The 279,998-nt window shown below is 43.1% G+C and overlaps 1 protein-coding gene and 1 pseudogene across 3 annotated transcripts; both read left to right on the top strand.

Moving 5' to 3' along the window:
- The first annotated feature begins 67,025 nt into the window (after window positions 1-67,025).
- Window positions 67,026-67,433, top strand: LOC118547757 (large ribosomal subunit protein eL27 pseudogene; annotated as a pseudogene).
- Window positions 67,434-83,324: 15,891 nt separating this feature from the next.
- On the top strand, window positions 83,325-276,267 carry SPTBN1 (spectrin beta, non-erythrocytic 1). 3 transcript variants are annotated; one of them, XM_036111377.2, is made up of 36 exons: window positions 83,325-83,536; window positions 134,887-135,081; window positions 205,153-205,304; window positions 214,712-214,885; window positions 218,561-218,652; window positions 219,821-219,901; window positions 220,290-220,405; window positions 223,653-223,765; window positions 224,572-224,759; window positions 225,835-225,952; window positions 227,093-227,251; window positions 227,893-228,195; window positions 229,998-230,151; window positions 230,822-231,692; window positions 231,791-231,928; window positions 232,762-233,518; window positions 234,383-234,585; window positions 239,376-239,466; window positions 244,317-244,463; window positions 245,509-245,772; window positions 247,062-247,286; window positions 247,958-248,047; window positions 248,145-248,426; window positions 249,078-249,208; window positions 250,451-250,655; window positions 251,047-251,421; window positions 255,248-255,492; window positions 256,563-256,701; window positions 257,434-257,518; window positions 259,303-259,499; window positions 260,588-260,700; window positions 261,385-261,448; window positions 265,805-266,043; window positions 267,286-267,459; window positions 274,090-274,132; window positions 274,942-276,267. In XM_036111377.2, exons 2-36 carry the CDS (start codon window positions 134,934-134,936, stop codon window positions 275,158-275,160), a joined length of 7,095 nt encoding a protein of 2,364 aa, XP_035967270.1. In that variant the 5' UTR covers window positions 83,325-83,536; window positions 134,887-134,933; the 3' UTR covers window positions 275,161-276,267. The 3 variants fall into 3 exon arrangements, with proteins under 3 accessions (XP_035967270.1, XP_035967271.1, XP_035967272.1); XM_036111378.2 differs by lacking the exon at window positions 83,325-83,536 and adding an exon at window positions 84,178-84,255; XM_036111379.2 differs by lacking the exons at window positions 83,325-83,536; window positions 134,887-135,081 and adding an exon at window positions 166,865-167,348.
- Window positions 276,268-279,998: the final 3,731 nt, after the last annotated feature.

Here is a 279,998-nt window from a genome sequence, read left to right as displayed (position 1 = left end):
AGGTGCAGAAGCCTCGCTGGTCTTCAGAAGAAGAAAGTTCTGTGAAGGAGGCGCCTTGTCTTGTGACTTGGGTGGAGAGGAAGCCTGGGTGGGGGTGGCCTGGGACCCACCAAGGCCAGACAGGGTTCCTGACATTCTTGCGAACTTCTTAGAAGCCTTGAGAGGTGAGCCACAATCCGTGGAGGGACCGGCTGCCCGTCGGCTTTGGCCATCCCCGGGCTGCCTGCCCAGTGAACTGCTTTTATTGTTACCAAATGTCACTCCACCCAAGACAGGATTTTCCAAAGATTCCTTAGATGAATGGGAACTTCTGGTTGCTCCTTGTTTTCTGAAGTGTGTTATGACAGGCATTTGATCTGTTCCTCCTTTGTAATTCAGGAAAAATTCCTTAGGGCCTAGAGGGTGCCCTTTAACAGAAAGCAGCGGACATTGGTGTGCCTTTCCAGCCAGTTTCAGGGTCTCTGATGAGTGGATAGATTCATCTTCTCGCAGATGTGCCAATGTGTTAGGTTGCTCAAGGATGAAGAGGAAGCCCGTCCCTGTGCTGAATGTTGTCGTTTGATTTTGAGCACCCCACGTAGAAGGCAGGTTGAGATTGGGAAAAGTACTGAGCTTGGCCAGGGTGCCCAGGGACTGAGAGGAGCCAGCCTGCAGGTACCACCCTGGGGGCTGACAGCCTTCCCCAGGGTGCTGGCTCTCCTTGGATTTAGAGGGGAAAAGCCAGCCTGTCCTTATTCAACAGCCCCCCAACACACAGCGGTCTGGGCTTCTCCCTCTGGCCAGGAAAGGGGGTAGGAGCATCTGCGCCTGGCATCCGCTCTGGCGCTGGGTCCGGGGGGAGCGGAGGGGGCACTAATGTGTCCCATCCCAGGTTCCCATTGGCTTTGGGGAAGGGGCTAGACCCCTACACCACCCCAGCCCACGCCCATCCCAGAGCAAATACAACAGTCTGCAAATTTCAAGGGGGGAGGCGGGTGCCTGCAGGAGTCCCACCTGCTGTCACAGTTGTAGGAATCTTGCTTCTAGTAAATTTCAGACATGCCGATAGTGGGCGAGGGCCGAGGCCGCCTCAGAAGCGGCTCCCAGGAGGACGACACCAGCGCCAGAAACGCAGCGGCTTGCCAGGAAGCTAATCCCACAGTGTGGGTGAGCGCCGGAGGGGCCTGGGAGCTGCAGAGCTGCCTTGGGAGGAGCCGAGCCTAAGGAAGCAGGAAGGCAGGTTTCCCACCCCTGCCACTTCCCGGCTGTGTGATTGTGAGAATGCTACCTCACCTCTCGGGGTCACGGTCCTTCCTCTGTGACAGGAAGAGAACGCAAACAGCGACATCACAGCGTCCTAGGGAGTCCGTGAGATCTTGCACGTGGAATGCTTTGCCAACAATAGCGCCGCGAGCATGCGCGGAGCGGGCCCGGTGCCCGGTACTGTTAGCCGAACTTCACGTTTCTTAACTAGCGCCCTCACCGACACCTTCAAAGAGGTTCCTGTCACTGCAGCCATTAAAATGGGATAACGGGTAAAGAAAAAGGGGCAGAGATATTAAGTAATATTTGCCTACGACCAAACAGTTAAGAGGTATTTAAACCCACGGAGTCTGACTCGGAGGCTGCCCTCTGATCCTAGCAATTACATTACAAGGAGGGAAATTTTCGCATGTATGTTCATCCTTGAGGCTTCCTTCCTCCCTGACATGATATTGAATCAGTTGCTAAGATCTGTATCATCTATTTGTGTCTTGTATTTGTCCTCTTGTTTTTATTCTAACTCATTGTAGTGGTTTTGAAACATGACCTCAAACTTTCTCTCCCATCGAGAGGAGTCTATGTCCCATCCTCCTTGAATCCTCCTGCTAGGACCAACAGACCAAGGCAGAAGCGATGACAACAGGCTTCTGAGGCCTGGTCATAAAAGGCCATAGTTCACTGGTACCCTTAGCCCGCATGGAAGAAGCAGGACTTCCCGAAAGCTACCCCGCAGGGCAGGCCAGATGTAGACATTCCAATCAGGGTCCTGGCTGAGCCCAGTGGGCGAGTCTTCTCCACCAAGGAGCTAGATACAGGAGTGGAAAAGCGTGGAAGCAGCTCTTGCAGCTCTGGCCATTCACCTTTCTCTCCAGCAGAGGCCCCAGACTGGGGAGTAGAGGTGAGCCATACCCCCTGCATCATAAAACGGTTATCGTTGTTGGCCACTAAGTTTGGGCTTGTCTATTGTCTTGTAGTAGATAACCGGAACGCTCATTATGTCCCAAATGAGACTCCAGTGTGTCTGTGTCCCCCCTTGCAAATTTCTGCCTTCAAGTTAATGGCATCATAGGTCACCCCGGGGGTCAGAAACTTTCATGTTCCATCTCCCATCAGTCACTGAATTCTAGTTCTTCCATCTGTTTCCTGTTTCCTAGTTCCTCTGCCTCTGCCTTCCGCGGTTCACTACCACAGCACTCCACTCATTTCCAGGCAACAGTCTCCTAACTGGCCTGTCAGCCTCAGCTTCTCATACCCTGTTCGTTCACTGGTCTCTGCAGGTTCCCCTCAGTCTCATCAGTCTCAGCCTCGTGGAAAACTCTCCAAAGATTCCTCCTTGCCGTCAGAAGGACTTACGAGGCCTCCTCGGTATGACAGCCTCCCTCCAGACAGCCATGCCTCCAGTCTGACGCCCTGTGCTCACATATGGAGCTACTCATTCTTTCCAGAACATTCCAGATACATTCGTGCTTCTGTGTCTTTATCCATGCTGTTCCCTCTGTCTGGACTGCCCACACCTTCACACCTCTCCCATTTCACACTCTCTGAAGTTCCACCTCCACCAACCCCAAGCAGAACAAACTGTTCCTAGCTGATTATCCCGTTGTTCCCCAGGATGCATGTCACTTTTGTAGCACTTACTTGTCTGTCTTTATACTCTGCATCTCTAGTGTCTACTGTGTAGCCTGCTTGGCAGACAACATGTACTCTACCAACACTTTTGGGATTTCCACTACTGCCACCCTAATTCAGAGAATAATCTTCACCCGAATATAATTTGTCTTCTTAAAGTATAGCCGCCCACAGGTCATCCCCCGCCCCCCTCAAAAACGTAGGTGTCTCCCCACTGAATGAAGACAGAACTTTGCACGACATCTGTGATCCATGCCTTTGGACTGAAGGAGACCTGGAGTAAGGTTCAACCAGTAAGTTGGATGGATTAACGTATTGCCCACCTCTGTGCTGTCTCTTCATCTCTCTCCAGCATGGCACGGTCTTCAGTTTTTTAATTTCTACTCGTATTTATCTTCCTAATAGTCTCTTTCTCTTGGACAGTTTATTCTTTGATTTTGCTTTTGAGTCTCCACATTAGGTCTCAGGAATGACCAGGAGGCAGGAGGTCATATTCATTTCTGGGTGTTAGATAGCAAGTTCGCTTTCTTTCTTGCCCATTGCCAAAGCAATGGAAGGTAGACATGGAAGATCAGAGACATGGTGTCTCGCCTTCTTTCCAATCACAGTCACCAGCATTTTACTGTGCGACATCCTCCTGCAACAGTGCTTTCTCTCTTCTACTCCAGACTCTCCAAAGTAACTGGTGGTGCAGTTTTAGCTGAGCACTCTTTGCTCTACAGTTATTTTTTTTATTCATTTGTAAATATTGTATTAAATTCAAGATAATCTATGTATTGTGGTCACAATGCATATATTGTAGAGATGTGAATACATACATACAAAGGTGTGATGCAAGGAGCAGCATTATTTGAAAGTGACCTGGATGCTCATTCTGAGTTGTATGGACAATCAGGGGCTCTCTGTCTTCTACCAGTGGGAGGACTGAGCCTACACCTTGCTCCTTACAGGACTAGGAGCTTCCTTTTCTCTGATAGCAGAGACTGCAACTTTCCATAGTTCCTGATATCTCCAAGTTCTAGGCAGTTGTGCTTCCCAAACAACTCCTGAAAACAGCTGAAATCCCTAATCCAGACTCCATGGTGTCAGGCACCATGCCCTCATGCTGTCATGCTTCACCCATAAAAAGGAGACCCACATTTGGGGAGGGATCTCTCCAATGGAGCCCTGACCCAAATTTGAATCCAGCAGTGATCTGACCTGAGCAGGATGGGGGCGGGGGGGGGGGGAGGATCAGGTGGACTAGTGCCTTTTTTAAAAAAATTGTGGTAAAATTCACAGCACATAAAAAGTGCTGTTTTAACCATTTAAAAATGTATAATTCCCTGCAAACACAAAACCAGCCCTACAAGAAATATTGAAAGGGGTCCTCTAAGCAAAGAGGGAGCCTAAAAGTAACATAGACCAGAAAGGAGCACAGACAATATACAGTAACAGTCACCTTACAGGCAATACAACGGCACTAAATTCATATCTTTCAATAGTTACCCTGAATATAAATGGGCTAAACGCCCCAATCAAAAGACACAGGCTATCAGATTGGATAAAAAAACAAGACCCATCGATATGCTGTCTGCAAGAGACTCATTTTAGACCCAAAGACACCCCAGATTGAAAGTGAGGGGGTGGAAAACCATTTACCATGCTAATGGACACCAAAAGAAAGCTGGGGTGGCAATCCTTATATCAGACAAATTAGATTTTAAACAAAAGACTGTAATAAGAGATGAGGAAGGACACTATATCCTACTTAAAGGGTCTACCCAACAAGAAGATCTAACAATTGTAAATATCTATGCCCCTAACATGGGAGCAGCCAATTATATAAGGCAATTAATAACAAAAGCAAAGAAACACATCAACAACAATACAATAATAGTGGGGGACTTTAATACCCCCCTCACTGAAATGGACAGATCATCTAAGCAAAAGATCAACAAGGAAATAAAGACCTTAAATGACACACTGGACCAAATGGACTTCACAGATACATTCAGAACATTCCATCCCAAAGCAACAGAATACACATTCTTCTCTAGTGCCCATGGAACATTCTCCAGAATAGATCACATCCTAGGTCACAAATCAGGTCTCAACTGTACCAAAAGATTGGGATCATTCCCTACATATTTTCAGACCACAATGCTTTGAAACTAGAACTCAATCACAAGAGGAAAGTTGGAAAGAACTCAAATACAGGGAGGCTAAAGAGCATCCGACTAAAGAATGAATGGGTCAACCAGGAAATTAAAATCTTTGGGATACAGCAAAGGCAGTCCTAAGAGGAAAGTATATAGCAATACAAGCCTTTCTCAAGAAACGAGAAAGATCTCAAATACACAACCTAACCCTACACCTAAAGGAGTTGGAGAAAGAACAGCAAATAAAGCCTAAACCCAGCAGGAGAAGGGAAATAATAAAGATCAGAGCAGAAATCAATGAAATAGAAACCAAAAGAACAGTAGAACAGATCAACGAAACTAGGACCTGGTTCTTTGAAAGAATTAATAAGATTGATAAACCCCTGGCCAGACTTACCAAAAGCAAAGAGAAATGACCCAAATAAATAAAATCATGAATGAAAGAGGAGAGATCACAACCAACACCAAAGAAATGTTTCAAACAACTATAAGAACATATTATGAGCATCTATATGGCAGCAAATCAGATCATCTGGAAGAAATGCATACATTCCTAGAGATGTATCAACTACCAACACTGGACCAGGAAGAAATAGAAAACCTGAACAGACCTATAACCACTAACGAAATTGAAGCAGTCATCAAAAATCTCCCAACAAACAAAAGCCCAGGGCCAGATGGCTTCCCAGGGGAATTCTACCAAACATTTAAAGAAGAATTAATACCTATTCTTCTGAAACTGCTCCAAAAAATAGAAATGGAAGGAAAACTTCCAAACTCGTTTTATGAGGCCACCATTACCTTGATCCCCAAACCAGACAAAGACCCCATCAAAAAGGAGAATTACAGACCAATATCCTTGATGAACATGGATGCAAAAATTCTCACCAAAATACCAGCCAATAGGATCCAACAGTCCATTAAAAGGATTATTCACCACGACCAAGTGGGATTTATCCCTGGGCTGCAAGGTTGGTTCAACATCCGCAAATCAATCAACGTGATACAATACATTAATCAAAGAAAGAACAAGAACCATATGATCTTCTCAATAGATGCAGAAAAAGCCTTTGGCAAAGTACAGCATCTTTTCTTGATCAAAACTCTTCAGAGTATAGGGATAGAGGGTACATACCTCAATATCATAAAAGCCATCTATGAAAAACCCACAGTGAATATTATTTTCAATGGGGAAAAACTCAGAGCTTTCCCCCTAAGGTTAGGAACACGGCAGGGATGTCCACTATCACCATTGCTATTCAACATAGTATTAGAAGTCCTAGCCACAGCAATCAGACAACAAAAAGAAATCAAAGGCATCCAAATCAGCAAAGAAGAAGTCAAACTCTCACTCTTTGCAGATGATATGATACTTTATGTGAAAAACCCAAAAGACTCCATCCCAAAACTGCTAGAACTCATACAGGAATTCACTCAAGTGGCAGGATATAAAATCAGTGCACAGAAATCAGTGGCATTCCTATACACCAACAACAAGACAGAAGAAAGAGAAATTAAGGAGTCGATCCCATTTACAACTGCACCCAAAACCATAAGATACCTAGGAATAAATCTAACCAAAGAGGCAAAGGATCTGTACTCAGAAAACTATAAAATACTCATGAAAGAAATTGAGGAAGACACAAAGAAATGGAAAAACGTTCCATGCTCATGGATTGGAAGAACAAATATTGTGAAGATGTCAATGCTACCTAGAGCAATCTACACATTTAATGCAATCCCTATCAAAATACCATCCACTTTTTTCAAAGAAATGGAACAAATAATCCTAAAATTTGTATGGAACCAGAAAAGACCTCGAATAGCCAGAAGAATGTTGAAAAAGAAAAGCAAAGCTGGTGGCATCACAATTCCGGACTTCCAGCTCTATTACAAAGCTGTCATCATCAAGACAGTATGGTACTGGCACAAAAACAGACACATAGATCAATGGAACAGAATAGAGAGCCCAGAAATGGACCCTCAACTCTATGGTCAGGTAATCTTCGACAAAGCAGGAAAGAATGTCCAAATGGAAAAAAGACAGTCTCTTCAACAAATGGTGTTGGGAAAACTGGACAGCCACATGCAGAAGAATGAAACTGGACCATTTCCTTACACCACACACAAAAATAGACTCAAAATGGGTGAAAGACCTCAATGTGAGACAGGAGTCCCTCAAAATCCTAAAGGAGAACACAGGCAGCAACCTCTTCGACCTCAGCCGCAGCAACTTCTTCCTAGAAACATCGCCAAAGGCAAGGGAAGCAAGGGCAAAAATGAACTATTGGGACTTCATCAAGATAAAAAGCTTTTGCACAGCAAAAGAAACAGTCAACAAAACCAAAAGACAACCAACAGAATGGGAGAAGATATTTGCAAATGACATATCAGATAAAGGGCTAGTATCCAAAATCTATAAAGAGCTTCTTAAACTCAACACCCAAAGTACAAATGATCCAATCAAAAATGGGCAGATGAACAGACATTTTTCCAAAGAAGACATCCAAACGGCCAACAGACACTTGAAAAAGTGCTCAACATTGCTCGACATCAGGGAAATCCAAATCAAAACCTCAATGATATATCACCTCACACCAGTCAGAATGGCTAAAATTAACAAGTCAGGAAACAACAGATGTTGGCGGGGATGCGGAGAAAGGGGAACCCTCCTACACTGTTGGTGAGAATGCAAGCTGGTACAGCCACTCTGGAAAACAGTATGGAGGTTCTTCAAAAAGGTGAAAATAGAGCTATCCTACGACCCAGCAATTGCACTACTGGGTATTTACTCCAAAGATACAAATATAGGGATCCGAAGGGGTACGTGCAGCCCGATGTTTATAGCAGCAATGTCCACAATAGCGAAACTGTGGAAAGAGCCAAGAGGTCCATCGACAGATGAATGGATAGAGAAGATGTTGTGTGTGTATATATATACATAGATATATATATGCAATGGAATATTATGCAGCCATCAAAAGGAATGAAATCTTGCCATTTGCAACGACGTGGATGGAACTGGAGAGTGTTATGCTGAGCGAATAAGTCAATCAGAGAAAGACATGTATCATATGACCTCACTGATAGGAATTCTTAATCTCAGGGAACAAACTGAGGGTTGCTGGAGTGGTGGGGGGTGGGAGGGATGGGGTGGCTGGGTGATAGACATTGGGGAGGGTATGTGCTATGGTGAGCACTGTGAATTGTGCAAGACTGTTGAATCACAGATCTGTACCTCTGAAACAAATAATACATTATATGTTAAAAAAAAAAAAGAATAAGAAGATAGCAGGAGGGGAAGAATGAAGGGGGGGAATTCGGAGGGGGAGATGAACCATGAGAGATGATGGACTCTGAAAAACAAACTGAGGGTTCTAGAGGGGAGGGGGGAGGATGGGTTCACCTGGTGATGGGTATTAAAGAGGGCACGTTCTGCATGGAGCACTGGGTGTTATACGCAAACAATGAATCAGGGAACACTTTATCAAAAACTAATGATGTAATGTATGGTGATTAACATAATATAATAATAAAAAATAATGTATAATTCCCTGGCTTTCAGTACATTCACAATGTTGTGTGGTCATCACCACTATGGTAAGAACACTGAAGTGGTCTAATTCTAGAACAATTTCATCACCCCCCCAAAAAAGACCCCTGTACCCATTAAGCTCTACAGTTATTCTTACAGATGGAACCCTAAAATGTTTCAAATGGAAGTCTTTTCTCTTCTCTGGTTCTGTTATGAAATATTTCAAGCAATTCTATATCCATGCACTGGAAGTCCTATTTAAAACTAGCTATTCTGAGCAATACAATTAGAGTTATCTGGTTGAAGAATGATATTTAATAACTGTTTGGACATTCATAGTTCCTTTGGTTATTGGTGGCATTTAAAGTAAAAAGAAAAACTACCTCAGGGCAAAAGGAACATAAAGATTTTGATACTTCAAGTAAACGTAAAATAATGCTTACAGAACCAGGAAATATACCCTAAGTTTCTTAGGGAATAACTAATTCCTTCCCAAATTACAGCATAATTGGTCTCCACATTTAAAGAACTTAAACATCAGATTTCTAATCTTTTCTTTTTTACTTGCAAAATACAAACAGAATGAGCAAGTGTTAAATTTCAGCTCCAGAGCAAATGATGAAATGTACATGTTAAGACACGTTTCCTGTTTCCCGTCAGGCTCCTTCATTCACTGCTGTGCGTGTTTGCCGCTCACCGACGCTCAGTGCTGCTTTTCTACTCTGCATTGACCTCCCTGGTCTATAACAAGCATTTATTAAACTTATTGGAAAAATATTTTTTTTGTTTCGCTTCTGTACATAGTATCTAGTAAAGTATTAAAAAAAAATGCTGGCTGTCTTTTTATGACATTTGTCAGTTAAACTTTCAAGGTTTCTTTTTCTTCTTAAGGCTTTCTAGTTGTCAGCACCTCAGAATACCCAAAAACACCCTATGCCCAGAGGCTACGGAACTAAGGAACAGATCAGATTTATCTACACAGAACGCAAAATGTAAATATGGCCCCAAATAGAACTTTAATAAAGTTTAAAAAAATAAATGGAAAAGTGAGAAAGTATTTGTGGCACTATAAATATTAATATCCCTAATACATAAAGTTATCAAATGTTCTATAGAAAAAGCTCATATAAGTCAGATTAAGTCAATAAAAATTAATAGGAAAATGGACAAAGGGCATGAACAAGCAATTCAAAGAAAAAAATACAGTGTGAAGTTCACACGAGTCTGTGTGTCACAGTTTTGTGAATGGCCAAGTGTTCTCATGATGTAAGGAGTCCACGCCACTCGCCTTAGTAATGCTCCAACAGACTGTTTTCCTGATTTCCACTCTCCTGGCCAAGTCTCTATTGGGTGGACAGCACATTAGGTTTACAGAAGGTACTCTTTAGTCCCTGTGGACTATTTATTTCTTATAAAGGGAATTCATGACAACACTTATAAGGATACTGCCCAGTGGTGTGTTGGTAAATGTTTAACAACCAGCTCTCCTGGAGAAACTACCCCCTGGCTTGTAATATTTATCAGTTTCCTTAGTGTCATTGCAACTTCCAAGCCTGAGTTCAAGATACCAACAAAATGTCACTGACTATTGGGAAGACGTGCACACACACAGTAACATACCATCATACACTATTTCTACCTCAAAAGCAGAGGTAATGGTGAAGTGTAATAAAATCATTAGGAAGTGACATTTGTTTTTAATATGTTATTTAATCATAAATGTATATGGTTTAGCATCTAATAATGGCCAAGTTCAAGAGCGTTCTGACAAAATTCCTGAAAATTTAACAGCTGGCTCTCATGAGCCCGTAAAAACTGACTCCAGCAAAGCCCCGAGACTCCCACAGTGCAAGATGTTACAGATACCTTTTTGCCTGGAAAAATCACAGTCATTTATTCCCTTAGTGGATACCCAGATCTCCCTGTGTTTTGGACAACACACGTGTCTGTATGGTGACAGGCAGTGTCTATGTTGAAGCATGTGTCTGTATTCACAGCTCCCTGGGCTTGGTGTCGGGGCTGGACGGCGCAGTAGATAAGGAAAGGCACCCACCCTGGAGTCAAATAAACCAGTACTGTTCTGCATCAATGTACCATTTAATTAATCTTTGGCTCTTAATTTAATGATTTACTATATTACCTATGTAATAAAAAAGAGATCCAGCAGGTAGAGAACATTCTTAAACATAAAGCAGATGTGAGGTTTAAGGACTGACATCTGCACAGCACTCAGCAGCTAACAGGAGCCTAATACATACTAGGACCCTTTCTCGTTAGCGAGCATCTCCACAGCTCCAGGTGAGGGATTGGAGCTATTTAGAGAGACCTGCAGAGCCAGGCAGCGTCAGGACACGGCAGGCTGAATGAGACTCCTTTGCTTTTTACCTGATTTGGAAATCAGGTTGGGAGAAACACTGATTTTATCATTCTGGTGCCTGGCAACGGTCTGTCGCCTCATCCCCAAGGCCAGCTGCCGTCGTGTGGCAGGCTCTCCAGATAGAGCCGTCCTCGGTTCGTGGGGACACTGTTCCTCTGGGTCACCCAGGTCGGATGCATAACCAGTGCCCTTCATTCTTGGGATCAATCTCCGCCTCATATGGTTCTGCAGCCACAGAGCCAACCCAGGGGGTGCTCAGTGCTGCTTCTCTATTCTGCATTGACCTCCCTGGTCTATAGCAAGCATTTATTAAACTTATTGGAAAAATAAGTACAAAGCTTTTCAACGGGACAACTATATATGACAGTGATTTGAATTCTTCCCTAATTAACTGATCAAATCACATGCTTTGTACTTGTGAATGGATTGTTGTTGTTTTTTTTTAGAACATCAGAAATTTACTCTAAAATGTATTTCAGAAAATATAGAGGTGGATTTACCCAACAGTTGTCTAGGGTAGAAGAAATACAAGAGTTCTCATTTTCCCCAAGAAACAGTATAATCAATAATGAAGGGCAGAGGTAATGGTTTGAACAATGACGACAAAACTTAGTAACACATCTAAAAACAAGATATGTGGTAGGATATGTAAGGGATATGTAAGGATTCACCAAACAAATAAAAAAGAAGTACTTGATGAAGGGGGAAAGCTGAAATGCCTTCTGCTCACTCTACCTGTCCAAATCAAACTCTCTTTTCAAGTCCCAACCCAGGTCCCGAAGAAGCCTCCAGTAAACAGTTCTTGGATGCCCATCCCCTGAACTCCCATGACTACACAACCGCTGTTGTTATCTCTACCGCTTTGTTTCTTCTTTCATCACATTCTGTACTGTTGTCTTTACAGAGAGTCCAACTGTCCTATTTTAACATCATCCGGTTTTGAGGGCAGAGAACAGGTCCTGTACTTTCCCGTAAGCTTCCTATAAGAGGCAGTAATTCATGAAAGAAGCAAAGCGATGAAGTCACAAATGAACCAACACTATGGATTTGGGCAGAGCACAGCTTCTGTGGCACCCAGTTTCCTCATCCGGCCTTACCCAAGGAGCTTACAGGCATTCAATTTACAAATGAAGCTTTTGCTGTAAATGTGGCCGACTGGCCTGGGGTCAGTGTGACAGGCATCTCCGAAAAGTGATGTGACTTTCCCCAACAACCCCTCCTCATCCCCTGCATAATAAAAATAGCCAGGAAGGAATCTTTGGTGTTCACTTGAGATCTTATCCTTTATTTCCAGGTTTCTCTAGTTCATATCTCCTCTAGGACAGTGTTTTCAGATGTAGGGTTGGTGGACAGTGTTTTCAGAGGTAGGGTTGGTGGATCGCCTCCTCAGATCTCCTGTGGCCCTGGGGAAATATGCAGATTCCTGGACACCACCCCCCCACCCCGCCCAAGGCTGTTGGATCAGATTCTCAGGTGGGAGGCAAGGCCTGCATCTCCCACGTGACTCTTCTGTACTCTCAAGTTTAAGAGTCTCTTACTGAGAAGAGAAGGGAGAGAGGAGAAAGAAGCATGTTAGGTGGCTCCCATAGGCCTGGTACTGGTATTTAAGATGCCTCCATGGATTCTCACACCACTAAAGGTCAATTTTATCACTCTCTTTCAGAGAGGAGTCTCAGACACTAATGTACCTATAAGACAGATTGCCAAAGGCCCCACAGCGCGTTAGTACTCACACCGGATCCTGATGCAGGTCCATCTGGCCCCATGTCTTCCCTTCTTTCCATGACATTACAGCGCTCACCCCACTACTACCCAGGGCACCTCTCTATTTGCAGACATTTGAGATCCCGGGTTCCAGTTGATATTTTCTATGTTGACCAAATGGACTTCTGAGATGCTATTCCTACTCCACAGATCATTTTCCAGAAGAGCTAAAAGCTCAAAAAGCTCCTGGAAATTTCTCATCTACCTATGGTGGGTATGTGTTTATCACCTCTCCCCCAACTGCAATATCACATGGGTTGGGTATGAATCCTCCACACCTGCCCTTGGCGCACGCGCACACACACACACACAATTATACCTGAGCTTTATGGGACAGGCACTCTATATAGACGCATGCTGCCATGGGAACATGGGTACAGAATATGTAGCTGGTTTTCCTCTTTCTTGTACAGATATTTTCAAAACAGTGTTTCTTTGGTGATATCTTTTTTAGTCTCCTTGTTTCCTTGACTACATAATGAAAGCCTCTGGGTGCTTTTTAGTAGATCCTTCTCTACTGAGCTTGGTGGCTGAATGAGTATTCCTATTCTTGATTCAAAGTCTATTGTATTAATTATATCATTCATCTATTTGCAACTGAATCTCAGAATATGTTTGCATAAAACACCTCCCTGCCCAAGAATTTACGATCATATCCTTCTCTCTACTCCATCAGCTCAAGTTCTCCTGCTTTCAAGGGCTGGTGTTGCCCCGTCCCTCTCTGCTCAAACCTTCCTCTGCCACCTCTATTCCAGACCCAGGTGTTATTTTGAATCTCTATGCCTATGTTCATACTGGTTCTCATGTGAGGTTCTAATCCAATTTCTAATTAAGTTGTTAAAACTCTCTAGGACTATTTCTTTATTTACCATAAAGAGCTTCCATTGATTACTAGAGCTACCATTTGCTACCCTAAGTATTTTATACATGTTTTATCAAATCCTAACACCCATTAAAAGGGATACTATTGTTCCCACTGTACAGATGAAGAAACTGAGACTGACAGAGAATAAGTAAACTGCCCCAAGGGACACAGCTAATGAGGATCCAAGGAATTGGAACCTGTTAAAAGACTCTTCCTTTCCTTTTTTTCAGTGAAGTTTTCCTCCACTGTTCTACTCACTTCTGTAACCAGGTGTGTATGTGTGTGTGTGGAGGGGGGTCCCCACTCCAACCAGTTCTCCAGCACCAGCTGGGCATCCTGTCCAATCCAGTTCTGACAGGATCCACCTGGAGTTAGCATTCAGCTCCCACAAGGGCCCTGATCCACAAGACTGTCCCCTTAATCCAGATGCCAATTGCACATCTGGCGTTATCACCTGCACCTCTAACCAACTGGCTATAAATCGGTGTTCCCACAATCCCCTCCTCGGGTTTGGTTATTTCCTAGAATGGCTCACAAAACTTAGGGAAACACTTGCCTACCTTTACCAGTTTATTATAAAGGCTATGATAAAGGATATAGACTAACAACCAGAAGAAAAGATACACAGGGGAAGGTCCAGAAGGGTCCTTAGCACAAGAGGTTCTCTTCCCGTGGAGCTGGGGTGCACTACCCTCCTAGCATGTGGATGTGTTCACCAGCCAGGAAGCTCTATGAATTGATCCTTTGGGGATTTTTTTGGAAGCTTTATAGTATAGGCATGATTGGTGATGAACTCAACCTTTAGTCCCTCGCTGAAAGTTGTAGAGAGTGGGCTGAAAATGCCAACCCTCTAATCACAAGGCTGGTTCTCCTCACCCTCGGGTCTTTCCAAAAGTCACCTCATTAAAATAAACTGAGGTGTGGTTGAAAGGGGCTTCTTCTAAATAACCAAAGACACTCCTTTCCCCTTTATCTCCTCTTATTACTTAGGAAATTCCCAGGGCTTCAGGAGCTCTGTGCTCAACTTATGTTCGGTCCACAAATTCTGTGATACCCCTCCTTTCAAGAATTGGAGCTTAATTCTACTTCTCCTGCTGTGGGTGGTATTTAGTGACTCTCTTCTAATGGCAGTATGTGGCTTCTGAGACTAGATCATAAAAGGCATTAGCGCTTTCCCCTTGCTCTCCCTCTCAGATCACTGGCTCTGGGGGAAGCCAGCTACCATGTTGTAATAATACTCAAACAGCCCAGCGGAGAGGTCCACGTGCAAGAAACCGAGGCCTCCTGCCAACAGCCAGCAAAGAACTGAGACGTTCTGCCAACAGCCATGTGAGTGAGCCCTCTTGGAAGAAGATCCTCCCATCTCATTCAAGCCTTCAGATGACTGCAGCCCAGCCAAATCTGAATTCCAGCCTCAGGACAGTCCCAAAGCTAGAACCACCGGCTAAGCTGCTGTAGAATTTTTGATCGGCAGAAACTGAGTTTTTTTAAGTGCCTAAGTTTGAGGTCGTTTGTTTCACAACAATAGGTAACTAATAGACAGGCTTCTCTATAAGACATCCCAAGCACTATTTCATACATACTCTCTTTTTTCCTACTCATGTACTTTGAAGTGAAGGATTCTGAACCTCTAGAAGGCCACAGATGGAAGGAGGCAGGATCCCTGAGTCACTGGGAGCAGAGGTAACCTAGAAGGCCATCCCTTCTGTGTTAAACCATAGGCTCGTGCTACTCACTCTGTGAATATACCCTCCTTCTGACTTCGCAGAGCATTTATTAGTCTTGACCACACAGGATATAATTATTTGCCTTTTTTCCATGAACATCAAACAAGTGGTTAGAAGATGCTTGGCAGTATGTGCTTTGCAAGCATGTATCAATTAATCCTCATAATTTTTCAGATGTGGAATCTGAGACAGGGGAAGGGACTTGCTCAAGATCACATAGCCCAGAAGAGGCAAAGCTGCTAAGTGTTCTGATCTAAACTCGGAGCTCTCGGCCTCTCTGACGTGCTCCCTCCTTTGTATCCCACACAGTGCCCAACACAGTCTCTCGCATACAGTTGTTGTTTAATCAATGTCTGTGACTGCATGAAAATGTGAATGAACAAATGGTAATATATTAAGAAGGGAAAGGTCATGGAAGTTCACAAATAGTCCAAAAAACCTGTTGTCCTGAAATCTTGTTTTCCTCTTACAAACGCCCTCTTTTACTCGTATGCATCTGAACTTTAGGGTGTTAGTGGCTAGAACACATAAAGAGATTCATTCACTGGAGGAAAAGCATGCTTCGAGAATACTAGGAAATTCTTCATAAAGTCTACAGCTTTAAATAAAGAGCTCGAAGTGCTTCAGGACATCAAACAAATTCGGGACTTTCTGAAGAGCCGACTCATTAAGGAAAGTCACTGTAATCCACGGGCACCTTTTAAGGAGAGGACAGGAACTACTGTACTGATGGGTGCCCATTTCTCTAGAAACCTGTGTCCATTCACGGGGCCTGGCGGGGGGAACCTCGGCATGACGACAAAGGCCGAATTGTTCTCTTCAGAACAACACGCTAATGCAGTGAAAGAGTGGGTGCCCTGTGTACCAAGGAAGAAAGGCCGTAAATGAGTCCCTGGCACCAACACAGCAGGTCAGCCTTAACAAAGAGGGGGACAGAGCTCCCTGCCAAAGACCAGTCTCAGCAAGCTGCTTCTAGGAGTGAAAACCCTATCAGATTTAAACTAAAACAGCTTAATTTCTCAAGTACGCAGGCGGTGCAGCCTGGGAAAAAGAAGACTATCCCTTCCTAGGGAGGGGAGATAAGTAATGAATAGTCCCAAAGTCCAGGTCTTTCTTTCTGATTTATTCAGAATTGGTACTAGCTTCAAGCCACTGCCCTATTTCCAAGTTCACGCCTGTATCTATTCCAGTCCCCCCAAAGAGAGCTTAAACCTTCCTGATTGTAAACATTCTTTTTCCGGAAATAAAAAAAAAAATGTTTAAAGTGGTTAGCTTTGGGGAGAGTTAGGGGGATCAGGGAAGGGGGAGACATTTGTTTTCCATTTTTACCTTCTTGTATTAATGTTTTATTGCATTATACTTTACTTCTTTAAATGTTAGAGTCCACCAGGGTGAGGATTTGACTATTTGGGTCTTCATTTTCCCATCATTCTGTTTCAAAGAAATTATATTTAATTTTTCTAAGTTTTTTAACTACAAATCTCTGCTCTAAAACAACACTTCCTATTCCCATAAGCAAAAACCTTGCTTCTCAGAGAAAAGTCCATTCAGTGTGTGTTCCTCAGAGCAGAATATTACAAAACACCTTCACTGAACGACAACAACAAATGGGTTACTGGGTTTTTCTGTAATTTTACTATTGTTTAAGATGGCATAACCACATACTACTCTTTTATAGAGAGCCATGGTTTCTAACTCAGGGTGATTCCCCCCCCCCCCAAAGGACGTTTGGCAATGCCTAGAAACATTTTTGGTTGTCCTAAGCAGGGGTGTGTGTCCTACCAGCACCCAGAGAGGCTGCTAAATACCCCCACGGTGCACAGGGCAGTCCCCACAACAAAGAATTATCTAGTCCAAAATGCCAATAGTGTCCAGGTTGAGAAAACCTCACTTGTTGACTCCATTGCATAATATGTAGAAATTAAACTTGTGCTCAAGGAATAAATGATTTGATGGGAGGGGAATCATCTCTTAATTATTTGGCTGACACAGCAAGTATGAGGTTGAGATTGGCCAGATTCGGGAGCAGGAGTTTGTGTCCATTCTTCCTGGATATACCAGGTACTTGATAAATGCTTCGAAATGGAACTGAAACTCTACTGTAGTCTGTATTCATTTACATAATAAGTATTTGTTGAATCTCTGCTGTGTTATCAGGTAAACACAGATAGTAAAAGACTGTCCAACTATAAGCACATCTGTCTTAATAAAAACAGAAGTGCTCAGGCCATTTCTAAATATTACAATCAACATTTTGGCCAAGATAGGTCTTGGGAGAACTAAAATGAAAGAATGAACCGGAACCATTCAGCAATTTTATATATTAAATGTGCATAGGATTAATTTCTAGTATGGCTGATTTCATCGTACAGTAATTATAAAAAAAAAAAAAACCTATCCTTTGGGGAGAGTCAGGTTCTCAAAGGGCACCAAATCAGGGGGCTTAAGTAGGCTAAACGAATCAAGTAAGAATTTAAGCCCAGGACATGGACAGAGAGAGCTTCTGGTATTTTGCTTTGTATTTGACCGGTCCCCACCCTAACCAGTTGTCTCAGAACAGGAGGTACTCCTGGACTTCCCTCCACAGCTAGAATAGCCGGAAGGATGTGAGTGTGTGGTCCCAGGGGCTGGACTTGGCTCCTCACTCAGAATGGGCTCATTAGGAAAGTTCCCAAACTCTCCCTCCCTAAGCAATCATGAATCCACAATTAATTCTCCCCCATCAAAGTAAGCCTCATAAAAATATTTTCCCTTAAACTTAAAGAAACCCCAGCAGGATGAATTCTCTCAGAAGTTTAAATAGTTGTAGCATTATTGATCCATCAACAATGCCTTGAATTAGCGCCTAAGAGCACAAAGCAGCCCCTGTACTTTTTCACAAGTCCCTGGGGAATTTTCTATGTCAATGAAAACAAGTTACACTTTAAAAAGAAATTTACCAAGAGCATCATTTCCAACCACCAATGTAACCACTTAATACAGTTTTTTGTTAGTTTAGGATTCAGACTTTTTTAAAAAGATTTTATTTATTTATTCAACAGAGAGAGAGCACAGTAGGCAGAGCGGTGGGCAGAGGCAGAGGGAGAAGCAAGGAGCCCAATGTGGGGCTCGATCCCAGGACCCTGAGATCATGACTTGAGCCAAAGGCAGATGCTTAACTGACTGAGCCGCCCAGGCGCCCCTAGGATGGACATTTTTTTTCTAACAATAACAACAAAAGAAATGCAGCTACAAAGTAAGATGATCAAATGGATGTATTTGCAAAAACTATATTGCAAAGGTAATTCTCTCCTATTTGTGGTTACTTTTAAGTTGCAAGAGCGCACTGATACCAACTCAACTGGGCCAAAACCAAAGCTGACCCAGGATTGGCTGAACCCATGGAGCTGAGGTCAGAACAAGTGCTGTCTGACCTCCCTGCTGGGCAGGAGTCTGACATGGATTCTGTCTGTCTCAGGCCATCTGGGCTAGGACGCTCCTGCTTGACCTTGCCTCCTGCTCCCAGTGGAACTTAGCTTGGACCCAACCCGAGTTCTGTGGATGGCCAAAGCCCGAGTCAGTACCCAGAGCCTACTCTCAGTCTCAAGGTTCGGGTGCCCTGGTCTGGCATGCAAATAGCCTCGACTCCTTGGGGTCCCGTCAGCAGATGCTGGGTCCAGGACCAGCCAACGAGTCCTGGGTGAATCCCACAGCTTCTCAAATCCAAGGGCTTTGACTGGAGCCAGAAAAAAATTATGGGAATGCAGCAAACCCTTTGCCCCGCTGCAGTCAGCCCTGGGTCAGTCACAATGGGTGTTCAGAACTCCTAGTCCTATGTCATCAATCAAAGACAGACAACTTCCACTAAGAGCTAAAACCCTGGGCAGGCTGTCTGGCTTTAAATCATGCGTTGTGTCACTTTGGAACTATGGAAGGAGTTAAAGCTCAGCATGTTCCTTGACTTTAACTCATTCCAGTTTCTGGGATGAGAACAAAGAAAACATCAGCAGTTGCTCATCAGCAGAGAAGTGCAATCCACTCTGGGCCCAGCACTGTATTTTTGCCCTTAACTCGGAATTTCCTCTCACCTACAGATTCCACACGAATACTTTGTTTTGCCAAATGATGGCACATCTATTTGTTTTTGTTCATTTACTACATGCCGGACAGTGTCTTTAGTGCTTTATACACACTCACGTATTGATATTTATGTATTTATACATGTACATATGTAGAATGCATAAATTTATCACAAAATGTACATATAATGGGGTTGCATAAATTCCAACAAAGGGTGCACTTTTTTCAGTTTTGTGACTAAATGTACTTTCTAATATTTTTAACTGAAGTCTCATGTGCTATTTTAAGAAAGTAAGGAAAATTTTATAAAGAAAAAGTGAATTATCTTGTTGTTCCCTTCCAGACCCGTCCTCCTGAGGTAGCACCGAAAGTTCAAGAGTGGGGTAAACCTTCTGATGGGGGCACTAAAAAAGGCTTTAAAAGCAACCCAAGCCTCAAAGCAAAAAATTAGCATGGAAAAAAGCATAACATTCTTTCAGAAAAAATTAAGAGATGAAGTGGAAAACAAGATAAAGGAAAAGACCCACAGCCCTGGCACAGAAAGAGGTTAAAAAGCATAGCCGTCATTGGTGGAGGTGAGAGTGATGAAGAATGGGCCAGAAGTCGGTGTCGACCTGGGGTAGTGGGGAGAGGGGACGATGCAAAGTTTTGGGCCTTCCATCATTTATCAGTGAGTTTCTAATTGTTAGAGAAAAGGAGCATCTAGTAGTTACATTCAGCAGACGTTTCCTTTCAAGTTGAGACACATGCTCTTTTGAAAATAGCCCCTTTACCTTCTGCTCATACACCCCGGGACTGCATCTGAACAGTCTGCCAATGCCAAAAAGAAATCTTGTCCTTATTCCTCTGGAATAGGGCAGCCTCAAAGGGAAATCTGGAAACATTTGTCGACAGAGACCCAGCATCTTCCAAGAACCTCTCTTCTTCCCTGTGATGTGTGCTGGACACTTTTGGCCCTACCTCCAAGAAGGCTTCGAAGCCAAGGGAAGTTCCCAGATGCCCTGGAGAATAGGATCTAGGGTGGTCAGTGCCAAAGGGGTCCTTTGTGGAGCCAAAATGCAGCACAACATAGCAGAGGAGATTCTGAGTACAGAGATTAGCTGGAAAATAGAGAAGGGAGTAATCAGGACAGAAAAATACTATAAATCCTGCAGGGTCACCATCACAACCCTCGGCGTAAAATGAAGGCTTCAGGCTCCAGGGACCACAGTTCCAGCTGCAAAAATGTTATAGACTGAGCATCTTTGTCTTCCAAGGAGACCAAAACAAAGATCAAATAATGGAGGGCATAGGAAATGGGAATATAGAACTCCCTAGCTTGCTGACCTCAACGCTGCATGTGATTTAGAAGCTTTGTTGTATCACATAGTCATCAGTCTCTTGGCCTTTTAAAAATACATGTGTTTATAGTTATTTCATATCTGCATAGAGAACTCTTAACCTCTCCCCAGAGCTAATTAACAATTCTTAATGAGGGCAGGTGTCTTGACTTAAACTTCAAAGTGTGGAAAGTAACAACGAGTCGTGGTTTAGAGGGTATTTGTCGAAGGCCATAGTTCAGCATCCTGGCTGCACATTAGAATCACCTGGAAAGTTTTAAAATGTTGATGCCTGGAATCCATCCTCAGAAAGTCTGATTTAATTGTTTTGGGGGTAAAGTCAGGTTATCCATACTATTTTTGCAAGTTCCCCCGGAGATTTGAATGTGCAGGTAGCCATGAGAAACATAGGGCTAAAATCACTGGGATCCTATGGGATCCTAGCCATCCATTCCTACGAGGTGCACAGAGAAGAAAACAAAACAAATAACTCTTTTTGAGGAGGTTCAGCCTAAATATCACTGCAGTACTGTAGTGAACTAGGCTGGGCCTAATGAATATTTTTGCCTGCACCTGAATAGCCAAAAACCGAAGCTAAATGAAAAGCTAACTCTTCCTCTCCATCCCCAAGTCCAAACCAAAGTGTCTGTTGATACCACTTTAATAAGAGAGACAGCCACATCCACCAGCAGAAAGCAGAACCAGTCATATTTTGCCACTCCTATTTTAACCAAGAAAGGATTAATATCTCAAAACAGAAGGAAATACAAACCCATAAGAAAAAGTCAACAACCCAATGGAAAAATGAGCAAAGAACAGAAACAGCTAATAAAAGAGAAGCCTCTGAAGTCCAACACACATGAAAAAATCTTCATCTCTCCTGACCAGGGAAATGCCAGTTATAATCACAAAGGAGATAGATACCATTTCACACTTAACAGAACGACTAAAATCCAAGTTTGGTGATACCCAATGTTCACAAGGATGTTGAGCAACAAGAACTCACATATTACTAATGGGGTGTTGATGTGCACAGCCACTTAGGAGGGCAATTCTGCAGTCTCTGTGAATGTAGACGATGCTCACACCTTTCGAGGAATCCATTTCCCCTTAAGTATTTGCCACTGGGATAGGTACAGGAAAAGACAGACCGGTATGCAAACGGTCCACTGCAGCACTGTTTGTCATGTGACTCGATTAGAAGGACTGTCCTCCAATAGTGGTTTCAGCATCGTACAATGAAATAGTATACTCAGGGGCACCTGGGTGGCTCAGTCGTTAAGCGTCTGCCTTCGGCTCAGGTCATGATCCTGGGGTCCTGGGATCGAGTCCCGCATCGGGCTCCCTGCTCGGCGGGGAGTCTGCTTCTCCCTCTCCCACTCCCCCTGCTTGTGTTCCCTCTCTCGCTGTGTCTGTCAAATAAATAAAATCTTTAAAAAAAAAAAAAGTATACTCAGTTAAAATGAGTATCTACATATTTCAACATAGATTAATCTTAAATATAATGTTAAAAGTGCAAGTTACAAAATGTCATTTTCGGTATGATACCCTTTATGTAAAATATTAAAACACACATATGTGTGTGTGTGTATACTTATGAACAAATATATAGAAAAAGTATAAAAACATGAGCAGGAAAAAGGCACATGAATAAAAAAGTTATTACCTTTGGGGAGACGCAGTTATCTCCTCAGTTGAGATCGAGGAGGCATTTTGACTCCAACTAAAATGTTCCTTCCTTCCTCCCTTCCTCCCTCCCTCCCTTCCTTCCGGTTTTTTAATCTAAGCACATGTGGCCAAATGTTAATAATTTTAAAACCCGGGTAAGGTAAATGTGTACTGTTATGTTTTTATCTGTATCTTATAAAACATTTGAAATATTTAATAACTTTTTAAAAACTTTTTCAGAGGAAGAAAAAAAAAGAAGCCACGAGTACCTCCTCGAGGAGCGCTGGTCTCTTCCTTTAATACTGAGCGGGCCAAACAGCTGCGCTGGATCCGCTGGCCGATGGGGGCGGAGCCTGCGGGTCCCAGGTGATCCATCTCACAGCCACCACGTCAGGCTCCTGCGGCCTCACCAATGTCCACTTAATAACTCGGCTTTGGAATGTGGGTGAGATTTCATCTGATTTCCAGAGCAACACACAAACCCTGGAGTGAAGGAATCTCTGTACTACTATAATGGGTGTTTTATGTGGATTAACTGTTTGAATTGTATTTAACCTATATTTGATGTGTTTCAAATGCTCTGGCCCCTATAAAAGATCAGGTTATGAGTCATTCACGAGCGAGTCGAGGGGAAATTGGAAGCAGCTGGGAAATTGGAGCCAGTGCCCAGGGCATCTGCTGGATGAGAAGACCGAGACTCGGGAGGCACTGGGGCTTGTCGGAGCCTGTGGCTTTGCCATTGCTGGACCCAGTCTCATTGCTGGCTCTGGTCTCTTGACTCCCTGCCCAGTGCTCAGACCCCAGGCTGCCATGGGGCTCCTTTTCAGGGACGGGTGAAATACTCTCAGGGGAGAGAAAACTCGAAAAATCTGAAGCTTTTCGCCCATTCCTTTTTTTCTCTGTGGTGTTGCTTTAGCTCTAAAAATTTACTGAAACTAAGTTATTACACATTTTAGGTAACCAGTTTATTTGAGGAGCCTCAACTTGAAGAAGGAGATGGCTTTATATATATTTTTAAAGATTTTATTTGAGAGAGAGCGCGCGTTAAAGAGCACAAGCGGGGCGGGGGTGGGGGTGGGGGAGGAGCAGAGGGAGAAGGAGAAGCAGACTCCCCGACGAGCAGGGAGCCTGACGGGGGCTGGATCCCAGGACCCTGGGATCACGACCCCATCCGAAGGCAGACACTTAACCGATTGAGCCGCCCAGGCGCCCCTGGCTTTATATTTTGTTAATTACTGCTTTCAGCCATGTCCTTTCATATCGTCCGTTTCATCCTCTAGTGTTATTTTAGGCAGTTTTGACATCTCTTAGGTCACTTTTAGTTACTAAAATTTGTCCATATTAACCTCATAAGCGATTCAAAGCTCGACGCCCCTTCTCCAGAGCAGGCTTGGAATGGGTATGTGTATTTGGTGTACGGGTGAGACCTACTGTGACACCACCACCCCCTTTCTTCTCAGGGGCTCGCTCTCTCTTTATGGGGGTGGAGGCGCTAGCTCTCTTACTGCGGGCTTCGAGATGGAGACACTTCAGGAGTCTGTTTCTGTGGCTAGAGGTTCTCTGTTGGGGATGGGGAGGTCACTGGTGTCACACTGGTTTGTAGTGGTTTTCTCTGAAACTGGAGGCCTCTGTTAACCAAGAGCCCATTATGGTGGCAGGGCCAATTAAAAACCGGTGCCCCCAGGGAACATTCTGGGTGCTGTACATGCTTTCTACCTTGCCCTACTTTCCCCTAAGGCATCCATAGGAATAGTATGGCCTCATCAGTCAGGCCTTTCAAAGCCAAGGGTACTGCAGAGAGCAGGCTGTTGGAGAACATGCACTACACACGTGTGGTTTTCCAGGCTCTGACGCTTTCCCAGCAGGCCTCCTCTGATCCAGTGTAGCTGCCAGAAAGAGGTTGAATCCCTCACAGACGTGGTTAAGGCCTTGCTTTTACCCTGAGAGGCATCTGTTTTACTCCATTAAACTAAGGGCTGGTCCTTGAGTCCCAATGAATAATTTATCAGTAATTGCATCCACTGCAATTTGAATTGCATTCAAAACCGAGCCGGGGAAGGAGGAAGAAAAACACAATAGGCCTCACGTATCCAGGTGGTAATGTCAAAGGTGAGAGAGGAAGCATTCAAAGCATTCATTCAAATGGCCATTTTGTCCTGTTTGGTTGTAGGGAGGAAGGAAGAGAGCAGAGGGGAAGGAAGACAGGCTTGTTCTAATAAACCTTTTCTTTTCTTTTCTTTCCTTTTTAAGAAGGTCACTAGGAAGTTACTTTTGGAGACAGGGTGGTCCCCTCATCTGACCACATCCACTGCCTACAGCCTAACGTTAGCTGTCCTGCCTTATTCTTAGGAAGGCTCTGGGGAATGATTCTGAGGCCGTCCTGTGTCTGAGGCTCCTCCACACCAAGAAAGCAGTGAGCAATCTACCCCTAAAAGAAAGCTGTCTTCAAAGACAGCATCATTTATACCAAATGGCAGGTCTGTTTGGCTCTTTGGAGCTTGTCAGGGACCATGCATTTTGGATGGAACTTGGACATATTTTAATCCCTGTCAGTTTAGAGCCGTAAGCAGCTAAGGCTTCATTCCTTATGGGCTCTTATTTAAAATTCTGTCTTTAGTATTAAAACTGCCAAACCTTTGAAGGTAGATCTCTGGATAGAAATTGATTTGAACTATATAGATCTTGAAATAATCCATGGAATACTTTGGGTAAGTACGAGAAATCATGTATTAATGTTATTTCAGTATTTTTTTTATGTTGCTGAGATGTTCAATTGTTGTTATGTGTTCTGTGCTCGGAGATGTTTCCAGGTCCGGTCAGAAGTTAAAGAACTGGGCGCCTGGGTGGCCCAGTTGTTAAGCGTCTGCCTTCAGCTCAGGTCATGATCCCAGGGTCCTGGGATTGAGCCCCGCATCGGGCTCCCTGCTCCGCGGGAAGCCTGCTTCTCCCTCTCCTACTCCCCCTGCTTGTGTTCCCTCTCTCCGCTGTGTCTCTCTCTGTCAAATAAATAAATAAAATCTTAAAAAAAAAAAAGTTAAAGAACTGAAATAGTCAATATACATTGCACTCACACCTTGTAAATGTAGAGGACCAATTTCTGTCAAACATCGGAAACAACATTCTGAGGCTAATGTGGGATGTCCAGGGAGAGATTTTGTTTCTTTAGAGGGTCAACAAGATGCCTATCTTTTTACCAATTAAATAATGTATTTATTTTATTTTCCCCCCTCTTAGTTTAAATTTGCATGGCATTAATTTCCCTTTCAAATATACAGTCGGGGCGCCTGAGCGAGTCAGTTGGTTAAGCATCTGACTCTTGGTTTTGGCTCAGGTCATGATCTCAGGGTCATGAGATCCGGTCCCGTATGGGGCTCCATGCTCAGTGCGGTGTCTGCTGGAGATTCTCTCCCTCTGCCCATACCCCTGAGTGAATGCCTGTGCGCGCTCTCTCTCTCTTTCTTTCAAATAAATAAATAAAATCTTCATATATATAGTCGTGGGGTTTCTGGCTGGCTCAGTTGGTGAAACATGCAACTCTTGATCTTGGGGTTGTGAGTTCAAGCCCCACGTTGGGTGTAGAGATCGCTTAAAAATAAAATCTTAGGGGCGCCTGGGTGTCTCAGTCGTTAAGCGACTGCCTTCAGCTCAGGTCATGATCCCAGGGTCCTGGGATCGAGCCCTGCTTCGGGCTCCCTGCTCAGCCGGGAGCCTGCTTCTCTCTCTCCCACTCCCCCTGCTTATGCTCCCTCTCTAGCTGTCTCTCTCTCTGTATCAAATAAATAAATAAAATCTTTTTTAAAAAATCTTAAAAAAATATATAGTCATTATTTACATTTTATGTCATTCATGTTGGTTAAAATTCTTCTTCCCCTAAAATATTATCATAAAAACCAAGATATAATAAGCCCTGGCTTTCTATTCCAGTTGTAAAGAGCAACCTGGTTTGCAACCCAGAGAGGAAAGGATGAATCCCAGTCATCTTCTCAGACTAGAAGCGCATAGATCTAAAATATTTATAATGTGGGCAGGTCAAGGATAAGTGCACTTGAGGGTAATTTTATGTATGCAATTAGCAGGATGCAGAGCCTAATGATATATAGAAAAAGTGACAGTTCCAAATAACAGGAGCCTCTCCAGTTAAAGCACATCTCCCAAATGTCTCTGAAACACTTCAGAATGACTGTCATTAGCAGTTATCACAGTGATGGTTTTAAAGGCTGCCATGTCCCTTTGCAGAGGTAAGTGGCTGGTTCGTTCTACCCATCTGGTTACGACTCAAGGCTCTGGTTTCCCATTAGAGAAAATTATGGGGGTTGAAAAATGTGAAAGAGAGAGAGAGTATGAGTGTGCGAGCATGTGTGTGTTAAGAGTTCCAGGAACCCAATCAGAAATCCACCTTTGGGACCCCCAAATGACGAAGGATGTGACGATACTGGCAGGCCATGGATTATGGTACATTACCTCACTTTATCCTCTGGATGGTTTAGCAGAGGCGCCTTATCTAGAGATGCTGAGAATTGGCAGGGAAAGCTGGATCTCTTTCCTTCATAGGGATTTTTATAAGCACAGAAATCCCCTGATTTACTCTCTGGTACATTCCTGCTCATTCAAATGGATGTGGGTGAAGACCTAAATGTCCTTTCCGCTGGTGCCCTTATTGCTATTGCTACTAGAGCCCTTTCAAGGCATCTTCTTTCCCTAGGGCAGTTTGTATGCCTTTAACACTTTGATTCTATTCAAGGTGTCTATTCATTTTCTCTGTATCTTTTTATATTTTAAATTATTTTGAATAATTTATGCTGGGCTTTTAGCTTTTCTATGCCCCATCTCAGATTCCTTTTGTCATGTAAAGTGAAAATGTCCCCTTTTCCTGCCCTCGGTTGACCTGGCTACTTGATTGTAAAGCACCTTCAGCTTCCCATCCAGAAACAAGATGCTAGTATTTCTACAGTCAACCCAGCTGCCTTCTCCCTCTCTGGGGTGGATGGGTATTCTGTCAGTTTAGCTAAACTGGGACTATGTTTCCCAGAGACCTCCTCCTTGCACAGTTGGCTTGGGTCAGAAGAGAAATTTTGTTTGAGATTCAGAAGGCAGAAGTGAAGTAGCCATTTTCTTTTTGTGCTCAGAAGGTTGGTGCCAGCCCGGGGCGCTGGGGCCACTCACACCTGTCCTTAGAGATTCAGAGGTTCCACCGGATGGCATTGGGGCAGCAGCCGGACCACAGTGCTCCCAGCTCCTTCGGGGTGTCCTGCATCAGCTCCTCTGCTTCCCGGGCCAGGTGCACTGTCCTCCAGGACGGAGGGGCTGCCGGCTTCTTCCGCAGGTTGCCTGCGCTATAGACTTGAAGGTAGTTGACAGTGCCTGTTGAGGTCCAGGCTTCCTTGCAGATGCTGCGTCCTCCTCACACGGTCCAGGTTCTCTGTGCTTCCCCTACTTCCCGCCCATCTTTTCTCCCCAGCTGCCTGCCTGCTAACTTTGAGTTCCAGTACCAGAGGCAGAAGCAAAGCTTCACAGAGACTGTTCAACCAGTCCCACCCTGCATAAGGTCAAATCCCTAAAATCAATCCGCTGTTATTCTGTCACCCCTAGTGATGGTGCTTCTCTGAGAAAACCTTTGTGGATACACTCATTTTACTTGGTGGGGTGCATTTTGGCGAGTAAGGGTAAAAGGGATTTAGGATACAATTGTTAAGGTCAAGGTTACCTGTCCATTAGCCTCACCTGGGTGGGAAATCTGCAATTACATTTAAACGTTTCCATTTGGGTCAAACCTCTGGAATTCAAACCAATAACGTTCCATGCAATCAGCTTCCATCCTAATGCTCAGAGCAGTTTAGGGTTTTTTTCAGCAATTTTGCTGTCGGTTCTCTTACGGGAACAACACCAGGATAGGTTAATGGAGCACTGAGTGGCCAGGGTACAAACAGCACCTTTGGGAATGCCCTGCTGCCAGTCTTCTATCAGAGCTGGGCTGTTTGGGGCACACTGCCACCCTCTGATCTGCCCAGTCATCCTCCCTACCATATTACAGGACTCACACATCCTGTAAAGAGGTCTTTTCAGGGAAAATCATAATCCTGCTGTGCTGCCAAGCAGTGAGAATTTATTTAACTCTTCTACATGGGTGGGTCTGTTGATTTTTAAAGATATGATTTAAATTATGAGAGTTGCCCAGAAGCCACAAACTACATTTTGGTTACATGCATATTTATGCAAAGAGAGCTGGTAAGATCTGGAAAACACTTTAGGAAATTCTCAGTATTGTTCTCATAGCTGAACTTCCTGAATATAATGCTTTTTTTTTTTTTTTTTACATGAGAGTTTCTTTTGGATCAGACTTAGGTATACGGGTCATGACTTGTACAGGATCTTAAGTAACCCCAAACCTAGATGAATAAGAACAGTTTCTAAACACAGCTGCTTAACAATGAAGAATTGCCAATGTTGTTTTTATGAGGGGAAGAAAAGGAAATTTTCAGAAATCTGTTTTCTTTTCTCTGGAGTTTGTTTTTCACTCAATCCAAGAATGAAAACTTATTTTTTTGTCAACTAAATATCCATCCTTGAAGTAATTTGGGGGGTGGTCTTACTGCCTTCAATATCTTTAAACCTTAGCTAACTTATGTTGGATTCACTTTGTGTAAGTTCAAGCAAATAGACTAGTATCAGTACAGCTGAGCCTAAAAGCGTTCAACTACATGATCCTTGCAAGAAAAAAAGGTCATAAAAATGGAAGCCAAACATTACTCACATAAAGGAGACAGCATCTTTTGATGGTATCTTCCATATTTAGGTTTATCAGTGTGCATCATGAGAGCTTTGAGTGTCCCAGGGCCATACTAGTCTGAGGATACACAGAGGCTCATGCACGGAGGGGTATTAGGGTGTACATACATATGACCTCTCTTTCACCCATCTGAGTTCGATAATAATTAAGAGCTAGACACAGGTGTCAGATAAGTGAAAATGAAAATTATCGGCATTCTTACTAAGAAATGCTAAATTAGAGGACATAGCTAATTGTGCAACAATAGGCTTATTCCACATTGCCCCCAGTCACAGGCACAGCTGGACCATCTCAGTCCTCACCCATAGGGTCAAGGACTGTCCACTAAGCTTCCTGCATGATCAGGAACAGATGAGTCAGGAAATCCCAAAGGAGAGGAGGGAGGAAAGGAATGATCAGAGTATGCCCGGTTCCTTCCCCTAAAATCCCTCATCAGAGAAGTCGTTATTCCCTTCATGGGGAGAAGAGAGTAAAGGATGAGGAGAGAGGCCAGGTTGTTTTTCTGGGGGTGCCCTCCCCATGAACATTGCTGCCTTTTCTGGGCTCTGCTGCTGTCTCCTACCAGGTTCAATCATGGCTTCTGGAGCCCTTGAAGAACCCCAAGTGGACTAATGATCCTTAGCAGATTAGGAGAGAATGTTTCTATTCTTTCTATAGTTTTGTAGCAGCATCTTACTAAAGAATCCCAATTTTGCTCAGGCAGGCAATCTGACAAGCTATTTTTTCCCCAGCCCCCTTGCATCAAGGGATGGCCATGTGACGCAATTTGGACCAATAACATATAAACAGAAGTCTCCTGAATTTTTCTGTGAAATATTTTGCTTTCCAGACTTTAAATATATATATATATATTTCTAGTAGTATCTTCCTATCCTATTCCATTCTTTCTGCCTTGGATTCAAATGATGGAGTATAGCCATCTTGCCATCATCAGGAGTCAACGATGAAGGTGAAGACCAGCACATTAAAGATGCTACAGCTGATGTATAGAAAGAGACTAGGTGTCTGGTGCTACTGTTGATCAGCTGAGTTAAATGAGCATCAGCCTACTTCTGGGTTTCTTGTTATGTGGAAAAACAAAAATAAAATAGACGTCTCTATAAGACACCTAAAGATGGGTTTTCTGTTACTTGCAGATAACTTTCATCTGAACATCATGAAGAAGTAAAGGATGAAGGAACCTCCTTTCCTCTCTCCCCCCACTACTCGCAGCCAGCCAGAGCATCCAAACCAACACCAATGACCACAGGGATAAAACATGTTGTGATCACTTCACCCCCACCCCATCATCATTTAAGAGCACTGAGGGGCAGAGCCTGTGTCTTCATTTTTATCACTTACGTCTTACTTAAACTCCACTTTCACTGTCTATACCAAGCCAAGGATTCACCACCTCGCTGACAATAATCACAGAGTCCATTCTCCTGGCTTTTTGTTTAACCTAAGGGTCATCTACCATTTAGAAAAAATAGGATACATCAGAATTCTACTTCTAAAGTCTATTTATAAAAAGCTATTTCATCACTAACTTCTCCAGCTTTAGGCAATCAATTTCGTTTTCAGCAAACTCAATTATTTGTTATCATCTTCAAAAACAGATTTGTATTGAGTAGACACAGAGCCTGAGTTGAAGAGACTCCCAATACTAGATCAATAAAGAAATCACATTCTTACCCCACCCCCACCAGGCAGTGCATCCTCAAATCCCAGGGAGCTCCATCTTACACAATTTAGTAGTATTCTATAATAATAAAAGAGGTCCGAGGATGTAGAGAGGGAGAAAAAACACTACCATATCATTCCCTAAAATGCTGCTTCCTGAGATATACACACTTGAAAAAGATTACAAGCCAAAAAAGGTTTCTGGATGCTTGTTTTATTTTAATCAGAAATATAACGTAATATTTTTTTTTTAAAGATTTTATTTATTTATTTGACAGAGAGAGACACAGCGAGAGAGGGAACACAAGCAGGGGGAGTGGGAGAGGGAGAAGCAGGCTTCCCGGAGAGCAGGGAGCCCGATGCGGGGCTTGATCCCAGGACCCTGGGATCATGACCTGAGCCGAAGGCAGACGCTTAACGACTGAGCCACCCAGGCGCCCCCGTAATATTTTTTTCTACCAAGAAACATTAACAGATCCAGGGAAACTTGCAACAAATAAGTACGTATTGGGTTATTGGGGTTTATTTTTTTTTTTTTTGCTTCCTTCTATAAGAGTGTAAGATTCTTTTAAATTAATCTATATATTTATTGTGATATTTCCTGTCACTTTGTGGTTTCCATATATTTAGATAGCTCTGTGTGCAAGTGAGTCTTATTTTTATCTGGCTGTATTGGTTAGAATGCATTGAGCTTTAAGGAATAGAAAACCTAATAGTGATTCAAACCACAAGGACACTTATTGTTTAGTTATCAAAAAGTCTTGAGGCAATCTGTCCTTGAGTTTGTTCAGTAACTCGGTGGTATTGTCTAGTACTAAGGGTCTTTCTGTCATTCTACCTGGCCCTCCTCAAAGAGTTGGTGATGTTTCAAGATGGCTGCCACAGCTTCCAGAATCAGTCTTCATAAGGGAAAAGGCAGAGCTAAAAGACAAAGGCAAAAAGGGTCCTCTTAATGGGCCTGACTTTGTCAGCGAGGAAACTTTTTTGCAGCTGTAGTCCAATAGGCTTCCCTTTGGATTTCATTGGCCAGGAGCAGGTCATGACAAGCACTGGCTCTGAAGGGGGCTGGGAAGTCCAGTATGGCATTTTCAACCTTTTTATGTAGGAGACGGGCAAGGAGGAAGGGGACTGAGAACAGCTGCTGAGGCGGTCACAAACATCTGACACAGAGTATAAACTCTTAGAGATCAGCAATTGCATATTTTTATAATAAAACAAAAAATATATCAAAATAATAGCAGTAAATATATTAAAATAGTACTTTGAAAAAAGAAAAAAACACTCATAATCCCATCCCCTTATTACAAAGATTTCTTTTTTGTGTATTGTCCTCCACTCCTTGTCCATAGTCCACATTCTTAAATATTTTTACCTATTTACAATCTTGTATTTTTTTCATTTAATATTACACTGTAATCATTTTCCTATTTTCCTATTTATTGTTTATAATTATAATTGTGAATGGAAAGTTTTTTCTTTTTTTTTTTTTTTTGATTTTATTTATTTATTTGAGAGAGAGAGAATGAGAGAGAGAGCACATGAGAGGGGGGAGGGCCAGAGGGAGAAGCAGACTCCCTGCTGAGCAGGTAGCCCGATGCGGGACTCGATCCCGGGACTCCAGGATCATGACCTGAGCTGAAGGCAGTTGCTTAACCAACTGAGCCACCCAGGTGCCCCTGGAAAGTTTTTTCTTTAAGATATATCACAACTTAACCATTTCCTTATTATTGTACTCAGATGATTTTCCATTTTTTGGCTAAAATAGATTATACTATTATATTTTGGCTAAAATAGATATATTAATAACATCTTCCTGTATAAGTTTTTCTGCTATTAGATTATTTTAAGTTTAAAATAACCCCTGAAGTCATAGGGATGTAATGTACAGCATGGTGACTTAGTTAATAATACTGTATTGCACATTTGAAAATTGCTGAGAGTAAATCTTAAAAGTTCTTATCACAAGAAAAAATATGTTTAAACTATGTATGGTGACAGATGTTAACTAGGCTTCCTGTGGTGGTCATTTTACAATATATACAAATATTAAATCATTATGCTATATACCTGAAATGAATATAGTATGTCAAATATATCTAAAAAAAAAGCTATGAATATTTTTTATAACTTATATCGTCAATACTTCATATAGCCAGAATGACTGTTGCAGTTTAAAATTCTTGAAATTAGGGGCACCTGGATGGCTCAGTCATTAAGTGTCTGCCTTTGGCTCAGGTCATGATCACAGGGTCCTGGGATTGAGCCCCACGTCAGGCTCCCTGCTCAGCGGGAAGTCTGTTTCTCCCTCTCCCACTCCCCCTGCTTGTGTTCCCTCTCTCGCTGTCTCTCTATGTCAAATAAATAGAACTTCAAAAAAATTCTTGAAATTATATATATGAAATTATATACTATATGTGTATGTATACATTTGTAAATTTAACCACAACATCACCAGAATGGTACTCTCATTATTTAGATGTGTTTTTTGTTTTGTTCTTTTTTTTGCTGAATCACAACTAATAAAATGCTACATTATATTTCACTTCCATTCTTTTCCTTTTTTATGGCAAGGAGACCAGAGGACTAAACCAGCCAGGGAGGACCTGATATGACCATAGTTGGGGCAAGGTAGCTTCTTACCCAGAGCTAAGTTAAACCAAAATGCTAGTAGTCTTTTGAAGAGTACCTCTGAAGAGTATGTGCGAGAGTTTTGTCTAATTTATTTTCTACCTTGTTTTTTTCTAATTATAAATTGAAATGTATTGCTTTGATAATGACTATAAAAAATGACAATATATTATTTTACTAATGAGTTGAGCTTTGATAGTGCTGCATAGATGTGCAAGTAAAGAAAAGGGTCCACACAGGTCATCAGAACATGGAAAACCTAAAATGGGAAGACAGAGGTGGAGAGAAGGACACATAGCCAAGGCCTGGGGAGTCCACTGAGACGGGAGCAAGGGACAGCATGACAGTGGAGCAGACGGGAAGTTAAAAACAAGGACATGAGGACTTCTCATGAGCAACTGAAGCAGGGCAGGAGAAAGTCCAGACCCTTCAAAGTCAGAGGAACAGATGTGTCTTTGATTGCTGCCGAGGTCTTTTCCTACTGTTATTGTTTCTCCTTCACTGAATTATCTATTCACGTCATAAAACTTGCCTTTGTAATTATAATGTCAATGTACTCACTCACTCCACAAATACTTACTGAGCACCTGCTATGTACCAAACATTGTAACCTCAGGGATGGAGCATTAAACACAATAGACAAAGCCCCAACCAGAGAAGAAGGTGAACAGTTACAAAGAAGGAAAAGGAGGGGAAGGGCATAGAACACGTCTAGGAGAAGGGCGAACCTCTTTCTCATAGAGCAGGTCGGAGGAGACTTCTCTGTTAAGTGCCATTTGAACGGGACCTGGATGAAGTTAGAAACTGAAACATGCAAATATCTGGGGGAAAGCTTTGCCTGATTGAGAAGAGAAAGTAAAGAGGTCCTAAGACCTGAGCCTACTGGATGTGTTGACAGAAAAGAACAATAAGTGAGGGAGCAGTGGCAAGAGATGGGGATGCAGAGAAACCTGGAAGCCGGATCCCACAGGCTCTCACAGGCCAAGCTACGAATTTGGGACTGTGTTGCCAATATAAGGGAGGTCCCTGAGTTTGCAGTGACGGGCATTTTAAAGGAATCACTGGTTGGTTGTTGTTTGGAGAATAGATTGGAGGCCAGAGTGAAAGCTAAGAGACCCATCAGAGGTTATTGCAATAGTCTTGGGCAAAGGTGTTAGGCGTGTGGGCTAAGGGAGAGGTGATGGAGCCAGTGAACAACCCTCAGAATCTGGATAACTTTCCAGGCTTGAGCTGATGGGATTTGCCGATGGGTAAAAGGTGCCATGTAAGAGAAAAGGAGGAATCCAGGATGACTCCTAGTTTCTTGGCTAGGGGCATCCTAGTGCCTTGGACTGCATTTTGGAACATGGGGTGGGGAGCAGGTTTGGAGGAGAAAATTGAAAGTTGAGATCTCTTAAGTTTGAGATCAGGTATCGAAGTGAAAATGTTGAGTTGGCGGTTGAACATATTTGTTTGGAGTTCAGAGCAGAGTTCCGGATGGAGATTTAATTTTAGAATCATCAGCGTATAGGTCCTATTTAAAGCCACAAGGCTGGATGAGATCACCAAAGAGTGAGTGCAAGTGGAGAAGAGAAGAGGTCCTTCAACAAGTGGAGACTGGGAAGATGAGGAGGATCCAACAAAGGTCACCAAGAAAGAGTGGCCGGAGAGGTGCCAAGAGAACCAGGCAGGTTCAGGGTTGTGGAAGCCGCATGAGGCAATTGTTTTAAGAATTGTTTCAATCAACCACATCAAATGCTACCAAAATGTCTCAGAAGATGAAGACAAAGAATTGATCTGCTCTGGGGCTTGGTGAACACCTAAACAAATGCCAACGGGGGATAAAAACCACGTAAAGCAATCCCAGCAACCGTCTCTCCCCGCACTACTCCAGGGTGGCATTCACAGGCTTTAGATCTGTCTTTATGTAGGTAAAGACCAGTTGGCTGGTAAGGGAAGTTCCACGAGTTGTTAAATCCCTTGTTTGAGATGTATGCTCAGGTATTCCCGAGGTTGTTCTGAGGATTAAATGGATAATAAACTCGAAGTCTGAGGGATGGGGTCTGGTGCAGTGGGATCACTCAATAATGGCAGCATTAGATATTAGTGACCCTAGTGAGTCCCATTTAATTTTAAGCGCTCATTTCAGGCTGTTGCTTAGCACTGTTCCAAAGACAAGCCCTAAGTTTTCTGGAAATGACTGAAAGTAATCACAGCGTCATAGAGCTGAAAGGACTGTAGAGATTATTCACTCCATTCTCCTCACTTGACAGGTAGGAAAACAGATGCGGCGAGATTAGGTGACTTTCTCCAGATCACGCACACCCACCAAATTAGGAGCAGAACATAGGTCTCGCGGTGCCGAATCCTATAGGATTAGTGACAGAAAAACTCACAGGGAGAGACTGAACATTCCATGTCAGGGGATCTATTTCAGATAACTGAAGCTTGTTCCTTTTAACTACCAAAACTTAATAGCAATCATTATGACCATCATTATCGCTCTTGATTAAAATCTTCTACTGCTTTGATGAAAACACTTTTCCTACACAACGGAGTTGTGTTAGTCTAGAAGATTTGAAATTCTTGAAGTCAGCTTTTCTTGTTACCTTATTTCTTTGCAAGCTGCTTTAAGCCTTGAGAAGTCCCTTTGACTTGTAAAGCAAGCGACAACTTCATATGATAGGGTTACACAATATTGTCAAAGCGATCACTTGATATTTTCTGAAAAAACAGAAATCTAAGGAGTTAAGAGCAGCAACAAGCACATGATTCTGCATCTAAGAGCATCCACAACTCTAAGAGTACATTTATTTATATTTTATATACATGTAGAATCGTAGATGTATTATTCAGGAGATTTCAGTGCACAACATTGATCTGAAACTCATGGAGAAATTAATCTTAAATGAGTCTGTATTATCTCTCCTTCAACTCTTCAGAGTACACATGGAGTTCATATGTATTTAGTTACTTAAATAATTTGTATCTCTGTAGCACTTTTCCATAGAGAAATTCCAAATATCGCTTATTAAACACCCAAATGCTCTAGTGAGAGATGAAGAATCAGATATTATTATTCCTATTCTAGAAATGAGAAAACTAACATCCCAAAATGTTAATATGCCCAGAGGACTTATAGGAACGGTAACAAAGTCCTTTCTCCTTCTCGCCAGGCAATCTTTGAGTATCGTCTAGAAATCTGAATTTAGCCTTCAGCATTTTCAACGTTCCAGGAATGGACCTTGTGAGAAAATAAAGCTCATTGATTCTAGTGCTCACAAATCCACTCTCAACATTTCCTATTACTAGTGACGACAGGCGCAGCCTCTGCCTGCCTCTAAGGTCATGTGGTCTTTGTTGCTACAACAACCATGAATCTATCGAATTTCTCTATTAAAAGTAAATTGTCGGTCACTTACATTCTATCCAATCTTGTTAGAGCAACTAAGCTGTGCATCTCTAGAGAGTGAAGTCTCAAATAACAGATCAGCAAAGCATTCCTTCTTTCCCTACCTAAATTTTGGTGCCTGTGAGTAACTAGAGATATTGTTGGATGCTGGGTGTGTGGAATGTCCTGGAGGAATAGGGTGGTTGGGAGGATTAAAACTAAAGTAATGCACATGAAGTGCTTACCAAAGGTTCTTGCTCAAAGAATATGTTCAATAAATGTTAGTGTTCGTTATTACTAGTATTTGTAGCTTAGCTGGTAGAATTTGGGAAGAGCTAAAATTATAGTTCTGGTTACCATTTATTAAATTAGACTTAAATCTCATGATAAGGTTACAGAGGTGATTATCATATTCCCCATTCCACAGGTAAGAAAGTGGCAGACTTGGGATTTGACTCATGTTTTACCAAGCTTGTTTATTTGTTCATTTGTTCATTCATTCATTCATTCATTCATTCACAAATACTCACTAAGCTCCTCGGCACTGAACTAGGCAAAGAGGTAAACAAGACAGACCTGGTCTCTGCCCTCACAGAACTTGGAGTCTAGGGAGGAGTACAGGCAAGTGAAACCCAATGTCATGATGTCCCAAGGCTCGTTCCCATTCTTGCCCTACCATTTTGAATGCAAACCCCTGTCCTTCTCTTCATGTTCCTAAAATAAATTCACTCTATTAGGCTAAGATGAAGGATATTTTACTGAGGAATGCATAGGAGAAGTAGTTTACACTTCACAATGCACAAAATTTCTCTCCGAAAGCCCCCATAAGCATCTTTGTCCTCATACTACATCAATCCTTAACCTCCTCACCCACCTATTCCACCCCAGTCTCCCAGTCTAGGAATAGGCCCCTGGCCCAGGGTCTGCCCTGAAAGCTGCTCTATGGATCTTTCTTTATGCAGGCTACTTAAGTCTTACATCTCAAATGTCCAACGAAGTTTTCCCATTAGCAAGATATATCTTCCTTATAAGATAGCCGGGGATTATAAGTACATTATTATTTTTCTGGTCCCATAAGTAAACAGGGAGGTCTACCATGGTATGATCCCCTGTGTTAAAAGAGCACATTAGAGAGACTTGGAACTTGGATTTAGGGCAGCAAGGCAGGTGTCCTGGAAAAAGCGGTATGTAAAGTGTGGTGGACGTTATGGTGGCCTCCTTGATGTCTATTATTCAACTCTTGGTAACTACACTAATGTGGTGGTAGAGATTGGAGTTGGTTGGGGGGGGATAGTCATACCTTCCAAATGAACCCCACATGCCTTGGGGGGAACAGTTTCACCACCCTCAACTCAAGTCTAATAGCATAAGTTCATCCCTCTAGCCAGTTATTGGCTCAGGGGTAAGCAAGGACTAAGCTGCAATAAGACTGAAAAAGATGTGGAAAAGAGGGAAGTTTGGGTGGGAAGAAAGTCTGGAAAAGAAATGCTGTCTTTTCTTTAATGGACATGAATAAGGAAGTGCACAAACTTTTTTTAAAGATTTTATTTTTAAGTAATCTCTGAATTCATGACCCCAAGTTCAAGAGTCACATGCTCTACTGACTGAGCCAGCCAGGCGCCCTAGGAATTGCACAGACTTAGTCATTACTGTTGGCTATCTGATCACCACAAGGACCAGCAGCCTCAGCAGGAAGGTTATGTTACCCAGCAGAGTGAAGAGCTAAACAGAAATTAAACCCTTCGTTATCTGGTAGAGCTGCTGAACTAACCTCAGTGATATGAGCCTCTTGTCTAGGAAAGCTTGGTTTGAGTTTTCTGTTACTTACAATCAAACCCAAACTAACAGATACAGAAGGTGAGATTTGATCAACAAGTAGTCAAATCCCTTATCTATAAGTTACAAGTTCATTTAAATGAGGCAGTTTGATTTTCAAGAAAAACATAAAATATAAGACAACTCCTACATACACTTAATTACCAGTCTGATAAAAAATTTTAAAAAAAGATCTATTAGCACGCACACACACACACACACACATATCACACTCACAAATTTCCAAACCTAAAATGATTAGGAACTACCTAATGTGACATTTAAAAAGAAAACTTCAAAAACTTTGTTAGAACATTTAAAAGATGATAAGATGGGGACGCCTGGGTGGCTCAATTGGTTAAGTATCTGCCTTCGGCTCGGTCATGATCCCAGGGTCCTGGGATCAAGCCCCGCATCGGGCTCCCTGCTCAGCGGGAAGCCTGCTTCTCCTTCTCCAACTCCCCCTGCTTGTGTTCCCTCTCTGGCTATGTCTCTGTCTGTCAAATAAATAAATAAAATCTTAAAAAAAATTTATAGATTTAACACTATTCTGATTGAAGGCCCAATAATTATGTTCAATCCATAAAATTATTCTAAAATGTATGCATAAAAATAATAATACCATGAACAGGGAATATAGAAAAGAAAGGCAGTGGGAGTTCTGCCAATATCAGCCATTAAAAACTCCTCTATAATAGAATAAGGATTAAAGTAATGTGCTAGATAGATCACAGATTAATGGAACCAAATAAAGAGACTTAAAAGGCCTAACAATTTATAGAAGCATTTGTGTAGAATAAATGGAAGCAAAACTATATATACATGTGTATATATATACACACACATATACATTTAAAATATTTTAATGTATTATAAAATAGTTTTTTTAAATATAAGGAGAGAAGGAAGATGTGTGGCAGACACTTCTATTTGGCTGAGTCAATGGTCTTTCTCAACCTTCTTCTCTTTTTGTTGTCTTCTACTATTAAAGCAGGAAGAATTAAATTCAGCTAGATGTGACCGTATGATGCAGTTCTGACTAATAAAACATAAGTGAAAGTTTGCTGGTAGGTTTTTGTTTTCCTGATAAAAGAAACTGATGTGGTTCCCATTGCCCTTCCTTCCTGTTGCTTTGAATGCAACATTCTTCCTGCTTTAAATATAGATGAGATAGCTCGAGGTTCAGCAGCCATCTTGGAACCAGGAGGTGGTAAGCATTAGGGAAAGGCAAAGAGAATTTTAGAGTCTCCAGCCCCAAATCATTGAGATGCTGAAATGATGGCAAAAGGTACCATATCAGTCATGGTTTGTTTTGTTTTGTTTTTTTAAAACTTTTTTGTATCTGATAATGTCCTGGCATCTTAAAAATCTTACTGGCCGGGGAGAATGACCTTCCAGTGCTAGCTAATATCTCAAGACAGTAAACAACTTACTTGTACTTCTCTCATACATACCAGCTACCCCCTTTATTTAACTCTGACACACCAAGCCAATATTTCTCCAGTCCAAAATCATCTCAGGGCCAGGTATCCCACAACTAGACAGACCACCCTAATAGCCCAAAACCCACTGCAACTAGAGAGACCACCTTAATAGCCCAAAACCCACCAGAATTATTCAAACTAGTCGTTCCTAAGCTGTTTACTCTGACTTGCCTTGTCTTGCCTGCAGAAACCCCAGTAAAGGCTCTGGCCTAGGCCTTCTCTAGCTACTGCTTCTGACCAAAACCTGATGCTTCTCCTGTGGTCCTGCGTGGCATGGCGTGCCCTCTTCAATCCGGAAATGTAAGGGGTAAATTCTTTTTTTCAATGGCACAGGTCTCTCAATGTCATTACTCAGTCACCTCTGTAAAGTAAAATCCCACAGGTACATTTCAGGAAAGCTACCAACCTCTGGACTTCTTGTAGAGTGAGAAAACTAAACCCCTATTTGTTTAAACCATTGTTATTTGGATTTTTGTTACTTGCAGTCACATAATCATAACCGACCCAAGGAATATTTACTAAGAGGTATAGAAATTAGTGATAAAAATTTTTAAAATAGGATATAATTCAGCTAGATTAATGAATTAATTTTTTTATTATGAGAAAAGAACAGAACATTCAATTAAAGACTTAGCGGATCTGTGAAAAAGAACTCTTTTTCCCCCCTGGAATTCTATAAGGAATCATAAAGTGATAGGTAGGTATGTATATAAATTTTAAACTTCTGTACAATGAAAAACAGCAAAAATGTAAGAAAACAAAATACAGAATATGAAAAATATATATCATATGTGACAGCATATAGGGTCATATATAAAATATAAAAGGAGCTTATTCAAATTTATTATATTTCTTTACTCTGATAGATAAATGGACAAAGAATATGAACAAGCAATTCCCCCAAGGAGAAATAGAAATAGTAAATAAACACCTGAGAAAATGTTCAGCCTTGGTAGTAATCAAAGAAGTACAAATTAAAGCAACCTTGAAATGCTGTTTGACCCCTACTAAATTAGTGCTTTTTAAATTGATGGGCTGGCAAGGTGCCAGTGACGTGGGTGTTCATTTCAGGTGGTGCTACGGATCGGTCCCAGCTTTGGGAAGGCACCGTGGCTGGTAAGGAGAGACACTCGTGCCTTTTAACCTAGTGATTCCAGTTTTTGCAATTAGCCCTAAGGAGAATAATGAACAGAAGCAGAGAGACACCCTCAGGACTGTTCTTCAGAATCTTTGCAATTCAATTCAATTCAATTAACATATATTTTACACATTCCACCTGCCAAGCAGAGGCAACAGGGAATTAGAAATTAATAAGACCCTGTGTCTGACCTCAGGGGGCTCACAGTCTGGCAGAGCAGTCAGATAGGTAAATAAATAACATGACAAAATAATGCAATGAGTCCAGCAAAAAAAACACAGATGAAGTCAGATGAGCTAGATTTTTATGGTGAGGCTTACCTAAGGGGACAAGGTGAAACTATAGGCAAAAAGGTACAGAGAGTTAAAACGGGGACAGTGAGTTATCCAGCACTATGAGAATAGACATTCCAAGAGTAAGTTTGTGGAAAACCAACATTTGTGGCAGAGTGCAGAGAGCTTTATTGACCTTGTTTGACATCTATAATAGTATAACGTGGAACATTCTTAAATCACCAGCATTGGAAATATCTCTTCATGAATTATGATACATAGCAGACCATCATCCCACCATAAGCATGAAAATTATGAAAAAGTATATAAGACACTTAAAAACATTTACAATATGCAGGCGGGATACCTGGGGGGAGAGCAGCTGTTGGCCTCCACAACCCTGAGCATTGGTCCAAAATTCACCTTTGCCCCTTTTTTCCCCTCAAATTTAAAAAATCAAAATATAATTCACATGCTGTGAAATTCACCCATTTGAAGTATACAATCCAATGCTTCTAACATATTTACAAAGTTGCGCAATAATCACCACTATCTAGTTCCAGAACACTTTCATCACCTGAAAAAGAAACTCTGCATTCCTCCTGGCCTTCATCAACCAAAAATCTACCTTCTGTGTCTGCAGACTTGCCTATTCTTTGCCTTGCCCTGCAAGAAGCCTCCCCAATTCCTGCTGCCCTCCCCAGGTCTGGGTAAAGAGGGGCAACAGCTATTCAGTGCTCTGGCCCCAGTGCGGATACTGCCCCCCCCACCCTGCCCCAGTGCAGCTGCGTGAAAGCCGGTAAACACCACCGATTAAAGGTTCAGACATAACACAAGGGAATTAAATGTAGACTCATGTAAACCTAGAGAATCTGTCTCACAGACTGCATAGCTTGCTCTGTGGGGCTCTCAAGACCCATCATCCTAACTTGAGCCCCTCCCCGAAGTGAGCACCCCCTCAGCTCCCTCCCTCAGGGTGAGGAGAGCATGACGGCTGGGCAGGAAGCACACATTCTGGTAGAGCATTTTCATTTTTCCACTAAGAAACTTGTAGGAGACATGGTGAGTGTGGTAGCTTGGTCTCTGGCCGCCTTCCCCAAATTCATTACCTCTCTTCCTCGCCAGCCTCTCTCCTGCCAGACGCCATTTTGTTCCTTTCCCAGGGACACTGAATGCAAAAACTGTGGTTCTCTGTGGAAGTGACCACAGATGCATTAGCTTGCAATTTGTGTTTGCTGTGTTTTCCTGACTAGTTAAGGAGGATACTGTACACGTGGTGGTAAAGCTTGACCTTTCTGTTTTATGCACTATGACATACTCTCTTTGGTGGTCTCAGGGGTTAGAAGACCTTATCTCACTCTTGATGAGCAAACTACAGCAATAATTGATTGTCCCATTTCTCCCAGTCCCCCCAATACAGCATGAGGCAAAGATGGGGATGAACCACAACACTGTCAAAAGCGCAGACACACAGGCAGTTCGGCGATGTGTTAGGGGGAGCACTGACGGGAGTCTGGATACGTGGGTTTGGGTTTACTCTCTCTGTTCTCAGTTCCTTCATCAATAAAGTGAGAGCTGGAGTAGAACGAGGCTCCAGCAGTTCCGCTAGATTAAAATTCCAAAGTTTCTGTAAATTAGTAAGATGAGGACCAACCTCATTATTTAGGACCCATCTGGTCTCAGGGACCTTGTGAGAGAGGAGAGAAGAGGAAAGTGAGGGGGACAAGAAAGGAAGGAATTTAGGGGAAGGGAAGGGGAGGTTCAGGAGACGATGTGAAGGAAGGGGACAAAAGGAGATGGGAGAGGACAAAGGAAAAGAAGAAGGGAGAGGTGAGGACCAAAGGAGGGAGGGAAGGGGGCGGAGGGGATGAGAGAAGAGAGGGAAGGAGGGAGGGGACAGGAGATGAAGGAATGGATGGACTGGAGGAAAGAGGACGGAATGAAGGGGCAGGAACACAGGGGACCAGGGGAGAGAAGAATGGCAAATTAACGGACTTGACTGGAAAGAAGATAGGAAGAAGGGAGCTAACATTTCTGTTGTCCTACTAAATATCAGCTCTCAAAACCATCTTCAAGGTCAGGACAAATACTGCCCTCTCACCAGTGAGGACCTGAAACTTCAGATTCAGGCCCCTCTCCTGCGTGCTGAGTGAGCGAGACCCCTCTGCCCCAAGGGATTCTAGTGCAGTTAGGGAGACTTCACAACACGCTGGGTTAAGTACTTTGCCCCCAGTCTTCACTGAGTTAGTCACGGTGCTGAAGTTCAGACTCGGGCCTATCCAGTTCTGAGACCTGTGTTCTTTCCAGAAAAGAAACACAAAGAGATGTGAGGAAAGATTTCAGTGCATGTAATAAAAAATGGGCTACGAAACAGTCTCAGTAAAATCCACTCCAAAAAAAGGGGGGGGGGGCGGAAGGAAAACGTAGGCTGGGTTAAGTAAAACCTATTCAATTCAAGGGAACAGATTTAAGATAAAGTCTCAGAGGCGTTCCCAGGGCAAGAGACCTTTTCCATAATTAACACATCTCCCTCTGGGCTGGCAATAACTCTTACTGCCTTATTCTTTAATAGGGATCTAGATTTAACAATAACACTTTTCATTCTCTAGCACATTCACAATCTTTAAAGCACTTTCGCATTCATTATTCCTTTTGACCTTTCATATAATAAAACAAGAGTTCAAACAAAGATTTTGGCATAAGACCTCAGCTTGATTGCCACCCCTGTCTTATGAGCTGTGTGACCTTGGGCTGATTATTTAACCACTCTGAGCTTCAATCTTCTCTCTCTTACAAGATGGGGATAATAAAAGTGCCTGCCTCACAGGGTTGTGGTGAGCACCCAAAGGGATAATATATGTCAGCATTGCCCAGGATGTACTAAGTGCTGAAGAAATGCTAACCAGCATTATATATATATTTGTCTCAAAAATTATATGACATTTGAAAATAGGCAGAAAAGATTATTAGGCCTTCTGTCAGTGCAGTCCTGAGATTAATTTCCTATTGACTTTACAACTCTGAAGTTATAGGGGCTAATGTGAAAATTTTTGTCTCGTCAAGATGCAAGTAATTTCTGTCCAATAGAGTAGATAAGCACAAAGATCACAGTTTATCGTCCTGTTGGACATTTACCAGTTTTGTATCTAACTTGACAATCTTTTACTTTTTGTATTAAATTATGTACACACACACACACACACACACACACACATCTCCAATGCTCTTTTGACCAGTTTTAACCTCTTAATGTCCCCCTCGATAAATAAAATCTTGGCCATGTATTGTTATTATATTTGCCTGAGAGATAGGATTTTACCCTTTTGAAAATTATGCTTTAACCTATGAGACAGCTTCTACAGGGAAGCCTGTCCCCCTTTCCTGGAGAGACTCTGAAAATCAAAGAGATTTTTGACTTGCCCAGAGTTAGGAACAGAATTTGGTTTTCTCAAATTCCAGTCCCAGGACTTTTTGGCTCCAACATATGCCTTTGCCCAAATGATATACGGAAAGAGAATAATAACAATAAAGAATATAATATGAAAGAATCTAAGGTTTCAGCAGTTTCGGGGCTATCTTCACAGGCATCTCTCCATCAAAGAGGGATGTGAGAAGCTCCATGTGAAGCTGCTTTCTGAATGTTCTGCTTCTCTGCCTGTTTTTCAAACCCAAAGAGGAAAAAGGGACAGTCTTTAAAGCCAGCAACGGTCTAAAAAAAGGAATGAGGAGGGGAATTTGATCATTCACTAACCTAGTTAAAGGGAAACCAAAACTATTCTATGCAAAATAAATTTAATCTATATTGATGAGGTGGAGGAGACGGGGTTGAATCTATCTTGGAATTGGAGCCGACTCGGCGTCTCAGAAGAATTTATATTCTCTTTTCTCAGCATGAGAGAAATGTAAGCCTTCAAAATCAGAAGGGTGATTAAGAGTGAACCCTATGTCAGTGAGCTGCACTCTCTGCTGGGCTCTGGATGGGGAACGTACCTCAGCCTAGCATGCTGCTCAGCATCCAGGGGCCCCAGCTGTTCTGGAAGCAGAAGCAGCAAGCAGAGCCGAGCAGTGGGTAGGTGAACGTGGAACCAGGGTTAATTTAAATCAAGCGGTGCGTGTATCAAGTGGAAGGAGCTGCCTTTACATGTATTTTAACTGCAGGTGTATTAAAACAACATAAATGAAAAGTGCCTTTTGTATTTTAAAAAAAATTCTATCGACATTATAGTTTGGCACAGTTGGCCCTCATTTGTGCAATACTTTCATCTCGAAATTTCCCTGGATTTCCTCCTAACTCGCTAGCTGCCCCTTCTCAGTTTCCTTTGCTGACAGTTGGTCCTTGATTCCTCAATGTCACTCCACACAAGGGTCATTCATTCCTTGGCCCTATCTTTTTCCCCATTACCTGGATAAATGTCAGCCATATGCTGATGCTTCCCAAATTTTATCTACGGCCTCAACCTCTTGCCTGAACTCAGAACTAATTTATTCAGCTGCATATGTAAAATCTTCACTTGGATGCCAATGATCAACTTAATATGTTTAGAACAGAGTTTTTTATTCTATTCTGTACACTTTACACCTTTTACCCCCAAAGAACAAACTCTGGGTCAGGGCCTTTGTACATGCTGTTCTCTGGGTCTAGAACACTCTTCTGCCAGTCATTTCCTGGAGAGCTTCTTGTTGTCACTCAGATCTCAACTCAAACATCACCACCGTGGAGTTGTCCTCACCCCCACCCCTCTAAAGTAGCCCCCCACTTTCCCCAGCACCACCAACAGTCATTCTCATGGTCAGGAAGATAACCTGCAATGGCTCCGTAGCCTCACGTTTATCACTACACGGAATTCTGTTACCTAAGTGTTTGCTTGTTTCTTATTACTGCCCCCCCCCACATCCAATAGCTCTGCCCTCCACAGAAAATGAGCCTCTAGTGAGCTGGGACTCATCTGTCTTAGTCACTGCTATTCCACTAACACCTAGGCCCTTAACAAATTGTTACTGAATGCATATATGTATGAACGAATGCATCCCTGGGGATCTGTTTTCCCATAAAACCAGAGGGTAATATCACAGAAAGTCTGCATGATAACTGGGAAGGATGAAGATACCAGTTCAGGCATGACATTGAATTTTTAAATTGATTCAGGGATAGTAAATGCCATAGGGAGAGTAAGGAGGGCAGAGGATGGTGGGGGTATAGTAAGCAAATAGAAAAACACAAGGAATTAAATTGCTCACTTTCTAGACTTTGGGATTACAATAATCCCTAAGTGTTCAGAAAACCTTTGAGAGACAAACATAATCATTTTATTATTATTTTGCTGAGTAAAGATATTAGGGGGAAAATTATCATCTATTGTTATTATCACCATCATGCCATAAAATAAAGTCCATTTAACTTCCAAAAAGGAGAAAAGACATAAATAAACTTCACTGGGTTTTTTTAAAAGATTTTATTTATTTATTTGAGAGAAAGAGAGAGAGAGAGCATGGTGGGGGGGGTTGCAGAGGGAGAGGGAGAAGCAAACTCCCTGCTGAGCAGGGAGCTGGACGAAGACTCAAGACTCCATCCTAGGAGCCCGGGATCAGGACCTGAGCTGGAGGCAGACGCTTTATCTACTGAGCCACCTAGGTACCCCAATCTTCACTGTTTTTTAAATTGAATAAACTTTGTTTTATGAAAACTACATATTGACTTCATTTCTTCATTTGTCCCCTTTATTGACTTCGTTTCTCTCACTGCGCCATCATCTTTCAGAAATGTCATCCCTGACATCACGGGGAGTCATGGACACAAGTGACTGGTTCAAGATCAACAAGCAATCATTGGCAAGTCTCCTAAATCTACTTCTTCACATGTCTTTGGCCAGTTAAAGCTCTCTAATAAATGTTCTCTATTAGGGTATTGTAATGTGCATGTGATCTAAGAAACCTAGCATTGAAATGTTACTTAGAAGTTTCCCCATACATTAGCCAATTATAAGGCCAGACATACCAAAACAAACAAACAAGAACCCATGTAAGATATCTGAAGTAAATAAATAAATGAATATGTATCGTGTGTACACACGGGTGCATGGGTGTGTGTGTGTGTGTGCATGTGTGTGTGTGATGCATTAAGAAGACACTAGTCTTCTAGTGGATTGATAGAGATTTCCTATGTAAAGAAGATTAGTAGTAGCTTCTGAAACTAATAACCACAACATTCAGGATCATAGTCATGGTACATAGAACACAAAGGAGAATTCCCTTTCATTTTACTGTAAATGGTTTTAAAGATAGATGTCTTTTTAAAGAATAAGATGAAAAGGCACCAATAACAGAGGCAACTGAAAAAAGAAGTGTTTGGTCTACTGAGGAAACTAAGAAACAAAACCAAGGGAGGCAGATGATATCAAGCATTATTTACATTTACTGCTGAACCAAATTATTTAGGAGTAACGCCCACATGAGAAGGAGAATATATTTTGCAAATGGAAATGTGAATAATTACCTTAGATGACCTACTTCATATGAAAAGAGGAAAATCTGCCTGCGGAGAATGCACAATGCAAAGGACAGTGAGTGGAAATGTAGTTGTAACGGGAGAAGGAGAAAGATTGAGTGCTGAGGGGGCATTAGCCAGCTGGAACCCGAAAGAAGTGGGGGCAGATGGGATATGTGTCACAGTCCATTAGATGCCATTTTAAGAAATTAATTCAGGATTCAGGGGGAGCTTTGGGTGACTATAGTCATATATAAGAAGCAAATAACAATAAGGACTAAGTGTTCTGGGCATTTCACTGACCCACGGGCTTCTGGAGGGCAATAAACAGGGACACTCTCTGGCTCACTAGGTAAACAACAGTAATAAGAGGAATCATAATAGTTCCAGTTTGGAACCCTAGCTCTGCAGGTGGCAGCTGCATGATCCACTCAAGTCAAAAAGTAAGAAAACTCAATTAGCAGCTCTCCGCCCCCAGCCCCACCCCCTCTGATGAGGGGAAGGAGTAGAATGTTCTCCCACACGCTCCCTAAGCCATGGGGGGTGTTTTTTGAGCTTCTGAACAGCAATCAGGAAATGAGGCTGTTCAGTAGGTTGATACTGTGAACCATAGTTCCCCTGAAGAGCTTCGGTGGAAAATGATACCAGTGGATAGATCTGAATTCCCAGTAAAACCAAAGCTATGCTCCCTATTGAGTTCTAGTAGAAATTGTCATATTTTAAAGAAACACTGCATAATATGTGTGATTTCAAATCAGATTCAAAATCTTATCTTTTGATTCAGCAAGCAGTCAGCAGGCCTTTTCCTGATACTCAGGAATAGCAAAGGTAATGGGTACCAACTTCCCAGACCTAAGAATTGCTGCCCAGCACGGTCCTCCTGGAAACATCTTGAAAACAAAGTGGCTCCCAGACCCTGCTGCTTCCCTCGGTTCCTGCAGTCAGAGCCCACTGTGGGCTTCACTCCTGCATACTCCTGGAGATGTATCTACAAGCAGAAGAAAATAGGTCCAGTGACCCTGGTTTATTTGAATTTTAATAGAAAGTTTGCAAAGAGTGCTGACATTTTTGCTTCAAGATTCATCTCAGCTGGACTTAGGTTAATCTTTCCCTCCTGGTGAGAGTCTCTGTGAAGAGGTGGGGCCAACAGGCGAGAGGAGTTGGCCGATGGGATCTAGGCTGTCTGTACCAGCAGACGGCCATGTGTCCATCCGACATGCCATGTCACCCTTCTCTGAACTGTCGTTTTCTTAGCTGGATGATCAGAGAGTATTGATAATCTTTAAGGTCTTTTTGAGTTCCAGAATAATATCATTTGATTTTTATAACTCGGTGCGATTGGACAGAAGTTTTGAATAGATCTATTGCCCAAGAATAAACTGGTTACCTCATTCCGTTGTTGCAATGACCAAGATAACTGGATTTAAAAATCCTTGGCTGAAAAAAAAAAAAAAATCCTTGGCTGGCCATTTCAGCAACTCTAACCACTTACTGGCTTGACCATGCTTTGCCTAAAACAGCTTTTGAAAGAGTCACAATAACTTTTTAGAAAATAAGAATAACCACCTTTGATCAATTGGTCTCCACCACATCATCTGACCTTGTGTGTGGACTTCTTGAGACACACTGCCCACAGGGTTATTTTGTAATCTCGCCTCAATGTCTATAGCCCAACGTTTTGCTGCATCCTGGATGATGCTTGCTCTATTTTACAACTCCCCTTTCTCTGTCCACTCCCTAAATGTTACTTCCTTAGCACTCCTTCTCAGGCCTTTTCCTCTCTCATTTTATTCGCTCTCCTTGGATGATCTCACCCTCCACCCACGACAGTGTGCAATAAGCGTTTGGGTTTGTGCTGTTTGCTGATTTCTGCGGTGTAAATACTCTCATCACTGCTGATTTCAAGCTACCAATCATTGTGGAGTTGGGAACTGATGCACAAAATTGGCCCTTCAGCTGTGAGAACCAGCCTCCAGTGCACACCACCCCCATCACTTCCACTACCGCCTACATCTGAAATCTCCCTCTCTTTGTGTGTGCCTCTCCCACTTCTGAGTTTGTTTCACATTCAAATCTACTTGAATGTCACATCTTCTCAACATCATCAGGAGCAAAACGGACACACAGTCTTCCTATAAACCTTTTCTGGATTCTCTGTTTATCAAGGTAACCCTGGATAGGAGTGAATGACCCAGGCTAGGGAAAATATGCTAACCTTGAACTCTTGTGTGGTTGCATCTTTTGAGCAATGGAATAAAAACCACATGCAGGTGCGTGGGGAGGGAGGTTTTCCCAGCAGAGAATGGGTGTTCTGGTTCAACCATCCTGTGAAGTAGTCTCTCTGGGGACAAGAAATAAAAGGTGGGGAATGCTTTGAACCGGAGTGGAGAAAGATCTAGTGCCTAAGACCAGCTGAGTCTGAATCTGAGATATGGAGAAGCCTCGAGTTGTTCTACAAGAAGAGGAATTGCTGGGGGCGCCTGGGTGGCTCAGTTGGTTAAGAAGAGGAATTGCTGTTGTCACGTGGAGGCAGTGAATGATGACACCGGATTTCTGATCTAGCCACAACGTGAAGGCTGACAAGGTGAGGCCAAAAGGGGGCCAGTTTCTGAAGATGCCAGACTGAAGCAGCCGTTGTGGATCTGGTTAGTCTTGAGAGGGCACATCCCGTTTTCAAGGCTGGAATGGGGCCCACAGGGAGCGGTCACATGGACATCAGCTGACCCCGCAGAGCAGGGATCTCAGAAGGGCACGAACAGTAGCAGCAGCAAAGCAGTAAGATTAGAACGTTAGAGGGGAAAGACCCAGGGACTTGTTCTGTAGCTCAGCTACATGGCGCTCCGAGACACTGAGCCGTAACAGATAGGACACTCTGACGGGACCTGGTTTCCAGCAAGCAGCGCTGGTGCAGGCTCTAGGCTATAAGAATTTAGGCATATGAAGGAAGAAGAATAATTTTCTGTCATTGTCACAGGCTAGTGGGGCCAGGGTATTCCCCTGGATGACATTTATTTCCATCGAATTAGACCAGTTACTGCAATGCCTAGGCCAGAAAATGAGGAGTCGTTTGGCATTCTCTGCCCTACCGCGTGCATACTCAGTTACAAAGTCGGGTCAGTTCTGTCGCCTGACATTGGCTTGAATCCATCTTTGCTCTTCATGCTCACAGTCATTCCTTCAAGCTCAGGCCTGTCTCTGACAGCCTCCACCACCACCACCACTACCTAGCCTCCCTAACTTCTGTCTTGCTTGCTCCCATCATGTTGCTGCAGAGTGATGTTCAAAAACAAAAACCAAAACAAAACCTCAACCAAACAAAAAACCTGTTCAAGTCACTCCTTTGCTAAAAATTTTTCAGGATAAAATCCAGACCCCTTGGAATGGCATATGAGCTCTGTCGTGATCTTTCAGGTTCATCCCATGCTTCCCTCGTACCTCCAATACGTAGAGTCATCTAGATTATGGGAGGGTGCTCTGGATCTTTCCCTGACCTTCTTATCGTGATAATGTAGTCTTAAACGGTCATGCTTTTCTTCCATTATACTCCTCCTGGTTGTTCTTTCTCACCTTCTTCTTTCTCTATTCATTCCTTAAATGTTGATTTCCTGGAGGTACTTAGCTCAGCTCTCTTTTCTGTGTTCCTGGAAAATGTAACTCATTCCTGGGGTCTCTGCTTCCACCTAACGCTGGATCCTCTTAAATCTCTGCCTCCAGATCAGACTGGACTTCTCAACACCTCTGCAGAATGTTTCCCAGCTACCTTAAACTCCACATTTCTGAAATAGAGCTCTCCCACCTTCAGATGGGTACTCCCTCCTGTATTCTCTACCTTAGTTTATGTCTCTGTTGGGAACTTTTATCTGCTATTTACAGCTGCCTAACAGATCACCCCCACACACTGACTTAATACAACAGCCATTTATTATTGGCTAACAAGTCTACGGGTTAGCTGGCATTTCTGCTGCCCTGACCCAGACTCCGCTGATCCTGGCTGGGCTCTCGCACACGCCTGGAGCCTCAGCTGGGACAGCTGCACCAGCTGGCCCATATGGTTTATCCTCCAACAGGTTAGCTTAGGCTTATTCACGAGGCAGAGGTGCGGAGTTCCAAGACAGAAAGCAGAAACCATTCAAGGCTTCCAGAGGCCTAAGATGGGAACTAACACACTACCACTCCCAAAGCCTTCTATTGGCAAGAAGTCACAAAGCCAGCCCAGGGTCAAGGAAAGCAGAAATACACAACACCTTTTAATGGAAAAAAGCTGCAAAGTCAAATTGCAAGTGGTGTGGATACACAGAGTGGTGCAGGAGTGCAGGATTTTTGCAATCTGCACAGAAGTAATCCTAAATACCACCATATTGATAATGTGGTCGTGGGTGGTAGTGAAGGGAGCTAGCTAATGTTTACTGACGCCTAGCACATACCCAGCTCTGAGCTAATCTCAAGGAAAAGACGAATTTTGCATTGTGTTTAAAGTTATTCATTAAAATCACCTTTTATTTTATTTACATGGGAGTTTCAACTTTATTATGAGATGATACAGAATATGTATAAACTTAACCTAAATTTTATGGTAATCAATATGGAAATACAGTAATTACTAATTTTTGTATTTAACACTAAAACAAACATGGTTACTAATCTAATGCTTTGAATTCTCAAAAGCACTTGGGTCAATAACTTCTCATTCATACAAACAACTAAATGGTGTCAAAATTCCTCATTCATTATTATGTCCTTGTCCTAATAATGAGAAAGCTGCTTTGAGCAAGAATGGTTTGATAACACAGTCACATAGTTTAGTCAACTTATTTCACAAGGATTAAATCAAAACAAAACATTTGTCATTTACTGTACCTTTGATTTATTAATCCCCTGCCCTGGACTGGACTAATTATGGCTTTCAGGACTTTCTGGATATTTTCTCCTCTACTTTTCATCAGCTAAATATGGGCAAAGAAAACCAAAAGATACAATCTTGTCAAGATATTCCATCTAGAATAAGATACAAAATATACAAAATTTATATGTATTCCACAATTATAAATATTCACAAAGAAAATAATAGAAAACAAGTGCTCATCAGAGTTTAAAAGAATTTTCTCATTCTTGCAAGTTTTACAGTAATAAATAATTTTCATAATAAATAAATTGTAGCCTCTGGTTTTAACTTTATAAAATTATTAATTTATATAATTAATTTAGATTATTATATAGTATTAATTTTATAATTAATATCAAAGCATATTATAAATTATATATTAATTCTAGTATATATAATCAATATAGTGATATTAATCATGAATTAAAAATTAATTATATTGATTATAAATATTAATATATTAATGTATTAATAGTATATATTGATTTTATTATATTATATTAATTATATATATAAAATTTATATAAATATATGTTAATTACATATTAATTATGTTAATATAGTTATTTTATATATTAGCTTTTTTCCCCAATAGGTACTTTATGTTATTTCATTTAGTTTTCAAGTAACTCTAGAAGGAAGTTGTTATTTTTATTAATTCCTTAATTTACAGTTGAGGTCATGAAAGTTTGGTATGGTAAAATATATAGCTCAAGGCCACACAGCTACTAAGTGATAGGGCCAGGTTTTAACTTCATACAACTTGACTCCGGGGTCACTCTTGGACAAAACGCTGCATTGGCACCTCTCTCTCCTTTATTTTCCACATCTAAATGATTCACCAATTCTACCTCTTTTCCATTTACTGACCTAGCTCCTTCCATCCAATGCCACTGGCCCTGACTTTGTTCAGGAGCTCATAAATTCTTGCCTAGATTATTCCTTTAGCTTTTTTTTTTTTTTATGTCCTTATTTCTAGTCCTGCAGCTACAGTACAAACCTAGTAACTTCCCTCTGTTATTTAAAACACTTTGAGGAGTGACGTACAAATTAAAACTACGGTGAGATTCCTCACTCCATTAGCCAGCGTGGGCTGCCATAACAAGATACCACAGACGACATGGCTTAAACAACAGATATTTATTTTCCCACAGTTCCGGAGTCTGGGAGTTCAAGATCACGGTGCCAGAGGGTTTATTTCTGAGGAGGACTCTCTTCCTGGCTTGCAGATAGCTGCCCTTCTGACTGTGTCTTCACATGGCCTTTACTCTCAGATAGAGAGAGAGCTCTCTGGTGTCTCTTCCCCTTTTTATATGGACACCAATCCTATTAGATTAGGGTCCCCCTTTTATGACCTCATTAAACTTTAATTACCTCTGTAAATGTTATAACTCCAAATACAGTCACATTGAAGGTTAGGGCTTCAACACATGAATTTGGCAGGCTGGGGCTGGGGGGCACAACTCAGTCCATAACAACCACACACACACACACACACACACACACACACACACACCAGAATAGCTAAAATGAAAAGGATAAACAATATCAGTTGTTGGAAACTGGAACAACTGAAGTTCTCATACAGCGCTGCTAGGACTTTAAATTAGTCCAGTCACTTTGTAAAACTGGCAGAATCCAATAAAGCTGAATATATACTAAGCTTATGACCCACATATTCCACTCCTAGGTATTTTATCCAGTGGAAATGCATACATATACTCACCAAAAGACATATGCAAGAACCTTCACAGCTGCACTATTCCTAATAACTTCACACTGGAAATAACTCAAATGTTGATATGTAGTAGAAAGCACAAATAAATGATGGCAAGTGCATATAATGGAATATGATACAACCATGATATTGAATGAACTACATCTCCACGTGACAGAGTGGATGATGTTCAGAAACATAATGCTGGCTGACAGAAGCCAGATAGAAGAGTACACATTTTTAAATTCCACTTAAATAATGTCAAAAAAGGCAAAACAAATCTATTGTGTTAGAAGTTAAGCAGGCGGTCCCCCTTGGAGAGGGAAGTAGCAACTAGAAGGGAGCAAGATGGGCCTTCAGGGGTTCTTGTTACATTATGATCAAGTTTCTGGTTGCCCAGCTGTGTTCAGTTCATGAAAATTCGTCAAGCTGAACACTTATCATATGTGCATGTTTCTGCATATATTTTACATTTCAATAAGACGTTTTTCTTAAAAAAGAAATATTGTGAAGATTCCATATCACCCGAGAATAAAGTCCCAGTACTTCAGCCTGGCCTAACGCCCTTTGTGACCTGGTCCCGGGCCAACCTTTCCAGCCCTCTCTGTACGAATCCTAGCTTACACGCCAGCCAACATAAGCCATCACCAAATACCTACAACGCATCGTGCTCTTTCCAGCTCACCCCCTGCCTGAATACCATTCCCATTTCATTGAGCTAGTTAACTCCTTTTAAAACTTGGATCAGACTTCATTTTCCACCAAGAAGTTTTTCCTGACCCCACCATCCCCAACCCAGACTGAGTTAGGAGTGCCTGCTCTGTCCTCCTTTATCATTCTATGGACTTATTATTACCCCTAGTCCATCACACTGTCATTTTCGGTTTCTAAATCTATCTGATGAACTGTGAGTGTGATGAGAGCGAGGATTGGATCCTTTATCTCGGCATACACAGCATCTAGTTCAGGGACCAGCATATAGCAAATGCCCAATGAACAGCAAATGAATTAATGAAGAGATTAATGAAATTTAGCTTACATCTTGATTTTGGTGCAGAACATTTCTTCAGTCATTCCAGCAAGAACAGTTGAAGAAGAAGGAGGAGGAGGAAGAGAAGAAGAAGAAGGAAAAGGAGGAGGAGGAGGAGGAGAGAAGAAGAAGAAAAGAGAAAAGAAAATAATAATCTGGTAGCACGGACTATACCATGCCCAAAATTTAGTCTGCAATGAGTGCTTTGTTCCCCACGAACATTAATATCAGGGAAACCAAATACACATTTCTTAAAACATATAATAGTACTATTGCCCATTCCCTAAAGACTGTCCAACTGTACAAAACGATTGCATTCCTCTGAAATATGGGTGAAGTGTTAATGTTCTTGGTTGGCTTGAAACTCAAGAAATTCCTCTAACATCAAGATTGGCCATGTTCCTTGGGTGGATCTGCCAAAAATTCCTCAGATATCCCGGTCTGGGATTTATGGACTGAGAGGTTTATGATATTTCAGAGTGTAGAATGGGCTATTGTTTTACATATTAGACAAGTCAAGTAAATACAATGAAAGCTGTGATTGGGCTCCGGGCCTAAAAAGTGAATCAAATTGACAGCAGTCATTTTTCTATGCAAGTTCCAAGCAGGCTTAAACCAGGCAAAATGCTAAGTGGTGATCATATTGGGTTCTCAACGATGTTTCTTCCTACTTCTGAATTTGGCCTTCAGGCATGGCTCCATAACAGAAAGCCATAAAAGGTATTAATGATGAGAGGTAGGACGATGAGGATATTGCCATGATGACGATTCCTGGTAAGTAAGCATGCACAATGTGTAACAGAACACGCATAAATGTGAAACCCGACCTCAGCAAGAGTTAGGGCAAAGGTAAAGAAGTACTCACTCAAGCATGTACACTCTGGGTAGTGAAGTGAGGCCTACGGTGAGGGCATTTGCCCACCCCGACTTCAATGAGGACTTCTTACCCACTCCACTATGCCCAGACTTGACTCCACCCATCTTCTTGAGCCACAGCTGATTGGACCAGACATAGGCACCTGACTCAAGCAGGGCCAATCAGATGCTCTCGGTTTGGAATTGGGCAGCAGGTAAGCTAGTGCTCTCAATGAGGATCTGTGGGGTTGCCTGCCCAGCCATTTGGGGTGCAAAGGAGTAGGGAAGCGGAGAAAAGAGGACCGTAGGGAGAGAGAAGAGATGCAGTATACTATCGAGGCAGGATGGGGGTTGACGAGAAGAGAGATCAGTTCCTGACAGCTTTCCTGTTTCTGTTTTCAATCCTCTGGAGGGATCTGGATACATTCTCTGGCCGAGTCTGGCCTGTTTTTATGAGAGAAGAACGTGTTTCCTCTGCTCATGCTGGTTTGGGTGGGTTTCCGAGGTTACAGGACTAGGATACTTGCGCTCTGGTATTCCAGCATGAAGTCTGGCTGCACTCCCTTAGTTCCTTTGGAGAAGGACAGAGGGAGCAACTGAGGCCCCGCTCGGGTGAGGGGGATTGCACTGCAGCAGTCGCGGGGCGGGGGGGGGGTCCCTGGCCCTTGCCCTTGCCCTTGGTGGCTGGAGTTTTAGCTCTGAGTACAGCCGGAGCTTGCGAGCTGTTGGTTAGTGGGGGTGTTAATGTAGTTCTTTTTAAAAAGGGAAGCAGGACACCGCGAATGATGACATCTGAGCGTCAACAATACAAAATTAAGCCTGTGGAAAATGTCAATTATGATAGCTAACACAGGAAATTGCATTTATGTATGGAAACCAAATTTAGAAGCCTGGACAGATTGACAGGATCCTTCCTAAATCCATGTAAATAGCCCATGCCAGGTGCCAGGAAGTAACTGCGGGAGCAGGACCGGCTAGGCCGGCAGCCCCCTTGGCTGTCCTCAAAAATCGGAAGGAAGAAAAAGGGCTTTTCTCTAACGCTAGTTAATTTTTCAGAAGTCTTATCCTCCAGGTTAAGAGAGAATTAACAGTTTTTGAAAGAATCATTTTCAAAGCTGTTGCTATTCTCTCCCTGCTTTGTGTCCGTAAACAAGGAAAGGGTGTGGTCAGGCCTTGGATTTGCTCTGGGCAGTGTTTACGAAGCCCTTGCTGGCTGCCAGAGGCCAAGCCTGCGGAAAAGGGGAATGTGAGAGGGGTGAGGGGAGGTCTCTCAGGCTCCCTCCCTTCACTCACTGCACCCCCCCCCCCACGCTCTTAGGGTTCCCTCCTTCGCGTGGTGTTCCTCTACCACTTCAAGCGCCAGTGACATGAAAACTGGAGTCAGAAGCAGAGGAATGACATTCATGGTGCTTCAGTAGGGCAAGGACATTGGAGTCAAGCAGACAGGTTGAAAGCCCTGGTACTATTACTAGTGCTTCTCTCAGACCCCCACCAGAGCGGCATCTGCCCTGGGCTATGAGGTCTAGAGGGCCCCACTGTGGCGCTCCTCGTGGCATGCTTCACCCTGTGGAGGCGAGAGTCCACTAGGTCAAAGGAACTTGCCCACCAGAGCCTGTATGTCCCTCTGTAGACCGTGCTCCAGGTACTGAGACGCCAGAGTTCCCCGTGCCAATGGCCCTGAGCCTGTTTGCAGGACCTGTGCAGGCCTCTTCCCAAGTGTGTCCTCCCCAGGGTATGTATCGCCTAGATTTCAGGGTGGCTTAGGGGCAGCTGTTTGTAGAGAGTACAGATAAGAGTTGGACAGTGTGTGCCCGAGTGTCTGTATATGAGTTTCAGGGGTGGGAAGAGAAGGGCACCAGGCCAAGGACTGGGGCATTACTCACTGTGCACTACCTCTTTCTGGCTCCGACCAAGAAGTCTGAAAATTCTAAATTTGAATCTGGCCTTCCAGGTTGTTATGAAGCAGGAGAAGAGAAGATATTTTATTTAACTATAAGCTTGATGTATAGTTTTTGCCACGGAATATGGGTCTCAACTTGTTCTCTTGCTGCAGGCCCCCTAAATGTTAGGAGTGGGCCACATTACCACTTCAACAGTGTGCGACCTTAGGTAAGTTAGGTCAGGCTTCCGAGCCTCAGTTTCCTTATCTGCAAAATGAAGGCGATAATAGTAGCAGTTATTTTGAGAATTTAAAATGTAGTTAGTTTGGGGCACCTGGGTGGCTCAGTTGGCTGAGTGTCTGCCTTCGGCTCGGGTCATGATCCCAGGGTCCTGGGATCAAACCCCACATCGAGCCCCACATGGGGCTTCCTGCTCAGTGGGGAGCCTGCTTCTCCCTCTCCCTTTGCCCCTCCCCCTGCTTCTGCATTCTCTCTCTCTCTCAAGTAAATAAATAAAATCTTTAAAAATATATATATGTATAAAATAAAATGTAGTTAGTTCTATTATTCTTATGTGCCGTTTGGCAAGTTACTTAATCTCTCTGCGCCTCAGTTTTCTCATCTGTCAAATGGGAGGATGCTAATAGTACCTACCTTCTGGTTTGTTATCAGTTAATGCATGTAAAGGTTTTAGAACAGCATCCGGCATGTCACAATGCTATGTAAATGCTGGTTGTTGTCATCTACCACCCATTATCACCACTACCACCGCCGGGCCTGTTGGATTACAGGGCAGAGTATATGCAGTGTGTAGGTCACAGTGAGGCACACCTCTGCCACATTTCTTAGTTACTTTGAGACTTGCCTCATACTCCAGACTCATCCTGTGATTTCAAAATCCCCTACCAGACTTCTTAGGAAGCATGAAGCCTGTTCCTGTTTCTAACTGAGACTGTTGCTTTGGCCAAGTGTAATCTGATGAATACAAACTAAGAGTCCTGTCCTGGGATAACCCTCATTCTTGTCTGTCAAGGGCTTTGAGATCCACTCAGAAAGGTGCAAAACAAATCTTAAATCTCTGGGCAGAGACACAGTGGTGGCAGCAAGTGAGGAATGGGGGAGGGATGTTGGCTCTTCTCCTGAGATCCACCAATTGCCATTTCTTGCTTAATGGAAGTTTCTCCAGCCCGGTGCATTGGCAGGCTTGGTTGGGTTTGGGAATTAACTTGAAATGCTAATTCTGTAAATATCTAGAGAAGGCTGATCCTCCAGTCCGGGGGACTTGATCGCATAGAAAGAACCTGTAATCCACAGAGAGCTACCAAATCGTTTTCCAACCACAAGCCCCATTTCTTTCCGCTACACAACACTACCTCTGTGGAGCAGCAGCTCTTTCTTCTGCTTGGCACTCAGGCAGCCCACTCCCCATTTGCTTCAACTTTGTAAGGGATCACCAACAGGCAGCTGAGATACTACTGATCTCCACCGAAGTGAAACTTAAGAAAGATACCAGCAAGGCCGTTAGCAAAACATCAAGCTTCAAACCTCCAGCTCCTCACCTTTGTAGCATCCTCTCCTCAAGGAGGTTCTTCTTCCGTCCCTGTGCTCTATAAACACATTTTATCTTAGGAACATTCTATTCCTTCCTCACATTAAGGCATGAGTTACTAAGAACAGCTATTATACTAAGGTATTATACTAAGAACAGTATTATACCTCTCTCTCAAATTATTTTCATCCAAAAAAGCCTTAAGAAAGCTCTAAATGAAAGAAACAAGGCAATTTCAGATAGCAGTCGGCAACTGCAGAGGGTTTTTGTCAGGGTGGGGGTCCTGGGGATGGCAGGCCTATTCCAAAGTGCTTCTCATCTCAGAATCCATTTATTCAGCCTAAATGCGTTTCTACTGTGCTTTCAGGTACGCTACCAGGGACTGACTCCACGAGTTTATTGGCATCATTGTGGTTCGGGGCTGGTTGCACAGGGCCCATGAGCAGTGTTCACTAAATCCCCATGGCCATGGTTTCCAATGAGGCCTTTGTGGTGGAATTCCTTTCTCCTTATGGTCAACAGCTTTGAGTTGTACAGACAGCCGTGGCATGGTGCCCTGACCACCTTCTGCTTGTGTTTGGTGGTTCTGACACATACACGCACTCCTACAGCATGGGAATGGAACCATTTTAACATATAGAAAAATGTTAGAGTGAGGAAAAGCAGCGCCATGGTGTTGCCAATGAGGGAGGGTCCCTGCTCTGATGGGCTTAGTGGTGCCTTTGTTTTTAAGCTCATATTTGATCCAGGATGTAAATATGTTAGTTGGTTTGCATGCTATGCTGAACAGGCCCAACAATACACTGTAAACATCCTTGTGACATTTCTCAAAGGAAGTAGTTGCTATGTGTGACTAGTCACCATTTTTGCAAGAGTTAAACATCTGAGCTATTTAAATTCCCCTGCAAAGTATGAAACGCAAATTAGGTAATCATGGCATAATCACTCAGATCCAAAGAATGAGGAGTGCAGGAGTTGGTTGGTTGAGTTGGTTCTTCTTCTAACTGGTGAGGTAGTAGGGGAACATCAAATCTGATGGTCAAAATTCAGTCAAAATCTCTAGCCATTCAAAGTTTTTGGAGATAAATGATATGCCTTACAGATGATTAGCTAGGATGAATATCCCTGTGGCACAATCCAATCAACATGTACTTGACTGCTGTTTGCTCTGTACTACAGAGTGAGTGTATTAGTCCAGGGTGTGGGGAGACCGCTGTACAAGTGTGGAATGGGTGTGTCTGTGAAGCAGCGGGAATGTTTTTGTTAACGTTCTGTTTATGAAGCCCCAGGTCGTTGTATAGTTGCTGAGGAGCGGAACCAAGGGATATGATAGTCAATATGTTTCATCCATAAGACCTAGTTTTTAAATAAATTTATCAGTAGTGCAATAAACCGTATTCCATGCGAGCTCTTCTCTGATCAAAAGAAGAGATATTGCTCACTTATTTCTCACGAAGAAAAAGTTTTGATTTCACCGTAAACGTACCTTAGTTTATTTGTAGAGCTGTTTCCTATTTTTTCTTATCAAAATATCTCCGCTGTAGCTCAATAAATAGAGGAAGTATAGGAGGTTCTGTCCCAACCAAATCAGATGAATGTTTTTTATCACAGCCCTGAAGCAGATCCACTATGTTAGCAATTGCAGCACTTTAGAAAAATAAAAGGGAAAAGTATTTTTGTTCCAATATCTCCTGTGGGGAAAAAAGGCAGATGGAAAGAATAGCAATGATGAAACAGAATTAATATATTTATATTATATAACCACCAAAAAAGCTGCCATGCAACATTTCTGTGTTTCCTTTCACAAGTAATGTGCATTTTTTCCCTTGAATATGAGTTTATGCTTGAGTTGGTAGCAGTTTTGCCTTAAAGGTCTGGGATAGATCATTGATTTCTGCCCCTTTAAGAAGATTTTGTGTATCTCTGCCCAGTGCTGTTATGTGCTGATTTCATAGGTTAGCAGTCAGAAAGTGTTTGTTTCACTATTTCCTATTTTTTTGGTTATACATGTTTCTCTATTTCCTATTTCCTGGTTGTGTTGGGGGTTGGGAGTGGCTATCTTACTTTTTGCCCTCATGGACCACCTACATGTATGAAATCAAATTCCTAGGAAATGTATTCTAACTCCCTCTAAGCAACATGTGAAAATGCTTTATTATTGGAGACTGAATGTATTCAAGTTTACTGACAAATCCAGCTCTGGAGTATCAAAAATTGGATTATTTTTTTCTCCTGTTTCTTCTATGGAGGAATCAATAGTATTGAACAAGAAAAAAAAAATTGTGTTACTCTTGGGCCAAGGAGTGAGTGTAGCACTTAGGGGAGGTGAGAGAGTTAATCATGTGTCCTAAATTGATGTGGGGGCGATGTACCTAGTGCATCCAGTTAACTAATCTTTAATTTTTGTACCAGGAACACAGCCAGCACGTCCACTTACCCAGGATAGATGATTAAGAAGAATGTTGTAAAAAAGCTGAACATAATTCACTATCACCAAATATAGGAGGCATCTCTGAAGCTCACAAATCTGCTCCCACAGAATGCAATACATGATCTAAATTGTGAGAAAAAAAATCCAACTTGGTTAGGATAGGTAAGGCAAACCAAAACCAAAAGAACTTTGGCCCACAAGTCATTTCCGCTTGGAAATATTTCTAAAGATTGAGCTTAGGCCGGCAGTTCATGTAACACCACCACCTGCACACTGCCAAAGAACAGCCTTGGCACTGAACCTGGAAGCTCAAGGTGGGAGGAAATTCAGTGGACAGAGTCGAACTTCTGAAGACGCTCTTCTCAGAGCTTCCTGAGACCTTCCACAGGGATGATTTCCAAACTATGTTTAGCCGGGGGTGGGGGTGGGGGGAGGGGGGTGGGGAGATTTTGCCAGCTCTAAACACTGGATTTGGTTATCTGCAGCCTATTTCCAGCTTCAGAACCATTTCTGCTTCTACCTTATAACCCACTACAGCCCAGGATCTTAAGAATTTTATCTGAAAGTATCTCAACATAGTTTATTTTTTAAAAAGAAAATTAGCACAGAAAAAACTTTTTTTAAAAAACCACTTTCCAATTATACATAGAGTGTCCAGTGTACGTGTTATAAACATATAACTTATATTTTATTCACACATAGAGATTTGACTCAAGTAGGTGCCCTCCCCCTATTCCCTGTATGGAAAGTTCAAGGAGAACCATCTCAAGATGTTACTTAGATGCTTCAATTAACTGGACAAAACAATTATTATACCTACAGAAAACAAATGGCTATGGGGCACCTGAATAGCTCAGTCAGTTAAATATCTGCCTTCAGCTCAGGTCATGATCTCAGGGTCCTGGGATCAAGCCCAGCATCAGGCTCCCTGCTCAGCGGGGAGTCTGCTTCTCCTTCTCCCTCTGCCCCTCCCCCCTGCTCATGCGCGTGCTCGCTCGCGCTCTCTCTCTCTCATAAATAAATAAATAAAATCTTTTAAAAAACAAATTTAAAAAAAAGAAAAGAAATGGCTAATTTATTTAACATAAAAATGAGTGTTACAAGCCAGTAAGAAAAAGATAAACAATCCTGTAGAAAATAGGCAAAGGATAGACACAGATAATTCAGGAAAAACAAACAAACAAACAAGAAACCGAGGAAATAGACATACAAAAACACACTTAACCTTGCTCATGGTTTAAAAATTCCAGGGATGGGCACTCCTGGGTGGCTCAGTCCGTTAAGCATCTGCCTTCAGCTCAGGTCATGACCCCAGGGTCCTGGGATTTAGCCCCACATCAGGCTCTCTGCTCAGCGGGGAGCCTGCTTCTCCCTCTCCCTCTCCCTGCTGCCCCCCCCGCTTGCGCTCTCTTTCTCTGACAAATAAATAAATAAAATCTTTAAAAAAATTCCAGGGATGATGAGATAGCAATTTTCACTTCCAACTGACAAAATCAAAAAGAGTGATGGTAAAACCAGGCGAAGATGTGAGGAAACAGTCCCTTTCATACACATTTGTTGAGTGTGTTAATCGATACAATGTTTGGTGGTGGCAGTTTTGCAATGTCAAAGTTGATCCAGAAACTTCACTTCTGGGGATATAATCCATAGAAAAACTCCCAGAAGTACACAAAGACAAAAATGTACATGGATGATGATTGCAGCATAGTTCTTTTTTTAAATTTTTTATTGTTATGTTAATCACCATACATTACATCATTAGTTTTTGATGTAGTGTTCCATGATTCATTGTTTGTGCATAACACCCAGTGCTCCATGCAGAACGTGCCCTCCTCAATACCCATCACCAGGCCAACCCATCCTCCCACCCCCCTCCCCTCTAGAACCCTCAGTTTGTTTCTCAGAGTCCATAGTCTCTCATGGTTTGTCTCCCCCTCCGATTCCCCCCCTTCATTCTTCCCCTCCTGCTATCTTCTTCTTCTTTTTTTTTTTTTTTTAACATATACTGTATTATTTGTTTCGGAGGTACAGCAGCATAGTTCTTCATAGCTAACAACTAGAGGGGCGCCTGGGTGGCTCAGTGGGTTAAGCGTCTGCCTTCGGCTCAGGTCATGATCCCAGGGTCCTGGGATCGAGTCCCACATCAGGCTCCCTGCTCTGCGGGGAGCCTGCTTCTCCCTCTCCCACTCCCCCTGCTTGTGTTCCCTCTCTCGCTGTGTCTCTCTCTACCAAATAAATAAATAAAATCTTAAAAAAAAAAAAAAATAGCATAGCTAACAACTAGAAACAAACCACTGAGAAGAATGAGGTAGAGCTACAGGTAACTCACACAGAAAGCCCAAGAGGCAGTAAAAAGGAAAAAGAACCAGTTACAAAAAATGATGTAGAAAAGGATTCCATTTTTGTTCTGTGTGAAAGTAAAAAATGTAATGGCATATATATTAAAACGTAAATGCTGGTTGTTTCTGGGAGTTGGCGTTTTGGAGCACCTTCCATTTATACTTTACATATATCTGTCAGATTTGATCCCAAACAAAAGGTAAAATAAAAGTAGTCTTAAAAAACAACAATACAAACGTCACTTACGTAGTTTTCTTGCCAAACATGTTTGTGCTGAATCTAAACATGAGGAAACAACCACATAAACCCAGCTTGTCTGATATTCTGCAAGATAACCAGCCTAGACTCCTCAAATTTATCAATGTTAATGAAAAATGAAAAGGAGACTATTCTAAGGTAAAAATAACTAAAGAGAGCCAATAACTAGAGGCACTATGTGATCCTTGATTGGATCCTGAAGGCATAAAAAAAACATTATAAAGGAACTTTTAAGACATAATTGCCTTGGTGAATCTAGGTGAAAGAATAGTGATTCTAGAATTATTTTGGGAAATTCTAGTATAGGAAATGCCCCATTAGCTGAAATATATTGTGCCCCTCCATGCTAGGTGTTCCCATGGATATATTATCTCATTTAATCTTTGTTATTTATTGAAGAAAAAGATGGTTTCCTTTTGAAGCTAAGACTCTATTACTGTGATTGCTGAGGGATACCGATACATTCAATTCTAGAATATCTTATCTGGTTTATAGATTTCCAATCAGTGCCTAGATGCCAACTAGGGTTTACTACAAAGTTAGAGAATTTCAAAGCTGGAAGGTATCTTTGAGGTTGCATGGGATCAACCCTTATAATTTTACAAATGAGCAAAGAGCCCCAGATGGGCAAGTGACCTACCATAGTTAATTCGAAAGAGCACTAGTTTTGAAAATCTCCCCCCTAAGTTTAGAATTCTTACAATAAAACCATTAAGATGCATTTAATTCTTGCTGAACATCACCAACAGAGTAGGCATCATAATGGCCTGCCCTGAGATGGGCCCCTTCTGCATGGAAAGAGGCTTACCACTTGGGGAGGAATTGCATGGTAATCCTCAAGGAACAAAAAGCCTCAGACTCCCAGCACTGCAATAAGGCAGACAGTCTGCCGAGTCCAAGCCGAACCAAGACATGCCCTTTGCTTGACTTTTTTATTATATAAGAAAGCATGAGGAGTTCAAGCCAACACTTTTTTCTCCCTAAAAAAAAAAAAAAAAAAAAATACAAAAGAAAAAAGAAATGACTGCTTATGGAAGATGGATAACAAGAGTCCTGAGTCCTTTACTTCTCTTCCTGATAAACATTTCCTCACAACACATTCCCAGCAGGACTCATCCCATCTGGTAGAATGATGAGAGAATGATTAAATCACTTTTCCTTTATAAAATGTGTGTACCTCCTTCTTACTGGACCGAGACTCCGGATTGACATTCCCCATTTTATATCTCTCTCTGAGAATCATCTCCTGACCTGCACAGCAGACTTCAGAAAATCAAAAAGCTCTTCTCCCTGATTGGTTTATCAGGAAAACGATTCTCCTGATTGGCTTATGTCCGCTCCTCACGGGCCAGTGGAATGTCCCACAGTGGTGGTGACCCTGTGACTTCTCCTTGCGGTGGGCCAGGTACTGGAGGGGCAGGGCAGGCAAAGGGCTTGAGAGGGCACAGGGAGCCACAAAGGTGCCCAAGGCCAAAGTCTGTAGAGGTAATCTGAGTCTAAATATCTGGAAGAGCACATGCAGGGTGAAGTCAGGAGGCTACTGAAATTGGAGTTGCTAAGTTAAGGGTGTGGATTTGAACAGAAGTGGGCTTGTAGCACAGGCAAGTCAGGACCAGGCAAGAGGGTCTCTGGAAGACAGCCCCAGATTCCAGCTAGCAGGTGCATCTTGCCACGTGTGGTTGGCAGCGCCTGGTGTTTTGAAGTGGCTGAAGTGGCCAGGATCAGTGGACCTGGAAAAGCCACTGGTCTGTGAACAAAACTAAGAGTGCTAGGGTCTGAGTTAGGTCTGAAGTGAAAACTGGATCCCCACATCCAAAGAGGTCAACAGGATGTAAAGTCAAGGACAAACCCATTGTTAGTCCAATAAGCATGTTTGACAAATCAAGGGAGGAGCAAGAATGCATGTGTGAAGCCAGGGAGAGCAGGCAGCTGTAATGGTCAATGTCGGCAGAGTGCAGTACAGCACTGGGGTGGGATGGGCTACAATGATTCCAGGGCCAAGGAGTGGAGGGTACAGCCACTCTTCATTCTGTTCCTGTGCTCTGAATGAGATGTGTCTTGTGCCATAAAAGTACCACCAGAGCTTTCTGCTGTAGGCTTGAGAGGCTGGTATCAAGATGGGCAAGTTCATGAAACCTCAGAAGGTGGTGCTGGTCCTGGCTGGATGCTACTCCGGATGCAAAGCAGTCATCATGAAGAATATTGATGACGGTACCTCAGACCATCCCTACAGCCATGCTCTGGTGGCTGGAATTGACCGCTCTTCCCACAAAGTGACAGCTGCCACGAGTAAGAAGAAAATGGCCATGAGGTCAAAGATCAAGTCCTCTACAAAAGTTTATAATACGATCATTCATGCCCACAAGGTACTCTGTGGATATCCCCTTGGACAAAACGTTATCAACAAGGATGTCTTCTGAGACCCTGCCCTTAAATGCAAGGCCTGACGAGAGGCCAAGGTCAAGTTCAAGGGGAGGTACAAGACCAGCAAGAACAAATGGCTCTTCCAGAAGCTGCAGTTTTAGATCCGTTTTGTTTCAGTCATTAAAAATAGCACAAAAAAAGTACCACCAGCATGACTATAGTTAATAACACAGTATTACATATTTGAAATTGCTAAGAGAATAGATGTTAAAAGTTCTCATCACAAGAAAAAAATTTTTTGTAACTATGAACAATGACAGATTATCAACTAGACTTAGTGGTGATCATTTTGCAATATATATTTGTATATATATATTTGTATAAAATCATTACAATTTCATTACATTGAAACTAATATAATGTTATATGTCGATTTTACCTCAATAAAAAAAGTATCACCAGTAACTTTGTTTACTCTTTTGCCTTGCATTAATTGAGAGTATGAAGGAGAAAAGAAAACTTTGCTTATGGGGAAGAGTATGTTTGTGTTGACTGAAAGTACTATTGGGGACTTCCAGAATTTCAAACACACAGGCATTCCTAAGGGAATATGCTGGGGCAGTAGGAAGTGGGGAATAGGGCCCATGATCAGCCATACTCAGTTTTCCAAGTGACTGGTTAGGGATCTATGCATCTGGTTGAGGTGCTCTTTTTAGAAAAATTCCATGAGAAGGCACACATTTTGGGGAGGGGGTAACATTAGCACACTGGAGAGTCTTAACAGCTCAGTTCAGATACATCTATGCTTACACCTGGAAGGAATGGAATGAGGCCGCTAAGGTACTTGGAAGGCTAGGTTCCCAGCCTTCGGGAACTGTGGGGATGGTCCGGCATCTGTGCAGAGAGGAGGGTAGGGAACGGGGTCCAGTTTACGGGATGCCAGTATGCCTACCTTAACCCCAACTTCTACCACACTAGGCCAACTTTTGTCTATTTTGCACATAGGGTTTCTGGGATTTTCTTTCATTTGGCTTCAGACCTTTTGAAAACCACCACCTTCTATCAACCACACTAAGCACTGTCCGTGTTCTTAGCTCTGTGCGGGATACTGCCTTGGCTGTATCATGCAGGATGCTCTCCTCAAGGAGTTCACAGTGTCTCTGGAAATTCCAGTTTTATGAAATGCTGTAAAGGAGAAAACAAAATAGGGTAGGACTTAAGTGCTGAGTGATGTGTTGGGGGTACAAGTGACTCACAGATTTGAGGGAAAAAAAAGATTCCTGGGTTTTAGGGGGAAAGGAGCCACGTCAAAAGTTATAGAAATTTCTACCTGAAAAAAGTGGTATTTGTGCAGAAGTTTAAAGGAGGAGAGGATTTGAGTGAGTGGGGAAGGCATTCCAAACTGTGGGGAGAGCCTAAACAAAGATACGGAGATAGGAACGCTCAAGGCCAGTTTGGGAAACAATAAATAGAGAAAACATATGGATGACTGACAGTGTTTTCCATTTTTTAAATTACTTATTCAGACAGTACCCTGAGCAAGAACAATTTCCTGTGGTTTATAAATAGGTCCCAGTTATTTTAGTGGAACGTAATGCTGATGATCATTCATGGAATGTTCCACAGAGACTTTAGTTTTCCGAGGACCAGGAGAAAATGTATAAATGTGTAAGGAATGGTCCAGAACATGAAACACCATTAATAAAATTCGAATACCAAGTTTATGCAGAAACTTAGGTTCCTAAGCAGGTACTTGTCTCCTTCGCTCTTTCTCCCTCCTGGATTTGTTCCTGATTTATAATGCAAAGTGCCCAAGGCTTCAGATGACATGTACCTCTGGATATGAAAGAACGAGAATAGGAATGGGAGATAATAAAACAGGCACAAGAGATGAAGTCATTTGTCTGAGCTCATAGGGTGGGTGGTGCCAAGGTTATAATTCAGGACATCCATCTCAAGTTTCCTTTCACCCAATATTTCCTACCCAATTCCAAAACCAAAAAGCGACTAGAATGGTACAGAATCCCAATTCCAGTGATTCCTAAGATGAGAATTTTTCATGAGGCTGGTATGTTTCATAGGTTGGGGATCGCTGTTGCCCAGGCTTGAGAAACATCCCAATGCATATGACTGGGTTATAGGATATGCAAAAGAAAGAAGATATTTGAATTCATTAGATTATGGATGGATTTGTATTTTATGGCAATTAGTCAGCATCATTCTCAATTTTCCTGTGCTGTTCAATTTTCAATGTGTTTCACTAGCATTTGTATCTATATATTGTTCATTTTGGCCTAAGAAAGATTATGAGTGAATACATCTTTTTTATTTGTGTTTTTCCTTTGGGTTCCTCTTCCTATAGACGTAGGGCAATAGGAGCGATGGTTATCCTGAATATTCTACCTTCCAGTCAGTGTGCAGTGGTAAAAGAGGAAGTTTGTACTTCACTCACAGCCTGAGTCATTAAAATTAAGTTTTAGAGAAACAGCAGCTCAGCAAAGTACTTTATTATAAAAACTTTCTTAGGAAAAATATCCAACAGTTAATCTTGTCTGTATCTGAAGAAACCCCTATCAAACATCTCCAAAAGTATGAAATGACACTACTCCTAGTGATTTTCCAGGTTTTTGCAAGCACTTGGAGTTGTAGCTAAGCCTCCACCCACACCCCAGCTCTCAAAATAAGAATGAATGTTATGAACTCGTCCTCTCGTTCTTACAGTTGGGTTATTTTATGGGGTAATAAAACCAACACCGATAGCATTTCTGGCCATTCTAATAATCCTCCCACAAATTAAAAAAATACTCCTAGAATTGAAAAGGAAGCTCCATTCAACTTATCAAATGTAATAATAATTGCCTACAAAAATGTCCTTTGACAGGCAGAATTTGTAGTCAGTAAAATAATATTATTTTCACATAGTGTTTAAGATTTGCAGAATCCTTTCTTAGAGACAAAGGTTTTCCTTGGTTTACCCATGCCGTGTGTGTAAGTTTTACATTTCATGAGGCAATTTGAAGGAAGGGGGGAAGGTATTCATTCATTCATTCATTAAGACCGAGAGCATGCTCAGGAGCAAGGTGGGGAAGTGGGGTAAAGGAAGAGAGAGAATCTCAAGCAGGCTCCACGCTCATCGTGGAGCCCGATGAGAGGCCCAATCCCACAACCCTGAGATAAAGACCCCAGCACAATCAAGAGTTGGACCCTAACCAACTGAGCCACCCAGGTGCCCCGAAGGTATTCTTTTTGAACATACTCTCTTTTATGGTGATATGATAGTAACATCAGATTATAAATTAAACCACCAGCTAATCAGAAATTAAGTTCACAGGCATAACCTAAAAAGCATGGCCCAGCATATACTTTTTGGTTCCCAACACCCCAACATTTTTACCTTGGGGTGTGAAAGAATTAGAATAGAAATTAGGAGATTTCTGCTTTAGAAATCAAATCGGTTTTCTCATTTTGATACTTAAATAAGGACAAAAACCAAAACCAAACCAAAACAAAACAAATCAGTTTTCTGAGATATGGAAGTTTGGATAACTTCTTTTCTGTGCAGTCCTCAGAAAGGAAGATCCCAGTGCTCTTCATATTTTAACATTATAGATCTGTAAACAGTGCATGTATGCTCAGCTGATCAGGAAACACAGCTTTCCTTCCTTTCTCCGGTATGTTCTATTCAGCCTTTCCCAAACTGGTATACCTCCCAGCACTATTTCCACTGAGTGTGACTTGAACAAAGAGCTAGGGAATGGTGAGAGAGGAGAGAATCGTGGTAAGATTTGTTTTGGAAATGTGAGATGTAACATCTACCTCTTGGGTGGTTTATGAAGCATGGAAGTATATTAAAATCTCTGAGAAAATCTGCAATTAAATTAAGGTCTAACTTTGTTTATCTTAGCATTTCCCAAGCTTAGTTGACCACAAATGCCAGTCCCCTCTAGGCTATGCACTAGAATTCTGTGGGCTACATTTGGATAAACGTCAGCCTGTCACAAGCACTGGCTTTCATTCAGACACGGGCCTCACAGGCTCTCTTTGCCACCTGACAGCTTTGAGAGTCTGAGCAAGTTACTTTTCCTCTCAGAAGCCTAGTTCCCCATCTGAATTATATGGAAAATAATATCTATCTTACATGATTTTTTTGAAGATAGAGTGCATGCTCAATAAACATTTATTTCCTTCTGTTTACAAACATGGTAGTATAAATCTTTCTGTGTTTCAACATGCATTCCAATATCCTCTCTAATAAGACTATCTTTTTCCAGTCTCATCTCCCAGGAACATGGGGAAGTGTTAACACTGCTTTAGAGTCAGACTCTGTAGAATGTAATCTTACTGTGTGACTTATGACTTCAGGCAAGTTATCGACTCTCTCTGTGCCTCAGTGTCCCCACCTGTAAAATGGGTTTACTAATGGTACTTGCTTCACAGGTTGTGAAGATTAAAGGCTAGTATTGATAAAGCACTAACAATAACACCTGGCATAGGGTAAGTGTTCAATATTCTCATTAAAGCTACTAGTAGGGCACCTGGGTGGCTCAGTCAGTTAAGCATCTGCCTTTGGTTCAGGTCATGATCCCAGGGGCCTGGGATGGAGCCCCACATCGGGCTCCCTGCTCCACAGGGAGTCTGCTTCTCCCTTTGCCCCTCCCCCCACTTGTTGTGTGTGTGTGTGTGTGTGTGTGTGTGTGTGTGTCTCAAATAAATAAATAAATAAAATCTTTAAAAAATAAATAAAGCTACTAGTAGTCTTATTTTCTTTTTTTAATATTTTATTTATTTATTTGACAGAGAGAGAGAGCACAAGCAGGGGAAGTGGCAGGCAGAGGGAGAAGCAGGCTTCCCGCTGAGCAGGGAGCCCAATGCAGGGCTCGATCCCAGGACCCTGGGATCACGACCTGAGCCCAAGGCAGCCGCTTAACTGGCTGAGCCACCCAGGCGCCCCAGTAATCTCACTTTCTAATCATACACTATGTTTCAGCCATACTAGGCTCCTTGCTACCCAAAGATACCTGATGTTTTCCCATATCCACATCTGTACTCTTGCCTTTCTGCATCTTTTCTTCCTGGTGAAATCTTATCCATCCTTCCAGGCCTGCCATGAATGCTACCTCCTTGGTGAAGCCTAACCAGATGACTTCCTGCTACAGGGTACCCCGGCTCCAAGGGGCTTTGTGGTCTCCTCCTGGCTCTGACCATGTTTGACTTTGCATTCAATGAGTTTTATATTCCTGGAGGAGCAACACAGACACACACACACACACACACACACACACACACACACACTGAGCACCCAGCACCCAGAAGTGTGAGCTAGCAGGTACAACTTCAGGCTGAGCATCAGTAAACATGGACTCTGGTCCCAGACCAACCACTCTGTAACCCTGGGCAAGTCGCTTTGCAGGAGCTTTGGTTTCCCCTTTCTTAAAACAGTCGGTTGGATTAAGCCAGCTCTAAAGCCTCTCCTATCTCTACCCTTCTATAAGTCTAGTACACACCCCTTGGGCAGCCATCTAGAAGCCTGTGGAACATCAAGAAAATAGAAGGAACAAAGTTTGAGCCAGAAATGTCTGATCAGAAACACCTGTTGCGCTGTTTATAAAAGCAAAAGACTGAAACAACCCAAATAAATAAAGTGTGGTGTATCATGAAATATTATGCAGCTGTAACAACAACAACAAAAAATAAGGAAAGCTGATGAGGAATGATCTCTAGGATGCATTAAGTGAAAAAAAGCAAGGTGCAGAACAGTGTTTGTAGAATGCTCCCTGTTGTATGATAAAAAGAGAGAAATTATAAGAATATATATTCGATTTTGTTTATATATGCCTAAACATATGGGCATATATAAACCCTGGGCAGGTGCCCTGGAAGAGGACACAAGAAAATTTTAAAATGGTTACCTATAGGAAATGGGGTGGGGTATGGGGTGGGTGGGGCCTGGGTGACAGTGAGAAATGCATTCCTTTTAATACCATTTTGAGTATTTATTTATTTATTTATTTATTCATTTATTTATTAATCCCTACACCCAATGTGGGGCTCCAGCTCATGACCCCGAGATCAAGAGTCACTTGCTCTTCTGACTGAGCCCAGCCAGGCATCCTTACCATTTTGATTTTTAAATTATGTGAATGTATTGCCTGTGAAAGAAAAAATTAAAAGAGAAACCATGACAATGATTTTTAGCAAAAAACAGATATTTATCTTAGTTGTTTATTTGCAGTTTTTACTGAGGCTCAGGCTGAACTAAGGAATGATGTACTAATTTATTGTTGCTGCTTTGTACTGGAATATGAATCCCTATGGCATACCTGGCATTGGAAAGGTGAAACTTTGGCCATTTGGGTATTCTTGGAGTTTTCTTCTCAAGCTGGCCATCTTGATTCCCCAGTTCATGCCACCTGATGCAGATGCTCAGCAACCAGAGGTTTCTACTCAACTGGGATGTAGCCGGAGGTCATGTGAAAGGTCTTGGGGTGTTCTTTCTGGAGGATCTGGAGAATTCTGTTGAGGAGGGAGGGGCCAGCCTAGCAAATTCTCAAATCCTCTTGGAAGGCAAATAAACAGAGGAACAGGGGAATCAGAGAAGGCTCTGATTCTCTTTTTAAGGATGGTTAAAGATGATAGGTAGCATCTACACTCCAACAGCTAAGACACAGTTCAGGGAATACTTCCGGATAACTTTTCCAGCTTGCCCACAGAATCTACCCCTCGGAGAGCATAAGCCTTCCTCCCAATAGGTGAAATCCCACGTTCTTCTCAAATTTAGGTAGCCCACCACCTTAAGAAACTTGGACCTGTAAATACTTTTTGTTTCTACCACAAGGTCTCACAGCAATGAGAAATCCAATGTATGGCATTCTCAGCTTGCTTTGGTCCAAGGTCCCGTTGGGAAAGAATCCTGAGATTAAATTACTTGCAGCTGAGGTAGGCCCACACTTAGCATATATGGCATCAACCCCAGCACTCCTGCTTGGCTGCTCCTGGGAAGGCTTCAGGAGAGCTTTTCAAAGCAGACCTCATAAAAACAAACACCCCCACCACTACGTAGCCCCATCTCCTGTCCCCTTCAAAAAACAAACAACAATACCGCTCTGTTCAACAAACACAGGGGGATTTTCTGTTTCAAGTATTTTTTCTTATTTCATATTGGCAGCACTTGTTAAGAAACCGATGACTTTCAAGTTGAATGAACTTTGAAACATAAGCACATAAGAATCCAGGTGCTTAAAACTTCCTCAAACTTAGATACATCCTTACAGGCTTCACCTAAAAAAGTCTCTTTAAAGTTTTATTAAAATTATTTCAGTTAAAAAAAGGGTACCTTTAACCCCATATTTTGAGTCATTATGTTTGCTTTTAAAGCTAGTAAGAAAAGTATCTTAAGATCCTATTTCCTGGGCACCTGGGTGGCTCGGTCGGTTAAGCATCTGCCTTCAGCTCAGGTCATGATCCCGGGGTCCTGGGATCGAGTCTCAGGTCGGGCTCCCTGCTCAGTGGAGAGTCTGCTTCTCCCTCTACCCCTCCCCCCTGCTCGTGCATGCACTCCCTCGCTCTCTCTCTCAAATAAATAAATTAAAATAAAAAAGTGCTGAATGCTTTCCAGGCACTATTTTTAAAAAGATCCTATTTCCCTTTTTCAGACTTAGAAACAAACTTAGAAACTTGGTGTCAGATCTGGGTTTGAATTCTGTTTTCATCACTTACTAGCTGTAAGACCTCAGACAACTAATCCAATTGATTTGTAGCCTCCATTTCCTCATTGGTAAAATGGTGTAAAATAGTATGAGTACCTGTAATAAACAAACAGATATAAGTAATAATAAAATGAGGACATGTACTTATCAAAGTGCCTAGAGATATACATGAGTGACAAAAATAACAGTGTTAAAACAATAACAAAAAATTATGCTTTGGGGCATCCTTGTGGCTCAGTTGGTTAAGCGACCGACTCTTGATCTCAGCTAAGGTCTTGATCTCAGGGTGGTGAGTTCAGGCCCTGCATTGGGCTCCGTGCTGGGCTTGGAGCCTACTTAAAAAATTTTTTTTATTATACTTCATATCTCATCTGGGGGGGGAATGCTTACTAACTGAAATTGAGCAAATACAGTATTTTCTCTTTTTTGTGATTCTTTGAGGTTCCAATTTCAGTCTTAAATAAATGCTTATCATTAAAATTGAACTCTTGTGTGGTCTAGCCTGTGTATAAAAGAAAAAACCCTAGAGGAGAAACCAGCATACCAACCATGAGAAGCAAGCAAGGAGAGAATTTCATTGACTCCACAGCAGATGTTTGGATAGTTTTAGTGTTTCATTGTCATGCCCTGAGAATGAGACATAGCATTTATGCTGTGACTGGGCATCCCCACCCACTGAGAATCCACTGAGGATACTCCAACATCGGAAGTATAATTGGGGGCAAAGTGGACAAGATCTAATCACTCAATCCAGACAGAATAGTTTCTCCTCAAACCAGTGGCATGTTAAACTTTTCTGACATCTGTGGGGAAGGGATTTTTCTTTTTCTCTTTCTTCTTCACCCATCAGCCTATGAATTTCTGCAATTTCTTGAATGAATTCTAGGCATGAATCTAGCCTACCTCTGGAATCCTTTACAGCAAACTATGTCACATTGGTGGGGTGGGGTTATCTTGAGGCAATGGTCCTCTATTATTGCCAAGGTCATCTTTGGACTTCCAAAAGAATGACACCAGTCATGAAAATATTAGCCATGTCTACCTTCTGCTCACAAAGAGCACCATGGCTTGCTACCCACAGATACCAAGGCCATTGTGATAGAAGCACTACGGAAAGCCTGGAAGTTGGAAACTTGACGCCACTTTGGATTCTCACTTGGTAGCGTATTCCAAATTCTAGTTGCTTTTCTTCAGTTTTCCTGAGTCTAAATAGTGAGGATTCCAATTACTGGAGTCACTGACAGTGTCTGGAACAAAGTTGTCAAATAGAAATAGAACGTGAGCCACGTATGTAATTTAATACTTTTGCAATAGCCTTATTTGAACAAATAAAAAGAAATGGTGAAATTAATTTTAAAAATAGGTTTTATTTAACCCATTATATCCAAAATAATATCATTGCAACATATAATAGATATTTTAAAAATTGAGATATTTTACATTTTTTTTTACCAAGTCTTTGAATCTGGTGTGTATGTAGATTTCACAAAATTTACAGTTAAAGCAAGTAGATTCAAATATACAAGTTGTTCCATAGTTAAAAATTTTCTAATAACTGAAACCAAGAGCCAGTTTTTAAATTTAAATCTCAGTTCATTAAAATTAAGTAGAATTAGAAATTCAGTTTCCCTGTCACTCCAGCTATATTTCTAGAGGCTACTGTATGGGACAGTGCAGGCTGAGAAGATGAAGAAAGAGTGTGCTATGTTTTATGGAGGGCCATCACACTCAGGGCTCTTCCCCTCCTCATTCTCAGTTGGTACGTGACAAAAGGAGGTTCCAGCAGCTTTTTTTTCCCCCCCCAATTTCTTGTTTGTCCCAACAATAAGGACTCAGAATCACTTTTATATTTCTGTGGTGGGATAATTAGAATCAAGCTGTCTGAAAATAGACAAGTAGAACAATCAGCTTGTATATGAGAGGTAAATTGTGACAAACCCTTTTTCAAGAGGAGCATATAGGAAAGTTTTAAAGAACATGCAAGGACGCCTGGGTGGCTCAGTTGGTTAAGTGGCTGTGTTCGGCTCAGGTCATGATCCCAGGAGTCCTGCATCAGGCTCCTTGCTCCTTGGGGAGCTTGCTTCTCCCTCTGCCTGCTCTGCCTGGCACTCACCGCCCCCCCTGCTTTGCTCTCAATCTCTCTCTCTCTGATAAATAAATAAATAAATAAATAAATAAAATCTTAAAAAAAACAAAAAAAGAACATGCAGAAGCCCATTTTCCTGATGTGACAAGTGGTTGGTTGGTTATTGAAAAATGATGTTAAATGAGAAATAAAAAAGACTTTCACTTTTGAATTATATTTTTTTAATTGAAGTGAAATCCAGATAACATAAAACTATTTTAAAGCAAACATTTCAGTGGCATTTAGTATCTTCATCATGTTGTGTAGCTACCACCTCTATGTAGTTCTAAAACACTTTCATCACCCCCAAATAAAATTCCATACCAATTAAATGGTTATACCCCATCCTCTCCCCTGCTCCTCCCCCATTCCCTGGCAACGATCAATCTATGTTCTATCTCTATGGATTTACCTATTCTAGATATTTCATATAAACGGAATCAAATAATAAGTGACATTTTGTGTCTGTTATTTTTTTTCCCACATTGTAACATACATCATTGTTTCATTCCTTTTATGGCTAAATACTATTCCATTGTATGTATATACCATATTTTGATTCATGCATTAATGGACATTTGGGTTGTTTCCACCTTTTGACTATTGTAAATAGTGCTATTATGAATATTTGTGTACAACTGTGTGAGTACCTGTTTTCAGTTCTTTTGGGCATATACCTAGGAATGGAATTGCTGGGTAACATGGTAATCCCATTTAACTTTTTGAGGGACTGCCAAACTATTTTCCATAACATCTGCACCATTTTACATTTCCACCACCAATATATGAGGCTTCCATTCCTCCACATTCTTGCTGATACTTGTTATTTTCTTTCTTTTTTAAAAAAAATTAAAGCCAACCTAGTGGGTATGAAATGGTATTTCAGAGTGGTTTTGATTTGCATTCCTCTAATGACTACTGATGTTGAACATATTTTCATGTGCTCAAAGCCCATTTGTATATCTTCTTTGGAGAAAATTCTATTTAAGTCCTTTGCACATTGTTGAATTAGGTTGTTTCTTTGTTGTTGAGTTGTAAGAGTTCTTTATATATTACGGATAGTAGACCCTTAACAGATGTGTAATTTGCAAATATTTTTCTCTTATTCTCTAGATTGCTTTTTCACTTTCTTAATAATGTTTTTCGATGCACAAAAGTTTTAAATTTTGATGAAGTCCAGTTTGTCTATTTTTATAATTGTTGCTCATGGTTTTGGCGCCATATCTAATAATTTGTTGCCTAATCCTTGAGACACATTTTGAAAAAAAAACAATAGATTTATATCTGGAAAGAGACATAAAATTTTACTTTACTTGAAACTTATAAATGTATGTTCCCCTGCTAATCTCTTGATGGTCAAAGGGTTTCTTCCAACATGTTTATGGAGTGAAAGACCACTTTGTCTTTGCATAAGCCACAGCTATCTGATACACTCTGATTTCTTTTAAGTTGACTAAGAACTTAAAGACACTAGCAAAGCAACTTGACTCTGGATATTTCAAGGTTTTTATGATTTCCATTCCTCCCTAAATTTTATTGTTATCCTGCCCACCTATAATTTGATGGCAATATTTTTAGCCTTTAATCAGACGTTTAAAAATACGCAACTTATCACTGAAAGGAGTCTCTCTGCACACTCATATTTAATTGATTGATGTATTGTTTAATTATAAGTATAATTATTAAGTAAAATAGGTTCAATTGTCATAACTGGCATAAATAAATTTGGGAATAAACCCAAATGACTTGGTAAATATATAGCATAATGGTGGGACCTGAAAAATACAGGTGTAGCAGAGGAGAGCCTACTGTCAGAATGTGCTTGGTGTGCCATGGACATCCATCAATATGCTCACAATACAGAGGGAATGAACAGTGTAATCCAACAAGTGTGTTAACTGAAGAAGAGGTGAGAAAGCATTTACCCTATTATTCTAGAGGTCTCGATTTAGAATTATTTAAAACATTTTTTTTAATTTTTTGAGAACATTTTTAAAACTTGTGGTAACATACATAACATAAAATTAACCATTTTTTACCCTTTTAAGTGTACAGTTCAATGGCTTTAAGTACATTCACATAGCTGTGCAAATATTACCGCCATTCATCTCAAAGAACTTTTTCTTTTTTAAAAATGATTTTATTTATTTATTCGACAGAGAGAGAGAGAGAGAGAGAGAGTGCGCACAAGCAGGGGGAGCAACACAGAGAGAGGGAGAAGCAGGCTCTCCGCCAAGCAGGGAGCCCAATGCGGGGCTCCATCCCAGGTCCCTGGGATCATGACCTGAGCTGAAGGCAGACGCTTAACTGACTGAGCCACCCAGGCGCCCCATAAAGAACTTTTCCATCTTGCAAACCTAATTACTTTTTAATAATATGCAATGCCAAGCACACAGCTCTGATATGCTATCTTCTAACCAGATACCAGTGGCATTTAGTAGCAGTGCGAATTTGGGCAACTCATTTAACCTACTGGTGTCTTCAGTTTTCTAACCTATAAAATGGGGTTAATATCTATCCTGCAGAACTAACAAAAAGGACAAAAAATATATCTGCTAAAGCGCTTCAAAAACTAGAAAGCATTTTACAATTGCTACTTAACGGTTATTTTTATTAATAGAAAATTTGAGGATTCTTTCCTAGAAAGCTGAGGCTACTTATCATTTTATAAATATTATTTCTACATATTTAGGTTATTCAGATTTATCATCATACATATATTTTACTTGTTTACTTGTTTATTGATTGACTGATTGACTTCCATCCTACTAGAATGGAAGATCCACGAGGGCAGTGATTTTTTTACTGTTTTGCCCATTGCTCTATTTCAAAGCCTAGAACAGATTAAGGCATATATATTTCTTGAATAAATGAAAGAATGAATTATTTTATACAGCAGTAAATGTGTTACTAGTGCTTAAAAACTATTCATTCATAATATTGACCCCTCAAACATGTAAGTCTTTAGGCTTTCCCAGTGCAAAATTAATATGTGTGAAGCTCCAAATAGAACATTTCTACTATGAGGAAACTTCCCAGACTAGTTCAGAGTTGAAAGGAAGTCAAGTTTAGGAGTGAACAGAGATGAAAAAAAAAAATTATTCAAATTTTCAAAATGTGTTCTGAATTTAAAATTTTAGGTTATTATCAATACAATAAAAGATGGGTTTTAATTGGGTTAATTTAATGTAACCAAGGAAATACTTTGTCATTCTCTCTTTTCTAAATAAACAGGCAGACAATACTATTATCTGGTTTCAAGTGTAGCTATGTGACTTGCTCTGGCAAATAAAATGTGAGTGGAGGTAACCTTGTGTCATTTCCGGGTGGAAGTATTTAGTTGCTGGTACTTAGCCCTCCATCATACTCTTCCCTTACATTTGAGATTGTAGAAGTACCTACTGACATGGGAGAACCTTAATATTAAAGTATTCGGGAACACTGAGCTGACACATAGAAGACAGCTTCCCCAGAGAGTCTCTTGGAACCACAGTTGATTTTATATAAGAAATAATTTAATTTTCGCTGATTTGGAACTTATGTATTATATTGAGATTTGGGAATTGTGTATTATAACATCATAACCTAGTCAGTCTATAGTGACTAATATATATATTGACAGTATTTTCCCCTACATTTTGAATGGAAAGTTAAAATAATAATTTATATCTGAAAAAATTTTGTAATAAAGTACTATTTCTATGGAGACAAAGCCATATATAATCACATGGTTTTAAAAATGGAGAGTAGTATTATAATATGTTATAGACATGGTATCAATAGTTCTAGATTCCTTTAAATCATCTTGCGATGTGAGGAAGAACTTCAACAAAGCTGCTTCTGAGATATTTGAGAATAATCCTTTTGAGTTATCATAATTACTGACAAAGGCTTTTCATCTTTTTCTAGATTCTTGCCTGTCACAGAAATATATGCCTTCTCCAATAATCTCTCCATATTTAGACTGTCTTTTCTTTCACCTGTTACTTTTTTTGGAGGGGGTCATAGTACCCTGGACTCTCCTAGTTGATGATTTTTTTTTTCCAACAAAGGGTAAGAATTCAAAATTGTGAGGTATTTATAGTGTATTTATAGTGAAAGTCTGGTGAAAACTCAGGTATTTATAGTGAAACTCTGAATCCTTGCCTTTTACATTTTTGGAATACTTATTGGCACTTTACTAGAGTACCTTGCTAAGGTTGAAATTTCTTCCCTTTTTGAAAGAAATTTTTAAAAATTAAGGGAGGTGACTCATCCAGCAAATGTAGTTAGTCAAGTACTATTATCTGCGATAAAGGAAGCTGTTAAGAGTCACCATTTCAGAATAATACTGGAAGAATTTAAACAAGCATTTTCCCGAATTGCCATTGTTTTCTTTGGTATTTCATTAACATTGTGGGTGGGGAGGTGCTGAGGGCTATGGAGCAAAATAAATGAAAGGGAAACAACTTTGATTCCTGGTGGATTTCCTGTATTACCTAATGAGGGCAGCCACTTACATGTTGATTCTGTACAATTCAATTCAACAAATATTTTTCGAGCACCTCCTAACTGCCTGCTATGTACAAACAGCGAACAAACAGACAAAAGAACCCTGTCCTTGGAGAGTTCACTTTCTGGAGGTGTTGATCAACCCTTTGAGAAAAATGCTAAATTATTTGCCTTTCTCAATATTTTTTCATATATATCAAAAGCAAACATTGGTACAAACATTCAAACTGATGGCGAAGCACTAAAAGGAAGAATCATCTTCACTTTGCTTGAACAATTTCATTTAGATTTATTTAAAAATATTCATTTAAGGTCCTGAGTTGTCTCATAAAAATATTCATATAAAAATACATGTAAAAAATACAAACTCATCAGCCCTCGGGTCTATTGATTTCAGATATAAGCATGATCTGAACTATTTATCTTTTATTTCTGTTTTGTTTTGTTTTTCAGTTCAGGGGTTGAGGGTCAGATCTTTAGGGAGAAAAGCCTTTGGGCTTTTTCAATCCAGAAGGGCCCCTCCTCCCTCTGAAAGCTTACAGTGCCGCCGCTGGGCACCTACATAGCAGGCAGAACGTCAGTTTCCCTAGACTCTGCTCTCTAAAGAGCGTTTCTATTCGTGGACACGGTGATGACACCATCTTTTCTCCCTGGCAGTGGCGGTTCCAGAATTTCTACATATCTGTGGGATTGGGTGGGCAAGCTGGTTGAGAAGGGGCGTTGGCACTTGATAGAAACTCGACTAAGCGTCCGGTGTCCATCTCAGGGTTTGCGCGTAGGGGGAGAAATGAAACCCTCAAGCCATCAGGGGGCTTGTACTGAAGCTTGAAGGACCCCACTACGCAAGGGTGGCTCGGGAAGAGCACCCGGTTTTAGGTTAAAGTGAGCCAGGACGCCCAGAGGCAGGAGTTGGACAAACCACTTGTAGGGTCTGTTCGCAGCTACCGGGAGGGACAGGGTGAAGAAGCACTCACAAGGGGGTGGGGGGAGGAAGAGCTTGACTTCACAGAGTAACAACTCCCTGCCCCCATCGCCCAAGGTTTCCCACGGAGAGGTCCCTGTCGCTCTTCATCAGGCTGGGCGGAACCTATACGGCATCACCACTTAAATTCTAAAATCAAACCAACCAAACCACGTTCTAAAACCTCCCTCAACACTCTCCGTCGCGTTCCAAACGCAAACATCGCGGGCGAAAAGAGGCTGCACAAATCACGTAGAAAATTAGGCTGCCCCTTTCCAAGGCGATAATCAAATTAGCCTCAAATTAAACGTGAAATTGGCCCTCGCCGGCTGTGGGGACAAAGCCCCCATTGTCCCTTTGCCCGGGTAGCGGCGGCGGCGGTGCCCACCCTGCCTAGGCCAGCCCTGGTGGGTCCCCGCGGCAGAGGACGAGGTCGGCGGCGGGCTGGGGCAGAGCCTGGGCTGGGGAGTGCGTGGACGCGCCCGAGGTTCGGCTAGCGCGCGCAGCAGGCGCTGGGTGGGCGGCTGCGGGGCTCGGGGCAGGCGCCGAGGGCAGGCGAGGGAGGAACTGAGGGAGGGAGGAGCGGCGAGCGGAGCGGAGTGTGGAGGGTGTGCGGGAGAGAGCGTGTGCGCGCGCGCGTGTGCGCGCTCCCGGCGCCCGCGCGCTCCCTCTCCCCGCCCCTCGCCCCCTCCCTGCCTGCTCCCTCCCCTTCTCCCCCCCGCCCCGCGCTCCCGCCCAGCCCCCGGAATCAGTGCAGCTGTTGCCGTGCAGGCTGCGGATTCCTCCAGTCCCTCCCTCGGCCGCCTCTCCGCCCGGAGCGAGCGCGCAGCCCCGCGCAGCAGCGCCCACTGGTCCCGTCCTGTGAGCCCCGGCCCCAGCCGCGGACAGCCCCGCGGAGTCGCCTCCCGGCCCACCCGCCCGGCCGCCGAGGAGCGGGAGGAGGACGGGACCCCGGCGCCCCCACCCCCTTATCCGCGGGAGGTAGGTGGGGGGCCTAGGCAGGAAGATGCCAACTCACTGGGGCTGCCTCCCGGGCGGGATCCTGGGCGGCGGGCGGGCAGGAGGAGGGGCGCGGGCCCAGGCCGGGAGGACGCCGCTGCCCCACCGCTGCCCTGCGCCCTGAGAGCGGCGTGGGGGCGGGGAGGCTGCAGAGCCCGGGCGGGGGCGGCGCGGGGAGCCTGGGTCGCCTGTGCTTATTAGTACGCGGGCTTTGCGGGCAGGGGCGGCAGGCTCCGCAGTGAGGCGAACGCAGCTCCCCTGTGCGCACCGCGGCCGCCCAGCCCCATCGCGCGCAGCGGCGCCCATTCCTTCTCCTTGCCTCCACCGCCTCCTCCCTCCTGCAGGGCGCAGCGGTCCCTGGCGCGGGGGTGGGTGCGGAGTGGGCAGCAGGGAGGGCGTATTCTCGGGTGCCCTCCCTACGGCCGGGGCTGGTGGGGAGCGGGGGCGGCGTTGACAGGGCCCGACTCTGCGCGTAACGGTACGGGGGATGCGGCCAGGCGTGGTCCCCGCTGCGCAGCGCTGCAGCTGAGCCGGAGGCGGCGGCCCGGCGCCCCCCCACACACAGCCCCCCCGCCCATCATCGCGCCCGCCCCCCGCCCTCACCGCCGTCCCCACTCTCCCAGGGCTGGGCGTGAGCCGCCTAGGGGCGCGGAGCCGCGGCGGCGCCCGCCCTTCAGCTCTAGCCACCCGCTCTTCAACAGGTTTGTACCAGCGCGGGGACCCTCCGGGCGGGCCTTTGGGGGGGGGGGGTGGGCTGGAAGCCCCTCTCGTCCTCATCCCTCACACCACGCCCGCGGCCCTCTTTTTTTCCGGGGGAGTCTTCCCTTTGTTTTTGTGAGAGGAAAGATGCCAAGTGTCTGCCGTCAGATGGGGAGGGGAGTGTTGTCGATGTCAGTATACAAACCAAGTCCATTATTTTTCCAATCAAAAGCCGGGCCACAGAGCGAGGAGAGGGCGAGTGTGGGGGTGCTTCAGCAGAGGAGAAAAATAGATTCGGTGGGTTTATTTGGGCGGGGATGTGCTTTTTTGGCAAGATGGATGGCTCCCAGTGCCCTCGCCGTGATGCAGCACAATGCAGCAGTATCGCAGCCTCCCCTGGTTCTCGCTGCCGGGGCTTGGCAAGGCCACTCGGCGCCTGCGGCCCCCGCCCGGCCCCACCCAGGCCCGGGGCTGCCCTTGGCCGGGGCCGGGAGCTGCTTCTACCTTGTCATGCTGCTTCAGCTGGATGTGGCGTCAGGAGGACCAGGTCACCTAGCCGTGAAGTGGGGGGGGGACTGGTTTGGGGTGACCCCTCCCGCCCCACCGGTCGCGGCAGTGCTCGGACGAAGGGGCGTCCTGCAGCGCTCAGGGAGCCGGCCTGCGGCTGCGGACCGGAATCTAATCTCCGACCGAGGGACCTGAGCCCTAGGGAGGGGCTGCAGGGAGGACAGGCCCGGTGGTGTGCGGAGGCAGTGGTGCAGTCAGTATTGGGAGTCGCAGTGTTTTTCTGTGCATTACCCATAATCTGTGACTACAACGCAACTATCCATCGATTTCTTCATAGGTGAAAAGTTGATTAATTGAAGCTTTACGGCGGTAACATTACAGTACCTCTGTCTTTGGTTAATACTAAGGATATGAATTTTTCCTGTAGGAAAACATTTTTTGAAATAAAAGGGTTGGTGTGTTTTAGTTCTTATGGCTCTGAGACATTTTTAAAAATATTAATATTCAGTAAGTTGTTTTAAAAGGAGCATATTTTTTGGTGGATAGTAAACTGTTTCTTTAACCCGTATTTGCTTTATTTTTATCATTTGCTTTTTCTGTAAGTCAAGCACAGTTAGAGATTTGGATTCTTTATGAAGGATTATTAGGTAAGTGTCATGATTGTTGGTAAATTGGTATTCAGATTGATTTAGGTAGCCCCAGTTAAGTATCCAGTCATGACTAATGGGATTATCATGGTAACTGACTGCATTTGTGTTTGTTTATATGTATTTTTTGTGTACATATTTTTTGCAGATGTGGCTGGGGAGGGGGGTGGAGAAACGCAGACCACCAAGGCCTCTGGCTGGTATCTGGTTAGAAGGAGATGATGCCCAGTGTCCCCATCTGTTTAGTCTGGGAACACCAGTAATTTCTCTTCTAAATGCCACTTCTACAATTCATTTATTCAATGTGGGATGGCAAAGGGGACACATCTAAATGTCACCTCTTCTAAAATGTATACCTGAAAAAAGGCATTTCAGTATGCTAACTGGAAGGGAAGGTCAGTGTTTCAATGCAAGGGCATATCTACTTTTATTTTTAAAAAATCTCTAATAATGAATCCAGCATTTGATTTTATGTGGCTGTGCTGAATAGAACTGAATGTAAGTTGTGTGGTTTATGTGCATTATTTTGAGTTTCTCTAATAGAGGGCCATTAAAATGTAGAATATTTTTGAATTTGGATTTCATCGTTGCTTTGGTTGTATAAAACTGTGATGCATAAAGATGTTTGGGAGTATTGTTTCCATGGATTATCCAGACATTTTGGATTTATTATGTTGTAAAAAATATCCTGTGTTGATGGCGCAGGGGGTTTAGCTGTTCTGACTTACACACCAGGTGCAGAATTCTGTTAGGCTACACTCTTTGTAACTGTCCTCTCTGGACTAACCAAACCCTTCATCTGAGAGTTAAGTATTAGGACAGTGAGGAAACTGCTGTGCAGGCTTGCTGTGCAGAGCATCTCTTAGGGTGAGACTAGTAACAACAGCCTGTGATGTTGTAGGAGCAAGTGAGAAGACCTCACTCTCTACTTGTGACACATCCTTAGCAGAGACTTGGCATTGGCATTTCCTTAGAAGAGTTTGTTTGAGTGGTTATTGAGTGCTGTATGAAAGCATGACTCTACATGCAGAACACTATTTTGAGGTGGAAGGATTTTACTACTACTAAACAGACATGATGAGTGGAAATTATTTGATGTGGTTTTCGTTAAAATAATAAGCCTTTCGTTTTAAGAGCATATTCTTAGAATTCTAGAGCTATTCACACACACGTATATATGTAATATAAAGAGTGATAATACTCCTTTAATTATGTTGGGCCATGACCAACATCTGCATTCTAATCAGTCTTTAATTACTGTTCTGTGGATTTCCTTTTGGTAGTCCTGGTTTAATACTACTGGGAAACCATTCTTCCATAAGGAAAGGGCTAATATCCCTTCTGGAAAGGCTACTTCTGTAGGTTTGTCGAAGTGAGTAAAAGTTCTCATGGATTTCTCTTTTAAGTTTTCAGTCTTTGCTGTCTCTCAGAGCATTTTTTCTTCGCAAAAGACCTAGTTTAGTATTCTTGATTTTTCTGATAACAGTTATCCTGTACCCAAGTTTATATAGTGTAGGAATAGTATCATCAATTTCTTTATTTTGGTGGGTAAAATGAAACTACCCCAATTAGAGACACCCACACTTCTGTTTTTAGACGTCGCTAGAGAAGGTGTTTTCATAATGTCTCTCGCTACAGTAGTGAGGTTTGTGAAACAGCAACATCAGGAGCTTGTTATAAATGCAGATTCTTAGAGGTCTCATCCCAGACCTATCCAATCAGAATTTGCATTTTAACAAGACCCCTAAGTGACTTGCATGCATCTTAAATGGAGAAACTGCTCTACTCCTTCAGCAAGGGACCTCCATATCCTTCTAGTATCTTTCTTTTGTTTTTACTTTTGCTGAAATATTGGCACATTTTTTTCCCTTGGGTCACTAAGTGGTGTGGAAGAAAGGGATACACTGGCTGTAAATCATTTAATACAGAAATACTTTGTAAAGTTCTTTAATTTTTAAATGGAGGAGCCTTATTTTTTTTATAGTTTATTTAGACTAGTCAGGTTTTTTAGTTCTTTTCTAGAACACCTCTAAAGTTGAAAAACAGTCTCCCCTCCCTGCCTAGACAAAAAGGCATTGGCTTTGAGATAGCAGAACTAGAGTCCAGGAAGCTAAGCCCCTGAGTGCAAGGGCCCCCTCTGCTCCCTTTGCTCTTCTCTGATCTCTTGTTCTCTGTCATCAGTTACTTCTCCTGGTATATTCAGTGTCCTGCCCTTCTGGTCCATTGCCTTCTTAAAGTTCTTTATTAAGTGATTTGTACATACAAAATAATGCTCATAAAAGATCTGTGACAGAATCATAAATCAGTGGGCACTCAGGCACCCATCACCTAGTTTGGGAAGAAGAACCTTGTCATCGTGTATTCATAGTCCCCTGTGTGATCCTCTGTGATCCCATCTGAAGCAGCCACTGTCTTGAGTTTTATGCTTATCATTCCCTTGCTCTTCTTTATGGGTTATCCTTCTAAAAATTCTTATTTTATATAAAAGAAATTACACTTTATGTATTTTTCTGTGACTTGCACTTTTAGATTAACATTATATTCCTGAGATTCATTCATTTTGTGGCTGTGGTTCATTCATTTTTACTGCTGTGTAGTATTCCACTACAGCTTATTATTCCTTCTGCTGTGGATAGAGATTTGGATTGATTCCATTTTTTTGCTCTTGTACAAAGGCTACTGTGAATATGTCTTCTACATGTCTTTTAATACATATGTGGAGATAGATACAAACACATTATCTGTCGGTCTCTTTCTCTCACGAATGAAATTTGCTGGATAATTGGATATGTGTATCATCAGCCTTACTAGATATGCCAAATGGTTTTTCCCAAGTGATTGTACTACTTGTGTTCCTACTAGTAGTGTACATGTTATAATAATTCCACAACTTTGCCACTACTTCATTTACCAGACTTTAAAATGTTGTCCAGTTGATATTTATGAAATGTTATCTCATCATGCTTTTTATTTGCCACTTGCCTGACTATTGATGTTAAGTATATTATTGGCCATTTGGGTTTCTTCTTTTGTGAAGTCCTCATTAAGCTTTTGCCTATTTATCTTTTAGATTTGTTTCTTATTGATTTGTAGGAGTTCTTTGTGTAGATTGCCTGCTAATCCCCATGGATTATACATGTTGTAAAAATTACCTCCCAGTTAGTGTTTGTTTTTAAAAACTCTTTGTGGTTTCTTTTGATGAACAGTCATTTGTAATTTCAGTAGAGTCATAATCAGTTTTTGTGCTTTAAGGTTTGTGAGGACGATTTTGTTATTGCAGGAAAATTTTTTTTTCAGTTGGGAAAGAGCATTAGTTTTGGAGTCAAACCGATCTGGGCTCAGATCCTAAGGCTTTTGTATACTAGCCATGTGGCCACAGCTAGGTTCTGGCTTTGGGATAGTTCATTCCTCTTGAAACCACAGTTTCCTTATTAGTAAACTTGAAATGATAATACTTCGTGATACAGTTGTGAGACAGCAGGGTACAGTGCTAGGTACATAGTAGGTGTTCAGTTAATAACAGTTCCATTACTTTCTCTTCAAACTTCCTAAGCTGTATGAGCCACTGACCTCTTCTAAATGCTTTCCCAAAACTGCCTGGATATTTTTATGTCAAAAGAGCTAATAAACGGCTTATTCTTTTATTTTTTTAAAAGGCTGTGTTACAAGTGGAATTTATATATTGATCAGCACAGGCTGTACAAGACCACTTATTGGAAACCCTTTGTCGGCTCAGGTTCCTGTTCTTGAAAATAGTGTAATTATAGTTCTTTTTACCAGGAAGCATTTAGACTACTGTTTTCCCTTTGCTGCTACTCGAAGATTACCCTGCAGTATTGTTTTTGATGCAGTAAACAAATTATTGGATACCTTCTCTTGCCAGGGCTTGAAATTGGGTTAGAGTGATGGTGGTGTGGGCTGGTCTAATGGTGAATAAGATTTAGTTCCTGAATCTAAGGACTATATACTCTATAGAATATATTCTCTATATGTCCCCAGCAGATAAAAGACCTCTTATTGACCCGGTGTGTGACTTTGGCAAGCCATTTACCCTTCTGGTCTGTTTTAAATTTATAAAATGAAGGACGTAGATGAAATTATAGTGGGGGTTAAAGCCTGGCACATGGGCACCATTCCCTCCCTCCCTGGCAGATCAGAAAATCAGGCATGACACTCTTTTTTCCACAGAGTTGAGGTAGAGCCTCAGTAACATTCTCAATATAGTGTTCTAGGCAGTAACTACCAGTTGATTGGATCTCATGCTTAATTTTTAAGATCCTGTATATCCCTAAAATTCTGTGATGGTAAGATATTTGAGTAACAGCACTCTGGCAGAGTTCAAAATACAGTGGAACAGGAGGAAATCAAAAGCAGGGAGACAGGAAATAGGTGATTGCGGGTGGGGGGTTCTGGAGGTTAAGGCAGCAGGTTATGGTGGTAGCCAAGGGAATGAGAAGGAGGGGAGAGATGGGAGAAGGGCTGTGATGGCCCAACCCTGTGCCAACTGCTCGCAGAGTGAATGGATGGGAGGTAGACCTAAGTGGATGAGGAGCTAAGGTGACCTGGGTTTCAAATTTGGATGATGACAGAAATAGACGCTGTGAAGAATGGAAATCTGGTTGGGAAGAGAATCAGTTTTGTCTTTGAACTTGTTAAATTTGAGATTCCAGCAGAAACCCTTAGTGGAGATAATGTTAGAGGAGTTGAGAGAGGTCAGGGCCAGTGTGGCTGATGGGAGGCTGTTGGATGCAAGGCTCCTGAGCTTTAGGCTCTGGAGTTGCACAACCTGGTGACTCCATGTACAGACTAAGTGACCTTGGGCAAACTACCTTGACCTTTCTGTGTGCCTCAGTATCTCCATCTGCATGGTGGTACCTATCACAAAGGATTATTAAAGCTAAGTAAGATAATCCACTATCACAATACATTTTAATTACCATGAGACATGGACGGTTTGCTTAGTCTTAATTTTATGCTTTCTTTCAAATAAATATTTTGATTTATTCAGAAAAGATACATTCCAGCAAACATACCATCATTTAGATAAATAATGCTAAGTTCAGTCTACATTAAACTTGTCCTTATGTACCATGTCTAAATTATAGGAAAGGCAAACCTAACTAAAGCCTATTTTTAACAAATAAGGAAACACTAAAATCCTACTATTGGGGGAAAGGGTATGAACAGATAGTTTATAAAAGAAATCAAGGAAGACAATAACTATAACTATATTAAATTGTTCAAACTCACCAGTAATTTGAAACACAAAACAATTAGATTAATTTTTCCACTTTAATTGGTGGGTAAATAATGCTCTCTGGGATGCTATAAAATAGGAGCTCTGCATTATCTGTTGGGAGAATATTTGGATTAATACAAACTTAGTAGAAAAAACTGGGTTATATATTTATATAATAGAAACCTTAAATGTTTATATTTTTTGGAGTGAAATCCCACTTGTAGTTCTGTAACCTAAAAGAAATAAGTAAAAATAAGGACAGAAGTTTTTAAACAAGGACTTTCTTACCGTTATTTATAGTGAAAAAGTTGGGACATACTCAAATTATGGCACAGGGACAGGATGGAATTCAGTATAGTGCTTAAAATAATAATGGTTAGAATATTACTGAAATGAGAAAATGCTAACAATATTGTATTCAGTGGAAATACCTTTATGCAATGCTATATAATAGGGTATAAGTCCAGTTTTGTTATAGTAAATAAAAGACTAGAAGGAAATATATTAAAATGTTAATGCTTTAGATGGTGGGTTGATGGCTGATTTCCATTCTTGTAAGAAAGGAAATTCTTATGACTTAAAGTTTCTCATTTTGAGTTTTGAAAAATTTTATAAATAGAGAAGAGTACAGTAAATCTAATAGACTACCACGAGGACCATTTTTTTAATAATCAAAAAAGCAAGCAACACTTTATGTTAATTGTTAAAAAAAAAGGAAAGAAAAAAGCAAGTCTGGCCACTTATAGGTCATTATTAAGGAATAGTTTAAATTTCTAAAGAATTGTCTTATCTGTCCTTCTGTACACTCTAAGAGCAGAGGAAAAATGAGTAAGTTAGCATCTTCAGGGTATAGGTCTCAGAGAAAAGTAGAGCATTTAGATGTGATGGAATGCTAACTTGACTCTACACTAACCTGGGTCAGCTGAGAAGGTGGGGAAGACCAGGATTCTTTAGTATTTCCAAACCGCATACTTACACAGAGAGGGCAGTAGACTTCGGTGACATACTTGTTCTCACTTGTGGAAACTCAAACACAGCTGCTGAAGCTAATTTTGTAACCATTAGACCATCATGTTTCTTTGAAATTGGTCAGAAAAGTAGATGAAATTCTGAGTGAAAATTTTAAAATAAAAATAACTCCAGATTTATATTATTTCTGATTAATGGTTTCTTACCATTTGGGAATATTATAGGCTAAGGGTGAGAGGACTGAATTTTAATAATATCCTTCCTTCTTTGTATGAAATGAAATTCTTATGTATGTATGTATATGATATTTATTGCCTCTCTCTATCACATAGGTGAGACAGAGGGATGTATGTATGATTGAGTAATCTCTACCATGAACAGAGGCAGAGGGCTATTTTAAGACTTTTAAAGTGAGGAATTTTGTAGAGATAACATTTTGAAAGTGAATCTCAGGAATGAATCACATTGCCCTTCATCTTTGGGAGGAAATAGTTCTGTTTTACGGCTCAGATTCCCAGCTGTGTTGGTACTTTGTAAAATGTAGCTTGTAGAAATGAACTATTTACTTCCATGAATTTTGTGGGTTTTTTCTGCTGTCAATTTTAAGTGGTTGATTGAGGAGGATTTTAGGTTAAGAGTGCTTTGAGATCTGAAAGTAAGATGTTATAATTTCAAGATTGCTTTAAAGTTGACCCTTGTTTATTGGTGTCATAATTCCATTCTTTATAAACTCTAAACTATGAGAGTAAACATCTGAATGATTTTTAGAGCCATTTGACATCTCTGATCTAGAATCTAGAGCATCCTTCTATTTCTGATCTTTAACATAAACTTGAAGCCATTGGTTGGGCAGTAAAATCTGTATTAAAACATAATTACAGATTTTTACCCAACAGACGAACTAGGGTGAAGTGCAGAACGACATATAAATAAGCAGAATTTATTCTTTGGCAGTGTATATGTATAATTAAATATGTCTATGCTTAGAAAGTGGTTATCACTTGGTGATGTGGATTGTGGAAGAGCTCTAATTTCATCTCTCCACATTTCCGAAATTTTTGGAAGTACTTAACAATAAATTCTTGCTCTTTATCAAAAATATCCTAACACCACAATAAGCCTCATTTTAGATGGATAAAAACTAATAAATAAAATGATTAATCAGCTAAATATACCCTTTGCTATTCAATTTTTTTTTCTGCCAGAACTTACAGAAAACCAGTCTTAATACTAAAGGCATAAAGAGCACTGAAATTTTGAAAAGATGTTTCCATTCCTTATTTAAATATGCAATTTGTTAGAGCCTTGGTATTTTATTACTTCCGTGGAGTGTGGGAAAAGATGTAGGAACTGGGCCACAAGGGAGCAGGGTAAAAAACATCCTCCAGGAGATCAGCCTCTATGGCTATTGCCTCTGGCTCTGAGTGGGGTTTCTTGTTGTTTCCTTACCCTCTTGGAGAGCAGGTACGGGGATAATTGTCCTAGTGTGTTTGCTTCAAGGCTAAATCTAAACATTCAAGGGCTGTACATTTTTCTGGAATGTTCTTCACCAGCTGTTCAGTCTTTGGGGTGGGATAATGCATGTTCTTATTGTGGTTTACTCCCCTCCCCCTTTTAGCCCTTTTATCTTACTTATTTAAAGGGGAAGGAAAACCTAGATGCTTCCCTAAAACAAAGCTTATTTATTTTGTTCTGTGATGTTTAAACATTTTCCATTATATTTTTAAATCTGTAGCATGGGAGTGCTTTTATAGTGAGTACAATAGTCTTAAAAGTTAAAATATTCATTCTTTTTTACCTTCTTACAATCCCTGAATATCTGACAGTGTCTGCTACTCAATACAGTCTGCGTAGTTTTTTTTCTGAATGGCTTATGAAGAATGTATACTTTCCTAAGGTTATAAATTAGCATAAAATCATCTAACATAAAAATTTTTAAATATTTGATTACCAAAATAATAAATGTTTATTGTAGATCATATGGAAAATAAAAGTGAATACAAAGAAGAAAATTGAAATTACCAGATATTTAGTGACTCCAGCAGCATGCAGTTAACATTTTGGTCTTTATTCTTTAAACCTTTTTCCCTGTGCACATACTCATCTCACAAATAAGGGCCACATTCTCAGCTCTTAGGTTAAAGATGTCAAGTTTTGACAGTCTAAATAATCACTTGATGATGTTTATTACTCTTCCTGTCAATACATGTAGCATGACAAAACATAAAATCCTATTACTGGTCTTATTTAAAGCTATGGCATGGACACTTTTGCCCTGAGCTGTTTTTAGTGGTAGGGGTGAGCAGTTTTTAGTGGTAGGGGTGCTAAAGAAAAATGGTAAAGAAATAGAAATCCAAATTTTATTATACTTTTCTTCTTTGACAAAAAATTTTTATAGTGGAAAAATATCAGAAATTAAGTTCTCATTAGATAATGTGTGCTTTCTGTTTTGTTTTGGAAAAATTCTCATCAGGGTTGCATTAATTCCCTTGAGGGACATCTCCATATCCTTTGGACAACATCTGATTTTACTTTTATCTTCAGATTTCAGAGATTCTTTAAAACAGCTACCCCGTAACAGTGTTACAAATGGAATGGATGTGGTTATTAGAATCTGGGTTTTAAAGGTATTAAATTTTACTGGGCTGGTTTTGGTTGTAACTGTTGAAAACACACACTAAGAGCTCAACTTTCTTAGGGTCCTTGTATTGGCTGAATTCTTTAAAATTCTATCTTTGGATCTAGGATCTGTTTCAAGGAGAAAAAACAGTATACTTATTTGAGTATGCAAGCCAGCTGTTTAAGCCTTGGGACATTGGATGGATGGAGGTGACCTGCTAGCACCTCTTTGCTGCCTTAATTCTAGTATTTGGCCTTTTCCTGAAGAAGGTGCTAAAAGGGTTTTTTCATGTGCTTAGGGAAAGGAGTGGGAACAGGGGAGAAACACCCTTTCACTGGAAGAGAAAGCCCTTTCTAGCAGTTTATAGGAGGTACTTTGTAATTATTACTGGTCTTGTCTGGAGTGGTGGGCCTGGAGGAAACGTGGCAAACGTCCTTCTTCCCAGATTTAAACACTGAAGGCCTGTGGTAGTTCCTTTTACAGTTTATTTTTTAAAAATTTTTTAAAGATTTTATTTATTTATTTGACAGAGAGAGAGTACAAGCAGAGGGAGAGGGAGAAGCAGGCTCCCCGCAGAGCAAGGGGAGCCTGATGCAGAACTTGATCCCATGACCCCGGGATCATAACCTGAGCCGAAGGCAGCCGCTTAACCAACTGAGCCACCGAGGCACCCTCCTTTTACAGTTTAGAGGGAAACTCAGCTGGGTTGGCTGATGGATGGATCGGGGTTGGGGGTTGGAGCTCAGCTGCACTACATGGACTTCCTCTCTCCAAATAAGGGATTCATCAGAAACTCCCGACCTGATGGGAATCATTCTTTTTGAGGACCGTCACAGCTCATCAAGGGAAATGCTTTGATGGTTAATGTGCCTGGCCTGTCTGAAGCCTGCAGTAGGGATCTCAGCTGAACCTCCAGGCAGCTGCACACATTGGGTCTAGCACTTGGGGAGGTATTGAGGTGAAACAGTGCTCACAGTGGTCCCTGCGCCCCAGGGTGGTGGGGGGAGCAGGGGGCTGGAATGTGGCCTTATCCGGACCTCTGAATGGATGAGTACACCTGTCACTTTTTTTTAGGAAGTGAGTGGGGTCAGAGGTATCCGTTGGGTAACTTCTTTGAGAGGGGCCTGGTCCTTTTCACAGCGAGGCTGACAACTCTGTGCTGCCGGCTGTCTGTAAATACCCAGCTTATCTCCTGGGCTGGAGTCAAGGATGACCAGGATCCTGGAGCACAGACATTCACGTGCCCTTTGAGTGGGAAGGAAGCCAGCGCGCACCTTGTGTTGTATTCTTTGTTTTAAAGGTAGGTGGTTTTTTGTTTTTGTTTTTGTTTTGCTTTTTGCCTGTTTGCTTGTTTTTAAATCAACACCCCCTGCTAAAGGAATTTCTGAGTTTCCTTGATAATCAGGATGATTTTTCATTTTGAAATGCTTATTTTGCTTTTGAAGTGTGTGTTCCTGACTTTAAGAACACCAGCTTTCATCCTAGCTCTTAAAATCTCATTTGATTCATAAGGGGGGAAAGTTTAATTAGGGAGCAGGTTAATTTATTGTCTTATTCCTGAGGAAGACTACTCTTACCTGTCAGTTGAGTATTATATATATACATATATAATATATATGTATATATATAATATATATATTTCCAGCTCTGAAGAATTACTTTGTTAGTGTATGTTGCATGAATGTTTTATTCCTAATTATAGTATGTATTTTCGTTGGGACTACGCTCTTGTTAAAGGAAACTTTTGTTCATGTGAAATAAATAAATCTTTAGTGGATCGTATTTGAGAACTGGCCTCAATGTAATGTTAATGTAAAGTGTATATTGATAGCTGGCCTATCACTGGAATGTTGTGCAGCTGTGCAGAGCATGAAGCTCAGATGTGCTAATTAAATAGATTTTTTTTAGCGAGAATGGAATGTAGCAGCATGTGGTTAACCATTCCAGGTTGTTTTTGAAGAGGACTTTTTTTGGCCAAATATTAACAATTAGAGAGTACATTGACTTAGAGGATGTATTGCTAGGTTAAATTATTTTTTTAAAGGAAGTAATGGGACTCATTAAATACTGAGATGATCCTTTAAAATATACACTGATTAATAATCTGCTTCAAGATGCAGGCAGTGGGAACATGATTAGGGCTTAACATCTGTAGTTAAGGCATTTCTTTTTTAAGATGTGACCTTGCTTTTTTCCCTTCCATGTCAGTTCTCCTTACTTAGTTGGTGAGTACTCAACCTTTTTTTGGGCAGTGGAGTATAGCATTTTCCCCAGTTTGAGCAGTGTTCTGATATTTGTTTTGGGGACCAATGTAAGTTGGATTATTTGGATTAAACTGTATCCACACAGATGGTGGTCTGATTTTTTTTTTTTTTTTTTTAGTCAGACATTGTGCAAAGTGATCTGATGGGAATAAATGGCAGGTTGGTTGTGTAATGTGGCAACATCTTACTTAGTGTGTCTTTAGAGATAAGTGGGATCTGATTCCAGCAAGGCTGTGCATAAGAAGTTGGAATGCATTGGAGAACTGCCAAGAGATTGGGAGCAAGCTGTATGACAAGCACTAAGGCAGCCTTGGCCTGCCTTAAAATAGCTGCAGTTCAGCAGAATAGCTTGAAACTTGTCATTTCACTTGAGCAAAATCACTCCTCTAAATGTATTACCAAGAAATAGAAATGGTAGCTATCCTCTTTAGTAAGGTTTATTTTTATCTTTTTGTTCCAGCAGTCTTAAAATCTTTTGCACCTGTATGTAGGAATATATTTCTGTGTCATATATTATCTTGCATAGTTTTATCTGGACTAATTAGTGATGCATTATCCCAGACTTCACATTGAGGTTCCCCTGCCCCACTCACCCCACTCGCTAATTGCGGTTTGAATAGAAATTTGGGCCCTGAAGGCTTAAAAAAAAAAAAAGGCCCATATTTTGTATGTCTGAGAGTCATGTGGATATGAATTATTGATGTTTGAATGTTAGAACCTTGTAGAAGCATAGTAAAGGGCATTGGTTACTGTCCTGCAGAATCTTTTTTTTTTTCTTATTCCTTTTTTGACTCCGTATTAAGTTTTTTGCAATTTATTGCGGTACTTGATTCTTGTTTGTAATTGATTTACTTTCTAATTCTGGTCTCTCCATTTAAAAGAAAAATGGGCTTGTTTTTTGAAGTCAGGACGATGAAAAAGTAGGAGTGGGGGTGTGCAGCCTTTAGGAGGGGTCCTGTAAAGGTTTGAGCCCGATAGTAACATGATCAGCACCTGCAGAGGGTGAGGGATGGCTAGGTAGAGGTGGAGGCTGCCTGAGGGGATAATCCAATCAACTTATTTATTAGCTTAGGTGCTGTGAAGATGAAATTTTTTAAAAAGTAATACTTAGATTACTGAATGGAAATAAGAACAGAGAGGACTTAGATGTTAAACATAATATGAAAACAGTGAGTGAACTTCCTCTAGGAGGGCTTAAATACAAACCAAATTTCTTTTTTTTTTTTTTTTTAATTCTTTTTTTTTTTTTAAGATTTTGTTTATTTATTTGACAGAGAGAGACACAGCGAGAGAGGGAACACAAGCAGGGAGAGTGGGAGAGGGAGAAGCAGGCTTCCCGCTGGGCAGGGAGCCCGATGCGAGGCTCGATCCCAGGACCCTGGGATCATGACCTGAGCCGAAGGCAGACGCTTAACCGACTGAGCCACCCAGGCGCCCCATACAAACCAAATTTCTATTAAGAATTTCTTGAAAGATGGTATTAACAGATATCTTAATTATCCTCTAAAGTCCGTTAGAAATTTGGACTTAGACTAATTGCAATAATCTTAACAGCTTTTTAGAGTACCCTGCAAAATGGCTTTGTTTCTTATATATTGCTGTCATTAGATTTATAAGTTCTGAATTTTGCTTTGTCGCTTTCAGTATCTTAAACATATTTCAGGGGGGATACTTAGCTTCTTTAGATATATTGATCTTTTCATTCTTACATGGCAAATGAATTCTCTATATGGTATTGTTGACAGTTCGGAAAATTTCTTTATTGAGCCCATGATTTCTAAATTTTTTTGTTTTTGTCTTTCCCTTCTTTTACACATTCCTTGATTTTTAAACACACTCTTGGATAGCCAGATTGGTAAACTGAGTTCAGAAGATGTGAACTATAAGCTAGAGCCACCAGTTTTTTTACTTAACACTCCATTATCTGATCTGCTTGTGAAACTCTCTTTTGGATAGTTTTCACCTCAGATCATCCATTGAATTGCAGTATGTATTCCTTTAATCTTGCAAGAGATTTCGGTCATTCACTCTAAGATAAAAAAGCAAAAGGTAAAATACTTGAATATCCTTTTCTTGGGTTATTGTCTGAATTAAAAAATTATTCATCTTAATTCTATACCTGCATATTGGATGCCATCTCTCTGTGTATGCCTTGTATCGGCTCATCAGACTGGGAACAAATATTTAGCATTTAAGATATTCCAGACACAAGAATTTACGGAATTTGCTTATAAATGTTAGGGGATGTACAGAACAGACCCAGGGTTTTAGCTGGCTCTTTGTGCAGTGTGAAGGCAGATGGAAACATTACAGAAGTCTGCTGCAGATGGCAATGAAAGAGACAGGTGAGGACCACATGGAAGTTCATATCAGGGGTAGATGGAGTACTGAGTTGGTTTATGAAACGCTAGCCATCTGACATGTTTCTACAGCTGTTGTCAGCTAGCTGAAAATAAATTCAACTTGTTGGAGTGGTAAGAGTTTTGCCATCTGAATAGGCTTAGATAAAATAGTGCTTCAGGTGCCCATAACATGGTCTATTGTAATATTATTGTAAAAGAAAAAAATGGTAATAAACCAAATGCCCATCATTGGTAAGTTAGAGGAGGAAATATTATGGAGGCAGTACAATGTAGTGGTTACATGTGCTGACCTAGGGGCTGCCTGGGTCTGAATCCCAAGTCTACCTTGGACTCACTTTGGGACATTGGGCACGTCATTAACCCTACTCTGTCTCACTTTCTTCACCTGTAAGATGGGGGCAGTGATAATAACAGATGTTAGAGGGTTCTTATGAGGATTAATAAGTTGATAGAAGTAATGTGACAGTCTAATGCGTGGCAAATATTTATTAGTTATTATATTGATAAAAATATTATTCTTGAAAACATTCTAATAACATAGGGAGCTCTTAATATAAAGGAATAAAAGCAGAACACAAGGTTATTTAAATGGTATGATCTCCACTCTGTGGGGAAAAAAACACACACACAAAAGAAGGGGAAATATTCCAAATCTCAATTTTTTGTAGAGTGTGGTAGTATTGTGACTTTTGTTTTCCTGTAAGTGCTTTTCTGTATTTTCCAATGTTCACCAATAATCATGTCTTACTTGTATAATTTGAAAAAAATAAGCTTTTTTTGAAAAGTCCATGTCACCCCTTGCAAACAGTATGTTAATTTTAAGAACATCCTGTTTATTCTTTGAAAGCCCGGACCTACCATTTGGCCAAAGTTTGCCTCCTTCTGATTGTACAATATTTTCACATTCTTACAAAAGTGCCTCAGAGTAATGAAACTCCAAACTTTTTTTTTTTAATTTCATGACTTAGATTTTTCTACTAATTCAGATTAATGATGTATTAAAAACAACATAGACACCTGTTGCTACATAAGTGCCATTTATTGGTGATATGATCTTGGACAAATTGTATAAGAGTTTTGGTTTTCTCATACAAAGGGGAGATGAGGCCAACAATTACCATCTACTAAGTATCACAGCGCCAGGACTAAATGCAGTAATACATACTCATCACTTCTGGCATATTACAGGCACTCGGTAAGTGATGCTAATTCCCTCACTGCCCGTCCTCACTACCCACTCTTGCCAACAAACAAACTCAGTTTGGTCACTTCACATTAATCCATACAATGGTGTTTAGTTTTAACTCACTGATCCTTAGTGCTTAATTTAAGACTCCGTAGACCAATGTGGCTTTCTTAAAGATTCATCCTTACAAGCTTATTCTACCATCTGCCTCCCCATTCTTCACATATTTCCATCTGTGTTTATTTTGCCACTTCCAGCCAGTTTACATAGCTCTATTTAAGAGTGTTCCCTTCCATAGTGTATCAGGCAGTTTAGGCTTAGTGCGACAGGAACAAGCATCTCCAAAATCTCAGTGGCTCAAAGCCGTAGATGTGTATTTCTCATTCATGTGATATGTCCATCATAGGATGGCAGGGGGCTCTGCCTCACATTTTTCGAGCTTGGGAACCCTGGCTGATGGGTCATGCAGAAGCCATTGGCCAGAACTAGTCACATGACCTTGCCCAACTGCAAGGGGAGCAGGCAAGTGTAATCCACCCATATGACCAGAAAGAGAAGAGACTGGGTCTGTGTCATCATTAGAAGTTTCTGACCAAACATAGATAATGGTGTAGTTGCTGTAGTCTCACTTTACATTTCCCATCAAGTTCTTTGAAGCACTAGCTTTACAGTATGTTAACATGTGTTATTTAAAAAGAATGCTAGGCTAAGTAAAATGTAATAGGTTTCTTTAGTGAAGCACTTCTCAGAGCTTTCATAAGCTAATAGGCTTTCTAGCAGGGAGAGAAATAAATATATGGTGTTTCCCCAACTTATATTAATTTGGAATTCTTTTTTTTTTTCTAAAGCCTCTCTTAGGCCTGGGGTTCATAGAATATGCTTTGGAGTACACTAAGCAAAAATACTAGAGATTCGTTTTAATTATTACATACATTAGGAAGAAGCTTTGTTTTTATTGTTACTAGAGTTGATTATTTGAAGAGTCTTATTTCTACTATTATGAATCAAATGAATTTTTTTTAGTTATTATTGGTTACATGCCTGTGTTGAATCCATAGGATTTTTTTCTTCATTTAGTTGCTTTTGTGTTTTAAACCTACCATTGAAAAGAGGAAGGTAAACAAACCATGACCACACATCTTAGTTGTTAGAAAAGATTAAATTGGTTTGAACAGATGACCCAAACACATATAATTTTTTATTGGCTTCAACATTTTTTCTTGGTTCCCTCTGACTTTCCATAACAAATTTTCTAGAAGTTTTGACACTACTGAAATGAGGGCTCTGATAAGAAGCAGAAAGACAACTTTTGTCAAGAGGTATTACATATTTCTCTACCAGAAGGCTTTGGATTTAAACACGGTATTTGATGCCAGGGATTTTATGCCTGCATATGTAACAAATCTCAGTATGGAAGTTTTCACTTAAATATGGCTGTAAACTTCATGTAATAAACCTTTAGGTAAGAAGGAGCTCTTCCTGTTTCATAACTATGCACAAGTAAAACTTAATTATATATGACCAACTCCCCAGACCTTTGAGTTTATGGCTTTTCTTTTTTCTTTCCTTTTTTTTTTAGTGATGAATTCAGTTTCTTTTTTTTTTTTTTTTAAAGATTTTATTTATTTATTTGACAGAGACAGAGATAGCGAGAGCAGGAACACAAGCACAGGGAGTGGGAGAGGGAGAAACAGGCTTCCTGCGGAGCAGGGAGCCTGATGTGGAACTCGATCCCAGGACCCCGGGATCATGACCTGAGCTGAAGGCAGACGCTTAACGACTGAGCCACCCAGGCGCCCTGAATTCAGTTTCTATTAGAAATTATGAAATCCAGGCTGAGAATTCAGTTTTCATTTTGTCTTTTCTTTTGTGAATGAAAAGGTGCAGAGGGCAATTGTTTCCTGATAGGAAAGACACTTTTAAATCTGTCCGCTAATTCAGTAGCACCCCCCTATCCGGCCCCTTTCCCACTGCCATTATAGTCAGACCTGACCAGTTCAAACCTGCCTTTTGAAGGTGACTTGCTAGGGTTTGAGGCAGGAAAAATCTTTAGAGCCACGGTTCCCAGTCTTGTTCTTTTTGTTGACTTTAGTCTCATTGTAGAGAAAGCATTCATGACCCATCACAAAAACAAACATTAAAAAGCATTTTTCACGTGGCCTGGAGGTGACAGAAGTCAAATTTAATATATCAAGGAGTATTACAAACATGAGAGCCATCACTGTTCACCACAGGGCTGTTCCCAAGCCTACTCCCAGGACCCTTGCCTGTGGCAGGTCTTTCAGGCATTTGAGGACCAGCTGTTAGAAGGTTTTGTGGCAGAGTAATGTTTTCACATTGCAGGCTGCAGCTCATGGTCAGAAAGACTGTAGAGAATACATAGAATTAGAAGCTTTAGAGCTGGGCGGGACCCTGTGGATCTCACTACATCCACAAGCTCAGAGAGGCCAGGTGAAGCCACACAGCCTGGTGGTAAGGGCTGAAATTACCACCTCTGCTTATTTGGGCCATTTGTGATGTGTTTTAAAATTAGACACATGAGGTGAAGCTACAAGTTTAATGCTCATGCTCTGTTTTCACGCTGTCAAACTAGTATTAATGTTTATTGGGAAATATTTATTGGGAAAACTGTTTTCCCATAGAATAAAAATATAAGAGACAGTTGTTTGTTTTTGATTTAGGGAAAGAAGGAAAGCCCATTGTGTATGGAACTAAAAGATGGCACATACAGTATATCCACCTTTGTCTCTTTTTTTAATTTTTAAAATTTAAATTCAATTAATTAACATATAATGTATTATTAGTTTCAGAGGTAGAGGTCAGTGATTCATCAGTCTTCTATAACACCCAGTGCTCATTACATCACGTGCCCTCATCTTCATCTTAATAGAAATAGCAAACACCTGTGCCCTGGCTGCCCAGGCTAGACTGGAGGAAGGTGAAGGTCATTGCAAAGTAGAAAGGGATCTGGTTAAATATTACTTTGATAAGTTGAATATGTTTAAAAATGTCCAGGCCCAGGGATGTGGATAGAGGCTGACTGAGGAATTCTCTGTGTCCACAGATGGTTTGTGCTATGATTTAAAGGGGGATAAAGGACAGTTCTGAAAAACATGACCCTTACCAGCCCCCCATCCCCTCTAGCCCATATTGATTTGTATGCATGCAGGAAATCTAGGGTATGACAGGTAAAAGTAAAAAGAATGAATCCTGTCGTCCCAGTCTTCTTCTATGGAAGGTAAGACTTGGGAGAGTATCTTACAGTGGTTGGGTTCTGTTTCTGGACCATACTACCTGATGGAACCCTGCCTGTGCTAGTTACTGAGTGTGGGTCTTTGGTAAGTAAACATATAATTTATTGTCCAACCTGGGTAGTTTGTGAGAGTGAAAGGGGTGGGGTGGGGGGGGTGGTGCTTTTAACAATTGTACCAGGACAACTGCCATAAACTGGGACTGTCTGAGGCAAACCAGGAAATACAGTCACCCTAGTCTTATCAAATTACTCCGTCTCTGTGTCTCAGTTCCTTCATGTTGTAAAATGGATGTGATGATAAGACTCCCTTCTTAGGGGATTCAGATTAAGTGCAATAGAATGTGTAAAGTGTTTGGAATGTTGCTTGGCACATAATAAACTGTTCAGTAGAGTCAGCTATTAAAAACAGACTATTATTTAGGATATTTAATTCACATAATAACCACTTCTATATTCAGTTTACTTTCTGCTGTCTTCATATTATTTCTCCATGGCAAATGTTCTTAATTTTACTGATTGAATAATCGCATTTACTAATGATTTCTTCCATTTATGGCACCTGCTCAGACTTAATTTTTCTTGCTTTATCTGAGCCCTTTACTCTGATAAAGGCCCTGAAAGTAAAATTTACTGTTACTGTGTCAGGTACCCGGGTATCTGCCACTTAGTTATGTGTAATTAGCATCTGTGGACCAGAGAAGGAAGGACATTGGGGCACTTGTTTATCAGGTGGTAGCAAATTAGTATTCATACTAGAGACACAGTTTTTATATTTGGCTCCAAGATATAGGAATGGTTGGGTGGTTGAGTGGGGGACGATGCCAAAACTAGGTCTCCTCCTTGCCTCTCTCAAGTTGGATTTTCCCAGCACAGTGATATGTAGGATTGCCAGATTTAGGAAAAACAAAGAAACCACAATGCCCAGTTAAAATTGAATTCTAGACAGCACTTCTTTTTAGTATGTCTCATGCAATATTTGAGGCATACTTACACTAAAAATTCCTTGTTTATCTGAAGGTCATCTTCAATTTGGCATTCTGTATTTATCTGGCAATCTAGTTATATAGTCTAAAGAGACTTTTTACCCTATTCAATCTAACCCACATTTAGATAGATAGACAAAAGTATATAGTCCAGTTCCTATTGTAAATTTTGTGTGAACTCTAAAAACGTCCGTGTGTTTTACTCTCGTTGGAATGGACAGTTGAGAAGTTGTTATGAGGAGCTGCTGCTGGGTATCCACCAAGGCCAAGATGACAAGGAATATAGTCTGGTTTGCCACAGCAGCAAGGATTACATTTGCTCTGTGAGAACTTCTTGGCTATGAGTATGGATGGACTTAAGCCAGCCCTTTCTCCTTGAAGGGAAGTTATTTGGTTAAAGTGGGTTGTTGAAGCCTTGGTCAACTCAAGGAGTTCTCAGTTTTGTGACTGAATTACATTAGTAATAATCTGGGATAGTGGGCGGGGGTGTATTTTGGATCATTTATATTTCACTTCTCAGTATAGAGGGAACAACTTTTATTGTCATGAAGAGTGACCTTCAAATACTCTTCCCATTAAAATCTCCTCTTCCTATTTTTGACTTTCAGTGCTGCTGCCTAGAAAATGCTGGTGAATTTTTTTGCATCAGCCTTGGAACTCTGTCAGCATTCAACCTGAAGGGCACTGTGTGCCTCTGGGAAATGCTGATTAGAAGATTAGAGGCTGCGGGAACCTGAGTGTCTATTTGCTTTTTTTTACACTCTGGTATAATACCTCTGTTAAGTCTCAGAGAAAAAGCTTCACCAGGTTAATGTTACACTTGGTGAAATTAGTAATGGTGAGAGAAGGTTGGGATTGTGCCCTACCGGAGAAGAGTGAGCCACAACACATGGGTTTTGGACCAATACTGGCTTTTTAATTGCTGCCATTTAAAAAGTTTAATGTACTCAGTAAAAAGGTACAAGTTTCAGTTGAAAAAAATGAACAGTGGCAAGAGCTTACTGTCAGACACAGATAGTATGTGGGTGGGTTAGCCAAGGGAAAATAATCCAATTAGAGCTGTTTTGTGCAAAGAACCAGATTTGGAGGTGTATTTTGTTGTTAACTGGTGGCTTTCCAGAAAATAAATTATTTGTATGCAAAGACTTAGGCTAGCCTGGTTTTGGATGCCGATGGTTATTTTGAAAAACTCTTTTCCTTCCTTGTTCTACTTTCCTTTTTGAGCTGTCTTCTTTTCTACTCATTGCTTTCTTTAGTGGCCCATTCCTTTTGGATGTGGATTTGCTCTTGAAGAAATTCTTGTAAATTTGTCGTGATCTCATAGGATTGATTTGCGTGATGAGTGGAATATTTGGCCTAATTGCTTACATAGCTTAGTGTTTGTAGGCATCTTGTTGGATGAGGATTGGCTATTAATGGTAGAAATGTTTACACTTTAGAACAGTGATTCTCCGTCTTGGCAGCACATTGGCATCACCTGAGGAGCCTTTAAAAATGCAGATGTCTGGGTCCCACCCCCAGAAAATTTGGGGGTACAAAATGGGCAGTGGGACTTGGAAGCGCTCCCCAGGTGATTCTAACATACAGCCGAGTTTGCGTACTATCCTTTGGTCTGCTCTCAGAATCACGGCTCTAGCCTGTGCTGGCCAGTAGGGTAGCCGTGAACGTCATGTGGCTACTTATATTTACACTCATTAAAGGTAACTAAAACTAAAAATTCAGTTCTTCAGTCACACGAGCCACATTTCAAGTGCTCAGTAGCCACATAAGTCTCATGGCTAGTGTTTCGGACAATGAAGATAAGAGAATGTTTCCATCACGGCAGAAAGGTAGATTTAGGTTCTCCGTAGGGTGTCAGCAAAACAGAGTGAAACATTTGAGAGGTCTGACACAGGAAAGACAGGCTTGGAATAGAGCTAATCCTACAGGACCTGCCGATACTGAATTACCACATAATGTTTTTAGCAGCCTTTTTCTCAATGGCCTTTGGCACCAGAAGCCCTGCAGCAGTTGGTGCGATGGATCATGTGCGGCATCTTGCTGAAAGGCCCTGTTTCAAACGGGCTGGCCTGAAGGGGTGTGGTAAGGGTGGAGGGCAGGAAAAATGTGAATGCCACCGCCGAGTCCAGGGCCAGGAAGGAGAGAATTACGCTTTATTCCTACAGAGCCAAGGAATGCCCTTAAAGGGACCGAAGCATGAGAATTTGGGGTAAAACTAGGTGAGAAGGGAAAAATCCCTTCTGTTGAAGAAATACCTTCCCCAGTTGTTTGCCCTCTTGGCTCATCTTTCGTGTGTGGGAGAGAAGGGTGGTGCTAGCTCATATTTCCAGGGAATTTTCCATTGTGGGTTCCTGTGTTCTCGGGGGGGGGGGGCAGGTGGGCAGATGGGGGTTGAGAGAATGGGATAAAACTAGATCATTTTTATTTAGACATAGCACATGAATCCAGGTAGGGTAGGGTTAAGAAAAAGAGAAACCGGTAGGGGAAAAATGAAATATGCTGAAGGATGTATATTTTCTAAGTGATGCTTTCCTCAGGCAAACCCTTTTTCTAGAATCTGTTTTCTTTCTGAAACCTACTTCTTTTCATTTTATTTTTATTTTTGGCAGTGTGTTGAATTCTGTTCCTCTTTCATTCCCAGAGCGCTGTTTCTTGCTTCAGGATAAAGGGTGGCATGTCACATGTCCTGCGTGGTCACACAAGCTGGGTGTGAGCATCAAGGGTGATCTCTTGGACCCTTTTCCTCAGATTTCGGTGTTCTGTATTATCTCATCCTAGTGGCTTCTTTGTGATTTATAGTTTCCTCCTACCCTTCACCATTAAAAAAAAAAAAAAAAGGCCTATCTCTTGTTATATTTTTGGCTGCAGAATAACTCCAGATGGTACATTTTGTATAGGAAAAAACAGAATTTTTCACACTTTTCCGTGAATTATTTTCCTACTTTCAATTTTAATGAAGTTATTAATCTTACAGAGGACTCATTTGTAAAAGAGACTAATCATGAACAAACACACTTGTATACAATATTCCATTGGCAAAAATTGAGAGATTATTGTTCTTACATCTTTGTATCATTTGTTACTGTCTTACATCTTTAGCATCAGATGCTAAAATAACAATCCAATTTTCTAGAAATAGAAAATTAAGAAAATGAACTTTTAGTGATTGGGTTTGACGTTGAGAAATGAGTTCCAAAAATGGATCAAATAAAATGATGTAATTGAAAGTACTTTAAAAAATACATGGCAATATAGAGATGTAAGTTACTGATTTTTACAGTTGTAATTCTGACTTAAGAGCTGATCTGTTTTAAATGATGAAGCGCTTTTGCGAAGAGCATGCATTCAGAAATCTTTAATTGGGCATGTTTTGCAAATTATTACTGAGTCTGGATTATTTATAGAAAATGTTTTTCCTTTGAAATGGTATTTTCACTGTGGTTTTGAATTAGTTGGATTTTTCTGGATCAAGGAGAGGACCTATGATCTATTCTTTGAGCCTAACTTTTTTTTTTTTTTTTTTTGAAAGACAGCTCAGGAGAGGGGCAGAAGGAGAGGGAGAGAGAATTTAAGCAGGCTCCCTGCCCAGCATGGATCCTGACGTGGGGCTCGATCTCACGACTGTGAGATCATGACCAGAACTGAAATCAAGAGTCAGATGCCTGACCTACTGAGGCACTCAGGCACCCCTGAACCTAACATATTTTTAATTCTCACTGTGTTTCTTTAAGAATACAAGAAACACCTCAGCATTCATCATTCATGCTGATCTCACAGAGCCACCCTAAGAATCTGTTTAATTTTTCCAGGTTGATGATGCAGAGAATAGAAAACAACTTTCAGAGATTTTATAGACAGATCTTTTATTTCCAAAAATATTGAAAGGGTCTTCTCTGGTTGTGCTGTAATTCAGTTAGCTCCACAAAAAAGGGAACAATCTTGAAATCACAGAAATGGTGACAGGCAAGTTCTTTTGCAAGGCACTTTCTCCAGAAATTTCTGATTGGGAATAAGTGCTTTAAAATAACTGGATTCTCTGATTAATCTACCACATGTGAATTTTCCCTCAGTAGTGGATGTGTTTTATGGGACTAACTTGGACCGTTGCCTCCGCAGCCTAGATGGGTGTGGAGCTTCAGTTAGAATGTTGAGTACTTCCCTTTGCTGGGCTCTGTGCTGGTACCAGGGCCCAGAAATGAGGCAGTTCTGCCCTCATAGGCCAAGTGGCCAGAAGAGGAGGAAAAGGGAACCAATGGCGACATTAGTTTAACTGTGGACACAGAATTGGCATGTCTTATTCAGGTAGGTGACAGATAGGAAGTGCTAGGGATAGCTTTCTGAAGAAAGATGATGCCTGAGATGACCGTGAAAGAATGGATGGTGTTGGCTGGAGAGATCAGGGTGTGGAGGAGTCCCAGCCCAAGGGAATAGCATGCACAGAGCCATGGAGAAGGGTAGTGTGCTTGGGGGAAGTGTTCTGTCATGGCCAGAGTAGAGGGAGTGTGCTGAATGTGGCTGAGGCAAGGTGAAAGGTCTTACATACCTTGAAAGGAAGTTTTACCTTAGATATAAAGGGGGATGGCTTTGAAAGATTTTAGGCAAGTTTGTGTATTTTTCAAAGCTCACTTGAGCTCCAATATGGAAGAGAATAAATTTCAGTAGGGCAAAATGCAGAGTGGTCAATAATTCAGTCAAGAAACACTGAGGGACTTTACCTAAGTTAGGGTTATACTTCATAATTTTGGGGGGGTCCAGAGAAATTATTAATAATAAACCTGACTGACAGCAAGAACTGAATCCCTAAGGCATCATAGTTTGTCACTCTGAGGGTTTACCTTCTCTTCTACATAGTCATACATTATGAAGAGTCTCTGAATCCATATTCAAAGGTTGAAGACTGCCCACATTATTAACAGGTCTTTATAATTTTCAAATATTTTCTCTTCTGATTACTGATTAATATTTTCTATTAAATAGAAAAAAAATTTGTTACCTACTAGGTATTATGATTTGAACTGTGGTGGTGGTCAACATTCTTGGTGAAGAACTGATTGGAAATTGTTGGTCACATTATGTAAGAATAATTTTTTAGAGTAATATGTACCTGAGGAGTCACATGGAAAGTAAAATTTTGAACATCACATTTTAAGTATCTTATAGCCATGCACCATTTAAATTAATTTTCTTGAAACTTCTGTGGTTTGAGAAATCATTTTTAAGTAACTGACTTTTGATTTCTCTCTTTTCTAAATCCAAATTTTCTTACTAGGCTTTGCTTATAGGCCCTTAAAAACAGACATTCTATATTTCTGGTGATCATAGTTCTTTAGATGTTTCCAGAGAAATAATGTACTTTAAGAGTCTAAAAAAAATAACCCTATAAAATACTTGTTTTGAAGAATACATTATAATTTAAAAAACAAAACCTCCTGATTAGGAAAGTAAAACATTTAAGAATGTTCCTGTAGAGGGTCTTGGGTGGCTCAGTTGGTTAAGCATCTGCCTTTGGCTTAGATATGATCCCGGGATCCTGGGATCCAGCCCTGTATCAGGCTCCCTGCTTAGCAGAGTCTGCTTCTCCCTCTGTTCCTCCCCCCAGCTTGTGCTCTCGCTCTCGCTCACCCTCTGTCTCTCAAATGAATAGTAAAAAATCTTGTAAAAAAAAAAAAAGGAATTTTCCTGTAATCCTGAGGCTGTCCCTTGTTAACATTTTGATATAGGTACTTCTTCCTGGTCTTTTTAATTCGTACTTGCTCACACACGTACACTCACATAATTATACTGCACTTTAGTTTTTATATAATTGTGCTGCCTTTGTTACATCATGAGTTGTATCCATTTGAAAATATCTTTTTGAACATTTTTTTTCATGGCTGTATAAAGTACCTGTACAGCACTCTATTACTGGGCAGTTAGGTTGTATTCAACTTTTTTGCTGCTATAAGAAGCCCTGTGATGAGCATCATTGCATTTAAATTTTTTGTTATTTTATTTATTTATTTATTTATTTATTTATTTATTTCAGAGAGAGAGAGTGCATGGGTACGTGTGCACACATGTGCGAGAGGGTGAGGGAGAGGGACAAGCAGCCTCTGCGCTGAGCAAGGAACCCAACACGTGGCACAGTCTCACAACCCTGAGATCATGACCTGAGCCAAAATCAAGTCAGACGCTCAACTGACTGAGCCACCCAGGCCCCTAACATTATATTCAAATTTTTATCTGATTTCACCTTTCCTATAGATTCCTAAGAGGGGAATTCCTGGGTCTAAGGCGTTTTATTTAACACCTGTTCTAAGGTTATGTGTTCCTGTGACCTCCTTGCAGGTGTCTGCTTACTCTCCTGGTGTTGTCTGACTGAATTCCGTGGCAGATGCCTTCAAGCTTAAGCACACTGGTGACAATTTTATATGGGATTTGGTTTTTGTTACTTGAAAGGTTTGCTTCTGTAACATTGATGTAAATCGTAGTGGTCTTCATGCTGAGGAATCATGGGCATGTGTCTTAGGTCTCAAGCAAAGGTACTCCCAGCCTGCAGTAGAAATGTAATTGACTGCTGGGTAGATTTCCTTTCTTTTCATGTGGAATGAGAATGAGATTTATTGGTTTGTGTAAACTAGAGTAGAAAAGTTAATGGAAATAATAAAAGCTGTCAGACTCTGTTTAGCTCTATTATGCTTTTATACTTAGAGTCCTTTAAAACTGTGTTTAGAAAATTGTTGTGCAGTGTAATGCATCCACCGAATATTGAATACAGTGTTTACCAGAAAACCCCATCTTTGAAGTTTAGATAGAACTGAAGAGCAGTTTTCTTATAATTTCCTCTGTGTTCCAGATGACTCTTCATTTTATATTGTGTAAACTCTATGCTTTTATCTGTTCTGAATTTAAAATAGGTTTAAGTTGGGGGAGAGGGTCCTAGACTAAGAATATTTCCATGTAGAACTGCTTTTTCTATTTTTAGCTCAAGTTGTATTTCCTGCTGAATAGCCTTTTAAAGGAGAGGCCCTTAACTCTCACATCTAATTTTGGGTGCCAGTAGGGTGGCTATCAAAGGCACAGAAAGTTAATATAACTTCCCCAAAGTCACATGAGTGGGTTACTGTCTTTTCTTGGAACACATACAAAGAAAGTGTCCTTCTTCAAGACTGATATAATCACAGTGTCATGCTCTTTCTCACAACACCACTGTAGAGAATTACAGAGAAAGAAGCAATTAAATGGTGCCACCAAATCCTGAAAAGAATGAGGTTCAATGTAGGGGAATTGGGCAGTGGATACAGTGCAAATTTTTATATAACTGTAATTGATATAGGCATGACTCATTTGAAGTTAAAAAACTTCAAATGTGAAGCTGAATTTTAAAAGTTACAGAGAATGATTATTCACATTATAAAGTGACTCATCCCTTATAAAAGGATTTATTATCTTTCTTTTAAAAGGATATTCCCTTGGTGCATTTGGGTACTTGTTTGCTCATTGTCTTTTGTTTTTTGTTTTCTGTTTTCTTTTTTAAAGATTTTATTCGTTTTAGAAAGAGAGAGAGAAAGTATGAGCAGGAGGGGCAGAGGGAGAGGGAGAGAGAATCTCCAGCAGACTCCTTGCTGAGCACGGAGCCCTGTGCAGGGCTTGATCTCACAACCCTGAGATCACAACCCTAGCTGAAACCAAGAGTTGGACGCTTAACTGACTATGCCACCCGGACACCCCTGTTTTTTTTTTTTCATTCAATTAAATTAGAATACTCCATGATGGAGTTTCTTAAAAAATTACAGTATGACCTGTGATATAACCCAGGTGTTCCACTCCAGGGCGTTTATCCAAGAGAAATGAAAGCATGTGTCCACAGAAACACTTGTACACAAATGTTCATAGCAGCTTTATTTGTAGTATACTGCCCCACACCAGGAACAACTCAAATGTCCATCACAGGTGAATGTATAAACAAACTGTGTTGTATGTGTACAATGGAATACTACTCAGCTATAAAAGAAGAATGAACTATTGCTGTCTATAACAACATGTCTGAATCTCAAAATAATTATGAAGAAGCTACACAGAGGGGCGCCTGGGTGGCTCAGTCAGTTAAGAGTCTGCCTTCGGCTCGGGTCATGATCCCAGGGTCCTGGAATCGAGCCCCGCATCGGGCTCCCTGCTCAGCGGGGAGCCTGCTTCTCCCTCTCCCACTCCCCCTGCTTGTGTTCCCTCTCTCGCTGTGTCTCTCTCTGTCAAAAAAACAAATAAAATCTTTAAAAAAAAAAAAAAGGCCACACAGAAAAAAAATTCATACTACATGATTCCATTTATAGAGAATAAACAAACTAATCTATAGTGATAGAAAGCAGATCTGTGGTTGTCTGGGGTGCGGGGTGGGACAAGAGGAGAGGATGGACTACAGAAGGGTATGAGGGAACTCTTTGGAGTGATGGATGTGCTCATGGATTGTGGTGATGGTTTCACAGGTGTCTACATATGTCAAAACTTACCAAATTGTGTAATTTATATATGTGCCATTATTTGTATTTCTTTTCTTTTTTTTTTATGTCATCTCTACCTCAGTAAGTCCCCCCATCCTCCTGTCTGCTGGCCCCACCACTCTGTTGTACCCCCCCAACCCACTCAAAGTCAAGAAAGTAGGCAAGGATGGGCCTGCAATGTAGTCCAGGTGCGGGGTGCTGTGTCAGATACGGGCATCAGGGTACAGTGAAGGCCCTGCAGGAGGTGAGCTTGAGCGGAATGTGAGAGGGTGTTGAGCAGTGTGGGAACTGCCTGGAGGGAGGGTGTGTGTGGGTTTGTGGCAGGGCATGAGATGCGGAGAATGGGGGCCTTGTGTGCTTATCCTAGAGTTTGGAGAGTGTTGAAAGCCCTGGAGCATCGCTGATGGCTGGTCAGCAGGGAAAAGACAGAATCAGCTCAGAGCCCTGACCCATATCTGGGAAAATGAGGAGGCAGGAGTCTCAGGTTTAGAACTCAAGGGATCCTTAGGCGGTGCTACTCCCCAGTCTGTCCAAAGACTGTTTGTGTCGGAGAGAACCTTGTTATCCAAGAGGGAACTGTCTTGCCAGGTGGTGCTCTGTCCAGGAAACTGCACACCACATTGGAATCCCACCTGTACAAATACTTAAAATGTCTCGTTTCAAAAATTAAAGGCTCTTTGTAGAAACTAAGGAAAATAAAGTTTTCTTAAGAAAAATAAGAAAATTTAAATTGCCTTTTGTACCACCACCCGGTGCTAACTTTTCACATTTTGGTGTATACTATTCCAGATAAATATGTGATTTCAAACAAAAATGAATCATAACATACATATTTTGTTACCTGCTATTTCATCTGAGAATTGTCCCATATTTGACATATACGTATAAAATATCATTGTTTTTCTTTTATACATGAGAGTCTACATATTACATATATATATATATATATATATATATATCATGATTTATTTAACCAAGCTCCCTTTGGGTTTTTTTTTTTTGTGTGTGTTAAAACATTTTTAAAATTCTGAGAACATCAGGATTTTATTTAAAAAGGAAATCAAAGAATATACAGTTTGTTAAAATTCTATTCAAACATGTATTTTTTTATGTTACAGAAAAATAGCCTTAGTCTACTGGATGTTATTACTAAACAAAGGGGAGGGAGGTCCATTTTTAGAATTACACACAGGTACATACAGTGGTTCTTTGTTACTCAGTGATCATTATATCATCTGTGGTGTTCACAAAAAGCAACCACTGATGTGAACTCTGTTTTTTCAAAGGAAGATTTCTTCCTTATCAGAAATAAGTTAAAAAGTATAAATAAGGGGTGCCTGGGTGGCTCAGTTGTTAAGTATCTGCCTTCAGCTCAGGTCATGATCCCAGGGTCCTGGGATTGAGCTCCGCATCGGGCTCCCTGCTCAGCAGAAAGCCTGCTTCTCCCTCTCCCACTCCCCCTGCTTGTGTTCCCTCTCTTGCTGTGTCTCTCTCTGTCAAATAAATAAATAAAATCTTAAAAAGAAAAAGTATAGGGCGCCTGGGTGGCTCAGTTGGTTAAGTGACTGCCTTCAGCTCAGGTCATGATCCTGGAGTCCCAGGATCAAGTCCCGCATCAGGCTCCCTGCTCGGCAGGGAGTCTGCTTCTCCCTCTGACCCTCCCCCCCTCATGCTCTCTCTCTCATTCTCTCAAATAAATAAAATCTTAAAAAAAAAAAGTATAAGTTAAAAAGTATATATATCAGAAATAAGTTAAAAAGTATGAATAACAATAATAGTTAATAGTTTTGAATATTCTTTGTATTGTAAATATCTTATGTGCATTAACTCAATTATCAAAACAGTTCTGTGAGATAGAGGTTCAATTATTTTTCCTGTTTTACAGATCAATAAACTGAAGGCAAGGTTAGTAGCTTATCCAAATAAGTGATCCATTTAGATTATGAAAACATATTCAGTGTCATGTCACTAGTTTAAGTACCGACATGCAAATTAAAATAACTGTGAGATACTACTTTAGTGACCTGTAGTGAACTTAACTGTAATGCTTGATGCTGCTCATAGTAGAGGGGAAATAGGCCGTCTTTTGTAGTGCTGGTGGGAAGTGCCTTTCTGTAGAGCAATAGATTTCTCTTCTAGAAATTTATCCTTAGAAAATAATGGACAAGGTTGCAATGATACTGCCATATTCATAAAAAAATATTGAGAATACTTGTCCACAAAGTTGTGTCTTATAGTAGGGACTTGGTTAAATAGTTGATAGTATATCCATACTGTAGAAAACTGCTCAGCTATTGAAAATGATGATTGGGCATATGTTTATGGAAATAGGTGTTGAGGAAAAGTGTGGTGTGGTTAGGGATAAACGTGTGGTGTGGATAGGGATAAACGTGTGGTGTGGAACGTGAAGATCCAACATCTGTGCACACTCAGCTCCTCGTTGTGGGTATTTGGCTCCCCACCAGGAACCAGCATACCGGCTTCCTCTGTTTTTTGCAGTGCCAGACAAACCAGTCATCTTTTGACCCAGCGGATGCAAGTCCTTTCAGGGAACCTCTGAAGTTTCTGTGAGGAACCCTCTAGGGTTTTCTGAAAATGAGCATCATAAGAAATGCTTGGCCTAGAAGAGGGAGAGAAGGAATGATGAATATCTTGTGTTATGGATCTCCCATTGACTTCATTTAACAAATGCAGAGTCAGAATTCTACAACTGGGAAGTTCAGCCACAGCAGAGCTGTGAATTTGTTTTCTTTCCCCGGTCTTCCTGTAAGCCCACTTGAGATCCTTCCTTCTTCCCTTGAGACTTGCCCCCTACCCTATAAATTTTCCTCCTTACCTCTTGAAAGTCATGCCCGTTGGTGCTGGGACTTGACTTTACCAGAATTCACCTGTCCAGGGTCTCATTTTGCCTCACGGCCCTTTGAATTCAGATGTTGCATTGAATGGTGACTTGGTGTGTTACCCTTCTTAGGTAACTGACCCTTAACAACCGCCTTTTTCTTAAAGGTGCAACTATTTCGGGAATTGGCAGAAATCATAACCCCCTCCAACCAACCCCCCACCTTCATGGCAGCTCACCCTGAATCCTTCCCCAGGACGTAGAATTTAAAGGCTGCCTCAAGAACAAAAATTTCGTTTCTTGTGTTACAGAAAGAACCTTATGTGCTGTGATTTGTACATTTTGAAAAATATCTGCAAATATTTTGAGAACTGAATTTTGGGAATGGCTACCCTCTGGCTGAACTCTGCTTACAAAATCCATAAATACAGGGTTTCAGTCCTTCACAGCAGGACAGGTGCAAGTGTGGGCCAGTGAGCTTGCAGCCAGAGACCGTTTCTGGGAACATCCTGCCAGGAGAAGAGTAGAGAATAACAAAGGAAAAAAATATTTTTTTTGTTGGCTTTCTTGTTGAGGACATCCATCAAGGGTCATGCTGCTGTCAACTTGCTTTTATATATCTTTGCTTAAAGAGTAGGTGTTAGAGTCCCCATTGGAAAAACCTTTGTGTTATGTTTTATTAGGTTAGGTTAGGCATGGAGATGGGACTTCAGGTCTGGAGCCAAACCCAAATCATGAGGCAGTGATAGAGTTTTAATCTTAAGAGCATAGACCAGTGCTTCCAATGGGCTTCCTGCAGTGATGGAAGTGTCCTGTATCTGCGCTGCGCAGTAGGTAGCCACGAGCCACATGTGCCTTCTTAGTGCATATGGCTAGTGCACTGAGGAGCTGAATTTTAAATTTTATTTAATATATTTAAATGTAAATATCCACACGTGGCTCTTTGCAACCATACTGGACAGCATAGTAGACTCAGCATTTGGATCACTTGGGTTCAAGTCCCAACTCCACGAAGGTTACCTCTTTGACCTTTGACCTGTGCCACAATTTTCTCATCGTAAAATACAAAAGGTTGAGGATTAAATGAGTTAATGTGTGTAAAGGGCTTTAGGCCTGGCACATAGACCTATGTAAACGTTAAATAATGCAAACGTACATACCTCCATAAAGTTAAAAAACCCGATTCATATAGTATTTTCTTTCAAGAAGCTCCCAGGCATCAGTGATCAGTGCATTTTTCTTAAAACCCTCTAAATACTGTGGAGATCAGGAAAGTCATTCATTCCATAAATATTTATCGAGCACTTACATTGTACCACGTGTAATGCTGGGTGCTGGAGATACACACTGGAGGGGCAAAAGAGACCTGCCTGTTCCTGTCCCTCATCCCAAGAAAATACATAACGGTCTGGCGGAGTTTTGTCATCTAACGGATATGGAACTTTTAGAAGAGGATGGGACTTCAGAAGTAGGGTCAGTGTTAGGTGTAGACCTGGAAACCTGGAGCATCTGTGCCTGCTCCTGGCCAGCTAGTCGTGCTTTCGGCTTTCGTCTTCTCACCACTGACTCCTGCTTCTTGCTGCACCTGTGGGTCCGTCCAGGTGTGTCGCGAGGCGCTCATTGCCTGCTTCATAGGCCTGGGTGCAAAGTTACCCTGTGTTCTCTGCAGTAAAGGACTGATCTTTCCATTCGCAGGTGATTATCCTTCTCCTATTTGGGGTCCCGTTTATAAAATAGTGGCAATGTGATTGAGTAGTTTTTGTGTTTGTTTTAATTTTTACCCCTTAACCAAATGAAAGTTGGAAACCCACATTGGTCCCTTCATTTTTTTGTTTATTTGTTTAACTTTACAGGTTCATGAGATTGAAAAGTCTGTGCTGGACCATGTCACTACATTTGGTTTGCATAAACCTTTAAAAAAAAATAATGTCCCAACATTTATGAAGTACTAAAAGTGAGAGGCTTTTGAACCATAATTGATTTGACAAGAAGTGGACATAATGAAGGAAGGTTGACTGGCGGTTTGCCTGTGGATTTGCTTTCAGCGCTTGCTTAAAGAGGGGAGGGAGGGGAAGAGAACCCACCAGTTTGCTTTACATATGAAAAGTATTAAAGTGCCAGCCTCTGACATAAGAAAAATTGTTTCAAGTTAAGTCTTTAAATGATGTCCTAAAAACACAATATTTGTAATTATCTAATTAAACTAATAAAGGCTGCAGGTAATGGAAGTAATATGGGAGGCATTTTCTGGCAGATAAACCTTCAGGAACGTTCACATCTGCACATGATTATGAAGCCCTGTTGTTCCTTCACCTTCTCCCTTCCTTAGCCCACATTTCTCACTATGAACTAATAGTACATAACAATAAGACCCTGGACGGCAGCCAACCCCGAGTTTTGGCTAACTTTTGGAGTGTTTGTGAAAGTTGAAAAAGCAATGCAGCTGTTAAACTGGGTACTTTCCAGTGAAGGATATGTTTTCCAGATGAAAGTGCGAATAGTAATTGAAATATAATCAGTATTTTTGGCATCTTGGTATTATAATTCTTTTCACTTTTTGTTATGTTAATTGTTCATGTCTTAAGATTTGTTTTGTACTTTTCTGTGCTCTACAATAGGCTAAAAATGAGGGAATGAACAAATGTTTTAGGCAGTTGGTCATTTTAAAAGAAAACAATGACACGTAGCCTCGTTTGTTAGCTGGAGACTTAAATAACCACAACATTTTCATTTAAGATATTTTATTGTGAGATTCATGTTTCAGGCAACAAGAGGGAAGAAAATCTAAATCCCAAATACACCTGAGCCTAATTAAGTCACAGAATCATCACAAGGGATTGAGATGTGCGGCTGGGTCTGGGACCCACTGTTCCGGTCCAGACTTATCTCTTTACAGATGGGGAAACTGAGGCCTTGAGCCTCAAGATGACCTGTCCCAAGGCCCCTTCTAGGACCGACCTGAACATGGGATAACTGGCTTCTGGAAGGGATGTCAGAGTCTCTCTGATTCCTAGATCTCTAGTGAGCTCCCCAGCCTCCTGGCCCTGGGGAGAGCCTGACCAGGCAGCAACAGGGTAGGACCCCAGTGAGGGGTTGAAGCATTGATCACCCTGTCCCTTTCATCCAAGTAAAAACTGCCCTCCTCCGTGTTCCTACAGGAGCTACCACATTCCTCAGTGAGAGGCCTGATAAATGGCCTCAGATTCTCCTTTTTTTTTTTTTTTTCCAGAAACAAAGAGGTTTGTAATTAGCTAAAATGAGATGGCAGCTTCCAGATCAGTTGCTGTTTATCACAGAATAGTCTTTGGAATAGCCACTTTCACATACCTGAGAAGCCTCTTTCTCCCCTTTTAGGGACTAGTATGTATTATTTAGGCAATGTTTGACATAACTGACAATTTCTAATGCTATTTGTATCCATTAAGGATAGTTTAAAGAATTAAGTGCTAACGGGGCTGGACAGCAAGGTGCGGGTCTGCGGTATCAGAAAGAGGATTGGACCCCATGGACTCTGAATTGGCCTGTTCCAGCCCTTATTGTGTTGGAGATTTTGTCTAAAATGCTCTTTTTATGAGGCTCCTAGGTGGCTCAGTCAGTTAAGCGTCTGCCTTCGGCTCAGGTCATGATCCCAGGGTCCTGGAATGGAGCCCTGTGTGGGGCTTTCTGCTCAGCGGGGAGCCTGCTTCTCCCTCTCCCACTCCCCCTGCTTGTGTTCCCTCTCTCCGCTGTGTCTCTCTCTGTCAAATAAATAAAATCTTTAAAAAAATAAAATAAAATGCCCTGTTTGCTCGCCTACTTCTGCTGGCCACTTGATCAGGTCAGTGCTGCTGCTGCGCAGTGGAGGGTGGTAACGTGGCACGCCCCTGCCCCAGCACAGGGCACCAGCAGGGCAGCCTACCTGGGGGATGAAGCCTCTGAAGAGCGGAGAGCACAAAGGAGGGGCTGGGGAGTTGTGGGACAAAAGGAAGCTGAGATACGGAGTGACTTTTGTGCATAGAGACTTTCTTTGAGACAAATTTGGTCACATTTTTGGTAAGTGCACAGCTCTCTGAAAATTTGTGCTGCAGGTGATCATTAGCATATTTTGGAACATTTGATAGAAAAACACTTGCATTTTAGAGCAAAACTGGATTCAAGGGCTTTGGTTCATTTCCAGACCTGCCATTAATTCTTGTAATATGACAGCATCCGTTTCCAAATGTAAAACTCGGAGAAATGAGGAAAATGAAGAAAACAAAAATGTGTATTTTTCTTTTTCAGGATGTCAGTCAGAATTGATCCATCTCTTATCTAAAAGGCACTCACTGGCCTCTGAAATGCCCCCCTCCCCCTCCCATGAGAGAGGGTAGCTGTGATGGGGAAGCTGGTGGTTTTCTGCTTTCAGGCCCTAAAGACCTCACCTCTGCTATGATCTGGAAGCTGATGGTGAAGGTGTGTTATTCTTGTCAGGAGCCGGTTCCAGAGACCTGAGCAGTGTAGCCGGTACTGGGCAGCTGGCATCAGTTTCGCGCTGTGGGGTGGTCAGGCCGACAGAGTGGTCTGGCTGTCCCTGCCCACCCCTCCTCCGGGAGGAGCTGGTTTGCATCAGAGGAGCCTGCTCCTGACATTGCTGTCTATTTCTGGCAACGGAGGCATGGGGAGGCATGGCATAGGGAGGCATGGCGGAGAGGCAAGATACCTCCTGCTGTTTAGAGGAAATGAAATAAATACTTCAGAGAATACCTTTTGGGGCTGGGATGTGTATGCATGGGTGACAGATCCCAGCCTGCTTTTCCTGCAAGGTCCTGTACATAGAGAAAGATTAATGGATTTAGGTTGAAGTCAGAGGTGTGTTAATGAAAAATCTGTCTCAATGCAAAACCAAGGGCATACTCTGGCTTTGCTCTGTGTGTGTGTGTGTGTGTGTGTGTGTGTGTCTTTTTGGAATGTATACTGAAAGCAACAGGGAGGGTCTCCCCCCTCATTTGTAAAGCCTGTTGAGCTGGTTAGCAGGAACTTTCTGGAACTTCTTGAGAAAACAGGAACTTTCTGGAACTTCTTGAGGAACTTTCCTAGAGAGTGTGTGAGCGGTGAGCAGTTTGGTTGAAGAGGACCAGCGCTTGTTGGCTTTGTCCTCATTAGGAGTCAAGAGGGAGCTCTGTAGACTCCTGAGCTAGTACATCAGCCCGCTCACCTCAAGGAGAGAGTGCACTTGTAGTCACTGCCATGTTCCCTCTGTGGTCATGAGGCAAGGGGAGCACTGTATTCCCTGCCTCTGTAGCTGGCATCTTTCCTGGCACCGCAGTCACCCTGGATTTTACACAAAGAGGGGTTTAAACCACTGGGTACGTTTTAGTCTTCTGGTCAGTGATTGCTAAGTTAAAAAAATCTTGCCCTGTGGAGCTCACTCTATTGAACTGATTAATTAAAAAAAATAATAATTTTTGGATCCTGGTCAACTAGTCTCACCTGCCCCCAAGCCTGGAGTCTCCATTTCTTTGCATGCTCCATTAGAAGATAGGTTGATCTCATGGGAACTTGGCCAGTCTTTACTACACTGTGTAAGCCACTGGCCGCCTTCCATAGTGTGAGGGGTCTCTGCTCAGTGGGTTAGTGCCTTTGTAGTCAGAGCAAACGAAGCAGACCAGTTCCCTCCCTGTTGTCCTCCTCTAGGCCCAGTGGGGCAAGTTGTGTTTCAGAGAAGTCTCTGGCACTGCTGCCTGCCCACTCCTTCCCCTGGAGGATCTGCGGGACACAGCAGAATTTAAAAGTATCCAAAGCTTAGAGGCAAGAAATCACCATAAGCATGAAAATGACCATCCTTGTAGGTCACTGTTTTGATCCTTGCTCTCATCATCACTAGTCTCAAAAACAGGCCTTTTGTGCCTAGTCTTTGAACATACCAACCCTTTTTGAGCAAAACAGCAGGATCAAAAATATATGCACATCACCAGAAAATAAAATCAGCCAACTTCTGGCAGAGAAACTGCTAAATGCCTAATTTTTCATCATCCCATAGCTGAGTGTGGTTACAGCGAATGACTTTCCCACCCTTTCTTGGTGCTTCCAAATGTATCAGTTCACTTTTTTCAGAAATGTTTTGGTGCAATCATGATCTGCCTATAGAAAGCAGGTGAGATAAGGAACTTCTAGGAACTGCATTTAAAACAGCCATAGCAAAACAAATTCTGTAGCTCATGTGGTACCTCGGTTATTTATTTATTTATTTTTTAAAGATTTATTTATTTGAGAGAGTGAGAGTATGAGTGGGGGGAGGCGCACAGAGAGAGGGAGACAATCTCAAGCAGACTCCCCGCCAAGCATGGAGCCCACCATGGGGCTTGATCCCAGGACCCTGAGATTCATTACCTAAGCCTAAATCAAGAGTCAGATGCTCAACCAACTGAGCCACCCAGGCACCCCCAGTACCTTGGTTATTTGTTTGGTTTGTCACCAACTCATTTTTTTGAGTATCAGCCTCATTTTGTCAGCATGTAGCTGCAAAATGACCAATGCTGGATGTGTGTGCATTGACTTTTAAGTACCCTCAGCAGGACTGATGAGTTTAAATCCCCTCCACTAGAGCAGAAATCTGATCAGGAGGATCACAGAGTAATTTCTTAAGGAAACTTACTTGAAACTTAATGCCCTTCCCTCCAATCTGAAGAAGCAAAGAGAGGTTTCATTTAAACAGTATAAACAAAGGATTTATGAAGCACAAGCTGTTTTATATTTTGACATTCCAACTTTCTTAAATAAAAACTTTTGCTTTTTCACATCTTATTAAGATGTCAAGAATGTCTCTGCCTTTTGCTTAGGACAACACGAGAGTCAGTAATATGCTCCGAGTGACAGAGATATTATGCCAGCGTAGGAAGTATTTTCTAATCAAAAAATTTTTTAAATGAACCTGTGTTTTACTTGGTACCCTATGATATTAATAAAAATATAAAGTTGCCTTCTAAAACAATTGTTTTAATAAATATTTTCAGTGGTGTGCTTAAGATTAATGTTTTCATCAAAATGTAAAAACCAGTTTCAAAACTTTTTGCCCATTTTTTTTTTTCCCAGCAGGGTTGTGCAACCCAATGAAAATATTTATAAATGTTTGCAGAAGAGTACTTTTGTTTTAAAGGGGATGCAGATACTTTATGTGGAAACACAAAGAACGGCTATAATTAAGGTAGTAGAGATTCGGTTAAAAATAGGAATGGAAAAGTCATTCTTTTGAAATATCCCTTGAGCCCCATGGAAGAGAGTATCGTGCCTACCTTGGGAACCACATTTCACGTCCTGTAGTATTACTACAGTGTACTGATCACAAGAATGGTAAATACTTTGTGGTTAACCAAATCATAGAGGCCTGCTGGTTGGAAGGGCGCTTAGCATTCATGTCGCCCGGCTTCCCACACAGTACTTGGTTTCCTCTCTAGCTTCCCTGTCAAATGGTACTTCCCCACCCTGTGTGAACTGCTGGTGATAGGGTGAACTCCCTGCTCTCCGGCCAACCCTCTGCATTTTTGGAGAGCTCGAGTTGTTAGAAAGCGCCTTCTAACCCTGAGTCACTCTGAATTTGTTGCTTCCTGTCTGCCAAGGAGTTTGTGCCAGTGCTCACATGAGGCCTCCTAAAGCTCCTTGAGGATAGACGCCCAGTGTCCCTTTAAGACTTTCTCCCCTGGGAGGTCCTAGCTCCGGGACCTGGACTCCCAGCTCTCCTACAGCCTGCCTACCCCCTTCTCAGTACTCTAGGGTTGGGCAGTGCCCTGGCGTGATTGCTTCCTTCCTAACAACCGAGCCAGCTCTGTGTAGACTACCTTCTGCTGGTACTTTATTTTTGAGCTTACCACATTTTCTTTGGGCTGCTGTTCATTTTCACCTCTTCCGACTTGGGGTATTTTAAATGTCTAAATGGGCTATGGTGTGTGTTTTCGAACAGTTTTGAGTCTCTTCTTGGTCCAAGGTCCTTTACTGTGCTAAGTATACTTTCTAAGGTAGTGAGGAATGTATTGTTTGTGCCTGGGCCCTGGGTTATGAACCTGCCTCACCACGCTTTCATCTTCGAGTCAACACCCTTTGAGGATGGCTGTTCAGCCCACGATGAGATTTTTACTTGGGAAATTCATCTCTGTAATTTAAATAGAAATTTGAAGTTGCTGTTTGAAGTTAGTTTTTCTTTTGGTCAGTAAAGGAAGTTAAAAGTTGTAATGCGGTAAATATAGTTAAAAAAGAAAGAAAGAAAGAAAAAAAGAAATGCAGATGATTCTTGACCATTTAGGGGTTTATTTCAGATTTTGGGTTATATTTGTTTTTAGTGTTTAACAGCTTTCATTTGAACAAATTTGCCTTTGGATACATTGGATTTTTCTTTTCCCTTGTTACAGCAGTTTTGGTAGGGAAAGTGCTTATAATACTCTTGGAAGGTGAGATAATTTTAAAGTTTATTCACTAAATGTTTATTGTCTGCTATGTGCTACGTATTGTATCTAGGGATACATGGATAAAGAGAGAAATGCCTAATAGTTCATGGAGAGTATAGTATATAAGGTGCGATAGTCATTTAACAAATAATCACACATGTAATTATTTAAATGCTATAGGTATGTGCCATGAGGAAAAGACACAAGAGCATATAATGGGAGGCCTGGGGTTGGGACTGGGAGCTTCCGAAGAGCCTTCCTATGTTTAGGCTGATCTGGTTCTGTTGTCCCAATCTTTAAAATCACAAATTATTAAAAGATAATAGTTCTATTGCTGATGATATCAGAAAGCCGTCCTTGATTACAGGATCCTTTTTGGATTGGCATTAGCGTTTGATGGCATGAAAGAGAGCATCAGAGTTCGCTCAGACATCCCTAAATATCCAGCCACTGCTGGGATACCCAGCCCCTGATTTTCTCTCTGCACAGAATCAGAATGCTGGCAGAATTTATTGCCTCCAGCTCTCATTTGCCCTGCCTTCCTGTTCATTCTTGACTCTGTTGCTGAGTTTGGCAAAGGAAGTAACTTCTTTGAAAGCATTTGGAAACAGGATAAACAAAATGCATGTTATGTTGTAGATATTTTGGGAAGTAGAAAACTGGTTTATTAATAACATATTTCAAGGAGATGAAAGTCTAGGCTTGATTTTGTTCAGACGAGGAGTTCAAAAATGCAGTTTCCAAAATCATATCACTAGGGAGCTTTTAAAGAGAATGCTCTGGATGCTCTCATTCTTGTTCTTTTAAGCCTATTTTCTGCTGTTGGGGGAACAAGGAAAGTTGCTGGTTTCCTTTGCCCTTGAACCTGATTAAGGACTTGACCAGCTGAGATCTTATTCTCATTTTGAAGTGATTTGAGCAATAGCAAATTTGAATTGCAGGCCCATGGCCCTGTAGCTTTGGATAGGCCATGCTTTATTCTGTGCCTTTGTGACAAGTTTGGTGGGGTGCTGGGTTGTCGGCTCAATTGGTCAGATTATGGTCTGGCCCTGTGGTAGATATGTACTTACTTGTGGTTGGTCACCTGTGATGAATGCATGCTCTTAGTTACAGATCAGAGAGCTCCTCCATGATTCTAAACTTACGGGAACATTTTAAACACTGTGGCTCCTTTTTCTCATATAACAGTGTTTAAATATTCTGGAAAGCCAAATGGATCTCCGCATTTACTTTAACTGACCTTTGTTACCAAACTTCATATTGAGCACCTTTGGAATCAAGCTTTTGAAAGTAACATGCATAATTCTAATGGATTTCAGCCTGTATAAATTGTTAAACGTTGTTGTTGTTTTTTTCAAAGTTTCTTCAAATTGATCAGATTTAAACAAATTTTAGTAATAGAAGTTTGATCGTGTTAAAATGATAATTATATGAATGTTTTTTCTGGAATTAATGTCACTTTTTCTTTTCAAGTATCATAGCCTAACCTTTATTCATTTTGTTCATTTGAAAGGTTACAAAGTTCTAAGTAAGTTTGGGAAACATTTACCAGGTATACACAGGGGAAAGGCTTGCTGCCGAAGCGTTAACCCAAGCAATGAGAATTGTTTGAACTGTTCTCTGAGAAAATTTAACTAGTAATATTTAAACCTTTGGAAATTTGGATATTAGACATGCCTAGGATTTAGGTCACTTTACAAAGCGTAATGATTTTCAAAGGGGCATGATTCTTAAAACATTATTTAAATATTTATTTATATCTATAATAAATATATATTTATTAACATCTTAATAATATATATTAATATATACTATGTATATAAATTACACGTTTAAATTTATGCCAACATATTAATATTATTAATGTATATAATTTATTATAATATATATAAATATTGATAATTTGTATAATATATATATATATATATCCCAAATGAGATTGTGAAATTAGTGGTTATTCCATTCCTATTCAAATATGACCTGTCTCATTTTGCAACATTTGAAAACAAACTTCTTGCAAAAATTCGTCCTTTTCTAAATGAAACCGAGTGAAGACAAGGCTGCGCCTTATGTAACACTGAGAATTTTATTGGGGTCCAGGATACATATTGTGTAGGCAGAAAGAAGCATTGTATTTCAGAGTTAGATTGCTCTGGAGTTACACTGCTCCTACCACCTGCCCATTTTACTTCATAATTGATTTTGAGCACCTGCTTTGTCTTGAGCACGATGCTGGTGCTGCTGGTATAAAAATGAACAGATCAGAGAGGATCCTGACCCTTGTGGAGCTTAGGGTGTGTGTGTGTGTGTGTGTGTGTGCGCGCGCGCGCGCCTCATTCATTTCCTGTAGTGTTGCTTTTCATTGCAATTTTACATATTTCCTTCATTTGATCACTATTCCAGGTAGTAGAGAGATGCATTTTCATGTGATAGATTTGCAGAGAATTTTGGCACTGGGCTACTCTAGAAGGAAAAGTCAGCTTTCCAAATAGAAAGCACATTATTGCTTCTCTATTGTTTGGGCACGCGTGATACTGACTTACGATAGTTCACAAACAATAACTCAGTGAAATGCCAAACTCACTGAAATTCGGGATCAGCATTTTGGCAGCAGTACCATTATGCCTATATTGTAATTTAAAACTATCTGGGAGTAAGAGACCAAAATAGTTATTTATGGTGACTCAGAAACCCCACATTGGCCATCAGATCATAGTGTTAAGTCTGCATTGAGTTAATGATTTCAATTCTAATTGCTCCTCTCCAAAAGGAGAACAAAACCAAGTTTGGCCTTTAACTGCCAATGAGGATAGCCATACATTTAGTAGAAATTACTGAATTTTTTTGTTTGATTCATAGGTTATGGAAGAGCTAATCTTTCTCTTTTCAAAATAAAGCTAGTCTAAACAAATTTTAGGGCTTGCAGATATATATTTAGAATCTAAATGGTATCATAGGCAGGCAAAGAAAAGAAATAAGGTACTTTGTTTAAAAATTTAATGTATAAATAATAAAAGAATAAATTTTTATTCAGTATATTAAGAATTTTCCTTTCATTTAAGGCAGTCAAATAATAATCTGTTTATAATTCTGTTGTTCTACTGTGCAGTTTACCCTATAAAGTGGAGGGAGGTCAGAGAGATGCCTTGTTTCCCCCCTGCATTATACTCCTTCTTGTTGTAGAAATCTGTTCTTGGCCATTGTGTACTATGTTATTAAGCCATAGTGATGGAAGATTCTTTTTAATAGATTGCTTTAAAAGAAAATGAATTATGGTCAGTGTATTGTTTGCTAGTGAAATATTTTAAAATAATTTTTTATTTATTTATTTATTTTTAAAGATTTTATTTATTTATATGAGAGAGAGAGAATGAGAGAGAGCACATGAGAGGGGTTAGGGTCAGAGGGAGAAGCAGACCCCCCGCCGAGCAGGGAGCCCGATGCGGGCCTCCATCCAGGGACTCCAGGATCATGACCTGAGCCGAAGGCAGTCGCTTAACCAACTGAGCCACCCAGGCACCCTAAAATAATTAATTTCCTTTATAATAAGGGTTAATTTTGCTCCTCCAAAGAGTAGAGCCTGGCTTAACATGCCCATGTTAAAAAGGAAAATTTGTCCCTAGAACTTTGTTCATAAAACTAGAATCAGCCTACTGGGGGCATCTTTCATCTGTGTAGGAAACAGGTTATTTCTGAATATTGGGAATGAAGGTGTCTTAGTGCCTTTAGGCTGTTATGACAAAATACCATAGATAAACAACAAATATTTATTTCTTGTGGTTGTGGAGCCTGGAAGGTCCAAGATCAGGGTGCTGGCAGATTTGGTGTCTGGTGAGGTTGAGTGTAGACATTACTTTAAAAAATTAATTAATTAATTAATTAATAAAGTAGGGCTAATAATATAATCTACCTCAAAGGGTTTCTGGGAAGGAATGAATGAAAAAGCAAGTAAAGCACTATACCCACATAAAGTAAGCCAGCATGAAAATTAAACTATTTTAAATGCAATTAGCATTTTCTTTGGTTGTTAGACTTACCAGCTTTCTGTATTTTACTTTATTTTATTTTATTTTATTTTTTTTTTTTAAGATTTTATTTATTTGACAGAGAGAGACACAGCGAGAGAGGGAACACAAGCAGGGGGAGTGGGAGAGGGAGAAGCAGGCTTCCCGCTGAGCGGGGAGCCCGATGTTGGGCTCGATCACAGGACCCCGGGATCATGACCTGAGCCGAAGGCAGACGCTTAACGACTGAGCCACCCAGGCGCCCCCAGCTTTCTGTATTTTAAAGATTAGATTGAGTTCTTGTGGCTCAGGATTCAGAGGTGACAAAGATACTATAGATATTGGGCTCATAGCTGTGTGACATGATCCAGTTGTTTAACTCTTTGGCCCCAGTTTCCCCATTTCATTAATTAAGATAGAAAGCAAGTTGGTTAAAACATCAAATATGGCCCTAATCCTAATCAATGTAAATGGATTATGTTTGCCCACAAAATGACAGAAAAACTTGGATTAGATTTAAAAAAATAAAAGACATAACTAAAACCTAAAACAAAATAGAAGGCGAAATAGTAGAATGGAAAAAATATACCAGGCATATATTATTATCAATAAACGAGTTAATGTGTGAATAGGGAGAAAATAGGCTATTTCGATGTTAACAGCCCACCAAGAAGATAAAATAGTTATAATTTGTATGTATCCAGGGAATTATAAGGAAAATTTGATAAATCCACACTCAGTGGGAGATTTTAACCTATTCTGTCATTGATAAACAGACAAAAGTTAGCGCAGAGTATTTGAGGACCACCTTTGTTAACAACGGTTAATTATTAAACAGGTCTCTGAGTATACTTCCTCTCAGAATGGTCTAATTCTATGAATTTTGGCTAGTTTGTACAGCTGTGTCATGCTTTTTGTGTAGTTGATGTGTTTCTGTAAAGCTGCAAGTCAACTGGTAATTTTAAAAGTGAATGATACTGGGGAGCCTTGCTGGCTCAGTCAGTAGAGCGTGTGACTCTTGATCTCAGGATCATGAGTTCAAGCCCCATGTAGGGCATAGAGCTTACTTAAAAAAAAAAAAGTGAATGATACTTTTATAAAAGACTGGGTGCGTGACTTTGTTAGTTGTCACACTAGAACTTAGCATTTATGTCTTGGTTTTGTGAGTAGAGAACTCTGAATATTTAAGATGGAATCTTGGGCCTTATTGTGAAACTAGCTCTGTGAACCTGAATAACAACAGATTAGCTGGGTTTATTCATCCCTGTGGTTTCTTGCAGATATTCCTCTTTGTTGGCCATTTTATTCATGCTGCAGAATGCCTCAGTGGACACATTGCAAATAGGGTGTGACTCAAGTCTTACTTTTTGGAGACAGAATAGTTGAGAGGACTGAGGCAGATCTCTCCTGGGTCTCTTCCTGGAAATTGTCACACCCCACAGCTTGATCCCTTCAAAGTCCCTGAGCAGAATTTTTTTTTTAAAGATAGCACACCAGCAGTCCAGTGTATGCTTTTTCAAGTCTTTTATGAGTAAAGTGGGAGGGTTTTTAGTGTTTGCAGAACATTTGGGTCTGTGGCTTCTGCCAAAATAGTTAGCATATGGTTTTCTTCCTCAAAAAGGATTGGCAAATATTAGTTACCTTTTTCATTTTAATTTAATTTATTAGAGCCTTTAATTAAAATTGGGTATTAAGGAGGTGTGTGTTTGTGTGTGGGGGGTGTGTGTGTGTGTATTTAGTGCCAGTGAAAATCCCATTTTCTTCTCATTTTTTTACTTTCTGAAATCTGAGTAGTTCAGACAAAAAGTAAATTCTTTTGATGGGTTAAAACTAAATTAAAAAGGGAAACCTAAGTGTTAATATGTACATGGAGAAGTACCTTATTAAATCTATGTTCACGTTTAAAATTGTGACTAGTCTAAAATTGTGACTTCCTTGGAAGCAGGGTGCCCAGGAGATCTATGTAGCTCCAGTGAGTGTGTGTTTTGGCCTTTGTGCCTGATGGAGTTAGTACCAGAGTGGCAGCTTGAATTGACATTGTCCCCGTGCCCTCACCTTTCCGACCTCTACCTACCAGTCTCCCACCCATCCACCCAGCCAGGCACAAATAAATAATCAGGAAGCATTTAATGTTTCTGAGCACCCCACTAGGAGTTGAGAAGATATAAGAACAATATGATGGGAACATGACCTCGAGAGCCTATGGCCTAGTGACAATAAGTACATAGAAGTTTAGTACTTATGAAACAGTCTTATAATGCTAAGTGATAGGTCAATGGTGTATAAGGTGTCTGGGAGGGAGGACATATTCAGGGTTCTCTAAGGTTGTCTTAATTCACACCAGGAGGTAGTGGTGGTAACTGGTAAGAGGTAGTTACGGTAAGGTGATACCTAAGCTAGGATTTGTGGGTAGAGGAAAAAGCTGTTTCCCGATCGTTTGGAGGTAAATCAAGAGCCTGACTTATTTCCTTCAGGAGCTACAAGAGCTTAGGACAGGAATATTGAGACCACACTGGAGAGCTGGTCAGAGTCCCCTCGTGAAGAGTCCCCTTTTGCTTCAAAGGTTTCTGGGCATTTTTCTGAAGGCTTGGGCCTCGGTGGGTTTTAGTCAGGAATGAAATGATTGGACTTATATTTGGGAAAGGTCCCTCTGGTGGCAATGTCAGGGAAAGGGTAGGGATTAAAATTGGAGGTGAGTTGCTGGAAAAAGAAAAAACTGTTTCGGGGTGCCTGGGTGGCTCTGTTGGTTAAGCGGCTCAGGTCATGATCCTGGAGTCAGTGGATCGAGCCCCTCGTCGGGCTCCCTGCTCAGCAAGGAGTCTGCTTCTCCCTCTGACCCTCCCTCTCATGTGCTCTCTCTGTTTCTCATTCTCTCTCTCTCTTTCAAATAAATGAAATCTTTAAAAAAAAGAAAAGAAAAGAAAAAACTGTTGCTTGAGCTAACTCCTGATTGTCAGGAGGTACAAGCAGCCTTGGGGGCTGAAGATGGGAGGAGAGGGAGAGATGAGGGAAGACTGCAAGGTGTCTAGCTGAGGTAACTGGGAAAAAGGAGAGTGCCATTCAGTGAGGGAGTGATGGAAAGGAGACGGGGTCTGGAGGGAGAAATTATGGGTTTAGTTTTAGACACTGACCTGGTGATCCTTAGGGCCCCTGCACTTAGCTGTCCAGGCAGCAGCTGTCAGCATAGGGGAGGAGCCAGAGATTGGGGGTGGGTAACATCACCCGGGGAGATTTTATCCAGAAACAGAAGAGGGCAGTGGAAGGAAACTTGGAGATAACTAAAGAATAAAAAAACCTGTGCATTTATCTAATACCTGTGTCACATGGAAAACAGATTTGGCGTCTTGGGAAGTAAGCAGATAAGATATTTTCCCTCTGGACTTTGCCAGGTATTGATATATGGAATTTTAATCAAAAAAGAGGTGAACTAATAGAACACTACTGAAACTTGGAATGGTAATGTTCTGGTTTTTTTCTTGATGGTTATGACCTTGTAGTGTAGCACATGCAAGAGCTAGAGGAACCTATTTGCCTTCTGGGTCTAGGGTAATCATTTCCTGATCTGTTTCTGTTTTGGTCTGCCAGTTGAAGAAATAAAATTATTGTCTTCTTATCGAAGAAGAAAATGATGAACCTTTGGAATTTTTTTGTATCTTTTGGAAAATTCCAGTTTATAGCATGTAGGGTTAGAGAAGAGTATTTGGTGGAGGGGTCTTGGACTTAAATATTCCTTGTTTTTACACACATACAGACACACACATACAGACACACAGACTTAGGGCAGGGAAGGTAGGTATGCGTTTTTAACGATCTTCCCAAAACCTAGCCACAAAAACATGGGTATTATTCGTATCGCACCCAGGATATTATTGATTTTTATTCATTCAGGGATTATTTAATGACTTTCTGCTGTGGTGATCAAGTCAGTCAGAATCTGGGCCCTCACTGAGCCCGTTGGGGCAATGAGAGCCGTTCTCTGGGAGAGGAGATTGTCTTGTTTCATGCCAACCTTATATAGTCCTCTCATGCTTTCCAAATGGCAGACCCACCAGGCAGAGTTTCAGGATGGTCGGCTCTCCACTCTTCTCTCCTCCTAATCTCCCCTCAGCCATTTAAGAAGCACAGATTACCTCACTGGCTGTGGGGACACATGGCTGATAACACCTTGGGAAAATCTAGCCCTTTGTAGATAACCTACTGGAGACACCTCCATGTGTGATATAAACTTCCCTCTAAGCTGGCGCTTGTTGAAGTAGATTGGGGGTAATGGTGTTTATAGTGTGCTGAGCTTTTTGGAATCCCCATGCTCTGGGCACACTTATCCACTTCTTTCCTTGACTCTGACTTTTCCTTTACCCTTAGGTTACTCCGTTGTTGCTATTGAATACCTAGAAGCACCCTTTCACTGTGGCCCTGGTGGGGTTTGGGATGTTTTGCTTTGACATTTCCCTGGGGAAAAAAAAGATTCCATTATAAAAAATCAGCTGTTTGATAAGGATATTATCTTAGGACAGATGGAGCATCTTGAAGAAAAATGATCCTGATATCCAAGTTCTTAGACACTCAAGTGAAACAACTGAATAAAAAGAATAACTGATAGCATTGATATTCCTTTTGTACACAGACTTTTGATTCCCACTTTCCTCTTTAAGGAAAAATGGTGTTGTTAAAGAACAAACACCATTAAAGAAGAATTTTTAGGACAAAATACGCTTAGGTGGTTTGGACGACTTATTTAAAGGTTAGGGAAAGGATTAGCACTTGCTTGTTGAGAAATCTGTGGGAAGCAGTCACTGATCTGGGGATAAGTCAGTGGTAGGAAGAGGGACGCATGGGGGAAATGGTAGGAGTCGGGCTCACTTAGGAGTCAGGTGTGGAGGGAGTTGGAGCCCCGGTTGGCGGCTGCCTTGGAGGTCCTCGTGTGGCTTGTTCTCATTGGTCAGCAGGTGGCGCCAAATAGCCAGCACGAATCCCAAGAGGTGTGTAGTGTTTCGATCTCACCTTGGGTTGGATTAAATTGCACTTTCTCTACTTTCAGAAATTTGGAATTCATAAGCACCTTCACATTCTTTTTTTTTTTTTTTTCCTGTAGAGATGGCATCCTCCAAGGCTGAATTTTATGAAAGTCTTTGGTATTGACGTAGTTATGAAAATTAACCACCTTCAAGGTCAAATGGTACATGACACAATCGACTTTTCTTTTTTTGAAGGGGGTTATGACTCGGCGTTAAAAGTGACAAACAGTAAGATCAATATAACATACTTATTGGTTTAGGTTTCTGTCATTTTTTTGTGTGTTTTTATGAAGTCTGGTAAATTGCTAATGTAGGTGTTAAAATTCATCTACTAATAAGTCTATATGGCTGGGATTGATTATGTCTACATGATTGGTATCCAGGATTTTACTTCCATCCAAATGCTTGTGTTTGAGCCACGGTGGGTGATTATATGGGTCATTGACTTCTTCATTCCTCCAACAAGCTATCCTGCTTCTCAACATAAAGGCTTTCCTTTGCCTGGAAGTGCTATTTCTCTTGATCTGGGCGTGACCTGTTCCTTTTTGACATTGAGATCTCACTTTAAATACTGACTCAGGCCTTCCCTGACCACTAGATCTGAAATATGAAATAGTCTCAATCTCTCTTTCTTTCCTAAATTGAGATATATTTGATGTATAACATTGTGTAAGTTTAAGGAAATCAACAACATGTTGATTTGATATATTTCTGTATTACAATATGATCACTACTGTAGCATTAGCTAACGGGGTCTATCACATCACGTAATTAGCATTTCTTTCTTTTTTTTTTTTGGTGGTGTGAACAGTAAGATCTAGTCTCTTAGCAACTTTGAAGTTTATAATACAGTGTGGTCGATCACGACTCTATTGCCTCCGCTTTTTTATTTTCTTGCAACTATTTTGCCTTTTCTTGTGTGCTTTTTGTCCGGCTCCTCCTACAAGGCCATAGGCTTCCCTGGAGCTGAGTCCTTATCTTGTTTACTGTTATCCCTAGCATCTGAAACAGTGCTGAGCACGTAGTAAGTTCTCAGTACATTCCGGTTCAGTGGATGCATCATAGCTGTACTGAAGAGGGAAGAAGCTATATTTAAAGCTAAATGTATTCTCATAATTCTCTGAGGGCATTTTGATAAAGTGAAGATAGCAGTGGACCAAAAGTTGAGGCCTAGGTTCTTGTTTCTTATTTGTTCCTGTAAAATACTGTGCCCTGGGTTGGTCCCTGAGAACTGGGTCTTGGTCATAGAATTTGTAAATAATTGCAATATAAATAATTGCAGTCGTTCCTTATTAAGCCTCTACAGTGCACTGGAACTGTCCTTGGTGACTTACATTTACTAACTCATTTGATCTTAGGCATCTGTTTTCTAATAGGAAAATGAGATATTTAGGTGAAACAACCTGTTCTCTTATATAACATTTTATGAATTTCCAGGAGAAGCTAAAAGGTTATAGTTTATGGTGGTACAGAGTAGAAATAAATGAGTTCATTCAGAAGCCCCAAGTAGGTATTCATCCAGCTTCCATAAAACTTTAAAATTGCAAAGCTTAAACTTTACAAAGAGGGAAGAAACCCACCCTGGATTGGGTGTCTGTCATTTCATTCAGTCCTTTCAACAACATGGAGACTGTCTTTCCTTTTTAATGGTTGGGGAAACTGAGGCTCAGAGATGTTACGTACCCTGGCCCAGGTCATACACCTGTTCTGAGGCAGTGCTGATGTTCCAAATTATCTTCGATTGACCCCGGAAATCTGTTCTTCACTTGTAGGAATTGTCTCATCTTCTACTCACCTCTAACCCAGCAGGTTTCTTGGGAACGCGGCGCACTTTAGACATCTAAATCGGGTCTTCTTTCCCTTTGTCACAGAACTCTAAGAAGGAGCTGATGTGGAGGAGCAGCTGAGACAGTTCAGGATGACGACCACAGTAGCCACAGACTATGACAACATTGAGATCCAACAGCAGTACAGCGATGTCAACAACCGCTGGGACGTGGATGACTGGGACAACGAGAACAGCTCCGCGAGGCTCTTCGAGCGCTCCCGCATCAAGGCTCTGGCAGGTGCGTCCGGCCCCGCTGCAGAGGCCCAGCGGCCCTTAGGGCTCCCTTTAAAATCACCCACCCTGTCTCCCCTTCAAGAAGGTCAGCTCCCCTCCACATCAGTGTGCGCCAGGAGGGCAAGCTGACCGTTGCGTAAGATAGCCAGGTCCATATTTGGAGACCTGTCCCTCCTAAGGCCAAAATGATTGAGTGATTTTTGGAGCTGCTCTAGGTTTGTAAGAATTTCTTGACTCATCTTATGTTTCAAAATAATGCAGCCTACTGGACTATATACAGAAAAATATACCCATTAGCCTGTGTGCTTAGTTCCTGTGATATATTAGTTGACCTGACTTGTTACAGTAGTAGAGTACTTACTTTGGGTACCAAGGGTGGTTAGTATCACATGCAAGGGTTTTAGATGTAAAAAAGCAATAGCTTAATCTGGTAAGGGCATGTTTAATGCTATAACAGGTCAGTTTGCTATCGACTCATTAAAATTAGCATAAACACATCCTTCCTTCGTGATTTCTCACTCCCTTGTTGCTGTTGAATGCTTAGAACACGCTTTCACCCTCACCCTAGTTGGGGTGGGCAGTGTCTTGCCCTGAAATTGCCCTGAAAATCCAGAACGGGTTCCATCATGATGAAAACTTAGCAATACTGAATATATGTAAACCAGAGATCAAAGTGGAGTCTATTTAAGGTCTTGCATATAAACTTTGAGATTTCAAATCAAATGGTTTCCAAATGAGAAAAGTGGGTTAATGATTTTTTTTTTTCTTAATGTCTTTGATTGTTACCCATAAATTGTAGCCATGTCAGCCAGGTAAGTTTACTGTTAATTGTTCGCATAGCTGACTTTTCTTGTTACCTTTATGGTGTCATCTGATTATGATGCATGTATCATTCAGAGTTCTCTCGATTGTAAGCAAAAGGAAACCTAACCCAAAGTGGTTTAAATGATAAAGAGAATGTATCGGTCACATTGAAGACAAATTTGGCCTTTAAGCAAGACTTACTCCTGGGCTTAAATAGTGTGACCAGGGCCCAGTTTCTTTCTCTACATTTTTTGGCCTTGTAGTTCCAAGATGGCTGCCCCAGGTCCCAGATCTGTCTGTAAGGATATCCAGGAGAAAAGAGCACCTCTGCTGCCCCAGTACTTCTACCATGGCCCTCGGAGCAGTCTCACTGGCCTGATTGATCCTGCCTTGGGCCAGAGGCCTCCCTCACAATCTCTCTCCAAGTAAAGTCAGAGAAAAGGATATGCTGATTGACATCAGCTAATCCTGACACACTTCTGGAGTGAGGGGGGTTGTGGGGTGAGGTGGGGAGGGGTCAGTCTCATCTGAACAGCTTGGCTAGAAAATTTGGAATATAACAGGAAAAGGGAAGTGGATACTGGGGATGCAGCCAACTAAATGCTATAGGAAAATTCTCCAGTTGCCTTAGGGATAAATTGTCTCTTGAGTGGTGGTGATTTAACCATCTTTCTTGAGCTTGCCTGATTTGAGGGCATAAATGAATGATTAACCAGGTAGTCACTCTAGAATTGAAGATTTTCTAGCTTATTCATTAACATGGAACCTTATGGAAACCTTGCTCCTGGCTGGCTGGTGCCAGTGGATCGATTTGTACCTTAATCTCTTACCTCTTTTTCTTGAATCTTCATTTAAGTCTTTAGATCAGTATGATATCGGTGGCCACTTACCTTTGATCATGAGTCATTTACTTTCTGGTTGTAGACTACTACGCATTACCTCTCTTGTATGGAAAGTTGTACCTGCAATTGTAGAGTAGTTCCTTGCTCTTTGTATCTGATCTTTCCTGCAGTTCCAGGGGAGATCCCCAGCTGGCTTTAGTATCGATCAGTTGTCCTAACACTTCCTAGGGTGGCTTTCCCTCTCTGTTATCTAGGTCCCTGAACTACTGTAGTTATGATAGTAATAGTAAGCATTTAACATGGTGTTTCCCGTGTGCAGGCACTGTTCTAAATGCATTGTATATATTAACAGTTAATCCCATAACAACCATATACGAGGGACATTACTATTATCTGCAGTGTATAGATGAGGAAACTGATGCATAGAGAGATTAAGTAGCTCGCCGAAGGTCACACTGCTGATAAGTGGCTAAGGCAGACAGGCTCCCAAGTGTATACTTTCCTATTTTTCTATATTCAGTAAAATATAAAATGATTCAAAGCTCATTGGTATAGAATATCGATAATGGGTAACTGAAACATGTTTAAAAAAAAGATCTTTAAAAGGCTCAGGAATAAATCTTGTGGTTTAGAAGAAGTCATGAGTAACCATGAAAGTTAATGAAAAGAAAACGTGTTGCCTCTGGGTTAAGTGATGTTTAGAAAAAGAATTGCTTTCAGTGGATCCAGTAGTTACCAGGAAAACCATCTGTTTATTGGAGGAAATTTTCTTGTTATCTGACTTCCTATTCTGTGGGACAAAAAAATCTCTGAGCTCTTTAAGAATCTTATATGCTGAAAACAAGAGCAACAGAATTAAAAAAAAAGTAACAGAACAGTTCAGCAGTGTCTGAATGCTTCTAGAATGTGAGCATGCATCATAATTGCGTGGTCATCTTGTTAATTGCTGGGCCCACCCGCAGAGTTTCTTATTCAGTAAGTCTAGGATAGGGCTTGATAATATGCATTTCTAACAGGTTTCTGGGTGATGCTGATGTAGCTGGTCTGGGGAATCACATTTCAAGACTGGTGTGGAGTCTTGGTGGTTGACTGGTCTATTTCCCTGAGTGTCTGAGACCATTACATCTAGACCCAGCTAAAATCTAGTAAGGATTAAAGTATCAAACTCAACAGAGTTATGTTAAAGGCACACTTTAATGTGGGAGTGGTGTGGAAGGCTGGCACCTCATTTTGAGAAAAGAGAAATATCTTACTTTCTCTTACAGGGAAGTAATACAGTGATAGATCCAGCGTGAGGGAATGCTGTTGTAGGGTTTCTGTTACAAATGCATGTTCTGAAGTGGGAAATCTTGGCTAGCGCAGTGGAAATGTACATAGCAAGTTACCTGTCCCTCTTAAGTGCTCTACATGTTGAGTCTTCTCTAGACTCCAATCTGAATTCTGAGGTGATATATATTACTGCAGGAATTCATCTTTTTACAGCACATCTTGTATTTTTTTTTTTAAAGATTTTATTTATTTATTTGACAGAGACACAGCGAGAGAGGGAACACAAGCAGGGGGAGTGGGAGAGGGAGAAGCAGGCTTCCCGCTGCCGAGCAGGGAGCCCGATGTGGGGCTCGATCCCAGGACCCTGGGATCATGACCTGAGCCGAAGGCAGACGCTTAACAGCTGAGCCACCCAGGCTCCTCACAGCACATCTTGTATTGTCAGTGTAAACACCACCTTGGATTGTGTCCTTTACTAAGTGGCTTTAAATGTTGTATCTCGGGGCACCTGGGTCTCTCAGTCAGTTAAGCATCTGTCTTCAGCTCAGGTCATGATCCCAGGGTCATGGGATGGAGTCCCGCATCGGGCTCCCTGCTCAGCGGGGAGTCTGCTTCTCCCTCTCCCTCTGCCTGATTCTCTGCCTGATTGTGTGCTCTCTCTCTGTGTTAAATAAATAAAAATCTTTTTTAAAAAAAATGTTTGTATCTCTGAGGAAATAAGGTGAGGTAATCTACTTGCTACTAATTTTTACCCAGTTGACAGACATTTTCTATTATTAGAATGTTATGTATATATGTTTTATATATAGGTAACATATATTATGTATATGTATATATTCTTCCTTTGAGTTGTAAAAACTGTTCTTAATTTCAGTTTTACTTGCCTTCATCCTCTTCTTGCTTTTAAGTTTGTGGTATAATAAGAAATAAATTTTGTTTTTGTCCTCAGTCCTGGCACAGAACTCCCTAAAATCCTTGGAATTTTCTGAGTGTCTTGTTATTCATGAAAAGCCTTCTTTCTCATACCTGGATTTGTGCTGATGGAGGTGACTTAGGGTGAGGCCTTTAGATAGTGTTAGGATGGGGCTGGTCACTGAAATGACCAAATAATGAGAAGGTGGGAACTTTGAGCCTACCTTCTGGGAAAGAGGGGGGCCTAGAGATTGAGTTTAATCTCAGTGATTGATTTAATCAAGCATGTCTACATATTAAAACTTCCCTAAAAACCCCTAAATGACAGTATTTGGAGAGCTTCTGGGTTGGGGGAACACATTAGTGTGTTGGAAGGGTGGTGGGTCCTAAGAGGCCATGAAAGTTCTGCACCCCTCCCCCCCACCACACCTTGCATATACACCTCTTCCATTTGGCTGTTCCTGAGTTGTATCCTTTATAATAAACCAGCAAACATAAGTAAAGTTTTTTTCCTGAATTCTGTGAGTCGTCCTAGTAAATTTTTGAACCTGAGGGGGTTGTTCATGAACTTATTGCTGATCAGTCAGAAGTGTGGTGGCCTGGGACTTGTGACTGTCATCTGGAAGTGGAGGTAGTCTTGGGGGACAGATCCCTTCAGCTGGGGGATCTGCCCTCACTCCATGCAGTTAGTGTCAGAAGTGAATTGCATTCTGGGACACCCATTTGGTATAAGATGTTTCACAGGGGAGATGGCTTCTCTGGTATAATGTGGAACACATCCATGTTTTAAAAACGTAGGAATCAGGCCTGCGGTCACTTGTCAAGTGCCAGTTTATCATCACAAAGATGAAAGAGTCTGGAGTTGGGTCACTTCCATTGCCCAGGGAGCTTTGAATCTTTCCATTCTCCTTAAGACTTTTTTGCTTGAAAATTAGTCTGATTCACCTCGCAGTCACTCATCACCAGCCCTCCCTGTCTTTAGTATCCGAAACATCAGAGGAAAACACAGGTGGAGGCATAGGGAAGTGAACTCTGCTGTCTTCATAATCTGCCTAAGGAATCTGCTGGTGGGGGTGGAAGCAGCTGCTTTTTCTCACAGTAGAGAAAAGCTTCATGTGAAAGTTTCCCCCCTCACACAAGTTGGGTGTAGAGGGGGGGGGTCTCTCAAATCATTAGCTTGCAAAAGGTCAAGACTTAGAAATGCTTTAGAAAGTAATTCGAATTAAGATGGATTGTTGCCCCATGTTTGCAAATTTTATATATACGAGGCTGGGGAGATTTATACTTATGCCTAAATTGTGTACTCCCATGTATAATTTAGAAGGAAGATGAGGAAAGCCTTGTGCATCATGTTGTGTAGCAGAGAGATCGTACCATGCCAATTCAGCCTTAAGGCAGAGTGCTATGAAGTGACTTTTATGCATTCTGTAAATGATTTCCCACATCCCATGATGGCAAACCCACATTCTTGACCTCTGACCAAATTGCCCCAGCAGTGTGGAACATGTGGTGGTGAAGAAAGGGATTCAAAATAAGTGGGGCTTTTTGCAAAGCAGCATTTTATTTGAAATAAAAATGTAAAACTTAATCTTTTAAAGAAACGTAAAAGGTAAATGTTCTCTTTTTATAAGTGATAAGTGTTTATGGTTGGAGGTTATATTTTGTACAATCAACACAAATCCTTTAAAAAGTACAACATTTCACTTGAAAATATTGATAAAATTGGGGCGCCTGGGTGGCTCAGTCAGTTGAGCATCCTACTCTGGGATTTCAGCTCAGGTCATGATCTCAGGGTCATGAGATTGAGGCCCCCTCTTCATGGGGCTCCGCGCTGGGTGTGGAGCCTGCTTAAGATTCTCTTTCTCCCTTTCCCTCTGTTCCTCCTCCCCCACACCCCCAGCACACACTCTTTATCTCAAAAAAAAAAAAAAAGATAATGTAATTAGAATTAATCTTTGTATCAACACTCATAAACAGTGAATTTTAAAAATTGGGAGGATATACACCAAAATAGTGTTTATTTCTGAGTGACTTTCCTTTTTACTTAACTGAATTTTTTTCCTGAAATAAAATCTGAACTATTTTGTAATGAGGAAAACAAAGCATAAAAACATCTTAACATCTAATATCACATTCAGAAGTTTTAATTTCTCCCCCCAAAATCATGACATAGGAGAGTGGTAGGAAAAAGCCTGTGTATAAATAAGTATTGAAAAAAGAAATTAAAAATGAAATTCCTTTGGGAGATGTCACTCATCAACATTTATGAGCTAAAATTATGCATAAGAGCCTTTCTGCTAAGCTATGGACTTAGCAAAAGAAATTGACCTTGAGCTTACATGGTTAGTGCGGAATCAAGGACAGCTGATAGCCATAGAAAAATGAGCTGAAGGCACCTAATTGTATCCTTTACCTCACATCCATAAAGTATATAAGTTATTAGTTATTATATGTATAGGCCAGACTCCCTTTAAACATAGTCATTTGAGTGACCAAGAATCTTGGTGGAGCATTTTAATCAGCTAAACCGCTGATATGCTTTAAATATTTAGAGCAGTATTGCCTAAAAGAAATGTAATACCAGCCACGTATGATTTTTAACTTTCTAAGTAAGATATTTCAGTTAATCAAATCATCCAAAATATTATATCAATGTGCAATCAGTATAAGAAAGTAGATAGTTTACATTTTTTTCTACTAAATCTTTGAAATCCAATATATATTTTACTAGCCACATTTCTCATGGTCAGTAGTCATGTGTCGCCGATGGCTACTGATTTGGATGGTGCAACTGGAGTGCCTTCACACAGACACTTTTATTGGCTAAAACCTTATAGGTCCTGCCAAACAAATGTGAGCTTTAAAATACCATCAAGTATTTGGTCTAGGGTATATTTATAAAGCAGTAAGTAGTTGGCCACTTGGCTAAATGTGAATTTAAATTCTGATCAGGAATAATGCATCAGTTGAATCGTTATTGTAAAAATGAATACTTCTCCTTTTTGTGCTTTCCAGTACTATTTTTCAGTGGATGCAAGGTAGCAACAGATAGATCCTCCAGCACATCTGCACTCTGCTCTTTCAGCTGAAAATTTGGCACTGCTCTCAAGCACTGTTTTTGGATGCAGAAGACTGAAAAGCACACTTGTTTAAAAATGCATAATTCAAGAGCCCCCATAAGTTGAGATTCACTAATGTAGGAGGGAGCCCAGTAGTCCACATTTTTAATGCATATGATACACTTTGAGAAACACTTTCCTGGGACATGGCCCTAGTATTCTCACTTAATATTCGTATCTTCTTACCTCTGAGTATTTCCCCCCAAAGTGAAAATCAACTTTTTATCTCTTCTTTAAAATAGTAGTCTGCTCTTTCTCCCAGTAAGTAGGTCACAGTTTATGTTTTGATATCTCGACACCTAAGAAGCCTTCATGTTCTGCCCAAACTGAGTATAGGGCTGTCTCCTGGCAGGAGAAGCACATTCTTCCTCTAATCCCAGGCCTCATTCCAGCCGCTGTGTGGGTGGATCCTCCTGGTCCCAATGGTGATTGAGGCCCCCCCAACCCCCATCACTGTTGGGGCCTTCTCATTTGTAATCTCCAGGAGGGCAGAACATTTCTCTGGGCCTAAATTAGAGTGCGCATTAAAATTAGTAGGGAAACTTGAAAAGTATATCCTAAAGAAAATTCTGCAGTGATAGATAAAAAAAATTCAGGCACAGGGTTTCCTCAGGAGGAAAAGAGCTGGATTCTGTACACTGAGAATTAGAGCAGAACTTGTCATCACTTTCTCCCAAATGACTGCAAATTTCAAGCTATCATTAAAGTTATGTACTTCGATTGTTTACTTAATTCCAGAATAGATAGACCTGCACTTGGACAGAGGAAAACCTACTTTTAAAACCTTAAAAGATTTTTAAGTTTACCTTTTTCCAGAGATATCTTAATGTTTTTTCTACCTACAATCATGAGTTTTTAATGAGATGGTTTAGATATTGGCTTTATATTTTTTATGGTCTCCTCTAATATGATGGCTTTACTTAGAAACCTTCCAGGTTTAGACTGTTAATTCACAATCCACTCCTCCTGCCAAAATGAATAAAAATATATATATATAAAATATATACAAATATATGATATATATAATAAATTATATATGTGAATAATATTTATAATATGAATAATATGCATAAAAATATATTATATATACAAATATATATGTATAACATATAGACATATAAAATATTTGACTTCTTTCTAGTGAGAGTACAAAGCCAGTGTGCTATTGGATATATAAAGAGATCTGTAAAACTTGGTCTAGAATTGTCTAATTGGGAAGATAAAACCTATTTACATGAAACAGTAACTAAACCTGTATGCAAGTGCCAGGAAGGTGGTATAGGCAGTTAGTGCTCTAGTAATTTAGAGGCAAGTGGTGATCACGAGGAAGAACGGCAGTCATTTGAAGATGGATGGAGTCGTGTAAGGATCATTGGAACTTGGGGAGCAACGGGGCCTTAACCTGGGCGCGGCTGCTTTGTTTCCACCGCCGCAAAACCGAAGAGGCCAGGCTGCAGATCCCTGAGGACCCCTCTCATTAAAATAGAAAGTCTGCTTTTGGCTTCTCAAGCTTGGACTCATTCCTCTAAAATTAATTGAGAGCTTTTCTTATTTGCACACCCACCTGCCCTGTTCGGATGGAACATTTCTCTGGCCCAAGGGAAAGGCTTCTCGTATGAGGGAATGGGTTTTTATACTCAGGATTAACAGGGCTTTAACAGCTATCCATTATTTTCCTCATCCACTCTTGAAGCTGTTTCCCTGAATTTTTGCATTATTTGGGATTATTTGAGAGAGAGGCATGGTCCCTAGTGCACAGTAAATATACCACCCATCATTTGTGAAATCTGAATCTGAAAGAGCATTTCATCCCGAAGAGGTTCATGGAAACTATTGAGGAGAAAGTCTGCTTAGGTCATTACATGTCGTTCCAGGTTATACCCTCAATTTATTTAGTGTGTACATACAGCTTCAGTTGTTTCCTGACCAGAGGAATGCAGGAATGGTTTCTTTCTTGTTTGGGTACAGTTCTCTCAGGTTTTCTTTCCCTCCCTTTCCTCTGACTGCTGGAGATGACCCCTCCCCACTCTGGAAATCAGCTTGGGTTCCTGCTGATGTCCCTTATACCCTTCACATTCTGTGCTCCCCTTAGCAGTGCTGACATCTGGGAGTGTCTGAGGTGAGTGGTCCTGGCGGGGAGCACGGCCTACACTTCCTCTCCTTCACTACACCGCTTAACCACACACCATTCCCCCTTCCTAACCCAGCCCACGTTCCTGCCCCTGTCTTCTAGAGCCCCATTCTCATTTCTCAGCCACCTGGCAGGACTGCCCTTGATCCACGCTCCCTTAGTCCTCTCTTCCTCCACCCTTAGCCTTTGCCTTACCTCCTTTTCCCACCCCACCAGAATACTTTTCCTTAAGTCAGCCTTTTACTTTTAAGGAATTCCAATCACCATTTCTATGAGAAAATCCCATACATTTTATGGTTAATTTGTGAATGAACTTGTTAGGGAGTATAACCTATTTCTTATTGGGGACTGCCTGGGTAAGCAAGAGGAAAAACTTAAGATTTTTCTCTTCCCTTAGGCTTTTCCTGGCTCTCTCTGCCAATGTGCCCCGTCCCCATCTGTCTGACTCTTAAAATATCAGCTTTATTGAGATATAATTTACATATCATAAAATTTGTCTCTGTCAAGTATACACTTTAGTGGTTTTTCATCTACTCGCAGGGCTGTGCAACAGTCACCACTAATTCCAGAACATTGTTATCACCCCAGAAAGAAATCCCATACACATTAGCAGTCACTTCCCATTTTCCCACTCCCCCTTGCTCCAGGCAACCACTACTCTACTTTCTGACTACGGATTTGCTTATTCTGGGCATTTTATATAAAAGGGAATCAAGCACTATGTGGCCTTTTGTGACTGGGTTTCTTTTACTTAACAAAACATTTTCAGGGTTCATCTATGTTACAACATGCATCAGTACCTTGTTTCTCCCTCAGCTCTCTTATGTAAATAATTGTGGTAGAACAGTGAGAAAGAACAGGAAAATTCTGTGAAAGCTACCAACATCATAATACTTTTTTTATCTGGCAGTTCCTGGAAACAGATGGCAGATCCATTGTAGATATCTGAAAGTACTGTGGACTTAGGAAGTTTTCCATTTCGTTGTTCGGTGTCTCCTATGGTCATTATTTGTTGCCTTTATTAAATTCACTTACATAGTTTAACTCCTTCGCCAGTTTCTACCAAAGTAGACCTGTGAACAGGTACCATCATAGGAAGATAGAGAAAGTACAGTTTACATACAGGACATTTGTAAAGTCCTCTACACTTTACAAATAAAACATGTCACATGATAAGAAAAAACTGGAAGTGTCAAAAAAGTAGGTTTTATATTAATGCAGTTCAAAGAGCTAAGGTCTTATTTAACTACCATCTTCAGTGATACCATTCAATTTAGTTTTCTGATTTGTAGAGGGATTGATGCCTAGATGTTAGATAGTTTCTTAAATTACATTTTGATTTTTGACACCAAGTTGATGAGAGAAGATGGTTTTGGTTATTACACTGTATATTTGTCAGTTTTGACATGCTCCCATTAAATAGTAATCCCCTAGGAGGGATCTGGGCAACAAGGCAACAAGCATTTGGTCTGTGTCTGCTCTTTGGCTTCTCCCAAAAGAATCCTGCATTCAAAGTTATTTTTGGTTAGTTCTTTCTGGTTGTCAGGAACAGAAATCCACTTGAATTATCGGAATAAAAAAGCCTATGTCTTTGGTGGAGTAAGGGAGGCGTGGGGGGAGGGCTAGTGCAAAATTGCAGGCTGACGAGACCTAGAAATCCATCAGTGACTGCGGCCACTGTGGGGCTGGAGACACGCTTCATCTTTCACATGGGCTTTGTGCCTCATTCACCGGGGTCCTGTGCGTAGTAATAGTATCTGCCCCTTCCTTACTCAGCTCACACATGGCTTTGGTGTACTGTAGTTCCGGCTCTACCTCTTGCCAGTCCTTTCTCTTTGGACCGCATTGCCAGAGGACTCGCTCAATATCCTGGTTTTCTCTAGTTCACATCTCTATGAGGTTGGATACAGAGATGGGGCTCGGATTGGCCCAAATGATCTTTTTATTCCAGGCCGTGACCACCTGGATACTTAGAAATGATTACGTACGTATACATATTTATTCATTTACTTATTTACATTTTAAGTAAGCTCCACACCCAGCGTGGGACTCAGACTCACCACCCTGAGGTCTAGAGTCACATGCTCTATAGATTGAGCCAGCCAGGGGCCCCTACAAATGATTATTTTTAGAAGAGGTATCCACGGGGTGCGTGAGTGGCTCATTCGGCTGAGTTTAGTCTAACTCTTGATTTTGGCTTGGGTCGTGATCTCGGGGTCACGGGACTGAGCCTTGTGTAGGGCTCTGTGCTGGCCATGGAGGCTGCTTGGGATTTTCTCTCTCCCTCTCCCTCTGCCCCTCCCTTTCTCTCTCTCTCTCTCTCTCTCCCCCTCTCTCAAAAATGAAGGAAAAGAAGTAGTAGTAGTAGTATCCACCATACAGGTGAAGAGCAGGAAGCCATTTGTACAAAACATACCAGCCCCGTCCATCCACAACGTAGAGGGCGTTTGGCTGGCAGTTAGAGGCTGTGGTTGGCATTTCTAATGCAGAATTGTGGTGTGGTGGAAGACTGTACTTTATATTGGGACTTTTGGAGAACGATACTGGGGCATTCTGCATGACCAAAGGAAGAGTTAAACAGCTAATCCAAGGGAAAGGCAGGGTGTAGACAGGCCCTGGAACCACAGAAATTAAGGCTTTCCATCTCTCAGTCTCTTGTTTTTAGCTTCTGTCTCTCCCCTTGGAGGTGGTCTTCCAGGTGACTGAAAGATGATTGCTGTCTGCCGCTGGATGTTACTATCTGCCACTCTCCCCATTCTTCTAGTTACAGTTGGAAACATGGTCGGGGGGCGGTTTGATAGGGAGGCTGGTTTATTAGGTTTTGGTCAGGGGGCCACTTCTGACCAGTGAACTGTGTGCAGGGTGTGGAGGGATGTAAGAGCATGGCAGCTCTCTCTGCAGTAATGGACCTGTTCCTGAAAAAGGAGGTGAGTGCTGGGCAGATGACAATAAGTAACAAAAATGCTCACAGCACATTTTCAGATAGATTGATGTTCTTGATTCAGAAATAAAACTGTTATAAAATGATAAGGTGACATTTGCTATTGTCTGATTGCTTTCTTAAAAAAACAAAAAAAGCAGAGGCACCTGGGTGATTCAGTTGGTTAAGCCTGCCTTGTGCTCAGGTCATGATCCCGGAGTCCTGGGATTGAGCGCAGTGTTGAGCTCCCTGCTTAGTGGGGAGCCTGCTTCTCCCTCTGCCTCTGCCCCTCCCCCCCACTTGTGTGTGCTCTCTCTCTCAAATAAATAAAATCTTTTTTTTTTAAACAACCAATAATGTGCAGCTTCCTTTAACGTGTTTGAAACAATAAAGTTCACAAAGAGAAATGAACATTAGCATTTCAGTCTTTTGAATATGCCTCTAAGAAGATGCTTCGTTTGCACCTAAGTTGTTAACTTAGGATTTGATAATTTTGTTACTTGGAAACAGGCTGTCCCATTCTGTTTTCTTGAGGCCTCAAGGATCAGCACCATTCTTAGAGTATGACAGGTGGCCAGTAACAGAGCATCATTCCAGATTTTTTAGCATTACAATGATGTAAACACCATATTAGCATGCTCCTTACCCACATTTAATCTATTTCGGGGAAGTAGATTTTGTGTATAAAATAAGCAGTGAATGTGACAGGATTACATAAAAGTGTTGTGATGCTTCCCCAAAACCTAAATCTTAGCCTCTTCATTCTCTGGTTGAAAAACATGTCCCAGGGCATCTGGGTAACTCAGTCGGTTAAACGTCTGCCTTTGGCTCAGGTCATGATCCCAGGGTCCTGGATCGAGCCTCACATTGGGCTCCTTGCTCAGCGGGAGCCTGCCTCTCCCTCTGCAGCTCCCCCTTCTCGTGCTGTCTCTCTCTCACTCTCTCAAATAAATAAAATCTTTAACAAAGAAAAAGAAAAACATGTCCCCTTTCCACAGTTCTTCTTCGTTATTCTGATTGGGGTAATCTTCAAGGGAATTTGCTAAATGTGAGTTTTGACCTCTTTCCTGCAAACCTGTGAATTTTCAGAACCCTAAGGTAGTGACATAATTGGGTGATGGACACATGTTATTGGGTGAGGCTGAGAAAAATTTTGCCGTACAGGTTTAAATTTCTGCAGACTCCTTAGATTTCTTGAGCACCTATGTGAAATTGCTTTACTAGCCGCATGATTGTGTCCATAGGCATCTTAACAGCATCAGAGAGATGCCAGGCCATTTGCCTGTCCCCTGCCCTCCCTGCATTCCCTGTTACCTATTGGATCGCCCTGTAGGCCTTCAGGAAACCTGAGCCTCTCCACTGTCTCCAGCCTGAGCCCCGGCTTCTCCATGAAGCCATCTCCTGTGTGGTTCACGCTGACCTCTTCAAGAAATTTCTTTGGCTGTTGTATTTCTGTATCCTACCCCCTGAGTCATATTAGTTTCATGTGTGTGCTCAAGGTGGGTGTATCCATATTCTCTCTCCAGCTGATCAGTAAACCCCTTGAGATCGTGACTGAATAATACTTCTTTCAACATTTCCTACAGTGCATCATAGAAATCAAAATGCAGTTAGGTGCTTTTACTTGTCAGATTGAAGAGCCCATTCATGGTCAGAGCTACCAAGTTCCCACTTCCTCTGGGGAAAATTTGCCCCTAATTTCTGTGATACCCATCAAAGAGTTAGTTCTTTAAGAATTTTACATTAAAATGTAAGAGATAATTCCTTTTAAAAATTTGATGCATATCTTTTGAGATTCTTTCCACGCATATTATTGAAACACCTTTTTTTTTTTTTCCTAGCAATAAGCAGAAGCAGGGGCAGTTGATAATTAGAATCTGGAGTTTAATCTTTCTCTCACTAGAGAGTATTTGTCTTAGAGTTTCATTCTTGCAGGATCTCATCTCTCTACTACAATATTAACTTATAGAGATGCTTTTGGAAGTTTGGGGCATTATTTTTAAGCTGGTACAAACCATTACACAGAGGATCGGATATCTTTCACATGATGCTCTCCGAGTGGCCCCTGCTTCCTTTTGTGTTGCACGTGTCTGCCCCTAGGGTTTTATACTTTTTTGCCCAAAAGAGTTAGAGCTAAAGATTTATTTGTCCGCTCCTTCCTCAGGTCATTGCAGTATTTCTGGACCTCTCTCAAAAGCTCTCTCTTCACCTTCCATGTTTCAGGATGCTGAAGGTGCTTGATGGGGGCATCTCTATAAAGAGGCGCGCACTCCTAGGTTGGCCTGAAGTTTGCCTGTGTTCCCCCGTGTGTCAGTTAGCCTCGAGTGGGTGCCAGCAGTTGGAGTTTGATGATTTAATGGTTCTTTACAGATTTATAAATGCTGGCCACAGTTGTCCTCCTGGAATAATGTATTGTGACTTTAAGGACATAGGGAATTTGGTGACTATGGTGGCCAAACATGACAGGGGATGGAATGCTATAATTGTAGTTTATGGTTCCTAGAATACTTATATTTCACTATGACGGCCAAAGGCCATTCATCTGTCCCTCAGACTAGGCTACACGTGGACTAGAGTGCTATTGTCGTTGTTGTTTTAACTGGTGTTTAATTTAAACCTTTTCTTCTTTGGTTAACAACAACAAAAGCTATCTAGCACCTTTCTAGGTCCATGGGACTGGCAGTGTGTCATTTAGCCTGCTTGGCCCTTGGTCGATTTTTACCTTTTCTGAGATGGGTTTGACAGTTCCATGGGTTGACATTCCTGAAGCTGATTTTGGAGAAATGAGCTTACAGACCAAATCGGTTAGCCCTTTATATGTCCCTATGATGAAAACACAAAACTTGATACCCAGAACTGGTCACTCTGCAGAGGATTAGTGTGTGCTTCCGGCTTCTTCCCTGAGCCCCTAAACACACCATCCTTGGAGTTGCATCCAAGCATTTGAGGGAAGGCCAGTGTTAGTAGGGATGCTTGTAAATAATGTAGAGGTATTCAAGACTGCCTTGAGAAATACAGGATGGAGAGGAGGCAAGGCTGGAGGATATACTTGATACTAATTCGAAACCCAAAACCCGCAGCACTGAATTAACAGGTGTGCTGGTGCAGCTTGCTTTGTGCATTTAATCAGGTATAATCTTCAGGTGTGCCCACATGAGGGTTTTTTTTTTTTTTTTTGACCCCCCCCCACATTCAGGGAGCCATTTTAATTGGCACACCTAATACCGTTATTGTCTGACTGAATTTTATCATAGAGGATGAAGTTTCTGTGTTTTTTAAACTGAACAGAAGACTTCAGACTGATCATGTTGATCCAATCTATAACTGACTTAAGATTTTGACAGGAAAAAAAATTTGAGCAGAATATCAGTAGCAAATATATTTTACACGGTAATCAGTACACACAAAAATTAATGTATATGGGTATGTTTGTGTATTCACCCACATTTAAGTTTCACAGTGTAATGCTGAACTTGAATTCATGAGATGCTATGATGTTTTATATTCTCCCATTTTTTTCAAAATGCTACTATTGATCTACTAATTAGAGTTTTTAACAGGAAACCCTGTGGTAGTAGGTGCATTTAAAGGACATCAAAGTGGCCTGTTTTTAAGCTGTGTGAATCATGATTATTAAATGAGTAAGGTGGTATTTGATTTTTTGTTTCATTCATTATTAGTGAATGACTAAGTGAAATTTTATTGAGCACCTACCAGGTACTGTGATTAATAGTAGCAATACAGAAATAGGGGGCGCCGGGGTGGTGGCTCAGTCGGTTAAGCGTCTGCCTTCGGCTCAGGTCATGACTGCAGGGTCCTGGGATCGAGCCCCACATCGGGCTACTTGCTCAGCGGGGAGCCTGCTTCTCTCTCTGCCTGCCCCTCCCCCTGCTTGTGCTCATGCTTTCTCTCTCTCTGGCAAATAAATAAATAAAATCTTTAAAAAAAAATACAGAGATAGGTGATGAAGTGAACACAAGTCTGTGGTCAGCAGAGAAGAGTCTCACTTCTCACAGGAGAGGCAGTGTCAGTAGATGGAAGGGAGTCTTAGGCTGAGCAAATGGTGCCACGAATAGCGTGATGGTGCTTGGCTCTGTCAGGGAACCACGTGCAGAAGTGCAGAAGGAGCTCGAGGTAAAACTCGACATGCAGACAAGGAGGGCCTTGAATGCCATGCCGAGGAGTTCAGCTTTTATCCTTTCGGCCACTGGTTTTCAACATTTAGCTCAGGAGAATTTGTATTTTCAAATGGAATTTAATTTCTTACCTCACTATGTTAAATGGCAAATTTGGAGCCAACCTGAATGAAACCGAGCGGTCTCCCCTAGATTTCTACCCCCAGGGGTCCTGAAGCCCCTGGTGACTTAACCTGAGAACCGCTGACAGCACTGGACTTCTGTGTCAGGGGGGAGCCCTCTTAGGAGACATGTTTGTCCAGGGAAGAGACAGGAAGAGGTCCTGAAACTGTGGCAATGGCAAAGGGCTTGAGAGAGCAAGGACATTAACTGTTGAGTTGGAATCCCGAGAACTTGCTCTCCAGTGGGCTGTGGAGCCCGGGAACAGGAGCAGGGAGGAGCATGAGTTTGGTTTTGGTTATGTAAATAAAAGCCTCATGCCAGGTTTTCCTTTTGGTTGCCAGATGCTTGGGGTAGGTGAGGGCTGTGTTGGGTATATTGGTCATGAATCTGCAAAGCAGGCCACTGTTGGGTTTTGGGTTTTTTTTCTCTATCATGTGGCCTCCAATTTTCAGGATTATATTACGTTTTCCTGAGCTCATATTAGTCTGCAGTCTCTCCAGCATTTGGAAACTGTATGGGCCCCAAGGCTCTCTCAGGCTGCCTCTCTGGATGCGTGTTTGCAGTCCCCCTAGGGCCTGAGCACCCAGTGTTGCAGGGGTCTGCATTCAGCCATCCAGGACTGTCCATCTCAGGGCTGATGCTGAGAAAGGAAGAATGGCTTTAGAGGCCTGGGGTCCAAGATTAAATCCCTGTGCTACCACTTACCAGCTATAAGGTGGTGAGCAAGTTCTATAGGATGAGAGTCATAAAGTCCACCCTGTGGGATTGTTGAGAGATCTTCCAATAACGTGGAAGGCACCGAGCTCTGTGTCTGTACGCAGTAGGCATCTGTGTGAGGTGTTCATTACAACATTTCATTATGAGAATAAACCTTCTGGGGGCACCTGGGTGGCTCAGTCAGGTAAGCGTCTAAGACTCTTGATTTCAGCTCAGGTTATGATCTCAGGGTCGTGAGATCAGACCCAACATCTGGCTCCACACTGCTGAGCGTGGAGACTGCTTGGGATTCTCTCTCACCCTCTGCCCCTCCTGCATTGGCTTGCTCTCCCCAAAAAGAAAGAAAAAAGAAAAGAAACCCTCTGAAGAGAGGGCTCTTCTCTCCTCCTGCAGGGAGGCATTCCATATTGAGAAAGATTATATTAATGCAAGGTGGAAGAGGAGAAGTCAAGGTGGGAAAGCAGGAATATTCAAAGGGCACATGTTCTGGTAGCCTAAAGACAGTGGTGACCTGTGGCTGATCGCTGTGGTTTTTAGAGGGCATATGTGACCCTCAGGCCTTCCAGGGGGCCAGAAAAGCACTGAAAAAGACTTCCATTTTCTTAATTTAAAAAAAAATAAACAAAACCTGTTATGTTCTGCCCATTTGCATCTTCTTTTACATTGACCTGTTTTATGTTTATACTCTGTGCTCATTAAAATGATCACAACTCTAAACATTTACTGAGAGAATGATTCAGGGGGCAAGTGCAGTAAAAATATTTAAAAACTTTTCTTGGAGCTGAGGTTAAGAAGTTACTCCCCACCCCGCCCTCCTCCTGCAAATAGCCAAGATGGGAGGGAGAGAGAGAGACCGGGATAGGAGTGAGAGACCTGTGTTCCTTGGAGGAAGAGAGACATGCTTAGCACAGAAAATCCCATTTGAACAGGCTGGCTCTGACTGGAAGAGGGCTGGTCCTTCGTGGGGGTTATTTAGCTTTCCTGCATGTTCCTCCTTGTTGAGACAGCTGTAGCTTGGTATCAGGGGATAATAAAGAAGAAATATTACTAGATTTTCAGTGGGATTATTTATAATACTTAAAATTTGTGTATCACTTTCATCTTGGAGAAGATTATAAAAATATTACTATAATATTAACAGTCTTTAGTAGGAGGCATTAGCCCCCATTTTACAGATTTCAGTCTGAGGTTTTCCGAACTGGGTTGTTATTTGCCCCAGCCTGCCTGCCTTAGTGCTAATATAAATCAGAGGCTCCTGTGGTCCAGGGCGGTAATGGAAAGCCTCTGATACCTATCTTTGGCCTGCCTTTTCTAACTCTACTGGAAGTTGCTCTCCTTCGAATAAGTATTTGTAGGTCTCTGAATGCCCTTTAATTCATGGGGGGGAAAATCTTGTACCTCTCCCTACAGTTATTCCATATTAGAGAATCATGAGACTGAGACCCCTTGGGTAAACTCAGAAGATGAGAATGGTTGGAGGAACAGAAATTAGAGCATAGTTTTTTGTGTTTTGGTTTTAAGTAATGAATACTCATTTGTGACATCAGTGCTGATTGAGCTTATTTTAAAACTTTTCCCAATAGGACACACATTACCTGTACTTAACAGGAAAGCAGAGTTAAGAATCTGATATTTTACAGAGTTTTTTTCTTTTTGTTTGGGTCAAGCACAAGCGAAATGTGACCAGTTTAAAAAGGCCTAAGTGACCTATCTATAAAAAAATAAGGCCAAACATTTATCTGTGTCAAATAGTATATTAAAAAGATACAGAATGAATTGTCTTATATGATATGGAAATACACACTTAATCCTAGATATGAGTGTTGGTGGGTTGCACAACCAGAAAAAAAAAAGTTTTTTTCATTTTTAGGAAGGATAAAATTAAATAAGTGAAGGTATCCAAAGACCCTACCAAGTGATAGATATTAGCTGGGCACTTTATGTAACATGCCTACTATCTAGGGAAAACTTTTTTTTTTTTAAGATTTTATTTATTTATTTGTCAGAGAGAGAGAGAGAGAAAGCAAGCACACAAGCAGGGTGGGTGGCAGGCAGAGGGAGGGGGAGAAGCAGACTCCCCACTGAGCAGGGAGCCTGATGGTGTGACTCGATCCCAGGACCCTGGGATCATGACCTGAGCTGAAGGCAGACGCTTACCCGACTGAGCCACCCAGGCGTCCTGGGAAGACTTTTTTTTAGGTCACAGAGTTTCAAAAAAATTTTGTTTGTTCATTTGAATGTTCATTTAAAGTAAGCTCTACACCCTGTGTGGGACTCAAACTCACAACCCTAAGATCAAGAATCGCATGCGCTCCCAACTGAGTCAGCCAGGCGGCCCTGGGTCATGGAGCTTTTTTATGGTATTTATAGGAAGTGGCTTCAGACAGCGGGCCATTGTGGGTATTGTTATTGCAGCCAGGACATCTGAGTGCCGCTGGGCCTGGCTAGTGGAGACATGAGAGAAATCATCCAACTCCCAGCCTCAGTTCCCTCATTTGTAGAATGAGGGGGCAGGCTGGTTAGATCCCAAGGTCTCTTTTTTTTTTTTTTTAAAGATTTTTTATTTATTTATTTGAGAGAGAGAGAATGAGAGAGAGCAAGCACATGAGAGGGGAGAGGGTCAGAGGGAGAAGCAGACTCCCTGCCGAGCAGGGAGCCCGATGCGGGACTCAATCCAGGGACTCCAGGATCATGACCTGAGCCGAAGGTAGTCGCTTAACCAACTGAGCCACCCAGGCGCCCGATCCCAAGGTCCCTTAAGCCTCTGAGATTGTGTGTAAGCTCCTGGGCAGTTAGCAGGCTAACATCCTCTTGTTACCAAGGTGAGTTTGGGCCTCTTTTCCTGGTGGTTTCTGTGTATACTGTGAGAAGCAAACTGTGCATGGGCATAAGGATGAGAGCAACCTTTGTCCTTCTCCAGGAAATAAATGCTGTGTGACTCAGACTCAAGTCCTAGGCGCTTGTTAAGTTTTTGTTACGTTTTTATGTTTGATGAGTCAGAAATGCAGATTCTTATAGAGTGTTACCAAATCTTTGGTTAGAATCGCTTCAAATTACAGACCCCTTTCCTGTGTAACGATTTTTGCCATTTGCCCTTTCATCACCTAATAGGATAGAAGGACATTTTGATCAGTAAGAACCTTGGTCTGTTGCTTCATGAGCCCTTATTACACTAAAACTTCTTTTTTTTAAACTTTTATTTATTAAGTAATCTCCACCTGTAATATGGGGCTCAAATTCACAACCCTGAGATCAAGAGTCACATGCTCCACCGACTGAGCCAGCCAGGCGCCCCTACACTAAAATTATTCTTCACAGAAAACTGTGTATGTGCCCACACTGACAGGACATCAGTATTCTTTAGCTGGGTGGGCAAATATAAGTATTGCAGGCTGGTTGATGCTAGAGTATCGTAAAACCTTAGGAGTAAGGAAAACTGGTCTATTTAGTATGCACCAAGGCGATCCTGTGACATGTGGGCCCGTGTGCACATACACACACACATACCCCCGAAGTGTGTCAATGTGCACACTCCTGTTTAAGTACTATGTCTTGCTACTGACTCTTCCTAAACTGCCAGTTGATTGCTTCTGTGCTTTGGGGACTCAATCTCAGATGCTGACTGGAAAAAGAACGTTTTTGAACAGTTTCACGGAGGTTGGACTTGTGGAGATGCTGAGGGCTGACCCTAGTGCTAAATGGTATATGGAGGTTACCACAGTGCTGTGCACAGACGTGAGGCTTGCATGCAGTTTGGAAATCAGTAACTAATTTTTTAGGCCTTTTTTTTAAATACATATAAAAATGAAAGTTGGCATGATTCCCATAAAGATTTTTTTTTTTCTTAAGGGTTCAAGAGTGGGCTTGGAGGGATCAGTGTGTTGGTCGATAGCCTCTGAGAACGTTTGAGCTTCGGAGTCACACACACAGACCACATAGCTTTTAGACCTGCTGCTTGCCCCCATGCCCGGTATTGCATTCCCCCTGATTCTTCAGTAAAATGGTTTCTTTAAAAATTATTTTTAATTGTAAAGAACACATAAAATTTACCATCTTAACCATTTTTAAGTGTACAGTTCTGTAGTGTTAACTATATTTACAATGTTAGGTAGCAGATCTCTAGAACTTCTTCATCTTGGAAAACTGAAACTCTGTACTCACTGAACCACCCCCCATGGCCCCCTCTCCTCAGCTCCTGGCAGCCTCCATTCTGCCTTCTGTTTCCTTGAGTTTGACTACTCTCGATGCCGCATGTAAGTGGAATCATACAGTACTTGTCTTTCTGTGGCTGCTTACTTCATGATGTCCTCATAATGACTTAGCATGACGTCCTCCAGGTTCATCCATGTTGTGGCCTGGGACAGGATGGCCTTCTTTTTTAAGTCTGAGTAATATTCTGTTGTGTGTTTATGCCACACTTTCTTTATCCATTCATCCATCAATGGACATCTGAGTTGTCCACCCCTCTGCTCTTGTGAAAAATGCTGCAGTGAACATGGGTGTGCAAATATCTCCTTGAGATCCTGCTTTCAGGTTTGGGGGGGAAGGGATATATACCCAGAAGTGGGATTGCTGCATCATATGTATTTCTATTTTTAAGTTTCTGAGGAGCCTCCATACCGTTTTCCACAGCAGCTGCACCATTTTACATTCCCACCAGCAGGGCACAAGCATTCTAGTTTCTCCACATTCTTTACTGAAGCGTTTATTATGTTATAGAAATAAGGTGTAGTGGAGAAAGGCACCATTGTGGTCACAATTTGTGTTTTTTCCTGGTTAGATGGTAATTAAGAGGGTGATAGAAATGGTAGTAAAAGGCGCATGGAGAGGTGGTTGTAGATGAACATGTAAGGTTTCAGAAAAGAGCTTCGTCTCTCTCTTAGCTCACTTCACTCCTTACCTGTCATTAAAATTCTGGTTATAATCAATGAATCCATTTGTCACATGTTTTTTAAAAAAAAAATGCCTCCTAAGTAAACTTCCCTCAGAACATCCTAAGAATTATAAAGAAAAGTCCAGCGCAGAAAACTGAGTTTCCTGGGGCTGACAGTGTATTTGATTCTGTGTTGGTCTGTGAGATAGGATCGTCAGTACCAGGGTCTGGGCCTTCATTCTTTCTGTGCTGGGACATGCTGGACATCAGAGAACATGGAAAATAAGTGTCATCTGCCACTTAGTAGGAGCCTGTTGGCCCCACCTTGGTGTTGGAAGCTGGAAGATGAAATGGGGGAGGGGATGAAGATGGGCTTTTCCTGATTTTGAGCCCTGGGCCCACCTTCCTGGCAGAGAGCTTTGAGAACTGCCTGCCACCTCCTCTGTCCTCAGCTCCTGGTTTGACCTAGAAATGAAAGGCAGCAGGAATTCAGAAGGCCTGCTTTCTACTTTCTGGCCTGCGGTAACTTACTCTGTATCTCTGGTCATGCCTCTCATCTGTAAATGAAATGGTTGGCTTAGGTGGGTCAACTTTGGAAGGGACCTTCTTGTCTCCCCTGAGGAGTTGGAGCTCTCAGCTTCTTCTCGTGAAGGATTAACACATAGACCCGGGGGTGTTGCGGAAGGTGGAGTAGGCCCTGCAGTTCTCTGAATGGTGCCATCTCCCTCAGAGCCTTTGCTCTGTTCAGGCTTCTGTTCAGTGTTCACACTTCTGAAACGGCTGAGGCGTTTTTGAACAGCTGCTTCGGAGAGGATGCTGGGCTGAGGGATGCAAAGTGAAGGTTTTCCGAGACTTGCAGCTGCCCGAAAACAGGTTGTGATGTATTTCCAAGAGCCTCATATCCAGAGGACCTTAGAGCTTTTCTTGGATTTCAGATCCCCTGGTTTTTAGGGAGAAAATCAGAGAAGCCAGGGGACTGGCTCAGGGTCACAAGGCTGGTCAGTGACAAAAGCTGAGACTGGAGTCCCATTTTCCACTTCTCTCAAGTCCGTAACTGGTGCACTTTCCATTATTTTAATGAGGCTGATAAGACTGGTGCACAAGAAAAGCAATACTCTAGGGCAGGGCACAGGAGGTGCCAGGCCGGGGGGTGCTGACGGTGCAGGTATAAGGTTTCTGAGAAGGAGCAGTCATGTCAGCTGGGATAATCTGGGAACTCTTCCTGGAGGAGGGACGCCTTGCCTTGGGCTTGCCTTAAAGGGTGGAGAGACCTCTGACAGAGGAGGGGAGCACCCAGAGCAGAGCTGTGGAGATGGGAAAGGCCAAAACCGGTGGTGGGATGTGGCTCAAGCTTGGCTGGAGCAGAGGGACAAGGAGGAGGAGGGGACGAGGACTGGCATTTATTGAGTGTCTGTGTGTCAGGCACAGTGTCTGGTCATTTACCCGTGTCATCTCAGTGTCCTGGGTGGGGGAGTGACACCCTGACTGTGCATCACTTTCTCCTCCTGCCATCAGTACTCAGCATCTGTCTTCCTTAGAGGAAAAGTTGTGCTTTGATCTGGTGGGAACGGGGAGGAGAAAAGTGGGAAGAGTGGTTGATGTCTGCAAAGAAGGTCTCAGAGGTAGTTGACAGTCGGTAATTCTTTCATAGTAGGTCTGGGGCTGGCCTCCCAGTTAATGGCAGCTGGTGGGCTTGGTGCTCCTCAGTGACCGGGCTGACCATGAATTATTCAGGGCCTGTGCCCAGCGAGTGGCTGCCTAGCAAAGTTGTGTGGGAAGGAGGCTGTGTTATCTCACTGAGAGATTGGCAGAAGCTCAGGTGCTGAGGAGGAAGAAATGACTGCACCCTTAAAATATTTCACATTTTAACATGCTAGGGCCGCACCCCGTGTTCCATAGCCCTCCAGCTGGGTAATAGGGACCCATGCTTCAACAGGAAGAAGTAACGCCCCCCACCCGTAATTAACAAACCCAGTAACCTACACTCTCATGTTACTGTGGCACTTGTTGGCAGGGATTTGGCTAGGAGCCACATGAGAATCGCAGATAAGGCAATATAGCCACAGAGAGTGTTTGTGTGGGAGAAACGCCACTCTGCTCTGTTTTTATCTCAGCCAAGTAGAGAGGTGCTGTTGTTGATCCATTCGGAACGGTTCTTTCTGTAACTGTCTCTGTTCTTCATTTGTTAACATGCCACTGTGCGTGTGTGTGTCTGTGTCCCTGTCCGTCTATCCATTGGTCTGACCTATTTTCCTAGGTAGGTTGAAAGTGCCTGCGCAGAAATCACTTCTTATAACTTTGCTGGTCCCTCCAGTGTGGTCTGTGCTCCCAGATGGGCCTGAGCACATGTAGACGGGTTGACCTTGACTCCCTGGAGCCCGGGAGGTATGAGGCCTGTGCCTTGATGATGAGGTTTGCATCCCTCCCTTTCCTCTTCCTTCTTCCCCCTCTCGGGGGGTGGGGGGGCGGGGGGGACTGTTTAATCTGCTCTTTTCTAAAGCCAGTCTATGGTAAGCTTCTGGAAAAGGTAACATGGGTATGAAGACCTGAGGGCAGGGTCCAGAGGCCTGTTTTCACAAAGAGTAGATTTATATCTCCTCTCTCCCAGTTTTTTCCCCATGAGCTGCACCACCAGGAAACGGCGTCTTCTCACTGCCCCGTCTGCTTCCTTGTAAGACTCTGGCCCAGTGACTGTGAACACCTGTGTGTGTCAGCCTTTTCCCTCCATGTTGGAGGTGGGAAGCAGGACCAAACATCCTGGGCAAGAGCAGGCCTGGCCCCAGCTGCATTCCTCAGATGTTCTTTTCCTTTGAACCACTCAGCCTCTAGCAGAGGAGCCCAGTCTTGGCTCTGGCTGGTGTTCTGTTCACAGGCATAGCAACACCTGTTTGCCAAAGGTGGGGCCTCTGGACTGGGGCATTCTTTTGCCCATACAGGGAAGCTTTGCATGGGCAGATAACAGATGCGATAAGAATGCAAGGATAAGGTTTGGCCAGGTTGAAGATTCAATAAACTGCATTCCTTCCCCAGGGCCTTGGGTACTTGTTACTGAGTGTAATTTGCCATGTTTCTCTTTCTCAGCAGAGATGTCAGGTACTTTGTATTCAATTCTGCTGTGACCAGCTGAACAAGAAACAGAAAAAAAAGATATAAATGGGAATTAGATTTGCCCTGGTATTTCAGATGCAGCCATGTAACTAGATAATTTGTAGAAGCTGTGCGTGTGTATGTGTGTGTATGGGAGATAGGAAAAAAAAAATCTGTATCCTCTCAGGAACAGAGAGAGCAATTGCTGTAGATGAAAAATACCTTTGGTCTTCCCTTTAATTTTTTGTCTAGGTATTCTAAGTCCTGAACTCTCAAATCTGATAGCCCCACCTTAAATAAACATTGGCCTTTGTAAAAACATAGGCGCTTTATAACTCATTTCATAGTGAATATTGTATTCTTGTTATCTCTGAGGTGTTACTGCTTTATTTTTATTATAAAATATGATTTTGAATATGCCTTTCCCAGTGTAAAATGGGGTGAGTGACAGAGAAGGGAATGGGGTTTTGTGAGTATCTCCCAGCTGGAGGACTGGTCTTGCCATTTGAATTGCCCTTGTTTAGAGATCCAGAGGGGTACCCGCACTGGTCCCTGGCCTGAGGTTAGTGATTCCACAGGAAACCGGCAACATCCTCCAACCAGTAGGCCAACCTTGGTGGCCAAAGGTGGGGGTAGAATTAGTTTTTGAAATTTCCCTGTGAGGAGTTTATTTTTTTTTTTTTTTTTTTTAAAGATTTTATTTATTTATTTGACAGAGAGAGACACAGCGAGAGAGGGAACACAAGCAGGGGGAGTGGGAGAGGGAGAAGCAGGCTTCCCGCGGAGCAGGGAGCCCGATGTGGGGCTCGATCCCAGGACCCTGGGATCATGACCTGAGCCGAAGGCAGACGCTTAACGACTGAGCCACCCAGGTGCCCCTCCCTGTGAGGAGTTTAAAGACGAGTAATCATAGCTGCACAGACAGTGCGGCTATCTTCCCAACATTTCTCTTTCCTAAACATTTATCTCAGTGATACAACAGCTCTACGAAGTTGGTTCCGTTGTTGTGCCAACTTTTCAGGCTCAGGGAATCACGGAGTTAGAAAGCAGCAGAGCCAGATGCTTAGATTCCACGTCAGTCTTTAAGCGCCTTTCCTCCTTTAAACCCTGACCCAAATGCTCCGTGGGTGATGCTCTGGGAGTAATCAGAGAAGTGGTCTAGGCCCTGATCTTCAGGAGCCACGTGGTCGTGAGGAAGCACTGCTGACTGCTTCGGGCTGCCCAGGCTGTGGGCCCTGTGTGTGCGGTGCCATTGGAGAGAAAGGAGATGTTCTGGAAGGGTGGCAGGCAGCTAGCCATGAACAGAAACACTAGTGTCAGGAATGTGTTCTGACGATGGGACTTGTTGAAAATTGTCCTTTTCGGGAGGGCAGGGGAAGAAGGTTTCCAGGTAATTCTGTTTTCTGGTTTTGACTGGATTTCATTGTGATATGCTTGGTTAGTTGGTTGAGCTTCCTGGTACGTGGGGCAGTTCCCTTTGAATAAGGGATGGGTATTTAAGAATACACATATGGAGGCAGGCTTTGGGAGAAAGGGCAGCAGTAACTAGGTAGTTAGGGGGTGGGAGGCTCTCAGGGCATTATACAGTAGAGGGGATGCAGAAAAAGAATGCCCACAAGTAAGGATTCAAGACTTTGAGAAGTGGGCAGGAGGCTGGTTAGAGAAGGAGGTGGGTGGGTGGGCGGAGAGGTGAGACAGATCCCGTAAGCTTCAGCTCTGGGGAGCATAAATGCACCAGCATGAGTTGGAGCCTGCTTCTCTCTCTGGCCACACCACTGGAAGAGGATTATTTTAGTAATATTATTTTGGTTTCCTATAAAGAAACGCTCAGAAGAAAATGGCTGTGGTCCTCCAACTGTTGTCCAGATGAAGGAAAGGCCGATCTGGAAAGGGCAGAGAATTTGGCAGAATAGTTTATATGTGAAACCTTGTTGTGTTCTGTCCCTCCCTGTTCCCACCACTTTTTTTTTTTTTTAAGATTTTATTTATTTATTTGACAGAGAGAGACAGCAAGAGAGGGAACACAAGCAGGGGGTGGTGGGAGAGGGAGAAGCAGGCTTCCTGCAGAGCAGGGAGCCCGATGCGGGGCTCAATCCCAGGACCCTGGGATCATGACCTGAGCCAAAGGCAGATGCTTAACTGACTGAGCCACCCAGGCGCCCCCTGTTCCCATCACTTCTTTCCCAGCTCTTGGGTTGGTTTTTCAAGTCCTTGAACGTGTACACATGCTATAACATCTTAGCACGTTGGCAGTCCTCTCTGAAGCATCGCAATCTTGCTAATGTTTAGATGTTCAGGAAATGAACACGCCATAGTTTATGCTTTTGAGCTTGCTGTGATGCAGGGAAAGCGTTGTCTTTTTTCTTTCTCTCTCTCTTTTTCTTTTTAATCTCTCAGACTTCATAAAGCCTCTTGGGACAAATACAGGCTTAATCTCATTGCTTAGTGTTTCCATGCACATGCAACATGCTAAATCATATAGAATCTTAGTGTATAGGTCCAAATATGAGGAAAGGAACAAAACCCAACCAAACAAAACCCATTCACAACAAGAGAACCCTTAAAGTAGCAACTTCCATGTGAATTAGCCGAAAATGTGCCTGTTCCTGACCCAACTAAGTGTTGCAGAACTTTCTGTGGAGGCTTGCTTGGGTTTTAGGTATCTTGATACCACTTACCCAGTTTTTTATGGTTTTTCTGAAAATCCTGCAAACCATTAGTAAGCTGATATTATGCTCTAAATACATGGGGTAAACAGGGCTAACCTTGGTCAGTCTAGGGTCCAGGTGTGGCTCTACCATTCAACAGCTGTAGGGCCCGGGGCAAGGCATGGCACCTCTCTGAATCTCAGTTGCCTTGTCTGCAAAATGGACCTAATACCTACCTCATAGGTTTAGTCACTTGAGAAAATATATTCTTCTTAGAGCACTACAGATAAACTGTGGGTAGGACCCGTGGCCTTTTGCTTTATTAAGTTAGAGTTGGGTAAATTCCTTTAAATTTCTTCTTTTCTTCCTTACAATGTCCCTATCCTTTCCCTCCTGCCTCTGAAGGTAAGGGTATCTCCTCTTGGCTAAGGCTGACTGCCCCACCCATACCTTTAAGCCATTTTCCCACTGGTCTTTTCCTACCTGTGCCAGTTCAGGGCTGAAACCTGAGCACAGAGGATATGCTTAGCTGGATGTGGCCCAGAGCCCCTTCCCCTGCTCCTTTCTATTCACCACCTCTACCTTCTTGCTCTTCTTCCCTTTGCTCTTCATTCTTTCATTCCCGGTAGCCTCGCTTTGGCTTTTATTACCCCCATTGACCTCCTCATTCACATACTGGATCACATCTTCTCTGACTTCTGGTTCCTTCTTTTTGCAACACATGATGTCATTCTAACCCCTTTCCTCCTCAAGTATCTCTTTCTTCTCTTGGATTGTCATTCCGTAGCTCTTTGGTATCTCCACTGTTTTTTCTTCTTCCTCACAGACCCTGGCCTTCCCCAGGGCTCTGTGCGCAGCCACTTGCCTCTTACCTTCCTTCCCAGGTTTAAGCCCACTACAGTCTCTCTCACTGTGCATGGGACTCTATCCTCAGCCTTGAGCTCCTGCTCCACCTCCTTGACTGCTTCTGGACCTGTCGCTCCTTGGTGCTGCAGGTAACTCAAATTCAGCCTATCCATAAAGAAATGTTCAATCCTTCCCTCCACCTGCAGCCAGCTCTAAAAACCCCAGAGTCTTCTGCAACCCTAGCCTTTGAACCTCCCACCCACGTACAGTTGGTTACCAGAGTCCTATGGATTAACTCTTGCATCAGTCTGTTCCTTTTTTGTTCCTATTGCCTCACACTGACTAGTCCTTTGACCTGGGAAACTCCAGTAACCACTTGAGTGACCTTGCTGCTTTCAGTCTCTCTCCTTTCTACCCATTCTAACTGACCACTGCCAGATTACTCTTCCCTAGAGCCCAACCCAGACCCCATCCTCCTTTGGCTGAAAAGTCTCCAGTGGTTTCCTGCCCAGGCTTAGTTCCCTCAGGGTTTCCGTTCTGCCTGACAGTCCCTCATGCTCCAATCAAAGGGTAGCACTCGCTGGTGCTGTTCCTGGAACAGTCCAGTCGGTGCCTTTACTTCCCAGCCACCCCTCCCTAGGAGAGGAGGCTTCCCCTTTTCCCAGCCTGTTGCTAGTCTACCTGTATTTCAAGGTTTGGTCACAATGCCAGTCCCTCATGGAGTTGTTTCTGCCTGTCTTCCTAGGCAGTTGTGTCTCCCTTATCCTCTGAACTCTTATAGCTCCCCTCTTTTAGCCCCTATCTGTTTCTCTGGTGTTGGACTGTTTGCGTATTTGTCCCATCTCCTTTGGCCAGGAACTCGCCCAGTCATCTCTGAATCCTCCACTGGGCAATGTACCTTGCACACAGTTGGCATCCAGTAAATACTGAATGGACTAAAGAATGAGTGCCTCTGGCCTTCCTGGACCTCCTCCCCATTGCTGAGTTGGAGGTGGTCAGGTGAGTCATCAGGCTTGTGTCCTCTTCTTCCCCTGCCCCATCACAGCAAACAGATTCCCACTTCTCACCTCCTGCCCCTGCAGGGTTATTAAACCCTTCCCCAGCCTCAAAACCTTTCTTTCCAATACTTGGCATGTGTTCACTCTGCCTGGCTTGTTCTGAGTCTGCTCTTTAGTATTGAGTGTGGCTATACTAATCCCAGCCTCTACCCCCATCACCTAGTACGTAACCTGGCTAATTAGAAAGCTTATTTCACCTACTTCCCCATACCAGAGGGAGCTGAAAGGGAGACTCCAAGAATGGTGACTCATACTCTATTCACTAAGTGGCTTAAAGATTAAAAATAAAGCATTGTAAATTGGCAAGCACTTTGCAGTCTCATTGTCTCGGCCCACAGCTGGACACTTAGAGACTGAAAACTACATTTAGTAGTGAAGTATATTTTAATATTAATATATACTGTATTTAATAGTGAAGAAGGGCCTGTTAAGATCTTAATTGAGAAAATTCTCCATTCTTTTTGTTGCTTTGATGTGATATGTGGGGGAAAATATGTAAGAGGTATTTTGAAAAATACACTCCTAATTTTGAATGAACGATCGTTGTCAGGGTATTTTCACATCATTCCCTCACTGACCTTGTAGAGGTAGGTATTAATTATCCCTGTCTGACAGGGGAGGTTTAGAAAGAATCTAGGGTTTCTTCTAAGGTCATCGGTGATTAAGAGCCTTGGCCAGGACTAGAAACTCAGGTCTTGAGAATCCTAGTCCATTGCTTCTTCCAGTAACCCCACATTTTGCCACATTCCTGTCAGCATTGTGAATTGCAGCTGTGGGCGGTTAAAGGGGCTTTAGAAATTACTCTACATCCTGGATGGTGAGAAATGCCTTCAAATCCTGGCCCTGGCTTTAGAAAGCTAAAGGTTGACACGGGGTGTATTTAAAAGCCTCTGTTGTAGATGTTATGCCTTCAAATCCTGGCCCTGGCTTTAGAAAGCTAAAGGTTGACACTGGGTGTATTTAAAAGCCTCTGTTGTAGATGTTAGGAATGGGAGTTGCTCAGTTGAACAGCTAGCTAGACTTTGGGTTTGTTTTAACTCTAGTTCAGGACAGGATGCAGTTGTTTGAATTACAAGTGCCCTGGGGACTAAAGTAATCCTGGAGTGGAGGCCCACCTCTTTCGAGCAGATTGGAATCCCTTAGGAACAAAATTACCTTCTTCGGTGAGTATTGCTGCAGGGCTCCATGTGGAAAAGCCAAATTTGTGATTTGTTGTCTGCCCACAGTTAGTTGGAGAAGGTCAGAAGAAAAAACTAGGGTCAGTTATTTCCCTAAAATACACCTTGATCAGTGTTCTTTTCTTTGTAGAGGATTTTTTTTTTTTTTTTGGTTGAGATTGGTAGGAGAAATTAAGGAGTGTTTTAATATCTTCAAGAACCCAAAAGTTCGGGAGCTTCATTTTACAAATCAAAGTAGGATTTGAGGGTAATTTCTGTTCTTTTATCTCCCCATCCGTTCGTAAACTCCTCAGGCCAGGGATCCTTGAGGTGTTTACCTGTGTACCTTTCTCCCACAATGCCTTGCAAATCAGTGCTCCAGTAAATCTAGCATTGGATTCGTTTTATAGGGTCACTGTTACAAACCTCCCGCTAAACATCTCGTGAGGGCCGCAGAAGTCTGTTGAGATTGTTCTGTGCGCTGAACTTACACCTCCCCTCGCTGTGGCCCTGCACAGTGCCCAGAGGGACTTTGTCTCATTTTTACACGGTGGCCGGCCGGGCCGCCGCCGCGTGGTTGGCGCCCGCGCAGTGGGGACGCCGCGCGCACCCAGGTGCGCGGCCCCCGTGCCCGCGTTATCTCCGCACACAGAGCCGTGGATGAGCCGCCCGGCCGGGGACCTGCGGGGCTCCTCACCCTCCCGGGCCGCCTTCTTTTCATGTGATAGTAATCGGAGACTTTTCCGTTACATGAGGCTCTCAACAAAAGATTGTAATTCCAGCAGCTTTGTTTGGGAAGGTACCACCGCGGCGGGCGCGTCCTGGGCCGGGCCCGGGGGTCGGCGGCTCCGGGGTGGTGGAGGCGGCACGGGCCGCGCCGGGGCCGCCTGTGGGTGGGGGGCCGCGGGCCGGCCGGCCTCCCCCGCGCCCCTCCTCGTGGTACAGCCTGCGTTTCCTCTACAATGCTGTTATGCTAATCAGGTGACATCACCGCCCAGCGCACGGAGAGTGGCTCCTGATTAAATTACAAACCGGCGGCCGCCGCGGGCAGCCGGGAGGAGGTGTGTGTACTGCTCCCGCGAGCTCCTGGGCTCGGCGACCGGGGCATGCTTAGGATTGGCCATATTTAAAAAAATTTTTTAAGTAGGATTTGCACCTCCTTCCCTCCGTCCTCCCGCCCCTCCTCGGTGATTTATTTCAAGCTTCTAGTCGGGAGCCACAAAAGGAAGGAAAGCAACAAGGAATTAGATTCCCAGAGTGGTAACTCCTGGCCGGGCTAAGGTGGACTCTCCTGCAGCCAACTTCCTATCAGATCCGCCTGCTGGACTTTCAGACCGGAATGGGGCTTGCCTAAGGTCCAGCCTTTTTCACCGGGGCCGGGAGCCAGGCCGTGCGGAAGCTGCTGTGTGTTGGATGGGGGTAGGAGGGGGCCGGAGCGGGATTTCCACCGTGCAGCCCGCCAGGGCGGTACGCCGGGCATAATGGAATTGCAGAGGACGTCTAGCATCTCAGGGCCGCTGTCGCCAGCTTACACGGGGCAGGTGCCTTACAACTACAACCAGCTGGAAGGGAGATTCAAGCAACTACAAGGTAAGCCCCCGCCTCCCAAAGGCCAGGCCTGCCCTGGGGCTGTGCCTATGGGGGTTCCGAGATTTTATTTGTGCCATATGGTACGTGACCCTAATGAAGACGGGCCGCCACACGGCCCGGCCCCAAAGCCTCTGGTTGGCTGCGAGCACCCCATTCACTCCTTAAAGGAGACAGTTTCTCACTCTACTCTAGGAAAGCCACCATTTGGAGTCCCTTTCCCTCTCTCTCTCTCTCTCTCTCATCCTTTTGGCTCTCGGTTGTCAGGTATCTGCTACCCACTGAGTACACATTTTCTGGCCTTTTAGCTATCTTTGCAGCTCAGTGGATCAATGCTAATAGGCCTGTTAGTATGCAAGCGTTTGATTCCGGGTCGCCTGTTTCCCAGCCCCCCAGCCTCTTAACCTCTGGGAATCCTAAAGGTGTAAAGTGCACTGCTCGACACCCAGTCCTGTAGAACAATAGCAAAGGAGAGGAGGGAGTGGTCTTTTTGTTCCTAAGCCTTGGGTAAATTACAGTTTTGATTCCGAAGCCTAATTTTAACTCTTTTGATGTATTGTGTTGGGAAGAGCCTTCCCATCAATTTAGTAGGCTATGTAATTTATAATGAAAGCCAGTTATTGTCATTCCAATGCTATGGGTTGGATTAGTTGGATCAATTACAGGTTTCTTGGCGTCTGTATTAGTCTCAAATAATTGAATGAATCCAGTATTTTACCGCACATATTTTTATGGAGAGCGGGGTCCTGTGTGCAGCAGTGTGTGGGATGATGGGCCTTCAGCCCACCGCTGGGGTGGCCCTTGCAGCCCTCGGCTGCCCCTGCCCTACCAGCAGGCCTGGCTGGAGGTTTCTCAGACCTTGTACATGAAAAAAGGGCTCGTAACTGAAAACAGAACTCCTTCCGTTTGGAAGCCCCTGGAATCAGAAGTAGGCCAGGAATGGCTCTAACTAATGTGAAAAAGTGGCCTTCACACACTGTGTTTCTTATTTTAACGCTTCTCAGTGCCACCAGTGTGGTTCCCGTGAGGAGGAGGAAGGAAGGAAGCAGCTCAATCCTAGAATGTTTTCATTGGGAAGGGGAGGGAGGATATATTTCATTCACAGGTTTATTTGTCTCGTGAAAGAGTTGACAGTAATGATACTTTTTTGGAAAACAAGAGGCAGAACAGGATGTGATTTTAAACATTGGCTAGTCTGTGCTGCATTCCTGGAGCAGTTAGCTAAGAAGAAGCTCCATTCCCTCCAGGGAATGGTTGTGTGTCTTTGCTTCATTCTCTTTGAGCTCTTTGAAGGTGGAATTTGCGTTTTTGGGAAAATTTGGAGTGGGGGGGCAGGGAGGTAGGAAGAGTTTGCAGATGGTAAAGAGAGGAATGGTGGTGTGTCTGTTATCTTCTGGGTCTCTGCTGGAAGCCCCACAGTTTTAGGTTTTGAGAATTCAGAACACACCTCTAGTAAACATCACTGAGTCTCCCTGCTTCATTGTGTCATACCGTCAAGGAGAAAGCACCCAGTGGTGGATCCTTGATCAGAAAACCTATTACCAACGTCCAGTCAGCCCACTCCTGTAGTCTCAGAAAAAATGCAAAGCCAAGGAGAAGATGTAAGAAGGTGTGGGGAGTAGTGTACTCACAGGCCCACCCGTAACAAAAGGCTGTTATCTGAAAGCTTTGAGGATGGTTGTAAAACTGCTCACTGAGAAGGGTGGAGCATACAGGAAATGTCTTAAACTGTCCTTTCTGGATAGAAGAAAATTTAAATTAAAAAAAATCACCATGCTCCCCTGATATTTTTGCCTGGTTACTGTTCCTCAAGGAAATCCCTTCAAAAGGGGTGGGCTTCACATTTTGTGTGGTAGCCTTTTTTTTTTTTTTAAATGACTTTTGCTCCTTAATGTAGCTCCAGATAACTTTTTTATTTCTACATATTGTGGTTTAGGAGTTACACAAGTTTAGTGTTGGTATTTCTATAACAGAAAACCACCCATGTTGAGGAACTGAGAAAGAGTGAATTAACTTTCAGGTATGGTGGATCCCAAGAGAATTACAAACATGGCATCCTCCTTAGTAACAAATGGAACTGATGGCATTTTAAGCAACTTTAGGGAGAATTTTTGCTAAAACCTTTTCCCATCCCTGCCCGCAGTTTGTATTTGTCGTTCTTCCAACCACCACATCTTTGATAATGTATAGATTATATCATCTGATTTAATTTTATACGTACCTCCAAAGCTGCCCCTCCCCCTGCTTTTTTTTTTTCTCTTCTGAGTATCATCCTTCCTAGCACTTATAACCCAATATTGATAAACTGTGGTCCTTTGAATTGATTTTTTTAAATGCCTGTTAAATGAATTTATTCATTTAGCATCTATGTTGAGAGTCCAAGAGTACTGTGATTTTGTGGGAGATATTTCTGCATTTTTGCAGATTTCAAATATTTTCACACTGGATCCTAAAAATTTCAAGAGGGCCCAGGGGATGAGATATGATGTTCCAGCTAAGGGAAGTATGATATTAAAATGTATTGGGTCTACTTAGATAGTAAGCAAATAAGTATGACTTATTTACAATCTGATTTAGGGGACTGAGATGTGGAGTGATGTCTTTCACATTAGTGCTCCTGGCATAAAACAAGAGACAGGACCTTCAGCCTCTGATGGCTTCAGAAGTTAACCACCAACACCCAGCACACCTAACAGACACACCCAGAGTGCATGCTTTGTTTCTTTCTCTGCAAAATTAAGTTACCACCTTCCTCAGAGCCTGTGCACGTACTTTAAAGTTGGATTCATTTTTTCTTTTTTACGTAAGAGAGAAATGCCAAAACAAAAAACTCAACCTCACATGTTTATAAAAAATGTAGTAACAGGTTTATGATACCTTTTCTCCAGTTTCAGATCAGTCAGCTTAATTCCTTATAGGAGAATATTGCTGCTCTTGTACTCAGAAGCTGTTGCTTGTGCCTAAGGTGTAAACTAAATTCCAGCCCCCTTACTTGGCATTGCACCCTCCCCAAAATGGCCCTACCCCAAGGACTTCCTTTTTGGGCTCTTAATTCCAATCCAATCTTCCAGGTGGGCAGGTTTACAGCTCTTCATAAAACCAAGCCCTGGATTTTGGCTTCATTGTCTGCCTTCTGCCTCAAATGCCCCACCCATCCATTTACCTATAGCAATCATTCCTGTAAATTTTTAAGACTGCTCACATTCCAGTTATTCCATAAAGCTTCTTGTCTCCTCTGTTGGGGTTGGTGGGAAAAAGGTTTCATTGAGTGCTTACCATGTATCAGACATGTTAGTAGGAGCTTTATATATGGTTATCTTCATAACACATCTGTGAGATTTTAAAGATGAGAAGACAAATAGCTTGACCGGGGTCACAGGCATTATTGAGCTCAGGCTGCACATTGTGGTTCTCTAACCTTCTCCTTGACTTATAGATACTAATATTATTTTATTTCTGTAATAATGACAATAATAATAACAACAGTAATGAAGTTACATTGTGAAATGGGCACCCTAACCTGATTCCTCTCTCCTGCCTGCCTGCTTCCCAGAGAGCACTGATTCTCTTGGCCCTGGCAGTGGAGTTTTAATGAAGAAAGGATCTAGTTGAAAAGCATCAAAATGAACTTCTGCCTTCTTTGCAGCCTAACCCTGACATCTAGCACCTGATATTTCTGGAGAAGGTGCTTTTTCTTAGCTGTTCTGGCTAAATGAACTTGTCCCACTGTCTAGAAAGTTACGGAGTAGTCTGTCTTTGGTGGGACATACAGGGAGACTACAGAGCAGTTTATTACATGCTATCAGAGTTGCCTTGTTGCCTTTTTTTTTTTTTTTTTTGGTCCTAGTTTCTTCTCTTAGGGAAAAAATATTGCTGGTCTTGTGCCCACATATTGTGAAGAAAATTTATTCTCAAGTTTTTCAGAACTTGCCAGTTTGTTAGGGTACCTAGATGTTTGTCTTGCATAATGTCTTAAACCTTATAGAAAGAAGATTACTGGGCTTACACCTCCATCTTGTCATGAAGAAAATTTAAAGGTCTTAGATATAAAGTATTAGCCTCCAAATATTTCCCATTGTTACAGTGAAAAGATTTGGTGACAAATGGTAACTCTTATTTGGGGGTGGGGGCCAAGAATTTAAGAGCATTTCTGATTTAATGAAAACATAAAAGATTGGCTTTTTGGTCTGGATACCTGCCAATACTGTAGCTTTTCTAAGCCCAGATAACTTTGTGGCACAAGTCACCAATTTAAAGAAATATAGATATCTTTTGGGGGCGCCTGGGTGGCTCAGTTGGTTGGGCATCTGCCTTCAGCTCGGGTCATGGTCCCCAGGTCCTGGGATCAAGCCCCACATCGGGCTCCCTGCTCCCTGGGGCGCCTGCTTCTCCCTCTCTTCCCCACTCATGTGCCCTCTCTCGCTATCTCTGTTTCTCTGTCAAATAAAGATCTTAAAAAATACATATATATATATATATATATATATATCTTCTTTTTACCAGTTTACCAGAGTTTCAGCTCACAGTTTTGAAGTTCTTAACAGGTTTGTGAATTAGAATTCTTTTTGAATGATGTAGTAATAATAATAATTACTATTAATATGTGCAGCACTTAACTTTAATATGTATCATCTTGCATAATTAACTAAGTGAGATTATTCAAAGTACCTAGTATGGAATCTAGTACATAGTAAGTTCTAAATAAGTGTGCCTTTATTTAGTATTAATAATAATTCTCTGGGGTAGATATTCTTATTTTTTTATAGGTAAATAAGTGGATCATTGGGTTAAAATCAATTGGTATGAGGCTACATCTCCAAAATCCAGGTTTTCTGACTGCATATTTGAGCTCTTCTAGGACCACAGAGTGTGGGTTAGGTTTGAGCCATAGCACCCGCTCCGTAGATATCATGAATGCTTTCTGGTGGCGTGGAAAATTAATGAGCTCAGGACCGCTCAGATTTCTGGACATGTGGTGTTCTCAGTTTTTGGTGGGCCAGGAACTCTGACAATCAAGGGAATACCGATTCCTTTAGCTTAAATCCAGTGTCTGACCGGGATGTCCATTAAAAGGACTGTTGGAGGCCAGCTAGGAAGAAGAGGAGGTGACGGATTAACTCCCTTTGAGGGAAAGAGACCATTTTTCTTAGAGTATTGAAATGGGACTGAATGACCAGACTGCTAAGGAAGCTTTCTTTTTTTTTTTTTTTTTTAAAGATTTTATTTATTTATTTGACAGAGAGAGAGAGAGCGAGAGAGGGAACACAAGCAGGGGGAGTGGGAGAGGGAGAAGCAGGCTTCCCGCGGAGCAGGGAGTCCGATGCGGGGCTCGATCTCAGGACCCTGGGATCATGACCTGAGCCGAAGGCAGACGCTTAACGACTGAGCCACCCAGGCGCCCCTAAGGAAGCTTTCTGATGACTCTGTTCTTGTCACCTCTTCATATGCCTAGGGCCTTTTGGAAAGGGGTCTGCTCCACTGCATCTCCCACTGTTTTAGTCTCTTTCTTTGGTTTCCTGAACTACCCCTCCCCTGCAACTCTTGGGCCTCCCTAAAGCTGGGTCCTAATTAGAGCTCTGTGCAGAAAGTTTTGGGATTTGACTCCATGGTGATTTGGCTCCAGCTGACCTTCCTATCTCCTGCTCCTGATACTCCTTCCTCAACAGTACTCAGGATTCCCTAAACCTACCCTGCATTTTCCTGCCCTTGAGACCCTGCTCTCTAGGTTTCTTGCACCGGGAATTACTTCTTCAGTCAGGATTATTACTTTTGAGTTTCAATTCAGGTGCCACTTAATTCTAAGTATTCCCAGAAGGAGGGGAGGTCAGAATCTCTGCTTGGATTCCCTTCCTGTAAGATTTAAAGTTGAAGCACTTGCTCATTTTGTGATTTTTCACATACTGCTTTTGGTTACCGTTGATTTACCTTTTTGGGCTTTTTTCTACATTTCACAAAGTTTAGGGGCATAAAGACAAAAGTCTGATATAACCTGTCTGACACATAGCAGTTACCAAGTCTGTTAAAGAGTAAATAAATGAAATTGTTATTACGGACTACTTTATTGCAGTGGTTCTCAGCAGCATCAGTGTGATCTGGGAATGTGCTAGAAATATAAATTCTCAGGCCAGACTTCTGAAACTCTGGGGTGGGGCCCGGCAGTTGGTGTTTTTATAGCCTGCCAGGTGGCTCTGGTGCACACTCAAGTTTGAGAAATGCTCGCTTATTGGATCATTCCTACAATCTTTGTGATTTGGTGATGGGGAGGGAGGGAGATGGGGAGGAACCGACTGCATGAATCACTCCTAAATGGGACCAGATATTCTGATTTATTGAGGAATGAAGAGTTGTGAAGAAGTATGTTTAGAATAAAATTAATAGTCGAAAAGGCATTTAATGAGTCAGGAATGGCCTCTCTCCCTTGAAATTAGAGAAGCCATTTAACATCTGCAGGCCTCAGCCATCTCATCTGCCGGAGGTGCTAATTATCTGTCCCAGTTCCCCACCGAATTGGTGGGAAGACCAATCCAGAAAGATCTAAGTTTAAAAAAAAAAAATAGAGAAAAAGATAATAGTATTTTCAGCTTGCGCGGACAATTCAGTAAGGTGTCTTGTTTAGTTTCATTTAGGTTCTTAGTAAAGAATCTGTTGCATTTCACTTGAAAAACAGAAATCCCCGCAACTTGGTATCTGGAAGGGAGGCAAGTGGCACCTGGCCACGGCCCTGTCCTGGATATCTGAAGATCTGGGCTGCTTCCTTACCTGAATACCTGTTAGGTTTACCGTCAGGGTTGCGTTGAACAGCAAATGCCATAGTCTATATGATGCTTCCTTGGAAGCATCTGTACTATTTAAAATGTCAAGTGTGGGGCGCCTGGGTGGCTCAGTCGTTAAGCGTCTGCCTTCGGCTCAGGTCATGATCCCGGGGTCCTGGGATCAAGCCCCACATCGGGCTCCCTGCTCTGCGGGAAGCCTGCTTCTCCCTCTCCCACTCCCCCTGCTGTGTTCCTGCTCTCGCTGTCTCTCTCTCTCTGTCAAATAAATAAATAAAATCTTTTATTTATTTTTTATTTATTTTTTATTTTTTAAAAGATTTTATTTATTTGACAGAGAGAGAGATAGCGAGAGCAGGAACACAAGCAGGGGGAGTGGGAGAGGGAGAAGCAGGCTTCCCGCCGAGCAGGGACCCCGATGTGGGACTCGATCCCGGGACTCCGGGATCATGACCTGAGCCGAAGGCAGACGCTTAACGACTGAGCCACCCAGGCGCCCAAATAAAATCTTTAAAAAAAAAAAAAATGTCAAGTGTGGTTATTGTTTCCATCATCATATTTTCTTTTAAAGAAAACTATATATATGGATGAACTGTAAGAAGTCCAGTATGGCACAGCAGTTTAAATATGGACTTCAGGGTTTGTTTTCCCCTCTTCTGGAATGTGACACGAATAGTGACAGAGCTTCAAGTTTTCAGTTCACGATAGCTTTACAGGCATACCTCTGTTCACAGTTGGAATCACACTTGTGCATGTTCGCAAAGTCAGCTGGGTAGATCTCAGCCGTTTTTAGATTTTGGTGTCTTTTCTCCCTCTTGCCTGACAAGTTTCTATCAGTTGTTAGGCCGCCAGCTATGTATGAAAAACTAATGACAGATGAAATAAGTGATAAGGGCATTGTAAGCACTTTTCTTACTTCAGTAATCTTTGCCAGATTGGCTTAATTAAAACTGGCAGCTGTTAAACCACTTCATGGGTGCAAAGGACTTGCCATTTATTTTATTTTATTTTATTTTTTAAGATTTTATTTATTTATTTGACAGAGAGACACAGCGAGAGAGGGAACACCAGCAGGGGGAGAGGGAGAGGGAGAAGCAGGCTTCCTGCTGAGCAGGGAGCCCGATGCAGGGCTCCATCCCAGGACTCTGGGATCATGACCTGAGCCGAAGGCAGACACTTTACGACTGAGCCACCCAGGTGCCCCAGGACTTGCCATTTAAAAGCTCAGTTGTTGGTCACTAATCTGGGCAACTTTAGAGCAAGAAGAGTCGAAGAAATAAAACTGATTTTAAAGATAGACAGTTTGCTTTTTTGTTCTTTTTGTTTATTCACAAAAAATTGGTGATTGCCTGCTTTTCAATGAGAACTGTCTCCAGTTAGGAAGTGTGTGAGAAGGTGTTCAGCAATGCCGGAAATGCTGGTTGAGCTTACAGAGGAATAGAAGCAAGTGTACAAAAAACTTGTTCCAGGTTAGGGACCCAAGGTAGGGAACCAAGAGGTGCGGGACCAGGGTAGGGGGAGTGGAGCGGGTTCAGGGTGGCCAGAGTATTTTATAGAGTGCAGAGCCAGGAAGGGCAGGTTGGAGAGGTTCTAGAAGGATAATTGAAAAGCCAGAGGATGCGTGGTCCTGTAAATCAGGTTAAGGAGTTCAGAGATAAGTCTCGCTGTGGAAAGCCACTGAAGGATTTTAGATAGGAGAGTGACTTGTTCTGACTTTTTTTTTCTTCCGAAGAAAGGTGTGTCCGACTACTTAGTATGATGATTGCTTTAGAGGGTAGTGGTCAAGAGAGAGGCTGGAGACCAGTTGGGAGGCTGTTGAATTTGTTCGGTGACAAACTTAGAAACAGCATAGACTCCTCGAAATTTGAACTGCAAGGTACTTTGAGCCTGGTTACTTAGTGTGGTCTGCAGATGACCTGGGAGTTTGTTAGAAATCTCAAGTCCAGAATCTCAAACCCACCCCGGATCTACTGAGTCAGAACTTAGTTGTAACAAGATCCCTAGGTGGTTTGTATGCACGTTCAAGTGTAAGAAGTGCTGCCTTGGAAATAATCTCTACTTGCCTCCTTACCCCTATGAGCAGAGAGGGAAATAGTCCCAGAAAGGTTATGACCTTCCTGAGGTTTAAAGTTTATATGTTTTTTTAGGAAGTCTGCAGTAAAGGTAAGATTTTCGTGGGTTTTTTTTTTTCCTTTTAGGTAAACTAGAGCATTTTAAAGTAACTATAAAAATACTCTTGTATCTAAATGTATAATAGTTAAAGTTTAGTATTACACTAGGAGATTACAGGGCTTTAAAAGCATGGTTGGTTAATTCCTAGCATTGTAAATCTTTGTAGAATTTGGCTGGGATTTTCCTACTTGCTAATCCTGCAGTTTTTGAAATTGGTGCAGTTAAAACACAATTTCTTGTCATTTACCCATTTGGTATTAATCGAGAATTACAAAATTACAGAATTTTAGCATGGTGTTCTGGGAAGTAGAGTCTTGCTAAGTCCATAATTGCTTTATAACTTCAACCTTTTATATACTCACCTAGCAGTGCTTTCAGGTATGGCTGTAAAAGTGGATTTAAAATACACTAAATATCTGTTACTTGATAAGTGCTCATTTCCTGTGAGTCTGCAGGTGAAGCTTTAAAATTAGTGGGTATTGATTAGATAGGGGAGAAAAAGCACCTGTTGAAACTTGTTGGCTGGAAGTTTTTGCCCCTTCAAGAAGAAAGAAAAGGGATGGGGGAGATAAGTTAACTTCTGTTCTCAAGTAGCACCACTCCAGAACCTTCCTGATGGAAAGGGCACAAGTAATGAAAGCAGTAGGAGTCAAGAGGCCACTCAGATGATGTTCTTACCACAGCTGGATTGACGGCCATTATTAATGGGCAAAGTTAAATTTCTAGCTGTTCTTTATATTAGTCCAAAATTATTCTTATGTAATAATTATTTCATAGCCAAGTTATGACACCTTCAAAGGAAAGAACAGTTTAAGATCCTGCAATCCCCGGGGTGCCTGGGTGGCGCAGTTAAGTGTCCAACTCTTGGTTTCAGCTCAGGTCATGATCTTCGGGTCCCGGGATTGAGCTCAGGGCTCTGTGCTCAGCGTCGAGTCTCCTGGAGATTCTCTCTCCCCCTGCTCATGCGCTCTCCCTCTCTAAAATAAATAGATAAAATCTTTAAAAAAAAAAAAAAAAAGATCCTGCAATCTGAGCAGATTTAAACTTTTCAATAGTTCTTACCTATATGCATGTATAATTTAACATTATAATCATTGTATAGATTCCGCTTTTTGTTTTGTTTCTGTTTTTTACTTAACATTATATCATAAACTTTCATATGTGGTTATTTCTATGCCTCTTGCCAAATACTGCCAAATTGCTTTCCAGATCAGGGCCATCTTTTTACTAATCCGAGCCTGTTCACTCATCTCTGTGATGAGGGTAATACAACTTTTATGAAGTAAGCTTGTCCTAAGAATAAGTGAGGTTCAGGGCACCGGGGTGGCTCAGTTGGTTAAGCATCTATCTCAGCTCAGGTCTTGATCTCAGGGTCATGAGTTCAAGCCCCACGTTGGGCACCATGCTGGGTGTGGAGCCTACTTTAAAAATAAAAATTACGATAAAAAAGAGTAAGTGAGGTTCTCCACGGGAACTGTCACACTCGCTGGTAAATGGTGGGCCCTCAGTAATCAGTGGCAGCCATTATTACATGTCCTGGTTAAATGGCAAAGCAGGGCCCAACAGGGCCAGTCTTTTGGACTTCAGTTGGGTATCTTACCCCACCCCCACCCCTGCAACCTGTTCTGGGTGTGGTTTCCTTCAGTGCCTTAGAAGAGTGGTTTGGCTGAAAACGCACCCAACTGAAACGGCCCCTTTTATGTTCCCATTTAGAAAGTATCCGAAGCTGACGGCAGTCATTTGAGTCTGACGACTTTTGATGTAGGTTGAAGGTCACAGTGGTGCTGGCTCTAAGTTCATAAAAAGCATCTAGAGCAGTTACTGCCAGAGCATCCAGCACTTTGTCAGAGAGAACTACTGTAGCCAAACTTATATTAACCACCCTCCATAGATTGGTGAATGCCTCTACTGTGTGTGCTTTTGAAAGGCCTTTCTTAGCCTTTTTCTCTCTCCCCCAACCTTGTTTTCAAGAGGCATAGGGCCTGTAAGTGGCAAATCCAGTAATCACAGTAGCAGGGAGAAACAGGCCAGCCTATATTTGGCTTCACAAAGGCCTTGTGAAAGATCTGGCCTTAAAGTCTCTTTTAATGCTGAAATGATGCAAGTGGAAAGTTAATTTGAGGATCACCGAGGCATGCTTTATTCATGAAGAATGTGAGCAAAACATAAAAAGTCTGCAGGCTCTGTTCTTCTCTGGTGGTAAGGAAATTACATAGGCTGTGTCATTATTTGGGTGAATTTGACACCCCCCCCCCCCACAGAGTGTAATTGTGATAGAATTTTGGAGTGAGAGCTGTCGTGTAAGTACAGGCTGGTTGGAGTGTGTGTATGTTTTGCCTGAAATCCTTACACAAACCATAGACCTTATTTTGGTGACTCCCATGAGGCGCAAATAGTGGTTATCTCTTGGAATGTGGCCTTGGCTTTTTGAATTAGGTTTTTTGTTTGTTTGTTTGTTTTTAAAGAGAAACTTTGAAGGTCTATTTTAATGTATATGAAGTCTTTGAAAGTCAGCCTGGTCTGTTTGGACTGTTAAATGCCAGTGAGTTTCTGTAGATCTGTAGTTTGAATGTATAGTAGTTGAGAGGTGAGTACGAGGCGGGTCTAGTGCAGAGTGTGTTTCTGATGCTTGAAAATGGTGTCCTGATTTCTACTGAAGGAGACGTTTATTCCTACAGAGGTTTAAGCGACTCGCTATAAAAAAATTCAGTCTTGCAGTGCTAGAGGGAGATTATGCATTATCTGTGAACAACTGCCAAGCAGATGAAATCCCAGCTGCACAGTCTGTGGTAGAGACTGGGTGGGAGTGGCGGGGGGAGCAGAGGAGGAAAGCCATCAGAACCTGGCGGGGGTGGTGTGGTGCAGAGGGCCGTCGAGGGCTGCTGGAGGCCGTGTTCAGAGTTAGGACATTTTATCTCAGAAACACAGCCTGGTGGAAAGCACCTGGACCCGGGAGTCACATAAGCCAGCCTGCAAATCCTGACTTCACCAGTGACCTCCCTGGCCCCATTTTCTTGATCTGTTAAAAAGTGGGAAAAATAAAGAGCCCTTAGGGTGGCTATAAATCTTAAATTAGTACATCGTATTGCTTGGGTGACAAACTCATCCCAGTTTGAGCACTGGCTGTTCCTTCCACGCAGTCTCCCCAAGTCCCAGGCAAGCTAGAAGATGGGTCGCCATAGTTATGTATGAAAGTGCCTATGACTGGGTATGGAAGACACGGTCTGTGTGTGTTTGCTTATCGCTGTGTGCCTTCCTAGTGCTTGGCTCATGAGTAATGAACGAGTAAAGTGCGGAGGGCAGTAACACATATGTAGTTGTTTTAAAGTGAGTTAGCTGCTCTTTCTCCCTGTGGCCTCTCTTCCCCTGAGAAATTTGAAGGTGCCCCTCTGCCACATAATAAATAATGTGTTGAATGAAAGAGTGAATCGCATGATACTGGTTTTCCTCTCTGATGTGGCTAAACCATAACTTCAGGAAGGGTTTATATGGGTCTGTACTTTTTTGATAAAATGAAATTTTGATAGGACCCAAGGGACCTCCCTCATGTAGTCCCTGTAGTCTGCAAGGTGCTGGGGAATTGAACTTTGGTGTGGAGGAGAGAAGGAAGCCCATGGTACCGAAGTACTTGGAGAGATACTAAAGTGCATTAGACATCAGGTTGTCTCTTCTTGCTGTTACTGTTTTTACGTTTCCCCTTTTAGTGAGAATGGGGCAAGAGTAGTTGAACCAGAGCAGCTTAGGGTCACACTAATGTAATCTAATTACATAGGTAACTGGAAGTAGAAGTGTACCTTGTGAAACTGAAATCCATTTTTCTAGGTGTGGTAGCCATTCATTCAAATTTTTATGTTGTGTGACTGTAAAATGAAGGCAACTTTTCTAACTGCAAATACGTCTTTGCTCACAGTGATGCAGTATGAGTAATGTTTTTCTAGAAGCCCGGCAGTTAATAATACTCTGAGCAAATAGAGGCAGGGCCTCAGAAATGTAGATACCAGTTTAATGTGCAAGCTTGGCCTTTTAAACTGAAGAAATAGCCACGAGAAAACTAGTTTTGGTCAAAGGACTGCTTTCCAGCCCTTAGTGGCTTCCAATCCCCTCCCCACTCCTTAAAAAAAAAAAATCTTTGGTTTTCTTCTGCAAATATATATGATTTCAATTTTGAGATGGGAGGTTATTTTTTCGTTCGAAACACAAGGAAGCAATTTTTAAAAGTCCTACTCATTCAGCAATGGCCTGACTGTAGCCAAGCTTGACTTAGGAGTTCTTGGCCACAGAACCACATACCGCAGCCCTTACAAGGTAGTAAATTCAGTTGGCTTTTTGGGAAGGGAGGGGCCTGGAGTTGAGGGAGGAGCCCTGGAGCCCTGGCCTGCTGGGTAGGGTCTGGAGCTGGCTGCCTGTGGGCCTGTTTGTGCTACCCTGTGCAACGGTCAGATGGGAGGGCGGGTCCAGATACCACTTCAGCCATTGTTGTCATCCAGTGATTCTGAAGTGACCTTTCTTACCTCATCTTCCAATGAGCTCATAGTTGTCTGCAAACATAAGTTATGCTGTGGATTCTTGCTCACTTTTTCTTTGATAAGGAGTTCTTCTGCTCACGGGTTGTTTTTAGAAGAGGAAGCCGAGGCACTGGTCATTCAGTGATTTTAGCAGTTGATTTGTGATCTCTCTTTATCCCCCCTGCCCAGTGGGAATTTGCAGTGTAACTTATTTGCTAAGGTCCGCTGCATTAAAAACCAACAAACAAAACTCCTGTTGGAGTGGGAGAGGTGATCGTTAAATTATTGGTGTTAGTGAACTCCTGTGTAATATTCAGCCTTACGGAGGCCTCTCTGGCCCTCTGCTAGGCACTGAGGTACAACTTCCAAACCTGTCCTCGAGAGGCTCACAAATAGGTCAAGAGACAGGAAAAAAAGGATACAGTTTTTGTGATAAGATTCGAATGGGTGAATAAGGAAGGGGGTGCTTTATACACCTGTGAAATAGAGAACGCCTGCCGTCCTTACTCGTCCCGGGTTGCTTTGAGAATCAGTTACAATAATGTGTGGGAGCACCCCATGAAAAAGACAACTGCCTAATCCAAGAAATTTTTGTGTAGGGAACAAATGGCAAGACTTTCTGTTCTCAGTTTCACTCAACTGGTCTGGTGTCCACTGATGAAGGAAACCGAGACCTTTTCAGTAACAATTGCCGGTATTTATTGAATACGTTTATGCCTGACTGTGTGCCATTTATCATATGCATTACCTCATTGCAGACTCAGAAGAATGCTAGAGATAGGCACAGATAGTTATCTCTGTTTACGGATGAGAAAAGCAAGGCTTGGAGAGATGAAGTCACTTGCTCAGTGTTACACAGCTAGTGAGCGGTGGGCCTGGCCCTCACACCTGGCTGTGCGTTCACAGAGCCCCACTCCGTGCTGCCTCTCTGGAGATGGTTATCTTCCTGGGAGGACCTGGGTGTGGCTAAGTGTGGTGGGAGCGGTTGGACCATGTCTACCAGCAGCCTACACAGTTTCGTGAGGGTGCTTTGAAGCAGCTTCCTCAGCCCTAGCTCCTCAGAAAGCATCCTCCCCCGTGGGTGTGGGATTTATGATGTGGTTTCCTTCCTCCTGCCTCTGGAGGTCCGCTCTTCTCCCCAGGGTCAGAAGCCCATGGGTGGCTGAGAATGTGCTTCTGCGCTGGAGTCGGTCATGCCTGCCTTGTGTTCAGGATGCGTCATGCCTGTGTCACCATGTGGTAAGCCAGTGGCGCTGTGAGGGCATGAGCGGTGCAGTCTGGTTTGGAATCAGAGGTCACACCCTTGCCACCCCATTGCTCACGAGTCCACTGATAACCTGTGATGTCAGAGTTCACCCACAAGCTTCTTTCTCCTGCACTGAATGTAACTTAAAAAAAAAAAAGAAAGAAAAAAGAAAAGAAAGGGCTTTTGTGGGCTTTCCAGCAAGGGCCAGGTATGAACCAGGTGCTTTCACGTATGTATTCAGTGTGTGTGTGTGTGTATTTATATATATATATATATATTCAGTAGCTTTGTGAGGTAGGTGGTGTCACATCTGCCTTGAGGATCCCAAGGGTGAAATGAGGTGGCATAGTCGCTTAGCCAGCAAGTGACACATGGGTGACTTTGCAAAATTCTGCAGCAAGAAGAGGCCATTTTCAACATTTCTTTGAACTTAAAGTATATATTTTTTCTATATATATAGAGGTAGATAGCAAGGCAGAGTGTACATATCTATCAACACATGGGTAGAAACTTTAATTTCGTTTAAACTTTGTTTGAAACACATGTATTTAATTATTCTTATTAGGGATTCAGCCAAATTGATAGGTGTTTTAAAGTGTCGCATTTAACCAAGCAACAAATTGAATACGCAGATTAAAAATGAAAGGCTTACCAATCAGGTTTCTCAAGTATTGATTTCTGATAAAACTGCATGCTACTGATGAGTAAATCCTTCCATTAAAAACAATGTAGTCTGCTAATTTGCTTATCCTTGATATTGTGAGGGGCATGACATTGCCGGGAGGGGTAATGCAGCTGCCTATCTTGAAGGTCGGAGCTGACATCCACCCACATTTGGATAGTGTTTGGTAAATGCATTAGGGTATTTGGGAAGATGTTGAGCCATGTAATAGCCCAAATTCAGGTGTTAGTAATCCTTGGTCTTTTTTAATAGAGCTATGGAGATGCATATAGATAGGACCCAGTGCTAGTACTTCGAGGGCTTTGGATTTTGAGTTGTTAGAGATAAAAACAAAACAAAACAAAACCTGCAGCCAGAAATCTCTTGTGATGCGGTGGTGTGGGGACTCCGTGACAGTCCATCTGTATGACAGCTCAACTCTAAGGTATCAGGGACTCATTTGAATCTGTCCACAAACCTTTGAACCGAAAGGAGAGGGAAAACAATGTTTACATACATTTGGAAAACTGGGTCCCAACTTGCCACTGCTTAGGCAGTTATGCACACCCTGTCTGCCTGCCTTTCTCCTGGGTGAGACAGGAATTGACCGGTAGCATCAAGAAACATGTTTGGGTCGGTACTTAGTGCAGCTTCCAGAACCTAGTTCAGTTTAGGTTATGGCAGCGGAGTTAGAGGGGAAGCTGTGTAATGACGTTGGTCTGTGTTTTATTTTGGTGCCACCGAGATCTGCCTCACCTTTCTGCTGCTGCGTGGCTCAGTTAGTGACTGAAAGCTGGAACACTGATGGGAGGGGAGGTGTGTGTAGGCCCAGGAAGATAGCTTTTGGCTCTAGTTGTTGCTTCAACTTCTTTACTTAGGTAGTAAGAATTGTTATCTAGAACTTGACCTCAAAACTCAGCTGGCATAACCTGGAAGCCACTTGCTTATAATGTGCTCTAGTTGATGCACAGTTGCAGACTGGCTGTTGGGGTAGAGTAGCACGTACCTACTAAGTAATGAAGAGTATCAGCTGTGGAGGAAGGTAGGATCAAGTTTTAGAACACGCTTACAGCTCTAACATCGCTGAAGGAGCCATCCTATCCATCCACCTGTTTAATCAACAATTCAGCAAGCAGTCGAGTGCCATGGTGAGCAAGTTAAGATGCCAAGCACTCTAAAAACACAGGTGTAAGAAAGTCACAGCCTTCTAAAAGGGAATACTGGATAGAAAGTGGCAGGTGTTCTAAGATGTGCACATGACATCCCTAGGTTGTGAGATGTGAGAGAGACTTTTGGAGTTGACATTTGAGCTGCAACTTTTAAGTAGGACCAGAATTAGATAATGAAGTGGTGGGTGCTTGGGGGTGGGCATGGGACATGACCTGAGAAAGCCACAAAAACAGTGAGGCATGTTGGGAAAATGGCTAGACATCTGCCTAGGATGTGATATATATATATTTTTTCCCTTCCATTTCACTTGTTAATGATTATTATTAGTAGTTGGGGTTTTGGCCTCCTTTTTTGTTAGCCAGCATCCAGCTAATGTTGGCACAGGTACAGGGAATCAGGTGCTTAGCAGCTGATGATGGGTAAAATGACCTCACACAAGTGACGTGCATCTCATTTCTCTCACCTGGTGGAAAGGGCTGTTAGATCATCATCTGATACAGACGCGAAGGCTCCTGCAAATAAATGTATGGAGGGTATTACTAGTAGTACCAGTAACCAGTGGTAACTGATTTCACCGAATACCCCTGCAAGGCTTTGCTGGGTAGGTGCCCACTGTTAAAAAAAAAAACAACAAAAAACAAACCCACAAGTGTTTCTGGCTTCTGTGTCCTCTGGGCTCACAAAATCAGTCCTGTTGGGAAACTAACAGGCTACTGAGGAGAAGGAGAGCAAAAGAAAAGCTATATCTTCATGCAGAGGGAAGGAAAAAATGGGTCCCTACTTTAAACTCCACCCCGGTGGTGGTAATAGTAATACAGCTAAAGGTTCTTGATACTTATCCTCATGCACCTTTCTAAGTACTTTGCATGTATTGATTCATATGCTTCCTGCCGCATCCCTATTAGAAAAGAGTTATCTCCATTTTGGAAATGAGGAAACTGGGGTACAAAGGATGCTTTTGCCCAAGGACGCTTAGCCAGGAAGTGGTGGAGTTGGGATTCCAGCCTAGGCTGCCTGGCCTGGACGCGGAAGCCTCCACCAGTTTGCCATGCTGCCTCTCAGGAGCATTTCTCTCATGGTGATTAAGGCCCAAGCTTTTGTAGATCTCAGGTTAGCATTTCGTTAGGACTTCACAGCCTTGATTTGGTGGAAGCGATTGCCCAGAAGTGGAGAGTCCTGATGCTGCTCCAACTGTAATGGGTTTGTTGAGACTTTCACTCCGAATTGGTGGGGATAGTGAAGGGCAGCATGGTAAATGCAATGTAAACTTCAAGGCTTGCCTAGTCCTGGGAGTCTTCATTCCCTTTTCTTTGATGGTTGGTTTGCTTTGGTAATTCTGGCAGAATAAGAGGGACTCAGCTGACCATGCAGGCTTCTTGATCCTAACCCTTCTCCCCCCTCAGCGGTACAGGTTGTCACCATGTGACATACCCAGCACTTGCCACTTCCATTTCAGCAGTGTTGGGTTTTTGTTGTTGAGACATTCTGGTTTTTGTAGTGGTGTTTTGTGTTGCCTGGTATTTTGCCGGTGTACAACATTATCTATAAGAAGACTTGGAGAGCCTGGAGTGAAGGGTAGTAGTGCTGGAGTAGAGTTTTGGAGTTAAAGATGTGATGCTCACTTCTGTGGCATCGGCTACACAGAAGGTAAGCCTGGGGCAGTTTTCAGTGGTGACGGCGTTACCTAGGAACATGGAGTTGGGCCAGAACCCACGTTTTAAGTTTACATTCTTGGAGTGTGCTGATTTTTCTTCACTTTAAACATTTTCAGCCGGTGGAGCATTTGTTGGTGCGTTTAGGCCAAGTTACTTTTATTCTGTCTGCTTCCACTGCTGCTGTCAAGTAAAAGGGAAGACTTCCAGTTGCTTATTTGTATTTTGTTTTCAGGCCACCTTTTGAGTTTTCCTAGAGCAGATGTAAAAGTAGTTTTTAGGAGGAGCACCAGTCCATCCTTATTTGTTGTTATACTCTAAAACTGCAGGCTTGGTTTTGTTTGCTGTCCATTGTGTTGTAAATTTGGCGTAAGAGGAGCAAGGGATTTATGCTTATTGCATAGAGTTCTCCCCACCCCCACCCAGTTCCAGAAGTGATTTAATTTGGCCCAGGCAAGTGTCTCCTGGTGATTTTTTTTTTTTTTTAAGATTTTATTTATGTATTTGACAGCGAGCGAGAGCAGGAACACAAGCGGGGGAGTGTGAGAGGGAGAAGCAGGCTTCCCGTGGAGCAGGGAGCCCGATGTGGGGCTCCATCCCAGGACCCTGGGATCGTGACCTGAGCCGAAGGCAGATGCTTAACAACTGAGCCACCCAGGCGCCCCTCCTGGTGATCATTTTTTAAACATGTGTTTGTGATGGTTATTCTGCTGCTTGCACAGTCTGGAATCACAAGGCTCCTGTTAGGACCATTGGGTTGGTGAACACTGGGTTTGTTCTCTTCTTTGGCCTTTAACATCTTTCTTTGGAAGGTCTGACAATTGCAGTGCTGAAAGGTGCCATGTCAGTGCTGCCTATCTGTTTTTTTCCCCCAAGAAATGCTCTTTTGATGGTGCTATAGAAAAGCCCTCTTACATGACATATGTGTTGTGAACTCACATTTTGATCTCTTTTGAGAATACACCTTATTTTATGGATTTCTATAGTTCAAATGATCTCTTTTACCTTTTCTCTGAGATGCAACATACTTAAAATGTAGAAGGAGCTACGACAAGCGTATAGTCAGGATGGATTCCATTCATCGTGTGATACCCCACAGGTGTAAAGAGTGACACCCAAGACGAGAGAATACAGTACCACGTTATCAGCTGCTGTTGTTTTTAGGATTGATTCTGTGGAGATGACAGCAAGTATGTGGCCGTTGTATGGGTAAGCCATGTAATATCACAAACCAAGACATTTCTGAAAACACCTGATCCCCAGTGAGGGTTGCTTCATGTCTGTACGGTAGGAACAGCATAGCAAGCAGGGAAATCGTTAGCTGTCTCAATACCAAAACTGCGCGCGGACCAGATCCTCACTTAGCTGGGGCACATGGCTGAACATTGGGCATTTCAGTGAGTCTGAGTGTTGCGGTTTGGTCCTGCTTTTGGATTGGGAAGATCTGCTGTGTGGAGTTCTGAAAAGTACCTTTATGAGTTCCAGTAACTCCTGACTCTCGACCTTGGGGTTTAGGTAGAACGTAAGTCTTAAAGCTTTGATGAGAATGTAGGAACCGGTTCTAGCCAAATGCATTGACTAAAATGACTGTATTGTTTGTCAGGTCTTATGAGAAAGTACCATGTGACAGCGAGGTCCTAAAACTGTAAAAGTAAATAGCCACCAGCAGTTAACTGTATTTACTTTGGAGACAGGTTATAAGCCCAAATCTCTATGCTGAACTTGAATGAGTGTTTCTTTTCTCCTCTCCTGGGGTAAAAGCTGATGAGAACTGCTCTCTGGTATTGCTAGGACAAACCTGTGTGACCTTCTTTATGTAAATGACTAACAGGGGAATATTTTCATGTACTTCGAAGCCATGTATGAAAGAGGTTTGCACACTGGTCCTGATAGCCTCTGGCCCCTGTGGGGGGAGGGAAGCCAAAGCTGAAAAAATTCAAGCTTCCGAGTGGTTCGATAGAACCCCAGCAAATCCTCTTCATGACAGTGGTGGCTCTAAGGCTATTTTTCTTTGAAGTAATAGCCCGTGAGAGTTACTCTGAGGTGACTTTTTTGTTCCATAAGGAGTAGATTTTATTTCTTGGTGCTGTGCAGAGTGGTGGTTAAAGATAGAAAGAACTATGTGTGAAACTAAAAAAGCATCTGAAACTTTTCAGGAAACCAGTAACATTTAGAGGCTTCTGGCCCACTTTGGCTGGGCATCTTTCATTTTAAATGCCCACCCTGGCTCTTCACAGTGTGTGTCTTGAATAAATAGAGGACACATTCATCCATATTACTGGGAATGCCACTTGAAGCACAGGCCTTGTGATTTGGGATGATCAATAGTATTGCTGTCCTCTGCTTATTTGTGTGTCTGGGGCAATGGGGTGGGTGTGGTAATCCCCGGATATTCTGATTATCACTCTTAGCCAAAGAGTCTTCCCTCCCTCCCTCATTGTTTGACAGAATGAGAAATGTATTGCCAGGAGCGAGTTAATTCTCGAAGGATTTGTGTTCTTACCATACATGTCCAAAAGTACCAGGCCTAGAGGTGGTGAAGATGAGATGCACACATAACAAATATAATGGTAGTACACGTGTAGGGTACGTGTAGGGTGGAAAGCAGGGAAAGTCACTAAGTGCTTCTCCTTCATGACTGATAACCCTTTTTAATATTCTTAGTGTTGGGGAGGAAGGGATGCTCTGAATTGAATATTCCCAGTAAGGGCTTCAGTGAGATGTAAGACGGTGACTGTCCAGCTTGCCCAGGACATGGGCTTCCTTTGGTGTTAACCAGTTGGTGTTGCTTTCCAGGGGATCATGGCTGGCACTGAGCTGCCACCGTGCCTCTGGGCTCCCATAGTTACCCCTCAGCTGGCGAGCCAACCCTTGGGTGGCACAGCATTCATGCTTTTTTTTTTTTTTCCTTTTTCCTTTGGGACCACTTGGAGGCCTTTCAGGGATTTTCCTGGGGGTATAGCCCCACGGTTTGAAAAAACTGTTCAAGGCCTGAGCTTATAACAAGAGTAAAACCTTTTTTCCCTTGTCATTACTGCTTCTTCCTTACTGACTAATTAGCCAGCTGCTGCAGGTCTCATTAAACTTCATTAATCCTGAGCATCTGTCTATAGGAACTGCCTCAAGATAAAGAGAGGAAACTCAGCTAAACGTTTTTGTTGCTGCTAATTACCCCAAGCTATACTTTTTATTAACTAATGACTCTGCTTACTTCCAAACGGAATGAGGACCTTTCCCCGTGCCAGACAACGGGCATTTCACTCCCCCCTGGCTGCACATACGCCGCTCTGTGGTTTGGTGTATGGGATACCTGTAATTACCAGGGCCGAGAATAGGATGGCTCTGGAAGCCTGGTTTTGGGTAACCTCAACCATTCAAAGCTTTCAATCAATAATTGATTTTTTTTTTAAACAGATGCATACTTTAAATTATCTCATGTGTTTGTTAAAATACATGATGGCAGACAATTACAAAGCTAGTTTTCTTGATTCACTGGTTCCAGAGCCTAAGGAATAATTTTAATGGAGCTTGGGATGGGAGTTGGATATTTCTATGTTGTAACTAAAGGTGACATTTGAAAAGGAAAGTGTTGATCTTCGGTTTGGATTGGAGGTGACCGAAAGCAAAGGAGTCCTTGTTGGTACTCCTCATGGGTGTCAGGTGGGGCAGAGACGTATACTTCCCTTGTGGGGACTTGGTGAGAGATCCTGGTGGAATTGAAAGCACGGTTGAGTAGAGGATTCTTTTTGGTGAGGGCTTCTGCCTTGAATTATAAGTAAACCTCTTGGTGTTCAGGTTGTCAGGAATTAAGTTTGTGGGATAACTTACGATGCTCCCCGTAGCTGGGGAAAAACGTATTCACATCAGGCTTGCCTCCTGTTTCATCTCAGATGCCGGGTAAAGTCCTTGCAGTGTAGAATTCTGTTTAGAGCAGTGGGGGCTGGCAAGGCAGACCTTGGTTCAAACCCTTGGGACTGTGCTTTGTGACTTAGGGCAAGTCACTGCACCTCTCTGAGCTTTAGTTTGCTCTTATGCAAAACATGTTTGGTAAGAATGTCTACTTTATATGGTGGTTGAAAGAAGTCAGTGAGTTTTAGGGCTTAGAAGAGTGCATGGCGCTTACAGTAAGTGCTCAGTAAACCCTAAGGATACTGGTGGATATGGAAGACAGTAATTTAATTCCCCGATCATTTGGGATCGTGTTCATGAAGCTTCCCACTTGTATAGCCGAAGCACTGGTAGATCAACCCCCATTGGGTTCTGATCTTATCCTTTGGCTGGTTGGTGATGTCGCCTAGACTCAAACCTCAGCTGTGAAGCTTTGACCCCTTGAATCACCTCTGGTCAGATGATTCTAGGTGCTTTGCTCCTTCCTCTCCTTTGCCACTTACTACTTCAAGTGTATTAACTGTGGATGAGGCTTGTATGTTATTAAACTGAAAACCCTTCCAGCATGCATCCTAATTTCTCAGCACTTTGTACGGCAATTTTCAGACACTTTTTAAAGATGGCATTTGTTTTTCCTGCAGATGAAATCTGAGGTGGAACCTGTTTGCAAACTACTACCCTAGCATCCTGTAGACCTCAGTGTTTCTTCAGTGAATGTCACTTATTTTTGTATTAATCTCCTCAATTCTCCATTTACTAAAAGGAAGAATTAGTATTTGTTTGCCTTATTTTGCTTATAAATGTTTTATAAAGTTAAATACTGATTCGGCATTCTCCAGAAGATAGGCATGAAAATTCAGGGTGACATTTTATTTATTTTAGAGTACTCACCAAAAACAGCATTTTGCATGTGACCTTTTGTGGTGCCCTGGGAGAATGTTTTCCTCCAGGAGGTGCCCTTTTTATTTCCTGCTCATCAATCTCGGACCCATTTGTGAGCCTGGGTTCTCTTATCAAATTAAGATGAATTGTATGTTTTCCCCTCAAATGGAAATGCCCTTTGAATATTTCAGAAATGGTATGTGCTCCTTTTTTTTTTCTTAAAATAATTAACAAACAGTCCAGGAATATAGAAGTGGAAATCCTCCAGTCTCTGGTTGTGCTCCCTTGAGACAATTATAGTTAATAGTTTGGGAAGTAGCCATGCATACCTTTTTATTTGCTTACTTACATTTAAATATATCTATATATATATATATATAATATATAGATATGCTTACATTTACATTTAAATATATATACATTTTACTTACATTTAAATATAGATATATCTATAATATATAGATATATATATATCTCCCTAGGATCATACTAAATATATACACTATTCTGTGACTCTTCATTCATGGCCATCTTCCTAAACCTGTATAATGCAGATTTCCCTTACTCTTTTTAATGCATACATACTATTGTTTTACATGAATGCGTCTTATTTTATTTATTTTATTTTATTTATTTTTTGTCTTACTTTAATTAAGCTGTTAGTATATATGTATAGTTTCTGGTCTTTCCTCTTTTGTTGTTGCTGATACCCATTTTCTTTACAATTTTTTTAAAAATCTGCCGTCTGTGTCTTCTACATCTTTGTGTGCTTGGACAAGTATTTCTAGAAAGTAAATATCCCACTGGTGTGATTGGTAGATGGAGGAAATGCATATTTTAGGTTTGCTCTTGCCATTTACCCTCCCACCAACCACACACACTAGTGTGTCCTTTTCTCCATGTTTTCAGGAAGTGGCAGGATTTGCCCGTGGGATAGAGTTAGTTTATTTTTGCCTACTTTCACCTAGTCCTGGAAGTGGGACTTTCTGCCACCTTAGTGGAACATCTGTGGGCTTTGAGCCCTTCCCACCCAGTTCTAAGATTATTATCTTTATACAGGCTGTTGAGGAGAAACAACTAAAGTCTTCATTAAGCTACAAAATGTCCCTGAAGAACAAATCAGCCATAGCATTCTGCTTCCCAGGAGTATCTAGGTAACAGCAGAAATACTTCTCCTGTGACAGGGTTGCTTTAACCTCTCCCATTACCTCACAAACTGGCAGCACTACAAACAGCCAGGTCCCCTCACCTGTTACAAGGACCTGACTCTGTGGGTGGGAGATAAAGCCTTGCTTATAGGGATGGGAGGGTCCTGAGGTTGGGGGTCCTGCATGTGGGAGAGCATTCTCGGATATTGTAAAGATAGGCTTTCTGTGTTGTGGGAAGGGATTTACATTTAGGTTAAGCAAACTGTGCAACAGATTTATGTTTCCACAACAAATAGAACAACAGTAAGAACCCGGCTCCCTATTTATGCCCCTTTTCCTCCTCTTTCGTTGCTTTATTCACGTGAAAGAATTAAGGTAGATAACTGGCTGTAAGCTATAAAAATTCAATATGGTCTACGTCACATCTTGTGCATTGTCTTGTACGAAACTGCACTTAAAGCTTTGATTAGTGTTCCTATTAATGATTAAAACAAACAAACTCATATAAACTGAACTGTCCTCCTTTGATTAGGGCGAGGGACCCCTTGGTGCCACCCACCCTGTTGCCTAGGTCATCATAGGGGCTGAATCTGAGGTCTTTTTTTCTGCCAGTTTTTCTGTCCTCCTTTATTAAAACAAGGGAATGTACATTGTGTACTTAAAGGATCTGTCTGCCAAAACTCTGTATTATTTGGCTTTATAAGAAATCTTGTGTAACCATTCTGTGTGTGAGGTTGAGTAAAGCCACAAAGGAAGTTACCAGAATTGTTTTTCAGGGTTTGACCCTGTGAGTGATAACTTTCTCTTTTTCCTTTTAATAGATCTTAAAAATAACTAAATGGTGGTTGAGTGTGGGCATCAATCATCAAATGCTGTCAATTCTCAAAGAATTGAAAATTTCTCGCTATTTTAGGAAAGGACTCTTAATGCTGTTAGGTGCCCTTCCCAGTGCCTTCAGACCAGTTACTCAATAAATGGTTGTCTGTTGGTTAATAGATTAACCCAAGAGGAAACAAGAATGAGAAGAGGCCAGTATGGCAGAGTGTTGGAATGTTGGGTACTAGTGTAGAAGAACATGTGCTGTTCTTACTCAATGAGAAGTGAAAATTTTGGTTTGATACACTGGAATGTTACTTAGAAAATAGTGTTAAACTAAAAAATTCTTTAGTTCAGTCCAGAAAGCAGCTTATCTTTACAACATGAGGCGTTTAAAAAAAATCTTGTCACAACCATTAGTTATTTCAACTTCTCAATCTTCCATTCAACCCTGATAGTTTCTACAGGGAGTCATGGTCACTGCCAGAGGGGTTTAGGTGACTAATTTGTAATGATCTTTAGGACAGGAGCCAGTTTCTAAATTCTTTTGTGTTTACGTTTATTTGTTTTTAAATATAATTTCCCATTAATTGGAACCTTGTCCTAATTGTATAGTTCCAAGTGATAACTTGACATTACTATAACATTCTTTGTTCCAAAACGCTAATCCTTTGCAGATTAAGTTTACAGATATAACCGTATTTGGAGGACTTCCATGATAGATTATCTTAGAAGGGCACTTCCACAACTGATTCATTTAGGAAATGATCATGGTAGTAAGCACTGTGCCATCCATGAAAAGCAGACTGCTTTGTGGTGACCTTTAGGTCTTTGTCCCCTCCTTCTTATCTTTGTGTGTCTCTGGTTTTATAAAAAAGAGTTTCTTGGACTTTAGCTCTTTGGAATAGTGAATTAGAGGTAAGTTGGACATCTTCCTTAAATAGGACAGGTATTAGAAACTATCCTGAGTGGCTAGAACTTGTGCAGTAAGTAGCCTGTTGGCAGCATCAGCCTTTCTGAAAGCACTGAGGTACAGCAGTATCCTTTTGAATCTTGAATGTCTTACAGTAATGTAACTTTAGGGTGTGAAAGAGAGTTCTGTTTTTCTCCTTGCATTGTTGACCCTAAGAATTCTGGGAAACTGGAGAAGAGAGAATATCATAAGTTAGGGCCAGGGCACACACTATTTGATTTTTAATAGACTGGCTCAGACCAGCTACATTGTTCACAGAACAGTATGGCGACCTTTTTTGTGCATTGCATGAAAAAAGAAATGTAGTAAGTTCTAGTTCTCACCACTTCCACTTAATTCCCAGGCTCCTATAATAAAAACCTACCTTTAGCCCTTGAAAATGAAGTAAAGGATTTTATTTTTAACCAGTGAATTTGTGTGCCAGATGATAACCTGGTTAGGATATATTGTTTTCTGCTTCTTTAGTTGTTGCTAAGAAAAGGTAATCCCCTCCCCCCATATATTGCAATGAAATTACCTTCTATAAAGTTTTAGTGTACCCATTATGGTGCCCTTTAAAAAATTCTGTCCTAGTCTGTATTAATGTTAGCATTCTCCCATATAAGTTGGATACTTAAGGATGTGGTATCTGTTTAGTTCCAAGCTTTTTCCACCTTTTGAGGATATTACAAATTACCCTAATCTACCTGGAACTTAATATTTTTTAGTTTCCTTCCAGAGAGAATTGGGGGAGGAGAGGTGATGGCGAATAAAGTGTATATTTCAGGGTAAGAACCAAGGACCTGAAGCTTGTGCACACAGGAAGTGGGAAGTTGGGAAATCTGGCCTCAAGCCTCCTGACTTTTCCTCATCCTTCGAACATGTAGGTACGGCCTTGAGTTCCGGCCTGTGGTTTCCACTGTGTTGTGTCCCTCCTGACTGCTGCGGGAGCACTTTTAATCCTGTTGTTTAAAGGAAAAATACTCCTCAGCTGGGGAGGGGAGAGGGCCTGGAGTTCACCCCCTGGCTGATCTGACATGCGGGCAGCGTCCTAGTAATCCAACTTAAAAAAAAATGAGGCATATCAACCTGGCTGCATGTTTAGTAGTAGAAATTCAAATGGTTCCCAATATGGTATCTTGATCATAGCAAGTGTTCAGTGCATATTTGCTAAGCTGATTTTGATTTGAAAATGGAAGCTAACAAAGGGGACACAGGACTAATGATACTCTAAAAATGTTTAAACCAGGAACTGATGAAACTTCAAGGGCCAGATAGTAACTATCTTAACCTTTGCAGGCCACATAGGGTCTCTAGCATATCTCCGCATTCTCCTTCAGTGCGCCTCCCCCACCCCCAATATGAGAAAACATTCTAGCCCCTAGACTGTACAAAAGCAGGCTGTAGGCCAGACTTTGCTGGTGCCTATTTTAAATTGATCTTTTCAGTCACAAAGGAGCTGACCTCAGTGGATGGGTATTGTTTTGGGAGGGGTAATAATTTTATTTTCCTCAGGCAGTGTGGGATGGTGGTGTCAGGAGGGGTTTTGGGATTCTGCAGGGTTCATATAGATGAGGGTTCTAATCCTGAATGTGCCTTTGCTAGCCACATGCCCTCAGGCAAATCACCAAACTCTTTCTGTGCCTCATCTAGTTAGAACTGACGTCTTAATGGGCAAGGTGAAGTTAATGACGGCCCTGACACAGGATCCACCAGTGCCTGGGAGCCGCGTAGGACGGACTGCATCCTTGGTCCTGCTGTGACTCACTCTGGCTTGCAGCTTCAGGCCTTTTCCTGCTGGAATGTCAGGCTCATGATAGCGCTGCTTGTATATGCGAAGGTACTTTGGAAGTGTGCCACCTGTCTTCAGAGAAATTTAGCGAACGGTTTCTGAATATTTCTTCATAGGTCCTGTTTTTTTTTTTTTTAATCTTTATCATATTTGGGTTTTTTTTAAGATTTTATTTATTTGAGAGAGAGACAGAGAGCACAAGCAGGGGTGGGACAGAGGGAGAGGGAAAAGCAGACTCCCCGCTGAGCAGGGAGCCTGACATAGGGCTCCATCCCAGAACCCCAAGATCATGACCTGAGCTGAACTCAGACACCTAACTGACTGAGCCATCCAGGCTCCTCTGTCATATTTTGTTTATTCAGGCATATGCAACAAAATTCAGAAACATTTTCATCAAAACATAATTACAGTTACAAACTTCCAAGGATTAAGTTGCATTTATTTTAAATACTATGTGGGGGAAAAATCTGTTATTGGTGTCAAATAAATGAGGTGTTGTTACTCAGTATCCATCATAATCCCATTGCCCAAGGCTTATGAAACCTGTTGGTTATTATCACTTAATGACTGTGTAACCTTTGGCACAGGATGCCTCTGTTTCTTCAGCTGTAAACTTGGAATAATAATAAATATATCTAATCAGTGGGTCTGAATAAATCAATAGATTTAAAGCAGAAGATGTTCTGGCACATGGGCTCAATAAATTTAATATGTTACTGTTGCTACTATAGCAGCTATAGTAATTCCTTTGGAATGACCAATATGAATCAGGGTACTGACAGTCATTTTTTAGACAGTATAATGAAATTTAGTATTACTTAATAGTTGCATTCCTGGAAAATTATGTACAATTCAGATTTTTAGTAAAATAAATAACATCCTTTTTTAAAATAAGCTTCATTGGTGGATTATTTTGCACTGGAACCAATCATTTCCTTTTATCATTTACTTATATTTTTTCCTATGAAGCATTTTTAATATTTTAAAATAAGTATAAAACATTAACATACATTTCCAAGTTCATCTAATACTCTTATCAAGGTGAATTTCCCCAGAAATCAAAGTGATTTGATGAATTTGCTTTTATTATTATTATAATATAAATAGAAATGAAATAAATATATTAATATATTTATATAAATATAAATATGGTTGACACAGAGTGATTCAACAACTCCGTAGATTATGCTGTGTTCACCCAGGTGTTGCTACCTATCTGCCACCATACAACGCGATTAGAGTACCATTGACTGTATTCCCTATGCTGTGCATTTTATTTCCTTGACTTATTCATTCCATAGCTGGAAGCCTGAATCTTCCACTCCCATTCACCCGTTTGCCCATCCTACCCTCTGGCAACCATCACTTTGTTCTCTCTACTGATGAGTCTGTGTCTGCTTCTTATTTGTTTTATTTTTTAGTTTGCACATATAAGTTAAATTTTTCTATTTTTTAAAGGCATTTAATTTTCCTTCCTGGTTTTGGCATTTTACACTACTTCACCCTAGTTCTCTGCTTTGCGCCTTTTTTTTTTTTTTTAAGATTTTATTTATTTGTTTGACAGAGACACAGCGAGAGAGGGAACACAAGCAGTGGGGAGTGGGAGAGGGAGAAGCAGGCTTCCCACGGAGCAGGGAGCCCGATGCGGGGCTTGATCCCAGGACCCTGGGATCATGACCTGAGCCACCCAGGTGCCCCCTCAGCTTTGCTCTTGTTGAGAAGAGTCAGTGGTGTTCCTCCGGCCATTTGCTTTCAGAGTTCGCCCCTACCATCCATCACCTTAGCCTCCTCCACAGTCTTGACTCTTTGTGGATTGTGACTGTAAGGGGCTCGCCTTGAAGTGATGACCATGACTGGGAGGCAGGACCCCTGGGAATTGGCCTTCTTTCTCAGTTCATTATTGTGAGTCTCCCTCTGCAATGCCTTAGTTTCCAGTTGACAGAATTGGGCTGGGCTACTCAAAAGAAAGACCTGCTATAAGCTGCAAGCCGGGCCAGCTCCACTGACGTAAATGGTAGGTGCAAGGTTATATAGAGTTCACAGTTGTTCTGTAGTCTGCATATCAGACTGTTAAGTGTTAGCAGAGAATTGCATATTTGCTACACATGCATTTAGAACAGATGTTTACATGTGTTTTGTCCATGAAGCAGGTTAAACTGTTAGGAAAAATATTTTAACTGAAGTTCTATTTATATCAAACCAGCAAACATAAATTGAAGGCCCGCCCGCACGCAGACCTAACCCGTCACAGGGAGGCCTTTAGTCAAAAGATTAGTTTCCTTCCTTTTGCTGCCTCAAGATAACAGTTTGATTCTCTATTATCAATACATCCAGTTGCCTGTTTCCGGTTTCCTGCTCTGTGTGTTTTGCATGTTGCTCATGGGAAATGATTTATTTATTTTTTCAAGCCAAGGCACATATGGGAACTCCACCCTACTGTAGTCTTTTGTTTTGAATTAGGATTCTTTTTTTTTTTTTTTAAACAACTGAAGAATTGAGCTTTAATGGATAAATTGTTAAAATTAGTATAAATTAAGTCTTGTTGGCTGTTGGCCTATTTGGTCATGTTGAAATAATTTTATAATGACACTCTTAGGTATTCCGCTGCCTCATTCTACTGTATACGTATGTGATGGCAATTGCCACAAAACGAAACAAAATGAAAAATAAAAAATTTTCAAACTTTTCAGGTTAGCTTTGGACCCCTTTTATTCTGAAAGGTCATACCACAGAATTGTATTTTTATCATTTATCAGACCTTGAGGAACAATTGCAAGAAGCAATTCAGTTGTGAAAGAGTTTTAGTTGCTGTACAGTGATAACATTTAACTTCTTAGGCCCCGTTTAGGTATTTGAAATTTCTTTCCTCAGTAATTTCAGTAGGACCTCCAGCAGCCGCAGGATTTCTTGAGTGCCTCTGTTGGGCATTGCAGGTTTGCTGGTTCATTCAGCAGATGCTTGTTGTGTGCTCACTGTACTCACTCTGCCAGGCATGTATATGGTGACGTGCCAAACAGATTAGAATTGGGTCCTTTCCCTGGCGGCAGTTACAGCCTAGTTGAGGAGAAAAAGGACACAGGATACATGATAAAAAGAGATCACATCCCATCAAATGATGGCTTGTTGAAGGGCTAATCTTGGCCTGGGTCTTCAAGAAAGACTAAGGGAAGAGGAAGTGCCTTCCAGGTTAGGAGAATGGTCTAAACAAAGAAATGTGCAAGGTATGAGAGTTTAGAACGTTAAGACCTGTTGATGTGTTAGGGAGGATCCCAGAGGAAAGTGTGCCTCCTCTGCGGAGGCTGCTCTGGACTCTTGAACTCCCGTCTCAGCAATTTGGACCCTCTTGTGGATGGCTGGGAGCCATTGAAGGTTTTGGCACAGTGGTGTGACCTGAGAAACCACTGTTTGGGGAAGGCAACTACAGCAGTAATGTTTAAGATGGGTAAGAATGAGGGGCGCCTGGCTGGGTCAGTCAGTAGAGCATGCGACTCTTGATCTCGGGGTCCCGAGTTCCAGCCCCATGTTGGGTGTAGAGACTACTTAAATAAATAAATAAATAAAAACTTTAAAAAAAAAAAAAAAAAGATGGGTAAGAATGAGACACGGGGGACTTCAATAATTGTTGAAGGACGGGGCCTGAAGCCGTCCTAACTATAGTGAGCTTTTTCTTCCAAACACCCAGAAACACATCTTGAAATCATTCTCCTGGCAGCTGATCCTGTACTCCTTTGTAATATCTTTTGTTATTTTTTGACTTTCCACTTTGTTTTCCCAGCTAGACTAACTAGAACACAGAGTTCTACATACAGTAGGTGCTTTGTAAATACTGGAGCTTAATACTCTCAGCTTCAGATTAGTCCTTACCCAGATAGCTATAATATTGTCCATTTAAATAGCCAGTTATGTGGCTGTGTTCATGGGATGCTTGCTCCATCACCTCCTTTTGATTTCTTCTCAGCTTCCATTCTCGTTTCTCAATTCCTACTGTGAACCCACATCTACACCTAACATAGCTATCAGTCTGTCTAGAGAAAAATTGTACATTTGCCACCTCTTCCTTAAGACAGGCCAGTATGTTAGGACAATTGAAGAAGATCGTGGTAAGAAAATATTCTTGGGTTATACCAGCAGGTTCAGACTGTTTGAAAAGTAGAAGAAAGATCTGCTCTCTGCAGCCAGGTAAAAATCTAGTCTTTGAGGGAATACTGAACGTGGGGTCATTTGTCAGTTCCTCTTTCTGTATTTCCCTTATTTTCCATCCAGGAATGTTCCATGCCTTCAGGCCTTTCTTCGCCCCTGGCTCCCATCCCCTTTCATAGCCAGAATTGTGGCATATGGTGAATGTGGTTTTGTTTAGCACTTTGTGCATGGGGTGTTGCCAAAAGATGCTATACAATCATTTCCATCACACAATGCCCTTCTGTTCATCAAAGCTAGTTCTATCTCCTTTAGCTTAACTTACGCTAACACAGTGTTTGTTTTTCCAGTTGCAGCAAATTTTCCAGAGTAAATAAATGAAGCATTACAGTCTTCTAGTATTGATGATAGTCATTCCCTCAAAAGCCCAGAAGTCAGTTATGTGCTTCAAAGGGGATGATGATGGAGAGGATATTCATAACCTTTTGGTTAAAATTAGGCAAGAATGTTTCTCTGTTATAAATATTTCATCTCTTTTTGGTAAGCCATCTTTTGAAAATTTTAAGTTATTTATCAAAACCCAAAGACAGTGAATCTAGGTACTTAAAGAAGAAGGTGTAGCCATGCATGCATCTTAATTCCTTTTAAGCTGACTCAACGGTGGAAGAGACGGAGCACCACCTAAGGACACCCGGCATATGTCGGCTCCGCCTCTACTGGCTGATGATGCGGAGCAGCACTTATCCCCACCGAGTCTTGAGCTTTGGTGGAGATACCCCTCGTGTCCTACCTCCCTGACAGAGTTGCTGTGCAGAGAAGGTGCAAGTTGCTGTTCAGATGCATGATGGTGTCACTGCAGGCACACCATCTTATCAAATTCTGTTCTCAAGAAATTCCGTTCTCAAAATTCTACCATAGTAGAATTTTACCTGCGATTCACTCCTTCCAGGGATCAGTTTTAGTATATGTGCTGCCGAAGCGAGCACTCCTTCCAGGGATCAGAAGCTGACGCAGGTATTGCCACTCACTCAAGTTGGGTTTTCTCTTCTGCTTCTCAGTGATTCTCGTTTTCCAAGTGGCTGGCCTATTATTTTTCTCTGAGCCTATGGTGCCAAAGAATTAGCTGGCTGGATCTTCACACCTGGAACCACTTCTGGTTCCCAGGTTTTCAGGGTTCTGAGGACATTTTGGTAGAATTAGTGGGTCTGGAGGCTTATTTTGAGAGTAGCTTTAGCCTTTCCTGACTCCCACTCCTGCAATGACACATAGACTCACCAGGCCCCCTCCCATGGCGGGGGGGTGGCTTCTGATTCCTTCTGCCCTTCTTTACCTGGTTCCCAATGTTTCCTGTCTCTGGGCTGCTAGCATTGTAAGTGCCTCAAGTCCTGCCTTCCATTGGTTGGTAGGCATTGATGCGAGGCTACCAGAGGTGGTCGTGTCCTCAGGTACCATCTTGGTTTCCACTCTGCCTACCATGTTGTGCCACTCATTGCAAAGAGGTGTCAGTGAGGAATGTTTAAACCTGAAGGCCCTTATGTGGATGAGTGAGGAGACCCATATTCTCTGTGTCTCTGTAGGTGAAGCGAACTTTGCTGGGCCATAGAGACATATGTAGACTGGTTGGAGACACTGTATAATAGTTGGAGTTGCCCAGTGATGGAGCAGACCCTTTCACAAAATAAGGACTTGGGTTAGGATGGTGAGATGATGGGTGATTCTGTGTTTTGTATCATGGAAACGTGTTTGGTTTTGTGTTTTAATGTCGTGCTAGGGGCATTATTGCATAGTGTTTGAGAACCCAGGCTTTAGAGCAAGCCTGCCTGGAAACTTACTAATTCTACCTGACTGTAAAGCACATAGATAGGTACCTAGGACATAGTAAGTCTCAGTGATGCTATTAATATCTTAATAAAAAAAGAAAGAACAAACTGTTTCCTTTCTGTAAGACTGTTGACAACCTACTGCCATGTCCACACACATCGTTTCCTCCCTTTCTGGGATTTTTAAATAGCTGGCCCAGGTATGGTAGAAGGGATGTTTTTGCTTTAGAAAGAGTGTTGTTTTAGAGGGCTTGTTAAGCCTTGGTGCACCCTGCGGCCATGTGGCTCCATGATCCTGCGTCTCAGATGGTTTGAATTGATGAGAGCGCTGCTCTGCTGGGCCAGTGGAGAGGGAGCTGATTTAGTGAACAGTTACAACAAGCCGGGCACTTTGCACTTCACCTCCTCTCATCCAATGCTAGAGGGACCTGAGGTTAGTCCCTCTAAATAAATACTGTGGTGGGGAGGGGCATGGACTGACAACAGCTGAGAGGTCCTTCCCGGGAACAGGGCTGTGGAGGTGCCTGTTCCTGGGAGGCAGCACTTAGCAGGTTATGGGCAGGGCTGGGGGTGGGGGGACGGGAAGCCTGCCCCAGTGTCAGGCTCGGCCATGTCAACTTGTTGGGAGCAGATGCAGGCATGATTTGGCTTGGGGACGGAAGTGGCCGCGGTCGCACTGGCCCAGACTGAGCCTCCTGCCCCTGTGCTTGTCCTGGAGGCACAGACAGAGGCAGCTGCTCTTTCTTGCAAGGAAGTAGTGCTTCGTGGGATGGGTGGGGTGGAGGGCGTGCCGAGCGCTCCTGCTGCGGCCACCCCGCACACCGTCAGGGTCACGAAGCCGTGGCCAGGGCCGGAGAGAGCCATGACTGAACAACAACCCCCAGCGCAGGGGTCTCTCGCTCTCTGGGAGTGCAGTCTGAGACGCTACAAATGCCAGCTCCTTTTGGTGGGAGCCTAGAATGTCTACACCAGGATTTCCCAGCCTGGGCACGCCTGACATTTTGAGCTGGGTAATTCCTTGTTGCGGGGGCTGTCCTTTGCACTGTGGGATGTTTACCAGGATCCCTGGCCTCTATCCGCTAGATGCCAGTGTAGCACCCCTCCCCCCACCCCAGGCACGACAGTCAAAAATGTCACCAGACATTGCCCATGTCTGGTGTCCTGAGGGGAGTTGAGAACCCCTGGTCTAAATAACCAAATCAATATGGGGTTTGCGAGGCCTCCCTTTTCTTGTTACCAGGTTTGCCTCCATACAGGTGGAACTGGAAGTGGGCTGTCCTTCCTTGGCTCCTCCCACCGCTTCCTCCCACAAGTCTGGCACAGTGACAGCGGTTCAAACGTGGAGACACGCCTGTGGACCGTCTGCCGTCATCTGTGCCAGGGGCCGCCTGCTCCTCCTCAGGCCGCCGGCTGGCTTAATCTGCCCAAGTCTCGCCGGGTTGCCAGTGCAGGGGTGATGTCATTGTGCCTTCCCAGGAAGGGCGGAACAAAGGATGGAGTCCCCAAGGACACACCACCTCATCCTCAGCTAGGCTGCTGGGTGGATTTTTTACCCTCCCTTTCCCCTCCTTCAGGCCTCAGAAGTATTTGTTGTTCACCGAACCATCCATTGTAAGAGGACACACTAAGCTGACTGGACTTTGTGTCTCACTGCTGAGCCCATTTCCTGCCCCTCGTGTGTCACGAGAGTGTTGGTTCTGGTCCAGTCCTTGGATGGAATCTTCCGTGCCTTTGACAGCGCGTGGCGCGAGCTGGAGGAACTTAGGCCTTATGTGACTTTTCTAGCATGCTTACGTGACCTGGGGCCTGCTCGTAAGCTGTGTGGGGAGCATAGAAGAACGCAGGAGTGAGGACAAGAAAGCAAGATCTCGTTCCTCTCATTTTCGTTGAAGTTCTTCTCTTCCTTCTCTTCTCTCCCTTCTTCCTGGAGTTGCTGGGGACCTGAGGAGCCCGCCTCACACAGATCCTCAGGCTGTGTGGAACAGTTTTATTTCTGCTCAGTGGAGCAGACTCCTCCTAGGGGAGGAGAGTCGGGGTTGGACTGTCACTCAGAACTGGGTGCTGGGCAAGTGCACTTACTGTCTTTTGAAGCAAATCTCTGGAATCCCCTCGTAAAGGAACCTGTTAATTCAGAACCTGAAAGAAGTGAGGAGTGTTTCTCTACTGTGAGATTCACCCAAAGGAGTGACAGTTGGCTGAGGAACACCTTTTGTGCTTGTTTATTTAGAAATACCATAATCCAAGCAGGTTCTCATTTTGATCTTGTTCCCTTGATAGGCTGGGTGTGGTGTAGTGACTTTGAGCCCAAACCCTTTAATAACAGCCTCGATACCCATCAAGGGCTTTATTAAAGACACTTCCAACTCCAGTGTAGCACATAAAATGTATTACAATTAAAAAAAAATTCGTTGACCCTAAAAACATCTGAACCAGGAGTTACTTGCTATCTGTGAAATGTACTTAGGAGAAGCTTAATATTTTTGTATTCTGCTCTGGACCCGCTTTCAAAACCGCCAACTTTCAGCAAAAAATACAGCTCCCTGTGTCAGTGTCATGAAGTTGCTGTCCATCATGATGATTGTGTGATTAATAATGCATGTGATCTTCTCTCTCTGACTTCTCATGATGTTACTGGTACAGCTCCTTTTTCTTCTGCACTGTGCCCCCTTACTACCTTTTTCTCGTTCCTTCAGTCCTGCCCTTTCTGATCCTCTGTCTGTTTTGGGTTGGCCTTTGTCCCGGGGAAAAGCCCTCTTTCCCTCTGGACAGACTGTTCCTTTAGGGGAAGGCTGAGCTGGGAGGAGCTGCTCACCGCAGCAGGTGGCCAGCTGCCTCACCTGCCAGGCTGGCTGCAGTACAGGCTCACCTGCTGTTGGCTCCGCCTGGCTCCCTCCTTGTGGTAGGGTAGCTGGAGGCCTCAGCGAAGCCTTCCAGGCAGACCTCCCAGGATGCTCTGTCCAGCCTGGGATCCCAGTATCCCCATGCCACCAGGTACATGCCCTATAGTCAAGGGTGGCTTTTGAGTTGTCACCTAGTAGTGGTGAAATACATAAAAAATTTTGGGGATCTGCTCCCTTTTTTGTAGATTAATGCATAAACATGTTGGTGGGTTTGGGCTTAACACTGGAAGGAGTAGATCTTGGGTCTTTTGGCGCAAATTCATGCTACAGAACCAGAAGTGGGGTGAGTAACTGACAGAAGGGTATCTATCTCTGTAGAAAATAGTGAGTACGAATGGGTATGGGGTATATTCTGTGCATCCCTGTTGAAGGTTTCAGCAGCCTGCGTTTAGAACATTCTGCAGAGGCAAGAAGTTTGGAAGCCTGTTTGTACGGATGTGAAAGACCAGTTCTGGGCAGATGTGTCTAGAGTTTTAGGCTTTGAATTGGACAGAACTTGATCACTGACGCTTGAAAAACTTAATACTGTTTCCTGGATGACTTGGATGTTCAACTACCACACTCTAGACTATAAACTAGCAGTTGAATTTTCAATGAATGGTTGAAGTTTGGAGATCATAGCTGTTCACCCATCTATGGAAGGGGACCCTGAACCCAGTATCTCAGCACATTTTTGGTGAAACCTTGGGCCCAGGCCTTGCTCTCCCGGTGCCCGGCCAGATCTCTTTGTACCTCACCAAGTTGCTTGCCATTTTCTCTGTTATTCATGGGACGTGTGACTCGGCAGGTAAGAGTGTCATTAAAATCAAGGTCATGAGTGAATTCATCTTCCTTTATACATGAGGGAAGCAATTTCTTGCTGTCTCCTTAGCTTTTCTACCCCACATCCCTCCCTATACTGTGTACTTCCCTAGCACACGCCTTTTGGAGGAGTAATAGTAGCTGCAGCGTATACATTAGAAACTTGACCAAATGTTATGCTACTGGGCAGGGCTGCACTGGACCCCTCCTGTGATCCACTGTATCCTCTGGCCTCTTCAGCAGAGAGCAAAGAAAATGAAGTGAATGAGAGCAAGGATATTCTGCTGCTGGTACGCTGAGAGGCTTGGGTGTGTTCAAGGGTTGTATGGTTCTTATATTCCTGAAGAGTTGATCCTGCTTAAGAGGAGCTAAGTTGAGGTTTCATTCAGAGTTTAGTTTTCCTGTTCTTCCCTTGGGGTCTTTTGACCCTGCTAGCACATAGCTGCTGCGGCCATGCTGTAATTGATGGTAAAGTGAGCTCTCTTCTGCTTGCAGATGAGCGCGAAGCCGTGCAAAAGAAGACCTTCACCAAGTGGGTCAATTCCCACCTCGCCCGAGTGTCCTGCCGGATCACAGACCTGTACACTGACCTTCGAGATGGACGGATGCTCATCAAGCTCCTGGAGGTCCTCTCTGGAGAGAGGCTGGTAAGTGGCACTGTTATTAAGTGACTTTGCACCATAGGTCAGAGAATTTTTTTGAAAAATCAAGTGTGAACTTGTGTTTCCTGATGAATTTTGCAATTAATGATTGATGTTTTTGAGAAGGAGAACCTTGATAGTGAGATGAGCATGTCGGGAAAACTGTGTACCATTGTGAGTCTAGCTGATGCTCTTGAACTGTAATTAAGTGGCCTCATTCTGGTAATTTGTGAGGTTACTACCCTTGGTCTGAAAGATCTTGGCTGGTGTCCCCTGTGAAACAGGGCACGGTGCTGGAAATTGCAGGGCCAGACTCAGGCACTGGCTCCAAGATGAATCTGTATCCCACGAGGTCATGGAATAATTTTAAATCTGTTTCTTACAGATTGTCTGGAAAATCTGAGCTGCCGTTACAAGGTGGCAAGAATTGAATTCAGTAGTCTCTGATGTTTTTTGCTTTCTTCCTTGCATACTTTTTATTTTGGGGGTGGAGGGAGAGCCTGGTGTTTTGTCATCTCCTTGGAAACACAGAGCTTCTGATCAGTTCGTGGTGCCTTTTTGGGCAGGGGAATTGTCAGCCTACACTCAAAGTTCTATTCCCATTCTCTTTCCCAGAGGTACTGCGGCTGTCTCTGATGTGACTTTTGTTTATGAACCTTAAAGCAGTCCCTGTAACTGACCCAACAGGTTTTATCTGGTCTCGGTTTGAAAATAGATGCTAAATTGTACCAGAGCACATGTAGTTCCATAGGTGGTGGTGGGACCGAGCCAAATGCTGACACCCAGGGATAGAGCCCCACACCTGTAGTGACATCACCGGGAAACTATGACGCTGCTGGTTGGCAGGGCTGCCAGAAAGCCTTATTTTTAACTTGAGCTCCACCCTGGAACTTGACAGCCGCACGGGTCTGTATGCAGACCGACCCATACACCTCTGCCCTGTTACTAGCCTACCAACAGAATTGCCTCTTGAGCCTGGGTAAAAACACAGAGTTTTCTCTCTCCCTGCCCCTGTGTTCAAGAACTGAGTCCTTTAAGAGATAGTGAGGCCCCATCTTGCTTATAGTGAGTTTTGTCTCTGCTCTTTGTTCCTCAAGCATGCAGGTCTTGTTACCTCATCTTCTTTGAGAGTTTTGGGTCAAGCTAACCAAACTCAAAAAATAAAGGAGGCTTCTGCTCAAGATGATGGCTGCCCCGAAAGTAGTTTCGAGAGGGTGAGATTGGGGGCAGTTGGGCTCATGTGCAGAGGATAAAGACCTGTCATTTTTTGCATTTTGATTTGTTTTTTTGAAGTGTGTCTTGTGTGAGAACCTAGGGTAGAATTATTGTGATATGCACCTTTAAATTTAATTTTTTGGGTTTTATTGGTTTGGTTTTTTTTTTAAAGATTTTTATTTTTAAATAATCTCTACACTCAATGTGGGGCTCAAATTTATAAGCCCAAGATCAAGGCTTGCATGCTCTACTGACTGAGCCAACCAAATGCCCCTAAATTTAATTTTTATAAGCAGACATTTCCCCCTACTTCTCAACTCATTTTTTTCTTCATAAATGTCTAGTGTGATTATTGATTGATTTTTATTTTGTTTGTTTTTGAAAATAGCTAAAAAATTATTTAAAGGTCATGTGGATAGAAATTAATTTGAACATTTATTTTGATTCCAGTAGGGTTCAGTCTTCCAGGCTGTAGGGAGCAAAGTGTTCACCTTTGAAGGTCCATAATTCTTGAATACTAAGAAGATTGTGTCTTTGATAATATCCACATAACAAATGGGATCAGTCCCATTGCCCTTCATTCTGAACAGGGTAACAAGAACTTAAGTAGGGAAAAAGAAAGCAACTAACAAAGCATAATTCTTAGTCATGTGTAGATCCCTCCCACTCCTTTCTTTATTTGCTGTTACCAATACTCTTTTTTTTTTTTTTAAGCCACCCAGAGACCTAGGAGAGTAGGGGTGGGGAAGAATATAGGATGGGGCACTATCTCCAAACTCTCAGGCAGTCAGTGCCAGAAATTGTGTTTAGCAGTGACATACCACTTTGTGAACCCCCAAGTGCCTTAGCTTCTTTCGTTATTCATTCCTCACAGCCAACCCTGATTATAGGTTGTGCAGTCTGATTGATCTTCTTATTCCAAAAATAAGAATACCATAGATAGAGTGAGCTAAAGCTCTTGTTCATTCAGACTGAAGATTTTCACCCTGTTCGGCCCCATGGTTTATTTGGTTCATGGAATTTTCTGGAGGGGACACAAAACTATTCTCTACTATTGGCAGTGGAGGCTGCCGGGGACTCAAGTTAGAGACCATCCCTGAAGGAGATGACCTCCTTGAGGGCTTGCCCCAAAGGATCCTTGCCCCAAAGGATCCTTGCATATTCAGAGTACAAAACTAATGAGGCGGTTAGAGCTTCCAGGCGTGGGTAAATTCTTATCCTCAGCTAAACATGTATGGTCAGATAGCATTCAGTCAGCTCTGGGCTTTCTGCACCAGAGACCCCAAACCCTGTGTGATACAAACGTTTGCCTTCCATCTGGACCTGTGTCTCAGTCGGCATTTTAGCTCCATGCCTTACCATCAGCTTGGCCGTGTATAACAGATGAATGTCTGAAAAACTAGAGTATCTGAATTTACTTTATTAATAAATTCTTGGAGGCAGTTAATCCTTCTTTACAGAGGAGGAAATTTGTCTGATTTTTACTGAGTGAAGTTCAAAGAAACATTAGCTTAACGACCCAGACAATTCCACCCTAACCCCCATCTGCCTTTCGGTTCAGTAGAATTCGAATTACATTTGAACAAGTTTTTTGTTTTTTTTTAAGATTTTATTTATTTGACAGAGAGAGACAGCGAGAGCAGGAGCACAAGCAGAGGGAGTGGGAGAGGGAGAAGCAGGCCTCCTGCTGAGCAGGGAGCCAGATGTGGGACTCGATCCCAGGACCCTGGGATCATGACCTGAGCTGAAGGCAGATGCTTAACGACTGAGCCACCCAGGCGCCCCTGAAAAGGTTTTAAGTAGGCATTTGGGTTATCAAGGCACTTGATACTGCTGTATGGGGAACGTCAAGAAGGCAGAAATCCCCTTCTGGGGTCCTGGCTTGGACAGGACCTGTGTCTGGAGATGTCCCTGTCTTTGCCTTCGGTATATCAGTCTGTGGAGCAATGAGGAATCTCTGAGGCTGAGCCAGAAAGCTTTTCATACTTGGGTGGGATTGGGTTGTTGACTAAAAAAAATTTTTTTCCCCAATATCTTGGGAAATTACGAAATTACGGTAGACTGTAACTCTTCATGAAGGTGTTGCTTAAAAATTCCCTTAAAAAATATAGGCCCACTCTTGACTTCAGCATCAACTGAGCAGATCAAAGCTATGGCCAGAGAACCTGTGTCAGTTACTTTGTCATTGGTCCCAGATCCCAGGGCCTTGGGAATAACATTGTCAGGCTTAGACTTTGGGGGTGAAGTGGAGCCCACAGGTCACAACCCAGGTTTGAGGCTTGCCTGTGCTTCCATGGGCCTCAGTAGTGAAGAATGCTTCTAAGTAAGCCCGCCAGTTTTCTGCTTTGTTCTTGCCAGACAGAGCACTCACCTCTGATGCAGAGACAAGGTTTTCTGAACACTTTTCCCTCCCCCCAGAGCGCTCACCTCTGACCCAGAGAGGACAGGGTTTTCTGAACACCTCTGCCCTTTCCCCCCCAGCTCCTGCCATTTCCAATTGCAGATAGCACTGGTTTTTGCTTGCCTGTTGTTTTCCTGATACTCTGTCGTCTTACTCTGTTACTCAGCGTCAAAGAAGAGAAATCAACAGGATTTTTTTTTCTTTGCCACCGTTAATTCCAAAACAGACTGAGCTAGGTGGGGAAGATAGATTTACCATGAGATTTGTTAAGCCTTAAATCCTGTGTTGAACTGCGCCCAAGTGAATTTTACATAAAGCCTTTGTTAGGAGAGCCACACTGGCATGTATTGTTGTTGAGATGGGGTTTTGTGAACTGGCCACAGAATCTACCTGTTGTTTGTCATATCATTTGTTTGGGAGAATTTTCTTTTGTTTTGAACAAACAGCCACAGAGGAACACCCCCTTAAATTGCAGTCTAATTTTAACTGCGAAAAGTGCAAAACGTGAATTAATAGTGCTAGGTATGCACAATAAAGGACCGAGTGAATGGTCCCAGAGCCCTAGAGCTGGGAAGGGGCAACAAGCCTTCTGGATGGCAAGTGGGTGGGGTTCCAGCAGGATCCAGGAGGGAGGGGTTCAGGTGTGGATGGCCGGAGAAGATAAGGGTCAGGTGTCTGCTGTGAGGAAGAGTGAGGAGCGCATTTCGTGGTGGGCATCAGGAAGGACCTGGGGTAGGAAAGCATCCCAGCTAAATTGGAGGTCGTTTTTGGAAAGAGTGATGATGGTAACTTGAGCGTGTCTTGCTTTTTAGTATATACTGTCACGTCCGCAATCTCACTGAATTCTCACAGTCTAATGAATTGGGCAGTTAGGCTTTATGGAAGAACTAGGCAGAGGGCACCAGGATCTTGCCCAGGGCCAGTGTGACTAGTAAGTCAGAGAACCTGGCCTCCAGTCCACTCTCCTGTTTGTTGGTGCCCTCCTTTCCTGCTGAGCCCTCCTGGAGAGAAATACTCATTGGGAGAGGTCCCAGTCAGTGAGGAGACAGGCAGGACCTAATGGGACACACTGTGTTATTCCTTGATTAATTCTAACCGGAAAAGAATCATTTATACTCATGAAAGCTCAAAACTTGACGGGGGACTTAGTGTGAAGTGAGTTTGGCTGTGTATTGTATTGGAGGAGACTGGATTTAGTGCTTCCCATCCTGTCATCTGAATTAAACAGAGCCGTGTGTGTGTGTTTGGTCAAACTATTTTTGATTAAAAGACAAAGACATAAGCAAGTGTCTGTCACATTGGTACGTGGAGACCAGTTAGTGTCTTTCCTCCATTTCCTCTTTAACGGAGCAAGGGATCAGTGGGCACGTGAGAATTCACCTTGCACATTAGTAAGCCTTCCGCTCTCCGGCACATATGTTGTATTTTATAGCTGGAAGTGACTTTGGTGACCACTAAGTTAGATCCCTTCATTTCATAGGTACTGAGAGTCGGAGTAAGCGGCCAGCCAGGCCATCCAGCTAGTATATGGCAGGTGGAGTCCTAGAGTCAGCCTCTCCCACTTCCCAGGGCTGGTGCTCTGTCCACCCTGCAACCCTTGGAGAACTCTTGCTCCAGGTGGCTTCAAGGTGACTTGGGACACCCATAGAGAAAATCTGAGGGAGTGGGGGTTCCAGGGTGGAACAGCGTGGCCCAAACCTCAGGGGGCCTACCAAAACACCCTGCCAGAAATCCTCCCCTATGTCTTCCTCTTTTACTCAAGGAGGCCAGATCGCTCTAGGAAACATTTGTTTTCTCTTTGCCATCTCTAGGCTCTGACAGAAACCCTGCCATTGTGATTATTCTGTACTTCTACAGATCCTGACACTCTGCAGGGGATAATAGATTCAAACTCAAGGATGGGCAGGCAGTGGAGGCAGATGGTGGACCGGGGACCATCCAGCTCCTTTGTCGCTTTCTAAAGGCATTGGGTCCACTTGGGTGGATTTGCCCAAGGTCACACTGCTTCTCCGAGGCAGGGCTCGGACAAGTTGCTCTAATAAGCAATAGGAATTGTGTTGTCAGGTGCTAGAGGTGGTTCTTTAGCCCTGTAATTTCCACTCCTCCTTTGGAGTCTGAAAAAAGATGGGCCTGGGGTGAGGCCTAGGATAGAGCTGTGCTTGATAAAGACTTGGGACTTAGAAGGGACCTTGGGAAGGGAAACAGGAAAAGTGCCTGTAAGAGCAGGGAAGCTCGTTAAAATGATTTAAAGAAGGATCCGTAAAAATGGGCATTTCCTCAGAGGAACCGTTCTCCTGCTGCCCCCACAACGGCCACTTGTTCCTGCGTCACACGCCGGTCTGGGGTCGATCCTGTCTCCACGGGAATGGCATTTCAGGCCGCCCCATCAGAAGTGACCTCCAGGACAGAAAGGCACACGTTGTGGTAGGGACACACCAGCGTCATGGTGGAAATTTGACAATAATTAATGGAGGCAAGACAGGGAACGCTCCTTTTCTTGGCAGAATCAGCCGCTCTTGGGGTGCGGCCTCAAGAAAGTGTTTATTACTGAGGACTGCACCCCTCCCCCTAATTCCATTGTGTTCAGTTTTCTCCATTGTTATCTCTCTTTTCCTTTTAAGAGGTTGGAAGTTTAGTAATATAAAAATAGCACTTAAAAAAAAAAAAAGAAACCTATCTGCCAGATGGGAACTGAGTCTGTTTCCTTTCACGTGGAAATGTGCACCACTCCGCGTTCTTGGTATAGCAGGAAGAGAATGAGCTTTGGAATCCTTGCAGCATGGATTACTCCCATCTGTCTAAGCCAGTGTCTTCTCCTCGTGAAGTGGTAATTATTCTATGGTGTTACTGTGAGGATTAAATGTGATAACCGTCATTAACCACCTCACAAAGAGGTTAACATAGTTGCTCAGTCAGTGGCAGCTGAGAATGTTTAGATCTTGGGAGCTCTGCTGTTTTAATGACCAGTGTGTTTCAAGGTACAGCTCTGTGAGATCAGTCATACTTCCTAAAATTAATTTCCTGTCATCATTGCTCCCTAAGCTTGCCCAGCTACTGTGCCCTAAAACAGGATAGAAGCGCTCCCTGAGGCAAACAGGAGACCTGGCAGCTGGTGTTCTTGAATTTTACTCTTGCTTCTTACTCCCTGTCCTCCTGTGCCACCAGCGAATCATTTAACCTCACCGAGTCTTATTTATTCATTTGGCTGAGAAGGCGTGAATGGGCCACTGAAGATGAGTGAGCTTCGACGGAGATGAAATGTGGGGAAGTGTTTGAGAAACGTGAGGGTAGTAAAGGGACTGAGGTGGTAAAGCACGTGTACTAACTCTTTCTGTGCAGTACTTAGCCCAGTTTGAATTAGTAGCTACAGAGCAGTAATAATATTTAGAATGTCTGTAAATCATGTTTCTCAGACTTGTTTCCTAATAAGCTTTGAACTACTACAGAGCGCTTACTATGTATAGAAGCCCCAAGTGTCAAGGTTTGGGTATTTTCACACCCTTTCCCCTCCGTCGGGACACCACTGAACCACATTTTTCTCTACCACTTTTTCTTTTCATTCCAGTCCAGAATTTAATTTGGGGTGTCGGGATTAAAAGAGTGGTATTATCATCATCACTGTTTGGAGACAGTTTCTCCTGATTTTGAGCTGGCCTTTCAGGTGAAGTATGTCAACTTCTCAGGCTCTTAGTGGGAAAGTTCTGTCTAGAGCCTAAATATTTCCTGTTGTCTCCAGAGAGGTGTATTATATCTAAACACAGGGAGAGGTGGGAGTCCCCTTTTTTTTGTTTTAAGTAGAATTGTCGGGAGGAAAAGACTTGAGGTACTCTTTGCTGGTAGAGAGACATTTTGTGTGTTTGAGAATGCTGTAATGATAAGTTTACCATTCATTTATGTAACTGCCCTTTGAGATAATTGTTGGTATTCTAACCAGTTTATGGGTAAACAGTTGAGAAGTAAGGCTCTGATTTGCTAGAAAGTGGTGGAATTGTAACTTGAATATAGGCTTTTCAACAGGACAGTTGTTGTCCTCTATGTCGACTTGTCCAACAGAAGCATACTGCATAGAGCTGGTTTGCTCGTGTTCGATGGCTGAAAAGATAAAAGGCTGTGAGCAGTAGGGAAATTTTAGGGAAAGGGAGTTCCTCCTCCCCCACACCCCAATCTTGGATTGATTTGGGGGAGAATTGTAAAAAAGAGGAGTGGTTCCTGAAAGTTTTCCTTTTTTTTTTTTTCTGCCTTTTGGAAGTTCATGAGGTTTGTTTGTTTTTTAACCATTTGAAGGAGTCTGATCATTTACCTGAAGAGGTTTGTCTAAAATTTTTTTTTTTTTTCCAGTTCCTTCCTGTGTCTCATGCCCTGGTGTTTCCAATGGCTGGTGCTTTTCAGGGACTTGAGTTGCATCTGGGTCTGCAGTGAACCATCCATAGCTCATTTGGCATGGCCAGTCGCATCCACTGGCGTCCCTGTGGTGTGGCATTAGACCTTGTCAACCTGCAGGGAAATGGACCTTTATCACCATCCTGCCCCACTCACACCTTGTACCCACATGGATGTGGAAAGGAACATAGGTTCCACTGAGATTTTGTAGAGAGAGAATAGAGGCTTGGAGAAAGGTCTTGTGTGTTTGCGATTGAGTTTTTCAAGATCAAGTCTGAAAGAACAGTGGTTATACCTGATGGAGCCTGGGAAGACACCAGCAGCCCCCCAGTCTACTCCCTGTTCCCCTCCTCCTTAGCCCCTTCTGATTCCATCCACTGTTCCTCTCACGCTCAGTTAGGAATGACCTTTGTTGCCCCCTGCGAGTCACACTTGACTGTGTGCTGCAGTTAGTGGATATGGCCTCGTGCTCATGCTCTGCAGGCCTTCGCACCAGGACACTGGGTTTGAAACAGCACGTGTCGGCGGACCCCGTCTCCTTAGTTAGGTGCACAGTCATTGAGAAGAGATGAGAGGGAGAGGCCCTGGGAGAGCCGGAAGCAGCGTCAGCCTGAGGTGCAGCCTGGACTAGTGGGGGCTGTGTGGGAAATGGACAGGAGGAAAGGACAGAGCCAGGCGGTGGAGGTGTGAGCTTGCTCTAGACCCAGTAGATGACGGAGACCCACGGGGAATTTCCTGGGTGTGTGCCTTGATCTTTTGCTTCATTTATTCAAAATGTTCACCTTCCCAGAGCTGCTTCAATTGGATATAACTGGGTAAAAGGAAGAGACATTGGGGTATTCAAATTACACTGCTCTCATACTGTCTTTTCCTTCATCCTTCTCAGTCACACCCTTTCTCTCAACCCTCCGCATCACCCTCACGAACTGCCACTTGGAAATTCTCCTCCTCTGGTAGTGTGTCCCCTTTTCATTTTGAGCCAGCCTTAGGAAACAACCCAGACCTGCAAGGAGCAAACCTATTTTTATGTTTAAAGCAGTCAGAAAAGTCCTCAGGCGTGTTTTGCCATTCATCTGCAGAAAACTGTGTGGGTGGCAGCAGTAGCTCTGAAGTCCTTTAGGGAGATTGGGTTCCTTTCTCTTTAACCTTCCAGCCTCTGTGCTCAGTTGTAACCCGTGTCCTTGCAGGATTAAACAAACCTCTGAAGAGGGATCACCGTCCCTTCAGTAAACTTTGCTCTTGTAAGGATGTTAGGTAAATACTGTCCTTGTCCTGAGCGAGCACACACGTTTTTGAATGTTTTGGTTTGGGTAGGGCAGCGCTGCATGAACGGGCACGTGCGAACTCTGGGCAGTAGCTCCCAGCCTGTCTCTGCCCTGTTAGATGATCTGTTTCCACCTTCTGCTCCCGTTTCTAGCCTAAACCCACCAAGGGACGAATGCGCATCCACTGTCTGGAGAATGTGGACAAGGCCCTTCAGTTCCTGAAGGAGCAGAGAGTCCATCTTGAGAACATGGGCTCCCATGACATCGTGGATGGGAACCACCGGCTGACCCTCGGCCTCATCTGGACCATCATCCTGCGCTTCCAGGTAAGGACACTTGGCCCCAGGATTCTCCCCATTGCAGAGGAACCAGGAAGACCAGGTTGAAATGGCATCCCAGAGTCAGGGGTGCAGAGCCGTGTGTCGCATTCAGCCACCGTCGGCACGTGGCAGCTACCACATCCTCCCTCGGTTTTGCCAGCCCCTGAAAAGTTCTCTTGTCAGGTAAGGGGGTTTCTGGGCTGCATCCCTGCCCGCCACTCTAAACACCTGGTGTCTGCCCCTAAGCTTTCAGGAGCAAAGATACAGAGACGTGGTTGACGCTAGGTTACTGGCATTAGGCTGACTGAACTTCACCGGGTTGTAGCACGTGTCCTGGAATATTTTTAGGAGAAGCTGGGTGGGCTCCATTTTCATTTTCTCATTTTCCTTTGGATGTGAGGAAGCAGTTTTCAGGGGAAATGTGCAGAAGCCTTATGCTTGTGTGAATTGATGACAATTTTATGGGTTTGTTATACTCGAGGGGAAGGCTCCAAGTATAGAAGTACTCTAAGCCAGAAGGTACTCTCAAGGTCATTCTAATTTCTTCACTTTGTGAGGAAAGGGAGGGGCCTTATCCAGGATTACAGGGCCGGTCAGGGCTACAGCGCTTGCTTCTGACCCTTTAAGAGAGAGCTCAGAATTCTAGTCCTGTGGAGCACCTCTGGCCGGGTCACTGGCTCTTTCTCCAGGCGGGGCTTCCTGCTCCCGCTTTTCAGCTAGAATTGAAATGCTGGAAACACTTCTTACCAAAGCATCAGGTTACTCTGCAAACAGATGTCCTAACAGTCCTGTCTCCTGGGTGGCTCTGTTCTCTGTGCCTTTCCTTCCTGTTCCACGCCTTTGATAGAAAGTCTGATTGATTTTTCTGGCAAAATAAAAATCTCACCAAAAAAGGGCAGAAGCAGAAATCACGTTATAGCTCTCTTTGTATTCTTCGTAAAACTCTGAAATCAGCCTGTAACCAGTCGTTTTCTTTCTCATTTCCCCAGGGAGTGGGTTTGAGTTAACAGTGTTCTGGGTGTGTATGTGGAGGAGGGGTAGGAGCTGAAATAGAGCTGTCCGAAGAAACTCCCTGAATGGGTGGTTCCCAAGCCTCGTGATCCTCTGAGGCCTTGGGAAAGCTTTTTACTAATTCAGATTCTCTGGATCACAGCCCCAGTGATTCCCAGTAAGTAGTTCTGAAGAGGGAACCACTGTTGAAGATGAAATCGTAAATGGAGTTAATTACAACAGTTTTGCAAACAGAACTCTCATGTAGGTTTCTGTCAGTTCCTAAATGATTTGAAAATGGAGTCAGTACCATTAAATTCATTAATTATAGCTCTCATTCTTAGGCCAACAGAAGTGGAATTAGTAGGACCTTCCTTGAGCTTCACCTCAGTTTTGTAGAGTATAAAGTTCTCTTTCTCTTGCCTTTGGCCTGTAGCGATCAGAGCGTGGAAGGGCATCCTCATGGTGGCCACTCTTCACATCGGGTCATTGCCCGTTGGTGAGCCGGCACACGCAGCCCTTTCCAGGATTCTCAGCATGAACTGGGTTGAGTCATGGACTAATTAGCTTCCTGACAGCTTGCCTTTTTCTGTACTTGAACTTGTAAATGCTGATATGAACTTTCTCTTTCCTTTAAGGCAAGAAATCTAGGCTGCCGATGTCACTGCATGGCCTGCAGTGTGGGTGTCTTATGTGACCTCGCTTCCTCCATCTAGCAGCTGCATTAAATCAGTACCCATTCCACAAATAGGTATTGATTCTGTATCAGCCAAGGCCCAGCTCACTTTCTGCTTCCTCTGTGAAGCTTCTCCACATTCCACAGAGATCTCTCTTTCCCCCAACTCCTGAATATACAGCCTTGTTTACATTCCCAGTGCGCACGTGTGTGTGTGTGTGTGCGCGCGCACACGCGTGTCCAGAGCTCTCAGGGACCTGCCCTGCCCTGTCTGTGCATAGCAGGTATCCATTAAATACTAATGATGACATACAGGTTTCATTCTGTTGTCCATCGAAGAGAGAGTAAAGGATGTTGTGGGAAACTGGGAGGAAAGTCTTGCTTCCTGTAAATCCTTTCAGAAGGATAGACTGTGTTTCTAAACGACCAAGTTTGAAAATAGATTCCCTTCTTCACACACAAGCATGAGAAGGTCGACAGGGGTTAATGTGTAGAATTCTACCTGCCTTTCCCGATGAGTCTGTGTCTTACCCCTTGAATAAGGTTATTCTTTCACATTTACTTTCTCCACAAGAACTAATGATCCTAATAATAGAGTTTGGAGTTTATGCAGACTCATACTTCACATACTTAGCATAGTTTAAAAAGGGTAATTTTCTTAGAAGTATAATTATTTCAATTTCTAGGGGTTTTTCCTAGTTGAAAGTTCCTAACTTTTTAATCTTGTATTTATATATTATCCTTCTATCTCTTTTCCAGAAAGAATTCTGGGGCATGTCTTTAGATTAAATAGGAAGACCCATGACGGACCAGGGCAGGGAAGCTTGGAATAGCTGGAGCTAAAAGATGACGGGCGGCCTTCTAGGCCAACACCATCCCTCTCCCACACTGTAGTATTATAGGCAAGAATCTAAGGGCAAAGGGGTATTTAGAGCATTTGTCTAAAATCACATAACTGGTAGGGCGGTAACATTTACGGGTTCCTCGTTAGGAGCTCAGCACTTCATATTCTTGCTCCGCGTAAGTGCATAGCGGCATGGTGAGACAGCCGTTCTTCAGGTGGGAAGCTGCAGAGCTGGCCCGGGGAGACACAGGTCTTAGACCCAGGCAGGCTGACGTTGGTGCCAGTAGACCAGGCTCTGTGTATAATATTGATTTTATGCTCTCCATGTGTGGCTTATGAATGCAGACTGTCTTAGTCCATTCGGGCTGCTATAACAAAACACCATAGACAAGGTAGCTTACAAACAATAGAAATTCATTTCCCACAGTTCTGGAGGCTAAGTCTGAGATTAAGCTAGCATGGTCTGGTAAGGCCCTATTCTGGCTTGCGAACTTGTCACTGGGCCCTCACGTGGTGGAAGATACTAAGGATCTCTCTGGAGCCTTTTTTTTTTTTTTTTTTAATAAGGCACTAGTCCTGTTCATGAGGATCCTACCCTTTGCTAGGCCCCACCTCCTAATACCATTACCTTTGGGAGTTAGGATTTGAACATAAGAGTTTGGGAGAGCCACAGACATTCAGACTATAGCACCGACCATGGAAGCCCACATGTGCATGTTTTCTCTTGAGAATTTGGGTCTGCTTTTAGGAAAAGGTATATATGCTGTCCTCATCAAAGAGGGACATGCACCTTAGTGTGAAAAACATTTGGTTCTAAAAAACTGAACCGAAGATTTTTTGGGGTCTGGCGAGGTCCAGGGTGTTTACAGTGAGCACTTGTAGTTGGGAAGATGGGCTCTTTTGAGGTTAGAAGTGACCCCTAATGGGGGGGTTCTGGGACGGCGTGCAGGTAAGTACTCTTCACTTCCTTCCTATCTGTGTGCAAAGTGGAAAACCTGGTTGGTGTTGCGGTGAGGTGAACCTTGAAGAAAGCAGTTTTCTTTGGCACAGTAGACAGTCTGCGCAGCTGGGCTGTGATCTGAAGCTTACTCTTCGTGTATGTGTAGAACGGTTCTTGGTGGCCGTTCCTCGCAGCTGAGCCATGTCTTCGTCTCCTGTTTGTCAATCTTAGATCCAAGACATCAGTGTAGAGACTGAAGACAACAAGGAGAAGAAATCTGCCAAGGACGCATTACTGTTGTGGTGCCAAATGAAGACAGCGGGGTGAGTCTGAACCCCCCGGGGGCCCGGGGCCACTGCAGCCACCTCTCTGCAGCGCTGACGGCCATCTCCTCCACTGCTTTCATCAAGAAGGCTCGTTAACTCGCAAGCAGCTGATGGCTGATATTGCAGCTAGCTCACAGCACGAGAGGAGTTTCTCTATCAGGGAAGCTCCAGAGAGCAGTATATCTTGCATTTTAAAACCCTGAAACCATGTTGAAGAATCACGTCCACGATACTTTATACTTTAAAAAAGCAGTTGGGGGTGTTCTCCTCCTCTTAATTTTTGCTGCTTTGGGGAAGCTTTGTGCAGTCAACTTAAGAGTAGTCTTTATACATTTACCTGTGTTGGTTTTCCTTCCTTTTATTCTTCCTTTGAAATTTTAGTGAAATTACTTTTTAGAGAACTGCATCTGTTCTGTTACTGAAATTGTTAGGTCTCGTGGTACTTAGAACCGATTTCCTACCAGGGTAACTAGAGAGTTACTTAGAACTACTTTGAGGACAGTTGTAACTGTAATGGACGTGATTAATGGTAAGTATGGAGCTCATAAAGAGGGTATGCCTAATAAGGGGATCAACTTAGTTAGAAGCCTTTAATCAACCAGAGATACAAAGTCTGTAAATGGCATAGAATAGCTGAGTGAATAGGGGTAGGTCTCAAATAGAGGGAAGTTTTTCAGGGAGATACTTGGTGTATAAAACTTTATTCAATTCAGTGATCTCAGAAAGAAAGCTGAGTGTCTCATGAATAGGTAATCGCAGCTGCTTGCTCTCTCCCCAGAATTCAGATCTCAGTGACTGCAGGGTCCTGGTATCTTTGCTGGCAGAGGGGAAAGCCAGTGGAGGCAAAGAGGTCTCAGAGGTTTCTGGGGGTTGTGGTCACTTTTTCCTTTGTAACCATGGTGTTTTAAATTTAAGACTCCGTTCACATCTTTTGTCCGATTGACTTAACAAGAAAGAAAAGCCACGTGCATATGTATTTTATTTTTATTTTATAGAAAGCTGAAGTTGAAGCAGTATTTCTTCTGACTTGATTGTCCTTTTGCTATTCATTGCCTCACATTTTTATAGTACTTACAAGCTTTTTCTTGAAAACTGCATTTCGCAAAACTGTAAATCTTTATTTGGTAACTCTGTTGCCTTTTCTCTTGTGCTTTGTCTTTGTTAGGTATCCGAACGTCAACATTCACAATTTCACCACGAGCTGGAGGGACGGCATGGCCTTCAACGCACTGATACACAAACACCGGTAAGTCACATCCTCAGAAATCATACTAACAGTTTCGGGGTAGAATGTTGACATTTTTCTGCCCAGATCTGGGTGACTTTTGACCCTCATATCCATTGCCTTAGATGTTGCGCCTCGGTGGGAATTCCTGCATTCCATGTGAGGAAAATGTGAGAGAATATGTAAATTCTCCCAGACAAACAAGTTTGCCCATTATCTTCAGCTCTAAATAAACTTTGAAGTGTTTGTTCAAAAATCAGGTTTCATTGTTTGATGATTAAATAATAATAGAGAGTTTTACCCTGCTAAGGGGTAGTTTCTGCCATTTTTGGAGTAATGATCATGTCGCATTGGTCATATGTGTTCTTAAGCCATGGTTTTTGTCATGTTCCACTCTTGTTCTGCATAGGCCTGACCTGATAGATTTTGACAAACTAAAGAAATCCAATGCACACTACAATCTGCAGAATGCGTTCAACCTGGCAGAGCAGCACCTTGGCCTCACTAAACTGTTGGATCCGGAAGGTAAGGACTCGAGAGATGAAAGGTGGGACTTTTAGCATCTCTAATAGTGAGGGGCTAGTAGAAAATCTGCTGTCAGTTTATTTGTGCAGTGTGCTTTGGGAATTATTCCAGGAAGAGGAGCTTAATTTTGGTGTGGGAATTACTTGAGGATTTGTGCAAAGGATTATATTTGAAAAGGCCTTGAAAGACAAGTATGATTTAAACGTGTTGGAAAGGAGAGGGCTTGCTAGGCAGACACACTTGCATGAGCAGAGGTGCAGAACCAGGAGCAAGGAAGGTGTGTTTGGGGACTAACAGTTCATTGGGAGTGGTGTTTAGAGCAATAATAGGAATTACCACTGGAAAGGTGGGTAGGGGCCCTATTTTTAGAGGTTATTCATCAGTCATTGAAAGTTCTTAGCAGTGATGCTCAATGAAGGGAACCTGCTATAGACTCTCAGTGAATGCTTGTTGACTGACATTTGTCCCAAGGTGGCAAGCAGCCTTGGGATGAATGCGTACAGACGGGGTGGGGTAGGGGGCTTGTAGGAGGCTGCGCAGTGTTTGCTTTGAGCAAGAAGAGCTTAAGTGAGGAAGGTGCGTCAGGAAACGGGAACGTGTGGGTGGAAGAAGGGTTAGGACTCACAGTCTCTTCTTAGGGCTGACTGCCTAGAGGCAGAGCATCCACGCCCTGCCTGGAACTGCTCCCTCTACTCGGAGTCCGTGCAGCAGGACCCCAGAGACTGACTGCAGGTGCCATGGAGCTGACCTGTGTGGGGCATTCCCTCAGGTTGTAGCTCCCTTACTTAACAAAATCCTAATTCCAGGCTTTTAGCAGGAGCTGTCATAGGCACTTTTTCTTACTTTGAAAAAGCATTTGAAATATAAGAGGATTTGTTTGTACTACTGGAGCTTTTTAGATCACAGCTCTTAGCTGTGAGCAAATACTAGAGAGAGAAAACTGTGAGTGAAAGTTTAAAGTTCTTATAAATATAGAACAGGAAGTTTAACTCCCCAAGGGCAGATCGAGGTCATGAGGCTGCCAAGCAGGCTTGCTATTTCCCAATGCATTAGATTCACTGATATGTTCACTATACAGGAAGCTGAGATAAAATTATCTTTGTGCTAACCCATTAAATGATTTCTTAATATAAACAGAAAACTAAAATTCCTTGGGCTGTGATTAATCTTCTTAACCCCTGTTTTAACTATGGGAAGACATTCTTTCTCAGCCATAGCTCTTTGTGCTAAATGACCTTTTTTTTTTTTTTAATAACTTGCTCATTAGTTAATCTTTCTAATCACTTCCCAATATGAAGAACGGGATATATGTTCCCCAGATCACAAGACAAGGAGCTAAAAAAGGCAGTGATGTCACTTATCCTGTGGGTTTGATCTTGATTATTAGTTGTCCTTAGTATTGTTAGTTGCCCAGTGCCCAGAGAGCATCAGCTGAGATACAGTTGCAGACAAGTTACAAAACCACAAGGTTTTTGCCTGCTCACATCTTCCCAATTATGTCGACATTTTGTGTTTATTAAATTGTGTACAGGACCAGCATTTTTCTTCTTTTTCTTTTTCTTTTTTTGGGGGGGGTGGGCCTTCCTCCATTTCTCTCTCCTCGGGGCCTGCTTGGATGGGGCCAAGCAGATGCAGAGTTGGCTACGAGGACTACTAGGGTGGAAACAGTAGCTGCTGTTCTGGTCCCCACTGCCATAGGCTGCCTCGGTGACATTGGGCAGGGAGCTTCCCAGCCCTGTGCCCTAGTGTTCTCGTCTTTAAGAGAGACGATCCTGCCTCACACAGGGCTGCCAGGAAGATAGAAGGCACACATGTGAATGCATTTTGAAAAATAACCTGATTATCAATTAAGAGTCATCCTCTGTATTCTCTTTTCTGTCTGTCCCAAGTTAAGCGTGTCACCCAATATTGCCATACCTCAAACTCCTGGCATCTTCATACATTTACTGATTCCCTTAGTGAATACTTACTGACTGCCCCCTTTATGCAAGACAACACACCAGGAATTTGAGAGGTGGAACAGCACAGGGCTTCCCCAGACACAAGGTTCGTACCCTTGGGGACGTAGTCTTGTAAAACAAAGAAAATATGGGTAAGCAAATTATAGTACCTGGCAGAGAGTGGACTGTTGACCCATGTAAACAGAGTCTTCAAGGGAACGGAGGAGAGAGACAGTAATTCTGGCTATAGGGATTGGAAACAGCTGTGTTGGAGCAGTAACTTTTCAGGTGGACCCTTGAAGGATAGGAAGAAGGGGATGGGGTGGGCAAGGACCTTTTAGGCAAAGGGAAATTGTGAGTAAAGTGAAGGAATATTGGGAATTGTGGAGTGTGTATGGGGAATGTTGAATAGTCCAGTTTGGCTCAGATTGTGCCTGAGAAGAAATAGTAGGCTCTAGAATTAGAAGTGTCACAACAGTGGTTGGCTCTTAATAGGGAGCCTGATACTCAGTGGTTGGAAGGAAGGGAAGGAAAGTTAAGGCAAATTCTAGAGGATTAAGGGGCTTAGACTTGATTTTTTGTAGATTGTAGGGCACTTCTGAATAATTTTGAGCTAGGAGAAAGTGTGTTTGCAGCCTTGCTTCTGGAAGATCAACCAGGGGCAGTGTGTAAAGTGAATTGAGTAGTAGCGGAACCCAGTGAGGAAGCCCTTGCTTCAGGTCTGCTTATGCAACCATGAGAGTCTGAACCATGAATGACAATAAGGATTCCATAGATAGGATCATCTGGACTCGGATTTGGTGACTAACTGAATACCAGGTAACAATAAGATAAGGATGTCCAAAGAGACTCAGTGACTGGAAGCAGTTCTGGTGGCATCAGCAGAAATGAGGTTACAAGAAGCACAAGCCCAGTTTGGGAGTGGGCGTGGGTAGGGAGATGAGCATGCCTGGCGAGTAGCCACATCGCGAAGAATTCTCACTGAATTCTTCTGTAGTCCTCATTTTTCTCCACTGGTTTTCTTCTTGGTAGCTTGGGATCCTGGAGAGGAAGGATCATGTCTCTTAAGACTTTTATGTCCCATTGCAGTAGTTAGAAGGCATTTATGAACATTCTTATCATAAAAGAGTCGGTGAGATGGTTTCATCCTCTTTAGCCTTATAATTAATGCACTGATGGCAGAACTTTCAAATACAAACATTGAAGACACTGGCCTGTTTCAGTGTTGAACAGTTCTGGGTTGTTCCTGCAGCCCGGGTGGTTGCGCCACGAGCAGAGTACTGAACAAAACCTTCTCCGGGTTACAGATATCAGTGTGGACCACCCTGATGAGAAGTCCATTATCACTTATGTGGTGACCTATTACCACTACTTCTCTAAGATGAAGGCCTTGGCTGTTGAAGGAAAACGAATTGGAAAGGTGAGTTCACACCAATTTTATAAGTTGTGAGACATGATTAGCGTTCACATCTTAATGTACTGCCACTGAGCACCTTGTTCTCCCCATGCGCTGATGAGTTCAGCCGGTATCAATGTGTGGTGGGCACCCCAAGACGCAGGGTAGTAGGCAGAAGCCTCTTCATCCCTAAGAGTGACGGGAGGTAGGAGCAGCAGCTACAATATTTAGGGAGAGATTTGAGGGGCATCTCAGACCCAGAGACACGTCTCCCCTCAACCTTATCAGAAAACAGGGTATTGGAAATCTGATGAGTTGGCTGATGTCGTGGGTGTGAAATCCTACTTATCCAGTTGAAAAGGCCCCACTATTACGCTTTTTTATTTTTCATTTGGCTGATGTTCACCTGCCATATATTTCAGAACACCTCATACCAGATGATACCGTCTTCTTAATGCAAGGAGAATGGAAAATTCATGGGCACTCATGGGACGGGACCAGGCAAAACAGAGCCCTTTTTGTTTTTCTAGGAATTCTGGAGCTGTGGCAGCAGGAGTCATTCTGAATCTTAAACCCTGTGCCTGGGGGTTGGGAGGTTACAGAACCAATTACACTTGAGTTAAGCTGTCATCATTGCCCACAAGTATTAGCTGCAGTCTGAGTGCCTATTAACACATAGTTCCTCGAGTTTAAAATGCTTATGCCAGAGTGGCCTAGAACTGTTTCACAGCCAGTCATTAAGTGTGCATGTGCTCTGTAGGGTTATAAGCCTGTTTCCCTTACTTGGCAGTATGATCTTACTGTTCGGTTTTTCTAACTCTTGTTTACAGGTGCTTGACAATGCTATTGAAACAGAAAAAATGATTGAAAAATATGAGTCACTTGCCTCTGACCTTCTGGAGTGGATTGAACAAACCATCATTATCCTGAACAATCGCAAATTTGCCAATTCTCTGGTTGGGGTTCAACAACAGCTTCAGGCATTCAACACTTACCGCACTGTGGAGAAACCGCCCAAGTAAGATGCAGATGGGAATGCATTACCGTTTGTGTGGGCAGACAGATGATGGCGGCCTCAGACCCCTGTTTTCTGACTTAGGTGACCTCATCTCGTAATGAGTGCCTCTCACCAGGGGTCTGTCTTACTCCTTTTTATCTGACCCTGAGTGGCTGAGCTGTGTTAAAACCACGCCCTCTGTGAGCCCTTCCCAGTAGTTTGTGCCCCTGGTATCTAGATACTGATACGTGAGAATCCTAAGAGATGGTACAGGTCTCCAGTCCCTTTTCCTAGACTCTTATGCCTGATGTGTTTCAGAATTCCTTACGCTCTGGATTTTAGAGAAGTAGCTGAGTACGTGTATATTGTTTATGATAAGCCTCCCAGTGGGCCTGAAACAGTAACCCATTGTCAGGCCTACTAATAAGCCTGTAGCAAAGTGTGTAACTACAATGCGTTGAATACAGACAGACAATAAGTAGTTTTATATCTGTCTGTTCAGATCAGTTTTTGTTGTCCCCCAAATTGATTTTTGACTTCTTTTTGAAAATTCTAATTGTCAAATAAGGATTATGGACCTTATCCCTTCTTAGAGTTTGAAAGTCATTCCTCCTTTTTCTGTAACCCAGCTCAGTTGTGAATTCCTTGCTGCGGTCTCTGAAAGCCATTGAAAGTTACACTAGGTAGTCATTTGAAGTAATTCTTGCTGAATGTATTCAGCTGTGCTCTCTGAATGAAGTCCATCGTCCAGGATGTATAGTCTAAACCTTGAATGAAGTGATTAATAAAAGAGTGGTATTGTGTTCCCCCAAATATAAATCTCAGTAGCAGCAACGAACCAACCCCACCAAAATTCCACAGTTGGGTGCATTTTGCGGTCTGTAATACCCAAAAACTAATGCACTGTTTTCTCTAACATGAGTACCACATAAATCAGACCAGAGATAAATGGCTTTTAAAATTGTATGGCTGTGTGAAAGGTTTTTTTCTCCAAAAGCAAATGAATTTTTCCCCTTGAAGGAACGTGTGTGTGTGTGTGTGTGTGTGTGTGTGTGTGTGTGTGTATATATATATTTTTTTTTTCCCCTATACTTAGGTTTACTGAGAAGGGGAACTTGGAAGTGCTGCTTTTTACTATTCAGAGCAAGATGAGGGCCAACAATCAGAAGGTCTACATGCCCCGGGAGGGCAAGCTCATCTCTGACATTAACAAGGTAAAGCCCATCCATCTGGTCCTATGTGGGCCTTGACCTTCTGTAGGCTTCATGTTCTAAATCTTGATTGCTAAGAGGGCAGTCTGAAAGTGTCTGTCCCGGCCTGCTGAACTGATGAGTGACAGCAGTGGCTCGGGTTTTACAGGGGGTCAAGCAAATACTTGGGTGGTGGGTTGGTCTATCGGAGTTTTGGGAGGGAATGTTAGATTTTATCAAACCAGTCTTGGTTCATTCTCTTTACCCTGTTACTCTTCATCTGTCCAAGGCAGTTGACTCTAGCATCTTTAAGTTGCAGAAGGGAGAACTTGAAACCATATTTCATGTATCTGGAATCTCTATAGAGGTTGGGGCTTAGGACTTTGGCTGTTTCTATCAGAAAGGCTGTCCAACAGTTTCCATTTCGGTCTGTTTTGTCTGTAATTATAGAATTTCACAGTGGGCATTATTTCCAGGTAGAAATTTGAAAAATCTAGAATGTGGTCAGTTTTATACATTTAGATTACTTTAAGTGGAATTTTCTTAATGTAAGCTATATTTCATAAAAATTAATTTACTGTGAACATTAGGTGAGGATTTTGAACAAAATGCCCAGATGTGTGAATTAAAAACAAATAGCTCAAAAAAAGGGGGGTGGGGGTGCCTGGCTGGCTCAGTTGGTGGAGTGTGCAACTCTTGATCTTGGGGTCATGAGTTTGAGCCCCACATTGGGCATAGAGATTACTTAAATGAATAAAATGTTGCAAAGAAACAAGTGTCTCAGGATGGGGTGAATAAGAGATTCGTAATATGATTTCTTTCTGAGAAATCATTTATCTTTTTTATGTGATCGGATCTGTTGAAGGTAATTACTGTTTCCTCTCAAAGTAAGAGATTTATAATTTAGTTATATTGCTCCTTATCTACACTGTTTTGTTTTCCAAATATAACACAGGACTTTTAGATATAGATAGAGCGTTCCCGTGAGGCTAAACTGAGAGAAAACGATTTATTTTCTCAAGGCTTAGGAGTCCATGGGGGTGGAAACGGGATGTCCCTTTTACAGAGTTCTCAGGTCTTACTGAGAAGTACTAGCTGTTGACTGTAGCCAAGGAAAGTTCCTTGAACGTTGCAGGAAACTGTTCCTTTTTTGCCTCTCTGTAGGCCTGGGAAAGACTGGAAAAAGCGGAACACGAGCGAGAACTGGCTCTGCGGAACGAGCTCATCAGACAGGAGAAACTGGAACAGCTCGCCCGCAGATTCGACCGCAAGGCAGCTATGAGGGAGACCTGGCTGAGCGAAAACCAGCGTCTGGTGTCTCAGGTTCTGCTCTAGACCTCATTCGGGGACTTGCTCTCCAGGGGTCATCTAGAAACGTAGACCATCCCCGAGGGCTGCAGGACAGCTGCTTATCGACACCCACTGTTCTAAAGTAACTCGAGTCCTCTTAGTCACTTCCCATGAAGAGGATGTTTATCATTTCTGATGTACTTGGTCTTCTGTTTATCTAACTTTCCATAGATTTGGAAGCAGCTCAAGCAGAGTTTGTTTAGAGCCAGTGAGTGAGTGTGAACTCACATTTATATAATTTTTAGAGATTTCTCTTACCTTTCATCTTTGACAGTTGGACTGGTCATGAAATAAGTAAAAGTGACTTTGCCTTCTCCTTGGGTTCGCACAAACTGTCACCTGCTCCAGTCACATAAGCATAAGATGCTAGATACAAGCTTGCACCCCTCTGTAAAATGAGAAGTTGCTGATTTGCTTTGGGGAGGGCATCTTAGCTCTAACAGGGAGTTTCAAGTGTCCTAGGGAAGGCAGAGACCAGCAGCTGGTGGGGCTCAAGTCATTGTGGCTTTAGGACCACCAGAGATTGTGTTCGAGATTCAACTTCTCTCTCTGTTCCAGTTGGACGGCTTTTTTATTTTCTGTGTGGTTTTTCTTTTGCCCCCATTTCTCTATAGGACAACTTTGGTTTTGACCTTCCTGCAGTCGAGGCCGCCACAAAAAAGCACGAGGCCATTGAGACGGACATTGCCGCGTACGAGGAACGCGTGCAGGCTGTGGTCGCCGTGGCCAGGGAGCTCGAGGCGGAGAACTACCATGACATTAAGCGCATCACAGCAAGGAAAGACAATGTCATCCGGCTCTGGGAGTACCTACTGGAGTTGCTGAAGGCCCGGAGGCAGCGTCTCGAGATGAACCTAGGGTTGCAAAAGATATTCCAGGAAATGCTCTACATTATGGACTGGATGGACGAAATGAAGGTAGAACTTGAGTGAAAGGAGGCCAGAGCTTATCCAGCGGGACCTCTCTTTCCTGGCACCACCCCACCCCGACTGACCACACAGCATCCAGTGTGCCCTAACTGCCCGCTCTGTAAAGCCAAAGGGGGCCACATTCGCTGTGGGAAGATTGTTAGTTCAGGAGTTAAATGGGATGTGAGGTGTGACAAAAGTTGCATTGAAAACCAGTTCCATAGCTACAGGTCTGCTACAGTGATTTAGATTTAATTTAGATCTATTCCACCATAGGGAATCAATCAAATTATGGTTTTCTGTGTTTTTAGCTCTTGAGAGTTGAACTAGTTTTCCATGTCATTGATCTGTGTGTGAGTGGCTCTAGTTGGGGGAGGAGCCCAGGAAGGTAATGTGGGCAGATGGGAGAGGGCTAGGCAGTGTGGGGCGGAGTGAGGGTCGGGAACCGGGCAATCCCAGTTCACATTGTCAGTGCTGGAGCTGTGTAGTCTCCTTGAGTCTCCTTTCTCCGTTTTTAAGTTGAGATCGCACTGACCACCTCCCTCATTCGGTTATAGCAGGGATGAAGTATGGGAATAGTGTACACGTCATAGGTCAGGGTTGGCTGGAAATGGCTGCCCAAGCCACTTTGTGTTTCCCCTTCCTTAATTGACAGCCCAGAGCATAGACTTCCAAGCTTTCCTCCTGCCCAGGAAGAGACCTGCCATTGTGCCAAGTCCCTGTGCCCGTTTGTGTTCTCTGCTGCGGGCCGTCGAAGGCTCATCCGTGTCAAGCAGTCCCCCAGCTGGAAGGCATTTAGCTCCGTAGCTGGAGCAGAACAGGGCAGTTTGTAGACAGTACAGCGAAGCCCCCTTTGTCTCAGCGTGCTGTGTTCCCAAGCTCGACCTTATGCAAGGATATAAGCCCTCGTCTTTTACTTAACCTCTTGAGCCGTTCCTGGCAGAGGGATAGGGTCACCTCGTCCCATCAGTTTGCCCTCTTATTGTCCCAGTTTTACGATGTTCTCAAGTATGGTCTGTGTTGACCTTTCAAAGTAGAAATGTTCATAAAATCTAGCAGGGAGGCGCTTTTCATCTTATAAATCATGTTGTACATTAAAGTTCAGATTTTGGGCCAGAGACTTCCCTCAGAAGTAGGAGTGAAGTAGAAATTCCATCTGGAGAGGAAGTCAGATGAGGCCCCCAAATTGGGCTGATGGAAGGAAGAAAAGAAAGTGTTAGTGGACTCAATCTTAAACCAAAGAAATTGCTCAGGCCCTATTAAGCAGGAAGCCACCTGACCTTGTTTTTACTTGGTTAAAGATGTAGTTTATAAGCTTTCAACTAGATTCTTCTCCCATTGACAATGTGAGTATTACCAAGGCACACCAGTAAGCTTTTAACCGAGGAAAACATCCATGGAACGCGTCAGCAACTTCTGGGAGATTTCTTTTAACTTTGAAATAACTACAACATTTCTCTCTTCTCTTCTGGAATATCGTTGCTGTGGCGGTTTCTTCTTCGAGCCCCAGTTCACACGTCCTACCACTTCCCTGCTCCCTTTTTTTCTCTTCACTTCTTAGTGTATTTTTGACCTGCTTATTCCAGGGTAGATGATCTTCAGTTTCTTATGTCTCTCCTTATGCAGGCTCTCGGGTTAGTTTGGCTTTGTTCCGATATGCTTGTCGTTCTGCTCCCCTAGAAGATGCAGGGAGGATGGCTGGCTGGAGAGGGTGCGATGTGGTTGCTGGCTCGCAGCTTGTCCAGAGAGTACGAGACATCGAAGCCGAGGTTGTCTGCACAGATGTGTCCTCTGTTTTCTCTGGTGCACAGGTGCTGTTACTGTCTCAAGACTATGGCAAACACTTGCTTGGTGTGGAAGACCTGTTACAGAAGCACGCCCTGGTCGAAGCGGACATTGGCATCCAGGCAGAGCGGGTGAGAGGTGTCAATGCTTCTGCGCAGAAGTTTGCCACAGACGGGGAAGGTAAGGATGGACTGTTGGCAGACCTTCACTTCTCTGCCACCAGAGATCCATCTCTATAGAAGTAGATAAGTTGTCTGTGCCAGTGGGGTTTTTGAAGTTACCGTGCCGTTGTAGGTTCCCAGTGAGTTTGTCATGGGTACACGAGATGCAGTAGGGTGGCCTTCTGGATACTTTAACTCTGTCAGGCTTTTCTGAAATGGACATATATTTCCATTAAATACTCAAGTACTGCTTGGTTTTGAGTGGTGATATTTGGCAGTCAGGCTTTGCCTAGACCACACTCAGTGCATACCAGCACCCTGGTGTGGCTGCTCAAACATCTCCTTGCTTTCACATACGGTCGTACATACCCTTGTTTAAAGGGTCTTTGGAAGGATTTGGTTGTGTTCCTTATATTTGAGAAACAATTAATTGCAGCTGACCTTTTTCTTATGATTTATGTGCTTCTTTGGTTCATAAATGATCACTTTGCACTTGGGGCAAAAAATAACACTTAACATTGCCCTGCACCTACCCACCCACCTCCAGTCAAGGCCCTGGGAGGTTCTCCATTGCCTTATAACATGGCCCTGCACCGAGAATGGAACTGGTAATCTAGTGGTGAGAAAATGGGTGTAACTCACTACTTGCAAACTGCCGGACTCCCACATCACTTCCTTGCATTAAACAGGTTATAAGCCCTGCGACCCTCAGGTGATCCGAGACCGCGTGGCCCACATGGAGTTCTGTTACCAAGAACTCTGCCAGCTGGCAGCTGAACGCAGGGCTCGTCTGGAAGAGTCCCGCCGCCTCTGGAAGTTCTTTTGGGAGATGGCAGAAGAGGAGGGCTGGATACGGGAGAAGGAGAAGATCCTGTCCTCCGACGATTACGGGAAGGACCTGACCAGCGTCATGCGCCTGCTCAGCAAGCACCGGGCATTCGAGGATGAGATGAGCGGCCGCAGCGGCCACTTTGAACAGGCCATCAAGGAAGGTGAAGACATGATCGCGGAGGAGCACTTCGGGTCAGAGAAGATCCGAGAGAGGATCCTTTACATCCGGGAGCAGTGGGCCAACCTGGAGCAGCTCTCGGCCATTCGGAAGAAGCGCCTGGAGGAGGCCTCGCTGCTGCACCAGTTCCAGGCGGATGCCGACGACATCGACGCTTGGATGCTGGACATCCTCAAGATCGTCTCCAGCAATGACGTGGGCCACGATGAGTACTCCACACAGTCTCTGGTCAAGAAACACAAGGACGTGGCGGAGGAGATCGCCAACTACAGGCCCACCATCGACACGCTGCACGAGCAGGCTGGTGCCCTCCCCCAGGAGCATGCTGAGTCTCCGGACGTGAGGGGCAGGCTGTCGGGCATTGAGGAACGGTACAAGGAGGTGGCAGAGCTGACGCGGCTGAGGAAGCAGGCGCTGCAGGACACCCTGGCCTTGTACAAGATGTTCAGTGAGGCTGACGCCTGTGAGCTCTGGATCGACGAGAAGGAGCTGTGGCTCAACAACATGCAGATACCAGAGAAGCTGGAGGACCTGGAAGTCATCCAGCACAGGTGAGTGGGAGTGCTGCCGGGGGTGCTGGGGCCACCAGCCGCCCCTTGTTTCCGCTCATGACCAAGGAGGTGAGTACCCTGTTGAATTGCCTTTCCAGATTCGAGAGCCTTGAACCGGAAATGAATAACCAGGCTTCCCGGGTCGCCGTGGTGAACCAGATTGCGCGGCAGCTCATGCACAGCGGCCACCCGAGTGAGAAGGAAATCAAAGCCCAGCAGGACAAACTCAACACGAGGTGAGTGTGCAGCCGGCGGTGTGCTGGCTCCCTGTGTGTCGGACCAGGGAGGGCGAGGTCACTGGCGGGGCCTTGTTGTCGGGAATTGCCCACACGGGGTCACTGATAATGTGGCCCTGATGTCACAGCATTGGCATCTGCGTTTCAGCATACCCTGGTTTTGCAAGAAGTGTCTTCTGGGGTGATGTCATTCGAGGTAGCCTGGCCCCTGCCTGGCCCCACATCAGAAGTTAAGGTGTTAGTGTGAGGCCTGTCCCCAGTGTGGAGGACCATGGCATCAAGGTGGCTGGTGATTTCTGGAGATGATTTTGAGATGATTTCTGGAACAGAATTTTAACGTGTTTTAGATATAATTGGCGAGTGGAAGTCTTGATTATCAAGTTAGACCTTTGTCCTGATGTTATCTTTCTGTTGGATAAACACATTTGAGTAGGTTATGGTGGCCTCGGTTCTGAAGGTGACTGTCAGGCGTTTTGGGTTTGGAAAATGTTCATTAGGTGCAGTTCAGAGATAAGTAAAATGCGCGTGGCAGAAATGCAGTTACGGAAAAGTAACTGACTCTGGGGGACAGATGTGCTGTCCACACTGGAGCTCCTTGAACAAGTGCCTCTTCATGTCCGGCTTTTTCCAGATGATATCGCGTCTCTGAGCTGTTGAGATGATAATTTGGTGTACATATACTGAGTGAGATGATTGTTCAAAAAGCATTTATTCTCATAGCAGAGATGGAGAGAAAACATGACCACTTTGACCTTGACTGTTACTGTCACTGTGTAGCCGTGAGCTGGCAGCCAGTCTCTGACACGGCTCTCTCCATGCCCTTGTGCTCACAGGTGGAGTCAGTTCCGGGAGCTGGTGGACAGGAAGAAGGACGCTCTTCTCTCTGCCCTGAGCATACAGAACTACCACCTTGAGTGCAATGAAACCAAATCCTGGATTCGAGAGAAGACCAAGGTCATCGAGTCCACCCAGGACCTGGGCAACGACCTGGCCGGGGTCATGGCCCTGCAGCGCAAGCTGACCGGCATGGAGCGGGACCTGGTGGCCATTGAGGCAAAGCTAAGTGACCTGCAGAAAGAGGCCGAGAAGCTCGAGTCCGAGCACCCCGACCAGGCTCAGGCCATCCTGTCTCGGCTGGCCGAGATCAGCGACGTGTGGGAGGAGATGAAGACCACCCTGAAAAACCGCGAGGCCTCCCTGGGAGAGGCCAGCAAGCTGCAGCAGTTCCTGCGGGACCTGGACGACTTCCAGTCCTGGCTCTCCCGGACTCAGACGGCCATCGCCTCTGAGGACATGCCCAACACCCTAACCGAGGCGGAGAAGCTCCTCACGCAGCATGAGAACATCAAAAACGAGATCGACAACTACGAGGAGGACTACCAGAAGATGAGGGACATGGGCGAGATGGTCACCCAGGGACAGACCGATGCCCAGTACATGTTTCTGCGGCAGCGGCTGCAGGCCCTGGACACTGGGTGGAATGAGCTCCACAAAATGTGGGAGAACAGGCAGAATCTCCTCTCCCAGTCACATGCCTACCAGCAGTTTCTTAGGGACACGAAGCAGGCCGAGGCCTTCCTTAACAACCAGGTACTGCTCCTCACTTGCCTTTGCTTCCTTCCTGGTACAGCAGGTCCTGCTTGCTGTAGCCAGGCTGCTGGTTCAGAGCAGTCCTGTGTGGAAACAGAAGGATAATTGAGAGGCTTTTTACCCTCCAACTTCCAAGGCATTGAAGCCTATCCCAAAGTAGGGATGGGAGCTGAAGCTTCCTGCGGGAGTGTCTTGCCCTGCAGAGTACCATTCTGTTTCAGCCACTCTCGAGGATCTCTTACGTTCATAGCATGTCCTCATAGTATCGCATTAGATTGGCAATATTCTGTAAGGCAGTAATCCAATTTGATGATTCAAAAAGTACAGTGAGGGGGGTTTTTTGTTTGATTGTTTTTTTTATTTTTTCTCTTTTTTTTTTTTTTTTGGTGGAGGAACTAAGTGGTTCTGTCTTCCTTGCTCTAGAAGATTCAGGGACTTCACCCAATGACATAAGGCAGAAACTAGAGAAAGGAAACGGCTGAAGATGGTGGCCAACATCAGGGTTGTTAATCTCTTTCGAAGAGAGAGTTTGAAGAGTATGTTGCCACTGGGCAGTGGGCACATGAGAGGACCCTGGTGGCTGATGCGTAAAGCACTGCTTGGTTTCCTCACTTTGGGAGAAAATTTAGCCATTTAGCCAAGGAAATTTCGTTCCTTATGGGATCCCGCTAGGTTTTTTTCCCTCCCAACCTTTTGTTTTCTCGGATTCAGTAGATTATTTAAGTACAATGGAGCAGGTGTTATGAAGTATGTGTTGCATGGAAACTTAGGACATAGGAAAGAGTGCTTTCATTATTCTGGAAACGAGTTGTATTTCATGATGTTTCATCCTGCTGTGGTTTTGGTTGTCTCTCTTTGAAAAAGGAGTACGTTTTGGCCCACACTGAAATGCCCACCACCTTGGAAGGAGCTGAAGCAGCTATTAAAAAACAAGAGGACTTCATGACCACCATGGATGCCAATGAGGAGAAGATCAACGCTGTTGTGGAGACGGGCCGGAGGCTGGTGAGCGATGGGAACATCAATTCAGATCGCATCCAGGAGAAGGTGGACTCCATCGATGACAGGTATGGCGCTCAGGCTCCTGAGGGAGTCTGGTTCCCTGGGACTCCCAAGCCTCTGAGGCATTAGCCACAAGTCCTTGGGACTGTGGGTATAAATTACCCAGTGAGCAGGGTCTGGATAGCTGGCAAAATTTAATTTATCTACCACAGAAAATCAGTGAGCAGCACCTGGCTGCCTGGAAAGGTGGTTCTCATGGTCAGGCATGTACAGGTGTCCACAAAAGAACAGAAACCCTGAGAAGCCAAACTATTATTTAATCAAAGATTTATAAGAGCCGTGATGCCAATTAGCAATAGGGTATAAGCCGTGCCCTTTGAGAGTTGAAGTGTGTAGCCTTGTCTCGTGACAGGGCCTCAAGAGCCTCACTTCCCCAGCTAAGCCCACGTTCACCTTCATCCACGCCAGACTCCTCTGAAGACTCTCAGGAGGGAGTAAGGAGAGACGGCGAGGTTTGCTTATCCTGAGGACCTGGCAGAGCCACAAAGGAACATTATCAGGCCCTTCTCAGAAAATTGGCTGGGATAATGCTGTAATAGGATTTTTTCCTGTTGAGAGAAAGGCCCCTTTCCTCTTCCGCCAAGGCATTGCTAAGATTTGATGTTTTTATTTTTGTTTACTCATTTATTTGCAGTTATGATTTTCCTCCCTGCCTGAAGGCCAGTGTACTCTGTTTGTAAGCGTCATTCTCACCCTGCCTTGCCTGTTACTAAAGTGGGAGGTCAGGACAGACCAAGGTTTGGATGCACCAGGATAGGCTGGTTCTCGTCTCGCCAGTTGCATCCTGGTTTAGCCTGTCTAGGTCAGTCTCCAGCCTCTGTTCCACCCGATCTTCTATGGTCCCAGTTTGGGCTGGATTTAAGGGCTCGTTTTTAAACTGATGTCATTGACAAACAGGCTTCTTTTCTGGCTTTCAAGTGCAGTGAAAAGGAAGAACTTTTTGCTGAGAATGTTTCCTTACTTAACCATATCTGGGACCCTCGGCCTTATGAAGTTTTTATGATACGGAGTGGAAGGGGGAATTACTCCCTCCCCATGAAGACTGAGCTTTTGGCTTTAGCACTTCCAAGTCTGTCTTTTTCAACCGTACCTTTGAAGGGTGCTAGCATGAAATAGGGTGTAACATATATTCTCATTTTGTATCTATTGCTCTTCAAACAACTACAAAAAAGAAAAATAAGTCCACCAAGCCCTTGAGTGAGTGTAAAAAACAAAGATTAGGCAAGGTATTGTTAACTTAGAGAAAAAGAATTTCCTTTTTTCCTAATGTTAAATCTCAAGTTATTTTGTCAGTACAGCACGTCATGCTCGTCTCTGTTAGACGCATATGTCTGGTTTCCTGAGGGCGGACTTGGCCGTTAGGGACGCGTGCTTCCAGGCAGGCGTGCAGCTGCCTTGCGCTTTCCTGTGTGTGTTTATACGTCCCCTGGTGCTGCAGCTGTGAGGGGTTTTTGGAAGCAGGTGATATTGTCAAGACTGGAGACTCGTGGGTAGGAGAGAACGTTTCAGCAGCCCTCAGTTGTGGTTTAACCTTCCTTTTGCCCTTGACTTGGAGCCTGGGCTCCTGGGCTTCCAGAGCCTCCTTAGGATTTCTGTCTTGAAGAAGAAATGGAACATACTATCCATAAACAAAAGAAAGATGGAAGGGGGAGGGGGCTTTCCATTGATCAGCCCTCAGGATGACTACGTTTTCCTCAGCTCTTGTTCACTGAATTCTGGTTTCACTTTCATATCTCCAGAGGGGATCAGAAACTGATCCCAGAAGATACTTGTCTGTTACAAAATACACAGCTGTGGGGGCACAAGCTAAGTAAATATCTGAATCTTCAGATCTAATCCCCTGTCCAGAAACATTCTGATGCTCTGGTAAAGCTATTTTCATAAAACGCAAAATCATTATAATGCGCTTACGTTCTGGAAATCTTGTCAATTACCACTGAGTTTGTTGAAATGAAAAAATACCAGAACAAAGACACTGGCTCTTAACAGATGTGGGTGGGGTGTGAGTGACCTTTAAAGTGCTCATGCCTGGGTGGAAAGGAGCCTGCTGTCCAAGCCGGCCCCAGGGAGTGCGAATGGGTGAGCTTCCTGGCTCGAAGGAAGTTCCAGCCACAGTGCAGTCCTGGGAGAGCAAGGAAACAGGATCCAGCTTCGTAAAGCCAGACCCTGTCTCACACGGGAAAAAGTTTTTGTAGTATCCATCTGTTTTACTCAGGCACCTGTGGTTCTTTACTTTTTACAAGAACCAGAGGTAGACCTAGCATCTGCCTCAGAGGATGAAGGAGATTCTGAGTCGAACTGTAGGGGTAGAAGGTGAGAAATGGAAATAAAGCAACAGATTTAATCTTGCCCCAGACAAAGAGCACCCTTAGGACTGTAGGAAACTATGGCCAAGTTTTAGAAGCTCCTTTCCTATCATTAAATCCAGGATCCAGCTTGAAAGGCCTTCCCCGAACGCCATTGGTTGCTGCTGGTCAACAGTGAAGCCCCATTCACTTCTCTCGAGGGTTTTCCGAGTCCGCACAAGTGTCGTGCTGCCCCTGTAGCTGTTTTTCGCTCCTCAGAGCATGCCCCTCAGATGCCATCATCGTGCCCTCTTGGAGATGTGTGTCATTTGGACACGGGGCCCCAGGTCACCATTTGGCCTTTCCCTTCTGCCTGGTCCCACTAGAAGAGAGAGACTGCCCGGCCAGAAATCTGTTGGGCACGTGTGAGACTTAAGTATGTAAGCTACCTTCAGGATCTGTTTGGTTGTGTTTCTGTGTGGTGAGACTTCTCAGGCAGTGTTTGAATTATTTTTATCTCCACCATTGCCATGAGCTTCAATTGAGGGTGCGTATCCTGTTGTAGCTGCCAGTTTCTGATTCCTCCTTACCTTCTGAGCACTTGGGTGTGGCACCGTGGAAGGGACCTGGGTCTCTTACTCAAGACCTTTGACTACAGGCAGGACCTCCTGCATTTTGTGCCTGAATCCAAATTACCTTCCTCCTGAAGATTGGCTTTATATTCTTACAACCCCCTGCAAATAGTGACTGGAATTTGAGGTTTGGGAACTTAAGCTTTTTTTGGACATTCCTTCCCCACCCACATTTTTAGACAGTAATTCCTTTAGCCCAAATTCACTAACAGTCTTAAATTTTTTTTCAAATTTTTGGTATCTGAGAAAGGGTATCAATGCAGTAAAGAGGCTTTGGCCTTTATTTTTTGTTGTTATAAAAGAAATATAATGTGAAAAACGTGGGGAGAGAAGGTACAGCCTTTAATCTTATCCCTGGCACTTTCCGATCTGTGCCATGGGGTTTTATACCATTGAACATGCATACACTCTTTCCATTTAGCATTATTTAAGAAGTATTTCTCTATTTTTGCATTTTACCTAAGTGATATAAGAATACTAAGGTCCCTCTTCCTGAAGCTATGAAACCCCTTTCAACTAGAACAAATGAGAAAGTCGTTGTGCGTATCTGGCATATACCTGGCGGTGTTACTTCCACTCGTGTTACTCCAGTTGCTCTGTAAGCACCGGCACCCTGTGGGACCAGAGAGCACTTCCCTTCGCTTCCCAGGCAGGTGACGGCTGCTGTGTTCCCACGGTCAGTTTTGCTAGCATTCACTGCGGGCCCGTGGCACCCACAGCGTGGCTGTAAGCTTGCTCGTGCTCCCGAGGAAGGTTCTTAAAGGTCAGTCAGCAGCTAGAGCTCCCTGAGCTGCTCGTGGCATCGGAGAGAATCGGAGGTTGTGTTCTTCCTCATCCCTCTGTGGGGGCCCAACGAGAGAGACCTTGCCCGGGCACATGCAGCGAGGAATTGCTTTGAGACTCAGACTGAAAACCCAGCCTCCTCATTTGCCCCAGTTAATACCCTTCACTTAGGCTGGCCGGCTGGCGTGGGTCCCTCAGGCATGCCGGGGCAGCTGTATCACGGCAGTGCTGCTCGGCTCTCGGTGTGGCGCAGCTCCTCTTTGGTGCCGCGGAGCTGTGTCGAGGCTGTCCTTCTCACAGCACTCCGGCATTCCCGTAGCTGGTCCTCTCCGTCTCTGGTGGAGAGCCTAAGCCACTGGGCGCGTGAAGGAGGTTCACTGCGGAGTTCTGGCACCGTGATGCTGTGTGTGAAGAAGCCCTGTGTTCAGCACTCAGGCTGGGGAGCCAGCACCCCATTTCCCTTATCACTCCCAGGCTTAGCAGCTCCTACTGGTTCTTAGGAATTTTTGCTTAAGGTTTTGTGCTTCAGCTTCATTCAACCTTGATTACTCTTATCCATTCATAAAGAGTGGGGTCTAGTAGGTAGATAATCTCACCCGTCTCAAAATTTTCATTCTTGGTTCATTGTTGTTTGAGGGGAGTTTTTCTCAAGGTGGGAAAATATCTGTTTAGGAGACATTAATTTAAAGCTAGTTTTATATGGTTATCTATATTTTCTTAGCCACAAATTGTCACCCCAGTTTCTTAAAGAGGAGTTTCAAATTCTCTTGCAGTGCCTTAGATGGGGACTTGTACACAGTGCATGCTCAGATTTTTTCCCCTCGCACCAACTTAGGAAGCACTGGATTTATATGGCTCATTTGAGGCCATCCTCTGCCTGTTTTGTGGCTTGGACAGGTGTTTTGGTCTCGCGTACTCATTTGGAGGATGCTAAATTCTCTTGCTTATCTTGCCTTTTTGACATAATGAGAACTGTACAAGCAAACTGCTTTTATTATATGTAGAAACCCAGGAAAGACATTGAGTTATAAATTCAGTCTTTCAAGATTCTGTGTTTCCTTTTTTAAAAGCTATTTTTTATTATTGTTTTAACAGACATAGGAAGAATCGTGAGGCAGCCAGCGAACTTCTGATGAGATTGAAGGACAACAGGGATCTTCAGAAATTCCTGCAAGATTGTCAGGAGGTATGTCTCCCTTCAGCCCCTCCCTTCCTTTCTTCTAAAGAGAGAGAGAGCATTTGGCAGAAGAGCCCTTGGGATTATAAAATTAATTGAGGCCCAGAAGTTCATTTCTAGCTGAGCCAGTATGGCACCTTGTCCGTTCTCTAGCCTGCAAGCTAGCACTTAGAGTAACTAGGTTCTTCTAATCAGAATAGTGCAGAATTCTGTCCATTACAGTGGACCCTAGCCGTATGTGGCTATTTCATTTTAAATTAATTAAAATTAAATAGAATTCAGAGTGTAACTCTTCCATCATACTAGGTGGATTTTAAGTGCTCAGTAGCCAACTGTGATTAGCAGCTGCCATATCGGACAATGCAGATCTAGAACGTTTTCATCGTCGAAGACCGTGTGATACCCCAGAACGTTTAATCTAAATGCATTTAATATCATGTTGTAAGTAAGAAGGGAAGAACTAAGAGGAATAGGAACTGGCTACCCAGGTAAGAAGCAAAGATTTGAAAAATACGGACTGAGTTTCTTACTCACTGAAGACCTTGAAATACCATCTTTCAGGTTCCTTGAACACGTGTCTAACATGCCAAGAGCAGCAATTCTGATTTCAGACTCCCGAGTCTTAACATGTGGTATTAATCTGATGAGTCTCATACTATTTCATGCCCCCCTGATACGTGCATAAACAAACTTGGAAAACTAAAGTTAGCCAGAAAAACGCAGTCTTTCTGCAAGCTAACTGGAGAATAACATCTGGCTGCCTTCACATGTTCATGAGTTCATGAGCACATCTCATTTTTCTGTCTGCTAGAGAACAACAGTGAGACTCCGTCCTCTCTGGTTTATTGGGTTAAATCCCCTCAGAGGCAGAAATGGGATGAAGAATATCCAAAGGAAGCTGCAGGGACCTTGGGGGAGGGCAACTGGTGGGTGTGGGGACAGGATCGGGGCATGTGTGAAGAACATGACTGAACATCACAACACCTTGCCTGCAAACACATTGCTGTGTGTTAGAAGAAATACAGCCCTAACAGCAGTTGTGTTAGATCATGTGTGACAAGTGATCCTTCATGTCCATTCAACTGCTGTCTTACTGTGAATCTTGCAATATGCTCCAGCAGCTAAAGCTTCAGAAAGAAAGCCCCTGAACTCTGTAGGTTAGGGTCTGTCAGCTTCCTGTGCCACTCTGATGAATCTAGATCTGTGGGGGATTTGCCTGGGGCCAGACAGGCTGAAGACAAGAGAGCCTCTTCACATGACACTGAACGTTAATAACCCGTTTGGATAGGATGCTCATTTAATGAGGTATCCATGTCCCCCAGACAGGACACAGAGAAGAGTAATGGGATCGGAAGTTAGCTGTGTAGGGTTGTGTGTTGTTCCACAGGGAATACTCAGTGACTCTTTAGCCCTGGAAAGATCAGGAGCTGTTTGCAGCCTGGGCTTTGCCTTTGACACACTAGAGGCCCCTGTATTACCCCTTGATGGTTCCCCTGTGGTACCATCATGACTCATTTCAACCTCAGGCCATCTTGGGGGGGGATGGAGTGAAGAGGATTCCATACCCTTGCTTAAAAGGCAAGTTTAATGAGATGAAATTCATGGACCTCAGCATGGTGAAACTTAGGCTAAATTTGGGGGAAAGAATGCCAGAAAATGAGCAGGAGGTGAGGAGACAAGAGGAAGCCTTGAGAGAAACCCAGGTGAAGTTTTCCCCTGTTTTCCGTTGACATATATGTGGATTCATAAGTAGAAACGTGGGGAAAAGTAAATGGATAAAATGATAGTCCTTCCCAGTGGAATCACAGGAAATCGTCTTACTGGGTTGTTAGATCTTCGTTACTACTTGTTCCAAATTAGCACCCTTGGTTGTAAGGAGTTCACTCCTTACCACGCACCAGTGACTGTTGGGTATGCCTTGAGGGCTCAGTCCTGCCATGATTTCCCCTCACAATATGCAGAAAGGTTTTGGCTGGCCTGTTAAGTCCTGGGAATGATGTGCAGGTCTCTTTGTGACTGCTCTGCCAAGTCTTCCTGGTTTAGCCTTTCTTTCCTTGAGCCTCATTAAAATTTAGTACAACCATAGCATCTGCTGTGGGATGCCATCTCTCCCACGTCAGCATGGAGAGTTTCCGTGGAGTGACTGAATGTAGGTCAGGTTTGGAAGCTCCAAAACCCTTGGTATAGAAGTTCAAGCAAAGTGGGGGGTGTGTGGTATTCTTTGGCTTTGAACTCTGAACCATTCAGCCTCATTAAAATACATTCCCTTTTTAAGCGTCCGACTCTTGATTTCTGCTCAGGTCATGAGACTGAGTCCCAAGTTGGGCTCCACACTGGGCATGGAGTCTGCTTAAGAGTATCCCTTTCCTTATGCCCCTCCCCCCCTTTAAAAAAAGTTAAATTAAAAAATATCCTTCAGGCCAGGATCTCTGAGAATGGAGTCTGTGTGTGGGCCAGCTTTGCATTTGAAAATCTACCTGTTATGCTCCCGAGAAACTTCCAGAACACTCAGAGGTCAGATTTAGTACCCCTGCTGGCTATGGGTATTGTCCAAAGTCTCGGGAGTCCAATTTGTGTCCCCAGTCCCTTCCCCATGGGTGCCTTGGCTAGAGCAGACACGAGTTGTGAGATCTGCCTTTGTTGCCACTTCAGTAACCACTGCCTGGATGGGGAGATTTACTGCAGGGGCCTCCCTATTCCCAGTTGTAGACGGGTATAGAAAGCAGTGGTATTTCAGTGTGAATTCCTGAAAAGTGATTTAGAAGTTACTGCTTTTCTGTTCTATTCCCTCACACCATAGGGAAACTACATTCAGAAACTGAAGGTTTTTTAGAAGGGCGGTATAACTAGACTTGTGTGGCACAAGGGATAGGGAGTTCCATTGCTTTGCTCTGAGCTTGAATCAGTGATCAAAGCATTTTTCCTATCCCTTTCCAATCTGCACAGTGTTCTTTTTTGCAGAGAATGAGTATATTCTTAAATGACCTTTGCAAATGCCCACGAATAATAACTGTGGTTCTGATTGCAGAATTCTGATGAAGGGCTGATGAACTAGCAAGTTCCATAGCCCCATTTCATTGTGCTGTGTAGCTCATGGTGCTTTATCTGTAGGATTATGTGTTCAGCAAAAAGCAGATTTGTTTCCAAGCCTCTGATTTATATGTAGCTTTTTTTTTTTTTTTTTTAAATCTCTCTGGGTAGGTGGTTATGAATAGCGAAAATATGTGAATGTCCTTTGCACTTTGGATAAATGCCTTCTATTGTGTTTAATCTGTGTGTATGTGGAAGACAGGGGAAGTTTTACCATTTGGCTTCCTTTTAACCTCTTTCCCCCTTGGACTGAATGAATGGCCATAGTAATTCAGATTTGAGCTACCCAGATAACTGGAAAAAAGGTAATTCTTTTAAAGTAGGAAATTTAGTGTCTCTGTTGTTACGTAACCAACCTATGGTCCTAGCTTACAAAGAGCTGTATGAAATTTACTGGTTTTTCACCTCAATAAAGAATGACAACAAAGATTTCACTCCCTTTTGCTTTCTACCCACACCCCCCCTCCTGCATGGTGGGTGAATATACTGAGAAAGGTAGACATGGTGCCTGGGAATTTGCCCATATTCAGAGCCAGGGGTGCTCCTGTGACCTACATCACCCTCCTTGACATCGTTTTCAAAGAACAGACTTTGTGTTGTTTAAACAAATTGATGGGGAAGCCTTTCCCAGCAGCAGCCCCGAGTGTGAGTGAATGGCCTTGCAAATGTTGGTCCTGGGAGGGAAGGTTCTCTTGGTTCTCTATGCCATTTCTAAACCTTGGAGATTGGACCATGGAGGGTTTGGGGTGCAGATTTGTTGTGGCAGCGACTGGTGTAAAAAGTGGGCTTCTCATGGTCACACAGGAGAAAGGGACATGGTCTCTTCTGATCCTGCCTTCCTTTGTGTATCTTCCTCTTAGGGAAACAGCTGTTCCCAGGTTAGTGCTGTGCACAGGGTAGGAATTAGGACCTGGCATGGCCAACTACAGGCAATAAGGAGCCGAGCGAATTGGGATGAAAGCCAGCAAGGGGAATGTGTCCAGGGCCTGGGGCTGGGCTGGCTCCCACCGTCGGCCTCATGAGAGAACTACAATCTGTCAGTGGCTGGCAGGCTTTGTGAGCCTTGCTGGAGTTTAGATCCAAGGAGACATGTTGGGTCTCAAATCAAGTCCTGGGGAGTGTTCTTGGTCTGAATGGAAGGCTCTTAAGAGAAATAGAGGCTATAGAAAGAGAGGTGAAGGTGACTCAAACTTTGAAGGCAACTTTAAGAGGGCATCCTTGTTGCCTTACTCCTACAGTGAGCAAGCAATTTATGTTTTTTGGCATTCCCATAGATGCGCTGTGGGAAAAAAGAGTGGGGGTTTTGTGTTGGGTCTTTTTTATACGTAATAGAAAACTAAAAGAGTAAAAAGATTACCGAATAGAGTAAAAGGCAGTTAATTATGATTAACGTGGTATAGCTGGCACAAGTGTTTGGAAGAGAAAGAAGATTGTGACTTGGACTGGTTAGGGCAGAATTTTAAACACAAGTCTTTGGGGGGAAGGCTGGTTCCACGTGCCAAACACTTTAAAAGCTGGCTCAGAGAGCTTTTGTACTTGTGGATTTAACGTTAGAGACGTACTTTGGAGCAAGGCTCAGGTACATCTCCCATACAATGGAGATAACCTGTCATGACGGGTCAGGGTTGTAAAGTAAATATTTGGTTGTCTGTTGACATGGAAACGTGCAGTATGCTTAGTACAACATAACACAACTCTTTCCAGGCAGAAAAAAGGCTGATGTCTGTGATCACAATCTCTGAAACCTTTCTGATTTTTGTTTTTCCTAGCTATCTCTCTGGATCAATGAAAAGATGCTTACCGCCCAGGACATGTCTTATGACGAAGCCAGAAATCTGCACAGTAAATGGTTAAAACATCAAGCATTTATGGCAGAACTTGCATCCAACAAAGAATGGCTCGACAAAATTGAGAAGGTGAGAAATTAAAAATGTTTGATGAGGCTCCTGTTTCTGTGGTGTGACCACGGCATGAGAGTGACCCCGGTGGAGGTGAGCTTCTCGCTTTAGCACAGCTTCTTGGATTTTTGAGTCCTACTGATCCCATACAGAAGTTACACATCCTGGAGCAGTCCTTCTCCCACTTAATAATTCCTGAGTTTGACTCGGTAGAAGGGAGAAAAGCAGAAACCCAACCAGGTGTGGCACAGAACGCTTGATTTGTCTTTTAGTGAGTACTAGTTGTTGGGTTTCTGTTTTGTTTCTCACCTGCTGTGAGCCCCCTGGACAGAGTCCCCACTGTCTTAATCCTGTCACATGTCCTGGACTGTGAGAGACTGATGATTTGCACAGAATTTAGAAAGGTTACCTGTTTTTGTTTGTTTGTTTTTTAAGTTCTCCCAGTTTTTCTTGGGTGACCAGGCACTGTAATAACTTAAAACGTATTATTTTGGCACAGGGAGATGTATGCAGCATAACTGAACATGAAAGTGAAGTTCCCCACTTCCCTTTTATAATGTTTCGGACTCTTTTTTTTTTTTTTAAGATTTTATTTATTTGACAGCACACAAACAGGGGGAGTGGCAGAGGGAGAGGGAGAAGCAGGCTCCCCACTGAGCAGGGAGCCTGATTCAGGACTTGATCCCAGGATCCTGGGATCATGACCTGAGCTGCAGGCAGACGCTCAACTGACTGAGCCACCCAGGTGCCCCTTGTTTCAGACTCTTAATGGTTAAAGTAATGTGTTAGGGTCTTTGGGGGCTGAGTGGAGGGGAGGAAATCTGATGTCCTGAGCACTTCCCCACTGCCCCAGATGAAACTGTTTCATCATGCCACGGTCACTTCTTGCTGGACTCTTGAAAGCCACGTAGTGTACATAGACTAGGCCCTTGTCCATTTTAGGAAGCAGTAACCTTTTGTGGAAAGGCTCTGTATGTTGAGTGAATAGGTAGATCACAGATTAGGGTTGTTTTTCACAGTGACCTTTGCTCGCTAGCAAACTGTATTTATTTATGTTTTCCAGGAAGGAATGCAGCTCATTTCAGAAAAGCCCGAGACAGAAGCTGTGGTGAAGGAGAAACTCACTGGTTTACATAACATGTGGGAAGTCCTTGAATCCACCACCCAGACCAAGGCCCAGCGGCTCTTTGATGCAAACAAGGCTGAACTTTTCACCCAGAGCTGTGCAGATCTGGACAAATGGCTGCACGGCCTGGAGAGCCAGATTCAGTCTGACGACTACGGCAAAGACCTGACCAGCGTCAACATCCTGCTTAAAAAGCAACAGGCAAGTGGGCGAGGCCACCACATGCTTGGGCCTCTTTCTGTTTTGACATCGTCTTTAGAGTCTTAACTCGCCCACCATGTTCTCAACCACCTGTCTTCTGTGTGAAGGGGTTTTAACCCAGCACAGTGTTCGTCCTGACAGCATCATGGGACATTGCTAGAATCAACTGGAAAGACACAATATTAGTAGAAGTATTGGGTGTCTGTGCACAGGAGTACTTTTTTTTATTGTCATCATCTTAGTTGACATACCACCATTTAACAGTTGAGTAAATATTCATTTCATTCATTTCTGTAGTTTACACAGGGGAAAGTAATCCTGTTCACATACTTTGCTGTATAACATCTAGTAGATACATGTTAGTTATCTGAGTGGCCGAGTCCCCAGCCCCACAGTTGTGCTTAGAACCAGTCACTGTGGAAATGTCTCTGTCGAGTGCTGAGGCCTGTTTCTTCAATGTGATACCCACCCTTCCTTTTGCTAAGTGATGTGGTTATTTGGCTATGTTACTATGCATTAAGGAGTTTTGTTAAGGGTGGTTTTTTACTCGTGGCTGTTTACTTCCCTACCTAAGAAAGGAGTCCATTTATTCCTAGATGCGACCCCCTGTCTCTCAGCCATCAGTATGTGATGTTTCCTTAGTGAGATTCCCGCCCCCCGCTTTCACTTTTGCTCATTCTCCTCCTGTAAGTAAGCAATTAGCATGTTTTCACCTCATAATCCGGTATTTAAAAAAAATAATCAGACTTCTAATTGAAGAAATTGAGAGAAGGTGGAAACATGCTATCCTTTTTGCCTAAAAGAACTGGAACCTTAAGATGTTACTGATGGATAATGTAGGTTTCCAACATCGTTATGGCTTCTGAACAAGCAGATGAAGACTTTCTTTTCCCCATAATTCTTGTTTCTCTTGTCATTTGCCTTCTAAGTTCCTGGATAAACTTGAATGTTGTTCCTGAGTTTAAAAATCCTGGAAAAGGGGGATGCCTGGGTGGCTCAGTTGGTTAAGTGTCTGACTCTTGATCTCAGCTCAGGTCTTGATCTCAGGGTTGTGAGTTCAAGCCCCATGTTGGATACCACACTGGCATGGAACCTACTTAAAAAAAAAAAAAGTCCTGGAAAGGCATCAATTGGTCGTTTGATAGATGTTAAGAATCCTTTCTTAGACTCTCTATTATATAAATTTATACTAGATCTTCCATTTTGGCCAGTGCCCAAAACAAACATTTTATAGGACTGCGTGTCTCCCATGTCTCTGGTGTGACACACTTGATATTTTCTGCCCTCAGATGCTGGAGAACCAAATGGAGGTGCGGAAGAAGGAGATCGAGGAGCTCCAGAGCCAGGCCCAGGCCCTGAGTCAGGAGGGGAAGAGCACCGACGAGGTGGACAGCAAGCGCCTCACCGTGCAGACCAAGTTCATGGAACTGCTGGAGCCCTTGAACGAGAGAAAGCATAACCTGCTGGCCTCCAAAGAGATCCATCAGTTCAACAGGGATGTGGAGGACGAGATCGTAAGTGGACCGTCACCACACAGGGGGCCTTTCCATAAGCCTCCTCACCTGTCCTGCCTTAAGCCGTATTCTCACTTATTTGTTAGACTCACTTTGCGCTGCATCGGTGAGCTGGACTATCAAAGCCCATGCTTTTATGTATTTACACGAAATGCAACTCCACTGTTCTCCTTGATTTTCTAAAGATGTTCTAGAGTTTTAAATTTTATTTATTTATTTGAGAGAGAGAATGAGAGACAGCACGAGAGGGAAGACGGTCAGAGGGAGAAGAAGACCCCCAGCTGAGCAGGGAGCCCGATGTGGGACTCGATCCCGGGACTCCAGGATCATGACCTGAGCCGAAGGCAGTCGCTTAGCCAACTGAGCCACCCAGGCGCCCCAAAAGATGTTCTAGGGTTTTAATGCCCCTAGAATAGTAGTTTTAAAAATTAAGGGTGAGGACTCACAGTGAGTCCAGCAGTGAGGATGAAGTAGGGTCTGAAAGACGAGCCCTTGCCTTGTCCTGGGGGAGAGGGTCCATCCAGCTCCTCGGGCAGCCCTTCCCCGTGGGATCGCACACACCTTCTCTCTCAGGCTGGCCTCCCTGCTAATCGTCTGTTTTGCGCTTGTTTGCATCAAATATTTGTTCTTTTTGAGCGGTCCTGACCACCTAAATTTACAATTCTTTCCAGTTGTGGGTTGGAGAGAGGATGCCTTTGGCAACTTCCACGGATCATGGCCACAACCTCCAGACTGTGCAGCTGTTAATAAAGAAAAATCAGGTAAGCGTTCCTCCTTGGGCTAGCTCAGTCTGATGAATAATTGCTCCAGATTACAGGGCAGAGACTGGGAGAGAGCACTGTTTCCCCACTCCCACAGACCCTCCAGAAAGAGATCCAGGGACACCAGCCTCGCATTGATGACATCTTCGAGAGGAGCCAAAACATTGTCAGCGACAGCAGCAGCCTCAGCGCTGAGGCCATCCGGCGGAGGCTCGCTGACCTCAAGGAGCTGTGGGGCCTCCTCATCGAGGAGACTGAGAAGCGCCACAGGCGGCTTGAGGAGGCGCACCGGGCCCAGCAGTACTACTTCGACGCGGCCGAGGCGGAGGCGTGGATGAGCGAGCAGGAGCTGTACATGATGTCTGAGGAGAAGGCCAAGGTGAGAGAGGTTTCCAGCCCTGCCCCAGAGAGCCTCAGACTCCCACCTCGAGCTTGTTTTCTGTGGGTGGCTGTGTCTTGGTGAAACATTTCATCGTTGCTTTCAAGTGTCATGGGGGACACTGTGGTGCATTAGGTGACTGGAATCTGTGGCTGTTTACCCTTGACACAGAATCTTCCTCCGAGTCCTGGTATGTCATTAAGACTAGGTTTATCCTTTTTTTTTTTTTAAATATTTGCCAGAGTCCTTTTTGCTCTTTAATTAATAGAGTTACCTAAACTTTACAAGATGCTTTTGAGACCATTTAAAAGTTTTTAGGGTTGCAGCATGCTGTTATCTACTTATGTGTTAGACTGTGAGGAGCCTCATTCGGCCAGGGCACACTTGGTTTCCTGGGCTTTTGCCTGTACGTCAGAGGAGTCTCACTCATTCCGTACGATCCTTGTGTTCGTCTTTCACGGGGCCTCCCATGGTCCAGACCGTGTTGACCCTCCTGAAAGGCTTCGGTGTTGCATTGCCCATATCGCACTTGTGGTTTTATTCTTTCTGATGATTCTTCCTTCCGCCCATCATGCAGTCAGCTGGTCCTGCTTGAAGGTGGTGTTGGGTCAGAGGGGACGACTGTGGTTGTGACCCTCCCCCTCATTGCAGGATGAGCAGAGTGCTGTCTCCATGTTAAAGAAGCACCAGATTCTGGAACAAGCCGTGGAGGACTATGCAGAGACCGTGCATCAGCTCTCTAAGACCAGCCGGGCCCTGGTGGCTGACAGCCATCCTGAAAGGTGAGTACTGTTTCGTCAGGATTAGAATGGCCGCTCAGTTCCTCCCAGTGGGAGGGTCTGTTACTCTGACCCATGCAAACGGGAATGGCAGCACCCATCTTGAGTAACTGGTGATGTAGATCTTTGGGAAGCGTCCGTAAAATAGACCCAGTAGGCTTGTGCTGAACAGAAAGGGTGAACTGTTATATTAGGAGATTGTTCTTGTGGGGTAAATATCTCCTATGAGCCCAAGGCCTTCTTGAAAAATGATTGGTGTCATGAGTCACAAGTACAGATTGACTTGCACGGATATGGGTTATCAGAACCTACCCTTGGGTTGAAAGTCACCCAGTTTAGTTAAGTGAGGATTAGTTTTAGGAGGAGTGGTAGACAAGAATGCACAGCCCTGTAAAATAATAGGAGCAAGATGATACCACTTCCTCACAGATCAAGTCCTTCGAGCACCTTGGGAATAAAGAAGAAGAGGGGTATGTGTGTTACTCCCCCACTTTATAACACGCTCACATATTAACTTTAATGGCAGTTATTTTAGGTTTGCTATGTAACTGCCTTTTATAACTCTGGAAAAGAATCGGCTTTGTGCATCAACCAAGGCAAGGTGAAGATGCAATCAGTGGCTGTGTTGGTGTGGGCGTCCTTCATGTGTTCGTGATAGGATTCCCAGGAAAGTGCCTTCCTAGTCTCTAGGGTCAAGCATCAAGAAGTCCTTGTCTCTTTGGTTTCCTGTTACAAGATTGTCCTTATGAGGAGAAGTTGGGAGGAGGGGAGGCAGCACTCCCAGGACCCACTTGACAGGAATGGTGGGGAAGAGCCTGCACCCCAGAGAAGGTAGAGATGTGTGCCAGTCAGGGATAGCATTTGTCCCTTTGGCCACATGGTTCTTGAGAATGGAAGGTGGCACCTGGGTTTTGCATTAACTTTTAACGTCAAAGGAAATCCTGACTTCCAGAGTCAGCAATGCAGAGAATTAGGGTTTCTCCTCCCTCCCTTCATCATCACCGTCATGATGGCCTTCAGCCTTAATGATTGTGTTTTGTTTGCATGTTGGCTCTAAAATTACTCAAGGTCAAATTCCAGGGTTTTGTATTTTAGGCTAAATAGGAGAGCCAGAAGTTTCCTTCGAGAAATTTTATGTAACATGCTCTCTTAGCGTTTCCCCCTCATTTGTTTTCTCCCTGAAGAAAATGTGACATTTAAGGTCCTTTTCCTGCCGCCCCTCCCCACCCCCACCCCCTCTTCCAGTGAGCGCATCAGCATGCGGCAGTCCAAAGTGGATAAGCTGTACGCTGGCCTGAAAGACCTCGCCGAAGAGCGGAGGGGCAAGCTGGATGAGAGGCACAGGCTCTTCCAGCTCAACCGGGAGGTGGATGACCTGGAGCAGTGGATTGCCGAGAGGGAGGTGGTCGCAGGGTCGCACGAGTTGGGGCAGGACTACGAGCACGTCACGGCAAGTACCGCGGGCAGAGCCGGGGCAGCCGTGCAGTGTGCACTATGCCTGGAGGGCCGCTTGACTCCTTATCTGTGAGCACATCACACGCCCCAGACTCTCATCAGAGGTCATGGGGTTTGGTTTCAGCTCAGCTTGTTTATCACCAGGCAACTTTGACTTAGCTTGTTTAACCTTTCTGTGCCCTGTTCCCCAGTAGGAAAAGGAGATGGAGCCAGGGCCTTGCTCTGCGATAGTGAGCAAGGAGGAGGCCTGATTGAGTTTTTAGAGCTAAGACCTGTTAAGTCACGCACACTACTTGTTACTTTCCGAGGGACGTTCATGTGATCAAGAAATAAAATGTTCACAGTAGTCTCACTGATTTTTTTTTTTACACTTATCCCCGTTTCAGATGTTACAAGAACGATTCCGGGAATTTGCCCGAGACACCGGGAACATTGGGCAGGAGCGCGTGGACACCGTCAATCACATGGCCGATGAACTCATCAACTCTGGACATTCGGATGCCGCCACCATCGCTGAGTGGAAGGACGGGCTCAACGAAGCCTGGGCTGACCTCCTGGAGCTCATTGACACGAGAACACAGATTCTTGCCGCCTCCTATGAACTGCACAAGTTTTACCACGACGCCAAGGAGATCTTTGGGCGTATCCAGGACAAACACAAGAAACTCCCCGAGGAGCTTGGGAGAGATCAGAACACAGTGGAGACCTTACAGAGAATGCACACCACATTCGAGCATGACATTCAGGCTCTGGGCACTCAGGTGGGTCAGGGAGCTGCCCAGGGTGGTGGGGAGCATCTTTGTGCATCTCTGAGCGTCTCTCTCCATTCCTTGGCTCCTCAAAACATGCCTCCAAGAATTGCCCAGATTCAACACACACACACACACACACACACACACACACACACACACATTGTTAAAATGCTCCATTTGGGAGAACTCAGTCCATAAAGTTCACAGTGTGCTGCGTGCGCAGACATCATTAAGTGACTCTCCCCACAATTAAAACAAACCAGATGCACTTGCAAACGTTTGCAAGTCATAGACCTTCTCAACAAGAATTTGTATTATACTAGCTGTTCACCCAGAATCGTTTCCACAATAATACCTTATTATTTTCCATCCACCAGGATCTGAGTTTTATGTCCGTGAAGAGGGAAAACAAGAGTCTAATGTTTTAATATGCCTGGTCTCCCCACTCCCCCAGTCTGAAATGGCTGACACAAAGACTTTCTTTAAAAGATGCTTGACAGAGTGATAACAGCATAGCAGTGAGAACCTGGAGTATAATCACTCTTTAGTTCACTCCCCAGTCTCTGCAGTTTCTTGTTTAGTCTTACGACTTTTAGAGGAAAAATCAGTTGGATCTTTTTCTCCTAAACTTGATGGTCCTAGAGGAGGAACCAGTTTTATTAAAGATACCAGCCCTGGGTATATTAGGAGGTTTGTTCTTGTCTGTTCGGAGCGTGTTGGTAATCTAGGGCAGGGATCAGCATAGAAGTGCAGATGGTAAGTATTTTCAGCCTTGTGGGACACGTGGTCCCTGTTGCAAATCCTCAGCTCTGTCTTTATAGCATAGGTGGCCCCAGACAATACGAAAGGAAGGAGCATGGCTGTGGCACAGTAAATCTAGAATTATAGAAACACGCGGCCCAGCTTGGACTGTGGGCTGACCCCGATCCAGTGCCATCAGCCTTACCAGTCTTCGGTATACTTTGGAGTTTGTTCTCTGGAGGGACCACCTTTCCCATTGCCTTCTCCCCTGCCCTTAATTGGCCCCTTCTAGAAACTGATAGATCACAGCTGGGGCTCCGTGCAGATTAAGTGGCTTCAGCTTTTCCACCAAGGAGGTGGAAGATACTGAGGGAATATTTAAGAACAGGTATGTGGAGTGGCTTAGGGTCTGCATGAAGCAGAATTTAGTAGGGGGGTCCACCGTGTATCCTAAGGATTTCCAGTCTTTCCTTCAGAGCTGGTGGCCTCCCCAGCTCTGACAACTTGCCATTCAGAAGCTTGTCAGCTTCGTGTTCAGGGGCTTTCATCGCACATAAGGTCCTTGGGCACCACGTGAATGCCTGAGGCTCCTAACAGTGCAGTCTCACCTGTGCCTGGAGCAAGGCCCCTGGAGAGGGGCAGACCCCAGTTTGAATTGGGGCCTGTTGCTCTGTATCACTGCAAGTTTAATTTGTGCTCCCGTGAGAGCTCTATAAGTAACTGTTGTTACATAAAAAAGAGCTTGGGGGAACTTGTGGGATGCCTCAAGGACAGAGCGAGAACAGACCTTCCCGGTGGTAGGTCTTTCCCTGCACCTGTAAAATCACTTTGTTTTAGAACTTCAGGAAACTCCAGAAATGATGGAGTTGCTCTCATTTTCTTCATTAAACCCCTTCACCTGGTGAGACTCAGATTGCTGAGGGCACCCATCTCCTCTCGAGGGAGGGAAAGAGTCCACTCCCTCGAGTCTTGAGAGTCTCTGCCTCACCGTGTCTGCTGGACGAGGCCATTTACAGCTCTAGAAGTATGCGTGCCCCTCCTGCAAATCAGCCCAGGTTTCTTGTAACAGAATTAGAATAGAGGGAGGCCCTTGGGGCAGGCTCCCAGAAGCCGGTGGTGCGTCCTTGCCCGCCATTTAACTCTTTAGCCAGCCCACTCTGCACTCTGCACGGGAGCCATAGTAGTGGTCCTCACTGACTGCTCAGAGCAGTAGTTCATTTGTGTGGGGAATTTTCACTTTTGCTATCCCTCCTCTACCTTGTTTTTGTTTGTTTGCTTGGGGCTTTTTTGTTTGTTTTTGGGTTTTTTTTGAGAACGAATTAGAAACAACCAGAGGCACAGGAAAAGGTTTTTTGTTATTGTTTTCGTTTTGTTTGTTTGGGTTTTTTTTTTTTTTAATTGTTGGGAAAGATTTGGTTAGTCCTATAGGAAATTAGTTTTTCAAATAATTTCCTAGGAACTTGCTCGTTGTACTTTGAGTTATACCTGAGCCACAGTCATGGAAGATTTCCAGAAGCAGGGATATGGAAATCAGATCATCATGAAAAATAAACCGCATTGATTCTTCTTTGCATCTGTTGCAGAAATTTGTTTGCCTTACATGCCACCACCTGCAGTCCTTCTTTGTGGTCAGGGTCAGTGTCCAGCTCCTTGAAAGCACCAGTGTTGTCCATCCTTCCCCCCTTCTCCCCGCGTACACCCCCTGCTGGTATCCAACAGCAAACTCCCCTCATAGGCTTTTCCAGGCTCCTGTAGTCTGGGATGACACTTGTCTGTGGACTGTGGTCACACAGCCTCAGGAAATGAAGGCTGAGTGTATATTCTCCTATATGTGTGTTTTTAATTAGATGTCAACAGTATGGCACTACTAATATGTAACAGAAATCTAAAAATATAAAATAGCCACGGTTACGACTTTCTCTTCTATAGGCCTATCTCCCTTCCACTCCTCCCCCCAAAAAAGGCGAAAGCCGATCATTGTTTTTCCCGCTTTATTGCTCAGGAAGTGGATATTAGGTACACTCCATCCTCCTAGAACCCTTTGCATGAGTATAAAGAGCCCTTCCTTGTTCTTTTACATGCCTGCAGAAGAGCCTCTTGTATGGATGTGCCATCATGAGTGCAACCAGATTCTCACTGATGGACCTTTATTTTCACTCTTCTGCTTTTACAGATGTTGCTACAATAAATAACGTCTTTCATTTCCTAAATGTGCATAATTACATGTAGGATAAATTCCCTCAAGTGGGGTCATAAAATCAGAAGGTGCGTTTGTAACTTTGATGCATACTGCTCGTGGCTTCTACAGGGGCCGTAGCCCCTTGTCCTGTCAACAGTCAGATCACTCACTGGCAGATACACCATCAGACTCGAATTTTTGCCAGCTAATAGATGACAAATTATAGTATCTCCGTGGAGCATCTTTTCCTAAGACCCGTTGCATTTCCTGTTCTGCAGAGTTTTTATTGAAATTTGGTGAGTGAGAAGTCCACCTTCTTGGATGTCAGTCAGTTTTTTGGGCTACATGAGATGATATATTTTTGTTTTTCAAGTTGAACTGGCCCATGTGAGAGCTCTTACAGCAACATCACATAACAATGGAAAACTTGTTTTCAAACTGAGTTCTTCATGGCAGTTCCGTGTTGTTCATGATTTAAAAAAACAACAACAACAAACCCTTTTGTACCCTGCAAGAGCCGGTTGCGTGTTGATTTTTTTTTTTTTTTTTGCGCGTGTTGATTTTTCTAATATGTCTGCATATGTACCCTGTGCTTTCTGTACCATCTTTATATCCCAGGCCGCCTCCAGGACACCTGACCAAGGTCTCCTGCCTGCATTCCTGTAGCATTTCATTTGTCTTCTCATTTGCACTGAACTCCATAATGCAGTTCGGTACATTTATACTAAACTTGGATTTTTCCAGTGTGGATCTCCCCGATAGAATTGTGAGCTCATTGGGGTGTAGGGGCCCCATGTTGGCCTGGTGCTCTCATTAGTGCAGAACAGCATATGGTGTGCATGGAGGGAGCGGTGAGGTGGTGGAGAGAAGGCCCCCACCCATCTGAGCTGACTCGTCTCCCTGGTGGCTTTGCAGGTGAGGCAGCTCCAGGAGGATGCGGCCCGTCTCCAGGCAGCCTATGCAGGTGACAAGGCTGATGACATCCAGAAGCGGGAGAACGAGGTCCTGGAAGCCTGGAAGGCCCTGCTGGATGCCTGTGAGGGCCGCAGGGTGCGGCTGGTGGACACGGGGGACAAGTTCCGCTTCTTCAGCATGGTGCGCGACCTCATGCTGTGGATGGAGGATGTCATCCGGCAGATCGAAGCCCAGGAGAAGCCCAGGTAACCCTGCTGGCGTCCTGGGTGGGAGGAAATCCAGCCTGCTGACCCCGGGCGATTGTAGAGGGATCTTCTAGAGAGAACCGGGGGCCTCTCCCGAGAGCTTCAAGGCCAGAGACGGGGTGATGAGGAGTTTTGGAGCAGCTTCTCTTGCTTCTGTTGTCTACAGCACACAGTTACCAGGGAACCAGGCACAGTGTTGTCAAACCCTCTCTCCTACCCCTCTACCCCCATGCTCCACACTCACTCCTGCCCTCCTGCCCTTTCTCTGGGCCTCATGCTTCAAGCAGCTACATACCCTGGGCATGACTAGCTCTCCCTCATCATTGGAATTGAGTTCTTTTTCTGTGTCTGAGATTAAAAACCACTCTGTCCTTTTTCTCATGCATTACCGAAAGTGTCTCTTACCCTCACCATCTGCTTAAATGGTGTCTTGAGACGATTATTTAATATTTGTTCCATATCTTCTCTCTGGCCGTGTTTGCTGCAAGGCAGTGAAGAGCAGCTAAGACATGAACGGGCAGGCCACATACACAACCTCCAGTTTCAGCCCTGCCAGCTCCAGTGCCCGCTGTAATTGAGAAAAAGTTTTTTATTACTGTATATATAAAAAGCAGTTGTATTTCCCAGATCAGGACTTTAGGTTGTGATTCATGAGAAGTTCTCACAGCTCTATAGTCGTTGATTTCCAAGCTGGTGGTGGCTCTGTGTGCCTCTTCGTGCCTGAATAAGAGGGGATATCAGCTGCTCTTTGGAATACACATGTCCTGAACCTTTGGCACTAACTCATGGGGGTATAAAAGTTTGAACAGAAATCCAGTGGTTTTTCTGGCACTTGCCTGGCAACCATTTGGAGTTACTCAAATATGTGCATGCGTGTGTGCGCATGCACACACACACGAATGAGAGAAGCCTTATTCCAAATGTTAGGTTGCATTGCTGGTCCTCAATCAGACCTGAAAGACATATTGTGCTGTTGTGCTGTTCCTGCAAATTAATTACGTGTTTTGAAACCTACATGTTTATTTGGAAAGCTTGATCTCCTAAAGGAGGTATTATTTGTCTAATTTTAGGGATGTATCATCTGTTGAACTATTAATGAATAATCATCAAGGAATCAAAGCTGAAATCGATGCTCGTAATGACAGTTTCACAACCTGCATTGAACTTGGGAAATCCCTGCTGGCGAGAAAGCACTATGCATCTGAGGAGGTAGGACAGCTCTTTGCTTTACGGCCCCGGGGTGAATGCAGTTGGTCTTAGGATGTAAGATGACTTTATTTTGTCAGTACGTATGCATGTGCATATGCAGACACATACACAGAGAAATATATATGTATTCATACACAGGTAATGCTTACACGTATTTTGAAATTCTTTGCTCCTCTCCCGTGTGTGTGGAATAGTTACGCAAGAACACTCTAGGCACAGAAGAGCATTTCTGCAGGCCTCAGATTGAAGTTCTATCCTTTGTCACCTCCTCCGGTACTCACCCTGGGTGGCATCCCTTTTCTGTCTAATTCGAGTGAGGATGGTGGTAATAAAGAGAGAAATGATGAGTCAGCATGTGGCCCCCTTGAAGGGGTAGGGTCTTCTCTCATAGAGGTCAGGGCTTTGACCCTCTCACTGTCCATCTCTTCCTGAGTGTGTTCGCCATATGGAGCCCCAGAATCGGGAGGTGGCTCGGGGCATGGTTGTCCGCCTCAGGACAGCAGCTGTGGGTGGAGCCCAGCCTTTCCTCTCAGCCCCTTCTGGAAGGCACTTTGCCATGTTTTTCTCTCTAGTACATAAATAGACTGAGTAGTCCTTAGGTACTCTCCCTGGTTTAGTAGGGATCTCTACAGAAAATGTATTTTTCTTATGTGAAGTGACCCGTCAAGGAGAAGGCTAGGAGGATGTGGTACAATTTGTTAAGATGTCCCTGTTGTCCTCCTTTTCTCACAGATCAAGGAAAAGTTACTGCAGTTGACAGAAAAGAGAAAAGAAATGATTGACAAGTGGGAAGACCGTTGGGAATGGTTAAGACTGAGTAAGGACCTACTTAAATCTTTCCTTTCTTTTTGGGTGTCTATTGACCACATGCAAGTTTAGTTTCCTGCTATGATTTGCTGTGATGTTATCACGTAATGATTTTTGGAGTTCTTAACGCTTCTTTCTTAATGCCCTAGTTCACCATTTCATGCTAAATATTTTTAAGTAGTTACCTGTGGCATATACATCATTTTTCATCCCATGATTGATCTCAGTGTTGTAAGTGGGATTTGGGTGTTCTTCAGGAACAGCATGGAATAACAATTTGGTGTCCCTCTGGGAGAGTCCAGCTTGAAGTCCCTTCCTCCTCTAGTTATCTTTAAGAGGAATTATTATTACAGTCAAGAAGGTAGAAAGTTGGCCTAATTAGGTCTTCTATCTAGTGCTCTTAATAGAAGGTTGGTAACTTTATAAAAGCTACCAACTACAAAGGTTTTGCAATGAGCTGGGCATTATTCTAAGTGTTTATATATTTTTCTATATTTACGCCCCAAGGGCAGATTTTTACCTCTGAGGTAGATTTTAATTTTAGTCTGATTTTATGAAGGAATATGTGAGCTACCACAGAGTTTATAACATGGGAATAGCATTTAATAATAGGTATAAACACTGAAGGTAGCCCAACTCCAGCATGATTTACCATGCTTCACCATTCTGTGCATGGGGCTCTGGGCTCTATGAGTGTAATAGAACCTCATTCTCAGACCCCGGGGTGCTCACTGGAAACAGAATCCAGGGGGCCTTGTCTAAAAGGTTTGTAAAACGCCTAATGCAGGCACCTCACCCTTTTGGGCTAGAACCCTCTTGAAAAAGGGATCCCGCTCTCAACCATTATTTGGATGAGGATTTGGTGTACAAATTGTGAGGATTTCCAGGGCACGTTCACTTCAGCAAAGCCTGTGTTACTCTGTACTGTGAACGAGGCACCAGGTTGTACGCTGGGCGCGCGTGATGAGGGGGTGAGTCCCTCATGCAGCCATGGGATCTTCTCCTTGTAGCCTTGTTGAGGAGAGGCTGTTGGCAGCTGCTGAGGACGCTGATGCTGCCCGCAGTCCTTTCCTCACCTGTATGGCCCCAAGCATCACCGCTTGAGATGGAGTGAAAATTAATGCTGGCCACGGTGCAAAGCCAAGTTCTAACGTGCCCCTCCCTTCACTGCAGTGGATGTCCTGCTGTCTTTCCTCCCTCTCAGCTCCCCCAAATTAAAACCGACAGCTACCACCCCAGGAAGGGTGGTTGATGAATGAGTGCCTGCGTAGTCTGGTTGTATGTAGATTGAATTCCTTCAGGGCCCTGAGGCTTATCTCACTGAAGTAGGGCGGAGTGAGTAGAGCATACCTCCTAGGCCTGCACTGTCCACTGTGGTAGCGTGGTAGCCCCTCTCCACCTGTGGCTCTTGAGAACGTGCAGTGTGGCTGGTCCAAACTGAGGTGTGCTATACGTATAAAATGTATATCATTTCAGAGACAGAAGGAAAAGAAGTTCCGTCTCAATTTTTTTATATTGCTTACATGCTGAAATCATAGTTTGATCTATTGGGTTATCTAAAATACACTTGTTAATTTCACCTGTTTGTTTTAAAGTTTCACCGATTTATTTTCTGTGTGGCTACTAGAAAAGTTAAAGTGGGATAAGTAGCCCACGTCACACTTAGGCTGTACCGCGCTGATCGAGGCTGGAGACTGGCAGCGTGGGCAGCTGCCACCAGGGCAGCATCGTCCCCCGACTGCCCGGGGCGCACCCCCCCCGCTGGCCCACACTCACTCTTGGTACCCTGTGCAGTTTTGGAGGTCCACCAGTTCTCACGGGACGCCAGTGTGGCCGAGGCCTGGCTGCTCGGACAGGAGCCCTACCTATCCAGCCGAGAAATAGGCCAGAGTGTGGACGAGGTGGAGAAGCTCATCAAGCGCCACGAGGCTTTTGAGAAGTCTGCAGCCACCTGGGACGAGAGGTTCTCTGCCCTGGAGAGGCTGACGACGGTGAGTGGTCGCTGGGTGCTGGGGGTGCTTGGCCTTTTGGTTCTCCTGGGCAGCTTCTTCCTGTTTGCCTCCTAGACCAGAGAGTCATGTCATTGCTCTGTTGTTAGAAGCAGTGAGGACCTTCCTGAAACTGGCTGTTCTCTTGGTACAGAACCCGGTGAGACTGTCCAGGGCTGCCACTCCCTCATTTACTTTCTGCGTACCTAGCTGTGTAGTCACTTCCCTGCCTGGGAACTGATTGATTGGGGTTTGCTTTTCTCTTTTGATCTGCTTTTCCTCTTATATCTCATAGAAGCTTTGGTTTGTAGGGGAGCTTCGCCTTACAGTTTAATTCAGATTTTCAGAATCAGAATTTCTATCGAGTAGTAGCTGGATCCTAGACCACTGAGAATTCTCTCATTCCTGATCATTTCTTCTGCCACGATTAAATTAAAGCTTTAGAATAAGGCTTGCTCACTGGTGTTTCCCCTCCAATGACACTTGCACTTCTGATAGAAAGCTGATTCTTTATGGTCTACAAAAATGGAGTTCTTTCCAGTTTCTGCAGTGCTGAGGATTTAAAACATATCTGCATACGTTTTAGTGCATACATACTGCTTGTGAAATGGCTTAGTTTCAGTTAGACTGCTCTGTGGCTTTTCTTTTATATTACTTGGGTTTGGGCTGAACACAGATGCCTACCGCAGCACAAGAAGCCTCCTTGAGAATTACTGCAACTCTGTCTCAGTGGTGTTTGTCTGAGCTCTGATGGGAAGTCCATTGTGGACCCTCATGCTCAGGTACTTTCTTCCCAAGCAGAGTTGAGAGCTGCATAGTTCATTTAGAAATGAAACTCGGGGCCCCAGGGGGCACCCAAACCCATTGAGTAGACCTGCGTCGTCACTCAGGTCTGTTTCCCGTCGTTCCGGGTTATAGCTGCAGTTCCTGTGATCCCAGTGCCGTCTTGCTGGGTGTCAGCCCTTCTGGTTGTCCAGCGCGATCCAGGGTAGAAAACTGAGGCAGGAGGGCTTTCTGGGTTCCTGAAGAACCCTTTCCTTAAAAGAGGCAGAGTTTGGGGCTCTGCTGAACATTGCTGTGTTTGCCCTCAGTTGGAGTTACTGGAAGTGCGCAGACAGCAAGAGGAAGAGGAGAGGAAGAGGCGGCCGCCCTCTCCCGAGCCGAGCACGAAGGCTTCTGAGGAGACTGAGTCCCAGCAGCAGTGGTGAGTCGTGGGCAGCCTGCACTGCTCGCGTTTTAGCTTCCCTGACAAGTGAGGTTCGGGGGTCATCTTTGCTAAGGTTGTGCTACACTAGGCCTCACCACATGCCCTTCTGTTAATTCTGTGGAGGATGTCAAATCTGTGTAGTCACCCCGGATGACATCGGAGAACACAGGCTTGTCCGGAGTGACATTGCTGTGTAGGCGGCAGAAGTGGGGTGTAGACAGCATCCACTCCACTGCCTGCACGCGCGTGTGCACGCACACACTCGGAATTCCCGTGTGACTAGTGGAGGGAGTGAACCACCCAGATTTCAGGCCACTGATTATGTGGTGATGCTTTTTGAAAGTTCTTCACATAAAGAACAGAAATTATTGTCTATTTCTGAAAAACTAATGACTATGCTGTGGTAAGAGCCCCGTGCCAACCCTGAATGCTGCCTGTACTGGGGGGAGAGGGCATGCCTGTGCTCTTGCTCTCTACCTAGACTTGGTTTGGAACACCTGGGAAGTTCCTAAAAAGAAATTGCATAACGTAAAAGGGGGTTGCATATGTTTTTCTGAGAGAAAGTCCGTAGTAAAATTGAGTGATGTTGTTCTCCCTCATCGTCTCTCTTTTTCTCTTTTTCCTCCCTTTCCTTACTTTCCCCTTCCCTCCTCTGCCCTCCTTCCCTGCTTTACCTAACAGGGATACTTCAAAAGGAGAGCAAGTTTCCCAGAACGGTTTGCCGGCTGAACAGGGATCTCCACGGGTTAGTTACCGCTCTCAAACCTACCAAAACTACAAAAACTTTAATAGCAGACGGACAGCCAGTGACCAGCCATGGTCTGGACTGTGAAGTTCACTACCATTTGTCAAGAACCACTCTTTCCAAATCCTGTTGGTTTGACCTTTTGGCTTCCACTTCACCCACAGTGTTAAAATTTTTCCTTAATTCGTAGGCTTCCTTGGTTTCATATTTGTTTGCATTTAATTCATGTTTATTTGAGTCTATTAACTGATGGATACTCAGTTGCCTTAAAGCAACATACTTATTTTTTGTTTATTTATTGTGAGCTTTTTACTTTATTAAGATTTTACAGCGAAAGCCTTACATGAGTAATTGAAATTAAATGAGATTACAGCAAAATGAAGAAGAAAACTAGAATCCGACAGGTATGACACATCCAGTTATACTAACAGGGTGCAATACTGCGCTACACATACCCCCCTTTACAGATGTCATTAACCTGCCATAGTTTAATAGTAACTAGGAAGATTGGTATATAAAGAAGGAGACTCTCAGTACTAAGATTAAAACCTTAAGTCAGCTGTGTCACATTCCATGAAGGATGCATTCATTTACTGAAAACGGAAAAAAAAAAAGTGGGGGGTGGAGTTGGATCTACTTGGGAAGCTCTGTTAACTTTAGGCACAGAATCTGAAATGATTTTGAGACCCTTGGATTATGTATTACTTTTTCCAAATGAGTTCCTCCATTTTTTTCTGCCAAGACCTGAATTGAGAAATTGTGAGCTTATTTGCAGCAAGTAACGCAGCCAGCCTCAGGGGTGAAGTGCCCGCTGACCCTGCTGCCACCTTGGTCCTGGTCACTGTCAGCACCGCCATGACGCCCAGCATGGCAGGCGGCAGCAGTCCTCGGCAGGTTCCGGAAGCCTGCCTACCAGACTTCCGGGCCTCTCCATTCAGTCGATGACTTAAGGGTGTCAAACTGTTTAAATTTCTCAAACAAATGGAACAAAAGCCATCCTGGTTCACCCTGATTACTTGAACCCTGCACTTGGTGGACCACCCCTAGGAGCCGTTGGACGCCACCTGGCTTCAGAAGGAATTGTAGCGTCTGTGTAGACAAACTCCGTTGTATGTCTCATACGGATCTTCTCGTTTTCGTTTTCTTATGACTTTTTTTTGTGAGGTTCTCCAATAAGGAGTCTTTTTAGAATGGCATTGATCAGACTACCAGCAGGGATTGAAAATGTTTTAACAGAAATTCTATTCCTTAGGAATAAAAGCTTATGAAAGAGGTGATTTCCTGGTACTGATACAGACAGAACAAAACCAAATCCATACTACATCCAAGCCTTGTGAGACAGTCACTTGCTCATTTGCCATATTTAGATGTTAGTGGGATCAGAAACCTGTTTTGATATGTGTTTTCCATGAGTTAAGTCTGATTTGTCTTTTCATTTCATGATGCATGTCTTTTTTTTTTTTCTTTTGTCAGGATAACATCATATAGCATCTTGTTTGTTTTTCCTTATTTCTATGTACATATCTATCTACTTGCGACTGTAGATGGGTATATAGATAGATGCCAAGCTTCTTATGTTCTGGGGGTAGTGTGCACCATTATTGGGTCTCTGCCTTAAAACGCACCAAAATTCATTTTAGAAAAAACTACTGCTTTATCTTTGGTCATTAGGGAGCCCTGACATGTGTTTCTGGCTCCAGATTCTGTGTCATTGATCTGTATGTATATATGTGATGTTTCCATATATATATGTTTAAATTTTATATCATCTGGAATGATACCCAATTTTATGCTTTTTGTATTCAGAAGACCAAAAAAAAAAAACAAAAACACAAAGAGTGCAATGATGTTTTTGGCATTTGTTCTCATGCCTATTTTTATCTAGATTTTTAAATTGTGGCTTGCCAGAACAAGTTTTTTATTATAATTGGATTGGAAGAAGAAAAGCCTTTTCATTCTTTGGAGTTGTGGTGCAGAGACTCAAGTTAATGAACTTGAAAATAGTGTTGCTTCATGCACTTAGAAAACCAATCAGGTGTTTCTTGTGCTACTAGTTGTCACGTTGCATTCGTGTTCACCTCCTGATTTAAAGATCTCAGGTGTACCCAGCCACTAAAGCACTCTGGACTAATCGCTAAAGAGAAGCAACCTGGGGTGGGGGTTGGGGGGAGATTCACATGTATGATCATAGCACTATGATTTGCTTTTGATGTTTGTCTCTAGTGGTGTGTTGTCTGTTGGCATGCTTAAGCACATGTCCATTAAAAATCATTTTGTTCCTTTTATTTTCCTTGTTTTCTTGGTTTAGTGATTCATTTGCATAAACATTAATTATCTCTGCATACTGGTTTGGGGTTTTCTCTTTCCTTCTAACTCTAAAGAAAAAAATTTTTGCTGCAGAATTTCCCCCAGAAGAGGCTTCCCTGGCCTTGGCCCCCCTTGAAGTCTGCCCCAGTGCTATAAACGTTAGCCTGTCAGCAGACACTGCTCCCTCCAGGTCCCTGCTGTCACCAGCAGTTTCCGAGCCACAGCTGCAGCACTAATTTTTTTTTAACCTGGTTTCTATACACACTAACCCTATGTCTCCCTAGACTCACACCTGGCATAGGCCTTTCAGACCAAACTCACACTTCCTTCCCACCAGAAGTTTCCTGAAATTCCACACTAGAACAGATTTGTCAACTTTAAAATCCACTCACTTCCTTTGGACTCAGGGTTTTGTTTTTTGGTGGTCATTTCCCCTCCTGCATCTCTCCTTTAAAAGTGAAAGGAAAGAGAAATATGGAAATAGCCTGTTGCTCATAAGCACACATCTACAGGGTGTCACTTAGGAGGCCAGGATAATCACATGTCCATCCTCCTCCCCCATGCCTTCCTTGCCCTAAGAGTCCCATTTCCCACATTGCTGTGTGGCTAAAGGGTTCCAGTCAAAAACACCCTTAAATTGCAAAGCCTCTGGTCTTACCCTGAACCCTGATGCTGACAGTGATAGTCTGTATAGATGGAAGAGAAGCTCGTGACTCCCACCCCGCCACTTAGCTAAGGCCTAAACAAGTGATCCTGTTCCCAAGAGTTGACATATCTGAGTGTCGAAGCAGTGGTGGTTGTTCTCCCATTTCTCCTGTTGAAGTTGTTGCTGCTAACTTGTCATTTTGGTTCTGGGCAGCAGTGGTGGGGGACGTATCTAATGAACGTTGCCATTGACACCTCCATGTTTGTCTGTGTACGAGGGGTGCAGGTTGTCTGTAACCCACTAAAGTGTCAGCCACACCCAGCTTTAGTAACTTGCTAATCCCGCGCCCTGGGTGTATCAGCCAGGGCCGAGACAGTTAATGGTACACAGTTGATGGTACACAGGCTGAAAGCGATAATGAACCGAGACCCTACTGCATTTCCAAAGCCGAAAAGCCCCGAGGGTCACAATATAAATGAGCTTGAGAAGGAACAGCTCCCGAAGACGTCTCCAGCCTGACGGTCAGAGCCGCGGGAAGTCTGGCTGTGTCTGGGCTTTCTCGTCTCAGTGCAGGAAGGCACCGTGATCAACCAACACGTGATGGGGAAGGCCCTGGTTCTGTCTGTGTTTGGGGGTAAATAGCCGTGTGGTGTTGAGTGACTGTGATTGGCTTTTCCGGCTCCTTTAACACCAACTACAACCCACTCACGATACAACTCCGGCAGATGTGGTTAAATTGATGTTTGTTGACTTGCCTCATTTCCTTCCAGCTCTTAAGTTCCAAAGTCTAACTGGGATGGTAGATGTGAAATGCATGATTGTCGTCCTAATTTCTGCATGTTTTATGACGATGTGTTGAGGGGCGGGGGAGGAGAGCCGGAGAGCATTTTCAGAAACCCGAGGTCTTTCCCTGTCTTACTCTGGGGGAATGCTGTGTAGTTCTGATAGAGTCATCTGTCGGTCTGTTTGTGAATGCCCTTTCGCTTAAACTTCCAGCTCTTCTGGTGACGTCCTTGGTTGTAAGGTGGCTGCTGTATAACGTCCACTCTCTCATATTTAATACGTGTGATTGTTCCTGTCGTCCTTTTGTTTTTAAAGTAACCCTAAGAGGAAATGATCTGAGTTACATTAGAGAAAATGGATTGATCCGAGGAACAGAGTGCAGTAAAACTCATCCTGGCATTTCGCTTTTCTCCCTTCCCCATAAGCGGGCGGGCATTAATCCCTCCCCACCTTCTAATGTCCTTGGTGTCCCGCTGGCTTTGTGGGATGTTGCAATGGTTTTACTGTACTGCCTCGATCTGTGCCCGGCATTTATACACAGCCACGTGTGCGAGTCAGAGCGTATGTGGTCACCCCTGTGGCTCACAGGGTTCGCTGAATGGCCTCTCCACTGTCCCTAGATGGCAGAAACGGTGGACACAAGTGAAATGGTCAACGGCGCCGCCGAGCAGAGAACAAGCTCAAAGGAGTCCAGCCCCATCCCCTCCCCCACCTCGGACCGCAAAGCCAAGACCGCCCTCCCGGCCCAGAGTGCTGCCACCTTGCCGGCCAGAACCCAGGAGACGCCTTCGGCCCAGATGGAAGGCTTCCTGAATCGGAAGCACGAGTGGGAGGCTCACAATAAGAAAGCCTCGAGCAGGTGAGAGCAGCGAAGGCTGAGGCCACCGCCTCAGGAGATGGGAAGTCAGCCCAGCCCGTTCAAGGTCGGAGCACCCGCTTGCCCCTTGGAAAGCCGCGGAGTGGGCGCTGGTGAAATCCATTTGTTCTTAGCTTCCTGGGCATCACTTTTTTCTTGGGACTGACATTGGAAAATGGGAGGAGAGTGCTTTTGATTCACTGAGAGAAGGAAGGTTAATTAAGCGTGGATGGGAATAGCAAAAAGGGGACTTAGTAATTCTTCCTGAGAAGAAATGTGCTAGGCAGAGGTTGGAGAATTTCCCTAAAGTGAAGTGTTCTTCCTTGTGGGATTTTTTTTTTTTTTTTAAGACATTCATTTCCCCGGCCTTATCTCCATATCTGTGTTTATTTCACTGCCTCCCAATAGGCCCTACTTTTATTAATAATCTCTTTTATAAATGAGGAAATGGTGGCCCTGTGTGGTGAAAAAAACTCACTCTTCAGAAACATGGTATATGGCAAGGCCCGGGTGAAATTCTTACCTGATTCCAAAGCCAGTGTGCTTAACCAATGATCCCTTCTGCCTGGGACCACCATGTACAGTTGTACAGGTTGTACATTAGACCAGGAAATCCCCATCTCAGAGCTGCCATCCACATTGAGTACAACATAAATTTTTATGTTAATCTAGGTAGGTGACAGTACAGTGTCTTCTGATAAAAATCAGTATATCATGACAGTTTGCCATATCATGGGGGAAAGGCTGTCTTTTTTCTGATTCATCCGGAGGTACTACCAGTGCTAATGGCCCTGGATCTGCCTCCCTGTCAGGTTGCCAAGCCCCATCAGGATTAAAACCGAGGTGGAAGAGTTAGGTGTTTCAGGACAGGCATGTTTCAGATGAGGAGTCTGCCCTGTACAGCATTACCACAAGAGGGTACTACAGCAAAGAGAACCAACCCCAATAAAAATCTTTCCCGTCAGAGCCAGGAGTACCTTTATGTAATAGAAGAGGGCAACATGTTTTTCCCCAAACTCAGAGAATCACCTGCCCTCAATCACCTGCCACTGGATGAATGTGGACACTGTCCCAGCAGTCTGTGGAGGAATTTTGTTTTCTTGTTTAGTTTTAGCAGAATTTAGGAAAGGCTTTTAACAAGGGGTCACACCACGTGGTGTGTGGATCATTTGCATATTAATCACATCCTTAATTCTTTACAGGAGTGTGGTCTAGAACCCTGACATTCCTTTCTTTACTGCTCAGGTCCTGGCACAATGTTTATTGTGTCATAAATAACCAAGAAATGGGTTTCTACAAAGATGCAAAGACGGCTGCCTCTGGAATCCCCTACCACAGCGAGGTCCCTGTGAGTTTGAAAGAAGCCATCTGTGAAGTGGCCCTTGATTACAAGAAGAAGAAACACGTGTTCAAGCTGAGGTGAGAGGGGCCCCGTTTCTTGGTTCCCAAGAGTAGGTGTATTTTCACTCTTGGGGTTGGTTTTCCCAGGCAGATACTGTGATCAGTCAGTTCTTCCTCTCTGCCATTTAAAAAAAATCACCAATGAAACTTGTGTGGTTTGTCCCGTGTCTCGGTTAGGATCTTTAGGGACTGTGGCCAGTCATCAGTCTCCCTGTGGTTCATGGCACAGCTTAGCCTTGAAGAAATGAGCTTTTGTTTTGATAAGCTGGAACTTACTGTTTCTTAAGACAAGGTGAGCTGTTCACATTTTAAGGGAAACGTAGAAAAATAGTTTACCCATTTTTGCAGCTTATCCAGACCCAGGAGTTGCTATTCTTTGCCCACAAGTTATGTGGAGCTGGGTCAAGTGAGTCATCCTGGAGCTGGATGGAGATAAACAGGAAGTGCCTGTGGGGGACCTGGGTCTTTCTGCTCCCCTGGCTTGCCCAGCGGATGTTCCAGCTGCTTCTGGAACCATCTAGTTCCACATGTCTCTGGCTTGTAGAACACATACACCTCCCTCAGAGTGGATCCAGGCTCAGAAGTTCTTATACTTAGAAATGGGCAGAAAAGCCGTTTCATCTTGAAAAATAGAGAAAGTAGGGACGCCTGGGTGGCTCAGTCGTTAAGCGTCTGCCTTCAGCTCAGGTCATGATCCCAGGGTCCTGGGATCGAGTCCCGCATCGGGCTCCCTGCTCCGCGGGAGGCCTGCTTCTCCCTCTCCCACTCCCTCTGCTTGTGCTCTCTCTCTCTCTGACAAATAAATAAAATCTTAAAAAAAAAAAAAAATGTAGAAAGTAAATGTGTCCGTGGTTAGAATGTTAATTAGTTTAAAAACTAATTTGATCTGTGGCTTTGGGACCTGAAAAGCTTTGGTCTTCAGTTAGACATTTGTGTCCTGTCGGTTGCACTAGGCCACGGACTGCAAATGAGCGTTTCAAAAGGTGTGACTTTTTGAGCTCTTTCAAGGAGCACCGGAGGCAGGCTCTTCAGGACTTGGAGCCCTTTACACTGCGTGAAATAAGGTGCAAACAGCCTGGCTCCCCGGCTGCCTCCCTCCTTTCTTCTCCCTCCATGCAGCTTCAGAGGGTCCGGGTTTTGGCAGAGGGCACTTACCTTCCTCCCCACCAGGAACACCCCTTCCTCTGTACCGCAGTGAAGTGAATGAGTAGCCCTCCAAGCCAGTGACTCTCCAGCATCCTAGGGATGGCCTTGCGGGACAGTTTCTTTTACTCCGTACCATGTAAGAAGGGAAATCTAGGAGACTTCTTCTGTATGTCTATTTAAAAATTCTGGTATTTGTAAATGTGGGGGATATAAGGCTCTGTAGCAGAATTTCAAAAGGATTCATACTTTTTTTAATTTCAGTATAATTAACATATAGTGTTTTATTAGTTTCCCAGCACACAGTATAGTGATTCCATGATTCTATACGTGACTCAGTGCTCATCACGATAAGTATCCTCTTAATTCCCCTCACCTATTTCACCCATCCACCCATCTCAAACAATACCTAAGAGTCTATTTTTTGTCTGTCTCTTTTCTTTGTTCATTTGTTTTGTTTCTTAAATTTCACTTAGCATTTTGTAGATGCATCCATGTTGTTGCAGATGCCAAGATTTCATTCTTTTTTATGGCTAAGTAATACTACAGTGTGTGTGTGTGTGTAAATACATATATACAACATCTTCTTTATCTGTCTTCTTTATCTGTTGCAGCTTATCCAGACCCAGGAGTTGCTATTCCGGGTCACTTGGGCTGCTTTCATAATGTGGCTTGGGCTGCTTTTACTTATTCCTTATTCCTTATTCCTTTTTGGCTTTTGTAAATAATGTTGCAGTGAACACAGGTGTGCATAGATGTTTTTGAATTAATGTTTTCTCTCTCTTTGGTTGAATACCCAGTAGTTGAATTCCTGGATCATGTGGTAATTCTGTTTTTAATTTTTTGAGGAAACCTCCATACTGTTTTCCAGAGTGGCTGCACCAGTTTGCATTCCCACCAACAGTGCACAAGGGTTCCTTTTTCTTCACATCCTCACCAACACTTTTTGTTTCTTGTGTTTATGATTTTAGCCATTCTGACAGGTGTGAAGTGACATCTCATTGTAATTTTGATTTGTATTTCCCTGATGGTGAGTGATGTTGAGCATCTTTTCATGTGTCTGTTGGCCATCTCTGTCTTCTTTGGAGAAATGTCTGTTTATGTCTTCTGCCTATTTTTTTAATTGGATTATTTGGGTTTCTTGGTATTGAGTTGTATAAGTTCTTTATTTTTTTTAAAGATGTATTTATTTTATTTTATTTTATTTTATTTTTTTAAAGATTTTATTTATTTATTTGAGAGAGAGAGAGAGAGAGCACATGAGAGGGGGGAGGGTCAGAGGGAGAAGCAGACTCCCTGCTGAGCAGGGAGCCCGACGCGGGACTCGATCCCGGGACTCCAGGATCATGACCCGAGCCGAAGGCAGCTGCTCAACCAACTGAGCCACCCAGGCACCCTAAAGATGTATTTATTTTAGAAAGCACGAGCGGGAGGGGCAGAGAGAGAGGGAGAGAGAGACTCTTAAGCTGACTCCAGGCTGAGCGTGGACCCCGATGTGGGCTCAATCTCAACGACCCTGAGATTTCGACCTGAGCTGAAACCAAGAGTCAGACGCTTAACTGACTGCGCCACTTAGGCGCCCCACTTCTTTATGTATTTGGATACGAACCCCTTATGGGATTTGTCATTTGCAAATATCTTCTCCCATTCAGGAGTTTGTCCTTTAGTTTTTTTTTTTGTTTTTTTAAAGATTTATTTATTTGACAGAGAGAGACAGCGAGAGAGGGAACACAAGCACCTGAGAGAGAATGGGAGACAGAGAGCATGAGAGGGGGAGGATCAGAGGGAGAAGCAGACTCCCCACTGAGCGGGGAGCCCGATGTGGGACTCGATCCCAGGACTCTAGGATCATGACCTGAGCCGAAGGCAGTTGCTTAACCAACTGAGCCACCCAGGCGCCCCTGTCCTTTAGTTTTGTTCATTGTTTCCTTTGCTGTGCAGAAGCTTTTTATTTTGATGTAATCCCAATAGTTTGTTTTTGCTTTTGTTTTCCCTTGCTTAAGGAGACGTATCTAGAAAAATGTTGCTACAGCTAATATCAGAGAAAGTACTGCCTGTGTTCTCTTCTAGGATTTTTATGGTTTCATTGTTTTTACTGGTTTCATTGAGGTCCTTAATTCATTTTGAGTTTAGTTTTGTGTATGGTGTGCGAAAGTGGTCCAGTTTCATTCTTTTGCACATTGTTGTCCAGTTTTCCCAACAGCATTTTTGAAGAGACTTTTTCCCCCATTGCATATTCTTGCCTCCCTTATCAAAGTTTAATTGACCATATAATTGTGGATTTATTTCTGGGTTTTCTGTTCTTTTCCATTGATCTGTGAGTCTTTTTGTGCCGTACCATACTGTTTTGATTACTACAGCTCTGTAATATTACTTGAAGTCTGGAATTGTGATACCTCCCATTGTCTTGTTCTTTTTCAAGATTGCTTTGGCTGTTAAGGGTCTTTTGTGGTTCCATACAAATTTTAGGATTGTTTGTTCTAGTTCTTTGAAAAATGCTGTTGGTATTTTGATAGGGATTGCATTATATGGACATTAACAGTATTTGTTTCCCTAGTCCATCAGCATGGAGTATCTTTCCATTTGTTTGTGTCATCTTTAATTTCTTTCATCAGCGTTTTGTAGTTTTCAGAGTCTTTTAACCTCCTTGGTTAAATTTATTTCTAGCTATTTTATTATTTTTGGTGTAATTGTAAATAGGACTTTTTTTTTTAAGATTTTATTTTTAAGTAATCTCTACCCCCAACATGGGGTTTGAACCCACAGCCCCAAGATCAACAGTCCCATGCTCTTCCGACAGCCAATCAGGCGTCCTGGGACTGTTTTCTTAATTTCTCTTTCTGCTGCTTCATTATTCCTGTATAGAAATGCAACATATTTCTTTATATTGATTTTTGTATCTTGAACCTTAGTGAACTCATTTATCAGCTCTAGTAATTATTTGGTGGAGACCTTATTGTTTTCTATATATGTAGCATCATGTCGTCTGCAGATAGTGACTATTTTACTTATTCCTTATGAATTTGGATGTCTTTTATTTCTTTTTGTTATCTGATTGCTATAGCTAGGACTTCTAGTTCTGTGTTGAATAGCTGTAGTAAGAGCAGACATCCTCGTCTTGTTCCTGATCATAGGGGAAAAAGCTCTCAGTTTTTCCCCATTGAGGATGATGTTAACTGTGGGGTTTTCATAGATGGCCTTTATTGTGTTGATGTATGTTCCCTCTAAACCTACTTTTGTTTGTTTGTTGTTTTGTTTTTTTAAGTAGGCCCCAGTAGGAGCTTGAACTCATGACCCCGATTTCAGGAGTTACACACTCCACTGACTGAGCCAGCTGGGGCCCCGAAACCTGTTTTATTGAGGGATTTTATCATGACAGATGGCTGTACTTTTTCAAATGTTTTTTCTCATCTATTGAAATGATCATAAAGTTTTTGTCCTTTCTCTTGTTGATATGATGTATCACGTTGATTGATTTGAATATTGAACCCTTGCATCCCAGGAGTAAATCTCACTTGGTCATGGTGGTTTTTATAATGTATTGTAGATTTGGTTTGCTAATATTTTGTTGAGTTTTTTTGCATCTGTGTTCATCAGAGGTGTTGTCCTGAGTTCTCTTTTTTTGTAGTGTCTTGATCTGGTTTTGGTATCAGGATCATGCTGGCTTCACAGGATGAATTTGGAAGCTTTCCTTCCTCTTTTATTTTTGGGAACAGTTTGAGAAGAAGTAGTATTAACTCTTCTTTAAGTGTTGGTCAAATTTACCTGTGAAGTCACCTGGTCCTGGCCTTCTGTTTTTGGGAGTTTTTTGATTACTGACTCAATTTCTTTGCTGGTAATCAGTCTGTTCAAATTTTCTATTTCTTCTGATTCAGTTTTAGAAGGTTATGTGCTTCTAGGAATTTGTCCATTTCTTCTAGCTTGTCCAATTTGTTGGCATGTAAGTTTTCATAATATTCTCTTAAAATCCTTTTTCTGTGGCATCAGTTATTTCTCATCTTTCATTTCTGATTTTGTTAATTGAGTTTTTTTTTTTAAAGAATCTGGCTAAAGGTTTATCAATTTTGTTGATCTTTATGAGAAACCAGCTTCTGGTTTCATTGATCTGTTACATTGTTTCTTTATTTATTTTTTCTTTTTTTTCTTCTTTAATCTTTTTTTCCTTCCTTCTACTGGTTTAGGGTTTTGTTTGTTCTTTTTCTCAGTCTTTTAGGTTGTAAGGTTAGGTTGTTTATTTGAGATTTTTCTTGCTTTTTGAGGTAGTCCTGTATTGCTATAAACTTCCCTCTTAGTGTCTCATAGTTTTTAGACTTTGTATTTTCATTTTCATTTGTCTTCCTGGATGTTTTGATTTCCTCTTTGATTTCTTGTTTGACCCATTCATTGTTTAGTAGCATGTTATTTAATCTCCATGTATTTGTGTTCTTTCTAGATTTTTTCTTAGGTTGATTTCTAGTTTCATAGCATTGTAGTCAGAAATCATGCATGATACGACTTTGATCTTTTTTAATTTGTTGAGACTTGTTTTGTGGCCTAATATGTGATCTTTCCTGGAGAGTGTTCCATGTGCACTTGAAAAGAATGTGCATTCCATTGTTTCAGGATGGAATGTTCTGAATATATCTGTTAGATCCATCTGGTCTAATGTGTCACCAAAACCAGTTTCCTTGTTGATTTTTTGTTTGGATGATATGATCTATTACTGTATTACTATTGATTACTTCCTTTATATACTGCTTTATGTATTTGGGCGCTGCCATGTTGGGTGCGTAAGTATTTACAGTTTTTACATCTTCATGTCAGATTGTTCCCTTAATGATTATGTAGTGAAAAGACTCATAATTTTTATTTTTAATGTTTTATTTTTTTTAAGATTTTATTTGAGAGAGCACAGCGCGGGAGGGGGAGGAGGGGCAGAGGGAGAGGGACAAGCAGACTCCCTGCTGATCCAGGACCCTGGGATAATGACCTGAAGACTCATCGTTTTTTTTTAAAGATTTTATTTGTTTATTTGACCGCATACAAGCAGGGGGAGCAGGAGAGGGAGAAACAGACTTCTGCTGAGCAGGGAGTCCGACATGGGGGTTGATCCCACAACCCTGGGATCATGACCTGCGCCAAAGGCAGATGCTTAACCGACTAATCCACCCAGGCACCCCAGGACTCATCATTTTTAAAGCATTATATCTTGAATTCAGTTTAGAGCATTGATTAGACATTCAAGTGGCCTTTGCCACAGCAAAGCCAGATGTTGATATGTTTGGGACATTTTTGATCCTTCCAGGGGATTGAAACGTTAAGTTTTTGTGTATATTATACTGGCCCAAGAATATATATTGGGCCTTTGTGGGTCCTGGGCAAAGTTGGTGATGTATGCAGAGCTCTGATGGGCATTTCTGGTAGGTTTCCCTTGGCCTGCTTATGTCCCTCATAGGTTTTGGGAATTTGAGGGTTTTGTTTCTTCCTAAGTCAAATTGTGACTGACTTTCTTCCTTCAACTTACAGACTAAATGATGGCAATGAGTACCTCTTCCAAGCCAAAGATGATGTAAGTTTTTAAGATTCATTTCTCTCAATACTTGAGCTTTTGCAAATATTTATTGGCACAATAAGCTTTATTTACAGTGTTTCATATATAAGTAATCATCAGTCATGGCTTCTCTTACCTGGTCTCCTCAGTCACTAACAACTGGAAGGCGTTCAGTTCTCCTTATATCGCTAAGAGGCAGAATGGCATCTTACTGTCTCCCTGCTGTGTTAGGAGGGCTAGTGCAAGGACCCTGAAGTTGATGGAGGAAAACTTGCGCACCCCTCGCAGTGGATGAGGCACAGTGGGGTGGTCCTGGGACAGGATGTGGATCCTGAAGTCCAGTCAGGGGCCTCCCTGCGGCACTCCACTGCCTTCAAGCAACCATTTCATGGTTGTACTTCTTGCAGGGAGAGAGGGTCTTCTGATGAGAAAGCAATGTGTGTAGTGCTTTAGATTTGAAAAACCAACTTCTACTAAATTCATGCAGGGTTATATGTCAAATATACTTCAATTTTTTAAGAAAAGTAAAAGAAAAGGGTGCATCCCACCAATGGAAACCAGTCTTCTCATTCTTCCAAGTTTGTAGGACCACATACTAGATGGGTGACTTTCAGGTCTTATAAACCAAATTCTCGTGAGAGTTGAACCATGTTCACTCTGCTAAGGGTCATTTGGGAACTGCTTGCCTCTTAGCCAGATGCTCCCGTGGGCTAGATGCACTGTTCCCAAGCCTTCCAACCAACGGAGGCACATGTTTGGGCAGGTGAAGTGAAGGTGTTTTGAGCCCATCCCTCTTGGCTGAGTCTCACCTGTGGTCCTTTGTCCAGGAGGAAATGAACACATGGATCCAGGCCATCTCCTCTGCCATCTCCTCCGATAAACATGAGGTGTCCGCCAGCACGCAGAGCACGCCAGCATCCAGCCGGGCACAGACCTTGCCCACCAGCGTCGTCACCATCACCAGCGAGTCTAGCCCTGGCAAGCGGGAGAAAGACAAAGAGAAAGACAAGGAGAAGCGGTTCAGCATTTTTGGCAAAAAGAAATGAACTCCTTTCCTTCACCTCCTGCCCTTCTCTTACCTTTTCAGTGAAACTCCAGCATGCAAGCTCAGAACCAACACATTATTCTCTGTGCCTAATGTTCTTCAATGTGGTTGATTTTTTTTTTTTAATTTATAGAGCATTTCTGGGGGGGTGGGGGAAATACACCTAAATACTTTATCTCCAAGTTACAAAAGTTTGAGGTGCAGAGGGAAGACCAGATTTTTTTTAATGAAATTATATAGATTAGATCTCAATATTTAAACTGTTCCTCAATTTTGTGAGGCTGCGTTGGAAATAACCCGCCTCTAGTGCTGTTGGTATGCAAGGCAGCGGTGCTTAAACAATATTTCCTGTGCTCACTAGAGACAAAATGTACCAATTTCCTGACACCATTCTCTTCCATTTATTTCCAGTGGTTACCTTGAGTCTCAACTATTAGAAGTGCCCACGACGGGTCTAACCTTGATTAAACAGATCATGTATTATGATCTCGCTGCCGCCACAGTGCAGCTCCATGTTAAATCTACAGACCAAACCGTTTGTATCTGGCATCACTTACTAACACCTGACATGCAGCTTTTCTGCATCACCTGCAAGGACAGTTCAGAATGTCGGTATACCGGTGTACGAGAAGGAATAGAAAATGGATACTGTTTTAAATAATCTGTAATTTCAATTTTTTTTTTTTTTTTTGCCGAAATACATTATATTGTATGTTTGAGATAATTCTAGTACAAAGTATAATAAAACTAGATGTATAATAAAACCCTTTAAATCATTGGTAAGTGTACAAGTGGAACTGAAGCATTTACTGGACAAAGTAATGTTACTCTAATGGTTACTTGCTCGTGCGTTGCCACACTGTGTTATAATTTGCTTCATTACCTTGCTATTTGATACATAGTGTGCATTTCTTTGTCACTGTAACGATTGTAATGACAAATTTTCATCTTACTGCACAATCAAAATGGCATCGATAGGAATGAACTCCAGAGGCTGGGCCTGAGCAGGGAGGTGGTCGCTCAGGCCTGGCGCTCAGTCGTATGACCTGTACCTCTCAACTTCTGCCCTGTTAAATATATGCTATGTCATTAAATGCTTTTAAATCTAGCACGGCGGGTAATTGTTGTCTTTTCTGTCCTGCGTGCATGCCATGTAGGGAAACTGCAAAGCCAGAAATAGCAAATGGGAAACATTAGACCGTCCATCCGGGTTCCTGTTTTGTGTTCTTGCGCGTGTGTGTGGTGCACCAGCTTTGAAAACTACAGCAAACAGAATAATAAATACGAGATGTTTTGCAGCTACGCATCCAGATTTTATCTTTTATTTATGAAAAAGTTAACAGAGAACTTGCTAAACCTGAGTTCTGAGGAAGGCGTTGGCAAACTTTTTCTGTAAAGGGCCACAGACGGCAAATATTTTAGGCTTTGTGGGCTAGACTCTGTCCGTGGAAGCTGCTTATCGTGGAATACAGAGGCAGCCATTGATGATAGGTGAAGGAAGGGGCATGACTATGTTCTAGTAAAACTTTATGGACACAGGAATTTTATGTAATCTTGACATGCTGTATAATATTCTAATTAAAAAAAAAAACTTAAAATATAAAATCTGTTGTATACAGATCATACAAAAAACAGATGACAGGCCAGATTTGGCCCATGGGCCCATTCAGCAATATCAGCATAGGATCACAGGTTAGATATGCATGTTATACTTGTCCCTTTTTTATCTGGGTACATTGACTCCAGACCATTTGCATGTTTTCTTACACAGAGCAGCAGGGGATGCTAGTATTACGGGTTTTCAGTAAGCTGTTCCACAGAGGCCCATGCCTAATGCGATGTCAGTCCTGGGCTCCACAGTTGACTGGCACTGGAGATTTCTGTAACCCCAGAAACAGACGTTGCCATCTCTCACCCTTTCCTCTGTCATGCACCCAAGGCCATTTATCTTCGTGTGCCCTTGCCCTTCCTTGCCTTCCGTAAGATTGGAATCACGTCTCAACAGATGATCCTCTCACCAAAATGTTTCATGAAGAAAAAGCATCTTGGAAAATAATCACGATTGACAACAGCCTACTCGACAAAGCCAGTCAGATGGCAGGCAAGACACACTCAAAAGGAAAATAACCAGCAATTCCAGAATCCCATAAAAAAGTACATATGCATGGACTATTTTGCACATAGTTCGAGGCTCACAGATCCCTGACTATGCAACTTGGGTTTGAGGGTACTTGCTCTCCTTACTGCACTTGCTGAGGATCCACTGCAACCTGAAAGGGGAAGATGATGGGCAGTGGAAGAAAAATCACAGCAGAAGACTGGCTTCTGTGGGTCGTCCGGCTGATGGCAGCAAGTGCGATCAGAAAATCCCAACAAGACATGTTCACTGGAGGAAGCTACAGGCCATAGAGGATCAGGACTGTCAATCCTATCATGGTAAATAGGGGTTTAAAAAAAATCCTATACACTATACTTTGAGGATTGTGCACATTTATTTTTATTGCTATAGTGTGCTATTTTACTTTAATTTTTAATGATTAGGATGGGTGATAATAAATACTGTCCTCTGTACATCTGAGAAGTGAGAAGCAGTAAAATTGTCAGGAAATAGAAATGAGTATTGACTAATTAAAGGACACGTCTCATTTGAACATCAACTGAAGTTGGAATGCATCCTCAGTTGATGGCACCTCAGGGTTGTGTTTTCTTGGAGGTACTTGGAGTGATGATGGGCCTTCCAGCTCATGTCATCTTCAGTGGATGAAATAGAGTGTATCAGACTGGGTGGAGGACACATTGTTACCACCAAGTGTTTGGCACTGTTAGGATTAGTTGTGTATGGAGGGTCCTATGGTACTTACCTCTGGATATATTTTCATTTTTCAGTTGGAATACTTAAATACTTTCCTTGGTCTAGTGGTAGAATTCATGCAGGAAAGGTAGGATAAAAGCTTAAGTCTTTCCCATTATTTAAACTGACTTTCCTAAGCGTGACCCATACCCAAAAAGCCATTAAAAAAAAAAAAAAACTCCCATCAAAGTTCAAGATTTCTCTCACCATTGAGAGTCCTACAGAAACCTTTCACTTTCCACTTCCCAACGCTAACCATCGATGAAATTATCCTTCTTGAAGCTTAAAGATGCCCCATCTTTAGCTGGTAGAAGTCCATTCAAGTTGGCTTCTGAGTCCTTCTGGTAGAACCCTAATAATCATTGATACTTTCCTCCCTCTCTGGCATGACAAGCTGTCCCAGGCTCATTCAGTACATATCTTGCCCCAAGACCTGCAATCAGAAGTCTCTAAGAAACCCTGTTTCTTTTAGTGGAAAATTATATTTCAAAACCATAATTTATGTCTCAGAAATGCTCATTGCTACTGAGTTGGTCTTTTTTCTACGCATATCAGTAGGTAAAAATAATTCATGGGGTGCCTGAGTGGCTCAGTCAGTTAAGCGGCTGCCTTCGGCTCAGGTCATGATCCTGGGGTCCTGGGATCGAGCCCCACGTCTGGCTCCCTGCTCAGCGGAGAGCCTGCTTCTTCCTCTGCCTGCCACTCTGCCTACTTGTGCTGTCAAATAAATAAATAAAATCTTTTAAAAAAAATAATTCATGAATTCATAGTGCAATTCAGGATTGCAGGGTTTTTTTACTTAACATTTCCTATATTATGTCATAATCTTTTCCACTCAGAATCAGCACTCAAAGATGAGGGGGCATAGAAATAGAACATTGTATAGTAACTCCTGTGCTTTATTATACACATAAACTCAGAATAGCGATACTAATACCACCACCAATACAATTAGAACGGTTTTGGGGTGGGGTTTTTGTTTGTTTTTGGTCAAACTTTTTTACATTGTAATAACTGTGGATTGATTCACATGTGGTTCTAAAATAATTCGGTACCCTTTAACTGTGTTCCCCAGTGGTAACATCGTGCAGAACTGGAGTACAGTATCACATCCAGAGTATTGACATTGACCAAGACTCAGCGTTTCCATAGCAGCAGCCGTCCTGCTGCCTGTTACCGCCAGACCTTCCCAGCAACCACCAGTCTGTGAGGTGAAACATTTGTCATTCCAGAAATGTTGTACACCTGGAATCACACAGGATGTAACCATTTAGGATTGGTTTCTTTTTCCACTCAGCATAATTCTCTGGAGATTCTTCCAGGTTATCGTGGGTATCACTAGTCCGATCTGTTGTGTCGCTGAGTAGTAGTCCGTGGTGTGGATGTACCAGTTTGTGCATTCACTTACTGAAGGACACTGGGGTAGCTTCCAGATGGGGGCTATTATGAGTAGAGCTGCGATAACCATTTATATGGGGCTTTCGGTGTGGACAAAAATCTTCATCTCTCTGGAGAAAAAAAAAAATGCCCAGGAATGTGGAGAACAGTTTTTAAAAACATTTTGCATGTGCTCTCTCCGTACCACCGGCGCCCCTCATCCCCGTGTTAGGTCGTTTCTATCCACAATGTCTGGGCACACAATTCTCATTCTGCGCTCTCCCTCTAAACCCGCACGAGTCTTCTACCAGTCACTGAATGAGTGCTCGCCGCCCTCCGTACGCGGGTGTTCATAGGCGCCTCCACGCTTGGTTGTCTGGAGCCCGCTGCCTTGCTGTGTGTCTCTGGTTCTAAGTGCGTTTCCCCTTCTTGCCACCCTCACCTCCCCTTATTTTTGGCCAGTTCTCTGAGTCAAGCACTTAAAGTGAAGTGCTCTCTCGTCGCTTTCAGGAGTGAATCAAGATTTCCCGAGGGAGACATAAATGCGAGTCCGGAGTTTTTCAAGGTATGTAGACCCAGCATAACACAGGCTACCCTAGAAAAAGGAGTTT

This window comes from Halichoerus grypus, chromosome 10 (assembly GCF_964656455.1).
Source record: "Halichoerus grypus chromosome 10, mHalGry1.hap1.1, whole genome shotgun sequence".
Classification (NCBI taxonomy): Eukaryota; Metazoa; Chordata; class Mammalia; order Carnivora; family Phocidae; genus Halichoerus; species Halichoerus grypus.
Note: the sequence above shows the minus strand (reverse complement) of the source record. Positions and strands in the feature narration are given on the sequence as shown.

What these genes read in the sequence shown, in the direction of transcription:
- SPTBN1 (XM_036111377.2), top strand. Translation starts at nt 134,934, where the DNA reads ATGACGACCACAGTAGCCACAGACTATGACAACATTGAGATCCAACAG. An exon ending in TTGGGAATGGTTAAGACTGA is followed by an intron (nt 257,519 to 259,302) that starts GTAAGGACCTAC and finishes TACCCTGTGCAG; the next exon opens with TTTTGGAGGTCCACCAGTTC. An exon ending in ACTGAGTCCCAGCAGCAGTG is followed by an intron (nt 260,701 to 261,384) that starts GTGAGTCGTGGG and finishes TTTACCTAACAG; the next exon opens with GGATACTTCAAAAGGAGAGC.